Below are 288,358 nucleotides of genomic sequence, written 5' to 3' on the forward strand. Positions count from 1 at the left end.
TGTCGAACCGTTGCGTCATATCGCCGAGCGTATGGGAGACGATTCCGCGCGAAAGGAATTGGTGAAACGTGAAATTGTGAGGAAGAACGAGATTGATAACGACAATGGCGAATATGACGATGACGCATTTGCGCGAGGTATCGGGAAAACGACGATGCGAGAGGAAGAGGAGAACGAAGAAGAAACGGAGAGAGACGCATTACCGTTGCTATCCGCGAAAAATTTGAAGGCTAAACGATTTCAACGTTTGGGCGGTACGTCGGATTCGCCTGCGGCGACTTCCACACCTGCAGGAGCGTCAAATATATCGCCTGCAAAACGGCTTAAGTTCGCAGGAGAAGAATCTTTCGCGGAGCCGCTCGTCGAAGAGACGTTCGAGACGAGCGACGACGTCTTCGATTCACCCCCCGCAGTATTCGAAACGTCAATCAGACAGTCTCTGCGATCTCCTCGAGGACGGGATCTCTTACGCAGTCAATTAGGTCCGTTGGCGCGAAGATACGTAGGTACACTTCTCAGCGGTATATCGAGCGAATTCGATCACGTTTACGGTGTTTACTTTTCCGACACCGGCACTATGCTTGGAAATAAACGATTCGACGTAGGCGCGGACGATGCGATATTTATAGATGGAGTCAAATATGTCGGTACTCCTGGTCTGTTCGAATTGATCTTCAAGAGAATTCCCGACGATCTCAAGTATACAGAGAGAGACAAAGCGGCGTATAAGAGTATACTGTTGCAAACTAATGCTCATAGACGCGAACATAATACTCGTTTACCGGTATTAGGAAATAAGGGATACAAATACAAGCATGTTATAGCGCCGATTTTACAAAAGGACAATCCGAGAAAAAGAATCGGCGGAGGTCGCGTACCATCCGTCATGCGCGTGACCAACGATACCGTGGATTATGTTCATTGGGACAATCCGAATGAATTGGTGGATCGTCTTCGATTGCTAGACGCTTCTCGTCGAGCTGGCAACAACGCTCACGACAACGAAATCTTATCGATAATCGAGGAGCTTCGCGAAGCGGGCGCGATACTGTGAGATATCACGTCGAGACAGCGGCAAGCGCGTACGCGTACAACAACGAAATCTTATCGATAATCGAGGAGCTTCGCGAAGCGGGTGCGATACTGTGAGATATCGCGTCGAGACAGCGGCAAGCGCGCACGCGTTATTCGACCGCGCGATGCTTGTAAACAAATTCGGCGTATCATTACAGAAAAAAAAACGCGAACACGGTTATAGCGGTAAATTACGCGCGAGTGTAGAATCTCTACGAAATTACGTGCGCAATAACGCGTTGTGTCTGAGCATCGACGCCTCTTCCTCCACGTCGCATTACGACGCTCGAAATTTCAAGATACAGCGAGTAGCCTGGCCGATCGATGACAACGACGTGACGAGCAAGAAATACGTCGCGTGTATTATACGCGACGCGCAAACGGAAGAGGGAAAACAGCGCGAGAATATAAGATTTCTAATAACGAAACTAGAGAACAGCGCGAACTCGTCAACGAAGGATCTGTACGCGAAGATCGACACTGTTCAGAATGCCGCGAATGAAAGTACGCGTTCTCTGAAAAACGAAATTTCTCAAATTTTCACGAAAGAGAACGCTCTCGAGAGTCGATTACAAACGCTCGAGAATTTGCAGACGCTCGTCGCGACGAAAATCGAGATCGCTAAGCGAATAAGCGATTTAGAAAAGTTTGTCGAGACGACTAAAAACGCGTTAAATAAAGCATCGTAGGATCTGAAGATTTCGACGACGCAAATGGTGCGGAACGAAGTATTGCATCTAAAGAAAAACATAAACGAATTAGCGCGAAAAATAACTACGACGACGACGATTCCTAAAACGAGCAAATCAAGCGCGATAGTTATTAAAGAGAATGATAACATTGCGAATAAAGGTCAACAGTCTAAAAAAGGATTACAAAAAAAGAAAGAGAGAGAGTTAATGAAATGAGTGCCGCGAAACGAAAACTCGTAAATGAACTGCACGCACCTGCAAGAAAGAACTTCCCCCGCCGACGCGTCATCGTACGCGGATACGATGATTTGTGGCAAGCGGATGTCGTCGAAATGCGCCCTTACGCTAGACACAATAGAGGTTACAATTACATACTCACTATTATCGACGTTCTAAGTAAATATGCGTGGGCGATACCACTTAAGAAAAAAAGCGGCATCGAAGTTACTCGAGCTCTCTCAAGTGTAACACGTGCTTCCAAACGCTATCCGAGAAATCTGCAAACTGACAAAGGAAAGGAGTTCTATAACGCTGAGATGCGCGGATTCGTAGAAAAACATGGAATCAATCACTACTCAACGTATTCGGTGCTAAAAGCCTCGATCGTCGAACGTTTCAATCGCACACTCAAAAATTCCATGTGGAAGTATTTTACGTTGAACGGAACGTACAAGTGGCTCGACGCGCTACCGCATCTAATATCTGAGTACAACGCTCGTAAACATCGAACTATTGGGATGCGTCCAATCGACGTGACACCCGCTCGAGTGTCGAAACTCCTATCGACGGTGTACAGCCGCCCGAAGATCGCCGCTCCGGGAAAATTTCGACCGAACGATCCCGTGCGCGTGAGCAAGTACAAAACACTTTTCGAGAAGGGATACACGCCGAACTGGACCACGGAAATCTTTCGCGTAGCTGAGGTTCGAAAGACGAATCCCGTGACGTACATGCTGACAGATTCGCACGGCGAACCGATAGCCGGAGGATTCTACGAGTACGAATTGCAACGAGTCTCCGATCCCGACGTGTATCTCGTCGAGAGAATATTACGTCAGAAGGATAATATGGCGCTCGTAAAGTGGTTGGGAATGGACAAATCGCATAATTCTTGGATAAATAAAACTAACATATTGTAATACGTTATAATAATAAATATACTTTATGTGCAAATAGTGAAATAAAAGAAAAAAGATACATTGTGTATATATTTACAAACTATCAACTCGCTCGCTCGCAATCATTTTTTTCTTACAGAGGTATCTTATAATGTCCCCACGGTAAAGTGTCGACTGAATCGGGTATAACATAACGTTTATCGTCATACGGGCTGAGCGCAATTTTCGTCTCGCGAACAGTATACATCTCGTGTAATTTCGATCTCAAACACGACTGTTCGCGAATCATTTCGATCTCGCGTTTCAAACATCGCGTATAATCGTCAAATGTCAACATTTTCGCAATGACGCCTCTCTTCACTCCTTTACTCTTTTTAGTATCGCTTTTACCCTCGACTCGCAACGCATACATTTTCGCTCTGAGTCCTACGAATTCTAACATGAGAGCACCGTTATTCTCATCTTTCATCAAACCGAGAACCTTCTTATTCACGCGCGGCATACCGTAAGGATTGTCGTCGACATAATCGCTCGTATCGAATTTATCAATATCGTGTCTCATTTGTTCGTACGCGTCTTCGCATTCGATACTATACACGAAACTATCCGTATCGGTATATAATATTCTACACTTATCGCCGTAGAGCGGCAACATGTATTCGTAGTGAAAAGCATACAAGCGAATCTTAGATATATCGAGAATAGACATGCCGACGTAAATCGGTTTGTTAATTTTCGCTTCCAATTTACGCAATTCCACGGCCATGAGAGTCTCCGAGAATACGCTTCTACTGTGAAAATTCGATTTAGAGATCAACGCTTCGGCTCCATATCGCCCATCCCATTTAGTCACAAGTCTAACATCCACGCGATTACGCACGTTCTCCATAGTTTTACCGAAGACGGCATTGTTCATCAACTTGTATAAATTTTTTTCAAAATCGTTACTCGCATTAGTACGTAAACGCGTATTAAATTCCACGTATCCGCGTAACCACGGCGACTGTAAAAAACGCAACGCTCGATGAATCTTTGTCAAATGCAGACCGTGACGAATGCACATGCAAATTACGATAATGCGTGACGTATCGACGCTTATCGTATAGCGTAGCTAGAAGCTTGCTCCGCCGCTTTCCAGGCGGCGTGTCGCGTATAGGACAAAACGGTAAATCGGCGTGGGTGTCGTGCGCATTAGTCGGATAATCTAGATCGACCTCCAGAATATAACCAACGGGCGAATCCTCTGCTATAGAATTTACATCGAGATTCTCAAAATCTCTAACCCACTCGAATTGCTTATAGGGTAACGATTGACACATCGCCCAACCGTACAAATTATTAATATCTAAATACATCAGATAGATCGACGGTTGCGACGAATCGAACGCGCTCATGTATTTATTGTTCGCGCGAGCGTATCTATTCGAACACTGACTGAGACCGCCGCGTATTCCGCGCTCCACAAACATCATCATGTCAATATCGGTGAGTAGCTCGAAACGGATTCCGCTGTATTTCAGCATCGCATCCCACGTGTATCCCGGCAACGTGAAATAATACGCGGGATCTAAACCGTAACTCTCCAGACAAGCGGCGCGAAAATTTTCGAACACGTCTGCGAGTAAAAGAATATCGGTCTTTAGATAGAGATCGCTGTAATCGCCCAACGTTTCGATTCGAAATCGCTCCCAAACGCGAATCGCGTGGGCATAATCGTTTTCAGATACAATGTCGTCAATCAACGAGCTGTAGAAGGAATCGCGCGGCGGAAGACGCGTCTCTCGCAATCTCTCGATGCTATCGATATACTCGTACGGAAACACGCCCTTGCGCGTGAGAAGTTTAAAGTCGTCGTCGACGAGACGGTGAAATTCGCCTCGCGTGATCGTCAACTTACTCTCGTCGAGATACGACGTTAGTTTTTCGAGACTAGCGTCTAAAAATTTGAACGAATCCACAAATCGTAATTTAACGCATTTAGAACGTATAGAGCTTCCGTCGCTTCGCTTATCGGTCGTCGTCGTCGCGGTATCTTGAACGTTCTTCGTGAAAGCTATATACGATTCCTTCGTTACCGGCAACAACTCGACGCTATCGGGATAAGCATTAGCCACATCTCTAATAATAAAATGCGCGTCGTAACCCGACAGATTATGAAAAAACACGGGTATAACGTGAGAATCCTTGTAATTTAAATTACAATTAGAATGCGCCGGACCTCTGAAACGGCCGGTCAAATGACAATGATCGCGCACGCGAATGTCTCCCACCTCAAACGATCTATCGCACACGTGACAGCGTGTCGCGCTCGCGAATCTCTCGCATTCTTCGGGCGTAAGATCCACCATCGGTACCGCGGTATCGAGAATGATCTTCGCGCGCTGCGCCAATTCGTGCAACTCGCGCACGAACCACGCGACGCATCTCTCGCCGCGATAAGATCTGTACGCCGACGCGGCATCATCGAAGGAGCAGCGCGTGTAATAACCTACGCTGTGAACTTTATGATGTTGAGTGATAATCGTGTTCGCGGTTCTCCTCCTCTCACTTCCATCTTTCTTCTCCAGCACGCATTCCAAATCGGCATACACCACGAACGGAATTCGTTCCTTTCTCGAAAAATTATCGAACGTCAACCACTTATCATCCTCGCTGGGAAGAATGATCGCGCAATCGTTCAGTTTCTCGCAGTCCGCGCTATGCGCAATCAACTTCTCGTTCGTGTAAAAATAATGCATGCACCTACGAAAGAAAAAAATACAATGAAATAGACATTAGATTGATATTTCATTACCGAACTATTTTTTACAATCAAAAAACTCACCTATCGCACACGTACGTCTTGTTTCGTCGTCTGCTCACTTGCGCGCCGACTAAACGAGAGATTCTTAACGCAAGCGAAATGTCCAATCTCGTTGTCTTCGCGCGTCGTATCGCTCAAATACAGCAGATTAACGTGTCTCTCCCTCTTTCGATTCGTCAAACGAAGAGGAACGATACAAATTCTGCTGTCGCCGTTCTTCCCGCGTCTTCTCTCTCCGACGGTATACACGTTCACCGATATCTCGTTCAATCGTTCAAATCGTCCGATTCCATTTAAAGTCATAGGTAACTCGCAATCCTCCAGTTTCAACACCGTGGAATAATGCGGATATCGCGAACTTCTCTCACTATTTCGATTAACGGGATACAAAGCGGCGATCACCGACCACGCGAAACACGCCTCATCGTTAGTTCGGACGTTAACCACCGCTCTTTTCATCTGAATTTCCCGCGGAACTCGCACGTAACAACCCGCGCGCATAGGATTATATCTATTCACATTCACCGTTAAATCGAGTATGCGCGACAAAGCCCATCCGCTATCGCGTTCTTGAAATTCCTCCAAAGACGTCATAATATCGTCGATGACGCGATTATCGTACCACTCGCGCAAATCCGTCGCGGGCAAAAGCGAATGATTTCTCGTGGCGATAGTCTTAACGGCGATCTCATCACCCGATACGAATTCTCCGTTAAAAATCGTATTCACTTTAACGCTATGACATCAACCTATAACGTCTCGCACGCGATGAAGCACGGTATCCCTAGCGTCCTCGAGAAATCGTAAAGGTTCAATATAATCTAGATTAATCACCACGCCGGTCAACACGCGTCTCTTGAAAGCCGTATCGATTTCGGTCCACGTGAATCCCGCGCGCGACTCGACTTCACCGCCATCCCCGTCCTCGCTCTCGCGTCTCTCGACACCCGCGCCCTCGCGCTCGAAGCGTCTCCGCAAATGATCCCTCGCACCGATTACTCGTAGAATTCGAGCGACCAAGGAAAAAATCGCTCCCGTCGAAACTCGTCGTCGCGCATCCCGACATCTCTCGCGCAATGTCGCGAGACACTCGTCACATCGTCTCACCCACGCGCGATAATCGTCCGTCGTAGCGACTTCGCGCGCACTCTCGAGCACTCGACGTTCTTCTTCGCGCATGGCTGCGTCCTTTCCCGCAAAAATCGTCGCATTTATTTTATACGTTCGTTCGTTCGAACGATAAAGATGACACTCGAAACCGCGAAAAAAAACCGGAATAAATCAACACTACGTATCCAAGGGAAAACGATTAATCTATCGACGATACCGCATTCGTCCGGGATTCACTCGTTATCGCGCACGCACGCGTATCTCGAGGAAAAAAAACAAACGGTGAATTTCAGGATGTAAGATGCATACGCGATATGATATTACTAAGAATAAGCTATATATAAGGCTTAGCGATAATAATTTCTAATTAGTAACATACGAATAACGAAAAGTGCCACTACTATTAAAGGCATGTCAATTACTTCTGAGACGGATTCCGAAAAAGACCCGTTCGACCAACATTGTACGCGTATGCATACGACGAAATTTCCATTAACCGATTTAAGCAAAAACGCGATAGGTAAAAAATTAATGGAGACTTGTTCCACGAAAACAGCATGTCGTCCTCTCGAGAGATTAATAGTACCGAAGAGAATTTGCAATGTAACGAAATATTACCTGCATCGCCAATATCAGGATCGTCGCAACATAACGACCGAACGAATACTCGAAACGTGCGTAAGCACGCACGCGAGAGCGGCGAATTACAACTTCACTGCTACTGATAGATCGTCCGTATATAAGCGAGAAAAAATACGAAAATGCCGAAATTCCGTATCTACCGGAGTACGAGGACGGCGCATGGTTGTCGTGCCAGCGCGGGGACAACAGGAAAAGCTATATAAAAATTTAAACGTCGATCGTGAAAATGACACAGGTAAAGTAGCGCATTATTATAAAATTAACTAAAACTGTAAATACTCATATAAAGTGTTTAGATGCGAACATCGACAGCGACGACGAACCGTGGATAGATTGGACGACGAATCAAATCGTGCTGTGCAAAGAAAAAAGTTGCGATGTGACGAAGTATTACCCGCCTCGCCGATACTGGGACCGTCGCAACATAACGATCGAACGAATACTCGAGACGAGCGTAAGTGCGCGCGCGAGAATGGCGAATTACAACTTCGTGCTAATGATAGATCGTCCGTATATATAAGCGAAAAAAAAGTACGGAAAGGTAAAGTAACGCATTATTATAAAAAAGGTAGATTACGCACGCAATGTCGTTTATTAACTAAAACTGTAGATACTCATATGGAGTGTTTAGACGCGGATATCGACAGCGACGACGAACCATGGATAGATTGGACGACGAATCAAATGGTGTGGAAAAGACGTTTTCAACCATTAAACACGCTGTGCGAATTAGCGATCCACGCTTTTTTCAAGAACCGCATTGTTTTGGACGATTCGGATATCAATACTTTACCCACAATCTTACAACAAGATATATGGAACGCTTGGCGGAAGCTGCTAAACGCGGAGGTCGTACTCATGCGTACGCGAGGTTACGCTACAAATTGGGAAAGATGGTACCGCAACATCGCTCAATCGTCATTCGGGACAACGCGAAAAGACGTCTTTATTCGACAAACACGCTATGCGAATTAGCGATCCGCACTTTTTTTCAAGAACCGTACTAAACAGCTAAGAAACCGAAGGATAAAGCGAGCATTGATCTAATAAAATAATAAAAAAATATTTTACTCGAAATTCGTCACTCTTCTCGTATTATTATCGCCCGCTTCCATCTCTCTCCCGCTCTCGACGCGCGTAAAAAAATATAATACGCGCGATTCGTATCCAAGACCTAAAAGATACACTTATCGTCGAATAGATACGCCGTATTGTTATCGGCTTCCGTCTCTCTCTCTCCCTTCCCCTTACAGAGGTCTCTCTCGCACGCGCTAACGAACCGGCGGCGGCTCGCCCCTCGCCCCACCCTTAGCCGTGCGCCCGTCCTCTCGCGCGAACCGTTCGCCCGTACCCGCCGGCTACGTAAAATTTCACTTTTTTTCTTAGGCGGCAACCACGACGTTGTTGGACGGGTTGCGTCCGGGCGGCGCGAGCGAGAGATGTTGGACGGGTTGCGTCCGGGCGGCGCGGCTCGCCCCTCGCCCCACCCTTAGCCGCGCGCCCGTCCTCTCGCGCGAACCGTTCGCCCGTACCCGCCGGCTACGTAAAATTTCACTTTTTTTCTTAGGCGGCAACCACGACGTTGTTGGACGGGTTGCGTCCGGGCGGCGCGAGCGAGAGAGCCGCGCTGTTGGACGGGTTGCGTCCGGACGGCGCGAGCATTACCAACCTAGTGGATAGAGAGAAATCCCCCCCCGCGCGACTGCATTTTTATTACCAACGTTGTGGATAGAGAGATATTCCCACCCGCGCGGCGCATGCGCGGTTCCCCACTGGGGAAATCTATTTTTAGAATTATTGAGTTAGAACCAACATAGCTCCCCTACTCATATCATCATGTTTTCATATTGAGTGTGCTCTTTTCCAAAATTTCTCTTTCCAGGTATTTTATTATAGTACTTAATCCATCTTTTAAGTGCTCTTTAATGATTATGAAAACTTCCTTTCGAGTATATTGTAATTGTGCATCACCAGATCCTATTAAAAAATCCCATACAAATAAAAAACTAATTTGCATACTAAAATTTACACTTTGACTGTTGTGATTTCAAATCAATTGACAGTTAACTCTTATTCTGTACTGTAAAAAAAAGAGTAAAATTTTGTTGAAAATCTGATAAAATTTAACTTTTTTGATGCTTCTAAATAAAAACTATGATAATTAATTCAAAAAATAATTTATATTTATTAAAAATATACTTACACATATGTGTATATATATTATATATATATATATATATATATATATATATATATATACAGGGTGTCCCATTTAAGTTGATAATGCGAAATATCTCAAAAACGAAGCGTTGAAGAAAGAAATGTTTTAAATAAAAGTTAATTGATTTTAAGGGGGCCATAAGATGGTGTCATTGGTTTGACCTTGAAAAGTCATTTGAAGGTCACGTGAAGGTCACCTCCAACTTTTTAAATAGGACACCCTATATACTTTTGCATATTCTTGTAGTTTGCCTCGAGAGCTTTCCAAAACATTATAATAAAGTATTTCTTCATTGAGTACTTTTCGAGTTATGAGGCTTGAAATAATTTCTTAATTTTACATAAACCATAACATATCTAGTAAAATATTCATTTTTTGATTATCTTACCTTAATACTTTTATATACAAAATAATGAGAGGAATCAATTGGTGTAAAAAAAACATAGTTGTTTTAAAAAAACAATGTAATTTGCAATTAACAATTACATATTTTTTCTTAAAAACAACTATGTTTTTTTTTACACCAATTGATTCCTCTCATTATTTTGCATATAAAAGTATTAAGGTAAGATAATCGAAAAATGAATATTTTACTAGATATTTTATGGTTTATGTAAAATTAAGAAATTATTTCAAACCTCATAACTCGAAAAGTACTCAATGAAGAAATACTTTATTATAGTGTTTTGGAAAGCTCTCGAGATAAGCTATAAGAATACATAATAAAAAATAGGGGGTTCCATTTAAAAAATTAAACCATGTAACATTTTTGCTTATTACTTAATAATTATTGCGAATTTTGCAAAATGGTAGAGGACTTTTCTTCTTAGTTTGATCCAATCTATCATTACTTTTCGTTTGGTCCCTCACGAATCGGACACCCTGTATATTTGTATTATTATTAAGTATTAAATAATAAATAATTATCTCAATAATCCGATAATCCGATATCTTAATTATCCGATAATATGTCAAATTAACCTCACAAACTTTAACTGTAACCTATTTTGTACATATCAATGTCAACACAGATACTTACAATGCCTCTATCCAATCAGACGAAAGGAGGGTCACGTGATGGAGTTTGCCACTCTCTTCCTATGAGGCTCTCTAATCCGAAGCTAGCCGAGGCTCCGGCTCTCACGGTACGCAGTTTACGTTTGCGCGCGTCACCCCCCCCGCTACCGGTTGCTCGTTGCTCGCGTGGGCATTCTGGCATCACTGCTCTCATGTTATGTTAATGAATTCCTCTTTGGTGTTTGTGATAGGTTTGCTCTACAAATTACTTTACTGCATAAATTTTTTTATATCTGAAAAACAGGTGCATAAAAATATTAATAATTGGCATAATGTAGAAGTTTAATGTTAGAATTTTCCACATCGAGTACTTTGTAACGATGCAAGAATGCACCGTTCCGAACGTATACATATTCCCATCCCTCTCACACGTACAGCTCGCCGCTATCTCGCTTACACCTGCATGCACTCGCTTGTTATCTCGCTCGCACGCTTGCTTTCTCGCTTACTCGCATCACCTGGCGCATGCTGTCTCGTTCGCTCACTCGCTAAACTGCTTGTGTCTCCCCCACACTCGTTCGTCTTACCAGAACGACCCACCAGGAGGGGGAGCTCCGGCCGAGTATATAAGCTGGCCCGGCCGGCATACCGGCACCAGTGATGCCAGATTCCGGCCTTTCGGTAGCATGCGGTAGCATGGAGGGGATAATAGAAGGAGACAAAATATGATTCTCTCGAGCTCTTTTCTCGCAGAAAAGAGCGAGAAAATCATGTTTTGTCTCCTTTTATTACCCCCTCCATGCTACCGCATGCTACCGAAAGGCCGGAATCTGGCATCACTGACCGACATCAGATCTCGTCCTGCGATCCTACCGAACGCTCCGACCAGATCTCCTGAAACCGAGTGTTTCTCGGACTTTCTTCCTGTTCGGGTCGAGGTGTTTCTCGGCTCAACAGGGTGTCTCCGGCTTCCTGTCCGGGCCGAGGTGTTTCTCGGCTCAACCGGGTGTCTCCGGCTTCCTGTCCGGGTCGAGGTGTTCCTTGACTCAACCGTGTGTCTCTGGCTTCCTGTCCGGGCCGAGGTGTTTCTCGATTCAACCGGGTGCCTCCGGTTTCCAGTACCAGTCCTGGGCCAAGACGTTCCTCGATACACCGGGTGTCTCCTGTTATCAATCCGAGTCGAGGTATCTCTTGGCTCAACGGGGTGTCTCTAGCTTCTGAGCTGACACGCAGCCCCATTGACTGCACAGTACAGTAGATATAAGTTACGCGTCTCGAATCCTTACCTGTAAAATACCACTTTCACGCGCTTGTATCCGCCATCGCGTCGCTGTAGAGATACCGTTGTTAGTCACCACCGCTTACCGCGTAGAAATAAATCAGTCGCACACCGCGCAACATCCTCACACGATTATACTGTACGACATTCACACACACTTACTCACCTACTTTCACATTTGCACTTTATATATATATATATATATATATATATATATATATATACAGGGTGGCCCATTTTAATCCATCCAGTCGAATATCTCGAAAACCAAGCCCGGGAGAGAAAAATGTTTCAGACAAAAGTTGTTTGGTTTCGAGGGGGCCATAAGATGGTACCACTGGTTTGACCTTGAAGAATCATTTGAAGGTCACGTGAAGGTCACTTCAATTTTTTTAAATGGAACACCCTATACAGGGTTTGTCAAAAGTGTGGAAACCCCAAAATAACTTTTGTAAAAATGAAAATATCAAAAAACGATAAAACACGTATTTTGATATTTCAAAAAAGCTACCCTATGACATGGATACCGATCATCCCTCACCCTCTGGTACGCGGGGGTAGGAGGGGGGTTGAAAATTTTAAATTGGACTAGGGGTCGAGTGGGGGCTCATTTGAAAGGTCTTTTCATAATAAACACACCCTTAAAATTTTAAGTCGCTACGACCCCCCCCCCATTAAAAATGGCGGCCGTTCAAATTTCGAAATTTCATACACTTAGTGTTATCCAGGATCAACTGCGTGGAAGTGGCATGAATTTGATCCCTTGTGTGTATGTGTGTGTGTGTGCGCGCGCGCGCGCGTGTGGCTAAACAAGTGTGAATGTGTACATTGTGGTGATAGATTGCAGAACAGCTTGAAAACTGTCATCTCTCTTTAATGATTCAAAACCTTTTACTCCGTGTTTTAAAATAAATTTTACTCAGTGTGTTAAAGTAAATGCTGAAAGTGGTTGCCATTTACTTCCTGACAATATGCCAATCTTTGATAGAATGCAGAAATGGCTCTACGATTCGTTTCAAAAGGTATCAAATCTATTTCATCCCTTATTCGCTGTATCAATTCTTGGATGCTTTCAGGTTTTGTTTTGTACACCTTACTTTTCAGGTATCCCCATAGATAATAATCAAGAGGAGTTAGATCTGGTGACTGAGGTGGCCAATCCTCTTCTCCCTCATTTCTGTTCCTTCTTCCTATCCATCATAATGGAAAAGTCTCATTTAAAATTTGACGTGGCCCTAAACCAAAATGAGCAGGTGCTTCATCATGCTGAAACCATATTTCTTCGAAATTGTTTGGAAAAATATTTCGTATGACTGGAATTATTTGATCTACAAGTAATATCTCATATCTTTGAGCGTTCAAATTTTCTTCAAAGAAAAACGGCCCAATTAAGTAACCATCTATTATTCCACACCATACATTAATTTTTTGTGGGTATTGTGTGTGAGTTTCCCACACCCAATTCGGATTCTCATCTGACCATAAACGAAAATTTTGATTATTAACTTCTCCCGTTAACGTGAAAGTTGCTTCGTCTGTAAAAACAATTTGATAAGGGAAGATGGGCCGGACATCTATTAGTGTCATCATTCTTTCACGAAAACCTATACGACGCTCCAGATCTCCGTCTTGCAATTCTTGAACATATTGTAATTTGTATGGATAGAACTTATTTTTCTTTAAAATTCTCCAAACGGACTTAGGAGCAATATCGTGAATTTGAGCGGATGTGTTAATAGTAGAATGGGGATCTTCAATAAATGTCTGCAGAACATGAAGTTGTTTTTCTTCGTTAGTGGCAGACGATGATCTCCCTGATTTAGGGCGATTTTTTACGCTACCAGTTTCTCTAAAACGTTCTATTGTTTTGAAGACAGTGGACTTATTAATTCGACGATTCGGATATGTCTCATTAAATAATCGAGCGACAGCAGTGTACGATCGCTCGTTTTCACCCCATCCACGCATCATAAGGATAGTGATTCTTTCACGTTCCGACAATTCGGCAGCCATTTTTAAAACGTTTAATTTTTAATCTGCCTAAAATCTGTGAAAACAATTGATTTTGAGTAGTCGTGAGAACAACTGATTTTGAGTAACCGTGAGAACAACTGATTTTGAGTAGCCGTGAGAACAACTGATTTTAAGTAGCCGTGAGAACAACTGATTTTGAATAGCCGTGAGAACAACTGATTTTGAGTAGCCGTGAGAACAACTGATTTTGAGTAGCCGCGAGAACAACTGATTTTAAGTAGCCGTGAGAACAACTGATTTTGAGTAGCCGTGAGAACAACTGATTTTGAGTAACCGTGAGAACAACTGATTTTGAGTAGCCGTGAGAACAACTGATTTTAAGTAGCCGTGAGAACAACTGATTTTGAATAGCCGTGAGAACAACTGATTTTGAGTAGCCGTGAGAACAACTGATTTTGAGTAGCCGCGAGAACAACTGATTTTAAGTAGCCGTGAGAACAACTGATTTTGAGTAGCCGTGAGAACAACTGATTTTGAGTAGCCGTGAGAACAACTGATTTTGAGTAGCCGTGAGAACAACTGATTTTGAGTAGCCGCGAGAACAACTGATTTTGAGTAGCCGTGAGAACAACTGATTTTGAGTAGCCGTGAGAACAACTGATTTTGAATAACCGCGAGAACAACTGATTTTGAGTAGCCGTGAGAACATGTGAAAAACTTACCTCTATCTTGCCTTACATGGTAGGATCCTCCTCATTTATTTGAAATCAGTTTTCGCGGCTACTTAAAATCAGTTGTTCTCGCGGCTACTCAAAATCAGTTGTTCTCACGGCTACTTAAAATCAGTTGTTCTCACGGCTATTTAAAATCAGTTGTTCTCGCGGCTACTCAAAATCAGTTGTTCTCACGGCTACTCAAAATCAGTTGTTCTCACGGCTACTCAAAATCAGTTGTTCTCACGACTACTCAAAATCAATTGTTTTCACAGATTTTAGGCAGATTAAAAATTAAACGTTTTAAAAATGGCTGCCGAATTGTCGGAACGTGAAAGAATCACTATCCTTATGATGCGTGGATGGGGTGACAACGAGCGATCGTACACTGCTGTCGCTCGATTATTTAATGAGACATATCCGAATCGTCGAATTAATAAGTCCACTGTCTTCAAAACAATAGAACGTTTTAGAGAAACTGGTAGCGTAAAAAATCGCCCTAAATCAGGGAGATCATCGTCTGCCACTAACGAAGAAAAACAACTTCATGTTCTGCAGACATTTATTGAAGATCCCCATTCTACTATTAACACATCCGCTCAAATTCACGATATTGCTCCTAAGTCCGTTTGGAGAATTTTAAAGAAAAATAAGTTCTATCCATACAAATTACAATATGTTCAAGAATTGCAAGACGGAGATCTGGAGCGTCGTATAGGTTTTCGTGAAAGAATGATGGCACTAATAGATGTCCGGCCCATCTTCCCTTATCAAATTGTTTTTACAGACGAGGCAACTTTCACGTTAACGGGAGAAGTTAATAATCAAAATTTTCGTTTATGGTCAGATGAGAATCCGAATTGGGTGTGGGAAACTCACACACAATACCCACAAAAAATTAATGTATGGTGTGGAATAATAGATGGTTACTTAATTGGGCCGTTTTTCTTTGAAGAAAATCTGAACGCTCAAAGATATGAGATATTACTTGTAGATCAAATAATTCTAGCCATACGAAATATTTTTTCAAACAATTTCGAAGAAATATGGTTTCAGGATGATGGAGCTCCTGCTCATTTTGGTTTAGGGCCACGTCAAATTTTAAATGAGACTTTTCCATTATGATGAATAGGAAGAAGGAACAGAAATGAGGGAGGAGAGGATTGGCCACCTCAGTCACCAGATCTAACTCCTCTTGATTATTATCTATGGGGATACCTGAAAAGTAAGGTGTACAAAACAAAACCTGAAAGCATCCAAGAATTGATACAGCGAATAAGGGATGAAATAGATTTGATACCTTTTGAAACGAATCGTAGAGCCATTTCTGCATTCTATCAAAGATTGGCATATTGTCAGGAAGTAAAGGGCAACCACTTTCAGCATTTACTTTAACACACTGAGTAAAATTTATTTTAAAACACGGTAAAAGGTTTTGAAGTAAAAGGTTTTGAATCATTAAAGAGAGATGACAGTTTTCAAGTCTGTTCTGCAATCTATCACCACAATGTACACATTCACATTTGTTTAGCCGCGCGCGCGCGCGCGCACACACACACACACACACACACACACACACACACACACACACACACACAAGGGATCAAATTCATGCCACTTCCACGCAGTTGATCCTGGATAACACTAAGTGCATGAAATTTCGAAATTTGAACGGCCGCCATTTTTAATGGGGGGGTCGTAGCGACTTAAAATTTTAAGGGTGTGTTTATTATGAAAAGACCTTTCAAATGAGCCCCAACTCGACCCCTAGTCCAATTTAAAATTTTCAACCCCCCTCTTATCCCCGCGTACCAGAGGGTGGGGGATGATCGGTATCCATGTCATAGGGTAGCTTTTTTGAAATATCAAAATACGTGTTTTACCGTTTTTTGATATTTTCATTTTTACAAAAGTTATTTAGGGGTTTCCACACTTTTGACAAACCCTGTATATTTTTGCACATTCTTGTAGCTTATCTCGAGAGCTTTCCAAAACACTATAATTAAGTACCTTTTCGTTAAGTACTTTTTGAGTTATGAGGCTTGAAATAATTTCTTAATTTTACATAAACCGTAAAATATCTTGTAAAATATTCATTTTTCGATTATCTTACTTTAATACTTTTACGTACAAAATAATGAGAGGAATCAATTGGTGTAAAGAAAACACATAGTTGTTTTGAAGAAACAATATGTAATTTGCAATTAACAATTCCATATTTTTTCTTAAAAACAACTATGTGTTTTCTTTACACAAATTGATCCCTCTCATTATTTTGTACATAAAAGTATTAAGGTAAGATAATCGAAAAATAAATATTTTACAAGATATTTTACGGTTTATGTAAAATTAAGAAATTATTTCAAGCCTCATAACTCAAAAAGTACTTAACGAAAAAGTACTTAATTATAGTGTTTTGGAAAGCTCTCGAGATAAGCTACAAGAATATGCAATGACAAATAGTAAGTTCCATTTAAGAAATTGAAGGTGACCTTCATGTGACCTTCAAATAACTCTTCAAGGTCAAACCATCTTATGTCCCCCTCGAAACCATACAACTTTTGTCTGAAACATTTTTGTTTGCTGGGCTTAGTTTTTGAGATTTTTTTACTGTCCAAGTTAAAATGGGACACCTTGTATATACAGGGTGGGGCATTTATAGTGACACAAGCATTTTTTTCGAAGCGAGATATAAAAAAATATTTCAGACAAAAGTTGTAGGGTTGAAAGGGGGTAATTTAGTCCGCTGAAACAATTTTGAACCCTGTGCCTGCATTGGGCCCAATTAAGGTTAAGTCTATTTTTTGAAATGGCAACCCCTTTTTTTCATTACGGATTCGTATTCTACGCAAAAAAATGAACAAATTTTGTTCTTGACAATTTTTGGATAAGTCCCCTCCAACAGGCCCAAAAAAACCCTTAAGCTTTTCAAACCCGGGCAATTTTTTCGAAAACGACGCAAGATATAAAAAAATATTTCAGACAGAAATTGTGCATATCGTCATTGAATTCCTTCCTGAGTACACACATTAAGATCATTCGAAGATCAACTTTAATTTCTTTTAGTGGGTTGGTATATCGGTTGGTATACCTCCAGAGAAAGATAGGGATGTATGTGGGAGGAGGTCGGACGTGTCTTTACGCCCATTTGATCAACGAGCGACAGAATCCATCCGTGGCAACGGCATTGACGCATATCCTGTGGAGAGAGCATTCACACATTTTTCAGCCTAACGAATAATTGCTAGAAAACAATATTCGCAGACTAGAAAAATATGTGAGGCGCAAGTGGCTGGATCGGGAATCGAACCCGAGTCTTTCGCTTTCCGGGCAACTGCTCTAGACCACTGAGCTATCCAGACCTCACACCTAATGCTGCTTTTTAACACAGTGATATGCGATTCCAGAGCGATGTTGGTATCTCACTCGATGGATGCAATGCCGATTGCCATGGAGGATTCCTGAAAGGTCGCTCGCTGACCAAATAAGTGCCGGTGGAGGTATTCGCGTGCATGCTGGCTTCCGACTGGCCTTCCGTATGAAACGGCACCGACGAGCACAACGCCGTAGAGTGACCACATCCCCCAAGATCCCTCTAGTATATACTAAAATCCCCACTGTACCAAATAGCAGTGGTGGATGGACCCTAAGATAGGATCGGGGCAAGCCTCTAGAAAAAGATAGGGATGTAAGTGGGAGGAGGTCAGACATGTTTCTTCCATAAATCAACAGAGCATTCAATTTTCAATCTAAAAATACTAGTACACTATCGAAACAACGTAAACCACAGTAACAATTTTATTTTAGCAAATGTTCGAAATGAAAAATGAAAATGAAATTGATATGTGACAAGTTATTTCAAAGTTAAGAAGTAAATGTCCTTCTCTACATTACTCGGGGTCAACGATTCGACGCAAACAACAATGTACGACGTAACGACTACTAGTATACTATCACAATCGTAACGTAAACAAAAATTTTATGTTGATATTGGATCACAGATTTTGATACATGTTTGTGGTCTTATCATTTTCAATTTGTCATTCCATTAGAGTATTCTTATCACGTCGCGAAAAATATCTGTAGTTTTAGCTCGTACATCGATATTATTATTTTTTGAAAATGAATCGGTTTACTGTTGTTGAAAAAATCGATATGATTTATGGAGAAGTGCATAAAAACATAAAAAGAGAAGCGCGTGACTTATACACAGAACGATACCACGAAAGAAGGCAGCCATCCCGTAGAACTTTTTATCGAATAGTACAGTTGTTTTCTGAAACGGGAAGTGTCGCAACAAAAAAAATCGAACTAGGACTATTACTGGAGAAAATTCGGAAATCGCTGTATTAACTGCAGTAGCCTATAATCCACACGTAAGTTTTCGTCAAATTGAACGTGATTCGGGAATTTCTCGAAGAAGTGTTCTGCGAATACTGAAGCGCCATAAATTCCATCCGTACCACATTTCTTTGCATCAAGAGTTTCATGACGCTGATTTTTTAAATCGTGTCGAGTTTTATCAATGGGCTCTTCTGCAAATACAGAATAACAATTTTTTAAATATTTTATTTTCTGATGAGTCGACTTTTACTAATAATGATCAAGTTCATCGACATAATATGCACTACTGGTCAGCGGAAAATCCAAGATGGTTAAGACAAGTGGAGCATCAATGGCAATGGAGTGTAAATGTTTGGTGTGATATTCATCGATATCGAATAATTGGACCGTACTTCATTGAAGGTACGCTGAATGGACTAAAGTACAGAAACTTTTTGGATCGAGAACTACCAACTGCTTGCTTGACGACGTACCTTTAGCAGAGCGTTTAAATATGTGGTTTCAACACGATGGTTGTCCCGCTCATTATGCCGCTATGGCTCGAGAAATATTAGATAGAGATTATCCTGGCCGCTGGATAGGACAGAGAGGATCTATTAATTGGCCCGCTCGTTCTCCGGATCTCACGCCACTTGACTTTTTCTTATGGGGTTACATAAAAGATAAAGTTTATCAAGAAGTACCACACCTGAGAATATACGTCAACGAATTATCAATGCCTGTGCGAGTATCGATGACGACACTTTAATGAAAGTTCATAATTCTTTTAGTAAGCGCTTTTAAAAATGTATCGAAGTTAATGGCCATCATTTCGAACATTTGTTAAAATAAAATTGTTACTGTGGTTTACGTTATTGTTTCGATAGTGTACTAGTATTTTTAGACTGAAAATTGAATGCTCTGTTGATTTATGAAAGAAACATGTACCAACCAACTAAAAGAAATTAAAGTTGATCTTCGAATGTCCTTAATGCGTGTACTCAGGAAGGAATTCAATGATGGTATACACAATTTCTGTATGAAATATTTTTTTATATCTCGCGTCGTTTTCGAAAAAATTGCCTGGGTTTGAAAAGCTTCAGGGTCTTTTGGGCCTGTTGGAGGGCTTATCCAAAAATTGTCAAGAACAAAATTTGTTCATTTTTTTGCGTAGAATATGAATCCGTAATGAAAAAGGGGGTTGCCATTTTAAAAAATAGAAGTAGTAAGACTAGGAGAGATCTAACCCAGGGATCTCAGGGGGGTGAGGGGCGAATCGCGGCGGGGGGTGACGTCACGCGGGGAGTGACGTCACGTGGGGGGGGTTGCGTCACGTGCGGGGGGTGACGTCACGTGCGTGGGGTTATGTCACGTGCGGGTGGGTGACGTCACGTGCGGGGGGGGGTGACGTCACGTGCGGGGGGGGTGACGTCACGTGCGGGAAAGGGGGGATCCGCGGCGCGAGCAATGGATGAGGGGGTCCGCGAGGAGAAGGGGAATCCGCGGAAAGAAGACGGTGCGAAGATGTGAGAATGATAGTGCTACATGTGGGAAAAGGATAGCGCTACGTGTGTGAAGAAGACAGTGCGACAAGGATGGCATCAACATGTGACAAGGATGACATCAACGTGTGACTAAGTTGGCGTCAACGTGGGAGAAGGACGACGCAAAGGTAAGTGAGTGAGTGATAGCGACGAGCATATGAAAGAGAGAGAACGATAGCGCGAAGAGAACGCATACGAAAGAGAACTATAATATCGCGAGACTTAGAACGATAATAGCGCGAGAACAACGCGTGCGAGAGAGAACGATATTGCGAGAACAACGCGTGCGAGAGAGAACGAAGATATCGCGAGACTTACAACTAACGCGCGAGAGAGAACGTAACGAAGGCCTCTCTGGAGGCCTGCCCCGGCCCTATCTTAGGGTCCATCCACCACTGCTATTTGGTACAGTGGGGATTTTAGTATATACTAGAGGGATCTTGGGGGATGTGGTCACTCTACGGCGTTGTGCTCGTCGGTGCCGTTTCATACGGAAGGCCAGTCGGAAGCCAGCATGCACGAATACCTCCACCGGCACTTATTTGGTCAGCGAGCGACCTTTCAGGAATCCTCCATGGCAATCGGCATTGCATCCATCGAGTGAGATACCAACATCGCTCTGGAATCGCATATCACTGTGTTAAAAAGCAGCATTAGGTGTGAGGTCTGGATAGCTCAGTGGTCTAGAGCAGTTGCCCGGAAAGCGAAAGACTCGGGTTCGATTCCCGATCCAGCCACTTGCGCCTCACATATTTTTCTAGTCTGCGAATATTGTTTTCTAGCAATTATTCGTTAGGCTGAAAAATGTGTGAATGCTCTCTCCACAGGATATGCGTCAATGCCGTTGCCACGGATGGATTCTGTCGCTCGTTGATCAAATGGGCGTAAAGACACGTCCGACCTCCTCCCACATACATCCCTATCTTTCTCAATATCGCTATACTTACAACTAGCGCAAGAGAGATAGAGACGCAAGGGATGGGAGCGCAAGGAGAGGCGCGTAAATAAATACTTTTTTTTTTAAATTAAAACATAAAATTTATTTTAAAAGGTGTGTGTGTGTGTAAATACATTTGTGTGTGTGTGTGTGTGTGTGTATGTGCTTAAAATAATATTTAATAATATTTAATAATAAAATATATTAAAGATATAAAATTTAAAAAATATAATATTAATATAATATTAATATAATAAAAATATAAGAAAAATTATATATTAAAAAATAAAAATATATATGGGGAGGGGGGATGCGCCGGGCTAAGGGGAGGCCGCTCCTGGAACAGAAAAAGAGACATTTCATTAGTTTTTAATAATTTATTGTAAGATACTTTTGATGTAATATAAATTGAAAGTTACTTACAATTTATGTTTCTTGAAAGAAGAGTTCGTTACGCGTCGCCGAATTCTCGCTCTGAGTAGGCAGCATATAATAAGGTTCCAGCAACTCCTCTCGTTGCTCTTCTATACTAGGAAGTACGGACGGTAAAAAATGTATCTTACATATTTCCATACGGTCAGTATTATATACTATGATGGACATATTATCTATATCATATCCTTGCTTCTTGAGGGTACGGAACGTATGACAGTATTCCTGGTAACAATCCTTGCAGTCTAGGACAGATCTTATCACTGTTACCTCCGTGCCGCAGTGACAGCACCTAAACGGCGTAAACGGTCCCTCGAAGAACCCGTGGAAATAATTATGTTTTAATGCATAATTTCGATAAAATCCGTACCGACAATCCTTGCAGTAGTGTCGGTTTCGACGTAGGTAGGACTCGATCCAGAAACATTTTGCAATGTGTATTCTCGGGAGATCAGAGTGAAAGCGAGGATCGGACCTCGGTTTGTATGGTTTAGGAATACACATAATTTTGTCTCTTCTTTTCCCAAGACCAACGAAACACAGAACAACGAAAGAAATAATATTCTAATGCTGCAGACTCCTCTTCATTATATATCTTTTAATATCTTTTGTCTCATTCCAACTAGAACATCACGTCTCATCTACCTCAGCATTTCGCTACATTTTTAGCGGAGCGTGTTGAGAAAAGTATAACTATTCTTATTTGTATGGAAGGAAAGAATTAAAATCACAAATGGAATAAAAATAATTATTTATTGCACGCATCGTAAAGAATATCATTTACAGCACATGTTAGTAATTCGCAGTCGATTAATGATTCGCTGTTAAAGACATCACTCTCGCGTATCGTTTTTTACAGCATCGCATACAGTAGTAATATTGTTACGTCGTAATACAGTTTCAAATTGTTTAAATTTTCATTCACGGGATACGTATTCTCGCATAACCAATTGTGCATATGATCGATACAATTTTCAAAATTAAATAAATGTAATAATGTTTGTGGTTTCATGTACAAAGAATTTTCGCATAATGTGAGTTTTACAATTTTCGATTGATACATTTCGATAAATCTCCAATCCTTAATGGGAGAGCAGTCGATTGTAGAAATTGTTCAACGTCCGCTTGCTTCTGCATCAACAAATTCCACGTTGAAAAAGGTAACACTATTTGATTGCCTCGATTATCACCGAGAATCAGTTCCACGTACGATACAGCTCCAACGCTTATTCCAATGTCCAAATACTTGTATGACGTTGGGGTTAGAGCGTATCTTCTTCCAAGTATACGAGTCGCACGATGAGGCTGAATGCTATAAAATATATATAAATTAGATCAATATTTAAAAAAATTAATAAATAAAATTTTTAAACGATCGAAACTTACGTGTCGCATTTTTGCTTCTTACACGGTGGAGTTTCACCGTTTCGAATCGGAACGTAAAAATTCATGTTGATTTCTTCAGTGAACCTTTCACACGCGTGATTGATGCAATACTGATCGTATTAGAATTAATATCAATTCAAATAGTATCGCAAATTGCAATGTAGAGGGGATTATTGCTGACACGACATTTTAATTTCCTCTAAAATTTTGTCGCGCCGATGTACGGCGGCGATGACATCATCCCCAGAACAAAGAATTAGCTGAATTCGCTAAAATCGAGCGCCGATGTACGGCTGCTCCTGATGCAATCACGTTAGATTTTTCAAATGTACGTGACAAAACGTGAAATTATCAAGGTTAAATTACGCATCAAAACAAAGATTTAGATGAATGTGCTAAAATCGAGTGCCGATGTACGGCTGCTCCTGATGCAATCACGTTAGATTTTTCAAATGTACGTGACAAAACGCGAAAAAAATAACCATCAAGGTTAAAACGCACATCACCCCTAGACAAAGATTTAGCTGAATGCGTTAAAATCGAGCGCCGATGTACGGCTGCTCCTGATGCAATCACGTTAGATTTTTCAAATGTACGTGACAAAACGCGAAATTATCAAGGTTAAATTGCACACGCTATTCCGGGGAATTTTTTAAGATGAAATCATTCTAGAATGTTCGATGATATGCACGAGACAGTATATAAATCATGATCAAGAGGCACACCCCGCCAATATTTTTGCTAAAGTACATCCGGAACTATCATTAGGAAGCGCATTTCGCAAGTGTGTGTTACAATATGGAGGAACAAAGTTTGCGAGAGCAATCCACATTGATTGATTCGCTGGAAGACTACATTGTGTGGGAGCAACGATGCGACCAATACATCGAGTCGTTGGAAGAGCAAAGTCGCATCAAGCGACCGCGATTATCGATCGGAAATCGACAATCGCTGATTGCTCGGATCGCGCGCCTCGAAGGGTTGAAAAATTCGGTACGTGGACGTTTCGTACACGCGGGTGCCGGATGCAGCGCGCATCAAAATGGACTTGTGTGGCGTAAGATTGATACGGCGTTCGAGAGTCGCGTATCGACTGGTGCGGTGATAAACTATAATCACATCGAATCTCGTCAATTTCTCGATGACGCCAAAGACATTGTGATAGAACATGTGCAGGACGTTATGAAAAAACATAATGTGAAAGTGAACACAATATTTAACGGCGAATTTGTGGCTGGGGATAAACGCGCCAACAAAAGTATCAATACGAGAAACTATGAACTCTTTCGCAAATCCGATTTACGCGAATGGTACGAACGGCGCGTTATCGAACCCACCTTAGCATCGCTGGAAGAGTTTCAGGAACGCGACAGCGGGTGGGCTTTGTCGCGAATACTAAATTTAACTGTAAATATAAATAAGTATAATCCTATGCGTGAGGGATGTTACATCAAATTGCCGCGGGAGATTATGATGAAAAGAGCGGTGATTAATGTACAATCCAGAGACAATGCATGTTTCGCGTGGGCAGTGGTCGCCGCACTATTCCCCGCCGAAAGAAAGGCGGAACGGGAATCATCGTATCCGCATTACACGACAGTGCTGAATCTCCGGGACATTGAGTTTCCAGTGACTGTGAACCAAATAAAAAATTTTGAACTTGTTAATGACATTTCTATAAATGTGTACAGCATCGAAAACAAGAACAGCATTGTTCCGATACGTCTTTCGCAGCAGAAGCGGGACAAGCATGTTAACTTGCTGTACATTGAAGACAACAGCGTCGGACATTTTGCGTGGATCAAGAATTTATCCTGGCTCGTGAGCTTACAATTGAGCAAACACAACGGTCAAAGATATATCTGCGATCGGTAAGTTTAATTTATATTATTTGAATAATTATAGGTTATACACTTTGTTATATAAATCTTTAAAAAATTTTTCTTTTACAGATGCCTGCATTATTTTAATTCGAACGCCAAGTTGCAGTCGCATACGATTGACTGCGGAAAGATGAACGATTGCGCTGTCCGATTGCCGAGCGATGAGGACAAGTGGTTATCGTTCAACAACTTTAATTGGAAGGAGCGGCTTCCATTCGTGGTCTACGCCGACCTGGAATGCGTTCTGGCCAAGACGGAAGAAGAGAAAAACGTATATCAACACCATCGGGTATTTAGTTTAGCCTATTATGTACATTGTTCATACGACGAATCTTTATCGGTGTATCATTCGCGTCGTAGCGCCGATTGTATAGCATGGTTCGCCGCAGACCTCAAAAATTTAGCGTTACGTATAAAAAATATTTTAAAAACAAATGTCCCCATGGTAGATTTGACGTCCGAAGAGTGGGAGAAATTCCATAGCGCCACTCAATGTCATATATGCGAAAAACCGTTCGTGCAAGACGATACACGCGTTCGCGATCATTGCCATCTGACCGAACAGTACAGAGGTCCAGCACACTCAAATTGTAATTTAAATTATAAAGAATCTTTTTGTATTCCCATAGTTTTTCATAATTTATCCGGTTACGATTCGCACTTTATTATCGAGGAAATAGCCACAGCATTCGAAGGGAAAATCGAGTTACTTCCGATAACTAAAGAGAAATATATTTCGTTCACAAAAGATGTTTGTATGGATGAAGAATCAAAAACTCATGTAAAATTACGCTTCATCGATTCATTCAAATTTCTCACATCGAGTCTCGATAAATTGGCATCATTTTTGAATAAAGACAAACTCAAAATTTTAAAATCAGAATTTCAAAATTTATCAACAGAAAATTTCAATTTGTTAACGCGAAAAGGTGTATTTCCGTACGAATACATCGACTCTGTAGATAGGTTGCAAGATACGTGTTTACCACCGCGCGAATCATTTTACAGTTCCTTGACCGGTGACACTGTATCCGAGACCGATTACGCGCACGCCGAGAACATCTGGACGCGATTCTCCATTCGGACGCTAGGCGAATATAGCGATTTATATCTTAAAATTGATGTCTTGTTATTAGCTGACATTTTCGAAAACTTTCGAGATAAATGTATCGAAAGTTACGGACTCGACCCCGCGTATTACTATACTCTCCCCGGATACACGTGGGATGCCATGTTGAAGCATACGAAAATTATGTTCGAGTTGCTTATCGACATCGACATGGTTATGTTCATCGAACGTGGTATACGCGGTGGTCTGAGTCAATGTTCGGGTAGATACGCTCGCGCTAATAACAAGTACATGGAGTCGTACGAAGTCCATCGAAATCATCATCGTACCTGATGTACTTTGATGTAAATAATTTGTACGGATGGGCAATGTGTCAACCGTTGCCTTACGCCGATTTTCGATGGGTCGATGACGTGACCAATTTTAATGTATCATCCATTGCGCTAGATTTGCCTACAGGCTATGTCCTCGAAGTGGACCTCGAGTACCCGCAACATCTTCACGATACGCACACTGACCTACCGTTTTGCCCGACACGCGACAAACCACCTGGCAAGCGGGAATTCAAACTGCTTGCAACGCTATACGATAAGAAGCGTTACGTGATACACTACCGCAACCTGCAGCAGTGTACGCGTCACGGTCTTTGCGTTACAAAAATACATCGAATTTTACAGTTTTCTCAATCTCCCTGGCTTCGAAATTACATAGAACTAAATACAAATTTCAGAACATTGGTTAAAAATGATTTCGAAAACAATTTATATAAATTAATGAATAATGCGGTGTTTGGTAAAACGATGGAAAATGTGCGCAATCGTGTCGATGTTAAGGCTCCGGAGTAGTCACCGCGGCCATCTTGAAATCGTGACGTCATAAGCGAGAAAGGACACCCAGATTTATATTGCGACTGACATCTAAATAAAAACATATTTGAATGAAATAAGACTACCAATCTCTTCAGCACACCTGTAAAAATGGACGGATACTAATCCTTTCCTTTCACAATTTATAAATAGCCGTAAATTGAGTCCGAAATGAAGCCTTGAAAATGCGAAAAAACACGCGATTTGACAGCTGTCGAAAGGAGAGGAAAATGTTATTTTCTAAAGTTTATTCCTTATACAGCTTAGTATCCGTCCATTTTTATAAGTTTCCTTAATACATTGCACACCACAACACTAGCACAAAGCAAATAATTATGAAATGGGACGCAACGTAAATTGGGCTGTCATTTCTCGCTTACGAGGCCATTTTTCACGCCTTATAGTTCACCGATTTATAGCAGTGAAGCGCTGCATGAGAATTTTGACATGTGGGTAACGTGTGGGTAATATGTCGATACCATGTAGGTAACGTAGAAATATTTATACATAATGAGGCCCTTGCACAATGCCAAGCAAGAGAAATAGGAATAGGGAAGAATATAGGAAAGAGAGAGAGGAAAGATATTATTTATTATAATGAAAATAATTAATATTAAAATCTATGACTTCATAAATCTGAGACATAAGATATTTTATTAATATTATTATTGTATATATTATTATAATAAAACTTTTTTTTACATGTATATATATTTTTTAATATTTTTTAATATTTTAATAATTTTAATATGTGTAATTAAAAATAAAGACAGACCCAGATCCAGGACGAGAGTCTGAGTGACCCATCCTCCCAACGCGTCCTCGTCCTCTCCATCCTTCTCTTCCTCCTCTCCATCCTCCTCTTCCTCTTCTCCATCCTCCTCTCCAGTCTCCTGTACTGTTTCCTCTCCAGTTTCCTCTCCATCCTCCTCTCCAGTCTCCTCTCCAGTTTCCTCTCCATTCTCCTCTCCATCCTCCTCTTTTCACTCTTGTTGAGTAATAACTATATGTACACAGAAAACGTAGCAATTAAAAAATTAAATTAAATTTACAAAATAGAAATAATTTTAAAACTTTTTGTATATATTTAAAATTTAACATACTTTTTATTTCTTTCCTTTAATTTTGTTCCTCCTCTTTTCTTATTCTTTTCCTTCTCTTTTCTTTCATTTTCTTTATCTTCGTCTTCATTAGTCGTCTCTTCTTCTACACTCATCTCATTTTCTTCCTCGTCCTTTCTTCTTTCATCTTTTCTTCCATGCTCTTTTTCCAATCTCCTGATTCAATCATGTCGTTTATTAAATGTTTTATTTACAGGACTTTAATTTAAAGAATACTCTAACAAAAAAAAGAAAATAATCTAAAAAGAAAACAATACATGTTATATATATATATATATATATATATATACACACATATATATATATAATAACACACAAACCTTTTTTTTCTTATTTCTTGTTCCTTCTCTTCCTTCTTCTTTCTCTCTCTTCCTCTTTCTTCTCAAGTTCATTCCTTCTTCTATCTTCCTCATCTTTCTTCATCCTTCTCTCATCTTTCATCCTCTCGCTTTCTTTTCTCATCATTTCTCTTTTCTGTCGGCTGAATCTATTTATATAATAAATAAAATTAGTGTATAAATATTACGTCACTGCTTCACGTTATTTTTTATTACAGTATACTCTGAAAGATTTTCTATTATAATATTGAAAGAATTATAATTATTATCCCAGCAAACACAGAATATTACAACAATATTGCGGCAATATTATAACATTGCAACAATGTCGTGGCAATATTACAACATTGCAGCAATGTTGCTGCAATATTCTGTGTTTGCTGGGATATAATTATTTATTATATTTATTATTCTACTATTTACGTATATATTGCATACTCACATGTTGTTTGCACCGCAGTAAAGCATCGACTGATTTATACTAAATTCTATACATTGTATAATATACACACACACATACTCGCCGCTTCTCGCCGCCTTCTTCGCTAGTTGTTTGTTTCGTCGCGCGCGATATCTTATTACATCTTTGTGCGCTAAGTACTTCAACAATCGAGCGATCTAATAGACAGCTCAAGTTTTCGTTACTTTCATAATATTATTGATATTATGGAAACGCGTGAAATTAGTGAGAAAATGTGCGACGAAGATAATGAACGAATTTATGGAAGGAGGCGCAATACAAAAAAGTACCGATTATCATGCAAGCGGCTAAGCAGACGAAAATCGTCAATAAATAAAAGGTAACATTATTTTATTAATAGAAAAGAAAATAGAAAAATTACCGTGCACACTGTTCGTCATATAGCCAAAGTAATGAAAGCCAGTGTACATCAATCACGGTAATTAATCTTGGTATCACGGATTTTGATGAACTTTTTTTATAATGTAGTACTGTCAGTACCGTAACTAGGGCGGTACCATCAGTACCCCCGCACCGGGCGCAAACTTTAGGTAGAAATGAGCAGTCATTATAATAAAATAAAAAAATAAATAATAAATGTATTTATTTACAACAAATAAATGTTCCTTTTTAGTTGAAAAGTTTGTTTTTTATTATAAATATTTGGCAAGAGAGACGTAAACTGTTAAACTCGCACCGGGCGCAATGCAGGCTAGTTACGGCACTGAGTACTTTATTAGAGGCGTACCCGAGTGAAGCGATAGAGCGCAAAGCTCATTGTCAGACATTTTGTAGAAAATTTATTTAATAAATATAGCACTCCTTATCTGCCGTTGACTCTGCACTATTCAGTATGAAGACGGCATTGCACGTGCACTTAAGTCTGAAAATATCACGCTGCGAACTAGGGTTCGATTCCAATCTGTTCAATTTTTTTTCAAATTTTTTAAATGTTTGTTTTTATGTCTTATGTTGCATGTAATTGGGTCACAAATTATGGTTATTTATTAAAAACAAAATTAATGTTTATTTATTAAAAAAAAATAAATTTAAGTAACAAATATGCTGTTTTCAAAAGAGTAAAACAACTTTTCTTATTTATAATGTATTTTATTTATTTTAAACAAAATTACATATATATTTTATTGGTTCAAAACAAAATTATTTCATATTACTTTATTTTTGTTATTTGTTTATATTATTTTTTGTTGATTTTTTGGTATTATTTATTTTTTTTCATTGCTTTATTCTTAAAAGAATTATGTTAGTCAAAATAATTTTATATAATTAAACATTAATTCGTTTTTAAATCAATAAACACAATTTGTGGCCCAATTATATTTTAAAAAAATTGGAAAAAAGATCGGAAATAGGGATCAAACCCTAGTTCGCAGCGTGATACTTTCGGATTCAAGTGCTCGCGCTACGCTGCCTTCATGGTGAATGGTGCAAAGTTACTGATACATAAGGAATGCTGTATTTATTAAATAAATATTCTCAAAAACGGTTGAGCGTTTCATCTTTTTGCTACACTGCAGTACTCCTATACTAAAGTACTATACTATAAAAAAAGCTCATTAAATTTATATATATATGTAACATATATATGTTATATATGTAACATATATATATATATATATATATATATATATATATATAACATAACGAAAAAAAGTTTCTTGCGGTAAACATCTAATAATTATATCGCAACATTATATTATGATATAAATTATTATATTGCAATTTAATTATTATAAAAAACCATATGCAAACGTTTTATTGATTTGAGACATTCGCGCATTATTCTCATCAACTCATCTCATTAATTTATAGGAGAAAAGAAAAATTGAAAAAAATAGATATATTGAATAAAGGAATTAATGTATTAAATAAAGAAATAATGCAAGTAGATCAAAATAAGCATACTTTTCAGGATGATGTAATTATGCATGATAATTTAGCTGCAATGGATATCGAAATAAATATAGATGAGGAAAAATTGACACAAGAGCACAATGACACATTAGATAGTGATGAGCTAACTTTTCACGATGATAGAATTATGCATGGCAAATTAGCTGCAATGGGTCTCGAAATAGATACAGACAAGGAAATAACGACACATACATTAAGTGATAATGAATTGGGAAAAATATTAGAGGACAGTGAGACTGAAGAAAGTGACACTTTAATAACAGATAACAATATAGATGCATACCGCCTAGAAAGTAACAGTATGCCAGGAAAATGTATTGTAGATTTTGTCTATCTTTTTGAACAGTTACATGAAAAATTTGATAACCATAGTCACGGAATAGAATGTAGTTTTTGTGACTTAATATTTATTGATGTCCGAGCGTATGGACTAAAAAATAAATTCTTTTTCAAATGCCGAATGTGCAATTTTGAAAGCTTCGTCTGGAGTGAGCCGCCCCCTGACAAAAGTCTACATGTAAATATAGGGGCAGTGGCTGGCGCAATACTAACTGGTACAGGATATACACAGTTACAAGAAAGTTGCGCTGCTATGAATATTAAGTGCATGACAAAAAAAACTTATGAAAAGGCCTATGAAACTGCTGCTGAAGCATTTGCAAAAATTGCAGAAGAAAGCATGAATGCTGCTGCGAATGAAGAACGTGATTTGGCATTACAACGCAATGAAATAATAAATGGAATACCACATATAGCAGTAAAAGGTGACGGAAGCTGGATGAAAAGATCATACAGAACAGGACGGTATGATTCTTTATCAGGTGTAGGCACAATAATTGGTGCACGAACAGGCAAAGTACTGCACATGTCTGTAAAAAATAAATATTGTGCAGTTTGTGTTACAGCAGAGAAGCTTAAAAAAGAACCTGTAAATCATAAATGTTATAAAAATTGGGGTAGAGATTGTAGTTCAACAAGCATGGAAGCAGAAGCGATTGTAGAAGGATTTAAGAGAAGCATAGAAAAGCGCGGACTAATTTATTCCACATTTATAGCAGACGGAGATAGCAGTGTATATAAAAAAATAATACAAGCAAATCCATATCCTAATGTTTTTATAGAAAAAATAGAATGTCGAAATCATTTATTGCGCAACTTGGCATCAAAAATAAAGGAAATAGCAAAGACAAAAGGACGTTTTGGCAAATTAAGAAATGTAATTGGTAATCGGATACTTCGAATTAGAACAGCTGTAACGAAAACTGTAGAATATCGTTTGGAGGAGGAGAGTACAATGCAAGAAAAAATTAAAGCTCTCAAAATAGACGTGGATAATATAATAAATCACGTTTTTGGCGAACATAATGGATGTGCAAGAATAGGATATTTCTGCGATGGATCGCAAAAAGAAAACGAAGAAAATTATATTCCAGAATTAAAAAGATGTGGACTATATGAAAAGCTTCAAAATGCATTAAAATATATAAGTTGGAATGCCAAAAGTTTATTACAAAATAAAGACAGTAATAGAGTAGAAACTTTTAACTCTGTAATAGCAAAATGTACTGGTGGAAAAAGAGTTAATTATGGTCTAAGAGGATCGTATGAAACGCGTTGTAATGCTGCAGCAGTCACATTTAACACTGGCAAGCCTATAAGTCATTTAAGTAATGTTCTGGGAACAAAACCAGGGGAAATAGCAGTGCATTTAGAAGATAAGAAAAAAACAAGTGCACATGACATGAGAAAACGATCAACACCGCAACGTTACGTAAAACGTGCAATAGGTGACAAAGATTATGGGCCGCAGGCTGATAAACCTGATGCAACATCAGCCGAAATTGAATTAAGAAAAGCGCAACACATGCATATGCTACGAGATTGGCAATTAAAGCGAGTAGCAATAGAAGAAGAAACTAAAGAACAAGCAGCAAGCGGCATTTGGCGATATTATCGCACAAAAATAATAACCGCTTCTCACTTTGGACATATATGTAAAATGAGAAAAAGTACTTCTTGCGTGTCAAGAGTTAAATCAATAATATATCCACAACAATTAAATATGGAATCAGTGGAACACGGGGCAAAATACGAGGATATTGCACGCAAAAGTATCGAAAGTGCACTGAATATTAACATTAAACGTTGCGGATTATTTATAGATAAAGAAATACCATTTTTAGGCGCTTCGCCAGATGGATTAATAGGAGATAATGGAATTGTAGAAATAAAATGTCCTTTTGCAGCACGATTTTTAACACCAGAAGATCCGATTGCAGCAAATATGTCGAATCTGCAATCGTTATATAAGAATGGAACAGATAAAGAAATGAAACGCAGTCACGTTTACTATTATCAAATACAAGGACAATTATATATTACACAACGAGAATACTGCATCTTCGCATTATGGACACCATTTGGATTAAAAATGGAACAAATTAAACGTGATGATATTTTCTGGTCAGAAAATATGGTTAATAAACTGGTGCAATTTTATGAAGACTGTGTTTTACCAGAATTACTTGATCCAAGACTGGAAAGAAATATGGCAATTCGTGACCCAGATTATATAATTGAAGCAAAAAGACAAAAAATGATGGAAAAAGAAAAGATGAAGAAATAGATTTACGTGGAAATATTGAAAAAAAGACAGATACACACATAAGCATTGCATTAGAAAAAGGAATAAATATATGACAATGCATTCTGCGCTGGGCGCAGTGATTACTGTCAAAATAATGCATTCTGCGTTAGGCGCAGTGATTACCGTCAAAATAATGCATTCTGCGCTGGACGCAGTGAGTATTAATATCAAAATGCATTCTGCGCTGGGCGCAGTTAACCATAGACAAATGAAATGTATGTGCAATTCCGCTTATCTACTTGCATTCTGCGTTGAGCGCAGTGAAAATCTAAAATGAAAAAATATAGAATGAATCGTGCTAATTACCCATATATACATATGGGTGCATTTATATCTTGCCGTTAGAGTTGAAATTATCAATTCTCTAATGGGTAGATATGATTGCAATCCGTATGTACAGTAGGATGTCTACTATCCAGTAGGATTCGGTTTCCGTCTCTCCAATTTTTTTCGTTTTTTTCAATTATATTTTTTATGTAATTTTACCACGAAATATTTATTTCTCTAAAAACAAATTAATTTGTTTTTAGATAAATAAACATTTGTGGTAAGATGTTGTAAGATTGTCGAAAATACTACAATTTTCGTATTATATGTCATCTTACTATAAAAAATACAATTTTTTTATTGCGCATTTTTTGAAAGTAATTTTTATGAGATTTTTATGATTAAAATGACACCAAACACAATATGAATCGGATAATTTTAATTACATAAATAATTAATATTTTGATTATTGATTAATTAAAAATCATCCGATTTATGTCGTGTTTGATGTCATTGTAATCAGAAAATTCTCATTAATCCATTAAAATTATTTTCAAACCGATAAAATGCGAAATAAAAGTTTCAATTTTTATTTTCTAAAATGTTTATATTATAGATAAAATAAGATCTTCGCGAGACTGGTGAGTCGTCGAAAGAGAGGGAGAGACCAAGTAAGGAGTAAGCGAGATGAACAACATGAAAGAGTTACGAAGTCTCGTTCGCGAGCCTTCCTTTATCTCCAGTCTTTCGTATCATATTTCATCTTTTCGCAGAAAATACAATTTTTACATTTCGCATTTTATTGATCCGAAAATAATTGTAATGGAGTAATGAGATTTTTACGATTAAAATGACACCAAACACGACATAAATCGGATTATTTTTAATTACATAAATAATAAAAATATTCATGTAATTAAAAATTATCCGATTCATATTGTGTTTGGTATCATTTTAATCACAAAAGTCTCATTAAAATTATTTTCCAACTTGCGATAAAATGCGCAATAAAAAAATTTATTTTTTATAACAAGATGACATATAATACGAAAATTGTAGTATTATATAAGATATATAATTATTATTAATTACATATATATTATTATTATATATATAATATAAGATATATAATATTATATTTATTATAAGCTTCGATGCGCTCGAAAATATAAGAGTTTTTTTTGGTTTAAAATTTTTAATGTTAATTTATTTACTAACTATATATTATCATCATTATCTCTGTCATTAGGTGCTTTCCATTTACATCAAAACTCAGATAAATATCACTTCTGTTTTTCTTCAACATTCATGTTAAAGAAAGACAGAAGTGAGATTTATCTGAGTTTTGATATAAATAGAAAGCACCTATTATTACCCCGATAACCAAATGTTGGCATTGTGCTCGTAGAATGCACGCACACATACAATAGCATGCTATCACTGTGACATCCAGATGCAGCCGCATCTGGTAAGTATATTGACGACATGTGATGCTTAACAGGTAATGCAGGTAGCAAGCACCTTGCACGCCAAAATGTCGGCATCGTGCAGACATAAATTTTTACAAATGGTAAAATTTATGCTTTTAATATATATTTAATTTTTTTTACAGAAATATAATGTAAATAAAACATCTAGACTCTCAAAATATGTTTTTTATTCATATATATAAACTTTTATCATGTTTATTATATTACATATTATATATATATATTTTACTATATAAACGTAATCTATAAATTTTTACATATAATTATTAACGAAATAAAATATATAAGAAATTATAAAGAAATACAGAAAAAAGTACTATTTATATAACACTATCTATATAATAGTATAAATAAATTTATAATATTTATAAAATATAGGTAAGTTTATAAAAATAATAAGTTTATAAGATGGACAAGAATGTGAAATTTATAATAATGAGTTTGTAAGTTATATATGTAAGAAATAAAAAATATGTTTCAAAAATAAAAAAATAATGTAAACTTTAATTTGATAAATCATTTTGATTAATCTGAATCGTCATTATAAGTTGGATTATTATCTATTGACTGATCAATTACATCCGACAGATTTGAATATTCTTGATCATCATCTTGATCATCATCATCTAGTGGTTGCTGAGCATCATCAGAATGAATAAACTGACCTTTTCTTGTATCATCTCTTTTCCTTTCGTTTTGGATTCTTGTTCTATTTAAAAAAAGCTCTCTGTGCTCATTATTTTCTTCATATCTTGGACGTTTTTGTTGTCGACGAAAACGCTCTTTTGTACTTTTTAGCGCTTTTATCATCGCATCTTCAAATTCATCACGTCGTGGTTTAGGAAAATTTAAGTTACTGCTGATGGCATCTAAAAATATCATATGTTTATTGTAGATAAATTTTAATTATCAATAAATTATACAATATATTATTTATTTGCCTTCACAAGCTTGTGCAAAACGAGTGACTTTTAAAGCTTTTAAATGTTTTGTACCATGCCAAGTCACTTCCATTGCAATTTTCTCGACATTTTCGAAAACATATTTAAAATAAATTGCAGCGCAATCAATAGGATTTAATCCACCTAAATAAATAAAATAATCGACCTAAAATAAAAATTAAGAAAAGAAAAAATATATTGTATATATTTATAGCTATTTTTTGTTTAATGGCAAATTTAATTATTGACATGCATAAACAAACATGAATATGTAAAACTTCATAATATCGCAAACAAAAAAAAAACCATATTTAAGCTCTTGACATACACTGAAAAAATTAATAAATTTAATAAATAAATTTTATTGATAAAAAATCATAATCACCATAAATTTATTTATATTCGTTGTAAAAAAATGAATATGATATATAACATTAAAAAGTACATGTTAATATTTCTAATTTGCATATATATTTTGTTTGTTCAAGGACATACTTGCAATAAATAATGATGTAGTTTTCTTAATTGTCATAAAGTAATAATAAAATGAAGTAGAGGTTTCGAAGAACGATGAAATTTAAATAAAAAATTAGAGATTTAAATAAATATTAGAGATTGAAATAGAACATTAATGTTTGATAATGTTAAAATCCATTCTTTGCTTTGGATTATTTTAGAAGCAAAAAACTTTATAATAAAGTAGACATGCAGTAATTAGTTTTGGTTACAAAATTGATTTAGATGATATAGTGCAAAATTGAGACATTGAATGGTAAAAACATTGGTCACATTAATCACATAGTTCTTACGGTAAAAATTGATGACACCAATGTGAAACATAATAAAATTTCTTTATATCGACAACTGCTGCGATTTTTTAATTTTCTGGAACAAAGTTCTGTGCACAAAAATTCTATAAAACAACTACAAAATCATATTGTAATAAAGTAACGAAATTGTTTTCTCAATTAGAAAACAATTTATATTTTTAGCGTAGATAAAATTGAAATTATGAATTGAAATACTTACAACTTCATCATAGATATCATCACTTATATTATCAAACTCTATTAAACTGTCAATAGATTTAAAAGGAAGACATTTTGGCATCAATTGAACTCTTCTACTTTTTGTTTTAGTTAATCGCAACAACATTGCGTGGTTTTCACTATAAATATATATAAATAAATACATGTAGTATAAAAAATAGATTTTGAAACATATTAGAAAGAGTAATTGTTGTATTCACAAAATTATACCTTTCTCTCTTTTCAATAATATCCAAACGTTGATTTAATTTTCTGTAAAAATTTAAGTATATATTAATTAAAAGCCTTTTTCCTTTTGTGTCTAAGTTTGTACAAAACTTTAATTATAAAATATGTAACATGTATAATAAAAATAAAATAAAGTATTATAAAATAAAAATATTTGTTATATGTTTAGATATATTTGTATATACATTACATATATATTTTATATTTTATATATACATATATACAGTAGTATATTATACATATACAGTAGTATAACATATATATATATGTATATATATATATTGTGACGTCCCGCCATCTTAAAATTACTAGCTTTAGTTACAATTCGCTTACCCATCTTATTTCTTTGCTATATCCATGGAATAAGAATGAATATTCAATTCTATTATTCGTAATTCAATTTTACTCACTATTATCAATTATATTACTATTAATTTTAATTCTAATATATGTGCATACGAATTCTAACGCTTAAAATATCAATTATAATATTTGCTTACCGTTTTATTCTATACGGTTATTTAGCCCGCTACTTAAATAAGTACTCCCTCAGTTAATGTATAATGAGGACTTTATATACGCGCTAAAATTCGAATTTAGATTTTAACAAACGCGACCGAAAATATATAATTTAAGCAATAACAAGTAAGGTATTTCAAAGGAACTGTTGAATTGATCTTAAATATGAATAAATACAAATATATTTAAACACTTTGAAATGCTTTATTTAAAATTCATTATGGGATCATAACCAGTGGAAATAACTTCCTCTATATGCTACAACTTAAAATTAATCTATTCTAACTTGAGCCGTAAATTTCTGAATCTTGTCTAAAATATAAAGGAAGTTATACATATAAAATGATTTCGTAATCCTAACACCGCTAATGATAGATATTAAATTAAGAGCGCATAGTTTTGACACGTGAGGTGGTCTAAGAGGAAGTCATAAACATATCGGACATTGATTTCTTGGAGATGTCAACCGACACTTCCGATAATAGTCGCGTACTACTCTTTGATCACCGCCGCGCTTCTATAAAAAGGATATCTATGTCAAAACAATTGATAAGTAATTCAGTAGTGCTTCCGAGAACGACGTGATCCGATGTAGAGATCACCTTACTCGAGGATTCCTACAGCTAAAGATCATGCAAGGAACAACGAAATCGCTAGTATATAAACCCCGGATTCTAGGCGCGAGCGGTTCATTCTATCATTAATAATTAGCCAGTATAGCAGACTCGCTGTTAGTCGTTATTTTCGTAATCATTTTGCCGTTATTCTTTATTATTCTTTAACTCATTATAACTAAAATTTAATACTTTGTATCTGGAAGGATTGCCAAAGGACTGACGAAGATTTTCGCGGATAAATAAAAGCACGCGAATACATATATCTCCAAGATCTATCATCCAATCATGCCTAATACACGATCAACCGTTTCTGAATCAGGCGATACTGTAAGTCGCGCGGAACTAGAAATACTTAATAAAAGAGTAGCCGAGAAGGAGAAAATGCTGAAAGAACAAGCTCAAGCATTACAAGCTAAACAACGGGAATTAACTATTTTGCAACAAAATATTGAAAGTAGAAGCGCGGATGCTGGCAATGGACAGATTGATATAATACTAAATACGTTGCAGGAACAAATCTCTGCTTTGAGCTCTTTACCTTTCCAAATGGAAAATTTAAATCAACGTGTCGCTCAACTTTCTAATTTAAACGCAGACTTACCTCCTAACCAACAGACGACTTACGACCATATCCCTGTAAGAAACCCTCCTCATAGATCCAGTCCGACGGACACTTCTCCAATCCGTCTTAAAGATGTAGTTGATTCAATTCCAAGATATGACGTACATAATATCTCGGTCTTCCATTTCACCAAAGCGTGTGAACGAGCCCTAGAATTAATTCCCTGTTATCAAGAATATCATTTGGTGCAATTAATAGTTAATAAACTACAGGGACATGCCTATACCGCTATAGAGGGCACAGAATACGAAACTATTATCGAACTTACAAAACGGCTGAAAAGTATTTTCGGCCCTAATAAATCTACTGATCAATATCGCGGTGAGTTAGCAAACATCTATATGAAACCGAATGAAAATATTTTCGATTACATTGGGAGAGTAAAAGAATTACGCACTGCTATCATCGACGGAGAGACTAGTCCCAGTGGATATATTGATGAAATTGTAAAACATCAAATTGAAATGAGCGTTAAAGATAATTTCGTAAACGGTCTCCCTTCTGACCTATTAATCCGCGTTAAGTTAGAAAGATATTTCTCGTTAGACGACGCTATTATATCCGCTATACAACTTTCTAAAACCTTAGAAGCAGAAAGTGCACGTAAACGAACCGTATCATCTTATAAACCTAATACTTCTCCCCGTGCGGATTTCACAAAACCTCCTCAACCCACTAACCAGTCATCAGATAATAACCCTCAACAATTGCCTCCTCGGAATAGCGCAACTCCTTTTATAAAACCACTTATTCCCGGAATACCTGGACCTAACTTCCCTGCTGGGAAAATTTGTCGTTATTGCAAAGCCCCTGGGCACTTAATTGATGAATGTCGGAAACTCGCTTATAGACGATCGGTTGAAAATAATCCTTCACGATTCCCTATTAATAATAATCAAAATAATCCGGGAAACGCACAGAGCGTTCCGGTAATGACCGACGTCCACCGGAACGAAGCTCAAATCGGATGTCCTCAACAAACTCCAATAACCATTGCGCTACCTCAGACCTCGACAACTGTCCTATCTCCTGTACCGAACCAATAAACGAAGACGCAAAATATAATAACTTACCTTCTGTCATTCTCTCTTCTACTGACTTAAAGAATAAATGCTCTTTCATGATCGATTCTGGCTCCGGTGTTAACTTAATAAAATAACATCTTATTAATGCAAATGTTATTATAAATAACGAAAAAACATTATCTCTTCAAGGTATATCCTCTAAACCTGTCCCTACCCTAAGCTTTGTTACTATTCTTCTACTTAACCGACCTACTAATTTTTACGTAATTCCAGACACAGTCAGTTTTCCTCAGGACGGCATCTTGGGGAATGTATTTCTAAAGGAACGAATGGCTAAGATAGATTATAAAAACAAATTGCTACATTACGACGACTCGAGCATTCCGTTTATAGAAACAATTCTTATTCATATCAAGAAAAGATCTGTTACACCATTTTTTGTTCATGTTGCTAATTCCGAAAAACAATACGGATATATACCGCGCTGTATACCGTTTGAAAAGGTTTACTTCGGAGATGCTATTGTCAAGAACATTAATGGAAAAGCTTATTTACCTATTTTTAATACCTCTGAATCAGAATATGATATAGAGGTTCCCACGGTTGAATTACAGGACTTTGATTTCATATTCCCATGTAACGCCGTCAAATTCCAAGGAAATGAGACGAGTAAGGGAATTGGTAATTCTCATGATTTAAAAACGAACTCCTGTAGGAAAAACGATTTTAAGGATATCACTGCGACCCTAAGGCTCTCAGTGATCAGTAATCATTCTACGAACAATTCCGTCGCCAATACCCGAGGGTTCTTGACGACTCAAAATAATTCCGAAAATCCTCTGTATTTCATTGAGACTCAAAATAATACTACTTTTGAGGAAGTCCACCGCGACCGCGTGTCCGCTATTATGCAGCTCCTGCGATTAGAACATTTAAATCCCGAGGAAGCTGACAATATCAAATCATTAATTCTTAATCATTCTGATAGATTTCATCTCCTTCACGACAAACTTGAAGCTACTAACGTTACTCAACATTTCATACCTACTACGGACGAAATCCCCATCCATACGAAACAATATTGATTTCCCCCGATTCACAAGAACGAAATTAACAAACAGGTTAATGAACTTCTGTCTCATGATTTAATCGAATATTCTACTTCCCCTTATAATTCTCCTGTATGGATAGTACCTAAAAAACCCGATTCATACGGTAATAAAAGATGGCGAATGGTTATTGATTACCGTTGCCTTAATGAAAAAACAATAGGAGATGCTTATCCTCTTCCTAACATAACTGACATCCTTGATCAATTGGGATCTGCCAAATATTTCTCCGTCCTTGATTTAGCTTCTGGATTCCATCAAATTCCCATGGCTTCCAAGGATGCTCCCAAAACTGCTTTCTCAACTCCTTATGGGCATTATCAATTCAAAAGAATGTCCTTTGGTTTAAAGAATGCCCCTGCAACATTTCAAAGATTAATGGATAATGTTCTCTCCGGATTACAAGGCAATGAATTATTTGTATACATGGATAACATAGTCATATATGCAAGATCATTAAAAGAACATGAAATTAAATTTAATAAATTAATGCAAAGATTGCGAGATGCAAATTTAAAGCTACAACCTGATAAATGCGAATTCTTACGACATGAAGTAGCTTATCTCGGACACATAATCGGATCCGACGGAGTTAAGCCCGATCCAAATAAAGTAAAATCCATAGCCGAATTTCCTGTACCAAAAACCGCGAAAAATATTAAGCAATTTTTGGGTTTAGCCGGATACTACAGACGATTCATTCCAAATTTTTCTAAAACCGCTAAACCACTAACCGACTTATTAAAGAAAAATAGCACTTTTAATTGGCAGTTACATCAAGCAGAAGCGTTTAATACATTAAAACTCTCTTTATGTTCCGAACCCGTACTTCAATACCCTGACTTTACTAAACAATTTATCTTAACTACCGATGCATTCGGATATGCTATCGGAGGAGTACTCAGCCAGGGACAAATTGGGAAAGACTTACCGATTGCTTATACTTCTCGTATTTTAAACAGTGCTGAACAATGTTATTCCACAATCGAAAAGGAATGCTTAGCAATAGTCTATTGCACTAACCATTTTCGACCTTATTTATACGGAAAAAATTTCACTATCGTAACCGATCATAAACCATTAATCTGGCTTCATTCAATTAAAGATCCTTCCTCCAGATTATGGAAGTGGAGAACAAAATTGGCCGAATATGAATATAATATACAGTATAAAAAAGGAAGTTCAAACCATAATGCCGATGCCTTATCTAGAAATCCTCCTGCTAATTGTGTTGTACCCTTCTTCGTTGCTAATAACCCCGACGAATCCTCTAACGACTCTATTTCCTCCGAACGTAGATCTGATATAATTGAAGATGCATTATCTCCACTATCTGAATTCTCTCCGTACGACTCACAATCTGAAAATAATGAACGCGTGTTAGAACGACCGAATATAGTAATACAAGAATATTCAAGCGACGACGAGGAGGATAAGGATGAGCGGATGGTTGACAATTCAGATTATAGCGAAAATCACATATACGAAGAAATTTTCGATATTAACGAAGAATACACAAGATATCGATCAACTTATCATTATTGAAAACCGAGATAGCTTATTAAAACAGGCAGATAACCATGTAATTTTCATTTATTTAAACGGAACTCCTTTTGATAATGGTGCCAAAGAATACCAAACAGCTAATTTATTACCAAATTATCAAGATCTTACTCACGAGAGGGCTAATGTGAAAACTTTCGGTCAAAGAACTCTAATATCACTTCCAATTAAACTCGATAATCGAACACGTGTAGAAGCTCAATCGTTGGAAAATTGCATACAATCACTTTTAGACGTAGTGACTGAATTGTAGATAACCTCATTCAGTATTAGTAAAACCGATCACTTTGATGATTTACCTTGGCATCACATAATAAGTCGAATTCAGGCATATTTAAGGGAATTACCGTTTTGCATTACTATTTGTAAAAATTTAGTACAAATTCCTCCCGCCGAACAACGGGAAGCATTAATAATAGAAAATCATGCATCAGCACACGGTGGTCACAAAGGCATTACTAAAACGTACAATCGATTAAGACCTCATTATTATTGGAGCACCATGAAGAGAGACATACAAAACTTCATTCAAAAATGTCAATGTCAATTAAAGAAATTAACGCGGATTAAAACAAAACAGCCTATGATAATTACAGATATTCCCGGTTCTGCATTCGATAAGGTATCTTTAGATATCGTGGGCCCCCTCCCTATTACAACCTCCGGATACCAATATATCTTAACTATGCAAGATTTACTAACAAAATATTCAATAGCCGTTCCATTAAGAGATGCAACCTCCTTATCTATAGCTGATGCTTTCGCGAAAAATTTCATCTGTATATACGGAGCCCCTAAAACCATTCTTACAGATCAGGGAACTAACTTCTTATCCGCCTTAATACGAAATTTAACTAAAAAATTCAAAATCCAACATTTTAAAACCACTGCTTATTACCCACAATCTAATGGCTCAATCGAACGATCACATCACGTATTAATAGAATATCTAAAAACTCAAATTTTAAAAGAAAAAGAATGGGATAATTATATTAATTTGGCAATGTTTTCATATAATACTAGTGTCCATGAAGGAACCAAATTCTCACCTTTCGAATTAGTCTTCGGTCATATAGCATGACTTCCTTCTGCCCACGCACCAATCGATGCAAATCTTGAACCCACTTACCAGGACTATTTAATAAATCTGTTTAATCAAGTATGTGACCTGCAAAAAGAAGCACGTCAAAATCTTATAAGATCTAAAGAAAGAAGTAAGCATTATTATGATAAAAATCTAAACCCTCAAAACTTTCGTGAAGGCTCATATGTATTTTTATTAAAAGAACCCGCGAGAGAAAGGGAAATTTTCCGATCAATATACTGGTCCTCATAAAGTCATAGAAATTTTATCTCACGGCAATGTTAAAATTATGGTCAAGAATAAATCTCGAATCGTACACATTAATAAACTAAAAATTTCTCATATCGAACCCGGATGAAAATTAATATACTATCTTTGGTTTCAGATATATTGGCACCGCCAACTAAAGCGTTACCTTCTTTAACCACATATCATCATCTTCGTTTCTCCTATTGCATTAAATCTACTGTTATCGCAAAAGGGAACACAACTTCATCAACTCCGTTATAACAGATCCTGTAATGCTCATGCCAGATTATTTTTCCTTCCAATGTATTGTCACCTGCTCTTAGATAAATCACCACACCAATGATTGTTTATGATAACTGCTCACAATCCATTATTACTTTTAGATCCTTACATGAACGCCAGACTTGTTACCTGAAACATTTAATTTCCCTCATTATTGCTTTAAATCAAGAAGGAAACATACATTAAAGAATAATTAATTTTGTCTTTCTGAAAATTTTAATTAGAATTTTGAAATGTGCATAGCAAAAAATTATAAATATACACCGCACCCTCTTTTAATTTCTTTTCCGAACTTATATGAAATAAAATATGTACGCACCCCGACTTCGCAATTCACCGAACCATATAACAGAATTTGTAATAAATGTTACGAAGCTAGGAAACCGCTTGATTATGAATCAGAAATACTTCATGGTTTTCTGGATGGAAATTTGACTCCCTACAAATGCAGTATATGTAAACATGAAATAGTGGAAATGCGTTCAATCCTACAATGCGACGATTGTTTTAGATCTTATGTACAATTTATTACCGATTTCAAAATATGTAACCCTAATAACATCGCACTCTTATTATATGACGTCAAATCACACAAAATCATATATCTTTTTGTTTATAACGATGAAACTCAATCCACTTCTCAAATTTCGGAATTCGAATCCCCACAATTATAAAATTTTAAATAACATAACTACAAAATCTTGTAAGATTGAGATGAAGAAACGAAAAGAAGAATGCGAGAGGGGCGATTGATTGGAGAAAGCATATGAGAATGAATGTAGCGCGTATCAAATTACGAATGTCAGGCCGTAATGCTAACGGCGAAAGGAAAGGGTTTAAGATATAAACAAAAGGATAAACATTTAGAGATGGGTCAGTACGTTACTGGGACGCCCGAGGGAACGTCACAAGGAAATAAGACGTGAAATCATCAAGTAAAGTGAGGAAAATAAAATATATATATATATATAATAAGAGTAATAATAAGTAAATAGTAAAAGATATTACCTTCCTTTTTTTTTAGAATGTGCATCCCAGTAGCGTACAAACCAAAGATTCACAAATTACTGCGAGATTACCCGGGGTTGTACGCAGTAAAATGCGTACAAAGAATTGGACGACAGATGATGTCCCCTGGGACCATATACTGTGCCGATTGTCCCGTCCACCCCTTGCTTAAAGCTCTCTCAGCACCTCTCCATAGCCATGAGTTCATTGAAGGCCCTATCGCAGAGATTCGATGTGCAGCATGTAAAAAATCCCTGGAAACAAGAATCCAGTCAGTTTTTAGGTGCGAGCAGTGCTTCTCTGCGTATATAAGAGAGTACCGCCTATTAAGTGAAGTAGACTACTATGATATGAATAACATAAGTATATTCCGCTATGATGTAAACGCCAACCGCACCGTAGAATTAGGAGTGTTACCCGAGCTTCCTCCTCCTGAGAACTTAGACGAAATTCGGGAGGATATCCTAGAACCTTATTATATGACATAATCATTATTATTAAGTACTATATATATATTCTCATTATCATCAATTGTAATTAAGGTAATCAACTTTTACATATACATACATGAAAAATAAATAAATAAGAAATAATAATAATAATAAAAAAAAACACAAAAACGTCCATTTAAAATTTTAGAATAAGATAAAATGAATAAAAAAAAAACATACATTTTATAACCCTCTACTTACACGCATGTATTCCAATATTAACCGCTTAATGCCTCATTTATTAATAATTAGACAAATTTAATAATTAATAAGTTCGATATAATATTAATAAAAAAGGAAAAATATATATATCAAACCTTTTATATATAAGAATAAGATAAATAGAAACGAATAAATATATACGCATTCTATAAGCTTTTACCTATATACCTGTACATGTACTCAAATACCATGCATATTATAAAAATGTATTATTGCAAACATTATCATACTATAATGCCATGATACACCTCAATTTCTACTTCTCAAGGTAAATATCTATTAATAATTAGTAAAATTTAATATAGTATCGGAAAATATACATAGGAATAATAACTAAACTTAAATACGAATTATAGTTCATAAGTTACATAAGTATATTGTATAATTACAGAAATGTTAGAATACCTTGCGATAGTGATCCTTGTAGGGGCCACCAATTCCCTCATTGGATTTGATTGCGGCGGACAGCATCTAAATATTACTTCAGTATCCTTGCTAGATGTTGGCGAATGTAATCTCGATTATCGAAAACCTAACACAAGCGATACATACGTTCAACTCTTGCAACTCTCTGATTATAATCATGCTGAAGTTATCCAATGTAAGGTCGAAATATCGCGAACGATTTATTACTGCGGAATGCACTCACATGTCTCTGTAGTTCAGAATGGAAGAGCGGATTATATTCACGAAACTGGATACACGCAGTGCTTAAGGATGTTCCAGGATGGAACGCTCTCTCTCGGAGTTGGAAACCTTGTGTATGGACTAAAGGCCAATCAGACTACTTATCGCAGTCTCACCCTAGCAGGACGTCTCAGTAACGACGGAAGCTGTAAGGGTACTCAGTATTCCGACCCCTACGGAACCTGGGACGACGTCGTGGTTCAAGCCTCAGTCAAAATATCCATAAAATCTTCATACGTTCCTGTGCAATTAAATTCCGGGAAAATAATATTAAAATCCGGAACTGTATGTACGTTCAGTGAAAGTTTCTGTATTGATTCAGATGATGGATATACTTACTGGAAACCTGTGCCTACGTCATCTTGTAATTTCCACCAATACGATGTCCTTTATAAAGGCCCAGCAACTGTAATCAAGGATGATATGACCGGCTCTTCGTCCCCAATCATTTATAGTTTAACGACACAAGATATTACCTTTGCCCTCACCAAAACCAGAGAGCAGCCTTTGTGCGGATACACCTTACTGGGCACAGAACATCCAAAGTTATTTATTCTTGAAACCAAGGAGGGAAATACTTTCGTCCATCGAGGCATCATTCCGGTGGACAACTTAGACATCTTCGCCTACATGAATTCTAAATTCATATATGTAGAGAAACATGTTCGCCATCAGATGACTTCCTTGTATCATAATGTTATGCAACAGAAATGTGAATTAGAAAGACAGGTTATAACTAACGCCTTGTCATTTGCCACCCTTCAGCCAGACGAATTTGCATATCGGTTAATGAAAGGACCAGGCTGTATGACAGTGACGACTGGGGAGGCTACACAAGTTATAAAGTGCATACCTGTGGACGTTATAATAAGGAAAACTAAAGAATGTTATACCGAGTTATCTGTAACTGTACGTAACTCATCATTTTTTCTTACTCCCAAATCCCGAATAATTACCAAATTTGGGAATCAAAGGGAATGCAGTTATGAATTACCCACCATGTATCGTATCGAAGACACCTGGTGCAGTTCACACCTGACGCGCAAGTCAGACAATCAGCTCTGCAGCAACTACAACCCATGACAACCTTGTCCTGGAAGTACTTAACACCAGGACCACTCGCTGTCAGCGGAATATACTCTGAAAAGGATATAGAGAAGTTGAGGGATCATATCATGTTTCCTGCAGAGAAACCTGCTCTTCTCAACACCGTTGCCAGAGGACTCACCGACCATTCCATCAACGGAGATGCAATCTCGATGTACAGCCTGTTGGATGAGGCCTCTCTCAATAAAATAGTTGAGAACAACGCTTCTCGAGTATGGAGAGGATTCGTCACATTTGGTTCAGCAACTGCTGGAATATTCGGTATCCTGTTAGTCATCCGCATCGTTAAACTCGTGGTTGATACAGCTATCCACGGCATATGGATGCATTTACAGCAGCATGCATTTACTCGGAGCTATCTGGGGCTCTGTCACACATCTGTTATTGCACCTGGCACGTGGACCCGTTGACAAAAGAGACAACATCCAAACCAATGAAATACCGACTCAGACTCCGACTGCGCCTGAAAAATTAACAACAGAGGAGATCCCGGAAGTAAACAAATCCACCGACGCTGTCATCGAACCAGTAACCTCAACTTCCGAAAATTATTCGTACCAGACTCTAAGTGAGCGATTAAAGACTCTAGAACAAATCCCTACGAGCACATCGGAATTTGTTCTTAAATAAGGGGGGAGGTGTGACGTCCCGCCATCTTAAAATTACTAGATTTAGTTACAATTCGCTTACCCATCTTATTTCTTTGCTATATCCAAGGAATAAGAATGAATATTCAATTCTATTATTCGTAATTCAATTTTACTCACTATTATCAATTATATTACTATTAATTTTAATTCTAATATATGCGCATACGAATTCTAACGCTTAAAATATCAATTATAATATTTGCTTACCGTTTTATTCTACACGGTTATTTAGCCCGCTAATTAAATAAGTACTCCCTCAATTAATGTATAATGAGGACTTTATATACGCGCTAAAATTCGAATTTAGATTTTAACAAACGCGACTGAAAATATATAATTTAAGCAATAACAAGTAAGGTATTTCAAAGGAACTGTTGAATTGATCTTAAATATGAATAAATACAAATATATTTAAACACTTTGAAATGCTTTATTTAAAATTCATTATGGGATCATAACCAGTGGAAATAACTTTCTCTATATGCTACAACTTAAAATTAATCTATTCTAACTTGAGCCGTAAATTTCTGAATCTTTTCTAAAATATAAAGGAAGTTATACATATAAAATGATTCCGTAATCCTAACACCGCTAATGATAGATATTAAATTAAGAGCGCATAGTTTTGACACGTGAGGTGGTCTAAGAGGAAGTCATAAACATATCGGACATTGATTTCTTGGAGATGTCAACCGACACTTTCGATAATAGTCGCGTACTACTCTTTGATCACCGCCGCGCTTCTATAAAAAGGATATCTATGTCAAAACAATTGATAAGTAATTCAGTAGTGCTTCCGAGAACGACGTGATGTAGAGATCACCTTACTCGAGGATTCCTACAGCTAAAGATCATGCAAGAAACAACGAAATCGCTAGTATATAAACCCCGGATTCTAGGCGCGAGCGGTTCATTCTATCATTAATAAAATTAGCCAGTATAGCAGACTCGCTGTTAGTCGTTATTTTCGTAATCATTTTGCCGTTATTCTTTATTATTCTTTAACTCATTATAACTAAAATTTAATACTTTGTATCAATCTGCTATATCGTTCATAAAATTCAAATAAAGAAGTTATACTTGTGCAAATTCACTGTGTCAATCTTTGGAGATTCCCAGACCTTACTTAGACGAAGGCGATCGAGACCAACCGAAACCGACATCTGAGTGGTAAGTACCAGATTTTGTCCCATTTTATGCTTGTCTTCGTGTGATAATATTCACCTTCCTTGCATTCACAACATTTCCTGAAACAAAACATCGAGGATTAAATAAACAAGCATACTGTCAAGCACTAGCACGTCGCTGGCAGTATTCCTCCCTCTTATTCCAGCACAACTTGTTTTAACTTGTTATTCTATTCTGATAAGCGTCAAAGCAAAAATTAATTAGAACTCCAAAATCGCCCTCATCAATTGAGCGTCGTAGCTTCCCTTCTCTGAAGATTCCTTCATCTCCAGGCATTCTCTGCCATGCCGGAGAACTCCTCACTCTCCAATTTTTATTCTTAAAAATTCATTACCACTTTTTACCCCAAAACCAGATTTCCATCGTCTCCGGGCATCCACTGTCATGCCGGAGGCATCCGACATCCTAAACCAATTCGCTTAATCGACTCTTCATTGAAAATACCAACGATATTTGGATTTGCATAAATTTCTAACGTTGCTATTAGGATAAAACGTCTTTCCACACACATAGGTATAACATCTTCGCGGTGCTGTGCACAGATTTTATTATCCATTCACCCATTCTTCCGTCGCTGCCGGGCATCCACTGTCATGCCGGAAGCATCCTAAGTTCCCTACCCTTATACGCAATTTCCGTTATCATAACTTTATTCTGCCCTCAAGTTCCATCGTCCCCGGGGATCCACGGTCATGCCGGAGACATCCACATATCCTTATGAATTACTCCTTCATTGACGTTTTAGCTAAAACAAAATTGCAAGAATAAACGTACTATGTGCTAATGTGCGTTGACGCTGATTCAGTTAATAATAATAAGAGCAAATAAAATACCACTTTCCTCAACCAATACTATATTCTACCTGAAAAAATATATGTTAACATTAATATTATCTCTTTAAATGGTAACCCCATCGTCAGAATTCAAAAGAAAAAGGCATAGAGCAGGAAAAATAACCCGTGAATATCGTGACGCTTCTCGATTCCGTCGGATCAAGAGATTAGAATTAAACTCAAAGCATATCCTTGTCAAATCAGAAACAAGGGTCTTCCTTCCAGAAAGTTTTGTCTCCACTTTAAAGGCTAAGGCTAAATTCCTCTTTTACTTACCGGAAAATTTTACTTCACAGAAATTTCTTCGAATAGTTACCTCAAACGTAGAATTTGACTCTTTCTATAATTACTATTTGGAAATTATAAAAAATAAAGATACGATTGAAAACCCTTCATTAAATTCAATAGATCTGATAACTCAATTAAAATCCCAACTTCCGGAGAATCAGTGTGAAATAGAAAGTTACTTACAGACTCTCCAATGAGGCCTTCTTGCAACGATAAAGATTTTTTCGCCTTAACAGATGAGAAGCAAACTCGAGAGAATTCTCGATATACTCTTGGAATTCATAGATCAATATATCGCAGGTAATATCGATATCGATCAGCTAATGGATTTGATAGAAAATATCGAAATCCCATTTTAATAGATACCCTTTGCATATACAAATATATATATTTCAATAGTCATCCAATTATAGAGTTTCGCGGCTCCCTCACATTTTTCCGTAATCGATAAGTCAGATCCTCGCTCTCGGCATCCCCAAGGTATAGCCGGTGTAAGCAGGTTGCCTTGAAAACAAAGAGAGCGCACTTTTCTTTGGAACTGAGGCATCTAGGGGAAAAGTTGGTCACTGAGACGTGACAATATATATATATATATATATATATATATGTATATATATATATGTATACAGGGTGAGCCATTTTAATTAACGCACGCAATTATTTCGGAAACAAAGGATTTTAGAGAAAAATGTTTCAGACAAAAGTTTTATGGTTTCGAGGGGGCCATAAGATGGTATCATTGGTTTGACACTGAAGAGTCATTTGAAGGTCACGTGAAGGTCACTTCAATTTTTTTAAATGGAACACCCTATATATTTTTGCACACTCTTGTAGCTTATCTCGAGAGCTTTCCAAAACACTATAATTAAGTACCTTTTCGTTAAGTACTTTTTGAGTTATGAGGCTTGAAATAATTTCTTAATTTTACATAAACCGTAAAATATCTTGTAAAATATTCATTTTTCGATTATCTTACCTTAATACTTTTACGTACAAAATAATGAGAGGAATCAATTGGTGTAAAGAAAACACATAGTTGTTTTTAAGAAAAAATATGGAATTGTTAATTGCAAATTGCGTTTATCGCGTGATTTAATAGGCCTCTACCTATTTTCGTTGACATTCGCTGCAATTCTTTATCAATGGCGCCGGACCGTCGATGTGCGTTTCCTGCCACGGCTGATTGTAGTGTTCGTAACAGCGACGATACGTCTGAACCTCCGGATCCGCTTTTATGTGTTCTGGAAGTTTGTCCTACACGTAGTGGACGTAATCACCGCACGTTCTCAATAGAACTGCTTTCGGCACAAATTGTAGCTGTTCGACGCTCAAATTGCGAATATCGGAAGGATTTGTTAGCAGAACGAACATTTTTTCTCTACTGAGCGACTCGTGATTTCGCGCACCTATAAATAGGCAGGCGTTCGATCCAATCGGTAGTGTTGAAAAAAATGAGATTCGTGCGACAACCTTTGACGATACGCGTGACGAATTGCGACGACAGATTACGATCAATGGAGGACAATGCGGAGATGCGCAGGCACGGTACGATGCTACCGACTACTATACGCGCGATCGTTTGCGGTCCCTCGAATTGTGGTAAAACCAACGTTCTGATAAGTCTACTGGAAAGTCCGCACGGTGTACGTTTCGAGAACGTGTACGTGTACTCGAAGTCGCTGCAACAGCCGAAATATCGATATCTGGAGAATTTGTTGACATCGATTGATGAAATCGGCTATTTTACGTTCTCCAATAACAGTGACGTCATTCCACTGAGCGAGGCACGTCCAAACTCGATTTTCGTCTTCGATGACGTGGCGTGCGACAAGCAAAATACGATAAGAGAGTACTTCTCAATGGGTCGTCATTCAAACGTCGACTGCTTCTATCTCTGTCAGACGTACGCGAGAATACCAAAACATCTTATACGCGACAACGCGAACCTGCTGATCTTGTTTAAACAGGACGGTACTAACTTGAAACACGTGTACAACAATCACGTGAATACCGACATGTCGTACGAGGATTTCAGTGAATTATGTCGTACTTGTTGGCAACAAAAGTATGGATTCCTAGTGATAGATAAGGACAGCTCATTTACGAACGGGCGATACAGAAAAGGATTTAACGTGTTCGCGATACCGCAAAACGATTAGTCGCTGCCGACACTCTGTCGATGACATGGCTGAAAGCGATAATGTTCGCGAGCGTGAAAAAATTGCGAGGGAGATTGAGAAAACGAGCGAATCGATCCGCAAGAAACATCGCGCTTTGAAGACCGGCAAGATCGACGACGATATCGCGGTCAAGACCCATTTTAGACCTATTATCGAGCCACTACAAAAAATCGTCGACAACTCTAGCTTAATCGCGGTGAAAAACGAGCGGGAGAGTAACGCTATAATTAAAACGTTACCCATCAAACGGTACAAGGAAGAAGAGGAGGAGGAGCATACGACACCGAAAAAGAGACAACGATTGAAGGCGAATCGTTTATCGACATCGCATACATCGGATGAACTGCTGATAACCTCCACACCGTCCGCGACAACGAGAATCGTACAACCCACGATACCCGAATCACTCGCAATCGAAAATGTTTTCGAAACCACGGGCAACCCGCTCGAATCACCATCTGTTCGAAACATGTTACAAACGTTGGAAGGTCAAAAAATGTTACGAGAGTACTTCGGGCCACTGCCACAAAAGTACATGAGCGCTTTCCTTAGTGGCGACGAAAAAAATCAGATCGATCACGTGTACGGTGTCTATTTCAACGAGAATGAAATGTGGCTCGGTAACAAACGATTCGACATCGACAGATGACTCTATAATCATAGACAAAGTGAGGTACATTGGTACACCTGGATTATACGAGTTGATCTTCAAGAGAATTCCCGATGATGACATATACACTGAGGAGGATATGCAAAAATATAAGAGCATATTAATGGCGACGAGTGCGCATAAACGCCAATATGATGCGCAAGGTCAATTAAAGAGCAACAGGGGATACAAGTATAAACACATAATTGCACCGTTGATGTCGATCGAATCGAAAAAGAAAAAATGCGGTACGGGAGTATCCATGCCTCGCGCGATGACGCTAACCGACAATAAGATCGATTACGTGCACTGGGACGATCCCAACGAGCTAGTGGATCGTCTACGATTGCTCGATGCTTCGCGCCGAGCTGGCCACAACGCTCACGACAACGAGATCCTGTCGATTATAGAGGAACTTCGCGAAGTCGGCCTTATTATAAATTAAACGGTGTCTCAACGAAACTGATCAGTCGATCGACGTCACTCGCATCGAGAAAAAAAAATGCCCATCAACAAATTTGGATTATTCGAACAGAGAAATGAAGCAATTAGAACAAGCGATCATTGGGGTAAATCGGTGACAAGTTACTTGCGTCAAAACGCTCTGTGTCGCGTCGCTACGTACTATGACGCGAGGTCGCGCAAGATTCGCCGTGTAGCGCAACCTGAGGCTGATACCGATGCAGTCAACAAACTGTACGTGGAACAATGCGTTAAAACGTTGAAGAATCAGCAGAAAGAATCAGACGAGAAGCTGACTGCGTTCGAGAAGGACGTGCGAGCTTTGCAGACTGCGATAAACGAGTTTCAGCGTGCGATTAACACTAATTCAGAAACAGCTACGAGCGGTTAAGGAGCGGCTATTGTACAATTATTGAACATCTACAAAGGCTTATCGAACGAAGGGTTATCGAACTACAATGAGTGGCAGTGATCGAAGAGGAAACGGCTGTGAACGAGACTACGAACAATTCAAGAACAGCTGCGAATGAGGTTATGAACACTTCAGGAACGGCTGCGAACAAGGCTATGAACACGTCAGGAACGGCTACATACGAGGCGGCATACAACTCTGGAACGGCTACGAACGGGTCAGAAACCATTGCCAACGAGGCTGCGAACGGGTCAGAAACGATTGTGAACGAGGCTACGGACTACTTAGAAGCGACTACCAACAGGGCCAATTAAGGCAACAAACGGCTGCGAACAGCTATCGAACGGCAACGAACGGGGCAGGAACAGCTAACGAACGGCTATCGAACGGGTCAGAAACGGCTATCGAACGGGGCAGGAACGGCTAACGAACGGTAACGAACGGCTATCGAACGGATCAGAAACGGCTATCGAACGGGGCAGGAACGGTTATCGAACGGCTATCGAACAGTAACGAATGATAAAACGCACGGTGATACTCGGGGCACACATCGTTTGATCGACGAATCGAAACAACGATGGATCGGCGATCGGGAATAACCGAGGAAGCGAAGAAACAACATAGTTTAAAGAAACGGCAGTTGGTGAACGAATTGCACGCGCCGGCGAGAAAAAAATTTTCCCCGAAGACACGTCATAGTGCGGGGATACGATGATCTGTGGCAAGCTGACATTGTCGAGATGCGTCCGTACTCTCGTTTCAACAGAGATTACCACTACATACTCACAGTCATCGATGCGTTGAGCAAGCACGCGTGGGCCGCACCACTCAAGAGTAAAGGCGGAAGCGAGACAGCTGACGCTATCGCTGAGATAATTCGAAATAGCAAAAGATGTCCGAAAAACTTACAGACTGATATGGGGAAGGAATTTTATAACGCTGACGTGCAACGGCTCATGCGGAAACATGACATCAATCACTATTCTACATATTCAGTATTGAAGGCATCGATCGTTGAGCGATTCAATCGCACGCTGAAAAACGACATGTGGAAGATGTTTACGCTAAACGGATCTTACAAGTGGATCAGCGCGTTGCCGCGACTCGTATCGGATTACAACGCGCGCAAGCATCGAACGATCGGTATGCGACCCGTCGACGTTACCCCCGCGGTCGCTGAAAGACTCTTGACTACTGTGTATAACCGTGTAAATATCGCGGGTCCGGCAAAATTCAAAGTAGGTGACTCGGTACGCGTTAGCAAGTACAAGACAATTTTTGAGAAAGGTTACACGCCAAATTGGACAACCGAAGTGTTTAAAATTGTAAAAGTGCAGCATACTAATCCCGTAAGCTATCTACTTGAGGATTATCGTAAAAAACCTATCGCTGGAGCGTTCTACGAGCACGAGTTGCATCGCGCGAATTATCCGGACGTGTATCTCGTGGAGAAAGTACTGCGTAGGAGGGGTGACAATGTTTACGTGAAATGGTTGGGATTTGACAATTCGCACAATTCTTGGATACATAAAGACAATGTGATTTAATTCATACAGTGTTTATTTTTAATTTTCTGGAAAAATATATGTGTATAACATATATAATATTTGAAAAATGAAAATATACATAAAAATCCTTATCAATATTCCTTGCGATAGTACATGTATTTTTTAATATAAGATGTATGAGATATGCATTACATAAAAATATATGAAATATAAGAATACAAAAATCTTTATTAATATTTCTTTCACACACACACACATTTTACAATGGTATCTTATAATGCCCCCACGGTAGCGTATCGGTGGTTTCGGTTACGATATACCGCTTGTCGTCGTACGGACTCAGAGCAATTTTTGTCTCGCGGATTGTGTATACTTGGTGCAATTTTGATCGTATACACGACTGCTGGCGCGTCATTTCAATTTCTTCTTTCAAACACCGTGTGTAATCGTCAAACGTTATCGTTCTCGCGACAACGTTGCTCTTGACGCTTTTAACTTTCTTCGTATCCTTTTTCCCATCGACTCGTAATGCGTACATTTTTGCTCTGAGCCCGGCAAATTCGGTCATTATGGCACCGTTATTTTCATCCTTCATTAGACCAGGTACCTTTTTATTTACGAGCGGCATACCGTACGCATTGTTCGCAGCATAATCGCTAGTGTCGAATCTGCTGACGTCGCGCTTCATATTTTTGTACATGTCTTCGCACTCGATGTGATATATGAGACTATCGGTATCGGTGTACATGACCTTACATTTGTCGCGATACATTGGCGTCATATACTCGTGATGAAACTCGTACAAACATGTCTTGGATATGTCGAGTATACACATACCCACGTAGATTGGTTTGTAGAATTTCACCTCGAGTTTGCGCAATTCCACAGCTATTAAATTTTCCGAAAAGACGCTTCTGCTGTGGAAATTTGGTTTAGCGATCATTGCCTCTGCACCGTACCGCCCGTCCCAGTGCGTTAGTAATTTTACATCAACGCGATTGTGCACATTTTCCATCGTTTTGCCAAACACCGCATTGTTCATTAATTTGTATAAATTTTTTTCAAAATCGTTTTTAGCCAATGTTCTAAAATGTGTATTGAGTTCTATGTAATTTCGAAGCCAGGGAGATTGAGAAATCTGTAAAATTCTATGTATTTTTGTAACGCGAAGACCGTGACGCGTACACTGCTGCAGGTTGCGGTAGTGTATCACGTAACGCTTTTTATCGTATAGCGTTGCAAGCAGTTTGAATTCCCGCTTGCCAGGTGGTTTGTCGCGTGTCGGGCAAAACGGTAGGTCAGTGTGCGCATCGTGAAGATGTTGCGGATACTCGAGATCGACTTCGAGGATATAGCCTGTAGGCGAATCTAGCGCGATGGATGATACGTCAAAACTTGACACGTCGTCGACCCATCAAAAATCGGCGTAAGGCAACGGTTGACACATTGCCCATCCATATAAGTTATTTACATCGAAATACATCAAGTACGACGATGGTTTCGATGGATCGTATGACTCCATGTACTTGTTATTAGCACGCGCGTATCTGTTGGAACATTGACTCAGACCACCGCGTATACCGCGTTCGATAAACATGACCATGTCGATGTCGGTAAGCAATTCAAACGTAATCTTGGTATGCTTCAACATGGCGTCCCACGTGTATCCGGGGAGAGTATAGTAATACGCGGGGTCGAGCCCGTAACTTTCGATACATTTGTCGCGAAAGTTTTCAAAAATATCGGCTAATAACAAGACATCGATTTTAAGATATAAATCGCTATATTCGCCTAGCGTTCGAATGGAGAATCGCGTCCAGATGTTCTCGGCGTGCGCGTAATCGCTCTCGGATATAGTTTCACCGGTTAAGGAACTGTAAAATGATTCGCACGGTGGTAAACATGTATCTTGCAACTTGTCAACGGAATCGATGTATTCGTATGGAAACACACCTTTCCGTGTTAATAATTTGAAGTTTTCACTCGATAAATTTTGAAATTCTGATTTTAAAATATCCAATTTATCTTTATCTAGATAAGATGCTAATTTGTTGAGACTTGCCGTAAGAAATTTGAATGAATCGATGAAGCATAATTTTACTTGATTTTTTGGTTTTTCTTCCTTAAGATCAACATTTTTGGTAAACGATATATATTTCTCTTTCGTTATTGGAAGTAACTCGACTCTCCCTTCGAACGCTGTGGCTATTTCCTCGATAATGAAATGCGAATCATAACCGGATAAATTATGAAACACTATCGGAATACAGAAAGACTCTTTATAATTTAAATTACAATTTGAATGCGCGGGACCTCTGTACCGTCCAGTCAAATGGCAATGATCGCGTACGCGTGTATCGTCTTGCGCGAACGGTTTTTCGCATATATGACATTGAGTAGCGCTATTAAATTTTTCACACTCTTCGAATGTTAAATCTACCATAGGGACATTAGTAGTTAAAATATTTTTTACACGAAATGCTAACATTTTAAGTTGCTCGACGAACCATGCTATACAATCGGTACTGCGACGCGAATAATATGCGGATAATGAGTCGTCGTACGAGCAATGTATATAATATGCTATGCTAAATACTTGATGGTGCTGGCACATATTCTTCTCTTCCTCCATCTTGGCCAGAACGCATTCCAAGTCGGCGTACACGATGAATGGAAGCTGCTCTTTCCTGTTGTAATTGTTGAACGATAACCACTTGTCCTTATCGCTCGGTAACCGGATAGCGCAGTCGTTTATTTTTCCGCAGTCTACCGTATGTGACTGCAACTTGTCGTCCGAACCAAAGTAATGCAAGCATCTATAAAAGAAAATAAAAATTTTTTAAAAATTAAAGATTTATATACAATTTGCTACATAACTTATAATTATTTAAATTATACATACCGATCGCAGATATATCTTTGACCGTTGTGTTTGCTCAGTTGCGAGCTCACGAGCCGGGATAAATTTTTGATCCATGCGAAATGTCCGATATTGTTGCCGTCTTCCACGTATAGCAGATTCACATGCTTGTCCCGCTTCTGCTGCGAAAGACGTATCGGAACAATGCCGTTCTTCTCTTCGATGCTGTAGACGTTGATCGAAATATCGTTGACAAGTTCAAATTTTTTTAGTTGGTTCAACGTCATCGGAAACTCAATATTTTGTACATTTAACACCGTCGTATAGTGGGGATATGAAGATTCCCGATTCGTGTCTCTTTCAGCGGGATATAGAGCGGCCACCACTGCCCACGCGAAACACGCATTGTCTTTTGATTGTACGTTAATCACCGCTCTCTTCATCACAATCTCCCGCGGCAATTTTATATGACATCCCGCGCGCATAGGATTATACTTATTTATATTTACAGTCAAATTCTGTATTCGCGACAATGCCCACCCGCTATCGCGTTCCTGAAATTCTTCCAGCGATGCTAGAGTGGGTTTGATAACGCGACGCTCGTATCACTCGTGTAAATCGGATGTGCGAAAGAGTTCACAGTTTCTCGTATTGGTACTTTTATTTGCGCGCTTATCACCGGACACAAATTCACCATTGAATATAGTGTTCACTTTTACACTGTTGTGTCTTCTTATAACGTCCTGCACATGTTCTATCACAATGTCTTTGGCGTCCTCGAGAAATTGGCGAGGTTCGATGTGATTATAGTTTATCACCGCACCAGTCAGAATACGGTTATCGAACGCGGTATCAATCTCACGCCACACAAGTTCATTTTGATGCGCGCTACATTCGGCACCCGCGTTATTGTCGCCACTGTAATTACCACCACTGGGCATAAACTGTCTCTGCAATCGAGTCTTTGCACCTTCGAGTCGCGCGATCCGAGCAATCAGCGATTGTCGATTCCCGATCGATAATCGTAGTCGTTTGATTCGACTTTGCTCTTCCAGCGACTCGATGTACTCGTTGCATCGTTGTAGCCATGCAAAATATTCACCCAAGGTGGCAATTTGGCGGGACCGCTCCACCAGGTCGCATTCAATCTGCTCGACGTTTTCCATTTCTTCACAGAGTGCAAATTGGGCATATATTGCACGGAAATCTTATATACAACGGCTCGCTACACCTTGAACAGAATCGGCCATCCATCGCATCAAGTGTTTCAATTTTATGCTTTCGAACAGCATACATCATTTGGCTATCCACGCCTTGCAATGCAATCATACACGAAGGACATACAGCTAAAGCACCACCCGTGGAATAATAACTGTATATGATACAAAATTTTGTACTACGTGCGTTTAAAGCATTAATTTCCGCAACAGACACTATTTTCTCTCTGAATTCCGTGGAGTTCTCACTGCAGTCACTAATGCAGTCACTGTCAGATGACAACGCGTGATCTTCGTCTTCCATTTATATATATATATTATCACACAACACTGACAGAACACTACTTTCTGACAGAACACTATACTTTTTGACTATACTTTTACTATACCGACGTGTCGATGCGCGTTCAAATCACGTACTGTGACTTGATGCGCTTCAATCCTCCCTGTATTTCGTCTAAACCTGTTTTTATCTTTGTGTAAAATAAAGAAGTATGGTGTATCATAATAATCATTTATTTACATCTCAGAAAGAATTCGTTCTCTCTCACACGCGCGGCAAGGGCACAAAGCAGCCGAATATCGGCGCTGATACGTTGCAATTCTTCCTAGAAAAAAAAAATATGGAAAATAATTCTGGGTCGGCTCTAATATCCAATCCTCTTCAAATACCGCTGTTTACCAGCCGGACATCGGTTTATGATTGTTTATACTTGCGATAAAACATCCAACACGTCCCCAAGCGTCCCCCACCCCGCGCCTCCGTACTATGATTTGATATTTTTCAATCCTCCTCCTCCTTATATATTTCATCCAATCCTTTCTCATCTTTTGAATGTTAGAAGCGAAGGTACAAAGCATGTACATCAAAAGAAAAAAAAAAGGAAGGGGATTGTAAGATCCAATCCTCTTCAAAGGAATACTGGTGTTTATATTGTTTATGTTAAAAATATATATAATGAAGAGGAGTCTGCTGCACTAGAGTGTCATTTCTTTCGTTGCTCTTCTGTGTTTCGGTGGTCTTGTGCAATGGCTGAAGAAAACGTAATTATCATCGACGATGATACGGATGATGATGATTATTGGATGGATCCAGTTGTGGCGGAGAGGATGGAGATAGAGAGAGAGGAGAGAGATGGAAGATGATGGATCTGATATAGAACCCTTGGCGAAGGACAGTGATTATGATAGTGACAATAGTGTCGATATTCTTGATGAACGGTTACAAAAGAAACAGCGAGATTTAAGCATACCTGAAATAATGACATACAATGAAGCAACAAAGATATGTTGCATTTCCTATTACTATATGGAAAATAAATCAAAATATTGTACCGAATGCTTTCTAGAAGATCCGCATCAGAAATTTTGAAGAAATTAGTTCTGTTCGAGAACATAGAACCATAGCTTATGTTCATTTGGAAAATATGTCATGCAAAGAGTGCAGAAAATGTTTGAATCAAATATTGCCCTGCAACATGTGCCCTATTTGCATAAATTAAAATAGATGAGTCATGGATAACATTGTAAGTATCTTTTAATTTATTATATATCAAAAGTATTTTAAAATAAATTATTAAATAATTTAAACTAATGAAATGCATATGTTTTCTTCTGTTTTCAGAAACGGCTTCCCCAACGTAGCCCGACGGTCTATTTTATATATTATTATTTTTCTTTTATATTGTATACTTTATTTTATTAAACTCACACATACATACATTTAAATAAATTATATATTTTTAATTGTAACAAAAAAAAATTGCAATTATTTACACGCCTTTCTCTTGCGCTCCAATCCTTTGCATGCTCTCGCATTAATTATAAGTCTCGCTATCGTTCTCTCTCGTACGCGTTCTCTCTCTCACACGCGCGGCAAGAGTACATAGCAGTCGAACATTGGTATCATAAACAGAAAACATAAAAAGAAGGTTCCAAGAGCTATTTCTCTTCATAGGAATACTGTTCATATTGTTTATACCGAGCGTAGAAAAAGACCATGAAAGGATCACTAATGGTTAATATATACAGTGGGTGTAAAAAATATTCGTACACTAGTGTAACCCTTCCAGTTTTGAGACCTTTATAATTCCTACAGCGGAGAGTAACATTCGATTTCAATCTCAGTTGTGTATTGTCCGAGAGGAGAGCATCAGCGAGTTTAACCGTGTGTGCGATTATTTCTTACGCTGCAAATAAAATGGATTCTATTTTTAATTTTTCATTTTGGAAGAGGAGTTTTGTAGAGCTCTTATTTTCTGTGATACTAAAAGTGGTATTTGTCTGGAAGGTAGGTAGTGTTTTTGTGAAAAAATTGTGCGTATGTGTATGTGTATTTTTAATATATTATTTTATAGTACCCCGATGATGTCAAAATTCCCGGGTTCATCAACATACAGCATCGACGCAATGTGCGGGCGGAGCGCTGGAACGCGCGACACGATCTCGCGGAGGAATGGGGCGACACCCCGGAGAGTCGCCTGGATAATGATGTAAATGGATCATGGAAATATCTCGACATTTTTAATCTGCGGCTGCTCTTCGGGATGGAGTCCCTATCTGACGAAATCTGCGAACTATCTGTTATAAGATATGAAGAGAACAGAATAATCGAAGAGGAGAGAATACGGCAATGGCAAAGAAGAATGGAAGAGAAAAGAAGAAGATGGTTACAGGAATATTGGCACGGCTCTGCAGTTCCAGGGGGCTAAGGTACATATTTCTTTTTAAAATTTTTGTTATTAATTATTAAGATAAAATTAGTTTTTTATTTTTAATTAAGATAAAATTAATGTAGCGTTTTTCCTGTTTCAGGAGCTGCCTCCCCTTACAGCCCGGCGCACCGTCCGCATTTTATATTCATTTTTTTCTTTTTTCTTTTCTTTTATTTTTTTATTTCTATATTTTATTAATTTCTTAAATTTTACATAATTTTACTATTAAGTACACACACACACACACACACACACACAATTTGTAATACTCATACACATTTTAAAATAAATTTATATTTCAAAAAAATTGCAATTATTTACACGCCTTTCCCTTGCGCTTCAATCCTTTGCGTGCTCTCGCATTAATTATAAGTCTCGCAATCGTTCTCTCTCGTACGCGTTCTTTTCGCACGCGATATTATCGTTCTCTCTCACACGCGCGGCAAGGGTACAAAGCAGCGAACATCGGTGCTGATACGTTGCAATTCTTCCTAGAAAAAATATGGAAAATAATTCAATATCCAATCCTCTTCAAATACCGTTGTTTATAAACCGGACATCGGTTTATGATTGTTTATACTTGTCATAAAACATCCAACACAAGCGTCCCCCGCCCCGCCCCGCAGCCCCCGCGCCTACGAAATCCCCTCCGTCCCGCGTGACGTCATTCCCCCGCGCCGCTGAGATCCCCTCGCGCCTCACCCCCCCTGAGAGGACCTGCGTTAGAACTCTCCTTGTATACCTACTTTTAACGTATTATGATAACATTATGCAAGCATCGTTTGCTTTATTCTATCAAGAGACACGGTAGTGTCTTTGCTAAGTCCCAGCGTAAGCAAAAAATGCACTCCGTGTATTATTACGCGAGTCGGATTGAGAGTATAACTCGATATTTTTATTTCTCATATAACCGCTCAACGGATCGAGTTCTTAATAGAATTAATCGATAGCTTGGGTTTAAATTAAATAATAAAAGTGTTTTTATTTTTGCGCTACGTGCTCTGTAAACGGAGATATCATGATGCAAAGTCTGAAATGTGAAAATTTCGATTAAGAAACGTCGTCATGGTCGTCATCAACTCCTCTTAACGTAACAAAGAAAATACAGAAATACGTTTCCAACGTCTGCCACAAGAATGCGCTAGCAGTGATTCACGCGACGCAGCATTAGTAGCGCTCTGTGGCGTTAACGGTGCTTATAAATATGTTGTAAAAGGTTAAGTGTGTCACTTCAGGTAATTATATAAAATAATTAATAATATACATATAACATTTATATATTTAGATTAGATTGTATCTATATTATTATTTCAGATTATATATATATATATATATATATATATATATATATCAAGAGACACGGTAGTGTCTACTTCACTACAGCTATAACATGGACGTGGACACAGCGAGTGACAATACATCTATCGACGACAAGATAGATGACTTTTGCGAAAATCCGACGCGGGATGCATTAACGGAAGGTCTTATGAGTCTCTTGAAACTTACGGTGGATCAACTGGACGAGAGAATTCGCGCCACAAGGTGACGTCAAGTTTTCTGTTTTCAGCGCGCATGCAATAATAGTAACATTTATTTTTCGCGTTTCTTCTTGCAAATTTACGTATATTTATTATTCTTATATTTCTTTCACAGTATGTACTATTTATTGCAAAATATATGTTTATTCATCGAATTGTAACGATAAAAAATTGCGATTTACTTACACAAGCGACATATATATCTTATTGTTACCTATTTTACAAGAATTCTTGAGCATTTTGAAAATCATTTTCAATTTTCATATATAATTATTGGAATGTTATAAAAAATTGTGCTTCTATCATGTACTACAAGCTGCGTACAAAAGTTGCGAAGAGTATTATTTTTTATGCATAACTATTCTCTTTGTTATAGGATATGTCAAATAGAGCTGAAGCAGCGGATTGTTATTACTTAACATTGATTACTTTGCAAGTTTTATAAAAGAAATTTCTTACAATTTTCACCGTAAATTTTATGGAAACTCCAGTAGTTAATTTATCAGATGAAGAACTTAAGACAGTTTATGATCCTTCTGAGGATTCGTATCTTTTAATAGATGATTTGGAAGAAGATTTAGACATTCTGCATGCGATGAAACCTGTGATTTGTTTAGAAATAGGTAGTGGTTCTGGTATAGTCATCACAGCTCTAGCAATGGCATTGAAAAAATATAATGCTCATTTTATTGCAATTGATATAATCATTATAACATAGAATATTGAAATTCAAAATTTCAAAATTAAAAATAATTTATGCTTTGCGAAAGAAAATTAAAAATGAAAAATAGTTTATGCAAAAGCATAGAAAGAAAAAATCATTATAACATAGAATATTGAAATTCAAAATTTCAAAATTAAAAATAATTTATGCTTTGCGAAAGAAAATTAAAAATGAAAAGTAGTTTATGCAAAAGCATAGAAAGAAAAAATCATCATAACATAGAATATTGAAATTCAAAATTTCAAAATTAAAAATAATTTATGCTTTGCGAAAGAAAATTAAAAATGAAAAGTAGTTTATGCAAAAGCATAGAAAGAAAAAATAAATACTCTATGCTATGATGATATTACATACACACACGCACACGCATGTACACATATACAAACATATTTTTATATCATCATAACGTAGAATATTTAAATTTTCAAAATTAAAAATAGCTTATGCTTTGCAAAAGGAAATGAAAAATAAAAAGTAGTTTATGCAAAGCATAGAAAGAAAAAACAAAGACACATTTATAAAAAATATTCTATGTTATGATGATACACACACACACACGCACAAACGCACACGCACAAACTAATCATGGAAGAAGTAATGGAGTCAGTAATTGAATTATCGTCATCGTTACATGTTGAGGCTGAAGCGATTTTAAAAGAAATCATCATAACATAGAATTTTTAAATTTCAAAATTAAAAGTAGCTTATGCTTTGCAAAAGAAAATTAAAAATAAAAAGTAGTTTATGCAAAGCATAGAAAGAAAAAACGAAAAAACACATTTATAAAAAAAAATATTCTATGTATGATGATGTACACACACACACACACATATACACACGCACACACACACACAAACATATTTTTATATCATCATAACATAGAGTATTGAAATTCAAAATTTCAAAATTAAAAATAACTTATGCTTTGCGAAAGAAAATTAAAAATGAAAAGTAGTTTATGCAAAAGCATAGAAAGAAAAAATAAATACTCTATGCTATGATGATATTACATACACACACGCACACGCATGTACACATATACAAACATATTTTTATATCATCATAACGTAGAATATTTAAATTTTTAAAATTAAAAATAGCTTATGCTTTGCAAAAGGAAATGAAAAATAAAAAGTAGTTTGTGCAAAGCATAGAAAGAAAAAACAAAAAGACACATTTATAAAAAATATTCTATGTTATGATGATACACACACACACACACACGCACACGCATACACATTTAAATATTAATAAAAATTAAAAATATTATTTCTATAACGGGCTGAGGTTCTTGGATTGGAACTTCGGCCTCGGGCTCGTCCTCTCGACCGTCCCGCTCTAGCCCATCGTGCACGCGGTTGTTCTACAATAAAAGAAATATTTTAATGTTATTTTATTTGAATATAATATTTAAAGAAGAACTGCACGGATTAACTATATTGAAAGTTAATAAATCTAATTTTAATATATGTACATTCAGATTCATGAATTTAACATTACGCAAAATACTTTTAGCCTTTTAAAATATAAAAATAATTATTTGTGAATTAAAAATTTCTTTTGTAAAATATAATTTATACGACACAAAAATTCATGAAAATACAAATTTTAATTCTATAGAAGGCTAAAAATACTTTGGGCAATGTTAAATTCATAAATCTGAAAATGTAATAGATTTATTAACTTTTAACATAGCTGATTCATTTAGCTGATTCCTTTATAATTAACGTGCCAATTATATAATTCAAAATTATTTACCTCTTACTTGCCCCGCTGTCGTTATCGGTGACGACGGCGGCGGTGGCAGCGGTGACGACGCTGACGGCGATGGCAGCGGTGACGACGTTGACGGCGGCAGTGGCGGTGGTAGTGATGCCATCGTTGGTGGCGGCGATTCTTTTTGTGTTTCCATTAATTTTTGTGTTTCCATTAATTTTTGTATTTTTTTTTTTAAGTATTATATTTTCTTTTAAAGCCGCTTCAGCCTCAACACGTAAAAAGGACGACAATTCAATTTCTGGCTCCATTTCTTCCATATTGTAGGTTCTGAAAGAATGGAAACATATAAAATATATATTATAAAATATGTTTAGAAATGATAGTAGAAATGATAGATAATAAATGATTAATCTTCATTTTAATCTTTTATTGTAATGCATATATGTATTGTGTGTGCAACACAAATATGAATTACAATAAAAAATAAGTAATTACAATAAGTGAATTACAATAAAAATAGTAAAATAAATTTTTATTCCCTTGTTATCTATCATTTCTTACGCATATGTATTAATAATATAATGTGTTACACTTACTTTTTAGGATTTTCTTCATTTTCCTTTTCGTTAGATCTGAAAATAGAAATGTATAAAATATATTGTACAATATAAAATATTTTTGTATTACAATAAAAGATTAAAATAAAAATTAATTCTTTGTCATCTATTTTTATTATATATTTCTATATTTTTATTATATATATGTATTACAATATGTATTACAATAAAGTGTTAAAATAAAAGTTAACCAAGTATTGTGTGTGCAATACATATGCATTATAATAAAAGATTAAGATAATAAAATATTAAAATAGATTATAAAACATTTTTATAATGAAATAATAGATTGTTATCTATCATTTCTATAAAAAATTTTATAATATTTTATTATTTTATATATTTTATGATTTTAATCCTTATTGTAATGCATATGAGTTGCACACACAATACTTGGTTAACCTTTATTTTAATCTTTTATTGTAATACATATATATGTGTTATACGCAGAAGTACATATAGTTACGTATCGCAACAACTAATGGTTAGTTTTAATTTTAATGGTCTATTTTAATCTTTTATTATAATGTATTTGTATTGCGCATGCAACATATAGTAATATATATGTATTATAACAATCATTAGTTATTGCGATGAGTAATTATATGTATTTGTATGTATAATACATATATGAATTATAAGACATTTAAATAAAAGTTAAACAGTATCATGCGTGAAACATATATAATAGAAGATTATAATAAAAGATTGAAATAAAATATATAAAATAATAAATTATATTATAAAATATCTTTATAGATATTATTAATAATCATTGCTTACCTTTTGTGAGTTTCATTATCATTAATTGCTGGTTCTTTTTCGTTTCTGGAACTGTAAATGTATAATATAAGTTATAAAATATTTGTATAAAAATGATAGAAAACGTATTGGTTTATCTTTATTTTATTCTTTTATTGTAATACATATGTATTGCATGCACAACATATACATATTACAATAACGAATTAAAATAAAGATGAACTATTTCATTTCTATAAAGATCTTTTATAATATTTTATTATTTTATATATTTTTAATCTTTTATTGTGCATATTTGTTGCGTGCACAATATTTAGTTAACTTTTATTGTAATGCATTTGTATTGCTATATGTTGCGTGCACAATACAAATGTATTATAATAAAGGATTAAAATAATCATTAATTATTGCGATGAATAACTATATGTATTTCTGCGTATAACATATATTTTATGTATTATAATAAAGGGTTAAAATAAAGATTAGCCAAGTATTGTGCATGCAATACATATGCATTATAATAAAAGATTAAGATAATAGAATAATAAAATAATAAATTATAAAATATCTTTATAGAAATGATAGATAAGTGATTAATTTTTGTTTTTATCTTTTATTGGAAGTGAAAATATATAATATAAATTATAAAATATTTTTATAAAAATGATAGATAACGTTTTGGTTTATCTTTATTTTAATATTTTCTTATAATATGTATCACGCGTGCAACATATAATGTGTGTATTACGATAAAAGATTAAAATAAAGGTTAACCAATATTATCTATTATTTGTATATTAATAAAATTTATATATATATATATATATATATATATATATATATATAATGTATTTATATTCATGCTTACCTTTTGCGATTAGCCATTGTAAAAAGTGGAAAATAACTCACTTTTTCTCCGTTCCATTTATATATTCAATGATAAATTAGATAAGCAAAGCAACGATTATTCATTAATGGATTTATAAGTATTAATTGTGAATAATAAATGTAGATTTCTAATGACATATTGATTTGTAATTATCCGTTATTTTTGCAATAAGAATAGCAAAGAAGTTTGAAGGATCTGAATATCTATATAGTAAGCAAAGAGGACCGTCGAATTTTAATGAAATATGACGGGGGTGGTGGCGGGTTCTTTGCTCATTTATTTAAAGATGTTTAACATATAGTACAAAAAAGAGTGATATCCCTAAAAAAATTACCCTTTTAAAAAAAAGGTAAAAAAAGGTGCTAAGTCCGCGTAAAAAACAGTATATGTATTTGCAAAATAGTGTATTATTAACTGTAAAAAACTATTGTAAAAAACCTGTCTCCAAAATAGTGTTATTTTAAAACTGTAAAAAACTACTGTAAAAAACCTATCTTCAAAATAGGATTATTTTAATCTACAAAATAGTTATTTTAATCTGCACAAAATAGTGTTATTTTAAACCGTAAAAAATTGTTCTACAAATTATTTTAATTTTGTGTAAAATTGTATATCCTACAAAAATAATGATATCAAAAAAATTGCGCTAAGTGAAAATAAAAACTTATAAAAATATTTTAACCAAAAGAAGTTATATAAAATGTTGTTTTAATTTTCTACATTATATCCTAGAAAAATGATGATATCCAAAAATTACGCTAATTGAAAATAAAAACTTAAAATATTTTAACTAAAAAAAATTGTACAAAATAATTGTTTTAATTTCCTACAAATAATATTAAAAAGTTGCGCCAACTGAATAAAAATTTTCACTATAAAATATACATTTCTTTTTTATTTCCAATATTAAAAGAAAAATGATATTAAATGAATTGTAATATATCTATTATAAAAAATCGTTGAAAATATGAACAATCATATACATTGCAATAATCATATGCATATATCCTGAAAAGTTTAATTGAAAAAAAAAAAAGGAAATGATAATACAAAATACAAAATTAAAAATTATTAAAAAAATTAAAAATTAGAAATTAATAAAAAAAAAATAAAAATTTATATAAAAATTAAAAATTAATACATATAAAAAAATTTTAGTTAAAAAACTTAGCGCTGCTACGTTGAATAATGTGCTAATGAAATTAGCAGCGCTAAGTTTTTTAACTAAAATTTTTTTATATATAAAATAACACAGTGATAGCATAGTGTCCGTATGACGTGCTAAACACAACGTGCACTGTCGTGCTAGCACACTTGGTTATCGAGGTATAAAAGAACTGTATGTAACGACTTACCATATGATCACTGGTAAGTCGTTGCATATAGTTCTTATTCCTACCGCATTCTCTTATGTCGCCACCGTCAACTCAGAGTTTCACGGTGAGTACTCCGGAGCCTTAAATTATTAACAAAGTGGGATGGTCGGTACGGCGCAGAGGCGATGATCGCGAAACCAAATTTCCACAGCAGAAGCATTTTTTCAGAAAACTTAATCGCTGTGGAATTGTACAAATTCGAGGTGAAATTCTACAAACCGATTTACGTGGGTATGTGCATACTCGACATATCCAAGACATGTTTGTACGACTTTCATCACGAGTATATGACGCCAATGTATCGCGACAAATGTCGGGTAATGTACACCGATACGGATAGTCTCATATATCACATTGAGTGCGCGGATGTGTATGAGAATATGAAGTGTGATATCATCAGATTCGACACGAGCGATTATGCGGTGGATAATGCGTACGGTATACCGCTTGTAAATAAAAAGGTACCGGGTCTAATGAAGGACGAAAACAACGGTACCATAATGACCGAATTCGTCGGGCTCAGAGCAAAGATGTACGCGTTACGAGTGAATGGGAAAAAGGACACAAAGAAAGTTAAAGGTGTCAAGAGTAACGTTGTCGCGAGAACGATAATGTTTGACGATTACATGCGGTGTTTAAACGAAGAAATTGAAATGACGCGTCAGCAGTCGTGTATACGATCTAAACTGCACCAAGTATACACGATCTGCGAGACGAAAATTGCTCTGAGTCCGTACGACGATAAGCGGTATATCGTACCCGAAACCACCGATACGTTACCGTGGGGACATTATAGAATACTATTGTAAATAAATGTATATTTTATTTATTATTAATTGTATATTTTGCACATAACCATGTATATATTTTATATATTTTATACATTTTATATATTTTTATATTTTAATAAATTTTATATTTCTTATACACATATTTTATATATTTTAATAAATATTTATAATACATTATTTTTATGTATCCAAGAGTTGTATGATTTATCCATTCCCAACCATTTTACGTATACATCATCACCCTTTTCCCGCAAAATTTTTTCCACGAGATATACGTCGGGATTAGCGACGCGTTGTAGTTCGTATTCGTAGAATCCTCCAGCGACGGGATTTCCACGCGAATCTTCGAGTATGAATGTCGCGGGATTAGTTTTCTGCACCTCGACAATCTTAAAAACTTCGGTCGTCCAATTAGGTGTGAAACCTTTTTCAAAGATGGTCTTGTATTTACTCACGCGTACCGAATCGCCTACTTTAAATTTTGTCGGAGCCGCAATTTTTACGTTGCTATACACCGTATTTAAAAGTTTTTCAGCAATCGCTGGAGTGACGTCGGCAGGTGTCATACCGATGGTGCGATGTTTTCGCGTATTGTACTCTGCAACGAGTCGAGATAGCTCGTCGAGATCCATTTGTAATTTCCATTGAAAGTAAACATTTTCCACATATTGTTTTTCAAAGTACGATTGAATCGTTCCACGACCGAGGCTTTCATAACGGAATACGTCGAGTAATGATTAATATTGTGTTTTTTCATGAGTTTCTGCATACTCGCGTTGTAAAATTCTTTTCCTCTGTCGGTTTGAAAATTTTTCGGACACCTTTTATCATCTCCAATAATCTTTGCGATTGTTTCGGACATTTCGTTTCCGCTCTTACTTTTGAGCGGTACGGCCCACGCGCGTACTTGCTCAACACATCGATAACTGTATGTATTTATGACCCCTGTTGAGTCGAGAGTACGAACGCATGTCGACCACGTCCGCCTGCCAGAGATCGTCGTATCCGCGTACAATGACGCGTCTTCGTGGAAAATTTCTTCTCGCCGGAGCATGTAATTCCTCGACTAGTTGTTGCTTTTCGGAGGTGTTTTTCTTCTTTCACACGTTTGATCTAGGCATAATTAATATTGCGATATTAGTATGTCTCGCTTACTGTGCCGAGTCAGATGTTGCATATCTCAGCACATTCTTTATCTCATCCATCATTATTCGTAGCGCCTGCACGTTTGTTTCGAGCGCGATAATTTTTTGCTCAATTTCTCCCTGTCGATCTCTCAAAAGTTTATCCACGTATCGCTTGTTGACGGCGTCAGTATCAGCTTCCGGTTTCGCTACACGTTGAATCTTGCGCGACCTTGCGTCAAAGCCGGTAGTAGTCTGGCAGAGAGCGTTATCGCGAACGTAATTTCTCAATAATCCATTCCACTGATAGTACACATTATTCGACGTTCCGAGCGATAATCCAAATTTATTAATCGACATTTCGGTACCGAGAACTTTGACCGAATGACACATATCGTCGACGCATAGTTTAATTTATGATAATGCCGCCCTCGCGAAGTTCTTCGATAATTGACAAGATTTCATTGTCGTGAGCATTGTTGCCGGCTCGACGCGAGGCGTCCAGCAATCGCAAACGATCTACCAATTCGTTGGGATCGTTCCAATCCACGTAATCGATCATGTTGTCGCTTAGTGTCATAGTGCGCGACGCGTCTATACCTCTTCCCACCTTTCTATCGGGGAATAATGGCGCAATTATATATTTGTACTTGTATCCTTTATTACTTTTAATAGGATTATTAACTTTGTTGTCACGTTTATGCGCGTTTGTTGCTTTTAATATACTTTGATATTTATACAAATCGTCTTGAGTGTATTTTTTATGATTGGGAATATTTCTAAAAATCAAATCGTAGATACCTTCGGTTCCCGTATATTTTATTCCATCGATAATTATATTATCTTCCATGTCCACATCGAAACGTTTATCACCGAGCATCATTCCTTCGCTGGTAAATTTAACACCGTAGACGTAATCCATACTCTTATTTTTATCAACACTCATGATAGCTCCTATATATTTTTGCGCTAGTGGAAAATGATCTCGGAACGTTTTCTGACCTTCGGACGTTTCTAATTCATGTCGAACCGATGTTACAAACGAATCGGGCGTGGTCTCGTAAATTTCTTCGACGGACGGGGATGGCATTGTTTGACGCGGTTGTACTTTTATCGGAGTAGAAACAGTAGCCATATTAGAAAATTGTTTCCTTCGTTTTAATCGATTCGGTGTTGAATATATCGGCGAATCGTTTATCGGCATATTTATCCGTGCTCGCTTTATTCCTTGCTTTGACTCTTTTATTTTTTCCTCGTGCTTCTCTCCAAACGTCAAACTCAATGGCTCGATTTTCGGCGCATCAAATTTCACAGTATTTTCGACAAGCTGTTTTAAAGGTTCGGTAATTGGCTTAAATTCTCTTTCCAATGCAACGTCTTCCTCCATTTTACCAGTTTTCAAAGCGCGATATTTTTTGTGAATTGATTCGCTCGTTTTTGCAATCTCTCTCGCAATCTTTTCACGATCGCCGTTCATGATGCTCGATCGATGTGTCGATGACGACTGATCGCTTTACGGTATCGCGAAATCATTAAATCCTCTTCTATATCGTCCATTGATCAACATGCTGTCTTTATCAATGACTACGAAGCCATATTTGCGTTGCCAACATTTCTGACACAATGCGCGGAAATCGTCGTAAGACATGTCGGTATTTACATGATCGTTGTACACATGTTTCAAGTTTGTGCCGTCTTGTTTAAATAAAATCAAAAGATTCGCATTGTCGCGTATAAGATGCTTAGGTATCTTGGCGTACGTTTGACAAAGATAGAAACAGTCAACGCTCGAGTGTCGACCCATTGCAAAGTACTCTCTTATCGTATCTTGCTTGTCACATGCCACGTCATCAAAGATAAAGATGGAATTCGGAAGCGACTCGCTCGGTGGAATGACATCGCTGTTATTAGAGAATGTAAAATAACCAATTTCGTCTATAGGTGCTAGTAAATTTTCCAAGTATCTATATTTCGGTTGTTGAAGCGATTTCGAGTATACGTACACGTTCTCGAAACGTACACTGTACGGACTTTCTATCAAACTAATCAACATGTTTGTCTTATCGCAGTTTGAAGGGCCGCAAACGATACCGCGTATAGTAGTCGGTAGCATGTTTTTATGCTTGCGTACTTTTTTCTCCGATATTAGTCTATCATCGAAATTTGATACTTTGATTATCCGCGCTTGTCGCACGAACCGCATGTTTTCTCTTTCGAATCAATTTTGCGAATGATCACGAGGGGAAGACCTATTTATAGAGGTGTCTCGACTCGAAACCGCTCAGTATCAAAAATGTTTCTCCTTCTGTCGGATAACAGAGACATTCTCTGGCTTACCGCTGAACAACTGCAGTATATCCCAAAGATTGTTTTACTACAAAATTTTGGTGATTACGTGGAACGATTGTGGGACAAGCTTCCAGAATATAAAGGCATATATAAAGGCTGATTCGGAGGTTCGACAATATCGTTCGTGCATGCGACATTACAATCAGCCGTGGCAGCGAACGCACATCGACGGTCCGCCACCGTTAATAAAAGATTGCTACGAATGTCAGCGAGAATCGTAAGAGGTAGCGGTCTCTTAAATCGTGCGATAAACGCGCTTCCCATCGAATTACATATTCCCGGTTATCAGTTTTGCGGCCCGGGAACTCGATTAGAGAAACGATTGGCTAGAGGCGATCGAGGCATCAATCTATTGGACGCCGCTTGTCGCGAGCACGACATTGCTTACTCGCGAAGCAACGACCTTGGTCAACGACACGTCGCGGATCGCATACTAGCTGCAAAAGCGCGAGAACGCATTACCGCGAGGGATTCGACTCTTGGCGAAAGAGCAGCCGCTACGACTGTTTGGGCGGCAATGAAGGCAAAGACAAAACTCGGCATGGGGATGAAAAAGCCATCGACGACAAAGAGGAGGAAAAAACGAATACTTCCAGTAGCGAAACGCGGTGGTATTTTACCACTTTTACCGTTGTTGGGAGTTATTGGTTCTTTGGCCGGCGGTGCGGCGGGAATCGCAAAGGCGGTAAACGATAGCAAGGCGGCGCAACGTCAGCTGGAAGAGTTGCAGCGTCACAATTGCGCTATGGAAGGTCGCGGACTTTATCTCGCTCCGTACAAGCGTGGACAGGGATTCTCAACAAAGTCTAAGAGAAAAAAAAAACGTCGAAAAAACATTAAAAATGCCTACGGGTGCGACAACTAACGTGCAATTGGAACAATTGGCGAAACGTATGCACATATCTTTCTTTAGAGGTGTTTTCATGCGCATTAATTTCCGATATTACACCGATAAACGGTGTACGACGAAACGAGAGCGGTATCGTCAATTTGGATGACGTTGATGGCCCCGGTACTCATTGGGTAGCGTACGCAAAGAGGAGAGATCGTGTCGTATATTTCGACAGTTTTGGAAATCTTCGACCACCCAAGGAACTTGTGCGATATTTCAGACGAGTGAAAATTGAATACAATTATACATCTTATCAAAGTTACAATCAGAGCATCTGTGGACAGTTGTGTTTAAAATTTCTTCAAACAGTCGACGATCAATTTAAAGCCTGACAATCCATCGTCACGACTCAGTATTCGTTCGACATGTCACTGACACTTACGTTGACTGGCAGAAGCAGCGTTCTCGCTGTAAGCTATTTTCCCGCTATAGATTTGACCGATGCCGATTACGAGCTCGGATTAATGGATTTTGAAACTTATCATACGATTCCGAACGTAAATTTTTCGAATAATAAATTTTACTTTGGCAACGACGACAAGGAAATTACGATTCCCGAAGGATCGTACGAATTGCACGCTATAAATGACTATCTCAAACGCGCAATTTTGCAAGATGAACACTTTTCCAGAGATGTTGAAAACGATTATGATGAGGAATATCCAATAGCGCTCCGCGTCAATCATAGCACGCTAAAGAGCGAAATCAAATGCGCCTACAGAATAAACTTTACCAAACCCGACAATGTAGGATCCTTGCTTGGATTCTCGTCGAATCGTATATTGCAACCTCGCAAGTGGTACGAATCGGACGAACCGGTTAATATTATAAACGTAAATATTATTCGTATAGAATGTAACGTGACTACTGGTGCGTACAGCAATGGCATGCGCGTACACACGATACATGAATTTTCACCGAGCGTACCGCCAGGATATAAGATATCGGAAACGCCGTCACAGATCATTTATCTGCCGATCATCGTACGGAGCATTACGGATTTAACGATACGTATTGTAGAACCTCAAAGAGGTCGATTGCTCGATTTTCGAGGAGAGGAAATTACCGTAAGATTGCATATACGGCGGCGACAAACATAGTATGCTCGTGCTGAACGAAATAGAGCACGCGAGAGACAATACTTTTACGAGGGACAATACTATTGCGGTATCGGGTGACAATAATAAGATAGCCGTTAAGAAGAAGCTGAGCGCGTTGAATCGTGAATTTTTAAAATCATTGGGATTCATCGTACGAAAAGAATGATTGATATTTTGAATATCGGAGGTGAGCCAGTCTTTGACGATCGCATCGTCAAGATTGAGACTCATACGTACAATCCGTACGCCAATACGACGCTTGGATACAGCGACGAGATACGAATACCTATACAACATCAGGATTTGTACACGTTACCGTGTGAAAGCTTTCTTTACATCGAGGGAAGGTTTAATGTGCGTAAAGCGAATGACGAAATTAAGGTTGTATTGGGAAACAATTGCGCCGCGTTCATGTTTGATGAGCTTCGATACGAACTCGACGGAGTAGAGATTGATCGCAACAGAAATGTTGGAATAACTTCGACGCTCAAAAATTATGTCTCTCTAACGCACCAGAAAAGTATAAACTTGAAGAACGCTACGTGGGATTTGACGTACAATGGTGACAAAAATTATTTCAACTATTGCGTACCGCTCAACATGTTGCTGGGATTTTGCGAAGATTATAAACGCGTTGTGATTAACGCTCGTCACGAATTGATTTTGATACGTTCGCGCAACGATAATAATTGTCTATTCGGACATCCATCGTCGGAAGCTGAGATTGAATTACTCAAGATACAGCGGCGTATGCCTCATGTAATATTGAACGAGATTAATAAATTGTCGATGTTGCGAATGTTGGAAAGCGGACGATACTTGAACATGAGTTTCCGATCTTGGGATATACAGGGTGTCCTAGACCACCCGTACACCCCTTTTCTTTCAAAAACTAAGCATTTTAGAGAAAAACGTTTTCGACAAAAATTGTATGGTTTTGAGGGGAACATAAGATGGTGTCATTGGTTTGACCTTGGATGGCATCGTTAAGGTGAGGTCAAGGACACCTTTAATTTCTTAAATGGAACCAACTATTTTTTATTGCATATTCTTATAGCTTATGTCGAGAGCTTTCCAAAACGCTATAATAAAGTATTTTTTCGATCATACTTTTCGAGTTATAAGGCTTGAAATAATTTCTTAATTTTACATAAACCATAAAATATCTAGGAAAATATTCATTTTTCGATTATCTTACCTTAATACTTTTATGTACAAAATAATGAGAGGAATCGATTGGTCTAAAGAAAACACATAATTGTTTCGAAAAAAAAAATGTAATTGTTAATTGCAAATTACATTTTTTTTTTCGAAACAATTTTGTGTTTTCTTTACACCAATTGATTCCTCTCATTATTTTGTACATAAAAGTATTAAGGTAAGATAATCGAAAAATGAATATTTTACTAGATATTTTATGGTTTATGTAAAATTAAGAAATTATTTCAAGCCTTATAACTCGAAAAGTACTTGATGAAAAAATACTTTATTATAGTGTTTTGGAAAGCTCTCGACATAAGCTATAAGAATATGTAATAAAAAATAGGTAGTTCCATTTAAGAAATTAAAGGTGTCCTTGACCTCACCTTAACGATGCCATCCAAGGTCAAACCAATGACACCATCTTATGTTCCCCTCAAAACCATACAATTTTTGTCGAAAACGTTTTTCTTTAAAATGCTTAGTTTTTGAAAGAAAAGGGGTGTACGGGTGGTCTAGGACACTCTGTATACGAATTTCCTCTGCTGTATAGCACTAAGCATTCGTGGACCGTGAAAGCCGCCTCCCAGAGAAACCACTATACGTGATCTTTGCACTGCAAACTGGTAAAAAGAATTCAGTGTCACAAGATGTTACATTATTCGACGACTGCAAATTGACCAACGTTAAACTCTATTTAAACTCGGAATTTTATCCCTTCGATGATTTAAATTTAGATTTTGAAAAAAATAGATTCGCCGTCCTATTCGACATGTACTCTCGTTTTCGCAAATCTTATTATGGATGCGATAACATCACCACGCTATTAACCATTTCAAAGTTTCTACATTGCGGTCCTCTCGCGGTCATTGATTGCTCGCGACAAAACGTGTCTGTCAAAACTGCTACCGTGGACGTGAGAATAAAGTTTGAATGCAGGGAAAATATACCGGCGAATACTTACCGCCTATTGTCTCATCTTGCACGATCGGGTTGTTGAATATAATCCATTGACCAATGTAGTCCGCAAAATTACATAAGTCAGCAAATATCCCCCCCCCATTGCATATGAAAACAAATATATAAAAGATTGAGATGTTTGACGATTGACATCAGTCTGCGATCGGATCTTGTCATCATGGCTATGCCAACGTTTGTGGATCTACAAGGATTTATCGTTGGGAAAAATTTTGTCGTGAAGGAAGCTGCGGTTCTGAGAAAGGGACCCGTACTTTCTCATTACATTTTTACATGTCCCGAACCATGGCACACGCTCACAAAATCTGAGAGATGTCAGGTTTTATGGCTGATGAAAAATCACCATGGATTATCGTGGAATGATGGACACGTTTCATATTGGAAATCGAAACGTTTAATTACGACGGCGGTGATGGGGGAGGGTGATGATGCGTCACCTCTCGTGTACGTTAAAGGACAATGGTTAGCCGATATACTGGACAATGATGCGAGAAACGATGTGATTATCGAAACTTTGGATGCAGACTATGAGGATGTAGCTTCTTTAAATAAGTTAGATGTTAAGAATACTGTGCGTTGTGAAAATCATGTAAAAAATTGCGCTTTACAAAATGTATTTAAGATTTATAATTGGTGGTTGAAACATCATGATAATGATTCATCGAATCCATATTTATAATAAATTGATGATGCAATATACTTTTATAGTCTTTCTTATTCTCTCCTTTCTTTCCTCATCTCTATCTATGTACGTGCGCAGTATCGTGTTTCTGTACGTGATACAGCTGCCACAGATATTGTATTTTGATACTACATTGTGGTACATGATAAAACATTTAAATATTTGTTTAATAATTGAATATAGTTTTACGTTCGATGACCGTTCGTTTCCGTTCAACAGTCGTTCGATGGACGTTCGTTTCCGTTTGATGACCGTTCATTTCCGTTCGACAGCCGTTCAATTGCCGTTCGACGGGCGTTCATTTCCGTTCGACAACCGTTCGTTTCCGTTCGATGGGCGTTCGACAGTCGTTCGATGACCGTTCAATTCCGTTCGACGAGCGTTCGTTTCCGTTCGACGGTCGTTCATTTCCGTTCGACGGGCGTTCATTTCCGTTCGATGACCGTTCAATTCCGTTCAGTTACCGTTCGATAGCCGTTCGACGTTCGTTCAACAATCGTTCGTTTCCGTTTGACGGGCGTTGGTTTCCGTTCGATGACCGTTCATTTCCGTTCGATGACCGTTCAATTGCCGTTCGACGGGCGTTCATTTCCGTTCGATAGCCATTCGATGACCGTTCAATTACCGTTCGATAGCCGTTCAATTACCGTTCGATGACCGTTCGACGGTCGTTCGTTTCCGTTCGACGGGCGTTCGACAGCCGTTCGATAGCCGTTCGATGACCGTTCAATTACCGTTCGATAGTCGTTCAACGGTCGTTCGTTTCCGTTCGATGGGCGTTTGATGACCGTTCAATAACCGTTCGATCAGGGTTGACGCATTATATTATAATGTTATATTATATCATGCTAATTTGCATGGGAACATGCATACTTTTGTCTTACGACGCGTTTTTGGTAAAGCGATAATGATTCGTCCCTATTCTAAAGTTTCGTGCCGAGACAACTGTCTCCTCAGAAAGTCGCGATATGATAATATTAATATTATATTATATACCACCTGAGTTTCATGGGACCGTACTTTTGTCTTACGACGCGTTTTTGATATGGTGATAATGCCACATCTCTACTATAAAATCTCGTGCCGAGACCTCGTTGCCTCGTCACAAAGTATCTTGCAGTGCATGAGTTAAGAAGTGTTGAATTTAAAAAAAAAAAAAATGGATTGCGTACATAATGTATACAAGGACTGGAGGACGAAATTGTTAGACATCCTGTGCATCGTGGTACTAAACATGACTTTTACGTGGAATGTAAGTATCGTTTTTGTGAATATTTTGTGATTATTTTGTGGAAAAAAAAAATTATGTAATTAATTATATTTTTATGTAGTTCCAGGATGAAGTCCGGATACCTGGATTTATCAATATTGAGCACCGTCAGTGGGTGCGGGCGGTGCGCCGGGCCGAGAGGGAGGACTTCTCCTATATGTGGGGCGACACCCCGGAGAGTCGCCATCACCAGGTCGAAGATATTTTCGACCTGCGGCGGCTCTTCGGGGAAGAGCCCTACGATGAAATAGAAGAGGAAGAGTGGATCCAGGGAGAGGAGCAGGAGCAGGAGCAGGAGCAGGAGGAGGAGGAAAGAGGAGTGGAGGAACAGGAATGCATTGATAGATGTAAGTGTTTCTTTTCTTTTTTATAAATCTTATCGTAATATATTTCTATTAACGCAGCATCTTTTTTCTGTTCCAGGAGCGGCCTCCCCTTAGCCCGGCGCATCCCCCCTCCCCATATATATTTTTATTTTTTATTATATACTTTTTCGTTTTTTTTTATATATTAATATTATATTATTATTATTATATTTTTTAAATTTTATATCTTTAATATCTTTTATTATTAAATATTATTAAATATTATTTTAAGCACATACACACACACACACACACACACAAATGTATTTACACACACACACACACACACACACATTTTAAAGTAAATTTTGTTTTAATTAAAAAAAAAAGTATTTATTTACGCGCCTCTCCTTGCGCTCCCATCCCTTGCGTCTCTATCTCTCTTGCGCTAGTTGTAAGTATAGCGATATCTTCGTTGCGTTCTCTCTCGCGCGTTAGTTGTAAGTCTCGCGATATCTTCGTTCTCTCTCGCACGCGTTGTTCTCGCAATATCGTTCTCTCTCGCACGCGTTGTTCTCGCGCTATTATCGTTCTAAGTCTCGCGATATTATAGTTCTCTTTCGTATGCGTTCTCTTCGCGCTATCGTTCTCTCTCGCACACGTTGCTCTTGCAATATCGTTCTCTTTCGTACACGTTGTCTCGCGATATTATTGTTCTCTCTCTTTCATATGCTCGTCGCTATCACTCACTCACTTACCTTTGCGTCGTCCTTCTCCCACCTATGCAGCATCTTACAATGCGTCGTCCTTGTCCCACGTTGACGTCATCCTTGACACACGTTGATGCCATCCTTGTCGCACTGTCCTCTTCACACACTTAGCGCTATCCTTTTCCCACACGTAGCGCTATCCTTTTCCCACATGTAGCGCTATCCTTCTCACACCTTCGCACCGTCTTCTTTCCGCGGATCCCCCTTCTCCTCGCGGACCTCCTCGTCCATCGCTCGCGCCGCGGATCCCTCCTACCCGCGCGGACCTCCTCGTCCATCGCTCGCGCCGCGGATCCCCTCTCCCCCGCACGTGACGTCACACCCCCCCGCACGTGATGTCACCCCCCCGCACGTGACGTCACTCCCCGCACGTGACGTCACCCCCGCACGTGACGTCACCCCCCCGCGTGACGTCACCCCCCGCCGCGGTTCCCCCCTCGCCCCTCACCCCCCTGAGATCCCTGGGTTAGAACTCTCCTAGTCTTACTACTATAGACAAGCCTAATTAGGCCCAATGCAGGCACCGGGTTCAAAATTGCTTCAGCGGACTAAATTACCCCCTTTCAACCCTACAACTTTTGTCTGAAACATTTTTTTATATCTCGCTTCGTTTTCGAAAAAATTGCTTGTGTCACTATAAATGCCCCACCCTGTATATATATATATATATATATATACACATATATACAGGGTGTTCTAAAAAGGTATGTCAAAAATTTAAGGAGATATTCCTCACACCTGAAGGATGAAAAAATGTTATATGGACATAGGTGCGGAAATGCTTATTTCAGGAGTTATGTTGAAAATACTATTAGCTGTATTACTTACACAAGGAAAAATTTAGGATTAATTATTGTAGACGACAATCGTTTAATTAGGCTTATTTACATTTGGTTTTAATGTGACCTTGAGTATGTTACAGTAAATGTTGAAAATGTTCACCATTTTCCTGAATACAAGCAGTGACACGTCGACACATCGATTCACGGACACGTTCAGAAATGCCTGGCGTATAGCGGATTGTCTCACAACCTGCAGTGATACGGTCACGAAGATCTTAAATATCACGCAGTGGTGGAATTTTTGAACGTGTCCGTGAACGATGCGTCGACGTGTCACTGCTTGTATTCAGGAAAATGGTGAACATTTTCAACATTTATTGTAACATACTCAAGGTCACATTAAAACCAAATGTAAATAAGCCTAATTAAACGATTGTCGTCTACAATAATTAATCCTAAATTTTTTCTTGTGTAAGTAATACAGCTAACAGTATTTTCAACATAACTCCTGAAATAAGCATTTCCGCACCTATGTCCATATAACATTTTTTTATCCTTCAGGTGTGAGGAATATCTCCTTAAATTTTTGATATACCTTTTTAGAACACTCTGTATACATATATATATATATATATATATATATATACAGGGTGTTCAAAAAGTCCCGGACCGGTTGAATATTTCATAAACTATGCATTTTAGAAAGAAATGTTTCAGACAAAAGTTGTATGGCTTGAAGGGGGCCATAAGATGGCGTCATTGGTTTGATCTTGAAAAGTCGTTTGAAGGTCACGTGAAGGTCACCTTCAATTTCTTAAATGGAACCCCTTATTTTTTGTTACTTATTCTTGTAGCTTATCTCGAGAGCTTTCCAAAACACTATAATAAAGTATTTCTTCATTGAGTACTTTTCGAGTTATGAGGCTTGAAATAATTTCTTAATTTTACATAAACCATAAAATATCTAGTAAAATATTCATTTTTCGATTATCTTACCTTAATATTTTTATGTACAAAATAATGAGAGGAATCAATTGGTGTAAAGAAAAAACATAGTTGTTTCGAAGAAAAAATATGTAATTTGCAATTAACAATTACATATTTTTTCTTAAAAATAATTATGTATTTTCTTTACACCAATTGATTCCTCTCATTATTTTGTACATAAAAGTATTAAGGTAAGATAATCGAAAAATGAATATTTTACTAGATATTTTATGGTTTATGTAAAATTAAGAAATTATTTCAAGCCTCATAACTCGAAAAGTACTCAATGAAGAAATACTTTATTATAGTGTTTTGGAAAGCTCTCGAGATAAGCTACAAGAATAAGTAACCAAAAATAGGAGGTTCCATTTAAGAAATTGAAGGTGACCTTCACGTAACCTTCAAACGACTTTTCAAGGTCAAACCAATGACGCCATCTTATGGCCTCCTTCAAGCCATACAACTTTTGTCTGAAACATTTCTTTCTAAAGTGCATAGTTTATGAAATATTCAACCGGTCCGGGACTTTTTGAACACCCTGTATATATATACAGGGTATGTGTGTGTGTATATATATATATATATATATATATATATATATATACAGGGTGAGTCAAAAGTATGTTTTAAAAATTTGTGAGCGTGTTCCTGGATAAAAAGGAAGAACAAATGTTCATATGGTCGCAAATGCTTTGTTGTCAAGATAATGGATATAAATCAGCAGTATCAAATAATGCTTTATTTGAACATTTACAATTTTGTTATTGTTGTTTATAAGAGATGTTCAAATAAAGCATTATTTGATACTGCTGATTTATGTCCATTATCTCGACAACAAAGCATTTGCGATCATATGTTCATATGAATATTTGTTCTTCCTTTTTATCCAGGAACACGCTCACAAATTTTTAAAACATACTTTTGACTCACCCTGTATATATATACAGTAGGTCGCAGACCACCCGTATCAGCCGAATATCTCAAAAACCGAGCGCGGCAGACAAAAATATTTCAGACGAAAGTTGTAAGGTTTCAAGTAACGCATTACATGGCGATATCAGTTTGACCTTGAAGAGTTATTTGAAGGTCACGTGAAGGTTACCGTCAAATTCTTAAATGGAACCCCTATCTTTATTGCATATTCTTATAGCTTATCTCGAGGGCTTTCCAAAACACTATAATAAAATATTTTTCCCTCAAGTACTTATTGAGTTATAAGGCTTGAAATCATTTCTTAATTTTACATAAACCGTAAAATATCTTGTAAAATATTCATTTTTCGATTATCTTACCTTAATACTTTTATGTACAAAATAATGAGAGAAATCAATTGGTGTAAAGAAAACACATAATTATTTTTAAGAAAAAATATGTAATTGTTAATTGCAAATTACATATTTTTTCTTAAAAATAATTGTGTTTTCTTTACAGAGTGGGGGGCGTGTTCTCGTTCCTGACGAGGCAAAGCCGGCCGGTCCGGATCTCGCTGGTCGACGTCATCCATTTTGGCCATTGGATAAGGAAGTGTATATACTTCTGCGACCATCTTTCCCAGAAATGGTCGCGCATTTTCTGAAGGAGCTACCATCTCGAAAGACGATTGACGGGCGTCTCCGTCAAGCTGACCTCAGGCACGGCATTGATCTCCGTGCCGATTAAAAAGTGTCCCGGCGTCAAGGCAGACATGTCGTTGGGATCGTCGGACAGAGCCTGAAGCGGTCTTGAATTCAAGCACGCCTCCACTTGAGCGAGGAGCGTGCTCAATTCCTCCGTAGGTGAGCGAGGTTTCTCCCAGCACTCGGCGGAGGTGGTGTTTCACCGACTTGACTGCGGCTTCCCAAATACCGCCGAAGTGCGGAGTGGAAGGTGGGTTAAGGCCCATCTACATCTATCGTAACATTTCATCGTAAGCGATCGTAATCGTAAAGAAAAAAGTTGTCGTAAGCATTGTCTGTCTACATAAAATCGTAAGAATGTAACAGATAACCGTTTTATATCATGAATAGGAATAAATTAATTATTTTATGTGCTGCAGTATTAATAATACAATTATGTTTATTAATACAAATTCGACAAAAACGAAAACGAAGATGGTGGATTCGGCCCATTAATCGACCTCGCAATATTCGTGGATTCCATCTAACCTTATGACAGACAAGCGACAAGCTTCGCAATCATCGTCGCAATCATCATCGCAATCGTAAGAGTTCAAGTTGAGTCAACTCTTACGATAAGCTTACGTCAACTGTTACGACGAGCGTTACGATCGCCGTAAGAAGCTTACGATAGACGTTACGATAGATGTAGATGGGCCATTAAAGCGCTAGAGGATCCTCTCGTTGGCGAGCTGGTCGGCAACTCGTCGCAGCTCCGGATTTCCGGCGGAGAAGAATTCTCGGAGTTGCTTGTCTGCTCCTATGAAGTTGGTGCCGCAGTCATTTGTGATGCTGCTGCATAGACCTCGGCGAGCAGTCTCAGCGCGGCAAAGAAGGCATCGGCAGTATAGTCCGAGACCACCAAATGAACGGCCCTTGTGCTTAAACAAACGAAGATAGCGAGGTATCCCTTGCGCGGTGGCCTCGACCCTTCGACGTCCTCAACATCAGAGGCTTTGCGTAGTCCCTCGACGCCTGTGTTGAAGAATGGTCTCGCGGGAGTCACTCTTCGGGAAGGCAGGTCACCTATCAGCTGTTGCGGCGTTGCCGCCCGCCATCGCACACAGGAGATGCAGCAATGCAACACGGATTTGACCAAAGACCGGCCTCGAGGTATCCAGTAGAGTTGGCGGATGGAGCCGAGTGTTAGCTGCACCCATTCAATGTCGGTGGAAGTCCTTGACGAGGAGTCTCGTTAGGTGAGAGCTGCGTGGCAAGATCACCGGGTGCTTCGCGTCGTAAGCCAGAAGAGAGTGCTTCAGCCGTCCGCCGACTCTGAGGGTGCCCTGTGGATCTAGGAAAGGGATAAGTTTATTTAAAAAGCTTCCCTTTGTCATAGCCTTGCCCTTAGAGAGAGAGTTTAATTCTGGTTTCGAGTGTGCAGCTTGGACAACCCGGATCAAGGATCGCCGAGCTTCGTCCAATTCCACGGCGGAGAGACTGCCTGGAAACGCCGTGTGATGCGGTGCGCCGGTGTTGGACCGAGACTCCTTAACTCGGCGTTGCCAGCGAAGACACCAAGCTGTCACCCGAGTTAGACGGGTGAAGGAGAATCTGGTGATCTCCTCTGGTTCGATGAGTAGCTGTTGAGCGGCGGCGGCCTGAACTCGAGACCGCGCTTCAGGGAGCTCATCCTCTTCCAAATCGGTTTCCGTCGTCCTAGGTAGAGCTCCAGTTTGCAATCAGAGGGGTCCTTGCCATCAGAGCGGATGGGCGACTAGTTCGCTCGCAGAAATACTCCGCGAGGCACAGTCGACAGGGTTGTCAGTCCCAGAGAGGTGGTGCCACAAGGCCTCCGGCAGGGTCGTCTGAATCTCGGCGACCCGATTGGCCACGTAAGTTTTCCACCGAGAAGGATGTCCTCGGATCCAGTTCAGGACGACGGTGGAATCTGACCATAGGTGTACTGGAGCCTCCTCAGCAAGTATCCGACGGACGTAAGCTACTAGACGGACGAGGAGAGTGGCGGCGCATAGCTCCAGGCGAGGTAAGGTTATCTGTTTGATAGGCGCTACTTTAGCTGTCTTAGCTGTCACGAGTCTCACCTGATTCTCCTGATTTTCAGTTGTTGTCAGCAGGTAGACGACGGCAGCATACGCTCGCTCTGAGGCATCAGCGAAGCCATGCAGTTCTATGGCGGTTTTTCGGGGCTCCATCGGCAAGTAGCGAGGCACGCGAATCTCAGCCAGTCGAGGCAGGTCTCTTCGGTAGTCGCTCCAGAAGCGAGAATTGCGCTCATCCAGCGGAGTGTCCCAATCCACTCCCATCAGCCAGGTAGACTGTGTTATAGTCCGAAAGACTATAACTTTATGTTACTTTACTATTAATAAATTTTATACGATTAAACTGCGATAGAATGTTCGTGAACCGCGTAAAACCGCTACCTCAGCGAACCACGCGCGAGTTCGCCGGAAACGCGAAAATGCCAACGAAGGGATTCGACTTTGAACCTCCTTCGTTTGCACTTGGACTTGATCGCCACGAAAACCTTCCATGACCATGTATGGTCATGTCGCTAGGCGATCCCCTCCAAAATACCCCTAAAAAAGAGGTGTTAAAAACCGTCCACTGCGGGTCCGCGGCGGACAGTCGTTAATAGAAAATTAATAAAAGAAGAGCGAATCCGGAGCTAACCGCTAATTCACGAAATCTAATTGAATAGTTAACGAGGCGACTTAACGATAGTAAGGGAGAAGGCTTAATTGAAATCGAGCAAATTACTATAAGTGACTATATTTGTGAAAATCATAATAAAGAAATAATAAAAAGTGCAAAAATAAGTGACGGTCCGAGGCATTTTTTGGAATCTCCCGGCTACCCCACATCCCGTGCCGCTCCTGGCACAACATTTTGGTGGCAGCGGTGGGATTGCCGAGAATGAGAACCGCCGAAAAATCCTCCTGAACCTCTAACATCTGCAACAAAAAGACAAAATAAAATTAATAAAGCGGACGGAGCAATTACTATATTAAAGCAGACGGTCTCAAGCAGACCACAGCACATATAACGCATAAAGCCAACAAGTGATAAGTGACCACAGTCAAGCAGCTGTCTGAAAAGGAGCACCAGCGCCCAAGGACCAACGTCGATTCACGACCTTCGCCAAGGCAACGCTTCGCCGACGGACAACGCATCGCCGACGGACAGCGCATGACCGACGGACAACGACCCGTATCTACTAGCAGCGTCAGCAGTCGAGCGAACCGATAGCGACCATGCGATTCACCGTACTACTACTGTAAGTCGAAATTCAATTTAAATGTCGGAACCGTTAAACCGAGTTCGATTTAATAGCCCGCGATTTTTGAGCGTGCCAGCACGATTGGCAAATAGATTAGGTCTTGTAACACCGTTCCAAGTTGCGGAAGAAGCTACTCGCGATATACGAGATAGCGTGCGAAGAAATTTAGAGAACCAATATTCGAGTTCCGAATCTTCCGAAGCGCGCGAACAAGACGATAACGATAATTTAGAACAAGACCGACAAAGCGTTAGTCGAGTTACTGTCAGGAGAAATTATTCACCAATATCCGTTGATATTAGTCTCTTTGAGCCAAATCCCGCGAGAAATATGGATAACGAAGCCGTCGATAGAGAAATCGAACGCTTACGAGCGCAACAGACCGGACAAAATGCAGCCGCGAATTATGAAGACGCCGGTCGCCCGGTCGAAAGCACTAGTAACATATTATTAGCCGAACTCGTACATAGTTTTCGCGAAATGCAAGAGGAAATGCGAGATTTACGCGAACAAGTACGAAACGTACCCAGTTTTCGCGAAATGCGAGAGGAAATGCGAGAATTACGCGATCAAATGCGAAACGTACATATTAACCAAGGAAACTTTAACGAGCCACGAACAAATACAAACGATGTCCCACACGACGTGACGTACGGACGTACCGAACACGATATTAGAAACAGACGTAGCGCAGCCCCGCACTATCTACCATTAAAAGAAGCGCGGTCAATGATTCCCGAATTTGACGGATCATCGCGACACAAACTGCAAGAATTTCTAAACGCTTGTACATACGCGGTACAAAATATTAATCCCGCGGACGAAGAATCGCTGATGCAAGCCATTTTGTATACTAAATTAAAAGGAAAAGCCATGCAAGACTTCGAGACGCGAAATATACAAACGTTCGAAGATTTAAAACAACAACTTGAAACGTGCTATCAAGCGAAACAAAGTACGACGCATTTACAAATAGAATTCAATTCGCTAAAACAAAAATCAAGCGAAACCGCACATGCATTCGGGCAACGTGTCGATATACTCGCCATGAAGTTATATGAGTCTATGGTGGAAGGAGAAGAACAACCTCCTTCATACAAACAAGCTATACAAGCAACCATTAAAAAACAAGCTCTATTAAACTTTCAAATTGGATTACGCGACGAATTAAAAATCTTCGTGCGATCACAACGATATACTTTGCTCCAAGAAGCGATAAACGGCGCGAACGCGGAAGAGAAGCTTATCGGACCGTCTGTCACACGAGCACCCGGCTTCTCTAATAAAAATAAATTCGACGCTAAACACACGCGACCAACTCGAGACACAAACATACAATGTTATAAATGCGGAAAATCTGGACATTACGGACGCGATTGCCGTAGCAGTAATAAATATGCATTACCAAAACCGGAAAAATCTACGCGAATAAATACTATAACTAAATTCTGCAAATATTGCAAAAAATTCGGACACAGCCGCGACGAGTGCTGGAATTTAAATGGACGACCAAAACATAATATTAAAAATAATAAACAAACTAATAAAAATAATTATAAAGATAATACGCGTGAACAAAAGACTTCGCATCGACAGCGGAAAAAGAGCACCGACTCTGCAAGCAATAGCGAAGAGGAGCAGGAAGAAACGAAGAAGCAACCGCGACTTGCCCTAGAGTATCGCGTAACGCATGTTAAAAATATGCATGCACCATCGAAGGACGAATTATTACAAGTTACACTACCCATTCGCGAAGTAAAAGGAGAAAAAATAAACATGTTGTACGATTCCGGGTCAACAATTTCCTTAATAAAATTGAAACATTTAAAGGACGAAACATTAATATACGAGAAGAAGATAGCACTGATAGGAATAAGCGGACATAAAATATATACATTAGGCAAAATGTACGCCACGATAAAAATCAACAAACATAAAATTAAACATGCATTTTATGTAATAAAAGACGATACCGCCATAGAGCACGAGGGAGTTCTAGGATTAGACTTTCTTAAAAAACAAACAGCTAAATGCGATTATGAAACTAACGAAATGAAAATACAAGACAGTACATTAAAACTCCATCCTTGCAACAAAATAATTCTAAATCCGCGTAGCGAAACAATAATAAAAGCTGCGACTAATCAAAATCTGATAGGGATAGTCCGAACAGAAGAAACCACACCGGGAGTATATATTGGAAGCTGTCTAGTAAAACCAAAAAATTTTTCATGTCCTGTGAGCATGATAAATACGACCGATGAAACCGTCGAGTTAGCGACTCCCATCGTCACATTAGAAAACATGGAAGACAAAATTAGCACTGCCGAAATAAATACAGTAAAATCAATAATGAAGAATAAAATCAACACTCCACGAGCCCAGCGCATTTGACAATTATTGCGAACTCAACACTTAAATAAGGAAGAGGGGCAAACACTCTTAAAAATCTGCGAAGAATTCAGCGATACATTCCACTTGGAAGGGGAACCACTGACTTGCACCGCGACGGTAGAGCATGAGATAAACACGCGTGCCGACACCGCGCCGGTGAACGTAAAGCCGTATCGTTTACCCGAGGAACATAAGACAGAGGTAAATAAACAAATTCAAGGAATGCTAAAGGACGAAATTATTCGAACTAGCACGAGTCAATGGAACGCACCGTTATTAGTAGTGCCGAAAAAAGCAGACGCATCTGGAAAACCGAAGCTCCGAGTAATAATAGATTTTCGGAAGCTGAATGAATTAACGATAGGCGATTCATTTCCATTGCCTAATATAACCGATATCCTAGATCAGCTGGGAAATGCGAAATATTTCACCACGTTAGATTTAGCATCAGGATATCACCAAATCCCAATGGCTGAGAGGGATAAAAATAAAACAGCTTTTTCAACTCCCTACGGACATTACGAATTCAATCGAATGCCGTTCGGATTAAAAAATGCGCCAGCAACATTTCAACGACTGATGAATTCGGTCTTAACAGGAATACAAGGACTTAGATGCCTGGTCTATCTCGACGACATCGTGATATACGGATCGAGCTTAGAAGATCATAATAAACGTTTAAAGGAAGTACTACAAAGACTGCGAAAAACTAATTTAAAATTGCAGCCGGATAAATGCGAATTTTTACGCAAAGAAGTAATTTATTTAGAAAAATTAATAAATATAAGACTCGAAATATAAAATTAAACAAAACAGTTATAATGGCAATACGAGTCGAGTGTCGATGTTATAACACATTTATTTATAATACAATCAAATAAATATTGATATTAAAGCATACAAAGAGAGGATAGCGAACGTTTCGACCCTATTTTTGGGTCATCTTCAGCGCGAAAGTATATAATAAAAGATAATATAATGAAAAAAATATAATAACAAAGTGTTATTATATTTTTAGTAAGTAAGTCTTATTTCCGTAGTTTTAACTTCTTATCTTTTTAACCTTTTAATTTTTATTTCTTGACTATACGTTCAGTTTATTTAGATCATTTTTAATAAATTGACATTAAAATAATTTCAATCTCGTAATTTTCATGTGTAATTCTTAGTACTTTTTTCTTTCTATGTTCATATTAGTCATATTATTTATTTAACTTATTTATAACTTATTTATTTTATTTCTTTGACTTTATGTTCAGTTTATATTTAGATCATTTTTAATAAATTGACATTTCAATCTCGTAATTTCATGTTTAATTTAGTACTTTTTTCTTTCTTTGTTCATATTAGTTACATTATTTATTTAACTTACTTTACTTTTGTCCTTTGTTTTTACGTAGGCATCGTCAAGATAATGAGATACCGAGACATTTATTATCGCTTTAGACAGCACCCTTTGTAACAGACTCCGATATAAAACACTTTGTTATTATATTTTTTTCATTATATTATCTTTTATTATATATTTTCGCGCTGAAGATGACCCAAAAATAGGGTCGAAACGTTCGCTATCCTCTCTTTGTATGCTTTAATATCAATATTTATTTGATTGTATTATAAATAAATGTGTTATAACATCGACACTCGACTCGTATTGCCATTATAACTGTTTTGTTTAATTTATTTAGGGCATATTATTTCGGAAAACGGAATATCGCCAGACCCATCAAAACTAACGGCAATAAAAGAATTTCCAACGCCGAAAAAGGTAAAGGATATCCAATCCTTCATAGGACTTGCAGGATATTATAGGAAATTTATTGAAAACTTTTCAAGAATAGCTAAACCGTTAACAAAATTAACAAAAAAATCGGAGAAGTTCGAATGGACAACGGAATAGCAAGCAGCATTTGAACTACTTAAGGAAAAATTAATGACTGCACCAGTGTTGAAGTACCCTGACTTCACACAAGAATTCATAGTGACCACCGATGCCTCCGACCATGCGATCGCAGCAGTGTTATCACAAGGAAAGGTAGGCAACGACCGACCGATTGCTCACGCCAGCAGAATATTGACAAAGGCGGAGCAAAATTATAATACCACTGAAAAAGAATTACTAGCAATTGTATGGGCCGTAAAACATTTTAGACCATACGTACAGGGTGACCAATGGGAATGTGTTGAAAGTAAATAGTTATTACTTCGTAACAAATAGGCCGAATAAAATGAATTAAACGCCATTTTGTAGAGAAAACTTGTCAATTTTATTACCATATATATGAAAGAGAAATATAATAATTTAACAATTGAAATACACAAAATAAAAAAAAAGAAAAATTTTGCTTGCGCATATGAATTAATGGTATATGTTTTCAAAGTGTTGTCCATTAGAATTAGCACAGAACTGCAATCGTTTGCAAAAACTTTGAAATACATTATCTAACATAGATGTAGGAATGCTGCGAGTGCATTTTTTAATACTATTTATCAGCTCTGCGGTGTTTTGAGGTTGTACGGCGTAACATTTGTCTTTGAGGTAACCCCAAAGAAAAAAATCACACGGGTTCAAATCAGGTGAATAAGGAGGCCATTCCAGACCTCCATGAGCAAATTTCGGGCATCCTAATCCAATTACTCTGTTGCCATACACTTCATGTATCGATTCAAAGACTTCGCGTGTACGATGTGGAATCGCGCCATCCTGCATAAAATGGAAGTTCTTTACTAATCCGCGTTTCTTTGCATGGGGAAAGAATTTAGTCTCCAATAATTCTTTATAACTTTGACTAGTCACAGTTCCTTCAAAAAATTGCAGGTAGACCCCTTTTACAGAAATTGCAGCCCACGCGGAGACTTTTTGAGGATGAAGAGGAACGGCAATAGACACGTTTGGATTTTCTTGTCCCCAAAACTGATAATTTTGTTTGTTGACATATCCGTTTAACCAAAAGTGAGCTTCATCCGTAAATATTATTTGTTTTTCATCGAGTTCCTCACTTTCAAACATATCGGTTATCACCTTACAAAACTCAACTCGTTTTTCCATCGCTTTCTCCGTCAGCAATTGATGTGTAGTGATTTTGTAGGGATGCAGTTTAATGACGTCTCTCGTAATCTTTCGGAGAGCTTCTCGCTTTAAATCCAAAACCTGAGCAGCTTTCCTAATCGAGGTGTTTGGATTTTCGTCAAAATATTTTCTAACGTCATCAATTGTTTCGTCCGTTGTAACGGTACGAGATGGGCCAGGTAAATCATGTCTACGATCGTTCAAAGTGCCATACATACCAAAATTATCAATAATCCTGCCAAAAAATATCGACAAATAAAAATAAAATCTCACCTAACCAACATTGGAATTATGACGCGATTCCAGGGAGAGGGAGCGTGGGTAAAAAGTATCAAAAACATACCTTCTGAGTATTGTTTCGCTTGAAACTTTTTTAGATCCATATTTACTACGGAATCCACGATACGCCTGACTATAGTTTTTGCCTCTACTATAGAAGCACTCGATGAGAAACACTTTTTCTTCGATGCTTAGCGCGTCCATCCTATAACTCGCAAACCGGTCTATATGACGGTTCAAATGAAATTGACGGGTCTTAGGTAGCGGACCCTAGTCGGTAAAACAGTTACCGAAATCGAGGAGGGGATATATAACCGTTTACTTTCAACACATTCCCATTGGTCACCCTGTATATGGAACAAAATTTAAAATTGTGACCGATCACAAACCGCTAATATGGTTGTTCAACGTAAACGACCACGGTTCAAGACTAATCCGATGGAGATTAAAATTAGAAGAATACGACTATGAGATTATGCATAAGGCCGGACGAGCAAACGCGAACGCCGACGCATTAAGTCGCAATGCGATACCGGGACCCTCAAATGAAAATAAAAATCATGCCGTCTTAATAATAGAAGAAGAAGAAGAAGACGAAGAAGAAGAACAAGAAGACGAAGCAAGCAACGAACAAGCAAAAACATATACAGAAGAGGAGAAAAAGCAAATACTCTCCGAATATCATGATGCACCTATAGGAGGGCATCAAGGAATAGAACGGACAATAAGAAGAATCCGACTTCAGCACAATTGGAAAGGCTTGAGAAAAGACGTCGAACGATATATTGCAAGATGCGAATCTTGCCAAAAAAATAAATTATCGCGAAAAAATAAAGTACCGTTAATTATTACGGATACGCCTAATAAACCATTTGAAAAATGCGCGTTAGACATTGTCGGACCGTTAACGATTACTAATAATGGAAATAAATATTTACTAACGTTCCAAGATAACCTAACTAAATTTAGCAAGGCAATACCGATTCCGAATCAAGAAGCGAATACAATCAGTAAAGAATTTGTTATAAAAATAATACTTGAACACGGAATACCGGAAAAAATTCTAACGGATCAAGGAACTAATTTCATGAGCGAAATATTTAAAAATACTTGTAAACTATTAAAAATAAACAAAATTCAAACAACCGCGTATCATCCGGAAAGCAACGGCGCGTTAGAACGATCACATCGCACATTAGCCGAGTATCTACGACACTACATAAACGAAGATCAAACGGACTGGGACGAGTGGATACCGTTCGCGATGTTTACCTATAATACAACGCCGCATACCGCTACAAGATATGCACCCTTCGAATTGGTGTACGGACACCAAGCCGAAATTCCGACAGCGCTAACAAAACCGCCTAAACCGACGTACAATTATGACGATTACGCGCAGGAATTAAAAGAAAGACTAAGAGCGACAAATCAACTCGCGAAAGAACACTTAAAAGAAGAAAAATATAAGGCTAAAAAACAATACGACAAAAGCACAAAGGAAACACAATTCAAAGTAGGAGACAAAGTATTAGTATATGACGAGACACTACGACGTGGAAGATCAAAGAAACTAGAATCACTATGGACAGGACCATATACAATTCTAGAGAAAAACTCCGATGTTAATTATACAATAAAAAGAGGAAGAAAAGCGATGCGCATGCACGTGAATAAATTAAAATTATTTATAGAATATTAAAAATATAAAAAGTACTTACCCAGGCGAGCGACGATGACCACGACCAATGGGGGGCATCCTTTCCCGCAGCCGGGGAAGAGGCACCACCGGCATACGATGGCCGCCCCCGCCGAGCCTTAAAAGTCGTTCGACACGACGACGTCCCCGCAAGGCGACGAAATCTCGGGCCTCCTGCAGCTGGAAAATTTGGAGGAAGTCCCACACCCAGTGCAGGGGATACCCTCGGGTAGGGCACCACCTTTTTTTTTTTTTTTTTTTTGACGCAGGGGAAATCTCCAAGGAGATACCCAATGCCCGCGGGGACGAAACATTGGGTTATGTGGGTTTTAGGGGCGCTTAAGACACGCCCCCGACCCACTAAAACCCCTGCGGTGACCTGGCCCGGGCCTGTCTGGGGCCCTCCGGGAACGAGCACCTGCAATACTTCCGGAGGGCCCCTGCCTAGCCTTGCCCGAGGGCCGCCATCTTTTTATTGGACGGCGGCCCTTGTCCCTCTCCCTTGTATATTTGGGAGAGGGGGCCTTCCCTTTGTTGCGGCACAGGAGGGTCACACTCCCATGCCGTTCCTCCGGGGGAGCAAATTTCTTCTCCCCGGGGAAGGACGAGGGCTTGGGTCTCCCGCTCAAGCCCCCGTCCTGTTTCGCCTTCCCCCACTCTTTGTTGTAGGAGGGGAGGCGAGAACTACCTATATGTATAGGTGGGGTGATCTGTTTCAGTGATCACCCCACCCCCGTACCGGTGGTGTTATTAGGGGGGGGAAAGACTGTAGTGTTTTCCCCCCAGGTTTATCATCCCCCGTCCTGTCGAACAGGGGAGAGATCACTGCCTCCAATGAGGCGGCGACGGGGGGGGGGTCTCCGGCGTGTTCGCCTTCTTCCTGTTCTTCTACCTCTTCCCCCGTCGCTTTCCGTATCCTCTTCTTCGCTGCTGATTGCGGCAGCAGCCCTTTCTCTCTCGCGCTCCGCGGCTTCCTTCTGTGTCATCGTTCTGACACAGAAGGTTGCCACAGCCCTCCATGCTTCTTCGCTCCCGACCATTTCTTTAACAACGGCCGGGAGCGATAAATCCTCCCCTATAATTTCGGAAAGGACACGGCGCTCCTCTACCCATGCTGGGCAAATCTCGAGTGTATGTTGCGCCGTGTCCCTTTCCGCCTCACAGTGGTGGCATTGTGTCGTGCCTTCCTTCCCAATCTTATGCAGGTACTCGCCGAAACAGCCGTGTCCGGCGAGTACCTGCGTCAGGTGGTATGACATACTGCCGTGGGGCCTCTCTGTCCATTCGTCTAGGACAGGCCCCACGGCCCCGACGACTCTGCTCCCTGAATCTGTTGGGGGAATGGAGGTTAAGTACTCCCCCCACTCCTCCATCATCTGTTGTCGGGTTTGGAGTTTGACGACGTCCCGAATCCTAGCGGTGATCGGTACTTCCAACCCACGGAGCTCCTTCAACCTCTCGTAGGCGCGGGATTGTGCTCGCGCCACAAGCTCCATGGGCGGGAGACCCGCCAGGACCGAGGCCGCCGCGTGCGACACCGTCCGATATCCTCGAACGAGGCGGATGGCCACCCTGCGCTGTATCCTGCGCAGGGTGTCCCTTATATGTTTCCTGCCAACCGTCTCGTCCGCCCACGCTGGTGCCCCATATAGGGCCACCGAATTGACGGTGTGCGCATAAATGCGGCGCACCCGATCGTCTGGCCCCCAAGGTTTGGTAGCAGCCTACTGAGTGCTGCTACCACCTTATTTACCTTCTTAGCCAGACGATCGAAGTGGTCGTCAAAGCTCCATCTTCCGTCCAGCTGTAGGCCTAAATATTTTAAGTTTTTCCCCAGCTGGACAGGGGTGTCATCCACCTGGATATGGGCCCCGGGCGGCCTCCCACGGAGACCATTGTGAAAAAAGATGGCCTCCGTTTTCTGGGGGGCCACCCTCAGACCCATATCTTTAATTGCACGCACGACACATGCCACCGCGAGGTTCGCCGTCCTAATCGCCTCCCCCCAGTCTATACCCCCGGCCAGCAGCAGTGTTTCATCGGCATAACACAACACTCTGCAGCCGGGGGGGAGGGCAGTACGTAACACGCGGTCATATGCGATGTCCCAGAGTAGGGGTCCTAGAACTGACCCCTGTGGAACACCGCAATGCATCGCCCTTTGGCATTGAGTACCGCTTTTGTTGCGGTACTCCAGGCCCCTGCTCCTGAAGTACGACTTGGCCACCTCCACGAGATATTGAGGGATACCGTGATGCAACAAGGCATCCCTCACCTTGCCCCAGGGCAGGGAGTTGAATGCGTTCTTAATGTCTAACGAAACCGCAACAACTACCCTGCCCTCCATTGTGTCAGACTCCACGAGGGAACGGACTCGGATTATTGCATCTGTTGTTGAGCGTCCCTCGCGGAATCCGAACTGATCCTCGTGGAGGTCCGGACCGTCGCTCCTCAGGTGCCGGACGAGTCGGTTTGAAATGATGCGCTCCAGCAACTTACCAACTTCGTCCAGCAAACAAATGGGCCTGTATGCCGAAGGGCAGCCCGCTGCTCTGCCCTCCTTTGGGATGAGGACCAATTTGGCCCTCTCCCAGACTGGGGGGAAGTATCCCTCCCGGAGGCATGAGCTGAAAAGCCTAGCCACTGTGCCGGACAGGTGGGCCAAGGCGTGGACCCAGACCCGGCCGGGTACACCATCAGGACCCGGGGCTTTATTACCTCGGGCCCGTAATCTCTTGATGGCCCCGGCCATCTCGTCGTCGGATACCTCGAAGCCCTCGTCCCACTCCGGTTCCCGCTGGTGGATTTCGGGAATTCTTCCCGCCACCGGGAAGAGGGTAGAGAGGGTGTCTTCGAGGACCTCGGGTTCCATCGACTCCGTTGCAGGGGGCGCCCAATGTCTTAGCTTATTCATAACGAGCCTATATGGACGCCCCCATGGGTCCGAATCTAGCGTGAGCAATTGTTCGTCCCACGCCTTTGCCTTGGCCTTTCTGATGGCCGCACTGAGGGATTTTCTAGCTCCTCTGTATCCCTCAAGTGCTTCTTCCATACTCTCGGAGGGACCGCGCCTCCTTTCTCTGATGAAGCGGCGTCTGGCATTGACCGAGGTTCTGCGTAGATTCGCTATTTCCTCGGTCCACCAGTACGCCGCTCTGCGCGGTCTCGGCCTGGCCCGGGGCATGGCAAAGTCGCATGCTCTCGTTATAATTGCCCCGAGCCATTCCACCTGGTCTTCTGTACCTAGTGGAATTTCCACACCAGGCCAGATCTCCGAGAGTATAATGGCCGTCAACCTGTCCGTATCCAGTTTTTTAAGGGCCCACCTTTTGGGTGTTGGGTCCCCTCTATCTCGGCGGCGATTCAGCACCCCTCGGCGCGTGACGTCGACCCTCATCCGAATATATAGATGATCGGATAGGGTCTCTTGCGGCATCACGCGCCAGTTGTCGATTCTGTCAGCCGCAGAGGGAGACGCCCATGTCAGATCGACTATGGATTCCCCCCGCGGTCTGACTAGGGTGCTGCTCGACCCTTGGTTCATCAGGACCAGGCCGAGTACCGCCGCCCAGTCCTCCATGACTCTGCCTTTGCGGTTTGTTTGCCGAGAACCCCATAGCCTATTCTTGGCATTGAAGTCCCCGGCCACCACAATTGGTTCGGGGAGTCTTCTCTGAATGATGAGTGAGATCTCATCGAGGACGTCCCCGAACTGAGCAGGATCTCTTATGCTGGGGGGGATATAACACCCAACTACCCACAATGGACCCCATTCAACAGCCACATGGCACCTCCCTGCTCCAATTTTGGAGCATGGGGGGGAGCCTAGCTCCTGCCTCCAGGTGATTGCGACCGAGCCGTTGTCGTCTGCCGCCCAACAAGGGTGGTTGGGTGGGACTTTATATGGCTCGGCCGCAATCCCAATCCCACATTTTTCTTCAGCCAAGGCATGGGTGAATAAGTCCTGCGCCCTGGCACAATGATTCAAATTGGTCTGGAGGAGGCCTATCTTAACCATTAGCAGTTTAAGTTTAGACCTCCTCCATGATCACCTCCTCCAGCTGTATCAGATCAGCGACCGGCACCTCATTGGTGCCCTTTTCCTTCTTTCCCCGGGGAGCTTCCTTACTCCTTGGCTTCCTTTGGGGTTTAGGGAGTTCCCCTTCCTTCCTATCTGAGGCGGTATCTGACCTCGATTTCGAGGGTGGGCCGTCTTCCTCCTCTTCTGCCGCTGCCACCTTTTGGGAAGGGTTTGTGGATTTTCCCCCATTTTTGGGTTTCCCTTTCCTTTTCGGGTGGCAGTCGGTTCCCCCTACCCTGTGATTGGCTGGGAGACCAGCTTCAGCACAGAGGGGGCATCTGGTTTTAGCGGTGCACTCATTCGCCTTATGACCTGGTGCACCGCAGTTATAACAGGATCCCTTCCTATCAATAGCGCTTGTGCATTTCTCGCGCACGTGCCCCCTCTCCAGGCATTGGGTAGGGCACCACCTCGTGCACACTTCGCTCACCAGTATAAACGTTCACAATAACACACAATGACAACGGGCCGTTTGAATAGACGCGCAGACACGCTCGTTCAAAGCGGTCGCGCGGCAGAGGCGGACCACACAAAACTTCACTTCGTCGGACTTCGTCGGATACCTCTTCCGACGAGGTAGGATAACTCGTATCAGACATCCTCACTGGTTACTTATAAGCAACGAGTTTCTTAATGAAGAGACAGCGAGAGACTGAAGCTCGCAAAAGAATATAAAGTATAGCAAAGCTAGTCGAGAAAAATTAAAACCAATCCCACACTGATAAAACTAGCAAGAAACGAATAAATATGACACTCGCAAAAATGCATAATATAATACTTAATATATATTATTACAGAACACTAACACTAGGGATCAACCCCGTTCTCACCAAGCAAGACGAAACCCGTCTTCCGTTTGAAATTGAAGAATTTAAGCATAACCCAGGAATCTACTACGAGAAAATCGGAAATCTACATCAAATTAAGAAGACTTGGAAATTAGTAATTAAACTAGATATAACTGAATTAAATGACAAAACCTGGCAATTAAATAAATATGTGCAACAAACGAACGAAATATGTAAAAACATAAAATCCGAAAATTACATTAAAAGAACGTGCGAAAATTTAAAAAACATTATCCACAATGATTCCAATACACTAACTAAAATAATAAAACTAATAAATAATCTATATAAAACATCATCAGACAGACGCAGAGGTCTGATAGATGGAGTAGGCTCAATAACTAAAACGTTATTTGGACTTATGAACGCGAATGATAGAAAACTAATAAATGAACAAATTCAACTATTACAAAATAATCAACAAACACTAAAACACGTCGCGAAAAATCAAATAAAAGTTCTAAACACTACCACAATCCATTTAAATAAATTAGAAAATATGTTAAATTACAATGGTAGGTTAATGAATCACTATATTAGAGAATATACGACGCGAGAAGAAATAGACGAACATTTCACTGTAATTACAGCGATGCTAACAGATCTAATCAGAGACGCGAAAGACATTTTAGAATATCTCACATACATACGTAAAGGCATAATGCATCCGCTACTAACACCGATAAATGAAATAATTTCCCATTTAAAAGAAGCCGTCTTACAGTTACCGCGAGGTTCGTATTTTCCGTTCGAAATAAAATACGACGAATGGTTAACAATAGAAAATTATATGAAAGTAAGCGCGTACTGCGACAAAACAACTATATACACAATACTAAAATTTCCAATAGTCGCGCAACCAATGTATGATATTCTGAATGTAATATCGTTACCAACATATAATTATGTAAATAAATTTGCGTACACAAAAATAGAAAATAAATTAATTGCAATAAATAAAGATATGCGTATATATGTATTTTTAACAAAACAAAATCTAAACGATTGTATAAATAATAATAACCAATATTTATGCGAAAAAAGTCAACCAATATATCACGTAAGCAAAAATACACCGTGCGAAATTAAAATGTATATACGAGCGCAAGATTATCGCGAACAGTGCAACATAGACTATACGATAACGAACCGCACTATATGGATTATAATTATTAAAAATGTCAGACTCGTGAATATAAAATTAAAAGTATAAATTGGTATAAGTGGCAATGCGAGTCTAGTGTCGAAATTATTACACCGCTATTTATTGTACAAAAGACAATCATATAAAAAAATATACATATAGTAAATATACATTTGAGTAAGTTACGAACGTTTCGACCCTATTTTTGGGTCATCTTCAGCGCAAATTTAAACTAAGTAATGAAATGATACAAATTCGGAGTCAAGCATACGAGTGTTGTCTAAAAATACGTTTCAGTTCAATGATATGGATTATGTTACAACAGCCACACTCTTGGCTATATTCGACTGCATCCGAGCAGCAAATTATAATAAATTGCGATAACCATCCTGAGTATAAAAGGATATTCACAAAATCAGGTCGAATTATTTTAAACGACAGCTGTAAACTGACAACTGCAGACATGACGATACAAACAGAAACGATTACATACAGAACTAATATAGAAACATTTTTACCAGAATTCAATATAACAATTTCCCGAAACATTAACGAATCAAATAACGAACGAAAATTCAAAGACGTAATCAATAATCCTCTAGAATTAAAAGAACTAAATAACAAATTAGAAGATATAAATAAAGATTTAAACAATAACAATTTCTTTGAACAAAAGGAAAAATTCATTTACCCAATGGCTTCCAGTGGAATAACCACTATAATTATTATAATACTAATAGTACGGATAATTGTCCAACACAAGAAAAAGAAATCTAAACGACCGACTGTCACAATAATAGACGAAACTGACAAACCATACGGAATGCCTAGAACAATACTAAAAAGAAGCAAGAGCACACGATTCTAGAATAAATAAACTTTAACTTAGAGATAAGAAACGATTATAATAAACATTGTAAACGGGAAATATATTGTGTTTAAAACAGGGATAGATATATGTATAGAAAAACTTCGTTTAGAACCTCCGTTTTTCTTTTCCAACGGGGGAGGGATGTTATAGTCCGAAAGACTATAACTTTATGTTACTTTACTATTAATAAATTTTATACGATTAAACTGCGATAGAATGTTCGCGAACCGCGTAAAACCGCTACCTCAGCGAACCACGCGCGAGTTCACCGGAAACACGAAAATGCCAACGAAGGGATTCGACTTTGAACCTCCTTCGTTTGCACTTGGACTTGACCGCCACGAAAACCTTCCATGACCATATGTGGTCATGTCGCTAGGCGATCCCCTCCAAAATACCCCTAAAAAAGAGATGTTAAAAACCGTCCACCGCGGGTCCGCGGCGGACAGTCGTTAATAGAAAATTAATAAAAGAAGAGTGCGAATCCGGAGCTAACCGCTAATTCACGAAATCTAATTGAATAGTTAACGAGGCGACTTAACGATAGTAAGGGAGAAGGCTTAATTGAAATCGAGCAAATTACTATAAGTGACTATATTTGTAAAAATCATAATAAAGAAATAATAAAAAGTGCAAAAATAAGTGACGGTCCGAGGCATTTTTTGGAATCTCCCGGCTACCCCACATCCCATGCCGCTCCTGGCACAACAACTGGAAGAGGATTTTCGCTCGCACTACCACAGGAGCTAGCCATCCCAAAGGATCGAACAGGCGCGCTGTCAACGAGAGGACTGTTCGTTTGGTCGCTATGGGCATCTCGACAGCCGGGATGGAGAATGAGAAGGCATCGATGCTGGGATGCCATTGAAGCCCCAGCGTAGCATGGCTCTCGTGGGGTTGCCATGAGCGCGAATCGCGCTGCAACCGGTGCTCAGCCGGGATGCCTTGAAATAGACTGTCATGGTTAGTCGACCACTTGCGCAACTCGACCAATTGTCTGGAGCGCCCTCGCTTCCTGGAGGGAAGAGGCACCAGTAAGCACGTCGTCCATGTAGGTATCCTGGCGCAACGCGACAGCTCCCAGAGGATATTTATCTCCTTCGTTGACGGTGAGCTGTTGTAGAGTCCTCATGGCCAGGAACGGCGCACAGGCGAGTCCGTAAGTCACGATATTTAATTCGTAGTCTTTCGCCTCTTCCGTGGTGTCATAACGCCAGACGATCCTTTGCAGGTGGCGATCTTCTGGACTCACCAGGATTTGGCGGTACATTTTCTCTATGTCCGTGGCCAGGACATAGAGATGCCGGCGCCAGTACATCCCCCAATGTCGGCAATAGATTCGGTCCGACCGAAAGATGGCGATTGAGGCTGTCGCCGGTTGCCGTGGTCGCCGAGCCGTTGAAAACGACCCGCAATTTCGTCGTTGAGCTGCCTTCGCGCAACACGCCATGATGCGAAAGGAAGCAGCTTTGGTCATCTCCCTGGCTGGTCGTCGCCGTCATGTGACCAAGGTCCTCGTACTGCTGCATGAAGTCGGCGTACAATTCCTGGAGCCGTGTCGCGACTGAAGCGGCGCTCCATGCTGTTGAGGAGATGCACGGCCGCCCATCTCGTCCTCGAGAAGTCCGGGAGTGGTCCTACCACAGGAAGGCGTACCACGTACCGACCATCGCCGCCTCTCTGGTGCGTGAGAGCGAAGTGGTCTTCGCATTTTTGCTCGTCGGTGGAGAGCGGGACTGGCACGGTCGCGACTTCTTCCTGCTGCCAGAAACGTTGCACCAAGCCGGTAAGTTGATCGTCTACGCGGCACACGTAAGTATGTGATTGCTTGGAGACACTCGTTGTTTCGACGGTCCCCGACAATATCCAATCCCAAGTCGTCTGTTGCGCTACAGGTTCCTGCGGTCCGCCTCGATGTAATCCAGGAAGGAGGATAGCAGCGTAGACGTCGGCGCCGAGCAACAAATCCACTCGATCGGTGGCGAGGAAGTTAGGATCGGCCAACTCTAAGCCAGCGAGGTGGTTCCACGGACGCTTCTCAGCTCGACTGCAGCCGTCGTAAATGGTGAGCTGAGGTAAGATGAGGGCCGACACCATCATTGGTGATCTACCGTTCTTCGAGGAGACCTTCAGGTTAAGCAGGCCATGGGCAACGCCTGTCATTTTTCCACCGACTCCGAATACGGAAATGGAGGTATGTTTCCGCGGCAATTTCAGTCGCTGAGCAAGCGACTCAGAAATTAGAGACGACTCGGAGCCCTGATCGATTAACGCGCGTGCGGTATGCAGAGCTCCATGCCGATCGGCGACGCAAACGCGGGCAGTGACTAGGAGCACTGCTGTCGGAGGCTTCTTGGTCGGCTGATAAGAGACGTGCGAGAACTTCACGGTCGCGGTGGTCAAACACGCATCGTGCAGTGACGTGTGGTGCTGCGCGTTGCACACCGAGCACGTTCTTTTCGAGGCGCAGTCGCGGAGCTGGTGTTTGCCGAGGCAATTGAGGCACAGTCCGTTGGCCTCGACGTGGCTTTTCCTCTCGTCAGCGCTCTTAGCTTTGTACGTGTCGCACAACATAATAAAATGGTCGCGCTGGCACATAGTGCAATGGCCTTGCTTGCCTTCTTGCTTGCGAGCATGCAGCGAACGAGTTGGCTTGGTGGCCGGGCTAGAGCTCGACTTAGGCGGACTTGCCTCCGCCTTAATAGGCTGCAATGACTCGAGCGTACGTAACCGGCGATCTAAGAACTCCCGGAGTTCGTCGTACGTAGGCGGCTCCAGGTTGTCGCCCAGAGAGTTCTCCCAATCGCGCCGCGACCGAGGGTCCAAAAGTTCGACCACGAGGTGAACGAATAGGTCTTCACCTTTTGTTATCGGTCGGCCGATACTCTCAAGCGAGCCGACGGTATTTTTCACGCCGTGGTATAATTTTCTCAGATCAGAGACTGACTCACCCTTTAATTTCTGGAGCGAAGTAAAGTTCGAGATGTAGCTTCTTATGAGGAGACGCTTGTTCTCGTAACAGTCGACGAGGGTTTTCCAGGCGCGCTCGAAATTTTCACTAGTTGTTGGCAAGCTGCGTATAAGTAATTCTGCTTCTCCTTTCAGGCAAGCCTTCAGGTAGTGCAGCTTCTCCACCTGAATCGTCGAGGTATCCTTCCCGATCAGAGACTGGAATAGGTCTCGGAAAGAGAGCCAGTCCTCATACTTTCCCGTAAAGGTCGGCAGCTGTATCCTAGGGAGAGTCGTGCGAGGAGCGGGAGTCGGTGTTCCAAGCATGGCTGCCGACGATCCCGCTTCTTTGGTCTTGGAAGAGTGCATCCAGTCCAGGAGCGTCGTCTTTTGGTTCAAGTAAGCCTCTTCGGTCAAGGCAGATACTTCTTGCTTGAAGTATTCGTGCCCCGCTACCGCCTCCTGATGATCGAACAGCTTGTCGTTTTGGACATAGAATTTAGCCCACAGAGTTTCCAGGTTCTGAAGGCGAGACTCGACGGCTCCAAGCGTGATCTTGGTGGACCCCAGCTTCCGCAGATTCTCAACCGTGCGGGAGATTTTTCCATACAGATCCATTTGAGCGCTCGCCAGCACTTCCATTTCGCGACTCATTTTCTTTCCTCCTATCTTTTAGGTGGTCACACTCCGGAGCACAGAGGAAGCACATCACTTAACTTCGAGGTCACTATCGTCACTCACCCACTGGTTGCACCGATCACCAGGGTTTGCGATCCGGCTCGAAGGACCAATTAATGTTCGAGAACAAGATAAAAACGCGCGGGCGAGCTTCGAAAAAGAAAGGAAGTCGAGAATTCGATAGGCAACAAAAGAGACTGATTTTAATGAAGACGGCACAATTTAATTTAGACGACATGATATGTACACTATTTTACAAAGTACGCTGTTTTAGCGCGAATTTCATCCGTAAGCAACGGAATCACGTTAATTATATCCGCGAGCAACGGAATAACTTTTAAAAATATCCGCGAGCAACGGAGTAGTGAAATATCCGAGAGCAATGAAATAAACGACCGTACTTTCTGTCGCGAAGAACCTTTCGGAAAAGAGCGATCATTGTCATCGTCCGGGGTTTATATACAATCTGTCCTTCGAGAATATTCTGGATTTCGCTCGCAAATCACGCATTTCCGATTCGTTTTTCATAACGGATTTGATATAATTTAGATTTTTCTCGAAGAGCAAAATTGTTTGTTGTTTTATATTGTAACGGGCCTCTTTAGGCAGTAGCGGTGACCGCCTGTAATTGGGCGCCAGTGGCGTAGCGCTGGAACGCGATAGGCGCGAAGTGACGGCACGCAGCAAGCTCGCAATTAGCGCACAGTATGAGTCGGGCGTACGTTGCAACCGACGTTGCAGAGCACCAGGACTCCCCAGAGCTCAGACAGGCCCGAGGATCAACCAGGAACTTCAGGGACCATCCAGAAGGAAGTACCAAGGGAAAAGTCGGTAGAGAGATACCGAGCGACAGATAAAGCGATGACCATGAGCCCAGAGGGAAAGCTCATCCCTTTTAGGACCTTGGACAAGGTGACCAAGGATGACGGGGGCAGGAAGGAGGAAGAAAATATTTCTGATCCCCCAAAGTATAAATATATTTTGTAGAAATAAGAGTAAAATATATATATCGTTATTATATATAAAATTGTCAAACTTAGTATCCTAACCTATAAAATTAAGAAAATAGTGCGAAATGGGGAGCACTTTAACAATAATAGCCCAGGAAAAGCGAAAGTGCAGAAAGTGTAAAGAAAAAGTGCAGTTAAGCATGATAACTTAATAATATAGTTAAAATGTAAAAATGTAAAATTAATATGTTTAGAGTACTAGATTAAGACATATTATACTAATATTACGTATTATTAAGTAAAAGTAACTGTAAAATACTGATTGCGCAGGTATTAGATGACTGTGCATATGAAAAGACGAATTGCGCATGCGTAGTGCGACTGCGCATACGAAAAAGGTGTAAAAGAGTGACTAGGCAGGTGCGAAGCGTCTGCGCATGTGAAAAGACAAAGTGCGCGTGCGCAGTCGCACTGCGCACACCAGAAAGGCGAGTACGCACGAAAAGCGATCCGACCAATAGCGCGTTGCGACTACGAACAGACCGAGCCGCCGAGAAAGCGTTACTGGTAGGGATAGCGAAGAGTGGGGAGGTCTATATAAGGGGCTGCAGAGCTCACTCGAGAGCTTTTTCCCGGGCGTCTTCGTTTGCGGAACTTCGATAACGAACGTAAAGTGAGTTTGTCGGAATTTTCCATAGAAATGGCGAATGATCGAGAATATTGTTCCGCGTACACGGCGATATTGTGTATAATAGGACTTGCATGTCCAAGTACGAAATAACTGTAATAATCCAAAGTTCATTTATATTTTATTTTATTTTAAATATATAATTTGAACGGTAGCAGTTATCATTTATCCAAGCGATAAATTCCAAGATCCTTAAATCCGGTAGTGATTAATCCATCCGGGAGTGATCTGAAAAGAAATATTTGTGAAACGAATATTTCGAAAATAAATGGTGACTTACCTGAGGAGGAATCCATAGCGGTGACGTCATCCTGTCAGCGTTGTTCAGCGGCGAAGTCCATCGTCCAGCGGCGACTTGAAACAGAAAAAAGAAATATTAGAACGAGTGGAGATACGACGGGAATACGTCGGAAATTTCCATCGTTGAGACGCAGTCAGTGGCCATCTTGTAATCCGATACGGTGGCGTGACGCAGCTAGCCGAGGCCAGTGGAATATTCCAAGGATCTCGACTCTGGCGTTGGGCTTATCACAGCCCAAAATCCTTGCTTGTTGGTGGATAAATAAGCTGGCGACCGTAATTACTAAAGGTAAGAGAACTACATCCTCGGATATTTTTACCCAATAATAAGTCGTCCGATCACAACGTCACTAACGCGCCAAATATGATTGTGCTTGTTTTAATTCTATTTGTCGGATGGCGTTTTCAGACATACAGATTCCGCTATCTCATTGTCTGTAACCGAACCATACATTGTACGGACAGCTTCTATAAAAATTATTAAAAATATTAAAAATATAACTAAATGTATACTTATTTTAAATATAAAATTTATATTATAAAATAAACTTACGTATGATGATTTTTGTGAGACTTAAGTCTTTGAAACAACGTTTAGTTTTTTTTCCTGCCCAGCTAAAATCTTGAGCCAAGGTATTTGTTATAATTTTTCTCAATATATTGCGTATCATTATATATCATTATATATTACTTCCTACTAATCTCAAAATGTTAAACTGAAAAATAAAATTTTATAAATAATTTTACAAATAATTTTACAAATAATGACAGAATAAATTTCATTATAATTTATTTATTATAAATTATAAAAATAAGACTGTACCACGTGATTTTTAAATTTTGTTTCTTTCAATTGCCTCTCGAAATATGTTAATTCTGACATAAATGAAAGTGGAAATTGAATATCAAATTCTTCATTAATATAATTAGATATCATCTTGTGTTGAATAATATTTATTTTCTCAAGAATATTTATTTCTCTATTGTCAAGTGTATCAAGTTTATATAAAATTTTATTTAATTTCGTTAATATCTGCTTTTTAAATTCTAAAATAAATATTTCTTTTATAAACTTTTGTTTTTATGACTAGTATTATTTACTTTCAAACATTATATATAAAATACGTATACCTTATATCCCTATTTTATATAATTTAAAGTAAAATTATTAGAATGTATAAAATTAGAATTATTATTAGAATGTACCATCAGAGTAAGTGTTTTCTTGGCTGGTGTTCTCTTGAATAAAGCATCTTTTAGTTTAAGAGTGCTTTGATTATTTGTCAATCTCTCTGTTGACATCTATAAGAAGTATAAATTAATAAGAATATTAATAATGTTGCATTCATAAACATGAGTTATACATTATATGATTTTATGATTACATGATTACAATTATATGATTATTATAGCATGATTGCGTTATTTTTATATTAGTTGCTTACCATGAATTCTATTTATTCTATTAGTAGAATTTCTTTCGGATAATTCATTACCAAAATTCTCTTTACATTTAACTCGCGATTTGTAATTACCCAAGGAACACACTGAAGTCAAAAAAAAGTCAAAATGACTTAATTTTGATTTGAAATAGTCACGCATTTTTCGTGTGACGAAAATTTGATTTATGACATGTGCTGCTCAATGACGAAAAAATGATCGATTTTACGCTGGCCCTGCAAATTTAGTAAATGTGTGAAAATTTTCTAAAAATGATAAAAAATTCTCAAAATTATACAATTATTATTCATAATGCACTAAAATAAATCATTTTTTTTATAATTTAATAGGCTTTCCATTATCATTTTACTTTTTATATGTAAACGTATTTTTGAGCTTGTAGGAGTTCTATTTATGGTGTATTATGTGTATGTAATAATTAATTTCGCAGTGAAACTGTTTTTCGAGTAATGCAGTTGAAAAAATTTTATATAGAAAGTGCAATATTATTGAAAAGGTGCTGTTAACTCATTTGAATTTACCGCGTGTTCATACATTCGCTACAGTAGCCAATCATCTCTTGCTATGTTTTGCTACTTCTGGAAGAGTAGCCGATTGGCCACCGCCGCGCATTTGCAATAGCCCATGTGTGCAACGTGCAAATGCGTGCAACGGCAACAGGCAACAGTATTATTTCCCGTTATTCAACGAATGTTTGTGAAGTGAGCCAAAATAGTCCTGTGAAAGCATTGCTATATTAATTACAGTAATAATAATATTAAAAGAATTTTGTACTGTAATTAAAATAATATTCTTTCGAAGATGGAGGATATCGAAAAACCAGTAAGTATTATATAGCCGTGCATTACAATATTTTGCTTATGTTGTGTTTAACTTTTGTTTATATTCTGTATTTAACACTTTGAAGAAAGTTCAAATTAGCATTAAGCTTCTTTTAAGAACAAAAATTATTCATGCATTTTATGGCATACTGACAGCAAACAGATTAGGGTTAGGTTATAGGTTAGATTAATCTCTTACATTTAAGATTAATCTTGTCAACATGTCTCTGTGCCATGCATGGAAGGAAATAAATATCAAGTCATGTGCAGGGAATGTGCATATAAATTAGATGTAAAGATTTAAGTATGATAAGAATAAAGATAAGAATATTCTATTATATATGTTATAACGTAACATAATTTTAATTAATAAAATTATTATTAGTATGTGGCATATAATAAAAGAATTAAATAATAAAATAGCTTGTCAGTATTAGCAGAAACATTCTGCATGTGTATCACATTTCCAATAAATTTGACAAGTCATTTTATTTGTTATTTAACTCTTCTTATGCTGCGACAATAATAATTCTATCAATTAAAATTATAATGAGTTATAATATATTAATATATACAGGGTGACCCATTTTAACTTAGGCAGCCAAATAACTCGAAAAATAAGCATGATAGAGAAAAATGTTTTAGACAAAAGTTGTATGGTTTCGAGGGGGCCATAAGATGGTATCATTGGTTTGACCTTGAAGAGTCATTTGAAGGTCACGTGAAGGTCACTTCAATTTTTTTAAATGGAATACCCTATATATTTTTGTACATTCTTGTAGCTTATTTCGAGAGCTTTCCAAAACACTATAATTAAGTACATTTTCGTTAAGTACTTTTTGAGTTATGAGGCTTGAAATAATTTCTTAATTTTACATAAACCGTAAAATATCTTGTAAAATATTCATTTTTCGATTACCTTACCTTAATAGTTTTATGTACAAAATAATGAGAGGAATCAATTGGTGTAAAGAAAACACATAGTTGTTTCGAAGAAAAAATATGTAATTTGCAATTAACAATTCCATATTTTTTCTTAAAAACAACTATGTGTTTTCTTTACACCAATTGATTCCTCTCATTATTTTATACATAAAACTATTAAGGTAAGGTAATCGAAAAATGAATATTTTACAAGATATTTTACGGTTTATGTAAAATTAAGAAATTATTTCAAGCCTCATAACTCAAAAAGTACTTAACGAAAATGTACTTAATTATAGTGTTTTGGAAAGCTCTCGAAATAAGCAACAAGAATGTACAAAAATATATAGGGTATTCCATTTAAAAAAATTGAAGTGACCTTCACGTGACCTTCAAATGACTCTTCAAGGTCAAACCAATGATACCATCTTATGGCCCCCTCGAAACCATACAACTTTTGTCTAAAACATTTTTCTCTATCTTGCTTATTTTTCGAGTTATTTGGCTGCCTAAGTTAAAATGGGTCACCCTGTATATATAGAATATCTTTATTTTTATCATACTTAAGTCTTTATATCTAATTTCTATTTCTAATTCCTCATTTTTCTTATTGTGTCTGAATCTTAATCAGTCTGACAATTGCACATGAAATATTTCAGATTTTTGAAAATTGTTTTCATGTTAAAATTTTTATCAGGTGAAAGCATTCTGTATACTTTATATCTTCTTTGTATTTATACAGGATTGTAAAAGAAAAATTAGTCGTAAAGCCAAAACAAAAGCAGCATCGCGATTGCGTGTCATAAAGTTACAGCAGCGTATTAGAAACATCTTCAATCCCTCGCTTTCTTCAAACAGTAGTACTAATAACAGTAATAGTGAATCCGAACACGAAGAATCCGATTCTGATAGGAATAATGTCGAAGAGTTCAACATTGCCGAGACGCAGGAGAGCAGTGACAGTAATATAACTGAAATTTCAAACGGCATTCATGAAGATAGCAGTAATCCAGAGTTGATATAAATCAACTTCTAGAGCAATTTTTACACAGTCTGATTTCTTATATTTAAATTTATTTTTTATTTAGTAAAGTGATACATAGATTTTCATAATTATTAAAATAAAATGCCACTGAATAATATTTTTTCATTTTATTTCAAAAGAGACAAATTTATTAAATAAAATTTATTAAATAATTTTTTTTGCAGCCACTGTTCTGCAGAAATTTGGGAAAACAGTCGATCTAAAAAAACCCGAAGATTATGTGAAACGTTGGTTTAGCACCAGTGCTCAGCGAGTGGTGTAAATGCGCGACATTTTCTATTTTTAAACATTATCAAAAGAATAATTAGTTTTTTTTACTTTTTCATTTTTAGTTTGTTTTCAGAATACTTGGTGCACAGCAAAGGCTAGCTTTAATACTTTTGTTTTAGTACAAAAATTTTAATGTGCAATTGAATTCTTTCGCATTCGTTTTTATTTATTGTTCTTATGTCAGAACTATATTTATATGTATGCTTTTTACTATTAGATATAGACAAGTTTCTTTTTTGCATACGAAATTTTGATTTGAGTTTTCTAGTCCGTGCTAAAAATAATCTTTCAAACAGAATATGATTGAAAATGTCAACATTTAATGTAAAAAATTGCAATGTACAAGAAAAGTAAGTTTTATATATATAATATATATAATGTTTAAAATGTTTATTGTTAATTTTATATTATAATTATATAATTAGTCAAATAAGTTTAATATAAGTTTAATATATGTATATATTATATACAATAAATTTGTTTCATGTTTTACTGGATAAATGTGTTATATTTTCAATCTTCTTATAATATTGTAGTAAAGAAATAAACTTGTATATTATTTATAGGGTTGGAGCACAGACTGATGCTATATTGTATATAACGCATAAGAGAGAATCAACTATCAATCAGAAGCTTTCATTTTCATCCTGAGGATAGAAATGAAGAATTCTGATTCATTGATTCTCTTATGCATTATACGTTATGCAAAAGTCTGTCCTCCGGCTCTTAGACCGCTTTGGTTCCTATATTAGTACAATAGGATTTCTTTTTGATGTTTTCTTGACGTCAACAAACCGTCAAATTTTCAGACCAAAAAGCATCATAGCATTGACTTTTTCTATCATGATGTAATTATGACGTCAAAATGACGTCATTTTGACTATGATGTGTTCCTTGGGTAGGCACAAAGTGTTCTATTTGTGGAAAAGCAGGCAATATTTTATTATTTTGTGTCGTTCGATTTTCTTTATTTTCTTGCAAAAGAAAATCTTCTTCTGATGATGACACTTCTGAGGATGACACTTTTTTTTGCTTGAATTCGTCTTCTTTTTTTCTTGTTTTCTCTTAATTCGTTAGATGAGATGTCAGTATTTTCTATGTTAGATGTATCCTGTGCTAGGACCAATTTTTCCATGCCTTTTTCATAAGTGTCTTATTTATGAAAATAAAATAAAAAAGAAAACAAAATAAAGACAATAATTATACATATATATGTGTACATACTTAAGAAAATACAATTCATTTACCTGCTGTGCCGAAGATTCTCTTGATTGGTAACTCATCCCAATCAAATTCTTCCTGTGGCATTTCTTTGGTTATTATAGCTTTATTTATGCGGAATTTGGTTTTAAAATGGCCAGGCCATATACACGATTGTTTTTCCGCATTGAACCATATTGTTGATATTAACTGCCCATACAGCACCGAAAGATTGCAAAAACGTTGCATAGACCTAACATTGAAACATTGTAATATTGCATAGAAGTTGCGAAATGTTTCTGCAACATTACTGCAAGCTTGCAGCAACGTTGAAATGTCCGCCCTCAGAAATATTACAATGTAAGATTGTAGTAATGTTACGGTGCAACGTATTTGCAATATTAAAACGCGTTTTGCTATTGCAAATGCAGACCGTTTTAAATTTAATAAATAAACTTTGCAAATATAAAAAAATGTTTAAGAAAGATAGGAAAAAAAACATTTACCGCCTTTGAAAAAAAATATCTATTAGTGTTTTTTATCAAATGTGTCTTATTAAATATTTATCTCAATAATATACATACAATTATTTTACATACACTCGGTACCAGAATATTTTAATACGTGCAATAAATGAATTATTTCCCATTTATCGATTCAATGAAGAAAAATCTGTTTAATATTCTGAATCCCAACGAGGGATCTAGATTATTAAACAAATTATTTGTTTAATAATCTAGATCCCTTATTAGGATTTAGAATATTAAATAAATCAAGTCAGTTTATCAGAAATTTAACTGACACAAGACAAAAAATATAATTACTACATTAGTCCTTTGTAGGCCTTATCCACTTTAGATGAAAATTCGAATACGAGTTAGTTAAGTTTGGTGTCGCCACATAGCGGCAAGTAAAAAAACACATGTTATACATTTTCGCTATGTTAAAATGTTGCTGCAACATTGCCAAAGTAATATTACAAAATAATGTCTCTGCAATATTTCTGCAGCATTACACTGCTATGTGCAATGTTGTAACATTGCAGCAATGTTGATGCAAGCTTCTGTGCTGTATGGGTGTAGTCTATCATCAAATTCAGCAATTATGAATCCACTATCATTCATTTTTTTCTGATAGCAGATGTAATAGTTGTACTTGTGTATATTGAATATTAGTATAATATATAATATATAAATATAATATATAATATTATTATAAGAAATATGTGATTAATTCACATATTTAAAAGAGAAGAAATATATGATTAATTCTCATAAAATCATTTAAGCGGAATGATTTAGCGGAAATATTGCGAATGTATTTGATTCCCCTAACAGCACATGTAGATTCTGAGAATGTTCGTAGAATATCACAAAAGTATCTTGCGTATATTCTAAGAACATTCGAGAGACGTACTGTGATATACTAAGGACATACTGAGAATGTTCTAATGTCCCACCTATTATAGTTCATAGTATATACTGTGAATATTCTATAATATATCCATAGAATATTGTCAGTATATTATCAGAATCATGCACACACACACACACACACACACACACACACACACACACACACGAACGCACGCACGCACACGCACACATATATATATACGATGTATTGTATTGATTGAATTAGAGGTTATATTTATTTGTACACTTTTTACGTTTTACAAATATTATATATTTTATAACGTACATTTTATATATATATATATACATATATTAATTTACATTTAACATTATATATTTATATTTTCATATAAAATTACATAAAAATTTATATATGTCATTAAAACAAATTTTCAACTCTTATATAATTATGTAGTCTTACAATTAATATAATCCGAAGATTGAATAATTTTAGATATAATAAGAAAATAATTAATATATATAAGATAATATATATTCTTATAAAAAACTTTAACGAATAAAAATTGCGAAATCTATCGGTGCTTAGCTCTTTCCTTGCGTTCTGTAGCATGGACTAACCAAATCTTAATTGGGGCAGAAATCTGCTCATCTGTCACATCAGCATGTGATTTCCGGATAACACTTGGAAAAGTAACATTTTCTTATTTCTTTATTTCTTAATAAATTATAAAGGCAGCAAAGATTTTTGCATAATAACACATAAAATTAATTAATCAATCAGAGTCCTTTATTTCCCTCACCAGGATAGAAATGAAGAACTCTGTGATTGATTAAATCTTTTACGGGTGATGCAAAAGTCTGTGCTGTGGTCTCAATAATAAATAAGTCTATGATGTAATTTACATTATGAGAATAACAAATATAACTATATATTTTATTATTAATATGTATAAGATAGTTTAAAAATATTAATATTTATAAATATTTTATTAATTATAAATATTACAAATATTTAAAAACATTTTTCAATATATGGAGGAATTATATCAATTATATTGAAAAATGTTTTTTTATAATATTTAATAATTAATAAAATATCAATAAAATTGATAATATTTCTATGGATTAAAAAATGTATGTTAATATATAAAATAATAAAAATTGTTTTAAATATTTTACTTACTCATAATTATTTTGCAGATATTTAATTTAGAAAAAACTTCTTTTTTTTTAGCTCCATACCAACTATAATTTATAGCTAATTCGTTGGATAATATTGTTCTCATCAGTCGTAAACAAGAAGTTTTTATATCTTGACAGGTGACACGTGCCAATTGTTTAATCTGAAATCATTTATAATAATAAATAAGAATAATAAATAGAAATAATTAATAATTAATAGAAAATGATAATGAATAAAATGTTAATTTAAATGAATATATATTTCTTCCATTTTTTTTAACACAACTATTTTTTATATGTTTAGTAAAGATGTTTTTAGTGAAGGTATTTCTACATTTAAAATTGTGTTAAATATTGGACTTACCATTTGATTTCGATAGGCTGGATCGTTTTTTAATTTTTCTTCTATTATTACAAGATCTTGATTATTTTTCAATGGTAAATCTTGAAAAACATCAATTTCTTCCCTTTCTTCTGCTCTCTCAAAAGTATTTGCAATTACAAGTTTTTCTAAGATTAACTTTTGCTTTGTGTATATGTTATTCATTTTTGATTCCAAATTTATTAATTTCGTAATAATAAATCGCTGAAAATTCTCTGTTTCTATAAAGCATTTAGAAAAAATTATTCATATAGGATGTCCTACCAACAATGGCCACTAACTTTTATCTTTTAAAATTTAAAATAAAAAAGATTGACCGTAACAAATTTATATATGAAATTAAATGATTCAAAGTAAACTTTAATGTGGACATAGTATTTGTTTACAAAAATTATGTCTTAAAAATAATATACATAATATTTTTATAATAAAAGAATATTTTGTTATAATAAAGATTTTAGCGTTATTAATACAATGATATGATTTAATGCAAATTTACATATTTATGAGTTTTTGCACTTTAAAAGTGTACAATGATTCAGACAAATATTTTACATATTATGAGTTTTTGCACTTTAAAATCACGGGTGACATCTACCTTTCCATTTTCGGCCGTGCGATATGGTTAATTCCTGACTCGTATATACATTGACAATATTACGATCAAATAATAACATGACATTATGTCGGTCCTCAAATACAAGTCAAAAAGTTGACCATATCGCAGGACTGAACATGAAAAGCTTGATATAGCATGATAAAGCTAGATATTGCTCGCGATATTACAAGGTGAAAAAACTTGTTGTGTATGTAAAATACAATAAATCATACATCGTTATATTCCTTTGAAACAGTGTGCTTAATATAATCTCAGTTATATCAAAATATTCATTTTATTATTAAAAAATTACGTACTTCTCTGTTCTTAAACAGATAATCTTTGTAAGTAATTATAAATGCCCATAATACAGTTTACTTTCAGCCATTTAATTTTATACATATTTATTATATGGAATACCTCTTAATTATCTCAAAAATAAAAAAAAGAGGATAGCCATTCTTTTAGTGGGACATTATATGTATTATTAAAACAAGATGGAATTTTTGAAATATTCTACAAATTAGCAAGATATAAAATATAAAAAAAATACAATTATTATATATATCAATCGTAAATAAAATATAAACAATTTGCATACTTTGTTCATAATTCAGATTTGACTCTGGTTGTTCATCTATTCTCCTTGCCGTGCCACTAGTTACGAGAATGGAATTATCTTCTAATAAGATATCATGCCATTGTTCAGTGTTGGATACATTTCTATTATATTCTGAAATAAAAAAAAACATTGTTACAGTAAGGTTCAAATTTAAAATATGAATAAAAATTTTTTAAATATAAAATTATTTAAAAAATAGTATGGTTCTACAAAATATTAAATAAAAAATAATTATAAAATTATTTATAAATTTGAAGTAAAATTACTTGTATACTAACCTCCATTAGAGAGCAAGATTGGACTTGATGTTGTATTCTTTAACACGTCATTATTATTATTTTCGTTATCTTTTGTGTCTTTATGGAATGAATTTACAGTACATTCTGGATCTAAAATAATAAACCCATGCTAATATATATGTATGTGTACACACACACACACACACACACACACACACACACACACACACACACACACACACACACACACCCACACCCACACCCACACCCACACACCCACACCCACACCCACACCCACACCCACACCCACACCCACACCCACACCCACACCCACACCCACACCCACACCCACACCCACACCCACACCCACACCCACACCCACACCCACACCCACACCCACACCCACACCCACACCCACACCCACACCCACACCCACACCCACACCCACACCCACACCCACACCCACACCCACACCCACACCCACACCCACACCCACACCCACACCCACACACACACACACACACACACACACACACACACACACACACATATTATTTAGATCACTTCTATATATATTTTAAAATATATTATTCTCATTTATGTTAAACACTAGACAATAAAAACCTTGATAAAATAAAATTAAATATTTATAACTTACAAATAACATATATACTATATATGCAAAACAAATAATAACAAATATTTTATTGAATCATTTAGCATTTCAGCCATTCATATACAAACATATAGAGAGGGGAAAAAAGTATCACCATTTACGTTAACGAATTGTGTTTATGCTTCTTTCCAATAAGATTCAAGAAATCCTTAATTACTTTTTGTGATGTTTAATAAAAAAGAAAATATGAATAAAATATCGTCCAATGCAGCATTGTTTTTCGACGTACGGATACCGGCAGGAATGGTATCCGTCGACAACTTCAGCATACAACAGAAATCGGATACGTATACGTATACGTATGTACTATTAGGTGCGCAACTAAGTTCTCGCTGTTTTTTTTATGAAAATGCAACTTTATTGTGAAAAAATGGTTACAAATGAATCATTCAAAGTATTGCCCATCGCTAGCTACAACTTTTTCCCATCTTTCTGGCAGAGCTCGAATATCGTTACGGTAAAAGTGTTCATCTTTTGAGGCTATCCACGAATCAAGCCATTTTTTGATGTCTTCATATGAGCGGAACTGCTGATCAGCCAGACCATGTGCCATCGAACGGAACAAGTAATAATCGGACGGCGCAATATCTGGGGAATATGGCGGGTGGGGTAGGACTTCCCATTTGAGCGTTTCCAGGTAGGTTTTAACGGGTTTGGCAACGTGAGGCCGAGCGTTGTCATGCTGTAGAATCACTTTTTCGTGCCTCTGCTCGTATTGTGGCCGTTTTTCGCGCAGTGCTCGGCTCAATCGCATCAATTGAAGTCGATACCGTTCCCCAGTGATGGTTTCGTTCGGTTTCAACAGCTCATAATAAATAACACCGACCTGGTCCCACCAAATACACAGCATAACCTTCGCAGCGTGAATATTCGGCCAAGCCGACGACGTAGAAGCATGACCGGGTAGTCCCTATGACTTTCTTTTCTTTGGGTTGCTGTAATGAATCCATTTTTCATCACTCGTCACGATGCGATGAAGAAAACCCTTCCTTTTTTGCCGCTGGAGCAGTTGTTCACAGGCGAAAAAACGACGCTCAACGTCCCTTGGCTTCAAATCATAAGGAACCCAAGTTTCTTGCTTTTGAATCATTCCCAACGCATGCAATCGCTTGGAAATGGCTTGGCGGGTAACTCCTAATGCTAATGAAAGCTCTTGTTGCGTTTGGCATGGATCCTCATCGAGCAATGCCTCCAATTCAGCGTCTTCGAAGATTTTTGGCCTTCCTTCACGCGGACGGTCGTCAACATCGAAATCACCGTCTTTGAAGCGACGGAACCAATCACGGCACGTTGTTTCACTTAGAGCAGCATCTCCGTAAACTTTGTGGAGCTCTCGATGCGCTTCAGCCGCCGTTTTCTTCGAATGAAAGAAGAAAATCAACACTTCCCGCAAATGACGATTATTTAGCACAAAATCAGACATTTTCACACAACCAAAAGTATATGACGCCAAAACAAAATCACTACTGTGTCAAAACGGTTTGTTTACTATATGTCTAAGCTTGGTTCATGACGTTTTGGATATGTCGAAATCGACCAACACTTATTGGTGGCGCAATCTATTGACAAACAGCGGGAACTTAGTTGCGCACCTAATAACTTCATGTGTATGCGTGTGATTCTGAAATTGTCGACGGACACCATTCCTGTCGGTGCGTGTACATGATCGAATATTGTATATGGCTTATATATGGCTTCATTTAATGCATAATTCACATTTGTATATCTATCTAATTAACAACGCTAATAAGAAAAAAAAATGACAGTTATCTAATAAAAATATCCTTACACTACTTCACTACATATTATACCTTGTAAATGATCATTGCGTGGTACATCATATATAGTCATAGGATTCAATTCATTATCATAAAGAATAATTTTTTTATGCATTTGTGATTCTGAAACAAAAAAATTCAATGCTTTTACTTCATTTACTTATCATTTATTAATTTTTCATGCTATATTCTAATATTATAAATTAAAGAAAGTTATTTAACATAGGCTTTAATAAAAGTTTTTATTATTAAAAGTTTTTATTATTAAAAGTTTTTATTATTAAAAGTTTTTGTTATTATTTAAATTTAGACTTTAATAAAAGAAACTTAATAAACCTTATTTTTAATTATTAATAATAATACAATTATTTACTCTATATAGAAAGAATCGAATTCAAATTTGCTGAAGAAATTCATTCTATTATTGTTTTATTAATGTAAATATTATAAATCTTCTATGTAGCTGTCCAAAAAATGATTAGATTAGCTAAATAATGAAATTCATCAACTTCTTTATTGACAAAAAAAAACTTCTTTATTGACACTTTTTTATTCGACAAAAAAATATTGAGTTTATACAATAATGTTTTTTTTATCATTTTTTAGACAGTTTTATAGAAAATTATGTATTTATATTAGGTGCGCAACTAAGTTCCCGCTGTTTGTCAATAGATTGCGCCACCAATAAGTGTTGGTCGATTTCGACATATCCAAAACGTCATGAACCAAGCTTAGACATATGGTAAACAAACCGTTTTGACACAGTAGTGATTTTGTTTTGGCGTCATATACTTTTGGTTGTGTGAAAATGTCTGATTTTGTGCTAAATAATCGTCATTTGCGGGAAGTGTTGATTTTCTTCTTTCATTCGAAGAAAACGGCGGCTGAAGCGCATCGAGAGCTCCACAAAGTTTACGGAGATGCTGCTCTAAGTGAAACAACGTGCCGTGATTGGTTCCGTCGCTTCAAAGACGGTGATTTCGATGTTGACGACCGTCCGCGTGAAGGAAGGCCAAAAATCTTCGAAGACGCTGAATTGGAGGCATTGCTCGATGAGGATCCATGCCAAACGCAACAAGAGCTTTCATTAGCATTAGGAGTTACCCGCCAAGCCATTTCCAAGCGATTGCATGCGTTGGGAATGATTCAAAAGCAAGAAACTTGGGTTCCTTATGATTTGAAGCCAAGGGACGTTGAGCGTCGTTTTTTCGCCTGTGAACAACTGCTCCAGCGGCAAAAAAGGAAGGGTTTTCTTCATCGCATCGTGACGAGTGATGAAAAATGGATTCATTACAGCAACCCAAAGAAAAGAAAGTCATAGGGACTACCCGGTCATGCTTCTACGTCGTCGGCTTGGCCGAATATTCACGCTGCGAAGGTTATGCTGTGTATTTGGTGGGACCAGGTCGGTGTTATTTATTATGAGCTGTTGAAACCGAACGAAACCATCACTGGGGAACGGTATCGACTTCAATTGATGCGATTGAGCCGAGCACTGCGCGAAAAACGGCCACAATACGAGCAGAGGCACGAAAAAGTGATTCTACAGCATGACAACGCTCGGCCTCACGTTGCCAAACCCGTTAAAACCTACCTGGAAACGCTCAAATGGGAAGTCCTACCCCACCCGCCATATTCCCCAGATATTGCGCCGTCCGATTATTACTTGTTCCGTTCGATGGCACATGGTCTGGCTGATCAGCAGTTCCGCTCATATGAAGACATCAAAAAATGGCTTGATTCGTGGATAGCCTCAAAAGATGAACACTTTTACCGTAACGATATTCGAGCTCTGCCAGAAAGATGGGAAAAAGTTGTAGCTAGCGATGGGCAATACTTTGAATGATTCATTTGTAACCATTTTTTCACAATAAAGTTGCATTTTCATAAAAAAAACAGCGAGAACTTAGTTGCGCACCTAATATATTATAATATTATATGCAAAAAATAAAAATGTTTAAAAAAATACAACAATACTTACAAAATGTTCCATATATTTTTAATACTTTATGCTCCAACCATGTACACTCAGGCTCTTCCATTAACCTTACTGCTTTATCATATCTTTTATTATTAGTAAAGTTAGGCCAAACAGCTCTCATAAAATCTGTACTCAACCAATTGTTTGGAATTATTTGAAGTCCATCTTCAAACTCAACAATTGCGTAAAACTTTGTTGGGTCGGTCATTCTGATTTAATGAACATATTAAATAAATGATTACATACTGGTATGTATCAATGGGAAGACTACATATTTATCTTCGCCATATGGCAATTGTACATATTTTTTTATAATATTTTTTAATGGCCACGATTTCAAATTTGAGTATGAATGTACAATATAAAGCAATGAAGATGGACAAGGAACATTAAAGAAATCATTTTTTTCTAAAAATTCATGGCCTATTATGACAGGTATATTTTGTTTAGTGCAATATGCTATATTTTTTACAACTACAATAGCATTACAATTTAGGCTACAACAGCTATCTGCAAGAGTCCCAGCTTTTAATGTCATTCCGTTGTATTTTGCAATTTTATATTGTGGGTTGTTGCAATTCGATACAAGTGGACCATGATGATGCAATGATGTTAAATTCCAATGTCCCAGAACAGAATGTGATAAAATAGATGATGACAAATCCGAGTTTATTTCTTTTTCGATATATCTTCTCACTACTTGTTGTAAAGGTCTCTCCGCTTTTCTAATATATTTTTTTAATATCTGCATATAATTTTCATATTTAAAAGCGCTAAATTTATCAAGTGGACCAAATCTTTTGACATCATCAACAAGATGTACAAGATTATGAACGTTGTGTGACATATTCTGAACTCCATAGAGTTTTATAAATGTTTTGATAAAAAAAAGTGTCAAATCTTGCGCGTACGATAAATATTCATATAAATCTTGTGAAGAAAGAATTCTGATAATTACATGTAGTGTTAAAAAATTTATATACACTTTCCTTTTTAATACAGATTGAAAAGCTAATGGACCTGTGTATAACAATATCATTCTATATTCAGTTGCTTTCCATAGTTTTACACTATTAAGTGCTCGTGATTTTCTTGCAAATTCGACAGGTATGGAAGATTTCAACTGTGTCACTAAATATGTCGAAATTTCTTCGACAGCTCTGTGCTGTAAACGATTATGCAGTTCTCCATCAAGCCATAAGTACATTAATTTGCGCATAATTCCTAGACATATTAAGTGCATATAATCCAATGGAACATTTGTAACAGGCTTAAAATGAGGCACTTCCAGTAAAGTACAGGTAATATTTGGTTTGTGATAATTATCATCGATCTTTCGGATAAAATCGTCATCTGTTCGAAGTGGTGCATTTATTTCTGGGAAACATATTCGGTTTCCTATATATTCTCCTTCTGTTTGATATTTAGTGCAACTCGAATATGCAGAATGCCCTTTTATAGATAGAACGAATGATTTCGCTGGTGCATCACAAATTAGAATCTCAAGTCTGCATTGTATATTACGGCCATTGAAGTTAATGCCGTTTTCGCACATATCTTTCATTTCATTGACAAAATCCTTCAAAAAATCATTAGCATTTGCTGGTTTATCATTTCCATGATAAAGTCCTATTACAAAGACATTATTATATGGAATAATAGAACCTAATATAGGCCAGAATTGCTGTGATGAAGATTTTGACAGTGGTAATCCATCAATATTAATACTCATTCTTATACAATCAATATAATCCTTTATAGAAGTCAATATTTGTAATATAGAATGCATTAATCCAAAATGGTAATATGTTCCTGGTGTCACAGTGCGTATCTCTTGTTTTCTTGGTGTTTGTAACAGTGTTCGTGCATCTATCGATAATTTAGAAAAACAAGAATGTTGTTTTAATCTTTGAAGTAAATGTCTGAGAGCAATATGTGAGATTTGATATTTTGTAGCCCATGTAGCAAGATTATCTTTCAAATCTTTGTCTGTTGTTGCATTAGCATTTTCAGAACCCACATTAGATATTAATTCATAAGAAATGCTTTCAGAAGATTCTTCAGAATCTTCTTTATTCAACTGCATAACTGATTCATTTTCATATCTTATATTATTCTCATTTCCAGAAATAGTGTTATTTTCAGTTGCAATGCATATCTCATGATGTTTATCTATTATATGTGAATTATTATCAAAATTATTGTTTAAACATCCTTGATATTCACAATTACGCAATGTTGCAGTATTTAATAAGCTATCACATATAATTTCTGACTCTTGTGCAATTAATCGATTTAAGTGCCTTTTTGATATGCACGAAATGTCTTTCTTAGTCCGTTTTCGAATCATTATTATATTTCTGTTTAGATAAAATACCAATTAATATTGCATTTTTTAAGAAAGAGAATTATCTTAAATTCATTTATTATACTGTATTTTAGATCATTTTTATTATTTGTTATATATTTTTAAAATATATTATAATGTATTTCAATGTAATAAGATTTAATAGTATCGTAAATTACACTGTTTTCATTGTATTATAATAATTTACATTAAAATTATGCATATTATTTTAATAACAATAAAAGTATAGCAATAACAATAATATAAAAATATGCATAATATTTCTTCAATATACTAAATTTTTTATATCAGCAAAATAAAATAAGAGAAGTTTTCCAACAGTGACACAGATAATAAGTACTACCCAATTAGCACACAATATTTTTAAATATGTTTTCGAGAAAATTGTTCAAAGATTTAAAAATCCTTGATAGTCACAAATTTTCTACATTTGTTCAAAAAGTAGACAGCCTACCTTCAAATAATCATTGTAAAAGTTGCAATTAAAGATAATTTGATCAATATGACTACAAAAAATCGCAATTAAAAATATATAAAACATACCTGATTTGTACAGTCTTTTATATAGTCAATGTTTTTTGGTGACAACTTTGGCTTAGATTTTTAGAATAGATTGCTACTTTATAAATTTTTAAATTCTTTTAAATTCTTTTATATCTCTCAACGCTGCAACATAAAAAAATTCCACATAAGAAAAACACAGATATATATATATATATATATATATATATATATATCATCATTATGTACAATATAATCAGAACACACACACATATATGTGTACACACACACACACACACACACACACACACACACGTGTATAAAAAACATAGTTGTTTTTGAGAAAAAATATGTAATTATTAATTGCAAATTACATATTTTTTTTAGAAACTATTATGTGTTTTCTTTACACCAATTGATTCTTCACATTGTTCTGTGCATAAAAGTATTAAGGTAAGATAATGGAAAAATGAATATTTTACTAGATATTTTATGGTTTCTGTAAAATTAAGAAATTATTTCAAGCCTCATAACTCGAAAAGTACTTAATGAAAAAATACTTAATTATAGTGTTTTGGAAAGCTCTCGAGATAAGCTACAAGAATATCCAAAAATATATAGGATGTTCCATTTAAGAAATTCAAGGTGACCTTCATGTGACCCAAATAACTCTTCGAAGTCAAATCAATGACACCATCTTATGTCCCCCTTCGAACCAGACAACTTTTGTTTGAAACATTTTTTCCTTAAATGCTTTCCTAAAGAGATAATCTAGTGGAACTTTTAAAATGGGACACCCTGTATATGCTGCATTTATATTAATTATCTCATAACAATAATCTGTATATAACTTTGCACACAAAAGAGAAAATAGAAAATATTAGAAATAAAAAATATTAATTTTTAGAAAAAAATATTATGTAGTAAAAGAAAAAAAACAATATTCCAAAAGATCTCTTTTTCTTATATTTAATATATTTAATTCCTAATATATTTTTCTTTCTTTGTGCGCATGGTCTAAAATTTCTTAAAAATTATAATTTATTAGTTATATGCGATAATTGTTTATTTTATTTTAATTTTTTTTATTATATTACCTTAATCTTTTCTCCATGAATTTACGAGCACCAACTTTTGCCAAAATGAAGTTGCGATAGTCTCTTTTTTCTGAACATCAGTCTTTTTTTAAAAAGCCACTAAATAAACTTTACAAAATGAAGAAAGTAAAATACGTTAATAATACATGAATATTAATAAATTATTAAAACCTATTTACATGACATTGAATTTGAGCGCTATTGAAAATATTGAAAAACTTTTATTGCTTCTCATTATGTATGAGAGCAGCGACAACATATGTAGATGTTTCTAATTCTTCTTCTTCGTCACTATCGTTATCTTCCATCGAATTCCAAAAAGGTATCCTATAACATTTTGCAAAGACTTCATCCAGACAAACATAAAATATTTCGTTATTTAATGTGGAACATTTATATATTTGGACAGCTGAAGACAACATACCGATATCATAAAAATCCTCTACCTGAGAAAATCTTTTGACTGCTAAACGATAGTTAATATCCATGATAATATTGAAAATGATACAAATAGAGCCATCATGTAAAATGCAACAGTTGTCATGTGTTTCTATACTTAACGTTAGTTCATTACATCGAATCTTACGATATTGATGACAATTATCACTATTACGTAATGAGATTGCGTGAGTAGATGAATCTATATTATGATTATTGCCTGTTCCATGAATATCTGTCTCAATCATTCTATTGAAAATTTGTTGAAGAGGTAGACCTGGCTTTCGACAATATTTCCTAAAAATTGACATGTTGCTTTCATAAGGAAAGGCAGAAAAGGAATCTAAATTACCGAAACGTCTCACATCATCGGTAAGATGGAGAAGACCATGTACATTATAAGAATTAAAAGTTGGACCATATAAATTTGGACTTCGAAGAACAAATTTTTGCAATGCAAGTTCTGCAAAATTTAAATATTTCCTTGAAAACGAGTTGGATACCAAAATTCTTATTGCTACATGCAAGAATAAAAAATGTTTATATAATCGTTCATCTAATATACCGTACATTATAACTGGTCCTGTATAAAGTAAAAACTGCCGAAATTCAGTTGCTTTAAATTTAGAAAGTATATCGAGGGATCTAGGACGTCTTGCAAACTCTAATGGACAATACTTTTTAAGAATATTTAGCCTCGAATTTAAAACAGAAATAGATCTTCCAGATAATTTTGAAAAACGTGAGTATTTACCATATACCCACGCACATAAAAGTTTTTTTGTAACGCCTAAGCATACAAGATGCATATATTCAAAAGGAACTTGTGAAACCATACCTATTGGTAACATTGATAATGGACTATTACCTTTATGATGATCTTCATCTAAACATCTACTATACTCCTCGTCAGTTCTAAGAGAATGGTTTATACCATTGAAAACATAACGACCTTCGTTACGTATACCTGAAACTTTACACTTGGAACAGGGATGACAAGCTACATGACCATGATGATTTAAAATAAAGGCTCGAGCTGGTGCATCAGTTATAAAACATCTTAATCGTATTGGCACCTTATTGCCATAAAAATTAATACCTCCTTTACACATGATTCTTTGGATATCTGCGATAAATTTTTGAAGAAAAATATTTGAATCAAGTGGTTTTTGTGCACCTTTATAAACTCCTACTATTATTGGTCTTGTATGTTGCACATTTGCAATTTTACATTGAATAGGCCAGAGTTGAATGTTACTTGATTTATCTAAGGCGCATCCATCTATATTAAAATCTAATTCTAATTGATTAACAATAATGGTAGTATTACACAGATTTTGAATTATCCCTACTTCGAGATCAAAATGAACATATTCTCCTGGTTCTACATTAAATGTAGTAACACGTGCACGCGATGTATCTAAAAGTGTTCTAATATCTTTCGGTAATTTATTAAAACAAGAATGTGTACGGAGAAGATTCAATATATTATTGCCTTGTACGTGCGTTAAATTATTATCTACGCAATAAGATGCCAAACAATCGCGGAAGGATGGTTCAATCTGAATTGTTTCACAGAATGAAGCATTGGACAAAGAAGATGACGAAGAAAACGAAGATGACGAAGAAGAAGAAGACAAATTATCATCGTCATGTCCATAATCGTCAATGTCATTTACATTATCCACAGAGGAGGAAAATGACGGACCAGGAATATCATGAATATCACGGTTAATGATTGACTTTTTAATAATAGAACATTTTTTATAATATGGAAAACGTAAATTCTTTCTAACCTCTTTCAAAATTTTACCTCGCTGCTTTTTAGACAAACTAAATAATGATTTTCGCGAAATAGAAAGCTTTAAATTATTATATTCCATGTTTACTTTCCTTATTAATATATGCTGTTGAAAACGATGAAACCACGTCTCCTTATTTTTGCTTATAATTCTTCGTTAATCCACTGCTGCTCACCACACCACTGCAATGGTTAACCTAAGAATAAATATTGCTGAAAGCTGCGTGCGGTTCATGCAAACTGCCGGTAAAAGTATGACCAATCATAGAGACTTTGACGTGATTCAGCCTATCCAAGAGCTCTAACTTCGCGCCAAACCTTTCTGTTGCTACACGACAGTTTGAGTTTTCAGTTAACAATAATTTCTGGCGCGAACATAGAAACTTCAGGATAGGCTGATACATCTCGCCTAAGTCTGTGATTGGTTGTACTTTCATTGCCAACTGCCAGTTGCACGAGCTGTTATGTAGTCTTAATCATTCTGAGTTGAACCATCGCCGAAGCAATAGTGATTCTCAGCAGTGGATGAACGAAGAATTCTTTCAAGCGAAACTAAAGAAACATTTGCAATAACATCAATATGGCAAGTATATATAAATATAGACTTAGAACTTTCATTATATTTCGCAAAACTCACTGTACTAATTTATCTAAAAAATTATGAAATATAAGGTTCTGGTTTTATATTATATAAGGTTATGAAACAAAAATTATAGCTTTCATATTTTGATATTTTTTTTTATTAAAAATCAAAGTAAATGTAAATATGTAAACTCCTGGAGAAGAGAAAAAATATATAATAGAATTTGAATTATTCTACGACAAATAAATAAAAAGTATTATTTTTAGGAAATCTAATAAGATCTTGCGTACAAAGAAAGAAAAATATATTATAGGAATAGGAATTATAAATATGTATATATACAGGGTGAGCCATTTTAATTAACGCACGCAATTATTTCGGAAACAAAGCATTTTAGAGAAAAATGTTTCAGACAAAAGTTTTATGGTTTCGAGGGGGCCATAAGATGGTATCATTGGTTTGACCTTGAAGAGTTATTTGAAGGTCACATGAAGGTCACCTTCAATTTCTTAAATGGAACCTACTATTTGTCATTGCATATTCTTGTAGCTTATCTCGAGAGCTTTCCAAAACACTATAATTAAGTACTTTTTTGTTAAGTACTTTTTGAGTTATGAGGCTTGAAATAATTTCTTAATTTTACATAAACCGTAAAATATCTTGTAAAATATTCATTTTTCGATTATCTTACCTTAATACTTTTATGTACAAAATAATGAGAGGAATCAATTGGTGTAAAGAAAACACATAGTTGTTTTTAAGAAAAAATATGGAATTGTTAATTGCAAATTACATATTTTTTCTTCAACTCCCATTCTCTACAGAGGGACCCCTCCTGGAAAGAGGAGGGGTCGTAGCACGATGAGGGAGGGTCGCAGACGAGTGCGCAAGCGATCCCGCGGCCCTCCCGGATGCGTGCGATGTGGTCACTATGGGGTTTTAGCGGGTAGTCGGGAGAGTTATCTCCCGGAGTCCCGCATAACCCCCGCTTTACTTTCTCCTTGGCGGGGGTATGCGTAAATGCATTTCCCCATCCCAGGTAGCAAAATGATATCAAAATGACATTAAAAGGACAACCAAAAAAAGATCTGGATGACTTTTTAGTTGGCAAAAAGATGCCTTTTTGTAGCACAAATAGTATCACTAATGTCCGCTTAAATGACAACTTATTTGTATCCGAACGCCAACTATAAGAAAACTTGTAACTGTAACCAAATTGCCAGCATATGGTCAACTTTTATCAGCTGTCGATAAGTCAACGTAAAGTTATCGAATCGTTAGAATCGAAAGATATCTTTTTAAAGACATAAAACAGACAAATATGTATGCCGTTATCCAATAGATGTCTTATAGACATTTAAAAAAGGTTAACAAAAGGCATCTAAATGGCATCAATCAGTTACCTAAAATAATTTTATTTACAGGATATATGGGACAGATGCAAGCAGATAATAAAAGTTTGTTATCTGAAATACGGATGTATATTATGTATATATAGTTGATTGTTAACTATATATTAATAATTTTAATTAACAATTAACTTCGTATTATATACATCCGTATTTCAAATAACAGACTTTTATTACTTGCTCACTATCTTATATTTCGGATATCAAAAGCTATTTAAAATAATCAAAATATTTTATTCATGAAAAACAGTCTTCATTGCACATTCAAAAACTGACACATTCAAAAGTAAATAAAACTCAAATAAAAAAAAGAATATTTATATTACTTAACATATGAAATAAATATCACAAATTAGAAATAAGTAATTCAATAATATGCAATAAAGCGAAATAGTCGTTTATAAGATACTATATTGCTTTTACATATGAACGAAGAAATTCTATTATTTAAAAAAATAAACTTTATGAATTATTATTATTACTATTATTTAAGCAAACTTATATATAAAAAATAATTATTAATCATTATTATTAACTATTATTTAAAAAAATAACTGAGTGTATGCACTTAAAACAAGCATACTGTGTACATATATATATATATATATATATATATATATATATAATAATAATAATAATAATTATCGTATTTAATATTTAATATTTCTCTCGAAAAAAAAAATATGCCTGAAAATTCTACTTCTCCCCTTCGCCATCCCGAAACAACATATCCATACATTCGCAGCGAATTTTGCGATATTATATTATATATTACAACGAGGATATGTGCCCGATGTGCGAATCTCTATGTCGATCTTTTCTGCGTTGCGTTTCTTTATATCGGTTTAAACATTAACGCGAACATTGGTATACGTGCAATCGTTAACTACATGTGTATATAATCTAACGCGATATTACGTTTAGAATCATGACGAACCACCGGGAGTACTCTTTATCGATTTACTTATCGATAACTCTTGCCAATTCACGCAGCATCAATCACGCACAATCTCCCCCAAATGTAAAAATTAATCTTTACCTAAATATCGCTATGTAATTACGGAAATTCTTCATCGAACTTAGAAAATGCATCTTCGATAATAGGCTTGCTCGACATATCAACGAAGAAAAACTGTTTTGCGTTATTAATACGGAATAAATGTTTTCACTAGTGGTGGCGTTCTCGTCGTTTATCCGCAGCTTTTTTTCTATCGCCCCCACGGCGAAGCCAATCGGCAATTCGATCCTCGACGGTTTTTATCGTTGTCCCGGGAAATGCATTACGTATTACATCTGAAAAAATTAATGGATAAATATTATCAGAATGATATGACGAAACGTAGTAACTTCTTCACGACGAAGAACTCAATAAGGCTGTGAATGAGATTTCATTTAACGTTTGTCGACGTTGTTGGACGTTTTAGTTGATTATTGGATAGGAAATATATGAGATTCTATCAGAATTCTAAAAATTATATATCCAATAGCCAATCGATAAGTCCAACAACGCCGACAAATGTAAAATGAAATCTCATTCTAAAATATTGAAACAATATGTATCATGTATATGTATATATATATATATATATATATATATATATATATGTATGTATGTATATATATATTATGTATGTGTGTGTGTATACGTACCAATAATAAGATACGGAAACGTAAATTTTGATATTTTTTGAGTATTCTCAACTCCAAGAGTCCAAACGACTTTTTGAGTTAAGTCATCTGTCATAATCACTTCCATCGAAAATTTTACCGCTTTTTGAACCGTTTTTCCACCGATATCTTGAATTTTCTGTGTCTAAAAGATACCGATTAAACAATTAATTATTATTAAATAAACGATATATCGCAGTTTCAGAATACTCGTATACTTACAAACTGATTTCGCATTTGCTCATTGTTTTTTAGCTCAAGATCAAATTGTTGTAACGCATTGATATCATTGAATGGCATCGGGGGCAGAAGTAAATAATTGCGTTTTGGTAATTCGAATGGATTAGAATTACGTGCTATTTCTAATAATTCATTTAATTTTCTGAGTATTCGTTCTTCAAAACGTTTTCGCTCTTCTCGACAATCATCTGAAAAATAAAATATATAATAATAATCTATAGATTTACAGATATAAGTGTTATAAAAAGTTTTTTATACTTACTGCAACATCTTGCAGTGTGTAAAGTGTTTTCTCGAATAATTTGATTGCTTTGAGTAGTATCTTCTTCATCCTCTTCATTATTTTCTATGTACATTTGATCCAAAAGATATTCCTCCTCTACTATATTTTCATCTGTAAAGTAAAAGATTTTGGTGTCAGATTTATTTTATTTCGAATATAATGTTGGGACAGTTTATTAATATTAATTTTACTTTGCCCTTCCTCTTCCGTTTCTATACTCTCTATTGGGACGCTCTTGCCCGAGAAATATTTTTGAATATCTTTCGGACTTTGTAACTGTTTCATGTTTTGAGCATAATTGCTGTCGATTATTTTAATATTTGAGATGTTAGCCACGCTTTCATTTTCTACAATATAAAGTACACCATAATTTTTTTATACAAGTAGTAATACTATGAGGTTTCTAACCCAGGGGCTCCGAGGGGGTGAGGGGCGAGGGGGAACCGGCGGGGGGGGTGACGTCACGCGGGGATGATGACGTCACGTGCGGGGATGATGACATCACGTGCGGGGGATGATGACGTCACGTACGGGGGATGATGACATCACGTGCGGGGAGTGACGTCACGCGAGGGTAGGGGGATCCGCGGCGCGACCGGTGGACGAGGGGGTCCGCGCGGGTGGGGGGATCGCGGCGCGAGCGATGGACGAGGGGGTCCGCGCGGGTAGGGGGGATCCGCGGCGCGAGCGATGGACGAGGGGGTCCGCGCGGGTAGGGGGGGATCCGCGGCGCGAGCGATGGACGAGGGGGTCCGCGCGGGTAGGGGGGGATCCGCGGTGCGACCGATGGACGAGGGGGTCCGCGAGGAGAAGGGGGGATCCGCGGCGGGCCCGCGATGTGTCCACGTGTGAGAAGGACGGTGCACTGGTTTGAAAAGGATAGCGTAAAGTGTGTGAAGAGGACAGTGCGACAAGGATGACACGTGACATCATCAACGTGTGACAAGGATGGCGTCAACGTGGGACAAGGACGATGCATTGTAAGATGCTGCATAGGTGGGAGAAGGACGACGCAAAGGTAAGTGAGTGATAGCGATGAGCATATGAATGAGAGAGAACGATAATATCGCGAAGAGAACGCATACGAAAGAGAACTATAATATCGCGAGAACAACGTATGCGAGAGAGAACGATAATAGCTAAGATAACGCGTGCGAGCGAGAACGAAGATATCGCGAGACTTACAACTAACGCGAGACTTATTGTTAGAACGATAGCGCGTACGAAAGAGAGAGAGAACGATATCGCTATACTTACAACTAGCGCAAGAGAGACGCAAGGGATGGGAACGCAAGGAGAGGCGCGTAAATAATCACATTCTTTTTAAATTAAAACATAAAATTTATTTAAATGTGTGCGTGTACTATACAATTTTGTGTGTGTGTGTGTGTGTGTGTGTGTGTGTGTGCTTAATATATAATAATATATGATATAAAATTAAAAAAAAAAAAAATAATAATAATATAAGAAATAAAATTTAAAAAATATATATATGGGGAGGGGGCGATGCACCGGACTAAAGGGAGGCCGCTTCTGGAACAGAAAAAGAGGAAAGATGTATTAATAAAAAACCTAGTCACAATAAAACTTATAGAAGGAAAAATATGTACTTACATCTGTATCCATTATATGTAATGCCATTGGGCGCCCGAATCTCCCCGGGCACCCAAATCTCCTCTTCCGCGTAGGGCTCCTCCCCAAAGAGCCGCCGCAAGTCAAAGATGTCTTCCTCGTCCTGGGGACTCTCCGGGGTGTCACCCCACATATAGGAGAGTTCATATCTCCTTGCCCGACGCTCCGCCCGCACCCACTGCCGGCGCCGGATATTCATAAACCCGGGGATTTCTATATCAACCTGGGACTACATTAAAAAATATAATTAGTATAAATACACGCACATTGTTTTTTTTTTTAAATATTCGCAAATGTAATACTTACCTCCCAATGGAAGGCCAGCTTAACAAGTAAGACACAAAGCAGGTCGAAGAAGTACTGCTTCCACCCTGAGCAATTTTCCAAAATGCTATCCATTTTTTAACTCTTCTCGACTCAACTTCTCGACTCAACCGCTCTCGGAAACTTTATGATGAGGCAACGAGGTCCCGGCACGAGGTTTTATAGTAGAGATGTGACATTATCACCATATCAAAGCACGTCGTAAGACAAAAGTACACGTGGTCCCATACAACTCAGCATGGTATAACGCTATAATGCATCAACCCTGCTCGAACGGTCATCGAACGGAAACGAACGATTGTCGAACGCAAACGAACACCCGTCGAACGCAAACGAACGCTCATCGAACGGCTATCGAACGGTAATTGAACGGTCATCGAACGGAAACGAACGCCCGTCGAACGGTAATTGAACGGTCATCGAACGCCCGTTGAACGGAAATGAACGGTCATCGAACGGAAACGAACGCTCGTCGAACGGAAACGAACGCCCGTCGAACGGTAATTGAACGGTCATCGAACGCCCGTTGAACGGAAATGAACGGTCATCGAACGGAAACGAACGCTCGTCGAACGGAAATGAACGGCTGTCGAACGGAAATGAACGCTCATCGAACGGAAACGAACGCCCGTCGAACGACAATTGAACGGCTATCGAACGGTCATCGAACGGAAATGAACGCTCATCGAACGGAAATGAACGGCTATCAAACGCCCGTCGAACGGCTATCGAACGGTCATCGAACGGAAATGAACGCTCATCGAACGGAAACGAACGGCTATCAAACGCCCGTCGAACGGAAACGAACGATCATCGAACGGAAACGAACGCTCGTCGAACGGGAATGAACGCTCGTCGAACGGTCATCGAACGTAAAACTATATTCAATTATCAAATATTTAAATGTTTTATCATATACCACAATGTAGTATCGAAATACAATATCTGCGGCAGCTGTGTCACGTACGGAAACACGATACTGCACACGTACATAGAAAGAGATGAGGAAAGAAAGGAGAGAAAGACGATAAAAATATATTGCATCATCAATTTATTATAAATATGGATTCGATGAATCACTATCATGATGTTTCAACCACCAATTATAAATCTTAAATACATTTTCTAAAGCGCAATTTTTTACATGATTTTCACAACGTACAGTATTCTTAATATCTAACTTATTTAAAGAAGCTACATCCTCATAGTCTGCATCCAAAGTTTCGATAATCACATCGTTTCTTGCATCATTGTCCAGTACATCAGCTAACCATTGTCGTTTTTCGTGCCCTTTAACGTACACGAGAGGTGACGCATCATCATCCTCCCCCATTGCACCCATCACCGCTGTCGTAATTAAACGTTTCGATTTCCAATATGAAACGTGTCCATCATTCCACGATAATCCATGGTGATTTTTCATCAACCATAAAACCTGACATCTCTCAGATTTTGTGAGCATGTGCCATGGTTCGGGACATGTAAAAATATAATGAGAAAGTACGGATCCCTTTCTCAGAACAGCAGCTTCCTTCACGACAAAATTTTTGTCAACGATAAATCCTTGTAGATCCACAAACGTTGGCACAACCATGATGACAAGATCTGATCGCAGACTGATGTCGATCGTCAAACATCTCAATCTTTTATATTTTTCATATGCAATGGAGGGGGTATTTGCTGACTTATGTAATTTTGCGGACTACATTGGTCAATGGATTATATTCGACAACCCGATCGTGCAAGATCAGACAGTAGGCGGTAGTATTCGCCGGTATATTTTCCCTGCATTCAAACTCTATTCTCACGTCCACGGTAGCAGTTTTGACAGACTCGTTTTGTCGTGAGCAATCAATGACCGCGAGAGGACCGCAATGTAGAAACTTTGAAATGGTTAATAGCGTGGTGCTGTTATCGCATCCGTAATAAGATTTGCGAAAACGAGAGTACATGTTGAATAGGACGGCGAATCTATTTTTTTCAAAATCTAAATTTAAATCATCATAGGGATAAAATTCCGAGTTTAAATAGAGTTTAACGTTGGTCAATTTGCAGTCATCGAACAATGTAACATCTTGTGGCACTGAATTCTTTTTACCAGTTTGCAATGCAAAGATCACATACCGTGGTTTCTCTAGCTGGGAGGCGGCTTTCACGGTCCATGAATGCTTAGTCGTGCTATGCAGCAGAGGAAATTCGTATAGATCCCAAGATCTGAAACTCATGTTCAAGTATCGTCCGCTTTCCAACATTCGCAACATCGACAATTTATTAATCTCGTTCAATATTACATGAGGCATACGCCACTGTATCTTGAGTAATTCAATCTCTGCTTCCGACGATGGGTGTCCGAATAGACAATTATTATCGTTGCGCGAACGTATCAAAATCAATTCGTGACGAGCGTTAATCACAACGCGTTTATAATCTTCGCAAAATCCCAGCAGCATGTTGAGCGGTACGCAATAGTTGAAATAATTTTTGTCACCATTGTACGTCAAATCCCATGCAGCGTTCTTCAAGTTTATACTTTTCTGGTGCGTTAGAGAGACATAATTTTTGAGCGTCGAAGTTATTCCAACATTTCTGTTGCGATCAATCTCTACTCCGTCGAGTTCGTATCGAAGCTCATCAAACATGAATGCGACGCAATTGTTTCCCAATACAACCTTCATTTCGTCATTCGCTTTACGCACATTAAACCTTCCCTCGATGTAAAGAAAGCTTTCGCACGGTAACGTGTACAAATCCTGATGTTGTATAGGTATTCGTATCTCGTCGCTGTATCCAAGCGTCGTATTGGCGTACGGATTGTATGTATGAGTCTCAATCTTGACGATGCGATCGTCAAAGACTGGCTCACCTCCGATATTCAAAATATCAATCATTCTTTTCGTACGATGAATCCCAATGATTTTAAAAATTCACGATTCAACGCGCTCAGCTTCTTCTTAATGGCTATCTTATTATTGTCACCCGATACCGCAATAGTATTGTCCCTCGTAAAAGTATTGTCTCTCGCGTGCTCCGTTTCGTTCAGCACGAGCATACTATGTTTGTCGCCGCCGTATATGCAATCTTACGGTAATTTCCTCTCCTCGAAAATCGAGCAATCAACCTCTTTGATCCACAATACGTATCGTTAAATCCGTAATGCTCCGTACGATGATTGGCAGGTAAATGATCTGTGCCGTCGTTTCCGATATCTTATATCCTGGTGGTACGCTCGGTGAAAATTCATGTATTGTGTGTACGCGCATGCCATTGCTGTACGCACCAGTAGTCACGTTACATTCTATACGAATAATATTTACGTTTATAATATTAACTGGTTCGTCCGATTCGTACCACTCGCGAGGTTGCAATATACGATTCGATGAGAATCCAAGCAAGGATCCTACATTGTCGGGTTTGGTAAAGTTTATTCTGTAGGCACATTTGATTTCGCTCTTTAGCGTGCTATGATTGGCGCGAAGCGCTATTGGATATTCCTTATCATAATCGTTTTCAACATCTTTGGAAAGGTGTTCATCTTGCAAAATTGCACGTTTGAGATAGTCATTTATAGCGTGCAATTCGTACGATCCTTCGGGAATCGTAATTTCTTTGTCGTCGTTGCCAAAGTAAAATTTATTATTCAAAAAATTTACGTTTGGAATCGTATGATAAGTTTCAAAATCCGTTAATCCAAGCTCGTAATCGGCATCAGTCAAATCTATAGCGGGAAAATAGCTTACAGCGAGAACGCTGCTTCTGCCAGTCAACGTAAGTGTCAGTGACATGTCGAACGAATACTGAGTCGTGACGATGGATTGTCAGGCTTTAAATTGATCGTCGACTGTTTGAAGAAATTTTAAACACAACTGTCCACAGATGCTCTGATTGTAACTTTGATAAGATGCATAATTGTATTCAATTTTCACTCGTCCGAAATATCGCACAAGTTCCTTGGGTGGTCGAAGGTTTCCAAAACTGTCGAAATATACGACACGATCTCCCCTCTTTGCGTATGCTACCCAATGAGTACCGGGACCATCAACGTCATCCAAATTGACGATACCGCTCTCGTTTCGTCGTACACCGCTTATTGGTAAATTATTGCGCATGAAAACACCTCTAAAGAACGGTATGTGCATACGTTTCGCCAATTGTTCCAATTGCACGTTAGTTGTCGCACCCGTAGGCATTTTTAATGTTTTTTCGACGTTTTTTTTTTCTCTTAGACTTTGTTGAGAATCCCTGTCCACGCTTGTACGGAGCGAGATAAAGTCCGCGACCTTCCATAGCGTGATTGTGACGCTGCAACTCTTCCAGCTGACGTTGCGCCGCCTTGCTATCGTTTACCGCCTTTGCGATTCCCGCCGCACCGCCGGCCAAAGAACCGACAACTCCCAACAACGGTAAAAGTGGTAAAATACCACCGCGTTTCGCTACTGGAAGTATTCGTTTTTTCCTCCTCTTTGTCGTCGACGGCTTTTTCATCCCCATGCCGAGTTTTGTCTTTGCCTTCATTGCCGCCCAAACAGTCGTAGCGGCTGCTCTTTCACCAAGAGTCGAATCCCTCGCGGTAATGCGTTCTCGCGCTCTTGCAGCTAGTATGCGATCCGCGACGTGTCGTTGACCGAGGTCGTTGCTTCGCGAGTAAGCAATGTCGTGCTCGCGACAAGCGGTGTCCAATGGATTGATGCCTCGATCGCCTCTAGCCAATCGTTTCTCTAATCGAGTTCCCGGGCCGCAAAACTGATAACCGGGAATATGTAATTCGATGGGAAGAGCGTTTATCGCACGATTTAAGAGACCGCTACCTCTTACGATTCTCGCTGACATTCGTAGCAATTTTTTATTAACGGTGGTGGACCGTCGATGTGTGTTCGCATCCACGGCTGATTGTAATGTCGCATGCACGAACGATATTGTCGAACCTCCGAATCAGCCTTTATATATTCTGGAAGCTTGTCCCACAATCGTTCCACGTAATCACCAAAATTTTGCAGTAAAACAATCTTTGGGATATACTGCAGTTGTTCGGCGGTAAGCCGGAAAATGTCTCTTTCATCCGACAGAAGGAGAAACATTTTGATACTGAACGGTTTCGAGTTGAGACACCTCTATAAATAGGTCTCCCCCCTCGTGATCATTCGCAAAATTGATTCGAAAGAGAAAACATGCGGTTCGTGCGACAAGCGCGGATAATCAAAGTATCAAATTTCGACGATAGACTAATATCGGAGAAAAAAGTACGCAAGCATGGAAACATGCTACCGACTACTATACGCGGTATCGTTTGCGGCCCTTCAAACTGCGGTAAGACAAACGTGTTGATTAGTTTGATAGAAAGTCCGTACGGTGTACGTTTCGAGAACGCGTACGTATACTCGAAATCGCTTCAACAACCGAAATATAGATACTTGGAAAATTTATTAGCACCTATAGACGAAATTGGTTATTTCACATTCTCTAATAACAGCGATGTCATTCCACCGAGCGAGGCGCTTCCGAATTCCATCTTTATCTTTGATGACGTGGCATGTGACAAGCAAGATACGATAAGAGAATACTTTGCAATGGGTCGACACTCGAGCGTCGACTGTTTCTATCTTTGTCAAACGTATGCCAAGATACCTAAGCATCTTATACGCGACAATGCGAATCTTTTGATTTTATTTAAACAAGACGGCACAAACTTGAAACATGTATACAACGATCATGTAAATACCGACATGTCTTACGACGATTTCCGCGCATTGTGTCAGAAATGTTGGCAACGCAAATATGGCTTCGTAGTCATTGATAAAGACAGCACGTTGATCAATGGACGATATAGAAGAGGATTTAATGATTTCGCGATACCGTAAAGCGATCAGTCGTCATCGACACATCGATCAAGCATCATGAACGACGATCGTGAAAAGATTGCGATAGAGATTGCAAAAATGAGCGAATCAATTCGCAAAAAATATCCCGCTTTGAAAACTGGTAAAATGGAGGAAGACGTTGCATTGGAAAGACAATTTAAGCCAATTACCGAACCTTTAAAACAGCTTATCGAAAATACTGTGGAATCTGATGCGCCGAAAATTGAACCATTGAGTTTAACGTTTGGAGAGAAGCACGAGGAAAAAATAAAAGAGTCGAAGCAAGGAATAAAGCGAGCACGGATAAATATGCCGATAAACGATTCGCCGATATATTCGACACCGAATCGATCGAAACGAAGGAAACAATTTTCTAATATGGCTACTGTTTCTACTCCGATAAAAGTACAACCGCGTCAAACAATACCATCCCCGTCCATCGAAGAAATTTATGAGACCACGCCCGATTCGTTTGTAACATCGGTCCGACATGAATTAGAAACGTCCGAAGGTCAGAAAACGTTCCGAGATCATTTTGGTCCACTAGCGCAAAAATATATAGGAGCTATCATGAGTGTTGATAAAAATAAGAGTATGGATTACGTCTACGGTGTTAAATTTACCAGCGAAGGAATGATGCTCGGTGATAAACGTTTCGATGTGGACATGGAAGATAATATAATTATCGATGGAATAAAATATACGGGATCCGAAGGTATCTACGATTTGATTTTTAGAAAATTTCCCAATCATAAAAAATACACTCAAGACGATTTGTATAAATATCAAAGTATATTAAAAGCAACAAATGCGCATAAACGTGACAACAAAGTTAATAATCCTATTAAAAGTAACAAAGGATACAAGTACAAATATATAATTGCACCATTATTCCCCGATAGAAAGGTGGGAAGAGGTATAGACGCGCCGCACACCATGACGCTAAGCGACAACATGATCGATTACGTGCATTGGAACGATCCCAACGAATTGGTAGATCGTTTGCGATTGCTGGACGCCTCGCGTCGAGCCGGCAACAATGCTCACGACAATGAAATCTTGTCAATTATCGAAGAACTTCGCGAGGCTGGCATTATTATAAATTAAACTATGCGTCAACGATACATGTCATTCCGTCAAAGTTCTCGGTACCGAAATGTCGATTAATAAATTTGGATTATCGCTCGGAACGTCGAATAATTTGTACTATCAATGGAATGGATTATTGAGAAATTACGTTCGCGATAACGCTCTCTGCCAGACTACTACCGGCTTTGACGCAAGGTCGCGCAAGATTCAACGTGTAGCGCAACCGGAAACTGATACTGACGCCGTCAACAAACGATACGTGGATAAACTTTTGAGAGATCGACAGGGAGAAATTGAGCAAAAAATTATCACGCTTGAAACACACGTGCAGGCGCTACGAATAATGATGGACGAGATAAAGAATGTGCTGAGATATGCAACATCTGACTCGACACAGTAAACGAGACATACTAATATCGCAATATTAATTATGCCTCGATCAAACGTGCGAAAGAAGATAAACACCTCCGAAAAGCGACAACTTGTCGAGGAACTACATGCTCCGGCGAGAAGAAATTTTCCACGAAGACGCGTCATTGTACGCGGATACGACGATCTGTGGCAGGCGGACGTGGTCGACATGCGTTCGTATTCTCGACTCAACAAGGGTCATAAATACATACTCACAGTTATCGATGTGTTGAGCAAGTATGCGTGGGCCGTACCGCTCAAGAGCAAGAGCGGAAACGAAATGTCCGAAACGATCGCAAAGATTATTGGAGACGATAAAAGGTGTCCGAAAAATTTTCAAACCGACAGAGGAAAAGAATTTTACAACGCGAGTGTGCAGAAACTCATGAAGAAACACAACATTAATCATTACTCGACGTATTCCATTATGAAAGCCTCGGTCGTGGAACGATTCAACCGTACTTTGAAAAACAATATGTGGAAAATGTTTACGCTCAACGGAAATTACAAATGGATCGACGAGCTATCTCGACTCGTTGCAGAGTACAATACGCGAAAACATCGCACCATCGGTATGAGACCTGCCGACGTCACTCCAGCGATCGCCGAAAAACTTTTAAATACGGTGTATAGCAACGTAAAAATTGCGGCTCCGACAAAATTTAAAGTAGGCGATTCGGTACGCGTAAGCAAATACAAGACCATCTTTGAAAAAGGTTTCACACCTAATTGGACGACCGAAGTTTTTAAGATTGTCGAGGTGCAGAAAAAACTAATCCCGCGACATTCATACTCCAAGATTCGCGTGGAGATCCCGTCGCTGGAGGATTCTACGAATACGAATTACAACGCGTCGCTAATCCCGACGTATATCTCGTGGAAAAAATTTTGCGGGAAAAGGGTGATGACGTATACGTGAAATGGTTGGGAATGGATAAATCATACAACTCTTGGATACATAAAAATAGTGTATTATAAATATTTATTAAAATAATATACATATAAACTATATAAATAATTTAATATATAAATATTTAATAATATAAAAATATATAAAGTGTATTAAATATAAAAATATATACATGGTTATGTACAAAATATACAATTAATAATAAATAAAATATACATTTATTTACAATGGTATTCTATAATGTCCCCACGGTAACGTATCGGTGGTTTCGGGTACGATATACCGCTTATCGTCGTACGGACTCAGAGCAATTTTCGTCTCGCAGATCGTGTATACTTGGTGCAGTTTAGATCGTATACACGACTGCTGACGCGTCATTTCAATTTCTTCTTTCAAACACCGCGTGTAGTCGTCAAACGTTATCGTTCTCGCAACAACGTTACTCTTGACACCTTTAACTTTCTTCGTGTCCTTTTTTCCATTCACTCGTAACGCGTACATCTTTGCTCTGAGCCCGACGAATTCGGTCATTATGGTACCGTTGTTTTCGTCCTTCATCAGGCCCGGTACCTTTTTATTTACAAGCGGTATACCGTACGCATTATCCATCGCATAATCGCTCGTGTCGAATCTGATGATATCGCGCTTCATATTCTCATACACATCCGCGCACTCAATGTGATATATGAGACTATCCGTATCGGTGTACATTACCTGGCATTTGTCGCGATACATTGGCGTCATATACTCGTGATGAAACTCGTACAAACATGTCTTGGATATGTCGAGTATGCACATACCCACGTAAATCGGTTTGTAGAATTTCACCTCGAGTTTGCGCAATTCCACAGCGATTAAGTTTTCTGAAAAAACGCTTCTGCTGTGGAAATTTGGTTTCGCGATCATTGCCTCTGCGCCATACCGACCATCCCACTTTGTTAATAATTTAACATCGACACGATTGCGTACATTTTCCATCGTTTTACCAAACACCGCATTGTTCATTAATTTATATAAATTTTTTTCGAAATCATTTTTAGCCAATGTTCTAAAATGTGTATTTAATTCTATGTAATTTCGAAGCCAGGGAGATTGTGAAAACTGTAAAATTCGATGTATTTTTGTAACGCGAAGATCGTGACGCGTACACTGCTGCAGGTTGCGGTAGTGTATCACGTAACGCTTCTTATCATATAACGTTGCAAGCAGTTTGAATTCCCGCTTGCCAGGTGGTTTGTCGCGTGTCGGGCAAAACGGTAGGTCAGTGTGCGCATCGTGAAGATGTTGCGGATACTCGAGGTCCACTTCGAGGACATAGCCTGTAGGCGAATCTTGCGTGATGGATGATACGTCAAAATTGATCACGTCGTCGACCCATTGAAAATCGGCGTAAGGTAACGGTTGACACATTGCCCATCCGTACAAATTATTTACATCAAAGTACATCAAGTACGATGCTGGTTTCGATGTATCGTACGACTCCATGTACTTTTTATTAGCGCGAGCATATCTACCCGAACATTGACTCAGACCGCCGCGTATACCACGTTCGATGAACATAACCATGTCGATGTTAGTAAGCAACTCGAACGTAATTTTCGTATGCTTCAACATGGCGTCTCACGTGTATCCGGGGAGAGTATAGTAATACGCGGGGTCGAGTCCGTAACTTTCGATACATTTATCTCGAAAGTTTTCGAAAATGTCGGTTAATAACAAGACATCAATTTTAAGGTACAAGTCGCTATATTCGCCTAGCGTCCGAATGGAGAATCGCGTCCAGATGTTCTCGGCGTGCGCGTAATCGCTCTCGGATACAGTGTCACCGGTCAAAGAACTGTAAAACGATTCGCGCGGTGGTAAACACGTATCTTGCAACCTATCTACCGAGTCGATGTATTCATACGGAAATACACCTTTCCGCGTTAACAAATTGAAATGTTCGATAGATAAATTTTGATATTCTGATTTTAAAATTTTGAGTTTGTCTTTATCCAAAAACGATGCCAATTTGTCGAGACTCGATGCGAGAAATTTGTATAAATCGATGAAACGTAATTTTACATGATTTTTTGATTCTTCATCCATACAAACATTTTTTGTGAATGAAATATATTTCTCTTTTGTTATCGGAAGTAACTCGATTCTCCCTTCGAACGATGTGGCTATTTCCTCGATAATAAAGTGTGAATCATAACCTGATAAATTATGAAAAACTATTGGAATACAAAAAGATTCTTTATAATTTAAATTGCAATTTGAGTGTGCTGGATCTCTGTACCGCCCGGTCAGATGGCAATGATCGCGAACGTGTGTATCGTCTTGCACGAACGGTTTTTCGCATATATGACATTGAGTGGCGCTATGGAATTTCTCCCACTCTTCGGGTGTTAAATTTACCATGGGGACATTTGTCTTTAAAATATTTTTTACACGTAACGCTAAATTTTTGAGGTCTTCGGCGAACCAAGCTATACAATCGGCGCTACGACGCGAATGATATGCCGATAAAGATTCATCGTATGAACAATGTACATAATAAGCTAAACTAAATACTTGGTGATGTTGATATGCGTTTTTCTCTTCTTCCATCTTGGCCAAAACGCATTCCAGGTCGGCGTAGACCACAAATGGAAGCCGCTCCTTCCGATTAAAGTTGTTGAACGATAACCACTTGTCCTTATCGCTCGGCAATCGGACAGCGCAATCATTCATCTTTCCACAGTCGACCGTATGCGACTGCAACTTGGTGTCCGAATTAAAATAATGCAGGCATCTGTAAAAGAAAAATTTTTTAGATTTATATACAATTTGCTACATAACTTATAATTATTCAAATTAAACTTACCGATCGCAGATATATTTTGGATTCTTGTGTTTGCTCAATTGTGAGCTCACGAGCCGGGATAAATTCTTAATCCAAGTGAAATGTCCGACGCTGTTGTCGTCTTCAATGTACAGCAAGTTGATATGCTTATCCCGCTTCTGCTCCGTAAGACGCATCGGGACAATGCTGTTCTTGTCTTCGATGCTGTACACATTTATAGAAATGTCATTGGCAAGTTCAAAATTTTTTATTTGGTTCACAGTCACTGGAAACTCAATGTTCTGGAGATTCAGCACTGTCGTGTAATGCGGGTACGATGATTCCCGTTCCGCCTTTCTTTCGGCGGGGTATAGTGCGGCGACCACTGCCCACGCGAAACGTGCATTGTCCTTTGATTGTACATTAATCACCGCTCTTTTCATCATAATGTTCCGCAGTAATTTGATGTGACATCCCGCACGCAAAGGATTATACTTATTTATATTTACAGTTAAATTTAATATTCGCGACAAAGCCCACCCGCTGTCGCGTTCCTGAAACTCTTCCAGAGACGCTAGGGTGGGTTCGATAACGCGCCGTTCGTACCACTCGCGTAAATCGGATGTGCGAAAGAGTTCATAGTTTTTCGTGTTTATACTTTTATTGGCGCGTTTATCCCCAGCCACAAATTCACCGTTAAATATTGTGTTCACTTTCACATTATAATGTTTTTTCATAACGTCCTGCACATGTTCCAACACAATGTCTTTGGCATCATCGAGAAATTGGCGCGGTTCGATGTGATTATAATTTATCACTGCACCAGTCAATATACGACTCTCGAACGCCGCATCAATCTCGCGCCACGCAAGTCTATTTTGACGCGCACTACATCCGGCACCCGCGTGTACGAAACGTCCACGTACCGAATTTTTCAACCCTTCGAGGCGCGCGATCCGAGCAATCAGCGATTGTCGATATCCGATCGATAATCGCTTGATGCGACTTTGCTCTTCCAACGACTCGATATACGTATCACATCGTTGCTCCCACACAATGTAGTCTTCCAATGAATTCACCAAAGTGGATTGCTCTCGCAAATTTTGTTCCTCCATATTGTATCAGACTTGCGAAATGCGCTTCCCAATGATAGTTCTGGATGTACTTTAGCAAAAATACTGGTGGGGTGTGCCTCTTGATCATGATTTATATACTGTCTCGTGCATATCATCGAACATTCTAGAATGATTTCATCTTAAAAAATTCCCCGGAGCAGCGTCTGCAATTTAACCTTGATAATTTCGCGTTTTGTCACGTACATTTGAAAAATCTGATGTGGTTGCATCGGGAGCAGCCGTAAAACGGCGCTTGATTTTAGCACATTTAGCTAAATCTTTGTCTAGGGGTGATGTGCGTTTTAACCTTGGCGGTTAATCTTTGTTCCGATGCACATCTTAACCTTGAAAATTTCGCGTTTTGTCACGTACATTTGAAAAATCTGACGTGATTGCATCAGGAGCAGCCGTACATCGACGCTCGATTTTAGCGCATTCAGCTAAATCTTTGTTCTGATGCGCAATTTAACCTTGATAATTTCGCGTTTTGTCACGTACATTTGAAAAAATCTGACGTGGTTGCGTCGGGAGCAGCCGTACATCGGCGCACGATTTTAGCACATTCAGCTAAATCTTTGTCTAGGGGTGATGTGTGTTTTAACCTTGACGGCATGATTTATATACTGTCTCATGCATATCATCGAACATTCTAGAATGATTTCATCTTAAAAAATTCCCGGAGTAGCGTTTGCAATTTAACTTTGATAATTTCGCGTTTTGTCACATACATTTGAAAAATCTGACGTGGTTGCATCAGGAGCAGCCGTACATCGGCGCTCGATTTTAGTGAATTCAGCTAAATCTTTGTTCTGGGGATGATGATGTCATCGCAGCCGTATATCGGCGCGACAAAATTTTAGAGGAAATTAAAATGTCGTGTCAGCAATAATCCCCTCTACATCGCAATTTGCGATACTATTTGAATTGATATTAATTCTAATACGATCAGTATTGCATCAATCGCGCGTGTGAAAGGTTCGCTGAAGAAATCGATATGAATTTTTACGTTCCGATTCGAAACGGTGAAACTCCACCGTGTAAGAAGCAAAAATGTGACACGTAAGTTTCGATTGTTTAAAAATTTTATTTATTATTTAATTATTTAATTTTTTAAATATTGATCTAATTTATATATTTTTATAGCATTCAGCCTCGTCGTGCGACTCGCATACTTGGAAGAAGATATGCTCTAACCCCAACGTCGTACAAGTATTTGGACATTGGAATAAGCGTTGGAGCTGTGTCGTACGTGGAACTGATTCTCGGTGATAATCGAGGTAATCAAATAGTGTTGCCTTTTTCAACATGAAATTTGTTGATGCAGAAGCAAGCAGACATTGAACAATTTCTACAATCGACTGCTCTCCCATTAAGGATTGGAGATTTATCGATTGAAATGTATCAATCGAAAATTGTAAAACTCACATTATGTGACAATTCTTTGTACATGAAACCACTGACATTATTACATTTATTTAATTTTGAAAATTGTATCGATCATATGCACAATTGGTTATGTGAGAATACGTATCTCGTAAATGAAAAATTTAAACAATTTGAAACTGTTTTACGACGTAACAATATTACTACTGTATGCGATGCTGTAAAAACGATACGTGATAGTGACGTCTTTAACAGCGAATCAATAATCGATTGCGAATTATTAACATGTGCTGTAAATGATATTCTTTACGATGCGTGCAATAAATAATTATTTTTATTCCATCTATGATTTTAATTCTTTCCTTCCATACGAATAAGAATAGTTATACTTTTCTCAACACGCTCCGCTAAAGATGTAGAGAAATGCTGAGGTAGATGAGACGTGATGCTCTAGTTGGAATGAGACAAAAGATATTAAAAGATATATAATGAAGAGGAGCCTGCGACATTAGAATATTATTTCTTTCGTTGTTCTGTGCTTGTCACAAAGTTGTGGAGAGTGTGTGAGGAAGAAAAGTGAACAAAATTATGTGTATTCCTAAACCATACAAACCGAGGTCCGATCCTCGCTTTTACTCTGATCTCCCGAGAATACACATTGCAAAATGTTTCTGGACCGAATCCTACCAACGTCGAAACCGACACTACTGCAAGGATTGTCGGTACGGATTTTATCGAAATTATGCATTAAAACATAATTATTTCCACGGGTTCTTCGAGGGACCGTTTACACCGTTTAGGTGCTGTCACTGCGGCACGGAGGTAACGGTGATAAGATCTGTCCTAGACTGCAAGGATTGTTACCAGGAATATTGTCATACGTTCCGTACCCTCAAGAGACAAGGATATGATGTAGATAATATGTCCATCATAGTATATAATACTGACCGAATGGAAATATGGAAGATACATTTTTTACCATCTGAACCTTCTAGTATAGAAGAGCAACGAGAGGAGTTGCTGGAACCTTATTACATGCTGCCTACTCAGAGCGAAAATTCGGCGACGCGTAACGAACTCTTCTTTCAAGAAACATAATTTGTAAGTAACTTTCAATTTATAATATATCAAAAGTTCTAAAATAAATTATTAAAAACTATTCAAATGTCTTTTTCTGTTCCAGGAGCGGCTCCACTCAGCCCGGCACATCGACCCCTTAGCATTCTAGGAGCGGCCTCCCTTTAGTCCGGTGCATCGCCCCCTCCCCATATATATATTTTTTAAATTTTATTTCTTATATTATTATTATTATTATTTTTTTTTTTTAATTTTATATCATATATTATTATATATTAAGCGCGCACACACACACACACACACACACACACACACACACACACAAAATTGTATAGTACACGCACACATTTAAATAAATTTTATGTTTTAATTTAAAAAGAATGTGATTATTTACGCGCCTCTCCTTGCGTTCCCATCCCTTGCGTCTCTCTTGCGCTAGTTGTAAGTATAGCGATATCGTTCTCTCTCTCTTTCGTACGCGCTATCGTTCTAACAATAAGTCTCGCGTTAGTTGTAAGTCTCGCGATATCTTCGTTTTCGCTCGCACGCGTTATCTTAGCTATTATCGTTCTCTCTCGCATACGTTGTTCTCGCGATATTATAGTTCTCTTTCGTATGCGTTCTCTTCGCGATATTATCGTTCTCTCTCATTCATATGCTCATCGCTATCACTCACTTACCTTTGCGTCGTCCTTCTCCCACCTATGCAGCATCTTACAATGCATCGTCCTTGTCCCACGTTGACGCCATCCTTGTCACACGTTGATGATGTCACGTGTCATCCTTGTCGCACTGTCCTCTTCACACACTTTACGCTATCCTTTTCAAACCAGTGCACCGTCCTTCTCACACGTGGACACATCGCGGGCCCGCCGCGGATCCCCCCTTCTCCTCGCGGACCCCCTCGTCCATCGGTCGCACCGCGGATCCCCCCCTACCCGCGCGGACCCCCTCGTCCATCGCTCGCGCCGCGGATCCTCCTACCCGCGCGGACCCCCTCGTCCATCGCTCGCGCCGCGGATCCCCCCTACCCGCGCGGACCCCCTCGTCCATCGCTCGCGCCGCGGATCCCCCCTACCCGCGCGGACCCCCTCGTCCATCGCTCGCGCCGCGATCCCCCCTACCCGCGCGGACCCCCTCGTCCACCGGTCGCGCCGCGGATCCCCCTACCCTCGCGTGACGTCATCATCCCCCGTACGTGACGTCATCATCCCCCGCACGTGATGTCATCATCCCCGCACGTGACGTCATCATCCCCGCGTGACGTCACCCCCCCCCCCCGCGTGACGTCATCCCCGCGTGACGTCACCCCCCCGCGTGACGTCACCCCCCCGCCGGTTCCCCCTCGCCCCTCACCCCCCCTCGGAGCCCCTGGGTTAGAAACCTCATAGTATTACTACTTATACATAATTTAGATCTTATAAAATTTTTCATAAGATATTTAATATATAATGTATATACCTATAAAATTTCTAGGCGGAAGGTACATAATCTTTGAATTAGCTGCAAAAAATGAAGAAAATTTAATGTAGAATATTACTATGTATATTGATAATCAGTTCAATTGTGATGAATACTGACATATGATCAAATACTTACACAATTCTTCACATATTTGTTTTGGATTTAGTCTCTTTTTTTTCGTGATCTTCTGAGTAGATGTCATATCCTACACAATATATATAAGAACGAATTTAATAATGATACTTCTTATTTTTAGTTTAATTCAATATAATATTTATACGCATGATAATTAAGAAATAGCACCACCCATATCTACTGGAATCCGTAAGAGACATCTATAAGAGACACGACAGAGGGGAGCAAGACAATCACATCAAAACTTAGTAAAATAAAAATGGAACAATGTTATAAAACGATAAGGACCATTGAAGCCAGACAATATCAAATACATAACAACATAAATCTAAACAAAATCAAAATGAAATCAATCTGTTGTATGCAAATTAAAATAAAATTATAATAAAATTAAATCTACACAATCTCATTCATATATTTATGTCAAATTTGTGAAATGATCAATATGAAATATAGAGTAAATATTATAAATATTATAAAAAACACCATGAAGTGGATAATAAATAACATAACATTCAAATAAAATAAAAATAATATTAAATAACATAAATCAAAATAATATTAAATAATATTTAAATAAAATCAAAGTTAAATCAAGGCATACAAATCGAAATAAAAAAACACCATGAAGTGGATAATAAATAACAACATTCAAATAAAATCAAAATAATATTAAATAACATTTAAATAAAATCAAAGTTAAATCAAGGCATATAAATCGAAATAAAATTAAAATCAAATCAAAATTAAAATAATTAAATTAAAATTAAATCTATCATCTCAGTGAAATGTGCAAAATGATCAGTATATAAAAATAGAGCAATATTATAAACCGATACCGAGAAAACCATGAAACCAAATAATATCAAATATATAACAACAATTAAAATCAAATCAAAATCAAGTAATCTGCCATGCAAATCAAAATAAAATCAAAATTAAATCTGCACTCTCATCCAAGTATTTGTGTCAAACCTGTAAAATGACCAGTAAAATATTGTAGAATATCATATATTGTTGTCGGGAAAATGTAACATATCGTGAGCGGTTACAGCGATTCCTTCGTACAAGATTGGATTGAAAGATTGGCAACCATTTCCTCCGACGTCTCATGATGTTAAATCTGTAAATGGAAATATATAATTACATGTTCTAAATATCATATGATAAAATGTAGTCTCATGCAAACATACGGCTATGCGACAATCAGTCAATGTGATTCTTACCATGCAGTCAGATGCAGATAAATAATATTAATAAGGAAGAAATAAAAAGCCAGAAGATATATTTTTATGTGTCACTGTGAATCATAGGGAAAATATATACACAATCAGTGTTATACGGAACAACGAAGCCTTTTCTGTCAATGTAATCTATGTTCCATGTCTGAGATTCGGAAAGCTCGCGACCTTCAAAAATACCTAAACTGCAAGAATCGCACGGATAATTAGGAATAGAATGAGTATTAATAAATTTGCGACCAATAATAACAGGAATCCCTTCGTGGTAACATATATGTTGGATGAGAACAACGCTCTTATCCGATAGATAGCAACAATTATTAGGACTCTTGTCAGTTAATAAAAAATCTCGAAATTGAATCTCCCGATGGGGATCAGTATATCCTTCTGGAAATTGATTATCTAACCGATTCTTCCTTTTGTTTAAATTGTAATTAGTTTTAATGCAGTTAGTTGAAGGTATAAAATGAATCGATCGTTCTGTTATTCTTTTCATTATTTGCGCTACAGGCTGAGCACCACCTTTGATCATTAATTTAATTTTCTGCAAAAAATTTTCAAATAAAAAACAACTAAAAGAATCCAGAGGTCCATGATTTAAAACATCCATCGGAATGTGAATTAAATTATGAATGTTATAAATTAATGTTTCTTTGCCATACAAAAGTTCCATATTATTCACGAAATAAATCATAAGATCTTGAGCATATCTATTATTGCGTACACATTCCCTTGGATCACAAAGAATTCTAACGGCACAGTTAAGAGCATTAAAATGTATGATATAAGGTTTTTCCAAAAAATATTGTAAAACCGCAGGACCCAAATACAATAAAAACAATCGAAACTCTGTCGCCTTCCACTGAGCAACTTCTTCCAAAGAACGCGGACTTCGTGAAAATTCTGCTGGAATAAATTTAGCAAAACTACAATAAAAATTATTAAATGCGGCAAATTTAGTTAATGCGTTGACGGATTTTCCCATAACACGAATCCAGATTAAAATAAGTTTTTTCATCGTTCCTAAACACAACAAATGCATGTAATCAAGAGGAAATTGCTTAATCATATCAACACCTATGGTTTCAAAAGGAGAGATAACATTTTGATATGCAGCAGGTAATCCTTCTCTAAAAGAAGCATTAGTTCTCAAAGGCGAATTTGTTTCTTCAAATATTCGTCGTCCATTAATAGTTTCACCGGATTGAACACACTTAGCACAACGACTGTTATGAGCAGGGAAGCAAGCGATGAAATTTCGTGCAGGAGTATCAGCAAGAACTGCGTTCAATTGTACAAAATAATTTCGATTTTCGTACATGAAACCCTCACTGTTTAATTTTGTGTATTCTGCGATAAATGTTTCCAGAAATTGAGCAACAGAGGAAGGCTTGCTATTTCCATGAAACGCACCAATAAGAAATGGTTCGATAAATTGATTCTGAGTTCCGACAACTTTACCCAATATAGGCCACAATTGACTCTTTGAACTCTTTGACAGAGGTAATCCATCGATATTAATATTAATTTGAAGAATCACAGGAATTCTTGTGTCAGAAATACGCTGTAGGAATATATATCGCAATTGTTCTTTCAATGCCTTCTCTAAGCCATAATGAGCATAAGTACCTCCAGCGAGAGCTTGTATATTGATTCTGTTTGGCGTGTTACATAATGTCCTGCTATCAGATGGAAGCTCAGGATGACCAAATTTCTGCAACCCTATCAAAAGATTATTTACAACAGATTGAGGTACTTTATTTTGAATTGCCCAATGAGCAAGAAAGCTCGAAGATTAGGGGGACGAGTATCAGTCAAATGAGTCTGAATCACTTCTACATAAGAAGAAGAAGAAGATTGAGCTGAAACATTTATTTGAGCATCTTTGTTAGTCAACGCTGTGGATCTTTCATTGACCAACGCATTAAGATCTGCAGCATTAAAATGCTCAGGATTATTAAAAAACTGACCGATTTCATGACGAACGTTAAGAATAGGTGCACCAACTGTTGATGAACAAGGAGGACATATAGGATTAGACACAATATTATTTGCAAGATATAACGAATTATTATCAATTTGCAAAAGAGCGCGTATTCGTCGTCTTTGCTGTCTTCGCGAAACCTTAAGAAATGGTTTCAACGGGGGACCCATAATCATGTATTAGCTATTCAACCGTTAAATAAAACAGAGAATATATTTACAAAAATATTTGTACTCACTTAAGCTTCCCGAGCAAATTTGTAGTAGTAGTAATGTAGTAGCAAATGTAGTAGTATAATTGTTCCAATATAACCTAAAAAGTACACGTGTTCTTTATGAATTTCTAAAGTATATAGCATATATTCGTATATATTAAAAATGCGAATGATAATAAACTGATAATAAATTAATAATATATACTTACGTGTATATCATAAATGTTTTTAAAATATTTTTATACTCTATAACTTTTTCCTTCTGCAAAATACGCAATTCGAGAGGCAAAGAAGCAGCACAATGGACTCAACCGTTAAGTATATACAGCAATCGAATGATTGGTTTCTACTTTCAGATCCGGCCAGTCAGCGTCGAATTACATTGGAAAACCTATAGTGATTTGCCCAATTGTCGAGTCCGCTGAATGCGATCATTATGATATCTGATTGGTGACATCTTTCGGACTGTAATAAAATCGAAAGATATCTTTTGGACAACTTTCATAGAGATATTTTGGATAACAATAAATTGATAACTTTTTGATGTATTAAAATAGACATCTATCAGATTTAACGATATGCTAACTTTTAGACAACAGTCTTTCTCTTTGTTAAGATATCATAAAAAAGACACCATTAAGGCAACAGTTAAATAGATATCGATTTAAAGACATACATAGGTTATCTTATAGTAAAATCGTAAAGGCAACCTTAAAACGATAACTTATAGACATCGAATGGACATTAATGCTACCTGGGATGTTAAAAAAAAAAAAAAAGGTGGAACAATCAGACTATAGGACAATGCAATGTAATCAGTCAGATAATAATGAAATATTACGGAGCAACGAAAAAATTAATCGGTAAATTTATATTGTATTTATATTATATTCTATTTATTATATATATATATATATATATATATATACAGGGTGAGCCATTTTAATTAACGCACGCAATTATTTCGGAAACAAAGCATTTTAGAGAAAAATGTTTCAGACAAAAGTTTTATGGTTTCGAGGGGGCCATAAGATGGTATCATTGGTTTGACCTTGAAGAGTTATTTGAAGGTCACATGAAGGTCACCTTCAATTTCTTAAATGGAACCTACTATTTGTCATTGCATATTCTTGTAGCTTATCTCGAGAGCTTTCCAAAACACTATAATTAAGTACCTTTTCGTTAAGTACTTTTTGAGTTATGAGGCTTCAAATAATTTCTTAATTTTACATAAACCGTAAAATATCTTGTAAAATATTCATTTTTTGATTATCTTATCTTAATACTTTTATATACAAAATAATGAGAGGAATCAATTGGTGTAAAGAAAACACATAGTTGTTTTTAAGAAAAAATATGGAATTGTTAATTGCAAATTATATATTTTTTCTTCAAAACAACTATGTGTTTTCTTGACACCAGTTGATTCCTCTCATTATTTTGTACGTAAAAGTATTAAGGTAAGATAATCGAAAAATGAATATTTTACAAGATATTTTACGGTTTATGTAAAATTAAGAAATTATTTCAAGCCTCATAACTCAAAAAGTACTTAACGAAAAGGTACTTAATTATAGTGTTTTGGAAAGCTCTCGAGATGAGCTACAAGAATATGCAATGACAAATAGTAGGTTCCATTTAAGAAATTGAAGGTGATCTTCATGTGACCTTCAAATAATTCTTCAAGGACAAACCAATGATACCATCTTATGGCCCCCTCGAAACTATAAAACTTTTGTCTGAAACATTTTTCTCTAAAATGCTTTGTTTCCGAAATAATTGCGTGCGTTAATTAAAATGGCTCACCCTGTATATATATATTTATTTATTTATTTGCGTCATTAAAAAAATAAAAATATATTTGTAATATAAGTATATGTACTGTACAAATAGTATTAAACATCAGTTGATATGTTCGCAGATCTATAAATTTGTTGCAAAAAAACGTAAATAACATCGAGGCAGAATTGAAGTAAGTATAATATACATATAACGCTATATGTATTACGAATCAATTAAATGTATGACATACCTTCGCAATACTAATTTTGCATTTTATTTACAGGAGGATGAATACCGTACTCGAAAAAGTCTTAAAATCCATCCAAGATCATCGAGGTGTGCCACGTAAGCCTGCAGTCCTCCCGATATCATCTCTAGCAGAGACCCCGTAAGCAAAATGTTAGCAGTATGTCGGCAGACTGGTAACAGATTTAATCAAAGTATATCAGCAGACTGACATCAACTGCGTCCTCATTCAGCTTATATTCTGCTGACAGAGCCTGCTCACAGAATCTGACAGCAGATTGGTAGCAGAAATCCAGCAGGATCTGTTAACATGACTTAACGCTCGATTGGCGGCAAAAACCGATCAGAATCTGTAAACATAATCTGACAACAGATTGTCGGCAGAAATCGAGCAGGATCTGCGCACGCAATCTGATGGCAAATTGACAGCAGAAACCGAACAAGATTTGGGCTTACTTATATTAATGTTGTATAAATGCAATAAAATTGATTATTACAGGTGCTAAATAAGAGTATTATCGGTGAGTTATCGATTAATTACAATTTTTTCTGATATGACATAATGTATAATAATATATGTTATATCGTAATTATTCTCACATAACGAAGGACTAGTTCAATTTAATTAAATTAATAATAAAGTAAATGATAAAAGTAAATGTAACTTGTAAAACTGGAGATGTAATTTATTTAGAATTAAATTCTTGTTTTATGCTTCAAATAGGCAGTAAATGAATAATTTACCATTTATCCTATTGATTCCAATCAGTTTAATATTCTGAATTTCATCTGTTTGTATCAGATGTCAGAAATTAAAGTGATAGAAATAGTTACTATATTTTTGATCTTTTATTAATAATCGCGACTTTATATATATTTTTGACAGAGATTTGATTGCGAGAAAGTATATCACATAGCGGTAAACGAAGGAACTATCGAATCATGCAAACCCTGTTCTGCTTCTGCCGTCAATCTGCTATCAGATATTGTGTGTGCAAATCCTGCTCGCTTTCTACAGGCAATCTGACATCAAATTTCGCCGCACAGATCCTGTTCCATTTCTGCCATCAATCTGTCGTCAGTTACATTAGCAGGCTCTACTCGGGTTCTGCTGACAATTTGATATCAAATTTCATTGCGCAGATCCTGCTCGATTTTTGTTACCAATCTGCTGTCAAAATTGCGCCGCACAGATCCTGTTCAGTTTCTGCCATCAATGTGCCGTCAATTATATCAACAAGTTCTGCTCGGTTTCTGTTGATAATCTGTTGTCCAGTTATGTGAACAGATTTTGTTATATTTCTGTTGACATTCTGCCGACATCACATGATATATCAGAACCTGCATCAATTCTGTAATCTTTCTGTCGACAAAAATTTGTAACAGATTACCTGACAAGATCTGCTTTAGCAAACTTGGCTATTGGGGGATGGATAATTTTGAAAATATAGAAGAAAATAGTTACACCGATGTTGTAAGTAAAAAAAAAGATAATATATTTCTTGCGCTCTTCTTTCCTCTCTCTATTTGACTGTCTGTTCGTCTGTCTGTCTCTCTCACATACACATAAATAGAATATATCCACACATTTTCATTCTTATTCATTCAATTTTAGATGTTACATTATTTAATCAGTACTTACCTTCTTTGTGTAGGTGAACTATTTACACTTTATAGGCGGCTTTAATTTGAAAGAAGCAATAAATCTTTGCTTCAAGGAATCTTTAAAAGATTCTTTAACGACATCATTTACATGGTGGGGCCGCGAAGGAGGACCGAAACCATTATATAACACACGTATAATGTTTGCTATTTACGGTATGATATTTTTCAGATCTTCACTTTTTTATGACTATTATTATCATATATCAATTATATATAAAACATGTATTTTGCAGAGGCCGTGTGTAATAATAAACATTTTCCGAAACCGACTCGTTCGGAATATCAAGTTCAGGCTAAGGAGGCTCTCCGGACGGCAAAGGAAAGAGCGAGGAGCAAACTGCGTGGTCCACGCGCGCGACTACCTAATCCGAGAAATCGTAATGTTTGGAATGATGAACAACAAGATGAACAAGATGAACAAGAATTGGAAGAAAATGATACATAATTAATGGTAATTAATGTATAATAAAAAAATAGTGATTATTATGCCTGCAGACATACACATATATAAAATGTTTTAATGATAATGATATTTTTATGTAATTACAGATGCATTTACAGGACAACGATTACGTATAACTATGAAGGAGAACAACACATGCAAAAAGGAGGACAGAGGACGATGGAGGAAAACGAAGGAGAATGAGGACAATGGAGGAGAACATAAGACATCAAAGAACGGAGAAAAAATCAATCTGCATTTTTTAATGCAAATCTGGTCTAGTGGATACTAAAACTGTATGAGAAAGTATTTAGTCTTGAGATCTCGATACATAAATCGATTTTTAGTAATAGTTTGTTATAAATTACAGAATGATTATGAACCCAGTAAGCAAAATGTTAACAGTCTGCTAGCAGCATGCGAGCAGATTCAAACAGAATGTTGCGGCAGATTGGCATCAACTGCGTCCGCATTAAGCTTGGATTCTGCTAGCAGAATCTGTCAGCATAAACCGACAGCAGATTGACAGCAGAAATCGAGCAGGATTTGTGCGATGTTATTTGACGTCAGATTGGCGGCAGAAATCGAGCAAGACCTGCGCAATGCAACTTGACGTCAGATTGGCGGCAGAAATCGAGCAGAATCTGTGCAGTGCCATTTGACGTCAGATTGTCGGCAGAAATCGAGCAGGACCTGCGCAATGCAATTTGACGTCAGATTGGCGGCAGAAATCGAGCAAGATCTGTGCAATACAATTTGATGTCAGATTGGCAACAGTAATTGAGCAAGATCTGTACAACACAATTTGATGTCAGATTGTCAGCAGAAACTGAGCAGGACTTGCCGTCATAATTTAAATGGAATAGAGCGACATTGAAATGCTTCACTAAATAATTTACATTGCTTGTTTTGCTAACTAATTATTCGTTACTAATTACTAAAATTAGTAACTAATAATTAGTTAACGAAACGAGTAATGTAAATTAGTGAAGCATTTCAATATCGCTCTATTCCATTTAAATTATGACGGCAGATCCTGCTCAGTTCCTTACTTTTTAATAAGAGAAACGAGCAATATAAAGGTAATATGTTATATATATAGTGCAATATATGTTTATTGAGACAAAAAATGTCATTTTTTTACAAATTTTAAAAGATTACATATAAATTATAAAAGAATAAATTAGAAAAGATTACATTTTATGCCACTAATTATAAAGAAAAGTTTATTTTACAAATTCAATAGTTCTACGTACATATATGTTTTATGCGAGAAAATTGCTGTATTTGTAAAAGAAAAATAATATAAAATTTTCGTATTTGTAAAAGAAAAGTAACTAAAAATTGTGGATAAATATACATTTAACTATAATTTTTTAAATCATAAACAAAGTATAACATATAAAACAAAAAGCAAAACATATAGAAAAATAATGTTGATGAATCTACATCATGGGAAATGAAAATTTATTTTATTAATTGAAAATGATTAATATTAATCAAATTAATATATGGCGTATTGACCTGATTAATAATGTTATTGAATAAAATAAAATTGAATTTTCATGATATTAATTCAACATTTTTTTCGATATACAGTCTATAACGCGTCTGAAACTATTTTATATATATATATATATATATATATATATATATATATACATATATATATTTTAGACATATATTTAAGTTTAAAAATAAAAAATCATAATTTTTTAATAAATAATACTTATAAGTATTACATATAATACTAATATACAATATATAAAAATAATACTAATCTTAATAATAATTAGGCAAAATTTAATTTTAGATTTAATTTGAATTTAATGTCTTATAAAAGGTTATCTATAATTAATAACACACACACACACACGTCTGAGTACTTATTGATGACCTTTTATAAGACATTAAATTTCAATTTAATCTAAAATTAAATATACAGGGTGATTCAAAATAACCCCTGTGTCCCTGAAATGACATATTCTTGAATCAATTCTAAGACGATTTTTCCTTCGGCAAAATTTCGTCCGAAGCTTAGTTTTTGAATTATTAAAGGAAGTAGTTAACGTATGACGGGTCGAATACAAGAGGCAGGCAAGGGTGGCGCGATTCACCGTCAGACGCGGGGCGCCTGCTGCGATCAGCTGATCGCTATACACAGACACACATGCGAACACATACATTCTCTCTCTGTCTGTCTGTCTGTCTGTCTGTCTGTCTGTCTGTCTCTCTCTCTCTCTCTCTCTCTCTCTCTCTCTCTCTCTCTCTCTCTCTCTCTCTCTCTCTCTCTCTCTCTCTCATTCGCTCACTCACCTGTAATTTTTTTTTTTTTTTTTTTTTTTTTTACGAGAGAGGGGAAAATGCATTTTATGCATACCCACCGGTCGATCCAGTGAGTTATGTGGGACTCGAGTACCAAGTCGAATTACCAACTCGGTACTCCCTACCCACTAAAAACCCCTCTCTTTTCACGAATTTCCTTTAACACACTGTCCCTCTGACTTCCCGAGATCTGTTTTCACATAACGTCAAAAAATAGTTATTATTACCTTGTTCGATGACTTTTGATGTATTGCTGTAATTGCTTGAAGGAGAAATGAATTTTCCGATAGATCGTACGTTCTCAAATTTAACGTAGATATCACGTTGCAAAAGACAAGAAATCCACACTAAATTATTAACTGAAAGTTTTTCTTCTTTCATGAACTGTATTCTTTTATTAAACTTTAACGTAATCACATTTATTTACTCACTCGATGAGACGAGAAATTTACTAATGACTCTATCACTAATCACTATTAATCACTGTCGAATAATAATTGTTGGCGATTAAAAATCATTCGATGAAAGAAACACGCGCGGACACGTTATTACACGACGCGACGACGCGACTACGCGACAATGCGACGATAATTACGACTCGGCGACTGCAAGCAGTTTTTTGTCATGGTAGGTTGCGGTAGGTTAAGGTACTACTGGCGCTATCGAACGCGATCATGTGTTCGATTGAAGAATGCGGTAAACATAATAAACATTTAACATATTAATATTATTATTATCATGAATGTGTGTGATATCCATACATCGTATGATATCTATTTAAAAATTAATTAGATTAAATAAGTGTTTTTAAAATATTTATTACTTTTACTATTATCATATAAAATATTAATATTAAATATTTATTTAACTATTTTATCTATTTATTTATCTATTGCACCTATTTATTTTTAACTATTTATTATCAATGATCGAAAATCGGTCATTGATAATAAATAGTTAAAAATAAATAGATGAAATAGATAAATGAAAACATATTAATTAATCGCGTTTTATTCTCTCTCTCTTTTTCTTGTGTTTTTAATTGCAAAATAAGATACTCCATACGTTAAAAAATTGGTCGCTCTGAAAAGAGCGGATTGTTTTTGATCGCCTTAAAAAGGGCGGATTAATTTTGAACATTTATAATAAATGTTCGAAGTGGCCCCCATCCATTCTAACGCAAGCTCTCATGCGTTTCAATAAATTTTGTTGAATATTTTCCATTACGTCTTCTTCTATGGACCATATGGAATATCGCAATCTTGTTTCTAAATCTTCTACATCTTCAGGGAGCGTTTTGTAGATCGTTTCTTTGCAGTATCCCCAAAGAAAAAAATCCAATGGATTTAAATCCGGGGATCTTGCAGGCCAACGTATCGGACCATATCGGCCCATCCAACGTCCAGGAAACTTGTTGTTTAGAAAATTTGTCACAATCCTGGCATTGTGTGGACCAGCACCGTCTTGTTGAAATATAATTTCTTCTCTTTCCAATAGCGGCACTTCTTCTAGGAAATCTGGTAAATTATTCTCCAATAATTCCAGATATGCTCCGCTGGTTAAAATATCCGGGAGGATAACAGGGCCCAGTATTTCTGTTCCCATAATTCCAGTCCAGACATTGAGCTTCCAACGAGTCTGAAAATTTCTGACTCGTGTAGCTCTGGGATTTTCTTCGCTCCACAAATGCATGTTATGTGGATTAAATATTCCTTCTCGTGTAAATAGCGATTCATCGCTAAATATTATACGAGAAGGGAATCTAGGATCTCTATCCACGCTCCTGAGAAAATTTTCGCAGAATGTTCTTCTCAGAGGATAATCTTCTGGTCTTAAATGTTGCACGCGGGTATAATGATAAGCGTGCAACTTTTCTTCTCGTAATATCCTCTGTACCGTTGAATATGAGAGATTGTGCTCTCGAGCAATAGTCCGAATACTTGTCTCAGGCTCTTGCTCGACAGCACGAATCACTTCTTCGGTATTCCGCAAATTTCTTGCGGTTCGGTTTCTTCCAACGTTGTGTTTATTCGGGAGAACATTGCCCGTTTCGAATAATCTTTGGGCTGCTCCGAGTATAACATCAGGCATTGGATGTCTCGCCCGATTTGGGTATAATTCGGCGTATCGTCTTGCAGCAACGTAATGCTGCCCGTCGGATGCACCGAGTGACATTATCATGTCGTAATATTCTTCAATCGTATAGCTTGCCATGTTCTCTTAACTCTTCTTCTAATAATCGAGCGATTATTGATTTCAATATCGATCGTCTCTCCGTATTTATACGATCCTCGCGGGGGTCCATGCCCCCTCCGCGCCTCCCGCGACGAATCCGCGACCCGCGTGTCGCGGGTCGCGTGTCGCGTGTCGCGGGTCGCGGATTCGTCGCGGGAGGCGCGGAGGGGGCATGGACCCCCGCGAGGATCGTATAAATACGGAGAGACGATCGATATTGAAATCAATAATCGCTCGATTATTAGAAGAAGAGTTAAGAGAACATGGCAAGCTATACGATTGAAGAATATTACGACATGATAATGTCACTCGGTGCATCCGACGGGCAGCATTACGTTGCTGCAAGACGATACGCCGAATTATACCCAAATCGGGCGAGACATCCAATGCCTGATGTTATACTCGGAGCAGCCCAAAGATTATTCGAAACGGGCAATGTTCTCCCGAATAAACACAACGTTGGAAGAAACCGAACCGCAAGAAATTTGCGGAATACCGAAGAAGTGATTCGTGCTGTCGAGCAAGAGCCTGAGACAAGTATTCGGACTATTGCTCGAGAGCACAATCTCTCATATTCAACGGTACAGAGGATATTACGAGAAGAAAAGTTGCACGCTTATCATTATACCCGCGTGCAACATTTAAGACCAGAAGATTATCCTCTGAGAAGAACATTCTGCGAAAATTTTCTCAGGAGCGTGGATAGAGATCCTAGATTCCCTTCTCGTATAATATTTAGCGATGAATCGCTATTTACACGAGAAGGAATATTTAATCCACATAACATGCATTTGTGGAGCGAAGAAAATCCCAGAGCTACACGAGTCAGAAATTTTCAGACTCGTTGGAAGCTCAATGTCTGGACTGGAATTATGGGAACAGAAATACTGGGCCCTGTTATCCTCCCGGATATTTTAACCAGCGGAGCATATCTGGAATTATTGGAGAATAATTTACCAGATTTCCTAGAAGAAGTGCCGCTATTGGAAAGAGAAGAAATTATATTTCAACAAGACGGTGCTGGTCCACACAATGCCAGGATTGTGACAAATTTTCTAAACAACAAGTTTCCTGGACGTTGGATGGGCCGATATGGTCCGATACGTTGGCCTGCAAGATCCCCGGATTTAAATCCATTGGATTTTTTTCTTTGGGGATACTGCAAAGAAACGATCTACAAAACGCTCCCTGAAGATGTAGAAGATTTAGAAACAAGATTGCGATATTCCATATGGTCCATAGAAGAAGACGTAATGGAAAATATTCAACAAAATTTATTGAAACGCATGAGAGCTTGCGTTAGAATGGATGGGGGCCACTTCGAACATTTATTATAAATGTTCAAAATTAATCCGCCCTTTTTAAGGCGATCAAAAACAATCCGCTCTTTTCAGAGCGACCAATTTTTTAACGTATGGAGTATCTTATTTTGCAATTAAAAACACAAGAAAAAGAGAGAGAGAATAAAACGCGATTAATTAATATGTTTTCATTTATCTATTTCATCTATTTATTTTTAACTATTTATTATCAATGACCGATTTTCGATCATTGATAATAAATAGTTAAAAATAAATAGGTGCAATAGATAAATAAATAGATAAAATAGTTAAATAAATATTTAATATTAATATTTTATATGATAATAGTAAAAGTAATAAATATTTTAAAAACACTTATTTAATCTAATTAATTTTTAAATAGATATCATACGATGTATGGATATCACACACATTCATGATAATAATAATATTAATATGTTAAATGTTTATTATGTTTACCGCATTCTTCAATCGAACACATGATCGCGTTCGATAGCGCCAGTAGTACCTTAACCTACCGCAACCTACCATGACAAAAAACTGCTTGCAGTCGCCGAGTCGTAATTATCGTCGCATTGTCGCGTAGTCGCGTCGTCGCGTCGTGTAATAACGTGTCCGCGCGTGTTTCTTTCATCGAATGATTTTTAATCGCCAACAATTATTATTCGACAGTGATTAATAGTGATTAGTGATAGAGTCATTAGTAAATTTCTCGTCTCATCGAGTGAGTAAATAAATGTGATTACGTTAAAGTTTAATAAAAGAATACAGTTCATGAAAGAAGAAAAACTTTCAGTTAATAATTTAGTGTGGATTTCTTGTCTTTTGCAACGTGATATCTACGTTAAATTTGAGAACGTACGATCTATCGGAAAATTCATTTCTCCTTCAAGCAATTACAGCAATACATCAAAAGTCATCGAACAAGGTAATAATAACTATTTTTTGACGTTATGTGAAAACAGATCTCGGGAAGTCAGAGGGACAGTGTGTTAAAGGAAATTCGTGAAAAGAGAGGGGTTTTTAGTGGGTAGGGAGTACCGAGTTGGTAATTCGACTTGGTACTCGAGTCCCACATAACTCACTGGATCGACCGGTGGGTATGCATAAAATGCATTTTCCCCTCTCTCGTAAAAAAAAAAAAAAAAAAAATTACAGGTGAGTGAGCGAATGAGAGAGAGAGAGAGAGAGAGAGAGAGAGAGAGAGAGAGAGAGAGAGAGAGAGAGAGACAGACAGACAGACAGACAGACAGACAGACAGACAGACAGAGAGAGAATGTATGTGTTCGCATGTGTGTCTGTGTATAGCGATCAGCTGATCGCAGCAGGCGCCCCGCGTAAGCTCCCGCGTCTGACGGTGAATCGCGCCACCCTTGCCTGCCTCTTGTATTCGACCCGTCATACGTTAACTACTTCCTTTAATAATTCAAAAACTAAGCTTCGGACGAAATTTTGCCGAAGGAAAAATCGTCTTAGAATTGATTCAAGAATATGTCATTTCAGGGACACAGGGGTTATTTTGAATCACCCTGTATATACACAATGTAAAGGAAATAAATGTCACAAAATGAAAATACTATAAAGTATAAAAGAAATATAGATAGAAATATAGAAAAGTATTACATGTAAATATCCGTTGCAAAGCAAGTTTTATGTTAGGAAGATACAATCCAGATTCCGAAGATCTCCTTTATTACTGAAGTAACCTGGCAACACACAAAATAAAAATTAAAAGACGCATGTGTATGGGGAAAAATATATAAATATTTTAACACTGAAACACTGAAAAGTGTTTATAAAAATAGAGGTATTATTGGCACTAAAAAGTGCTGATTAATATTATATAATGAGAATTATTGACACTGAAAAGTGCCGATTATTATAGTTGTTGCGAACAATAATTATTGGCACTGAAAAGTGCCGATTAATATGATTATTGCGAACAATAATTATTGGCACTGAAAAGTGCCGATTAATATAATTATCGCGAACAATATAATTATTGGCACTGAAAAGTGCCGATTTATATGTAAACGAGATATTTTCCAACATATTATACAATTAAAATGGCACTGAAAAGTGCCTTTCTTCGCAACCACAGCGAAGTCTGCTGAAAAAAAAGCTTAAACACATAAAATATATAAAAACAAATCAATACATATTATAAAAATGTATGAAAAATATGTAAAAGAAAATTTAAACCTATCTTTTTTATAAAGATTGTCCGCGCGTCTTATTTACTCATCTTTACTCGTCTATTCTTTCTTCCCGAACGTCATCGCTCCACAAATCACGTCTATGATTGCCTGTGCATCCTTTACGTTGTATGAGCATTTTACTCCTGCATCTCTCTTTAGCTGTTCGAAGAGCTTCTCGCATCTGGCGTTGGAATTCTGACCGAGTTGGTTTCTCGAAATAACGATTGCTGCTCACTGCCTCTGAAAAAAGAACATACTAATAGTAAGTAGCATTATTATAATTAGCATGCATAACATTAATGTATAGATTTTATAAATTCACATAACTTATTATCTTAATGTTTTAATTTATAAGATACATTAATGTTATACATAATACATATTAATGTTAAATATATCTTGAGAAATAGATTGTACCATAAATTGCAATAACAAAGCGAGTATTATAAAACGGTCGTTGATCTTTTTCGCGACCCCACCAAGTGAATGACGGTGTTATCGAGTCTTGTAGTCCATCCTTCAGGCACAGATTTATTGCTTCTTTCAGATTGAATCCGCCAATGTATTTGAAGTAATTTATCTATATAGAAAAAGTATTAAATAATATTAATAATATTAATACATATAATAATATTAATACATATTTTACGCAAATGATAAAAAATTTTTATATCTATTTACTTACTACTTCACGGTAATCGTCATCGTTTATAGCTTCAAAAGCATCCATCTCGTCCACGGATGAAATAGGTAAACAGGTTGGCTTACGCGGTATGCGGTCGCGGTCATTGTTACTTTGCACGCATCTTAAGACATTTTGCAGCAAATCATTCATTCTTCTAAATAAAAAGTATAATAAAAGTTATATATGCAGATCATGTGTTAATACGATACATTTTACATACTTGAGCTCAGCATCAATGCTACTAAATTTTTCTTGCGTTATCCTGCAAACATTGTAAGTAATGTTTATATTCTTGCAAATATAAAGAATCTCTCTTTGCTTAAAAAAATCATTATTTTTATAAATATGTATAAATTTACCGAATGTAGTCCATTTCTCTTGTAATCTGTGTTTCAGCGCGATCCATCCGATACTCGTTTATTTGATTTTGCTGTGTCGGCCACGTTTTTAAATTGTTCTGAAACTGATGTGTATTATTTGTATGATAATTGGTCATAGAAGATTGTGCGGGTAATATATTATGTATTGAGTGTGTATTGGCAGTATTAAATGTTTGTGCAGGTAATGTTAAATGTGTTACAGTAGAAGTATGAGATGGAATGTTTGTGAATGTGTGTGGATATGATGTTAAATGTGTTTCATTGGATGTATGAGATGGAATGTTTGTGAATGTGTGTGGATATGATGTTAAACGTGTTTCATTGGATGTATGAGATGGAATGTTTGTGAATGTGTGTGGATATGATGTTAAATGTGTTTCACTGGATGTATGAGATGGAATGTTTGTGAATGTGTGTGGATGTGATGTTAAATGTGTTACAGTGGATGTGTGAGATGGAATGTTTGTGGATGAGTGTGGATGTGATGTTAAATGTGTTTCATTGGATGTATGAGATGGAATGTTTGTGGATGTGTGTGGATGTGATGTTAAATGTGTTACAGTGGATGTGTGAGATGGAATGTTTGTGGATGAGTGTGGATGTGATGTTAAATGTGTTTCATTGGATGTATGAGATGAAATGTTTGTGGATGTGTGTGGATGTGATGTTAAATGTGTTACAGTGGATGTGTGAGATGGAATGTTTGTGGATGTGTGTGGATGTGATGTTAAATGTGTTATTGTAGACGTATAAGGTGGAATGTTTGTTTGTGATTGTGTGTGGGTAAGAATGTGTGATTGTGTGTCTGTGTATTCTTCTGTATAAATATTATTAGAATTATTTTCGTCCATATCGGCAGAATTATCTGAATCTGAAGTCTCAAAAACTTCTTTCAGATGCTCGATATCCTCATCGATGTCTCCAGCTGTAATCTTCTTTGGGACTTTTCTTGGGCGTTTTGATGATTCATCAGAGGAAGTGGTTAAAAAGCGGGCAGGTCTTCCAACGGTGCGCTTTGGTCGTTTTTCCATTAGCTTGTAAGTAAAAATATATACATATGATTATAGTACAATATACATAATATTTAATCTATTTAATATTATTAAATCTATTTAAAAATTATTGCAAATATGTATACTATGTATGTATAATTATAATGGAAATATATAGTATACATTATGAATTGAAAGCATGCAGCGAAAGAAAAAAAATGACCAAAGGCAAAATTAATGCGATAATGATTATAATAATATACTACTTTTCAAACTAGGAAACATTTTGAAAAAAGAGACAGACTAATAAAGCAAACAAAAGAATAAAATATTTTAAACCACAAAATGTTAATGCAGAAAATAAAATAATTATCATTTAATTTTTTACAAAGAATTGCCAAGATTTTTACAAGAATATATCTTACATCTTCTCGCTATGTATAATAGTTACGACAATATATTGAAGCGAATGATCTTCTTCGTTATTGTCACTTTCATCCAACGATGTAGAATTCGAGAAAGGCATTCTATAACATTTAGCATGGACTTCATCTAGATTAATATAAAAGATTTCACTCAACGTGGAACACTTATATATCTGAAGAGCCGAAGATAATACACCAATGTCATAAAAATCTTCAATCTGCAAAAATTTTTTGACTGCCAAACGATACAAATTATTATCTAAAACAATATTGCAGACAATGCAAATAGATCCATTATATAAGATACAGCAATTATCACGTACGTCTATACTCAACAATATTCCGTTAAATTTAATTTTACGAAACTGTTGATAGTTACTATCATTATTATACAATGCGGATACACGAATGGGTAAATCAATGAGAGGAGCATCGACTGTTCCATGAATTTCAATCTCTTTCATTCTTTTGAAAAATTGTTGAAGAGGTAACCCTGGTTTTCTACAATATTTTCTAAAAATAGACATGTTATTTTCATAAGGAAATGCAGAAAACGAATCCAAACCGCCAAACTGTCTTACATCATCCGTAAGATGAAGAAGACCATGGATATTATAAGTATTGAAAGTTGGACCATAAAGAGAATCACTTCGAAGAACAAATTTTTGTAGTGCAAGTTCTGCAAAATTCAGAAATCGTTTTGATGATGAATTAGAAACTAAGATTCTTATTGCCACATGTAAAAATAAAAAATGCTTGTATAATCTCTCATCCAATAGACCATATGTTACAACTGGTCCTGTATAAAGCAGAAATTGACGAAATTCTGTCGCTTTATATTTGGAACACATATCGAGAGATCTAGGACGTTTTGCAAAATCTGACGGACAATATTTTTTAAGATTATTCAATCTCGCACACATGATAGATATAGATCTTCCTGATAATTTAGACAGACGTGAGTATTTTCCATGTACCCATGCAGATAACAATTTTTTCATGACACCCAAACACACCAGATGCATATACTCAAAAGGTGTTTGCGAAATTATTCCTATAGGAAGCATTGATAATGGGCTCTTACCCTCTTTATGATGATCTTCATCTACACATTTCACATATTCCTCATCAGTTCGAAGAGAATGATTTATACCATTGAAGACATAGCGACCTTCACAGCGTATACCAGACACTTTACACTTGGAACAAGGATGTAAAGAGACATGACTACGATGATTAAGAATGAAAGCTCGAGCTGGTGCATCAGCTATAAAACATCTCAGTCGTATTGGAATTTTATTGCCATGAAAATTAATTCCTCCGTTAGACATGACCCTTGAAATATCTGCAATAAATTGTTTCAAGTAAGTATTAGGATCGCATGGTTTATGTGCACCTTTATAAATTCCTACTATTGGCCTTGCCTGTTGTATGTTTACAATTCTGCACTGAATGGGCCAAATTTGATTACTACCTGATTTATCTAAGCTACATCCATCTACGTTGAAATCAAGTTCTAAATAATTAATAATAGATGGTATTGAAATATTTGAAAGATGTCGAACAATTCCTGCTTCAAGATCAAAATGGACATATTCTCCCGCTTCTACATCAGAAACGACAACACGTGTATTTGGTGTATCAAGAAATGTTCTTATATCTTTAGGCAAAGTAGAAAAGCACGGATGTGTTCGAAGAAGAGATAATATGCTATTACCTTGAATATGCGTTAAATTATTATCCACGAAACAAGACGCTAAACGTTCGCGAAAAGATAACTCAATCGAAGTATCGTTAACTTTTACTGAATGCCGAGGAAACAAAGAAGAAGTAGTATCGTTAAAGGATGATATAATTACATCATTTTTCAAAGTTGCATCGTTATTATAATTATCATTATTATTACAATTATCATTATTTGTAAAAGAGCGATATTTATTAACTAATGAAATAGAAATATTTTGAACATCACGATTATTTTCATCGGTAATATTGTTTTTTGAATAATGTCGTAAACGGTTCTTTATTTCGTACATAACCCTGCTTCGTTGTCTCACAGATAAATTGTGCAACGATTTTCGCGAGATAGATGATTTTATTTCTATTCTTTCCATATTTATAAGTAGATATGGGCCACTATGGTGCGTCAAAACAAACCCCCACCACTCGGCCCCTGGCGCCGTGGGCGTGGCCAGGTGAAGTGGAGGGAGGCGTTCTGATTGGTGGAAACAATGCCCCACCTCCCGAAGTCTCGATTTTGATTGGCTTGCACCATAGTGGCCCAGAGTTTGATTGGCTTGCACCATAGTGGTCCAGAGTTTGATTGGCTCGCACCATAGTGGCCCAGAGCTGCGATTGGTCGACGCCGGCTGTGTCGCCGATTTATCAAATTTTTATTTCCCTACCTCCGCGGTACTAGACTCGAAGAAGCAATCCTCCTCCCACTCCAGCCCTGGCCCACCTGTATAGGGTTCCGAGTCAAATTCCCGTTACCTAGCCCTTAGTCGCTCTCGCTACGTCTTGGCAGAACGAACCCCCCCCCCACCTACCGACTTTCGGAGGGTAGCCGGCGGTATACCATATGTCTCGAGGAAACAATCCTTACCTCCCCACTCCGTCTCGGGGCCCGCTATGGAATATCGAAACAAGCCCCTTCGCTCGAACGGTTCATGACGCACTTTATCGGAAAAAGAGACAAAGCATCTCAGTAGGAGACAATAATTATTATAATTATTATAATTATTATAATTAGACTACATTGCACTACAGAGGTAAAAAGATGAACATGCGGATGATTGAACGCAAGGCGGGGGTGTTATAAAGGAAGAAGGGAAAAGTTAAAAGTATTAAACACGAATTAAGATAAAAAATTTTCACATTTATTAATATACCCGCATACAATTCGTAGTACTTCGCAAAAATTTTTTTTATATCTTCTTACAATTAAACACGCTATTAATTAACATTATATTTTTCATGTTTTTTTTCGCGAAGAAAAATTTTATGAAATAATTCTACGATTAAATGATCGTTATATTTGCAATTTTCGGAAAAAAGACTAAGAAATCCATCGAGATCGTAACCGCTGCACATATAATATAAAAATACACAACTGTAGAGTCCGCAGGTTTGAGAGAAAAGCCCTTGTAGTTGTTCGGTATTCCATCGATAAATGTTGGAATTTCGCCGGAGACGTAGGAAAAAACCCGGATACAAGGGCGGTATTCCGTAGCTATCGAAGTATGTCCCTGTACCGTCTTCGTCGAGGAAGAAAGCGATCCAGTGTTCTCCAGGGCGATTATGATTGTCCGTATTAGCGACGATGGCCGTCGACCTCGTCCACGCCATCGGCAATCTGTCGGCAGGATAGACTCCCACATGTTTGACATCTAGCTGGCGCAATGCTTGCAGAATTTCGCGAGAGTCCATTTGTTTGCAGCGAAGACGAGCGAACAAGCGGTATTATTTGAATAATTTCTTTTGGTGGCTTGTTTTCGGGTTGTACAGCTAACGGATTTTCTGTTTGCGCGGGGCGGTTAATAGCCGCACGTTCGATTTTTTGCAGATTTTTCTTCTCTATTTTATTATTTGATTGTGCTTTAATATTTTCATTTTCATCGTCGTCGTCGTCGTCGCTTACTATCAAAATTTCGGGAGAACTGCAAGTCGTTTGAGTAATGCTGTCTCCGTCGCTGCTGAAATTATTTTGCGCAACAATCCAGCTTTTTAATTTGTAAGCGTTGCGTAATGCACAATGAAAGATTCCGAATTTTCGAAATCCGTGATGTCCGCACTCTTCTTCTACCGTCAGATTTTTGAATGCCGGTGAGATGCCTTCCAAATTATATATATTTCTAGAAAGTAGATTCCTCAAATAACTCGCTTTCTCGTTTCCTCTAACATAAATGTGACGCACGCATCTTGTAATTTGCCGCAGTTGCGATGTAAAATATTTCGGATTAGTTTCGCCATCGAACCATTCAATGCCGTGATGATTTCTCGTGAGCCAGTTGTTTTCTTGTCTTATTTTTTCAGGTAATTCGGCAAACGAATGCGTCGGTATCATAATCCAATGATCGACGATTGGAGCGTCAATCGCTACAACAGCAACCTCCTTAGGGATAAACTTTTTCTTCGCATCGCGGAAACCCTGAATATCGACGACTATATCCATCTTACGAAAAAACTTATGTGATTCGACGCGAGGCTCTATGTAAAACAACGACGCCGAGCGTGTCTCCAACGAAACTGAATATTTTTCGAAACGTTGCGCACTGATGTCGGAGTTTTGAGCGAAGTAGAGGGGGAACAATTTTAAGCGTCTATAAAAAATTTACCCCGAAAAATCGACGATGACCTGACGAGACGAGTCGATTTCTATGACATTATCGAATTCGGCATAGATAATACAATTAATCGTCTCGGAAAGTGCTCTTACGAATCGCACTTCTAATCGTAAACTACCATGTTTGACGAGATTCCAATGTCCAGCGCAATTAGCGGATAGATCGGGAGTAAGATCAAAAGCGAATAAAGTATATCCTTTGAAATAGTCGTCTCTGCTTATAGAATTTCCCTCGTTCAAAAAATGAATACCTGTTCCCGAGAAAAGCGTTTGATAAGCTTCGATGTAAAGCGGTTCCTCCTCGGAGAAAGCTGGTTGCAAAGGCCTACTGGGGATTTGCGTGCCATCGACGTACAGCGAGAAGAAATTTATTCCGTAGTTCTTGAAATTAAACGGATTTAATTTTCTGTCACCGTTAAACGCTTTATTACTAACGAAACCGACTATTACTCGCTTCGGTAATTGACCGAGTATTACATTATCTAACGATTCACCCATAACGCCGCTATGAATCGTGAATGTTTTAACCTCGACTCTCGTGAGCGGATACTTGGCTGTAACTTTACTCATCATTCTAGCATGCGCGAGTAACAAACCCGAGCTTATTTTCGCCCTTCTAACGAGCAAGGTAGCGTCGAGAATGTGAATTTTCGGTGTTCCGTTACTTTCCATGAGACAGAACGAATCTTTCGAACGAACGAATCTCAACCGTACTTCTACACCGTTAATTAAAAATTTGTCTTGATTGAAAACGTCGCAATGGAGATGTCCTACGAGATCTAACGCCTTTCTTCCGGAAATGTAACGAGCGCGTCTCGCGAGAGCGGGATTGCCGGGATTTGTTTCCAACAGATCGTCCATGTGTCCGGGTGCATCTATGTCCCATAGACAGGAAGTTAGATGGGAAGTTTTTGCGGGTGAAGAATAATTTAACAACGCCTCTATGTACGCTCGGTACGCGTAAGCGTTGTTTGGAGGCGACACGAGCTTTTGATTGAAATACACGTCGATTTGATTGAAGATAGAATGAAGCAAATGATTTACAGGGCCTACGGCTATTCTTTCGGCGCTTGTTCCTGAAGCCTGTCTCGCGGAATCGGCGTTTGTTTCTACACGTAGACGAAGACTCAGCATGGTGTGCGTGAGATCTAAATATTCTTCTCCGTGTCCGGGGATGACGAATTCTATTGGCGAGTCGTCCGAGAGAGAGGTCACGGGTTTGTAATGAATCCATTGCGAATTTTCGATGCTAGTTTGCGTAGGTGGTAGAGAGAAGAGATCTAGTTCGCTCTTTAAACACTCGCTCGAATGCGTGTGAAGAAAAGACATATTTCTTTATCGCAAATTGCTCGCTGTCGTCCGTCGCTCGCCACCGTCGTTAAATTAGAATGCTCCGAATATAACCGCTTAAGAAAATATATCGGATACGGTACGTTTTTTACCGATTTTACGTCGTTTCGCAGACGTCTTAAGTCTTTTTTTCACAACCGTACGACTTTTCTTCTTCTTTTTATTTCTCTGCGCTTTTGTACTCGTTCTTTTTTTCCCAACCGCTTTGATTTTCTTACTCGTCCGTCGTCGCTTGCGAGCCGATGTTATTGCGGATCGTGCGATGTGATTATCAAGCCCGACAAAAGGGAACTGAGCTACATGCATTTTCGCATCAGACTTATATCCCGAACCCTTCATTAGACTACTTATTTTTTCTTTGGCTTTTCTCTTGAGTTTGTCTCGCGATTCTTCAAAACGGTGTTTGGCCGCTACCTTAAATGGCGTATTGTTTTCGACGTCTTCGATTACATTAACGCCAGCCCGTAAAGCTTCTTTTCCCACAGCTCGCGCGGCTTTACCTAAATATGGTAGTACGCGTCTGAATAATCCCCCGAGAAAACTGCCGATTCCGTGACCGCGCTGATAGGGCGATCCGACGAAAACTCGCGGGATTCCGCCGCCGCGTCCGCCTCCGTTCTGTAATTCGTCGCGATATACCGAGTAATAGTCCATTAATAATAATAATAATAATGAACGGTCAAATGCGTTTTTCTCTTTCGCGGATTCCGTGTATTTTATAATATCTAATCGATACACCTAAAATGCAAAGTTACCGTCAGCGTTCCGAATTCGAATAGTATGCTCTTCCCCAGCTGATCTCTTATATCTATTTCGATCGTACGGAAACTCGTTCGCCGCAGCGCGATGTATTGCGCGGGCGAAAAATGCTTTATCTGAGTGGATGCAAACGGATAATCATTTCGTGCATCGTGCGCGACTATTCGAAGAAGAGGCGATTGTACATCGCCCGTAATATAAGGTTCGCAAATGTCGCAGTAGACGAAAAGTTTGTCTGGAATACCTCGCAACAAACTAGCTGGTATGTCGGCTATTATATAGTCGTCACCCGTGAGTACAAAAGGAAATTTTGGAAAAGCAATGCTCGAAGAAGGAGGAATGTCAGGATTGTAATAGATCGGTAGTAGATCGTTCGAACTTCCACAGCGTGAATCAAAACCGAGCATACGACAAAGCTTGTCGGAAAAATGCACATGATGTTCCATATCGCATTTCCTCTCTTTGCAGGAAAGTCTCATAACAACTTTACCACCAGCTTTTAATTCCCAAACGACATGGGCTTTTACGGGTTTGCACGCGTCATTCATTGTCTCTATAATATCGCGTACGCTCGAATAAACGCCTGGTGATACTTCGACATCCGCATGAGAAAACGCATCGATGCTCTTATTAATATCGATAAATTTTATTGTTCCTTCTCCAGGGCGTATATGTAAAAAGCTACACGGAAACTGGATCTCCGTGAGCGCTACTTCCCAACGACCGCTTAAGTCTATACGCTGAGGTAATTCGGTGGTGAAACACGTTGTTTTATTTTCCGGAAAGTAGCGCATGCTACTATTACTCGGGAGGATTATGTGAAATTCTTCCCCTCTCATTTTGATATTAAACTCGAGGCTGATATCCAAGAATCGAATTTAGAAGGATATCCCCGCCAACTAACTAGTAATTGTTTATTGTCGCCCCGTCCCTTGGTTTTTATCACGTGGTCTACGATAAATTCTCCCTCTCGTAAGTCTTTAATAACTTGCGTTAATTCCTGCTCGTAAAAAATCCCGTCTATAACCTCGCCCTGTAAATCGCTTAGTTCGTATACAGGAGGTCTTCTCCATTCGAGAACGCGATGAATTCGAAATATTTCTTCACTCCATCCCGCCTCGTATCCTTTCTCAAACGCTGCTTTTGCTCTACTAATGCGTACGAGCTCGCCCGCTCTGTATTTACACTTTTGTTTGCGCCCGCGATTTTTTCTTCCTTCAGCATCTTCGGCATTGATATTCCAACGTCGATTCATATTTTCTCGCGCGATACGCGCATTTTCCAACGTAACGATCGCTGGTTGCATTTTAATGCTAGAATGACGAGTATGATTGTAAGCGTGAACAATATCCTGCAAAATATCGATATAACGGCGAGTATTTTTATGTGTAAAATAGCGCCACATCCTCTCCTTAAGTGTTCTATTGAAACGTTCGACTATAGCTGCTTTGATATCGGGATTTCGCGCTACACGAAATCGGATGTTTTTTTCTTTTAAGAATTTTTGTACAGCGCTCGCGATAAATTCTTTACCTTTGTCGGTTTGTAGGTAAACGGGTAAACGTTTTTTGTTTCTCGAGAATATGTTTTGAAAGGCCTTTATCACGCACGCCGAAGTTTTATCGCGCAAAGGTTCTACCCAAGCAAATTTGCTAAGTACATCGATAACCACCAGTAGATAGGAATATCCGTCGTTATAACTCTTAAGATTACGAAGATCGATTAAATCAGCCTCCCATAAATCATCGATATTTGTCACGTTATAATGTAAACGCGGAAATTTTCGTCGTACTGGACGATGCAGCGTGTACGCGTCTTGCGATTTAAGCCAGTCGACAACCTCCTTACGCGAGAAATTCGGCTTAGCCGCTCGTGATAAATTGACCGTCGCTGAATAACCCGCGTAGTGCGAAGGATCGTAATATAATTTTTCGAGTTCCATCTTATTAGAATTTGCTCCAACCGAATAAACCTCTTGCTTTCTTCGTCGGGGAATTCTCGTCCTTACTTGCTAATGTTTTATCGGCCTCATCCTCATCCTCATCGGCAGATATAAATACCGTATCTCCTTCGGATACAACTGTCTCGTTTAACCTGCTGCGTGAACGACGAGTTTTCGGAGTGGAAGTAACAGCTGCTAATTCGCTGCTTTTAATACGACGAGCTATTTTGCCTACGTGTAAAAAACTACGATTTCCTATGAGACTGGAAGGTGTGTTTATGTCCTGCAGTAATCGCGCAAACTGAACTCTTCCGATTGCTTTTACTGTTTTTCTCTCGCGTATCGCGTCATTTATGAGATCGCTAATATTCGAACCCGTTACAACCGCACCGTTTATAGTCACGAGTCCTTGTCTATCCCAACCGATCTTTGACGACGGAGCATCGAGTAAATATTTCAATAGCGTGTGAGCTTTGTAGCGATAAGTTTTCGGCACACTTTCGATTATATTTTTAATCATTTCCGCCGATTGATCGCGTTTTTTTCCGAAACTATTAGCGTCACCTCCTCCTCCATCTTCAACGCTACTAATTAAAGTACGCGTAAATTCTTCGGTATCGTCATCTTCCAAGTACATGTCCTCGTCTTGCTCAGTTTTATCATCGGCGTCGCCGTTTAAAGCCCCACGCGAATCTTTGCGAAAACACTTTTTTGCATCCCGAACAAAGTAAAGATAACGTTGAAGTACTTCTTTATACATTTTCCATCTTTCACCCTCGTCGGCGGGAGTCGAGAGATTGAGAATACGACACATCTCCGCATCGAGTCGCGATAAAGGGGTTCCCGGTGTCCGTACAGATTTATTATTATCATTTTCCGTATTATTAACATTTTCCGACTGTTGATTTTGCTGCTGCTGCTGCTGCATTCGTTGCATTTTTTCGAGATTTTCCGTAGAAATTAAAACCATTTTTTTAGCCTTTTCCATTTTTAATACTTTTCCAAATATTATTATTTTTCCTCACAAAGAATATAAAGAATTGTATTTCTTTTCACTCGCCGATAATCCGTGATAATAAAGCTCCGAGTATAGGACCGATAATATAGGGTAAAAATCCTCCGCGTTGTACCAATAGTTTTCTTTTAGTCTTCAAATTATCCCGCTTTGCCGCGATGCGCCGTAAAGTCGTTTTATGCTTGGACAAGCGCTTTTTTTCGCTAGATTCGAGCGGTACGTTACCTTCGAGCGTATTGAAAATACACTCCTGAATACACTTTACAAATTTATTGTCGGCATCGCGTAAGAACGCCGCTCTTTGATTTTTTTTCAAATAGCATAGAGTTTTTAAGAGACACAGGTTCCTCTCTCCGATGCAACGTTTTGCAGTCTTTATTGCGCTATTCGATAAATTTATCCTCGATGTCGCTGTCGATGATGTTTTGTTAGAGTCTGCTTTTTTCACCATTGCGTCGTAATCGCACAACTACAACTCGCGGCTGCGAATACCTTTCTTTTATACGCTTCCGGCTCTAATGACAGATTTACGTGGTATGTAGACGTAATGTAGAGTATCCTCCGGAAAGATACACGTGCGAAATCGGTATTCGTCTGGAGTCGATTGTTTCAAATCGAGCAATAAATATCCATGCGGCTTCGAGGTAGCGTCATAGTACGCTTCTTCCATAAATTTTGGATCGTCGGGATATACCTGACGCGCTAAATGACGAATTTGCGCACGATCGCGCGGATTTTTGAAAACTACTATATAATTCGCGTTGAGAGATATGTCGCGCTGTCCACGTCCCTGATGGAAAAGATTTTGCGAAATGAGTATAACGCTGAGATTCTTATGATGACTTCCTTTCGTAAATAGATCCACGATAGCGTCGCACGAAGACGATTCCCTCATAAGATCGTCGATTATCACCAATTTCGGAGAAAGCGCATCGTTAGAATAATCCTCCGGACGCGGTAACCCTTCGCGAAATTCGATTATATTTTTCCTCGATTTTATTAAAGCATTATCGCTATATTTGCTCTCGCTTTTCTCTTCTTCTCTCTCTCCCGTGTCGCAATGTAAGCACTGATACGCATCTTGCCACTCGGCGTAATAAAATAAAATTCTCTCGAATCGGACATCGGACATGCGGGATAAATGTCGAAGAAATGTTTTCACGAAAATTGTTTTCCCGCATCCCGTAGGGCCGCAGACGATCGACGTCCAAGGATGTTTCCAGCGCACGTCCATTACACAAAATAATCGATTTCGCGTTTAGGAACAATCTCATAAATAAAAAAGTAAACGACGATATTTAACAACAATAATCTAAGAAAGAAAAAAATGCGCATGCTCCTCGAATATTATTTGCAGGAATGTAAGAAGAAAATAAGCTTATTCGCGTGGGGCCCCATCCGCGCCGGCCACGTGCTCGCGCTAGCGTTCTCTGTTACGCGTGCGAGCGGAAAGCACCGCTGATTAGATGATACACGACGCGCGACCGCGAGTAAGCGTATTCGCGCGAGGGTAGGCTCGCATCGGCGACTTTCGCGAGCACCAACGCTAATGAGCTTATAATTGATTCTCCATATACGCTTATAGTAAAAATAAAATGCTTAAATTCTGGAAAATATATTTTAAATCGATGTATCGCCTAAATTACAAAATACCTGTACATACTCGTATTTTATGAATCACCCGATAGCTGACTCAGACAAACACTATCCCCCCGTGATATAATAATAATATCTAGAGATTCTTAAAACCCTAAACACACGTTAAAAAACTAGAGACATTCAATAAAATAATCTCATCTTAAGATAACCGTCAATGGTTTTCATTTTAAAATAACCCCGCTATATTTGCAATAGTGATTAAGAAAACAATTCTGTTTCCAAATAATTTAGGAAGATATGGAAAATCTTTCTCACCTTGAATCTACCCTAGCGAAACCCTCATCCTAAATCCTCAACCTATTTTTTTCTCATGCTGAAACAGCATATATACCGTATCGATTAAGAAATCTGATAAGATTTCACATTTTTTTTTAAATTAAACATTCAGATATACCCCCGCCCGTAATATCTATAAATTTATCATTCGAATCTTCCTTAATAAAACATCCCCTAAATATTTTTCCCGTGGTGAATCACTCGAGATATAGCTTAGAGAAAATTTTTAGAAGTTTCTAGAAACGTTTATAGAAGTTTCTCGGTATTTTTCTTTGATTATTGTAAAATATTTTGTTTGAATACGCATTTATGCTCACTTCTGCCCATATTATTTCCCCCCACTCTTTTTGCTTAGATTTTTTTTTTAGGTGGGAGAAGCAGTAATATAAGCGCGAGGACAAACCGTGTATTCATTCGAATTTCGTCGTTAACAGAAGTTAAGTCTCGAGCGAAGAAGAAAAATTCTACGCAAATACGCTAACGTTGTTGTGATTATTTTTTGCACAGTACATTTTTCGAGTTTGTTTCGAGTGGTTAATAGTAATGGCTGGAACGACCGAAATAGCCAGTTTTGTGAAATCCTCGCATGTTTGCGATATTAAGGAACCGGGAAATGGAGACAATAAAATCGGCAACGGTGGAAGAAACCGACATTTGTTGCTATCAACAACATACGGACTTAATTTATCCTTCACTAAGAAGATACAAGTGGGATTGCAATCGACGAAGGAAGACTGTTTTGTTCCAATTGTTAAATTAACGAGCAATAATGCCGATGGGATTTGTCTCGACTCCGACACGTGGCAGCAATTTCAATCCTGCATGGAACATATGAGACAGTATTTGAACGACGATCAAAAAAGAACGGGAGGAATAAATCCGATTATCATTAACAATATCACCATCAACTTTACCAGCGCTTATGGCTCGAGGGCTATTCTAGTGGTATACAAGGAAACCAACGAATATTCCGCGAGTAATGTCGAGAAGGAAGAACAACCTCCGTCGAAGAAACGAAAAACTTATAACACCGCTATCGTGATGCAGAAAGTTACTTTCCTCGGCTTGGAAAATATTATAAAATGCATAGATACGCATTTGTCGCAATTAATTAATATCGTTGATACTGTCAATACATGTGCTAACTATATAATAAACGAAATAGAATTAAAACTTCCCTCATCGTACATAGATTGCGAAATTATAAAACTCACAATTAAAGGAAATTATGAACAAATCGAACAAAGTGTTCGAACTCAAATTAATAATTTAACATTTTTAGATGTATATTTCAGCATTATATTTGTAGAGATACTTTCGCTTAAATTTAATGAAATTTCTCGTGCGATTTTACAAAAACGAAAATTTTATGAAAACCAATAAATAAATGTACATCGATAAAATATAATAAATAACATAACAAGTTTTTCTTAAAAAAAAAATTCACAGAGTACTTTTTACTACGTTTTCAACATATTTCCCGATATCTCCTTCTGTCCTTTACTGCGAACACGCAGCAACACGTCGTGTATTATTATTATTATTAGCATTAAACGTGTATTTTTTCTTATAAAGAAACAAATCATTTTAAAAATTTATTATATTCGAGCAATAGCTATGGTCGACGCAAAATAAAAATCTTTGACAAATAAAATAATTACAAATTTTTTTTATTACGCCTAGTTTTTAAGAAATCATATGCGTAAACCATTACTTAATTAAGGTAATTAGCAAAATGTTTAGCGTCAGTTGCTTTCTCGAAAAACAAAATAAGAAATGAAATAGATTATTCGCGCTACGGTAAAAAATATAATTACAATACGGTATATACGACTACAAGAAATTTCAAACTTCTACATTTTTTATGGACTTCTCCGTGCGCTGATAAAGGTTTGTTTGATTTTCCTTTTTGAGTGGGGAGGAAAATATATAAAATGGACAACGCTTAACCGAATATAAGCATTTTCGAGATTTTCTTTGCCCGAGGAAACTTGTACGATTTTCACTCGCGTGTTATTCCTTTAAGAAAAAAAATGGCGTGTAATAAAAATTTGATATCGAGTTGTGCAAAGTTGGCTGCGAGTTTATCTCCAAAGATAAATTCCGCGAGCTACATTTCCAAATTAACGGAAACAAGTGAACATAATTACAGCGTATTTTCGAATTTCGCGTGTGCCTGCTCCGATACATTGCTTGCAATTTTATATAAATTGGGGCATTTCGGCGGCGACGCGAAATTACTAAATATTGCCGGCGAAATAATTAGTGCACGAAGAGCCTTGAGCGAAGATGAAAAATATGAAGAAGAGGAAGATGTAGGTGGACATATAACCTACCTACTTCAAAACTACAGTAGGATCCAGTCGACGGGTAATTATTTTACTTATTTTATTTATTTTTGCTTTCAAAGAAAAAATACGAAAAATCGCGATTATAAAGTTAAATATTTAATTACTAATTAATCACAGGAAACAATAATCTCGCGAGAACAGCGATAGTGCGACCTTCACGTAGACGCCGCGCAGAGGAAGAACCCGAGGCAGGTCCTTCGCGTAAGTTTTGCACGTAATGAAAACGAGTGCTAATTTTTCTCGGATAGAATGTTCGGTAGTAATAAAAATAATCAATACTAATAAAAAATATTCTACATTTCAGGAAGACCGCGATTACTCGAGGAAAATCCGGCGATTCCCGTTGTCGTTCTTGACGACGACGACGACGACGAGGAAAACATGAACGCTGACGACATCACATATGCAATCAGTAGCCCTGATAGCGAAGTGTTCTCGCCGGGTAAAGATGATGATTATGTAAAAAATAGGCTAAAACGAAAATTCAAATATAAAAATAATTTTAGAACTGTTTTAAATTTTGTTTCTATAATATTAAATATTCGAATCTTGAAATATTATTAGAATTTCCGCGAGAGATGGAGGAGCGCGGGAGAGTGGAGATTAACGAAGAAGAGCCAGAAGAGAGTGGGGAAGAAGAAGAAGAAGTGCAGGAAGAGGAAGAAGTGATAGTGCTGGAAGAAGAAGAAGAAGAAGAAGAAGAGACTGTGAGAGAGGAAGAAGAGGAAAATATATACGCTCCCTCCAGAGAAGGTAACTTTAATAATTTATTTCTCGATATATTTTTATGCTCGAATTTAATCCAAATTCTTAATTTTTCTTTAGAAACTCGTCGCTGGGGGATTAGCTATTCCCCAGAATATTAGTAGCGGAATAAAAAACAACAAATATTGCTAAAAAGGTGAGATTATTTCGTTGTATTATAATATTTATAGTACGGATTACATTCGAGTATAAAAATATTAAAATAATAAAAATAACAAAAATAGTATTTATAATTTATACGGTTTTTTAACAGTACAATACGGAGGTGGTGTTGACGGCCAACAAAATTCTGCGCTCTCCCACACCAATGAGGAAGAAGAAGCGGAAGAGGATGAGACTGAGGGGGAGGTAGCCGAGTTACCCCGCTCGGAAAATATTTCATCCGAGACCGAGGAGGGTGAAGAGGACGAGGAGGAGGAGCATGAGTACCAGCAGCAACAGCAACAATAACAACAGCAACAACAACAACAGCAACATCAGCAGCAGCAGCAACAACTTCACCAACAGGTCGGAAATAATAATTTTAATTTTGTAAATTTAATATCGGAAAATGCGCGACAATTTAGAAGATTCCGGGTAATCGGTAGAGAAGCGAGTTTCGCGATACGTCCGTTGACTGAAGGCAACGATATATATCACTCGTTAGAAAACGCGTTTCGCGAAATTCACGCGTATGCGTTAAATTCATGTGAACCGGGCGATTACGTAGGATTATCGTTTGATTCGCCGAATTTATCGCATGGTCCTGCGGGTATATCTTTTCGTCCGGCGCGTGATTTGAGTTACGAGGACATTTGGAGACTTGTGAGTTCGTTAGCACAGAGCGCCGGCGGTCTCGATATCGCCGACCAATTTAACATACGGGTTTATAATGTCTCGATGCCTTCGGGTCGCGGTCGCGTCACGTTAACACGGGAGGATGTCGCGAAACGTTCGATAGTCGAAATTAATAATTCCGATAACCTGTGCTTCCCTCGAGCTCTCGTAGTAGCTCAAACTTATAGCGAGCGCGGTAATATCCGTACGGGTGAGCTGCATGAGAAATGGAACGCAATAAGATATCAGCATTCTTCGTTACAACGCGAATGTGCATTGCAATTAACGAGAAATGCCGGTGTCGCAATACCGGAAGAGGGTTGTGGAATTCGTGAAATCGAACGTTTCCAGCGTTATTTCGCCGCCGACAATATCGCGATTATTGTGTATAATTTTAATACTTTCGGTCGCGGCGAAAAACCGATGTATGACGGTGCCGAAATACTCGCTTCTCTCGGACGCGAGTCCTCGCGGCGATTAAATATCATGTATTACGAGGATTCGCGACATTATAATCCTATTTTAAATTTAAAAGCCGCCGCTGGTACTCGCGATTATTGCGTAGCGTGTAATGTAGGCTTCCGAAACGATAGACCCAATAGTCACCGGTGCTTAAATAAATGCCCGCGATGCTTATCCGCACCACCGTGCGATTCCACTTACGCCGAAATAAAATGCGACGCGTGCAATCGGCTATTTTACGGTGCAAGGTGTTTCGAGCGTCATCGTAGCGAGAAATCGTACGACGGTAGAACACGCGCTAATGTTTGTAGCATCGTGCGATTTTGCGATAGTTGCGGGCGTATCGTTAAATCGAATTTAAAACATGAATGCGGCGTTTCTTATTGCAAATTATGCCGTTCACAACAACCGCGCAATCATATGTGTTATATGCAACCTCTTCGACAACGTGTCGATATTTCCTCTGCCGGGCCATCTTCATCAGCGATGGTACCGGATGAGGTAGATATATCTAGCACGAGAGAAGAAGAAGCACGGAACATATGTGATAACGCGGAAAAGAACGAACGTGCATATGAACGCGGAAAGGGACGTGTGGCTTTCGTATTTTACGATTTCGAAACGCGGCAGGACGAGACGGTCGAAGGAACGGGAAATATAAAAAAACATATTCCGACGCTATGCATCGCGCAACAGATTTGTGAAGCATGCGTGGGGGAAAATAACATGCCCGTGTGGTGCCGTTGGTGCGGAGTGCGAGAGTTCGTATTTCAACGCGATCCGGTTAAACAGTTTGTAGATTTCGTTACGCGTCCGGTAAAATATTTTAAACACATAATTTGTATAGCGCATAATGCGAAAGCGTTCGACGCGCAATTTATTTTGAAATATATCGTGGAAAATTGTAGGGATATTGAACTGAAAGTAATTTTAAACGGCACAAAAATTATTCTTTTAACCGCGGGACATACAAAATTCATCGATAGCGTTAATTATATGCCGATGCGCTTATCCGAATTACCTAAGGCTTTCGGGCTAAAGGATACTGAGGATAAGGGCATTTTTCCGCATTTATTTAATACTATCGAAAATCAAACGTACGTCGGACCGTTACCCGATGTACAATATTATTCTCCGGATAACATGAAATCGCAAGAGCGCGAACGCTTTCTCACATGGCATACCGAAATGAGGGAAAAAAATACCGTGTTCGACTTCCAACGCGAGATAGTGCGCTATTGTCGTAACGATGTTGATATTCTTCGACGAGCGTGCGTAGCGTTTAGAAAAATTTAGCGGAAATGTATGCCCGTTCGAGGAATGTACAACTATTGCTTCGACCTGCATGACGGTTTTCCGGAAAAACTTTTTGCAAGCCGATACGATAGGCATTATTCCTACGGGGGGATACAGATGCGCGAGCAATCATTCGCGTAAAGCCTTACAATGGCTGATATGGATGGAGCGCGAACTCGACCGCCGTATAAATCACGCGGGGCGTGCGCGGGAATATCGCACGATCGAGGGTACGCTCGTCGATGGTTATTTCGAAACGTCTGTTGCGGGAAAGACGCAGCGTCACGTGTTGCAATTTCACGGTTGCTTTTGGCACGGATGTCCAACTTGTTTCCCTGTAAATCGCGATAAAGCGCTTTCGTCGGGGGAGGATCGCGGAGATACATTAAATTCGCGATATGAACGAACTCTCGCAGTTTCATGGCGCCTTCGTCAGCGGGGATACATAGTGTCGGAAAAGTGGGAGTGCGCCTTCGACCAAGAAATGCGCGACAATCGCGTAATGTATGATTTTCTCGCGAACCATCCGATGGTAGAAACACCACCGCTCGATCCTCGCGACGCGTTTTTCGGTGGGCGTACGGGAAATATCGCAACTCAATACGAAGTCACAGGTACGGAGAAAATACGCTACGTCGACGTATGCTCATTATACCCGTTTGTATTGAAGACGGGCGCTTTTCCGATCGGTCATCCGGAAATTTACGTCGGCGATGAATGTAGCGCGTTAATCGGAAGGTCACCGAATTATAATTTCGACTCGCTCGAAGGCCTCATACGCTGTAGAGTACTCCCTCCTCGTGATTTATTTCACCCCGTACTTCCGCATCGCGTACGAGGAAAATTACTCTTCGCGTTATGTCGTAGTTGCTGCGAAACATTTTCTCAGACACCGTGCACTCATAATGATAGCGAGCGTGAATTCGAGGGTACCTGGGTAACCTGCGAATTACGCAAGGCCGTCGAGAAAGGTTATCTCGTAACGTCGGTAAGCGAAATTTGGCAATATAGAGTTAGCCAATACGATCGCGCGTCGCGGCAAGGTGGATTGTTCGCCGAATATATTAATACGTTTTTACAGCTTAAACAGGAAGCCAGTGGTTGGCCGAGCGAATGCGGGGAAAACGACGATGAGGCAAAAGAGCGATACTTGAGGGAATATGAAAAACTGAGGGTATCGTTCTTGATAAGCGAAACATCGCGCGGAATCCTGGTTTACGCTCGGTTGCGAAACTATGCTTAAATTCATTCTGGGGAAAATTCGGCCAACGATCCAATTTGCCGACTACCGAAATCGTAAAAACACAACAACGTTTCGCGACATTACTAACGAGCGCCGAATACGAGATAACCGACATATTACCCGTGAATGACGAGGTAATGTATGTTTCGTGGCGACTGCGACAAGAGGCTCTCGTTCCCTCGCCGATAACAAACGTCGTGATAGCAGCGTATACGACTGCACTAGCGCGTTTAAAATTGTACGAGTACCTAGAACGTTTAGATCGTCGTGTATTATATTACGATACGGATTCGTGTATTTTTATAAGCACCGGTGATTCGAACGAATACATGCCGCCTACGGGAAATTTTCTAGGCGACATGACGGATGAACTCGAAAGCTACGGCCGCGGTAGCTATATCGAGGCGTTCGTGTCCGGGGGCCCGAAATTTTACGCCTACATCGTGCGAACACCGGAGGGTAATATTCACGAAACTTGTAAAGTTAAGGGTATTACTCTCAATTACGAGAACTCGCGACGAATTAATTTTAATGCTATAAAAAAGCTACTATTAGCGAGAGAAAAAGACACACAGGAAAACGAAGAAGAAGAAAATAACGAAACTTCGATAAATCTACGCTTTAATGCGATTCGACGTACGGCGTTTCATGAAATTGTTACGCGAAGTGAAACAAAAATATGTGCGCCGGTATTAGTAAAGCGTAGATTTATCAATAGCAGATATTCGCTACCATACGGATATGTGTCGGTATAACAATATTCTTATTTCTTGGGTGACTTTTTCTTTTTTAAATAAAAGTCGCGCATTTTCCGATTTTATTTTAAAAAATAGAATTATAAATATTGTAAGTAGCATAAGAAAAATGTAAAATTTATAACAATATAAATATAATTCTTCTTTGTATATATTTCTGTATATTAATAATAAGCAAAAATTTTATTAAAAAATGGCTGGTTTTGAAAAATATTAATAAATGTAAAAATTTTTTATCTTAATTCGAGTTTAATACTTTTAACTTTTCCCTTCTTCCTTTATAACACCCCCGCCTCGCGTTCAATCATCCGCATGTTCATCTTTTTACCTCTGTAGTGCAATGTAGTCTAATTATAATAATTATAATAATTATAATAATTATTGTCTCCTACTGAGATGCTTTGTCTCTTTTTCCGATAAAGTGCGTCATGAACCGTTCGAGCGGAGGGGGCTTGTTTCGATATTCCATAGCGGGCCCCGAGACGGAGTGGGGAGGTAAGGATTGTTTCCTCGAGACATATACCGCCGGCTACCCTCCGAAAGTCGGTAGGTGGGGGGGGGGGTTCGTTCTGCCAAGACGTAGCGAGAGCGACTAAGGGCTAGGTAACGGGAATTTGACTCGGAACCATATACAGGTGGGCCAGGGCTGGAGTGGGAGGAGGATTGCTTCTTCGAGTCTAGTACCGCGGAGGTAGGGAAATAAAAATTTGATAAATCGGCGACACAGCCGGCGTCGACCAATCGCAGCTCTGGGCCACTATGGTGCGAGCCAATCAAACTCTGGACCACTATGGTGCAAGCCAATCAAACTCTGGGCCACTATGGTGCAAGCCAATCAAAATCGAGACTTCGGGAGGTGGGGCATTGTTTCCACCAATCAGAACGCCTCCCTCCACTTCACCTGGCCACGCCCACGGCGCCAGGGGCCGAGTGGTGGGGGTTTGTTTTGACGCACCATAGTGGCCCATATCTACTTTTATACTTATCTTTTCGATGACGTCTGTTGCAAACGATGTTTGTAGCTATAAATCCTGCCGAATCACAATTGTTATATAATATTCTTTGTTCGCACTAGTCACTGCTGCAACGGTTGAACTCAGAATGATCGAGAGGTTCATCGTTAGCCACATGGCGCATGGCGCCGGTACAAAGTGTACTGCGCATGCGCAGCACATATACGCGTTCGCGTTTGTATGTATCTGCTATTAGGCGCTAAACGTAGCGTCTATGCCATTGGGCTCGTGAAAAATAGCGGTAAAGATGCGATCGCTGTAACCAATCACTATAAATTGGTTTTGGTCAAGCCAATTCAATCATAACTAATGATCGCATTCACAGACAAACCGCTTACAAGGGAACATTTTTCAGGTGTAAATAATCGATTTTGTTGAAACTTTGCACATATGTAAAGGGGACAAATAGATAAACTTAGAAATTTTCAGTTGCTACTCAAAAGCGATTTTAAAGGGTGAAATCACCCCTCATGTATTGAACGGTTTTTTTCTCTTTTCTTGATAATATGTCTCAAAAATTTTTCAAGATATCAGAAAGTTTTATACAAAAGTTTTATAATAAAAGTGCCTTATACTTATGTTATATGCATATCTGTGCATTTGTACATACATAGATGACTTCTCATATTATAAGACATCTATAATTAATCTTTTCATTTAATAAATTATAATTAATCTACATTCGGCAAATTATTATTAATAATTTATATATAAAAGTATTACAAGTATTATATTATTTAGGAATACTTTATGCCTATTTATTTTTAAATTAAAAATATGCATATAATGTATGTGTGCGTGCGTGCGTGCGTGCGCGTGTGTGTGTGCGTGTGTGTGTGTGTGTACGCGTGTGCGTGTAAAATAGAGTTTCAGATGCGTTTTAAATTGCATATAAAAAAAATGTTCAATCAATATCATAACAGTTGAAATTTATTTTATTCAATATTATTATTTAGGTCAATACGCCATATATTGATTTGATTAATATTAATAATATTATTTTCAATTAATAAAATAAATTTTAACTTTTCATAATGTTGTTTAATCAACATTATTTTTTTCTGTGTGTGTGTGTTTTAGTTTTTTTTTGTAAATTATTTATGATTAAAAATCGTAACGAAATAAAATCAATATTGCTCCTTCCTTTTAAATAAATGAAATAAACAAATGTTTATTAATAAATTAGAAGCATTTCAATATCGTCATTATTACATTTAATAATGATGCCAGTTCCTGCTCGGTTTTTGCTAAAAATTTGATATCAAACTGCATAGCACAGATTCTGTTCGGTTTCTGCAATCAATCTGACATCAAACTGTTTTGCGCAGATCCTGCTCTGTTTCTGTCGCCAATCTGTTATAATAATTTTATACAACTTCTGCTCGATTTCTGCCAACAATCTAACATCAAACTGCATTGCACAGATTCTGCTCGATTTCTGCAATCAATCTGACAACAAACTGTTTTGTACAAGTCCTGCTCTGTTTCTGTCGCCAATCTTCTATAATAATTTTATACAACTTCTGTTCGGTTTCTGCCAACAATCTGACATCAAATTGCATTACTCAGATTTTGCTCGATTTCTGCAACCAATCTGATATCAAACTGTGTTGCGCAGATCTTGCTCGATTTCTGCCACCAATCTGCTATGATAAGTTTAAACAAATCCTGTTCAGTTTCTGCTATCAAATTATGTCAGCAGGTTTTGTAACATTTCTGCTGACATTCTGTTATCATTATTTGATATAACAAATTTTGTATGCAATCTGCAATCTTACTGTCGACAAAAATTTGTAGCAGAAATTGGCAAAATCTGTTTGAACAGACTTTGCTGACTGGGAATGTATGTATTATAGTATTTAGTTCGAAATTGAGACTTTCTCGTACAGTTTTAGTGAGACCAATCGGCACTTTTTAGTGCCATTTTTTTTATCTTACGGGAATTATACTCAGTTTTCCCAATGTGCATTTCATATCGGCATTTTTCAATGCCATTCTGTCTCCGAGGAGACCAATCGGCACTTTTCAGTGCCTTTTTTATTGATCCTACGGGAATTACACTCGGTTTTCGCAATGTGCAGATAATAAATTTATATTTTGTATATTTTTATATATATTTTATAATTATTTTATATCATATATATTTATATGTGTATATATATATTTTGTATAAAAAAAGATTTTATTTATTTTGTAATAAAAAATTATCGTCAGTAAAATCTTTCCATTGAAACAAAATTTTAATAAAAAAGAGTAAATATACAGGATGTCCTAGACCACCAGTACACCCCTTTTCTTTCAAAAACTAAGCATTTTAGAGAAAAACGTTTTCGACAAAAATTGTATGGTTTTGAGGGGAACATAAGATGGTGTCATTGGTTTGACCTTGGATGGCATCGTTAAGGTGAGGTCAAGGACACCTTTAATTTCTTAAATGGAATCACCTATTTTTTATTGCATATTCTTATAGCTTATGTCGAGAGCTTTCCAAAACACTATAATAAAGTACCTTTTCGTTAAGTACTTTTTGAGTTATGAGGCTTGAAATAATTTCTTAATTTTACATAAACCGTAAAATATCTTGTAAAATATTCATTTTTCAATTATCTTATCTTAATACTTTTATGTACAAAATAATGAGAGGAATCAATTGGTGTAAAGAAAACACATAGTTGTTTTTAAGAAAAAATATGGAATTGTTAATTGCAAATTATATATTTTTTCTTCAAAACAACTATGTGTTTTCTTTACACCAGTTGATTCCTCTCATTATTTTGTACGTAAAAGTATTAAGGTAAGATAATCGAAAAATGAATATTTTACAAGATATTTTACGGTTTATGTAAAATTAAGAAATTATTTCAAGCCTCATAACTCAAAAAGTACTTAACGAAAAGGTACTTAATTATAGTGTTTTGGAAAGCTCTCGACATAAGCTACAAGAATATGTAATAAAAAGTAGGCGGTTCCACTTAAAAAATTGAGGGTGACCTTCATGTGACCTTCAAGTAACTATTTAAGGTCAAATTAATGACACCGTCTCATGTCTCCTTTATAACCATATAACTTTTGTTTGAAAAATTTTTTCGTATCGCATATTTTTCAAAATATTGCCTGTTAAGATTAAAATGAATCACCCTCTATATATACATACACACATGTATAATATGCTAAAAAATAAATAAATATTTAAATATATTGCTTAAATTATAAAATATGTAAGAATTAAAATTTCTACATTTCAGATTTTAAGATCTATTTTAGGAGAACCTATGTGAATTTGACATCCTACTTTTAATAAGCAAAGTTTTTAGTATATAAAATGATAATATTTCATTTATAATTGTTTATAGTAACAATATTTTCATTGTTATTTGTATATTATAAATATCGTATTTTTTATGGTATGATCCCAGGTAGCGCAGGGAGTTTAAAAAGAATTTATTTTTATATCACAAAATCTGAGTTCACTTTCAGGTGCAAAAAGAATTCTTTTACGTAAAAGAATTCTTTTTGCAGCTGAAAATGAACTCAGATCTTGTGACATAAAAATAAATTCTTTTTAAACTCTTTGTGCTATCTGGGAACTACATACACACATACACATGGAAATGTTGTTACAAAGAAACAAAATATTACTTTGTGTATTGCGCATATAATTTTGTGTACTAAAACTTTATTAAAAATAGAGTACTAAGTTCATGTAGGTTAACCAAGATGCAAACACATATATATTTCATAGATTCATTATTTATAATTAGTCATCTAAAATCTAAAGAGAAATCAAATAAAAAAAATATAGAAAAATAAATTTTTCTCTTTTTTTCTACTTACCTTTTGTCGTTGAAAAATATTGTCAATAATTTGTGTTTATAATTTTAAAATATCAGAAAAATCACTGCCAGGTATGTATTTAAGCCTCTTCTTCGACGTAGATATAATGTCTGTACTTGAGCCTCTTTATTTAATGATACATAGAACATCCAATATCCAAAACTAATCTGAAAATATCGTTTCAACTTTCAGACATCGCACATAGCATATACTCACAAACAAATTAGCACAATAGAGCGAATAATAATATATAGATATAAAGTAAAACACAGTGAAAAGAAATATAAAATTAACAATAATTACACAATCGAAACGTGGCACGCAGGACGATCGCCATATTGTTGCACTTATTTATTGCCACTTGTTACACCGTGTATACATGTATATCGTGTCGATAGCAGGCGCCTTTATTAAGGAGCCTTTTCATACTAGCACTTTGAAAGACAATTTACGGTTATGAAAAACACAGTAAAATTTATTTAATAAGACTGAACCAGACTAAATCGATCGATTACTGTTGAGAATTCTCTAATTAATAATGACTGGTCTATTTGCCTATTAAATCTTACTACTTATGTTTTTTAAGTATTCTTAAATGTATAATATAAACTTTTTAGTAAACAAGAATTTTATTATTTATGTTGTATGTGTATGTAATGCATATATATATACATATGTATAAGAAACTTTTTAAATTAAAAGAAACAACAATTATAAAATATGCCTGCTTCTGTAATGTTTCTGAAATGTTGCTGTAACATCTCTCATGAAATGTTACACTTGTATATTCCTGCAATGTCTCTACAATATTACATTGCAATCTGCAATATTGCAACATTGCTGCAATGTATTTGAAAGGTTCTGTGCTGTATGGGAGATATAGTGTACGTTCATTAGTGTTAGAAATACGTAGAGACGTAGAGTTTACAGCATTAGCGTTATAATTATATAGAAATTGATTTTGAATTCTTTCGCGAGTCACCTATCCGACTAGTTTTTGTTTTGATATATTTGTTGCGCGGCAGGACGCGCTAACGTCGAGGAAGATTGTCGACGCATAGGATAGCATTGTTTTAGTTTAAGCTTGGTTTTTATTTTTTGTGTATTCTTTATTTTTTAGTTTTTCATTTTTTATTTTATGTAATAGTCTGTGGACAGTTTTTGTTTTGTTTATTGATTGAAATACACGTAATATCCATGTACGAGCATTGTAAGATATTAATCGCGATAGAAAGAAACATTCAGCACATGGCGATAAGCACAAGTCGAAGTCTGGGTGCGCAATGATGCGATTGGCCGCCGAGGCGAAGAAACGAGCGAGCGACGACTGGTCGGATCGAGAACGGTGTGACCAGCGCATTGGCCGAGAGCTTGAGAGGGGATATCCAGGGAAGCGAGAGGATAAAAGTGGCGAGCGAAGACCGAGCGAGAGGGATTCTCTATCGTAGCACGAGTGGTGAACGTCGGATGTAATCGCGAAGACCGAGCGAGGAGATAGATCCTAAGCGTACGAGCAAGGCGCGTGTACGCAAGAGTACGCAAGAGAAAATCGCGGAGCGTAAAAAGTTTATACAGCCGGATGAGTATTGTCCAATAAAAAGACTTGTGTGCTAAGAGTGCAATGTCTTTTAACTTACCTAGCTATTCGAGTATCCCGGCGAATCCCGAGGGCCAAACATTCTCCCAGAGAAACCATCCCGAGAGATCGTCCATCGGTGAAGGGGATCAAGGTACGCGAAGGGCCGTAGAACGTACGGGAGAATCACGATTGATAAACACCTTGGTGCTAGTAGAAGACAAAACACCTAGCGACCGAACACCAAGGACGAAAGCGTTGCGGTCTGCGACCGGTAAGTCTCGCGATTTATCAGTGGGATAAACCCTTGTCCGGTCACAACTTAACCTATCAGACCAGACTCAGCAGGAGCCTTGCTGCGAAACACAGCGAACCGGAGTCCTAAGGCCAAGGAGGGAATCATGGCTCCGAGTCAACCATTTCACAACACTAAGGAGCAACCCGAGGCGGTCCCATCCCTACACATTTGTAAGAGTAACAGGAATCGCCTCCAGCTGCTCGCACTTATTCATACATACACATAATAACGGACGAGCGGTGAAAAGGAGAGTGAGAATGAATGAGTGATGTGAAATTGAAGACTGAAATGAAGTGAGATGATATGAGTGGGACCCGTTTGACCACGTAATATATTGACCACGGTGATATTGACCACGGTGATATTGACCACGTTGCGATTGATCACGTTGCGATTGATCACGTTGCGATTGACCACTGTCCCGATTGACCACAGTCCCGATTGACCACAGTCCCGATTGACCACAGTCCCGATTGACCACAGTCCCGATTGACCACATATGTACACACATACACACACACACACACGCGCGCGCGGGGGGTGTAAGGGGGGCCTTCGGCCGCCCTCCCGCAACCACCCCGCCGGTAGGTAAGGTGGACAATCGCAACGTGGTCAATATCACCGTGGTCAATACCACCGTGGTCAATATCACCGTGGTCAATCGGGACTGTGGTCAATATCAACCGTGGTCAATATCAACTGTGGTCAATCGGAACTGTGGTCAATCGCAACGTGGTCAATATCAATGTGGTCAATATCACCGTGGTCAATCAGGACTGTGGTCAATCGGGACAGTGGTCAATATCACCGTGGTCAATATCATCGTGGTCAATATTAACGTGGTCAAATGGGGCGCTCCCAGATGATATGAATGAATAGATGAATGGATGAAACGAAGTGATGGGCAAAACAATGATAAATAGCAAAAGAGAGAAAGAAGAAAAGAAAGAAAAAATGAGTAAGTGAATGAATGTGAGATGGGTAAATGAATGAATGAGTGGACTTAAATGATTAACATGGAAATGAAATGAAATGGCATGATAGGTAATACTATGAGTAAAACACTAACTATGAAGACGAACAGACAAACATATACAGCCAACTCACAAGATTACATGTAGCATGCGTCAGGGAAACACACCTGACCCGCCCATCCTTCGCAGAAGATGGAGGAGAAGGAGAGGGAGGGAGGCCCACGGTCATCTCTCGACGTCTTTCATCCTCTTCTTTTTTTTCCTCATAACCTCTTCCGCGAATGTAGAAAAGGCCAACCATGCTTCTTTAGTCTCAACTATGGATTCAATTATATCATCGAGCGTAAAATCCACTTCTAGGTTCAGCGCATCCCTAAGTCGAGTCTTGAGTAGATGTGTTATGTCGTCTGGGTTTACGCCATAGAAGTCACACCTTGTATCAAGCGACACGGTAGCGTCGCGACGCCAAGTACATAAAAAACAGGATCCAAGCATTGAGAGTCACTGTTCTCGACGCGGCGTTACTAACTAGCTTATCCGGAATTTCACGTCAAGTAAACTTTCGGTTAAGATATTTAAAGCCGTAATCAAAAATCTAACGACACTTTTATTATATAATGTGAATATAAGCTTTCGATTGCGACCAGTTTGAATAAAATCGGCGCAGTCAATCCTGAGAAATGATGATCGAATATCAGAATTGTGACATTTTTCGTTCTTCTTTTTTGTCCTTTTCCAGATTCAGACTCACGTACATAAGTTCGCACGCACACACGCAAAGCGAGTTTGTTCCTCAAGCGGCGTTCACACCGCTGCGTATACGATTATTGCTTCGATATGTACAATGCTTTAAGAGACAAAATCATATGCGTGCGTACGTGTAAGAGGTTAATTTATCGTACAGTAATAATTTTCAAAACTATCCCTTTGGGGTGGAATGTAATATTTTAGAAACAGAGCCGTAAAAATACGGAACTTCTGCTGTTAAATAAAATAAAAAAAAAAATAATTTATCGTATAGCAACAATTTTCAAAAACCATCCCTTATAAAAGCAAATTTCAAAAACCACTCCTTGAGGATGAAAAATAATATCTCGAAAATGATGCGTTGCAGAAATATGGGACTCACGCCGTTAATTAAGGTTTCTTACAAAGATTAATTTACCATATAATAATAATTTTTAAAAACCATCCCTTGGGGGTGAAATCTAATATCTCAGAAACGGTGTGTCACAAAAATATAAAACCTGTACTATTAGTTATGACTTGTGGAAAGACTAATGAAGCATGTAATAACAAGGTAAATCTTTACTTTAACTTACCCACTTCCAATGACTTTGACCTTGACATATGTTGTCAAGGTCACTACCCTGAGTGACCTCCAAAAAGTTTTAGCCGTCGGTCATTGTTTATTAAAAAGTTATAAACAAATAAAATTTCATGAATTTCACGTAATTTTCGAACATATTACGTACTTAATAAAATGTATTTATAAGAAATATACGTTTATTTAATTATTTTTTATTTTTAATAACAAATATTTTTAATAAATTATTTAAGCAAAATAAAAAAAATATCAAAACAACAGTATCTCTATCACAAGTGAAATAAGTAAGCTAAATCAGAAATATATAAACATGTTATTACACAGTGCTTCGCAGTATATCAAACATTCAGTATATTCAAAGTTGTCAAATAGTGAACATGTTGCTTCACGAATTTCTACATTTAACATATAATAAGAATCAGTTATTAGAATTTTTATTCAGTCATAATGTAATTCGTCAAAAAATAATGTGCCCTCGGTGCAAAACATACCTGTTTGTGCAATATGAAACAACTTCGTTTATGTTTCATTGTACAAATAATTACAACAAAATTATTCGTAACCGAAAGAAAAGAAGAGTAAAATGCAATTTTGCTTTAAGTGCACTTCATGGATCTTGGTTCTCACACTCACGTCTAGATATTGCAAAAACTTGTAGATTTATTGCCTACTTTCTCTTTTTGCATCCTCCTCGCCATTTATTTTTAGAAAAAGAATTACAAATGTCATCAAAAACTGTAGTGGATTGGACAAATTTTTGCCGAGAAGTATGTATAAATTGTTATTATTTAAAGTTATTATTGTATTATTATAATATTAATGTAGTTTACTTTCAGTTATTATCTCAATGGTTACACAAGGATGAAAAACAATTTGGTGGTTCAAATGTAATTGTTGAAATAGATGAAGCAAAGATTGGAAAACGTAAATATAATAAAGGCAGAATTGTTAATGGTCAATGGATATTTGGGGGTTACGAACGCGGTAGCGGTCGTATTTTTGTTCTTCCTGTCCCTGATCGAACAAGTTCAACTTTAATAAATATCATTAAAAAAAAATAGCGTTTGGTACAACTATTTATAGTGATAAGTGGAAAGGATATGATTCATTGAATCAGATGAACTACAAACATTATACAGTTAATCATAGCACTAATTTTGTTGATCCAAAAACTGGTGTACACACACAGAATATAGAACGTACATGGCGTGATCTGCGATCAGCAATTCCAAAATATGAGTTATCTGAACAACATTATGAACATTATTTAGCGGAATTTTTATTTAAAAAAATGTATGATTATCCTGATCGTTTGGATGCATTTTTCAATATTATGTCTCAAATATATCCTTTAAATGAAAATGTATCTGATAATACAGCATAATAAAAATACATATTAAATACATATTTTAATATATATGTTATAAATAAATTCGGTAATTATATACTTATACGTACGTTTCTGATAGACCTCTGAAAAAATTACAAACCCATGAGAGGTCCATCAGAAACGTATGTGTACACACACAAGACGCACGCGCGCGCACACACACACATACACACACACACACACACACACACACGGGGGGGGGTGCAAGGGGTCCTTCGGCCCCCCTCCTGCACCACCCCGTCGGTAGGCTAGGTTGCTGCCGAAGGCCCCCTTGCACCCCCCGCGGGCGCGTGTGTGTGTGTGTGTGCGTGTGTGTATGTGTACACATACATTTCTGATGGACTTCTCATGGGTTTGTAATTTTCTATGCTAAGCGATGTATCCATTGTATCCATATAATTCGTCAAACTTTATTTGTTTATAACTTTGTAATAAACAATGACCGATGGCTAAAACTTTTTGGAGGTCACTCAGGGTAGTGACCTTGACAACATATGTCAAGGTCAAAGTCATTGGAGGTGGGTAAGTTAAAGTAAAGATTTACCGATAATTTTTAAAAACCACTCCTTGGGAGTGAAATCTAATATTTTAGAAACGGTATACCACAAAAATATAAAACCTGTGTCGTTAGTTAAGGTTTTTACAATGACTAATTTAGCATACACTCGTCAACAAAACACACACACACACACACACACACAGCAACAGAGAAGGTTTGGAGTCAAAAAGTGCTACGGGAGTGACGAACCGTAGGGTCCTTATCTCTGCTGTCACACACACACACACACGATGCGCCAATTCCGATCAGCAACCTCCTCGTGGTGCGCATCGGGTAATGCTAATGCTGGCGGTAAATGAACAAAAATGTATAGGTAACTTTGATATGTCGTAACTCCGCGAAAAAAAATCGTACAAAAAAAATTTTTTTCTTAATTCACACATAAAAGTCCATATTTTACGATGATTATCATAGAAATTTGCGAAAAAAATTTATTCCACCCTGTGGAATGCGTCAAAGTATGCAATTTTTTGGAGACGTAACACGTCTTTACTTTTGAGGAGATGACGAGAGGGGGGAGGATAAATTCTAAATCTGACAAATGATTTTCAAAATAGAAGCTTTGAAATGAAAAAAAATTTTTCAAATACGACCATTTTTGACGGAGTTATACTTATTTGAAGTTATGCGAAAATTTGACATGAAATTACCTATGCGATAATTTTGTTGACGAGTGTATAATAATAATTTTAGAAACCACCTCTCGGGAGTGAAATCTAATATTTCAGAAACGGTGCGCCACAAAAATATAAAACCTGTGTTAAGAATGTTAGTTAAGATTTCTGCAAAGACTAATTTACCGTCTAATAATAAATTTTAAAAACCAGCCCTTGGAGATAAAATCTAATATTTCAGGAACGGTATTCCACAAAAATATAAAACCTGTGCCGCTAGATAAGACTTGTAAAATATAATAATAACTCTAGAAAAAACTTTACAAATGTAAAAAAAATACGCCAAGTACATAAAGAATATTTTACCTTGTATGCAACAAAATGTTTAATAAAAAAAGTCCTTAAAAATAATTTACAATAATTTTCCCTCACAAAATCATTTTTCTAAAATATATTCAATACATTCTCTCAATACTTTTTAGGAAGTTTATGTTTATTATGATTTAAAGGGATGGAAAGAGCCTCATTCCTCCCTTTCTTTGATTTTCCACACAATATTAATAACTAACTCCTATTAAGATCAATACATAAAATTAGTAGTATTAAAACAGATTGATGAGGAAAATTTTATAATATTTATTATCTTTTAATGATCTAAGTATACTTCAAAATGCATAGTAACTTCACTACATGTTGTTATTAAATGTCAAATGTGTTTTTATACAATAATCTAATTGTTTAATATGTCATTAATCCATCCAACCACTCCATCAAAGAAATAATTAATAGGTAAAGCATAAACATTTGTATCAATAGGAAATTTTGATATTTTTAAATATATTTTAGACTAATTACAGATGCTTTAATTATATGAATAGTGCTTTAATTATATGAATGTGCTATAAGCCTTATTAATGACGAGATAATTTTATCAAAAAGAATTAAATTTTTGTTCTTTAAATGAAGCAGGAAAAATATCTTTGTTAGAGAGACTGCAAAATTTGTTCATATTGTTGCGTCCGCGGCGACGACCAATATATCGAACGCGCGCGCGACACAACTCTCAGCACACGCTTCCACTCGTGCACTCGAAATAATGACACGGTTCTTAAGAACACAAGAACTTTAATAAACAATACAGAAACACAGGCAATAATTCAGAACAATAATACAACGGCTCGTATATAGAGACGCGACCGCTCAGCTTGACAGCTGACTCCAGATTCAAATGGTGACTGCTGTCATCAACAATTCCTTGACAACGAGATCTTCCTTTTTCAAAAAAGACTCTACCGCGACTTAAACCAGGGACGTAACAATATTATTGTTATACATACATATTTTCTATCTGGACATCAGCAGGACAGTTTAGAATTTTTCTGGCTAGTATACTACCTTCCTGCTTATTAATACAACATGCAGTTAAAGAAAAATTTTATTTGCTATCTCTATAGAGGCAACAGCAAATAAAAATTCAGAAATTATCATTAAATATAATTTTTAAACATAATAAAATTATTTCTTTTTGCTTGGATGTTTTACATGAATAAGAAGAATCCTAATAAACTATGAAAGAAGTGATAACACAGCAACTCTTAAATCGATTCAGAAGCAAGAAGATAATGTAACGTTGCCAATAGAATCAACAAAAGGTATTTAAGCATTGAAAAATTGGAGAAAATCTAATGGAAAGTTTAGCATTGCAACGGAAAATGTAATCATTGGTGGAACTTTACGCGAAGTTAGATAATATTTTATTTCCATATATAATCCATTTTAAATTACGTTTTGTGCACTTAAATTGTTATGCATTATATTTTATTTAATTTAAATTTGTAAGAGGTTTGTAAGGATAGCGGCTCAGCGATTCTCACGATTTGGATTCAATGGATAGTGGTATAACAATTTGTGCGTGAAAAGTGGACATATACACAGAATATTTTATTTAATATATTATTTAATATACATATAAAAATAATACAAAAATAATTAATCATTGTGTCAGTAGAAAAAAACAATATATATTTCTATATAATGTAAATTAATAAAAAATAAAAATTGTTCTGTATATATTTTATATATTTTTATATAATGTAAATTAATAAAAAATAAAAATTGCTGTCTTTGAATAGTATTTATTTAAATGATGATTGTCTAGCTATGTTTTGATATTGTCCAACTAGTTTTAAGCTTTAGGAAACAATGAGATACAAACTATTTCTTAATCTAATTATTTTAACTTTTAAACTTTCATTAGTATCTTAAACTTTAATAATTTAATCAACAATAAACTTTTCATTAATCTATCTATATCTTAATTCTTAAACTTTAAAAATTTAATCAATTGAATATATGTAATACTTATATATAATTTAATATATATAATATTTGTATTATCACATAACCCCAATATGTAGTATTTTCTTTGAAATATACAAACTTAAATCTTATCGTCTTATAATCCAGTATTATTTGATTGAGCGAAATATGAGATACTATTCCACAATAGCGATTAATCTTCCCAGGCATGGAAATACCAGCATTAGATGATACGTCACATCATCTTACCTTAATACTTTTATGTACTAAATAATGAGAGGAATCAAGTAGTGTAAAGAAAAAACATAGTTTTTAAGAAAAAATATGTAATTTGCAATTAACAATTACATATTTTTTTTTAGAAACAACTGTTTTTTCTTTACACCAATTGATTCCTCTCATTATTTAGTACATAAAAGTATTAAGGTAAGATAATCGAAAAATGAATATTTTACTAGATATTTTATGGTTTATGTAAAATTAAGAAATTATTTCAAGCCTCATAAACCGAAAAGTACTCAATGAAGAAATACTTTATTATAGTGTTTTGGAAAGCTCTCGAGACGAGCTGTAAGAATATGCAATAAAAAGTAGGCGGTTCTATTTAAAAAATTGAAGGTGACCTTCACGTGACCTTCAAGTAACTATTCAAGGTCAAATTAATGACACCATCTTATGGCCCCCTTCAAGCCATACAACTTTTGTCTGAAACATTTTTTCTAACTCTAAGTAATATCGAGATATTTGACTGACAAAAATAAAATGGGACACCCTGTATATACAGGGTGTTCTAAAAAGGTATGTCAAAAATTTAAGGAGATATTCCTCACACCTGAAGGATGAAAAAATGTTATATGGACATAGGTGCGGAAATGCTTATTTCAGGAGTTATGTTGAAAATACTGTTAGCTGTATCAAGAGACACGGTAGTGTCTTGAAGTCGAGTCATCACTCAGGCGCAAGACACACCGTGTATCTTTACGCGAATGACCAAGTTGCGAGTAATTCATATTATCGGTTCTCAATAACAGCTGAACCGATCAAGTCCTTATTAGGTTTAATCAATTGCTTGGGTTCGAATTATATAAGGAAAGTGTTTTTATTTTTGCTCTATGTGCTCTACAAGCAGAAATATAACGATGCAAAGTCTCAATGTAAAATTTTCTATCTAAGATACGTCACCGTCGCGGCTACTATATATAACATACTTTTCTTGTACTACGGTTCGCACGTTTAACGAAAGAGGCGCTGTAGTCTTATGACGGCGGTCTAATGCTAATATTTAGAACCACAAAAATATAAAACCTGCGCCGTTAGGTAAAACTTATAAAAAGATTAATTTACCATATAATAATTTTTAAAAACCACCCCTTGGAGGTGAAATCTAATATTTTAAAAACAGTGTACCATAAAAATATTAAACCTACGCCATTAGGTAAAATTATAAAAAGAATAATTTACCATATAATAATAATTTTTAAAAAACACCCCTTGGGGGTGAAATATATTTTAAAAACGGTGTACCATAAAAATATTAAACCTACGCCATTAGGTAAAATTATAAAAAGAATAATTTACCATATAATAATAATTTTTAAAAACCACCCCTTGGGGGTGAAATCTAATATTTTAAAAACGGTGTACCATAAAGATATTAAACCTACGCCATTAGGTAAAATTATAAAAAGAATAATTTACCATATTAAAAACCACCCCTTGGGGGTGAAATATAATATTTTAAAAACGGTGTACCATAAAAATATTAAACCTACGCCATTAGGTAAAATTATAAAAAGAATAATTTACCATATAATAATAATTTTTAAAAACGACCCCTTGGGGGTGAAATCTAATATTTTAAAAACGGTGTATCATAAAGATATTAAACCTACGCCATTAGGTAAAATTATAAAAAGAATAATTTACCATATTAAAAACCACCCCTTGGGGGTGAAATATAATATTTTAAAAACGGTGTGCCATAAAAATGTTAAACCTGTGTCGTTAAATAAGACTTGTAGAAAGATTAATTTACCCTATAATAATAATTTTTAAAAACCACCCCTTGGGGGTGAAATCTAATATTTTAGAAACGGTGTGTTATAAAAATATTAAACCTGCTCCGTTAAATAAGACTTGTAGAAAGATTAATTTACCGTGTAATAAAAACTTTTAAAAATCACCTCTTGGGGGTGAAATATAATATTTTAGAAACGATGTACCATAAAAATATAAAATCTGTGCCGTTAAATAAGACTTATAGAAAGACTAATTTACCGTATAATAAAAATTTTTAAAAGTTACCCCTTGAGGATGAAATCTAATATTTTAAAATCGGTATACCACAAAAATATAAAATCTGTGCCGTTAGGTGAAATTATAAAAAGAATAATTTACTATATAATAATTTTTAAAAACCACCCCTTGGAGGTGAAATATTATTATACAAAACATAGTATTATTTAACATAGTATTATTATACAAAACATAGTATTATTTAAACTACAAAAATTTTACATTAAACAAAGTTGATGTGCAAAATAGTTTCTTAATTGTCTACAAAAATGAGTGACATCCTAAAAAAATTACCTTTTCAAAAAAAAAAGGTAAAAAAAAAAGTCGTCATCCCAGTAATAAAAAATTATTGTTAAAACCTATTTTACAAAAAATTATTTTACTAAAAAATTGTGCAAAATAGTTGTCTACAAAAATTAGTTATATATTTAAATAGAAAATTGCGTCGAGAATAAAAGGATGCGATTTTATTTTACTTTTATCAACATGTGTGTGTCGGATGTGATGATTGACTGCCGGCAAATAGCTAGATGAAGGAAAGTTATTATCTTTATATTTCTGTCGAAAGTTATTAGATATTTGTCGTAAAAGAGTCAGAACCGATTTCTTACAACGATCGTGAACAGTTGACTCATGTAGCTCGTATATACTAATGTGCATTCGTATTGATTCGTTACGACAAAATTTATCACATTGAATTTGAAAAATTGTTATATAAGAGAAAAACTTATGCAATTTTTAATAGAAATAATTTCATTGAAAAAAATTATTGTACAAAACAATTGATTTAATTTCTTATAAGAAAATATTAAAATTTAAAAATTTATTTAAAAATATCAAAAATTAAAAATTAATAAAAAATTAAAATTAAAAAAAAATTTAATTATTAAAAAAACTCGACGCTGCTAAACAATATATTATTAAGAGACACGGTAGTATCTTGGTGAATTTAACAGCGTCGTTTTCGATTTTTTTCTTTGGGGATATTGCAAAGAAAAAATTTATAAAACGCTCCCTGAAGACATTGAAGATTTAGAAACAAGATTACGATATGCCATATGGTCTATCGAAGAAGACAAAATGGAGAATGTCCAAGAAAATTTATTAAAACGCATGAGAGCTTGCGTTAGGATGGATGGGGGCCATTTCGAGCACATACTATGATTTCTAAATTAATCCGCTCTTTTTAGGGTGATCAGAAACAATCCGCTCTTTTCAGAGCGACCAATATTTTTGAACATTTGGAACATTTTCTTTCGTTTTTAAAACCATAAGAAAAAACCAAGAGAGATTGAAACGCCAGAATTTAATGATATTTTTTCATATTACTTTCTTATTATTATTGATTATCGATTTTCAATCAGATAATAGTTTAATAAATATTTAATAATAATAAATAAATATTTAATATTAATAATACTATTTAATAATAATAAATAAATATTTAATATTAATAATAATATTTAAGAATATTTAATAATAATATTTAGTATTAATAATAAATAATATTTAACATTAATAGTGAAAGTATTGAACATTTATTTATTCTAATTAATTTTAAAACAAATATACGATGTATAAATATCATATGATAATAATGTTATATGCTAAATTGTCGCGTCTTCAATCAAACACATGTTCACGTTCGACAGCGCTGTTAGCACCTTAACCTACTATAACCAAAAACTGTTTGCTGTCGCCGGGTAAATATCGTCGCGTTGTCGCGTCGTCGCGTCGTGTGATAACGTATGTGCGCATGTCTTTCTTTAATCGAGTGGTTTTTAATTGCCAACAGTGATTATTCGACAGTGATTGATAGTGATTAGTGATAGAGTCATTGGTAAATTTCTCGTCTTATCGAGTGAGTGAATGAATGTGATTATGTTGAAGTTTATAAAAGAATACAGTTTATAAAAGAAAAAAGAACTTTCGATTAATTATTTAGTGTGGATCTCTGTCCTTTAGAACGTGATATCTACGTTCAATTTGAGTAAAAGTAAGATCTATCGGAAAATTCATTTCTCAAGGAATTACAGCAATACATCGAACAAGGTAATAATAACTATTCTTTAATGTTGTGTGAAAACAGATTTCGGAATGTCAAATAAACAGTGTTAGAGAAAATTCGCGAAAGAGAGGGGTTTTTAGTGGGTAGGGAGTACCGAGTTGGTAATTCGACTTGGTACTCGAGTCCCACATAACTCACCGGACCGCCCGGTGAGTATGCATAAAATGCATTTTCCCTTCTCTCGTAAAAAAAAAAAAAACAGTACAATTTAAAATAATAATAATAATTAAAGCGTATAATTATTTATACGCAATTTAAAATAATAATAATAATTAAAATGTATAATAATTAAAAGTAAATAATAATTTAAGTAAGAATAATAATGACTTAAAGTGAGTAAGCAAATGAGAGAGAGAGAGAGGCAGAGAGAGAGAGAGAGAGAGAATGAGAATGTATGTATTCGCATGTGTGTGTCTGTAGCGATCAGGTGATGGCAGCAGACGCCCCGCGTAAGCACCCGCGTCTGACGGTGAATCGCGCCACCCTTGCCTGCCTCTTGTATCCGACCCGTCATAAGTTAATTACTTCTTTTAATAATTCAAAAACTAAGCGTCGGACGAAATTTTGCCAAAGGAAAAATCATCTTAGAATTGACTCAAGAATGTGTCATTTTAAGGACAATTAGGTTATTTTGAATCACCTGTATATATATATATATATATATATATATATATATATATATACAGGGTGAGTCAAAAGTATGTTTTAAAAATTTGTGAGCGTGTTCCTGGATAAAAAGGAAGAACAAATGTTCATATGAACATATGGTCGCAAATGCTTTATTGTCGAGATAATGGACATAAATCAGCAGTATCAAATAATGCTTTATTTGAATGTTTACAATTTTGTTATTGTTGTTTATAAGAGATGTTCTACATGTCCTCCATCATTTTCAACACATGCTTGAGCACGACGTCCGCATGACTGGCGCAGTCGTTCGAAAACACGAATCACTTTATTTACAAACAAACGCTACTATGAAAGAAAGAGGAACGATGTTGTTAGATAGGCCTCTGTACTTCTGTACAGTAAGAGATAACGTATTTACAATCAAGTCATTGTACTTGAGACAATTTAAACGAGCAGTAGTAGAATTGATTCGTTGATTTACTGTGATAGTGTACAGAATGTTTACATTTGAAGAATTGAGTGATATTCATCTCACGTATGGTGAAATGCATTGCAATGCACTTGCTGCACGTCGGAGATATGCGCAGAAGTTCCCAAACAGACGTTTGCCATCCGCACCTACGTTCGTCGCTGTGGACGAACGTGCCCGTGAAACAGGTTCACTGTGCAGACGTCCGCATGTGGCTGGTCGACCAAGGATAGCACATTTGGATGAACGAGTACTGGCAGTTGTGAATGCAAATCCACGTACGAGTACTAGAAGGATTGCTGCTGAATTGCACGCGTGTCAGAGAACTGTAAATCGAGTTTTGAACCGTGAAAGGCTTCATGCTTACCACTACCAGCCAGTGCAAGCACTCCTCCCGCTTGACCGTCCTGCTCGCTTACAGTACTGTCAATGGTTGTTAGGACAACTGGCAGTAGACCCTGCGTTCCTCTCGAATGTGTTGTTTACAGATGAAGCATTATTCACACAAGAAGGTGTATTTAATTATCACAATGAGCATCTTTGGGCGCACAACAATCCTCATGCTGTCCGCGAAAGCAGTTTTCAGCATAGATATTCCATCAATGTTTGGGCCGGAATTGTTGGAGACAGGCTCATTGGCCCTCACCGTCTTCCAAATCGCCTTCAAGGAAATTCATATTATCAGTTTTTAAGAAGACACTTGCCAGCACTCCTCGAGTATGTACCACTACATGTAAGGGAACACATGTGGTTCCTGCACGATGGAGCTCCACCACATTTCTCACTAAGAGTCAGAAATCATCTCAATCGACATTATCCTGAGCGATGGATTGGACGTGGTGGTCCAGTGTCATGGCCACCGAGATCATCGGACCTGACCCCACTGGACTTTTATCTGTGGGGTTATTTGAAGAACGTCGTCTATCAAACACCAGTTAACAATGAAGAGGATCTATGGGCACGTGTGCAGGATGCTTGCAGGATGGTCCGTAGAAATCCTGGTGTTTTCGAACGACTGCGCCAGTCATGCGGACGTCGTGCTCAAGCATGTGTTGAAAATGATGGAGGACATGTAGAACATCTCTTATAAACAACAATAACAAAATTGTAAACGTTCAAATAAAGCATTATTTGATACTTTATGTCCATTATCTCGACAACAAAGCATTTGCGACCATATATATGTTCATATGAACATTTGTTCTTCCTTTTTATCCAGGAACACGCTCACAAATTTTTAAAACATACTTTTGACTCACCATGTATATATACAGGGTGTCCCAGACCACCCGTACATCCCTTTTAAAATGAAAATAAATGGCTTTTATCAAAAATTGCGAACAATTTTTAAGTAAATGGGGTACGCTCTATCAAATGGTAATATTTTCAACTTTTGATTCCGACCGGAAATACGCCATTCGGATCCGGATAGAAGGATTATTTAATTCACATAACATGCATTTGTGGAGCGATGAAAATCCCAGAGTTACGGGAGTCAGGAATTTTCAGACTCGTTGGAAGCTCAATATCTGAGCTGGAATTATGGGAACTGAAATACTAGGCCCAGTTGTCCGGATATTTTGACCAGCGCAACATACGTAGACTTATTAAAAAATAATCTACCAGATTTCCTAGAAGAAGTACCATTATTGGAAAGAAACAAAATTATATTTCAGTAAGACGGTGCTGGACCTCACAATGCCAGAATTGTGATGAATTTTTTAAACAACGAGTTTCTTAGACGCTGGATGCGTACGCACGCGCACACACACACACACACTGATTGTTACAGTCATCGCGTATAGCGATCAGCTGATCGCGGCGAGTGCCCCACGTAATCGCCTATATCGCGCCGTCCCTGCCTACCTCTTGTACTCGTTCCGAAAGTAGTTAACTATTTTCCTTTATGGTATAAAAACTAAGCTCCGGGCAAAATTTTGCAAGAGGAAAAATCGTCTTAGAATCATTCAAGAATTTGATATTTTAAAGACAAACGTTTGTTCAGAATCACCCTGTATATGAAACGGAGTTATGCAATAATTGGCAACCATGAAACAATAAGATTAACATTAATGCCTAATCATAAAATAATTATACAAAAAGGTTTCGGTGCCTTGGAGAGAGCACTGCAATTTTATCCAATAATTCACAATAAAAAATGTGGTCAATGTAATGGAAACTGTACTCAAATAAACAAAGCTAATTACCACATTTTCATAGAATTAAATATCAGAGCTAGTCTTCAATCTGCTGTAAAGTATTGTAAACTTAGAGATCTATCAACAACGCTAAAGCTTACAAAACAATATAGGTACCTATATTTGTTTTTTATAACATTTAATTACATAAATTTAAATATACTCTAATAGCGTGATTTTTATAAACTAATTAAAAACGTAAAACGTATGTAAAAATCTATCGAGCACGAACTCGATGTAGATGAAGAATGTTTATTATACATTGAACCAATAATTGAGATGACATTTCGGTCCTTATTGGAGACAGACAGCAACAGTTCGCAATGCAGTGACATGTTAATTGATATGTTTAGTTCAAAGTTAATATTATAAACTATAACTCTTTATATTTGGCCCTACAATAAGAGTCACAACGTCCCAATTGTTACATGAATAATTGTATAATAAATATATTGTTCATCTATATCAAATTCGATAGGCTTCATATTTCTCATTGAATTACATATTTTTTTGAAAATAACATGTAAGTATTTTTCAATGTTTCAGATTGGCAGGCGTTATTGCAGGATATCCTGGACATTTTGTGGCGTATTGTAGACGATTTTCTGGATTATGGAAACAATACAATAATTTAAATACTAAAGTGAAATCTTGTACTTTAAATGAAACTATCACTCCTATTGCTGCAATTTATACAATTTATGAAGATGATTAATTTTTTCAACAATGTTATATGAACTCTAACTGTTGGGTGTATTCTTTAACAATAAAAAGAATTTCGTCAAGTTCTAACGTCAGACTTAGGCTGCGGTCAAGACTGCAAATGCTTTGAAACATCATTCTATTTTGGTTCTATTATGCCTTGTAATTTATTTTTTGCCTGAAAGAAATTAAACGTTAAATGATAAACAAAATGCTACATATGTATATGTAAAAAATTCAAATAAAAGAAACATCAACATAATAACCTACAATTCGTACTTTCTATTAGATTTATAATATTGCAAAATTTTCTGAAATACTTATTGAGTATCTGTTTATATTTGATAAATTAGTTTAAAGTTTCAATTTTTTTTAACATCGTCGAGATCGACGCACGCGATCTCGATAACGTTAAACGGTAGCTGCTTCTTAGGCCCAATTCCACAACTCACTTTAACCGAAGTTTAACTCGTTAAAGGAGGATTTACATTGCGTCCAATGTCCGATGTATGACGTCCGATTGGATACAGTGAACTTTGGGCGCAATGTAAATCCTTCTTTAACGAGCTAAACTTCGGTTAGAATAAGTTGTGGATCTAGGCCTTAAAAGCCTGTGCACATGGGAATATTTTAGTCGTTTCCGTAAGCAAATCGATTATAATCGAACATTGAGTCGCATCCATTTTATAGCTTCCGACTAACTTCTTATCTAAAAAATATTTAATTAAAATTAAATATTTAATTAATCGAATGACTCACAAACTTTTTTAACTGCACTTCAAAATTCTTCATACGAAATACAAACGATTTTATATAAAAATTTTTTTATATTTATTTATGTCGGCTAACTACGTAGTATAAAAATTAATAATTATTTATAATTATTGGGGTGACTCACAAACCTTTTCAATTACACTTCAAACATCTTCATACGAAATACAAAAAGGTTATTAAACGATTGTAGTGGAGATCTGAATTGTTCAGGATTAAAGGAATAATTTGTAGCCTGAGGTTCTAAAGTATTTGAATGCAAATTTTGTATTAGTAATTGAGTTTGTTGTTGCAACATTTTTTCTTGTTGTAAAATATTATTAATCATCTTATTTTGAGTTTCTATTGCATTTTTAGTAATATCTTCATTTGATTTTATTAATTTTTGAATACAATTATCAAATACTTGAGCAAATGTTTGACGATTTGTTGATCTTACAGACTTTTTTTTAAAACCTTTATTTTTGTTAGTTTCTAACATTGCATTATCAATTATTTCATTATTTGTTAAATCATTATCATCATTATCAATTATTTCGTTATTTATTGACGTCTCCAATTGTTTAACTTCTTTATCACTAGTTAAGTCTGAACTTTCCTCAATACTATCAAAATTGTCATTTCCACTAATACTGTTGCTACTTGTATCAATATTTTGAAAGTAATATTTATTTTTATTAGTGTGTAAATTTTCATCAGAGAATTTTGAACATCCTGGATTCGCACCATCCGGATCAGGAATATTATCGAACATATTTACATCAATGAAGTTTGATGAAGTAGCATTTAGGGAATCCATTCCTTCTTGAATATTTATAGGTCGACATCTAAATAATTCTTGAACCTCATCATAGAATGTACATTTTTTCATTCCTGCACCACTTTTTGAAAGAGCAGTCCTACAATTATTGTAGCTTCCTACAACAAGATATTGACACCTAGCTGCGGATTTTATGGCCTATTTTTATATATTTTATCAAATTTATAATTGTTACGTTTTAATGCTTTAAATTTTATCTGTATTTGTGCCACACTTCGGCAATAACCTTTCTTTTTAAAATTTTCTTCTAAAGATTTAAAGATTTCCGCGATACGAAATCTTTTGCTGTCCATAATATTCAAAATTTTTTTTCTTTTAAAATATTAATTAAAGTCAGTGTTTCATTATATGTCCAAATATCACGTTTCTTTTCCATTGTAATATTAAACTGAACTTTTTGTAACAACTGAATTGTAAAAGGTTGGCACTATTTATTCTCAAGCGTTTCCACGGACTAAATTTGGTATCAGTTCGCTACCACTCCGATAAAACTTGTAGAGCGAAGCGGGAGTGAAATGAATACGGTTAGTCGCGTTTCCATCGACTTAAATTTGATTCTACGTCGCACTAGATGCGAATTAACGCTTCGGTGAAAACTAGACCATTGATGATATTTTGATTCCTTCTGAATCAGTGGAAGAAAATTTAACAGTATTAAAAGAAGTGTTAATTATTTAAAAAAAATACGGGTTTGAACTGAACATTGATAAATGTCAATTTTTAAAGAATCACATTGAATTTCTTGGTTATATGATTTCGGGTAGTGGCATTACTTTGAGCACACGACACACAGAAGCAATATTTAAATTCAACGAATCACAAAATGTAGTGGAATTACAAAGATTTCTTGGGTTAGCCAGTTATTTCAGAAAATTTATAAAAGATTTTGCACTTAAAGCAAGACCGCTACAAAACCTGTTGAAGAAAGATGTAAAATATGATTTTACCGACGATTGTAGAAAAGCGTTTCAAACACTCAAAAAGAAATTAACCGAATATCCGATTTTACGATTATACGATCCGTGCGCAGAAACAGAATTGCACACCGATGCTTGTTGAAATGGGTTAGGAGCTATTCTTTTACAGAAACAAAAAGAGGGTGTATGGTCCCCAATAGCTTACTTTAGTTAAACGACCAATCAGTCAGAAAATAATTATCATAGCTTTGAGCTTGAAATGTTAGCAATGGTTCGTTCGGTTGAAAGATTTCATCTATATTTGTACGGTATTCCATTCACTATTGTAAATGATTGTAACGCGTTTTTTCGCTATTAAAGTAAAATTTCTTCGTTCTTAATTTCTAGATTGGTCCGTATTTCTTACCGCCGCGTTTAACTGGCGATATTTATAAAAATTTTATTGAGAACGAGTTGCCAGTTCTTCTCGAATATGTGCCCCTTCGTGTACGGGCGCGACTGTATTTTCAGCATGACGGAGCTCCGGCTCATTTTTGTCGTAAAGTACGTGAAATATTAAACGCGCATTATCCAAATAGATGGATAAGTCGTGGTGGCCCGATCATTTGGCCGGCACGGTCGCCAGACCTGAACGTATTTTTCTTTTTTGTATGGGGATACATAAAAAATCTAATCGAGCAGCGGCGTAATGATACAGAAAATGAAGTACGTGAAGCTATTGTTGGCCTTCAATACCATTACACCAAACATGGCGCACCGTGCGACGCGTGATATTATACGAAGGATTAGACTTTGTATACGAGAGGGAGGACGACATTTCGAATAATTTTTGCATTAAATAATGAGAGTGGATTAGGCCTACTGGGGAAACCACTATAAAAAAAACGCACCAAGCTATCTACCGCAAGGTGGTGCGGAAATGATAGCGCATCATTTTCCTATCGAAGAAACGAAAAGACAATACTTTTTAATACTGTTCGGCGCGGTATCATATGTCGCGTGTCGCTCGTCGCTCGATGCGTGCGGTCTACCGCTTCTCATGCGCCGAGACATTTTTGCTTATTACTTAATAATTATTGCGAATTTTGCAAAATGGTAGAGGACTTTTCTTCTTAGTTTGACCCAATCTATCATCACTTTTCGTTTGGTCCCTCACGAATCGGACACCCTGTATAAATAAAATCACTACTACGAGTTACCTCGACATATGATATAATAATGAAATTTACAAGTTTTATTGTAGGAAAATTTTGTTTTCTTGACAAATATAGACTAGTTCTTATAAATTATAAATACATACTTATCAGCTATAAGAATCATGTTACTATTATTATTGTATTGTATGAAATAAATAATTGAAATAAACTTGTATGTACTTGTTTTATTAAACATTATTAAGGTTTCGAGCGCCACTTTCTCGAAATTTCTCGCGTGATAGACACGTGGCTCCCGGAGAGCCTGTACGACAAAGAAAAGGATATATTTGTTGCCATATCGAGAACTTCCTCGCACAATGTGGAATGCGACCATTATTGGTTCGCGACCTCGCGTGATATTTCGCGGGCCAATTAGCAATCGACGAGTCGATCTCACGTAGCAAGCACGACCGGCCAGCTCTCCCGGACTCAGCAGTCAGCAGTGAGCCATGAGCACTTACATTAATCGAGCGAGATCGTTCGCTACCTAGCTCGCCATCGTTGTTTCGAGATATTGTTAATCGAGCGAGAGTTTGTAAAACGCAGTGATATAACAAGAAAATACATCGCGGTTCTTTAAAACGAAAACCGGAGTGATATTTCATTTCTCCTTTACCCGCGGCGGAGAGCGGAGCAAATGCGACGCGTTGCCTTTCGAAGACCGAAATTTGTTAACGAACTATTGATCGTGTGATCGGCATTACTAAAAACATTGGTCCTTCGAGCCGGATCTATCGAGACGCAACAATCCTTCGCGCTCAGGCTCTCTCGTTCGCTCTCTCTCACTCTCGTTCGCTCTCTCTCACTCTCGCGAGCCACGCGCAGCTGATATCGGCGATCTCTCTCTCGCGCGCTCGATTCTCACCCCGCCTCCTGCAATGCTGTGATAAGTGGGTGGATCGAATCAATTGACAATTTCAAAAAGGTGACTGCTTCGAAAGTGAAAAGTTACCGGCTCACAGAACTACGAGCACTCTGCACTCGCTCTCTAAAGATCAGTGCCCTAAGGAGTGAACAAAGACGTTCGCCAAATTTTTGAGAGTGTCACGAGTGTTCGCGTACTCTCCGCGACCTCGGACAACAAGACTATATCGCTGCCCCGTACACGCCCTTAGCACATCCGTTGTGCTTTTCACGTGCATTTACACGTTATTCGCTAGCGCTGTGTGCGTCTCCGACTCCTGAGTACTCGAAGAGCTCGAGGATTGACAGAGTCGCGAGTTTAGCTCCTGCCGCGAGTTAATTGACAACTCCGCGGTTTGAATTATTGTGCATTGACATCTGCTGCGTTGTTGGCAAGTTTGAACTACGAGCGTTCTGCACTCGCTCTCTAAAGATCAGTGCCCTTATGGTGTGAACAAGGACGTTCGCCGAATTTTTTTGTGTTTGTCGCGAGTGCTCGCTTTTCTCCGCGACCTCGGACAATCTGGCTATATCGCAGTCGTATACCGGCTCGCAGCGCAATCGTCGCGCTTCTTCAGTGTATTCACACACCGTTCGCGCAATCTCTCTCTGGATCGTGAGCGGATTCAAGAACGATCATGTCCCAGGATCTTCGTAATCTTCTGATCGAGCAGGAGCTCACAATTAAATCGATCAAGCGAGTATTGGTCAATTATAAGAAGCTGTCAAAACAAAACATCACTCTTTCGAAAACGAAGGGACGACTTTCAAACTTGGAGGAGCTGTGGAAAAAATGTCAAGCTCTACATGTCCGATTGATGCAGACTGCCACTACGGAGGAACAAAGGTCAACCCAGTACTTCGCTAAGGACGAGATACTCGATGTCGAAGATGCCTTCTTGGAGGCTGCGGACTATCTCAACGATGCGATCGGTAAATTTACAAAAGTCGAAACGGCTCCCTCCGATAAAGGTAACGAATCATCTTTTCGTGACTCGCTGTCTGCAACTGCGTTGCAATTACCTCGTATCACGCTTCCGAAATTTTCGGGTAATTTTTCGGAATGGGAAAATTTCCGCGGTATCTTTGAGTCTCTTGTCGCGACTAACGATTCTTTATCAAACACACAAAAGCTTCATTATTTGAAAGCGAGTTTCTCCGGTGATGCCGCCTTACTTGTCAGTAATATTCGAGTTTCCGACGCGAATTATGATGCAGCATGGCAACTCCTCGCCAAGGAATACGATAATCAGAACGCGATTATTCACGCGCACATTCACGCCTTCGCTGACTTACCGAAAATGAAAACCGAAACAGTTAGTGAATTGAAAAGACTTCGAGATAACGTCTCCGTTTCTCTTGCTGCACTGACGAATCTGGATCGTCCGGTCAGTCAGTGGGACGATTTGTTGGTCTACATTATTTCGCAAAAATTCATTACGCGCACCCGCAATGAATGAAGCCTGATGCGAGGTAATTTGGATGTGTATCCTACATATAAGGAGATACACGACTTTATGACGTGTCGAATTCGCGGTTTGGCGGACTACAACACGCAGTCTAGCTCTGCGACGAATAATTCGAACAATAAATCTCGTTCGTCAATTAATCATGTTGCGACAGTTAAATGCGTCAAATGTTCTGGTAATCATAGCTTGGCAAAGTGCGACAGTTTTTTAGCTCAATCGGTTGATCAGCGTAGACTTCTCGCGCGTCAGCATAAATGTTGTTTTAATTGCCTGAGACCGGATCATCAATTAAGGAATTGTTAAAGCAAAGGTCGTTGTATTACTTGCCGTCGCGCGCATCATTCTCTTCTTCACAGCGATAATGACGCTCGCGACAGGAGACTCGACTCTTGCGCCGCCGCGTCTCCCTCGGACTCATCGTCAAATAATAAAGCGTCGCTTCCGAGTATTCCCGCGCCGCAATCTGCTGCAGTAGCGTCAAAGCATTCACATGACTCGAAAAAATATGAACTCTCCCCCTCATGTACTACTCGCTACCGCTTGGGTCAGTCTCACGACCGCGGAGGGTCGTACCTTTAAATTGTGTGCTTTATTGGATCAGGGCTCTACGTACAGCTTTATATCGGAATCGCTTTGCCAAGCCATGCGCACGAAGCGTTATCGTACCGGTCTGAAAATACATTGCTTCGGTGAAAAATTCAGCGGCGTCGCCAAGTCTTGTGTGAATCTATCTCTTGCACCGTGCTCGGGACAAGGCCCTTTATTTCTATTTACCGGTTACGTATATCAAAAAATCACCGCTTATACAGCTTCTCAGACCAAACCTGCCGAATCGTGGCCGCATCTAAGCAACCTATCCCTTGCGGATCCTCATCCGTCTAGCAATCACCCGATTCATGTGCTTATTGGTGCCGATCTATATGGATCACTGTTATTAAGACCTCCGACAAGGACCTCTCGGTACCCCCACCGCGCAACTTACAGTACTCGGGTGGATAATTTCGGGTCCGACCGGGAGCAGCTCCTCGCTTCCGGAATCCACTTCAGTCTTGCATTGCGTATCTGATGACGATACAAATTCTCTTCTACAAAAATTTTGGGAAGATGAAAACGTTCCTTCTCGCGCCCCCCTCTCTGAAGAGGACGAGCAGTGTGAACAGCATTTCGTTACCACACATTCTCGTAATTCGCACGGACGATACGTCCTGCGTTTGCCGTTTAAAAACGGCCCCCCTAGTCGCATGGGCGACACGCTTCAGAAAGCTTCATTTATGTATCAGAAAATGGAGCGTCGGTTACAACAAAAACCAGAAGTGGCCGCGCTGTACCACGATTTCTTGAAAGAATATGCATCCATGGGTCACATGGAGGAGGTAAGCTCTCATGAACCATTCCTTTTCCCCCCGGTGTACATACCTCACCATTTTGTATTACGAGAGTCTAGCTCGACCACAAAACTCCGAGTAGTTTTAACGCTTCTTCAAGAACACGCGATGGGACCTCTTTGAACGACCACCTCATGGTCGGTCCCAAACTTCAGCAAGACATCTCAGCGATTATTTCTCGCTGGCGGCAATTTTGTTACGTCTATACAGCGGACATTGCGAAAATGTTCCGCCAAATATTAGTGCATCCTGATGACGCCGACTTCCAAAGAATTCTCTGGCGTCCTTCAAATTCTAATTCAATGCAACATTATCGGTTGCTCACAGTTACCTACGGCATGGCGTCAGCTCCTTATCTCGCCATGCGCGTGCTCCACCAACTAGCGCTGGATGAAGGCAGTGCTTTTCCGGCTGCTCAAGCTGTATGCAAAGGTTCCATTTACGTCGATGATATTCTTTTTGGAGCAGATGACATACCAACTCTGCGTGAAACCCGCAAGCAGCTCGTTGATCTCATGAATCGAGGAGGTTTCCCTCTCCGCAAATGGACCGCAAATTACTTAGAGCTTCTGACGGACATCCCGGAAGACCAGCGCGGAGCGTCTGATCACATCATTAACAGGGACGACACTCTAAATGTATTAGGTCTAGCGTGGTCGCCCCACGGTGATTCATTTCGCTTCCGGATTGCGCCACACATGCAAGCCGTGCATACGAAACGTTCTGTTTTGTCTTTCATTGCTAAGCTCTACGATCCCCTCGGTTGGGCATCCCCGATTGTCATCTTGGCTAAAATATTTATGCAGGAGCTTTGGTTGCGACAAATCGATTGGGATAATCCGATCCCTGCTGACCTGCTGCGTCAGTGGACAGAGTACTGTTCTGAATTGCCTAATCTAGGTACGGTGCGAATTTCAAGATGGACGGGAACGAGTCGCGAGCAAATGGGGCTCGAACTTCATGGTTTCGCTGACGCATCTACCAGGGCTTATGCCGCTGTTCTTTATCTTCGAGTTCTTCACTCTATGACAAATATTCAGATTAGTCTCATCGCAGCCAAGACTAAGGTTGCCCCCCCTCAAAACGGTCAGCGTTCCTCGTCTTAAACTCAATGCCGTTGTTTTGTTGAGTCGACTGATGGATTGGACTAGAAACGCCTTGAATTTAGAACGGATCCCTTTGTATGGCTGGACCGATTCGACAATCGTTTTGGCATGGATACGCCAGCACCCGGCTAAATGGAACTGCTACGTAGCCAATCGCGTATCAGAGGTACAGACGCGTCTTCCTGCGATGCGTTGGAATCATGTTCGCTCCCGTAACAATCCGTCAGATTGCGCCTCTAGGGGCATGTCAGCCTCTGAATTGACTGCCCACGACTTGTGGTGGTCTGGCCCTTCGTGGCTTCGTAAGTCTTCCGCTTCTTGGCCGATTCAAGAGGACGCACCTCCGCTGCAGTACAACATTCGAGAAACGATGCTCTCCGAAGCCCGCAAAACCATTGTTCATCATGTAGATACGGCTTCGGAATGGGACTTGCCGACGAAGTATTCAAGCTGGACAAAGCTTCTTCGTATCACTGCTTATCTTAGACGCTTTATTCAGAACGTGAAAAACAAAGTCGCTTCATTACAAGTCGATACATCCAATTTAAAGCCGGAAGAACTAAGCGAGGCCTCCGCTTTTTGGTTTCGCTCAGTACAAAGCTCACACTTACACTCGGAGTGGAAGGCGCTTAACGCGTAAGCTGCTCTTCCAAGATCTAGTCAACTCCGCTCTCTCAATCCCTTTATCGGTAAGGATCAATTGATACGCCTAGGCGGGCGGCTTGAAAACTGCATTATGTTACAATGAGCGTCACCCGATAATACTTCCGAAACATCGAATTTCGGAACTTCTAATCGAGCAGGCTCACCGCCTCTCTCTTCATGGAGGTACACAGCTGACGTTGAGAACTTTATGTCAGAATTATTGGATTCTTTCGGCTAGAAATATCGTTAGATCTCACATACGCAGGTGCGTCACTTGCGTTAGACATGCTGCGAACACCCCGACGCAAGTCATGGGTAACCTGCCCGAGCCTCGAGTCAATCCTTCTCCTCCCTTTTCTCATACCGGCGTGGACTACGCTGGTCCTATGAATATTATTCCATTTGTCGGTCGTGGTCAAAGGGGAACCAAGCATTACGTCGCCGTATTTATATGTCTCGCAACTAAGGCGATTCATCTCGAGTGTGTCGATGATTATTCGACTGAAGAGTTTCTCGCTGCCTTTTCACGTTTTGCTGGCCGTCGTGGTCTACCGTCACACGTTTATAGTGACAATGGCACAAATTTCCAAGGTGCAGATCACGAACTTCAACGAAACTTTCGCGCTCTCTTAAACGATCCTCGACTTAAGGACACGCTCGCTACTGACAGTGTCAAATGGCATTTTATTCCCCCCGCGGCACCACATTTCGGCGGGCTCTGGGAAGCAGGTGTCAAAAGTCTTAAACATCACCTTAAGAGAGTGATGGGATCTCACACCTTGTGACGAGCCGAGTTCGTAACGCTCCTGTGCAAAATAAAAGCGTGTTTAAATTCTCGTCCGATCTCCGCTCTAAGCGACGACCCTACGGACCTTTCTGTATTAACCCCAGGTCATTTCTTAATTGGTCGACCGCTGATTAGCTTACCCCAGGAATCGGTCCTCGATCTTAACACGAATCGACTGTCGCGCTGGCAGCACGTCCAGGCGATGCATGAGCAGATCTGGCGCTCTTTCCAGGTCTGTGGTAAATATTTAAGTCCTGGAAACTGTCAAGGTTTTATTTGTCCCAAAAGCTGCCAAAACAGAATAAAAATTTTCCAGGCCCGTCCTGATAAAAATTGAAATACTGGAAGCTGCCAAGCTTGACTGTCCTAGAAGTTGCCAAAATAGGATAAAAATTTTCCAGACCTGTTCTGGTAAAAATTCAAGTCCTAAAAGCTACCAAGATAGAAAAAAAATTTCCTAGGCCTGTCCTGGTAAAAATTCAAGTCCTGGAAACTGCCAAAAATTGATAGCCTCGAAACCGACCAAATAAAGATTACCCAAGTAAATAAATATGATATCCTTGGAAATGAAGTATACATGAGTTTAGAAAGGTGTTCCTATACCCCTAATGGGGAGATAAAAGGATGTCCTGGAAAATGCCGCCTGACATGTATACAGGGTGTCGCAGACCATCCGTATCAGCCGAATATCTCAAAAACTGAGCGCGGCAGATAAAAATATTTCAGACAAAAGTTGTAAGGTTTCAAGTAACGCATTACATGGCGATATCAGTATGACCTTGAAGAGTGTTGTCAAGGTCACGTAAAGGTCACCTTGAATTCTGTAAATGGAAACTTCAATTTTTTATTGCATATTCTTGTAGCTTATTTCGAGAGCTTTCCAAAACACTATAATTAAGTTAGTTTTCATTAAGTACTTTCCGAGTTATGAGGCTTGAAATCATATTTTAATTTTACATAAACCGTAAAATATCTTGTAAAATATTCATTTTTCGATTATCTTACCTTAATACTTTTATGTACAAAATAATGAAAGGAATCAATTGGTGTAAAGAAAACACATAATTGTTTCGAATAAAAAGTGTAATTGTTAATTGCAAATTACATTTTTTCTTTCGAAACAATTATGTGTTTTCTTTAGACCAATTGATTCCTCTTATTATTTTGTACATAAAAGTATTAAGGTAAGATATTCGAAAAATGAATACTTTACAAGATATTTTACGGTTTATGTAAAATTAAAAAATGACTTCAAGCCTCATAACTCGGAAAGTACTTGAGGGAAAAATATTTTATTATAGTGTTTTGGAAAGCCCTCGAGATAAGCTACAAGAATATGCAATAAAGAATGGAGGTTCCATTTAAGAAATTGACGGTGATCTTCACGTGACTTTCAAATAACTCTTCAAGATCAAACTGATCGCCATGTAATGCGTTACTTGAAACCTTACAACTTTTGTCTGAAATATTTTTGTCTGCTGCGCTCAGTTTTTGAGATATTCGGCTGATACAGGTGGTCTGCGACACTGTATATATAGGGTGTGTCATTTTAAGTGATGCAGCTGAATATCTCTTAAAGTAAAAAATATTGGGAAAAATGTTTCAGACAATAGTTTTATGGTTGCGAGGAGAGCAGAAGTTGGTCATATCAATTTAATTGTAGGTGGCGCCACTTTCGAGATTTCTGCATGGCGGCCATTTTTTTAAATGGCAATCGATTTTTTTATTCCAGTGAATGTTGAAGCTGCAGGCATTAAGACGAATACAACGGTTTTTCATTTTTTTGAAATTGGATCATTTTTCACTGAGTTACAGTGTTCCAAAGTTAATAATTAAAGTAAAGAGCTTCCACCCCCATACAATGTGCGTATTTCGTGACTTCAAACCGCCTTTCACCTCTCTCTCTCTCTCTCTTTCTGTGTGTGTGTGTGTGCGTGTGTGTTGTTTCTATCCGTTATTTGGACTGATTCTGTTTGATGGTCAACCAGCTCCAGACTACTTGACACGCATTTTCCCGTGCTTAGCATTACCCAGGATGAACGACGTGGACGTGGCGGGGTTTTTATTCTTTTGGGGTGCTTGATTTACGTGAGTCCCCTTGCGTCTCACGATTCGGGGTGCTTGATTTACGTGAGTCCCCTTGCCTCTCACGATTCGGGGTGCTTGATTTATGCGCGCGCGCGCGCGCGTGTGTGTGTGTGTGTGTGTGTGCGCGCGCGTGCGTGTGTCAATCAAGCCACGTCCACGTCGTTCATACTGGGTAATGCTAAGCACGGGAAAATGCGTGTCAAGTAGTCTGGAGCTGGTTGACCATCAAACAGAATCAGTCCAAATAACGGATAGAAACAACACACACGCACACACAGAGAGAGAGAGAGAGAGAGAGAGGTGAAGGGCGGTTTGGAGTCACGAAATACGCACACTGTATGGGGGTGGAAGCTTTTTACATTAATTATTAACTTTTGAACACTAACTCAGTGAAAAATGATCCAATTTCAAAAAAATAAAAGACCGTTGTATTCGTCTCAATGCTACAACATTCACTAGAACAAAAAAATCGATTGCCATTTAAAAAAATGGCCGCCATGCAGAAATCTCGAAAGTGGCGCCACCTACAATTAAGTTGATATGACCAACTTCTGCTCCCCTCGGAACCATAAAACTATTGTCTGAAATTGGTGTAAAGAAAATACATAGTTATTTTTAAGAAAAATATGTAATTGTTAATTACAAATTACATTTTTTCTTCGAAACAACTATGTTCTTTCTTTATACCAATTGATTTATCTTATTATTTTGTACATAAAAGTATTAAGGTAAGATAATCGAAAAATGAATATTTTACTAGATATTTTATGGTTTATGTAAAATTAAGAAATTATTTCAAGCCTCATAACTCGAAAAGTACTCAATGAGGAAATACTTTATTATAGTGTTTTGGAAAGCTCTCGAGATAAGCTACAAGAATAAGTAATAAAAAATAGGGGGTTCCATTTAAGAAATTGAAGGTGACCTTCATGTGATCTTCAAACGACTTTTCAAGGTAAAATCAATGACACCATCTTATGGCCCCCTTAAAACCATATAACTTTTGTTTCAAATATTTTTACCGAAACCGTCATGGTTTCGAGATATTCAGCTGCATCACTTAAAATGACACATCCTATATATTGTGATCGTGGTATTTCCCGAACCGTACAGGGTCGCGCGGTCGGCTCCTCGACACACCTTCGGCGTGATTCGCAATCTCGTGTTTCCACTTCAAAATATTTGCGAAAAATCTCTAAATGATTGGGCGCCAGGTATGGGAGACCGTACCACACAAAAGTAGCGAAAAATGTCGACACGAAGCAAAAAAGTGGAGACGGAGCAACGAATGCGACGGAATATAAGATGATATTTAACACAGTAGCTCAGCAGTGTAACGAAGAGAGGGTTGGGTCGGTCAGAACGGAGGATAGAAGATTAGAACCCACTGAAAATAGCAAGACAATATATGCAATGGAATAATAATGTATTATAATAAAGGAAATAAAGATAATGTAAATAATATAAATTTGTGATCGACGTAATTAACGGAATTGAAAGGCTCGCAGTCGGATAATTAAGAGCTAAGACCTATAGCCCACGCGGTATCGACGGTTATCAAGCGCGAGCGAGATGGATCAACTTACAACGGACGACGTATCGACCGCCCGAACGAGAAAAACCAAACTACGATAAGACACCGTCGAATTAATAAAGTCGCGGAGTGGTTTTTGGCTTAATTTTCCGCAAAATCTCTCGCCCTCGATCCGCACGACAACACGAAATACGTCGCAAGCCTGCGCAGCGTGTGCAGCAGGCTATAAATTGCCGCAATGATACACGAGATCAATATCGACACAACGGCGATCGCGCGAGAATACGCGGAACACGAGAAAAAACGGATTACACGACGTAATTACATACACACGTGGACGCGAGATTTACAGATTAACTATCGGCAGTGGTTCCCGAAGGAGATCTGTTGAGCCCGGATGGATCGATTTACTCATTAATCGTCCGAAAAGAAACGCGAAACACTAAAAACTATATTCGACGTAGCACGCGAACGTAACACGTCATACAAGAGCGATAATTATAACGAGCGATTTCAACGATCCATCTGAGTGCGATACGAAATCGGTGGCTTCACTAAACTTGTCGTCTCACCAAAAGAAGTTCACACAAAATTTCGCACGGTAGCGAAGCGTAGATGTTGAGGTGCAGGGCCTACGTCCTCTTCGATCACAAGCTCACCGGACAGTGAGGAGCGGAAGGCTCCCACGGGAGACCAGTGTTGCCAACTCGTTTCAAGTCTTTCCTACCAGAGCACGTCTGAAATCCTACACGCAGGCATCAAATCCTACTAAAATTTTAATTTATACATAAAAACTTTTTAATAATTAAATTAATTAAAAATTAGTTATAAGATATGAACAAATGTATTGTTATAAAAAATAATGTAATATAATAATATTTATTATATAATATTATGTATTATAATTTTATTAATAAAAATATATTGATTGATTGATTGATAGTTTATTGTCGCCCCTTGGGGATTACAAGGTGCTTTTACAAGAAGCGTTCCCGAACCTTTAACAAAACTATACCACTTCTCCCCCCCGACCTGGCCATTTTGCGACCATTACAGACTACAATACCCTCACCCACCCTACGCATCCTCCCCCTCCTTGACCTCCCTCCCTCGTCCCCCCTATCATCCGCCTGGCTCCAGCCTCTCCTTCTCCCGCCTCTGTTTCCTTCTCGTGGTTGACTGCTTCCTCTGCACCTCTCCCTCTTCTCTCTTTTCTCCTGTCCCTTGTTTCCTCCGTCCAGCCTCTCTTCCTCCCTCGTACTTTTCCTTTCGCTCTTATCCTCTCCTTCCTTTTCCTTCCGGCATCAGATGTGGCTGTACAGACTAGACCGAACCAAAATTAATCCAACATACAAAAAACGGAGGCTATCAACTCCTCCCCTCTACACCCTCCCTTTCCACCCTTTCCCTTCAGCCTTCCCTCCTATCCCTCCCTACCCTTCTTCTTCCGCCCCTATACTCTTCTCCCTATCCCTACTCATCCCCCCTTCCTCCTCCTACCCTTCCCTTTCTCCATTTCCTACCTTCCTCACCCTCTTTCCCTTCCCCCCTTCTTTCTACTCATCGCTTTCATCCTCTGTTTCCTCCATCTCCTCATGCCACCTATCTTTCTCCACATCCCATCCCCAAGCCTTCCCATCTATCCATATCCTTCTATTTGTGACTACCACCACCCTCCCCCTCGCCCTCTCTGTCCTTGCCCTCTCCACCAGCTTCCACCTTCCTCTCCTCCAACGTCAAGTCCTCGTCTACCCCCACCCCCCAATTCCTCCTTATCTCCCATCCCCCTTCTAGCAATTCCTTCTTCTCTTCCGTCCTCCTCATCCTCACAATTAATACTATACCTACGTTCCCCCTTCTCTCACTAACCTCCCCAATTTCCACCCTTCTCCCCAATTCCTCCATCATGATCCCTTCTATCACCCTCTTTCTTTCCTCCGCGCTGCCTCCCTCTACCCCTCTCCACACCACATTCCTCCTTCTTTCTCTCCTCTTCTCCTTCTCTCATTCTCTCCCTCCTCTCCAACTCCCTTCTCTCTCTCTCCTTTCTCACTCTCTCCCTCCTCTCCTCAAACTTTCTCCACACTTCCCCTCCTGTTGTCCCCCTGCCCTCCTCTCCTAAATCCTCTCCTTTCCTCTGTCCTTCTCCCCCCCTCATCCTTCCTCTTCTTCCTTCTTTCCTCCCGTTCCTCTTCCACCATCCTCCACCACTCCTCTTCCCTTTCCTCCTCTTCTATATTCTCTTCTCCTCCACTCTCCCTTTCCCTCTCTACCTCCCGTCCCTTCTTTTCCCTACCTACCTCTTCCCCCCGCTTCCCTTCTTTCCCCTCTTCCTCCTTCACCTTCTTCTTTTCCTCCATCACCTCTACTCCACTGTCGTCCACTCTACCACTCCACCTGCCCCTCCTCTCCCCATCTATCCTCCCCCCGTCCTTCCACTTTCTCCCCTATCTCCTCCATCCGCTTCTTCACTCCCTGCTTCCTTTCTCTCCCTTCTCCATCCCCTGCCTTCTCCTTTTCTTCCTCCTCATCTACTCCTCTTCTGCCTTCCTCCCCCTTACTCCACTTGCTCTTCCTCTCTCCACCCTCCACCCTTTCCCCTTCCTCCTTCTCTCTCGTCTCCTTCCTCCCCACTATTGCATTCCCCTTCCTTAACTTTAACTCCTTCACCTTCCAACCTTCTTCTCTTCTACCCCCATCTTCCTTTTCTCTCCTTTCATCCTCTTCTTTGCCCTCCTCTCCTGCGCCTTCCTTCTCCTTCCTAACCTCCGCTCCTTCACTTTCCCTATCGACCTCCCCTCTCTTCTCTAATCCCCTTACCAATCTCCTCATCACCAGTACCAACTCCACCATCACCTTCTTCAGCTCCTTGACCTCTTCCACCAGCTCTCCGCACTCCATTCTGCTGTCCGTTCTTTACTTTTCCTTCCCTGCCGGCATTCCCAAAATTCTTCGTCACCACAATCGATCTGCGCATCGATTCCCCGTCTCTCTATCCCTCGCTTCCTTCAACGCACCCCTGGCGCCATCCATCTGTCACTTGCCTCCTTACTCCAGCCTCTGGCGCCCTCTCCGCTCTCCACCTTACTGTATCTCTCTCTCCTTCCTTCTGCCTCCCGCACCATCTTCACTTCCTTCTCCATCACTCTTCACGCCTCTCCCTCCATCTTCTGTTTCCCAACTCAGCACTTTTCCATATATTTTCTCACTCGAAAAACTCTTTAACCCTTCTTTCTCCAACTCCGCCTCCACCTCCATCCGCTCCCCCGGTCTACCTCCTCCTCTTCCCCCGCTCCCAGCTCTTCCTCCAACCATCCTTTTTTCCTTCTCCTATCGGCCCACACCTCCACACCTGTCACCTGAATACACGTTCGCGGCCGATCTCTAATAAAAATATATATAACGCTAAATATTTATTTATATTTATAACGTTAACGTAAATTACACACATCAAAAGTACACACATCAAAATTACACACATTTTCGCATTAATTGCACTAGTACTATCGACTATCGATAGAGGACGTGAATTGTGCTATACGTATCTAAGCTTCTAAGCTGTGTTCCGAAATTCACCAAAAATCTATAATATATGCGACGTGTATTAAGCCGGTATTACACTATAGGTTGCGGGCTCGGTTCGCGCAGTTGAAATTGACCAATCAAAATAACCGGCCAACAAATTGCTTTGCTCTGATTGGTCAATCCCAACCGTAACTGAGTTTGCAACCTATAATGTAATTGGGCTTTATAGATTTTCATTACTGGCAGTGAATTGACCGAGATAGGACACAGTAGGATATTTTTTGCATTCCTCTAATCATAGAAATTAAAAACTACCAGATTTCCTACGTACTATAGTCTGCATAATTCTCCTACAATCGCCTATCCTAAACTACCAGACTTAGTAGGAGTCCTACTGAATTGCAATACTGCGGGAGACACGCCGGCAGCACGATATCCTGCGTAATTAATCCTGATTGGCGCAGGACCGTATCGCGCCTCTCGCGCGCCGTTATCAGTTGGCACGGCCGTAATTAGGCCCTTCGGACTGCAGAGTTTTCCGCCGCGGAAGAGCGAAATTTTTGTGGGCAGCCTGCGCCCTTGCTTCGCCGGGCTCTCTCCTGGGACCAAGACATTCGTCTACCGACATCCTTTCGGTTGATTACGTAATCCTGGCCCATTGTAGAATCCGGGCCGGAGTTGATGCAGCGGCGCTCCACGTCGGGGTCTTTCACATATCCTTTAGTACGGGGTGGCCATCCCCTCTTCGACTCTACCACTCGGTACTTTGTCTTCCTATCTGGGAGCCCTTTTTGCTGTCGGAATTAATGACTAAAATTAACGGCCGACAGTTAACGGACAGTTTTTCGGTGATAGTGAAATAAGTGAAAGCTCATTTTATCAGAATAATAGCCTAACCTGACGTGTTTCCGCGGCTTCCAGCTGGGCTTCCACTCACTTGCATCCAATTTCCCACGCCGATCCGCAGTTTCCTCCTAACGATGAGGTGAGATTCACCGACACTCGAGACACCGATTTTCGCCGCTAAATTAAGAAAAATCGCGCAAGAATTCGCAAGTGCGCGAGGTGCAAACGCAAGACCGCCACTCCTCCGCTATAGGGAGGACATAGGCCCCGAAAAAGACGACCGCGGTCGAACTTTTCGCTCCTGTGACGGACGGTCCAAAAAGAACGTCACGTCACAATATACAGGGTGGACCATTTTAACCTTTAATGGAGAATAACTCGAAAACCAAGCCCGGGAGAGAAAAATGTTTCACACAAAAGTTGTTTGGTTTCGAGGGGGCCATAAGATGGTATCATTGGTTTGACCTTGAAGAGTTATTTGAAGGTCACATGAAGGTCACCTTCAATTTCTTAAATGGAACCTACCATTTGTCATTGCATATTCTTGTAGCTTATCTCGAGAGCTTTCCAAAACACTATAATTAAGTACCTTTTCGTTAAGTACTTTTTGAGTTATGAGGCTTGAAATAATTTCTTAATTTCACATAAACCGTAAAATATCTTGTAAAATATTCATTTTTCGATTATCTTACCTTAATACTTTTATGTACAAAATAATGAGAGGAATCAATTGGTGTAAAGAAAACACATAGTTGTTTTTAAGAAAAAATATGGAATTGTTAATTGCAAATTACATATTTTTTCTTCAAAACAACTATGTGTTTTCTTTACACTAATTGATTATTTTCATTATTTTGTATATAAAAGTATTAAGGTAAGATAATCGAAAAATGAATATTTTACAAGATATTTTACGGTTTATGTAAAATTAAGAAATTATTTCAAGCCTCATAATTCGAAAAGTACTTAAGGAAAACTAACTTAATTATAGTGTTTTGGAAAGCTCTCGAGATGAGCTACAAGAGTGTGCAAAAATATATAGGGTGTTCCTTTAAAAAAAATTGAAGTGACCTTCACGTGACCTTCAAATGACTCTTCAAGGTCAAACCAATGGTACCATGTTATGGCTCCCTCGAAACAAAACAACTTTTGTCTGAAACATTTTTCTCTCCCGGGCTTGGTTTTCGAGATATTCGACTGGATGGATTAAAATGGGCCACCCTGTATATACAGGGTGTCCGATTCCTGAGTGACCAAACGAAAAGTAGTGGTAGACTGGATCAAATTGAGAAGAAAAGTTCTCTACTATTTTGCAAAATTCGCAATAATTATTAAGAAATAAGCAAAAATGTTTCGGCGCATGAGAAGCGGTAGATCGCTCGCAGTGTCCGATTAATGAGTGATCAAACGAAAAGTGGTGGTAGATTGGGTCAAACTGGAAAGACAAGTCCTCTACCATTTTGCAAAATTCGCAATAATTATTAAGTTATAGGCAAAAATGTCTCAGCGCATGAGAAGCGATTTGTCTACCGCTTCTTATACTCTGAGACATTTTTGCCTATAACGATAATTATTGCGAATTTTGCAATATGGTAGAGGAATTTTCTTTTCAGTTTGACCCAATCTATCACCACTTTTCGTTTGATCACTTAATAATCACACACTACAAGCGGTTTACCGCTTCACATGTACCGAGACATTTTTGCTTATTTTTTAATAATTATTGCGAATTTTGCAAAATGGTAGAGGACTTTTCTTCTCAGTTTGACCCATTCTACTACTACTTTTCGTTTGGTCACTCAGGAATCGGACACCCTGTATATGTATATACAGAGTGTCCCGAAACTAACGCTTGATATTTTAAAGGCAGATTCTCTGGCCAATTTAAAAACAATTTTTCCTCAACGAAAATGTCGAGGGAGATCATTATTTTTTGCATATTCCCAATCTTTGTCATCATGTATCTTTCTAACTAAGCCTTAAATTAAAATTCTATTAAAGTAAACTCTACCTAAAATTAACTAAAGAATGTGACTTTATTAATATTTTATTCCCATAAGTTAGTTATTCCCTTAGTTTGCGAAAAACACTTTATTTTCAATCGTTTATAACTCGAAAACTATTAGTGCCGCGACATTTTCGCTGAGGAAAAATCGTTTTTAAATTGGCCAGAGAATCTGCCTTTAAAATATCAAGCGTTAATTTCGGGACACCCTGTATATATATGTATATAATAAAATTCTAAGCGAATGAAATAAATTTAAGCAGCTTTATAAATCTATCCGAGCGAGCGAAGCGCAGACGATTACGTCAGCCTATCGATATTGCGTATTGAAACGAACGAAGCTATTCCTTTATAACATATAACCTATATATATGTGTTAAATTTTTACACTATATAAAAGAAAGAATAAAACTAAAATTATTACGATAAAATTTATGGCAGACACAAATTTCAAAATATTGAGCCCATTATATTTTTCACATAAAGAACATTAAATTCTAAATACACCAATACACATATATACAGGGTATCTGAAAAAAACTGTAACATAATGGCGGCGCGCGGTGATTGGGGAAGGGAAGAGCGATGAGTGTGTAGGCGCGCGGCGAAGGCTCCTCCCCTCCCCAATCACCGCTTCACCACGCGCCGCCATTATGTTACAGTGAGACCGCCTTCGCCGCCGCGCGCTTCTAGCCACGCGCATTGGCCGATCTTCTTTAATTAATTTTTCGTTAATTATTGCAAATATCGCCAAACAGTAGAGGACCTTCTTTCTTAATTTGAGCCAATCTACCTTCACACTTCGGGACCGCGAAAAGTTTTCAAACATCCTGTATATTTTATAAAACTCAAATAATGCATTAATAATATTAATAAATTATGTGAGCGTTATAAATGAATTTAACTAAGCAGTCTTATAAGTCTGCATGAGCGAACCGAGCGAAGCGATAAGATAACTATGGAATGTGCAACATCCGTTGTGTTAGCAATTGCGGCTACCCGTCAAATATTCTCTATATTATTATTTATTAATAATTCTTTAATAATTTTTTCATTGACATTCTTTATACTTAATAGCAATATTCATATTCTTTAATAATTATTAATAATTAGCGAATAATTAGCGATAGTAAGCGACATAATATTCATATTCTTTAATAATTATTAATAATTAGCGAATAATTAGCGATAGTAAGCGACATAAAATTTTATTGTATTGTAATTATAATAGCACTGTAATGCCAGAATTATTTAACTTCAATCTATACACAACTAACTATACGAATATGATTTTAATTAAAGTGACATATTTGTTATTAACATTTAAATTGCAACTTTTAAACGGAATAAGTTAGAAAAACCGTTCAAATTCTTATAGATAGAACTCATTATTCTACATAAGCACACACATGAATAATTATAAAATTCTGGTTATAAAAAGCTATTATAAAAATTCGCCTTTTGCATTGTAAAATCTATTACGTAAGCGCCACTACTCCAAGCACGCATCATGAGGAGGAGCAACAGCTCACGTATCCTCTCTATCATCTCTACCAGCAGCGCGCGCACATTAACCAAGCCTAGCCGCTTATGTATTTTCCCTTTACTGAATGCGCACGCACGAGTCACGGAGTAGGGATCGAGAGTATCTCAGGCAGCGCAGCTCAATCCGCACTGTCAGTCGGCCCGAAGATTTCAGCCTGTTAACAAGTTTTGAGTCAGCTGTCTCGGAGATCTCCAACAATCGCCGTCACATTTTATACTTAGACTTCTAACGAGCTTAAATAAAACTTAGTAAAAGTTATTTGGGTCTTCCTCATTTGTCTACCTGTTGGTTCACCATCGAAGACGAGCCGAGGCTTAGAGTCCGCTGGACAACAGTCACATATCTCCATCTGCAAGAGAAGATAAGTAATTAAATAACAAGTAAATAATTAAATAAATTTTACTTTTCACTTTCTTCTTCCTCTGCAACTCTAATTTTAAACAACTTATTTTATTTTATATATCGTAAATGCGTTTACATCATACGATACTGTCGTGTATCTTTATACCTATCCAATTTTCATTCCTTAAGAGCGATTTAATAAAATAAAAGTTCTTTCTTACGCTCATCCTTCATTACCCTTTTAATCCACTCCCAATTTAAGCACGATACTTAATTACAATACTTTGCAACGATTACATAGCTTGAATCAGAAGACCGCCATTTCGTTTTGTCAATTTTCGTGGATAATCACCATTTCGTGAACCATTCATGACACTAAATTAAATATTTTATTGAATTATTACATTAAAGAATTAATTTGTTAATTATCTTTGTACTTTATTCTCGATATTTATCAATTTAAACATTTTTAACTGAATTATTGAATTATTCTAATTTAATATTTTATTGGATTATTTAATTGAATCTCTTTTATTGAATTATTTTAGTTAAATCTTTTAATTAAATCTTTATATTACTTATTATTTTATTTAATACTTATTATAATATTAATTTTATTTATTAATTTATATTAAATATTATTCCATTTATTTACCAATTTAATTCATTTTACTTAATTACTTGAATTAAATATTTTTATCAAATTATTTTAATTTAATCTTTATTGAAAATCAAATTATTTTAATTTAATTCTTATTGAAATTATTTTTAATTAAATATTTTAATTAAATCCTTTTACTGAATCATAGTTGTTGTGCCAGGAGTGGCACGGGATGTGGGGTAGCCGGGAGATTCCAAAAAATGCCTCGGACCGTCACTTATTTTTGCACTTTTTATTATTTCTTTATTATGATTTTCACAAATATAATTACTTATAGTAATTTGCTCGATTTCAATTAAGCCTTCTCCCTTACTATCGTTAAGTCGCCTCGTTAACTATTCAATTAGATTTCGTAAATTAGCAGTTAGCTCCGGATTCGCACTCTTCTTTTATTAATTTTCTATTAACGACTGTCCGCCGCGGACCCGTGGTGGACGGTTTTTAACACCTCTTTTTTAGGGGTATTTTGGAGGGGATCGCCTAGCGACATGACCATATATGGTCATGGAAGGTTTTCGTGGCGGTCAAGTCCAAGTGCAAACGAAGGAGGTTCAAAGTCGAATCCCTTCGTTGACATTTTCGCGTTTCCGGCAAACTCGCGCGTGGTTCGCTGAGGTAGCGGTTTTACGCGGTTCGCGAACATTCTATCGCAGTTTAATCGTATAAAATTTATTAATAGTAAAGTAACATAAAGTTATAGTCTTTCGGACTATAACATCCCTCCTCCGTTGGAAAAGAAAAACGGAGGTTCTAAACGGAGTTTTTCTATATATATATCTATCCCTGTTTTAAACACAATATATTTCCCGTTTACAATGTTTTTTATAATCGTTTCTTATCTCTAAGTTAAAGTTTATTTATTCTAGAATCGTGTGCTCTTGTTTCTTTTTAGTATTGGTCTAGGCATTCCGTATGGTTTGTCAGTTTCGTCTATTATTGTGACAGTCGGTCGTTTAGATTTCTTTTTCTTGTGTTGGACAATTATCCATACTATTAGTATTATAATAATTATAGTGGTTATTCCACTGGAAGCCATTGGGTAAATGAATTCCTTTTGTTCAAAGAAATTGTTATTGTTTAAATCTTTATTTATTTCTTCTAATTTGTTATTTAGTTCTTTTAATTCTAGAAGATTATTGATTACGTCTTTGAATTTTCGTTCGTTATTTGATTCGTTAATGTTTCGGGAAATTGTTATATTGAATTCTGGTAAAAATGTTTCTATATTAGTTCTGTTCTATGTAATCGTTTCTGTTTGTATCGTCATGTCTGGAGTTGTCAGTTTACAGTTGTCGTTTAAAATAATTCAACCTGATTTTGTGAGTATCCTTTTATACTCAGGATGGTTATCGCAATTTATTATAATTTGCTGCTCGGATGCAGTCGAATATAGCCAAGAGTGTGGCTGTTGTAACATAATCCATATAGTGCGGTTCGTTATCGTATAGTCTATGTTGCACTGTTCGCGATAATCTTGCGCTCGTATATACATTTTAATTTCGCACGGTGTATTTTTGCTTACGTGATATATTGGTTGACTTTTTTCGCATAAATATTGGTTATTATTATTTATACAATCGTTTAGATTTTGTTTTGTTAAAAATACATATATACGCATATCTTTATTTATTGCAATTAATTTATTTTCTATTTTTGTGTACGCAAATTTATTTACATAATTATATGTTGGTAACGATATTACATTCAGAATATCATACATTGGTTGCGCGACTATTGGAAATTTTAGTATTGTGTATATAGTTGTTTTGTCGCAGTACGCGCTTACTTTCATATAATTTTCTATTGTTAACCATTCGTCGTATTTTATTTCGAACGGAAAATACGAACCTCGCGGTAACTGTAAGACGGCTTCTTTTAAATGGGAAATTATTTCATTTATCGGTGTTAGTAGCGGATGCATTATGCCTTTACGTATGTATGTGAGGTATTCTAAAATGTATTTCGCGTCTCTGATTAGATCTGTTAGCATCGCTGTAATTACAGTGAAATGTTCATCTATTTCTTCTCGCGTCGTATATTCTCTAATATAGTGATTCATTAACCTACCATTGTAATTTAACATATTTTCTAATTTATTTAAATGGATTATGGTAGTGTTTAGAACTTTTATTTGATTTTTCGCGACGTGTTTTAGTGTTTGTTGATTATTTTGTAATAGTTGAATTTGTTCATTTATTAGTTTTCTATCATTCGCGTCCATAAGTCCAAATAACGTTTTAGTTATTGAGCCTACTCCATCTATCAGACTTCTGCGTCTGTCTGATGATGTTTTATATAGATTATTTATTAGTTTTATTATTTTAGTGTATTGGAATCATTGTTGATAATGTTTTTTAAATTTTCGCACGTTCTTTTAATGTAATTTTCGGATTTTATGTTTTTACATATTTCGTTCGTTTGTTGCACATATTTATTTAATTGCCAGGTTTTGTCATTTAATTCAGTTACATCTAGTTTAATTACTAATTTCCAAGTCTTCTTAATTTGATGTAGATTTCTGATTTTCTCGTAGTAGATTCCTGGGTTGTGCTTAAATTCTTCAATTTCAAACGGAAGACGGGTTTCGTCTTGCTTGGTGAGAACGGGGTTGATCCCTAGTGTTCTGTAATAATATATATTAAGTATTATATTATGCACTTTTGCGAGTGTCATATTTATTCGTTTCTTGCTAGTCAGTGTGGGATTGGTTTTAATTTTTCTCGATTAGCTTTGCTATACTTTATATTCTTTTACGAGCTTCAGTCTCTCGCTGTCTCTTCATTAAGAAACTGCTTATAAGTAACCAGTGAGGATGTCTGATACGAGTTATCCTACCTCGTGAAGTTTTGTGTGGTCCGCCTCTGCCGCGCGACCGCTTTGAACGAGCGTGTCTGCGCGTCTATTCAAACGGCCCGTTGTCATTGCGTGTTATTGTGAACGTTTATACTGGTGAGCGAAGTGTGCACGAGGTGGTGCCCTACCCGAGGGATACCCTGCACTGGGTGTGGGACTTCCTCCAAATTTTCCAGCTGCAGGAGGCCCGAGATTTCGTCGCCTTGCGGGGACGTCGTCGTGTCGAACGACTTTTAAGGCTCGGCGGGGGCGGCCATTGTATGCCGGTGGTGCCTCTTCTCCGGCTGCGGGAAAGGATGCCCCCCATTGGTCGTGGTCATCGTCGCTCGCCTGGGTAAGTACTTTTTATATTTTTAATATTCTATAAATAATTTTAATTTATTCACGTGCATGCGTATCGCTTTTCTTCCTCTTTTTATTGTATAATTAATATCGGAGTTTTTCTCTAGAATTGTATATGGTCCTGTCCATAGTGATTCTAGTTTCTTTGATCTTTTATGTCGTAGTGTCTCGTCATATACTAATACTTTGTCTCCTACTTTGAATTGTGTTTCCTTTGTGCTTTTGTCGTATTGTTTTTTAGCCTTATATTTTTCTTCTTTTAAGTGTTCTTTCGCGAGTTGATTTGTCGCTCTTAGTCTTTCTTTTAATTCCTGCGCGTAATCGTCATAATTGTACGTCGGTTTAGGCGGTTTTGTTAGCGCTGTCGGAATTTCAGCTTGGTGTCCGTACACCAATTCGAAGGGTGTATATCCTGTAGCGGTATGCGGCGTTGTATTATAGGTAAACATCGCGAACGGTATCCACTCGTCCCAGTCCGTTTGATCTTCGTTTATGTAGTGTCGTAGATACTCGGCTAATGTGCGATCTCGTTCTAACGCGCCGTTGCTTTCCGGATAATACGCGGTTGTTTGAATTTTGTTTATTTTTAATAGTTTACAAGTATTTTTAAATATTTCGCTCATGAAATTAGTTCCTTGATCCGTTAGAATTTTTTCCGGTATTCCGTGTTCAAGTATTATTTTTATAACAAATTCTTTACTAATTGTATTCGCTTCTTGATTCGGAATCGGTATTGCCTTGCTAAATTTAGTTAGATTATCTTGGAAAGTTAATAAATATTTATTTCCATTAGTAGTAACAGTTAGCGGTCCGACAATGTCTAACGCGCATTTTTTAAACGGTTTATTAAACGTATCCGTAATTATTAACGGTACTTTATTTTTTCGCGATAATTTATTTTTTTTACAAGATTCGCATCTTGCAATATATCGTTCGACGTCTTTTGTTAAGTCTTTCCAATTATGCTGAAGTCGGATTCTTCTTATTGTTCGTTCTACTCCTTGAAACTCTCCTATAGGTGCATCATGATATTCGGAGAGTATTTGCTTTTTCTCCTCTTCTATATATGTTTTTGCTTGTTCGTTGCTTGCTTCGTCTTCTTGTTCTTCTTCTTCTTCTTCTTCTTTTATTATTAAGACTTCATGGTTATTATTTTCATCTGAGGGTCCCGGTATCGCGTTACGACTTAATGCGTCGGCGTTCGCGTTTGCTCGTCCGGCCTTATGTATAATTTCATAGTCGTATTCTTCTAGTTTTAATCTCCATCGGATTAGTCTTGATCCGGGGTCGTTTACGTTAAACAACCGTATTAGAGGTTTGTGATCGGTCATAATTTTAAATTTTCTTCCATATACGTATGGTCTAAAATGTTTTATGGTCCATACGATTGCTAACAATTCCTTTTCAGTGGTATTATAATTTTACTCCGCCTTTGTTAATATTCTGCTGACGTAAGCAATCGGTCAGTCGTTGCCTACCTTTCCTTGTGATAACACTGCTCCGATCGCATAGTCGGAGGCATCGGTGGTCACTATAAATTCTTGCGTGAAGTCAGGGTACTTCAACACTTCTGCAGTCATTAATTTTTCCTTTAGTAGTTTAAATGCTGCTTGCTGTTCCGTTGTCCATTCGAATTTCTCCGATTTTTTCGTTAATTTTGTTAACGGTTTAGCTTATTTTTGAAAAGTTTTCAATAAATTTCTTGTAGTATCCTGCGAATCCTATGAAGGATTGGATATCCTTTACCTTTTTCGGCGTTAGAAATTCTTTTATCGCAGTTTGACAGGTCTGGCGATATTCTGTTTTCTGAAATAATATGCCCTAAATAAATTACTTGTTTGCGTAGAAATTCCCATTTATCCGGCTGCAATTTTAAATTAGTTTTTCGCAGTCTTTGTAGTACTTCCTTTAGACGTTTATTATGATCTTCTAAGCTCGATCCGTATATTACGATGTCGTCGAGATAGACCAGGCATCTAAGTCCTTGTATTCCTGTTAAAACCGAATTCATCAGTCGTTGAAATGTTGCTGGCGCATTTTTTAATCCGAACGGCATTCGATTGAATTCGTAATGTCCGTAGGGAGTTGAAAAAGCTGTTTTATTTTTATCCCTCTCAGCCATTGGGATTTGGTGATGCTAAATCTAGCGTGGTGAAATATTTCACATTTCCCAGCTGATCTAGGATATCGGTTATATTGGGCAATGGAAATGAATCGCCTATCGTTAATTCATTTAGCTTCCGAAAATCTATTACTACTCGGAGCTTCGGTTTTCCAGATGCGTCTGCTTTTTTCGGCACTACTAATAACGGTGCGTTCCATTGACTCGTGATAGTTCGAATAATTTCGTCCTTTAGCATTTCTTGAATTTGTTTATTTACCTCTGTCTTATGTTTCTCGGGTAAACGATACGGCTTTACGTTCACCGGCGCGGTGTCGGCACGCGTGTTTATCTCATGCTCTACCGTCGCGGTGCAAGTCAGTGGTTCTCCTTCCAAGTGGAATGTATCGCTGAATTCTTCGCAGATTTTTAAGAGTGTCTGCCCCTCTTCCTTATTTAAGTGTTGAGTTCGCAATAATTGTCAAATGCGCTGGACTCGCGGAGTGTTGATTTTATTATTCGTTATTGATTTTACTGTATTTATTTCGGCAGTGCTAATTTTGTCTTCCATGTTTTCTAATGTGACGATGGGAGTCGCTAACTCGACGGTTTCATCGGTCGTATTTATCACAGGACATGAAAAATTTTTTGGTTTTACTAGACAGCTTCCAATATATACTCCCGGTGTCGTTTCTTCTGTTCGGACTATCCCTATCCAATTTTGATTAGTCGTAGCTTTTATTATTGTTTCGCTACGCGGATTTAGAATTATTTTGTTGCAAGGATGGAGTTTTAATGTACTGTCTTGTATTTTTATTTCGTTAGTTTCATAATCGCATTTAGCGGTTTGTTTTTGAAGAAAGTCTAATCCTAGAACTCCCTCGTGTTCTATGGCGGTATCGTCTTTTATTACATAAAATGCATGTTTAATTTTATGTTTGTTGATTTTTATCGTGGCGTACATTTCGCCTAATGTATATATTTTATGTCCGCTTATTCCTATCAGTGCTATCTTCTTCTCCTATATTAATGTTTCGTCCTTTAAATGTTTTAATTTTATTAAGAAAATTGTTGACCCGGAATCGTACATGTTTACTTTTTCTCCTTTTACTTCGCGAATGGGTAGTGCAACTTGTAATAATTCGATGGTGCATGCATATTTTTAACATGCGTTACGCGATACTCTAGGGCAGGTCGCGGTTGCTTCTTCGTTTCTTCCTGCTCCTCTTCGCTATTGCTTGCAGAGTCGGTGCTCTTTTTCCGCTGTCGATGCGAAGTCTTTTGTTCGCGCGTATTATCTTTCTAATTATTTTTATTAGTTTGTTTATTATTTTTAATATTATTTTTTGGTCGTCTATTTAAATTCCAGCACTCGTCGCGGCTCTGTTCGGATTTTTTGCAATATTTGCAGAATTTAGTTATAGTATTTATTCGCGTAGATTTTTCCGGTTTTGGTAATGCATATTTATTACTGCTACGGCAATCGCGTCTGTAGTGTCCAGATTTTCCGCATTTATAACATTGTATGTTTGTGTCTCGAGTTGGTCGCGTGTGTTTAGTGTCGAATTTATTTTTATTAGAGAAGCCGGGTGCTCGTGTGACAGACGGTCCGATAAGCTTCTCTTCCGCGCTCGCGCCGTTCATCGCTTCTTGGAGCGAAGTATATCGTTGTGATCGCACGAGGATTTTTAATTCGTCGCGTAATCCGATTTGAAAGTTTATTAGAGCTTATTTTTTAATGGTTGCTTGTATAGCTTGTTTGAAGGAGGTTGTATAGCTTGTTTGAAGGAGGTTGTTCTTCTCCTTCCACCATAGACTCATATAACTTCATGGCGAGTATATCGACACGTTGCCCGAATGCATGTGCGGTTTCGCTTGATTTTTGTTTTAGCGAATTGAATTCTATTTGTAAATGCGTCGTGCTTTGTTTCGCTTGATAGCACGTTTCAAGTTGTTGTTTTAAATCTTCGAACGTTTGTATATTTCGCGTCTCGAAGTCTTGCATGGCTTTTCCTTTTAATTTAGTATACAAAATGGCTTGCATCAGCGATTCTTCGTCCGCGGGATTAATATTTTGTACCGCGTATGTACAAGCGTTTAGAAATTCTTGCAGTTTGTGTCGCGATGATCCGTCAAATTCGGGAATCATTGTCCGCACTTCTTTTAATGGTAGATAGTGCGGGGCTGCGCCACGTCTGTTTCTAATTTCGCGTTCGGTACGTCCGTACGTCACGTCGTGTGGGACATCGTTTGTATTTGCTCGTGGCTCGTTAAAGTTTCCTTGGTATGTCCTTTGGTCCTTAATATGTACGTTTCGCACTTGTTCGCGTAAATCTCGCATTTCCTCTTGCATTTCGCGAAAACTATGTACGAGTTCGGCTAATAATATGTTACTAGTGCTTTCGACCGGGCGACCGGCGTCTTCATAATTCGCGGCTGCATTTTGTCCGGCCTGTTGCGCTCGTAAGCGTTCGATTTCTCTATCGACGGCTTCGTTATCCATATTTCTCGCGGGATTTGGCTCAAAGAGACTAATATCAACGGATATTGGTGAATAATTTCTCCTGACAGTAACTCGACTAACGCTTTGTCGGTCCTGTTCTAAATTATCGTTATCGTCTTGTTCGCGCGCTTCGGAAGATTTGGAACTCGAATATTGGTTCTCTAAATTTCTTCGCACGCTATCTCGTATATCGCGAATAGCTTCTTCCGCAACTTGGAACGGTGTTACAAGACCTAATCTATTTGCCAATCGTGGTGGCACGCTCAAAAATCGCGGGCTATTAAATCGAACTCGGTTTAACGGTTCCGACATTTAAATTGAATTTCGACTTACAGTAGTAGTACGGTGAATCGCATGGTCGCTATCGGTTCGCTCGACTGCTGACGCTGCTAGTACGGATCGTTGTCCGTCGGTGATGCGGTCCGTCGGCGAAGCGTTGCCTTGGCGAAGGTCGTGGATCGACGTTGGTCCTTGGGCGCTGGTACTCCTTTTCAGATACAGCTGCTTGACCGTGATCTCTTATCGCTTTATGCGTTATATGTTGAGTGGTCTGCTTGAGTCCGTCTGTTTTAATATAGCAGTTGATCCGTCCACTTTATTAATTTTGCATTTTCTTTTTGTTGCAGATGTTAAAGATTCAGGAGGATTTTTCGGTGGTTCTCAATCTCGGCTATCCCACCGCTGCCACCAAAATGTTGTGCCAGGAGCGGCACGGGATGTGAGGTAGCCGGGAGATTCCAAAAAATGCCTCGGACCGTCACTTATTTTTGCACTTTTTATTATTTCTTTATTATGATTTTCACAAATATAATCACTTATAGTAATTTGCTCGATTTCAATTAAGCCTTCTCCCTTACTATCGTTAAGTCGCCTCGTTAACTATTCAATTAGATTTCGTAAATTAGCGGTTAGCTCCGGATTCGCACTCTTCTTTTATTAATTTCCTATTAAAGACTGTCCGCCGCGGACCCGCGGTGGACGGTTTTTAACATCTCTTTTTTAGGGGTATTTTGGAGGGGATCGCCTAGCGACATAACCATATATGGTCACGGAAGGTTTTCGTGGCGGTCAAGTCCAAGTGCAAACGAAGGAGGTTCAAAGTCGAATCCCTTCGTTGGCATTTTCGCGTTTCCGGCGAACTCGCGCGTGGTTCGCTGAGGTAGCGGTTTCACGCGGTTCGCGAACATTCTATCGCAGTTTAATCGTATTATAGTCTTTCGGACTATAACATAGTATTGAATTATTAAATCTTTTATTGAATTATTGTAACTAAACCCCTTTATCAACTTAATTCAATTAAATCTTTTGTTATTTAAATACTTTATTTAAACTATTTTAATGAAATCTTTCATTGGAAATAAGTTAATTAAATTCTTTCATTGAATTATTTAATGAAATCTACTACCAATCTATTTCAATTAAATATTCCATCGAATTATTCTGATAGAATCCTTTTATTGATTCAATCAAGTTAAATTAAATATTTGATTAAAACTATTTCAGCTTGTAAGCAATCTGTATGGGCTTCTCTTTCCTTTCTATCTTTGCTCTTTAATAATTAATTTTCCCATACACATATTGAGTTAAATTAATTTTTGACAGGTTCAACCATCAATCGTAAGTTGGTCAAACGTAGAATTTTCTTATAATTTCCCCTACCGACAATAATTAAATTTCGATAACAACCATAGTTGGTCAGCGCACCCAAGCGAAAGAACAACATTTCAAGGCGAGAAATCCCCATCAGATTCGCAGGCGTTAATCGTCGAAATCAATTGCGGTCCAGGACAAGCCGAACTGTTCTGTATTTAGATAGATTTAATACCCCCAGAGATTATACAAGATCTTTTAAATAGAGACGTCCCTGAAGTAGATGTCACGTTTGCTCGTTTAGAGAAAAAAGAAGAAGGAATCAGGAAGGAGAAAGTTCAGACTCAAACAACTTAAATAATTTAGATTTAGACGATTCAGACAGTTTGAGTGACTGTTCTACAATAATAATAGATTTAGATGCTTAGTCAGGAATATTCACCATCTCCAAGTCTCTCCATCTCTTGTCCTTTCCCAATGAACCAAATGAAATAGAGGACATGCTTTTAAATATTCCTTCTGAATTGATTAACTCTATGAGTGAGAGAGAGAGAGAGAGAGAGAGAATCTGACTTCTTGGCAGCCCTTGAAATATTGAATGAAGAACCTCTCTCCTTCTTGGACGATGTCAATTAAATTTAATTCGTCATTTAATTATCTATATATGTATATTGTGCAAGCAGAATGCCAAATAATAAGATATAATAACATTCGATTTTACTTTGACAATTAAAATATTATAATTAGAATTTCAACTTGATGAACCACACTTTATACCAAATATTAATATTAATGAACAAGGTATTAATATTATTAATACTACTGATTAACGAAATAATATACCAATCGACATTAATATTAATAGAATTAATGAAACGGTATTATCTATTTGCCAAAGATTTATATTAAGGATAACTAAATAAATATACACATTTTTATTGTATTTCATTTATTGCTTATTGAATAAAAAGAGAAATAAATACAGAATTAAATTATAATTGTACGCGGGTGAGCGCGTACTTTGTCGCGACAGCGCAAGTTTTTAAAGAGCGCGACAAAGACGATCACAGAAAGTTTCTTAAACTAAAAAGACTCCACACGACACGTAATTTTTTTGTATTTTTGATTTTTATTTTAGACACCACAATATTAAGTTAAGAAAATATATATATGCACAAAAAACTGAAGACGAATTTATCTGCCTTCTTACAGATACTCAAGCGGTTTTAGCGAAGCGGTTTAACAAAGAAGCGGTGCGAGCAAAAATTGCGGGGACTGCGGGGCGATCAAGTGCGGCGCTCATTATACAGGGTTTAGCAAAAGTGTGGAAACCCCTTAATATTTCGAAAAATACGCATTTAAAAAAAAATGTTTCATACAAAAGTTATAGGGTTTTATGTGGCGCATTACACAGCAACATTATTATGATCGCGGATAGCGTTGTCAAGGTTATGTGAAGGTCACCTCCAATTTTTTAAATGGGACACCCTATATGCTTTTGCATATTCTTGTAGCTTATCTCGAGAGCTTTCCAAAACACTATAATTAAGTTAGTTTTCATTAAGTACTTTCCGAGTTATGAGGCTTGAAATAATTTCTTAATTTTACATAAACCATAAAATATCTAGTAAAATATTCATTTTTCGATTATCTTACCTTAATACTTTTATGTACAAAATAATGAGAGGAATCAATTGGTGTAAAGAAAAAACATAGTTGTTTTTAAGAAAAAATATGTAATTTGCAATTAACAATTACATTTTTTTTTTAAAACAACTATGTTTTTTCTTTACACCAATTGATTCTTCTAATTATTTTGTACATAAAAGTATTAAGGTAAAATAATCGAAAAATGAATATTTTACTAGATATTTTACGGTTTATGTAAAATTAAGAAATGATTTCAAGCCTCATAACTCGGAAAGTACTTAATGAAAACTAACTTAATTATAGTGTTTTGGAAAGCTCTCGAGATAAGCTACAAGAATATACAAAAGCCTATAAAGTGTCCTATTTAAAAAGTTGGAGGTGACCTTCACATAATCTTGACAATACTATTCGAGGTCATAATAATGTTGCTGTGTAATGCGCTACATAAAACCCTATAACTTTTGTATGAAACATTTTTTTTTAAAATGCGTATTTTTCGAAATATTAAGGGGTTTCCACACTTTTGCTAAACCCTGTATAGCGAGCTGATTTTGAGGCCCTTTGCGACGTGAGCCAATGAGTTTAATATTTTGGCGGTGACCTCAGGGCGCCGTGTGTAATTGGCCGCCGATGAGGTCTGACGTATACATTTTTATGGTTGCCATGCGCGCGATCTTTTTCGATCAGCTGATTGCCAATTAGCTGATCATGACGTATGGGCGCGCATGCCCGTGCGCTGCGCTGATTTTGCCGACGGTTGACGATGTTGTGATAAATGTTGATGTCAAGCGTTTCTTAGGCGGTGAAAAAATGAGAGATAACGCGAACGGTTGAGTTTTTCTGACGGATCGAAAACTCGAGAAGATTCTCGATGTCCGTTAAATTCGAATTCTCGGAACTTAGAGAATATTATTACATACTGATTTTGTCTATGCGAATTTTTTAACCGAGATGATTTTTAGGTTTTTCGAACATTAATAATCATTTATTCGTTTCCCCGTGATTTTCCTCCTTTCTTGCTCATGAAATATCAGATCTTGACTCTCGGCATTCAAGGTATAGTCGGTCCAGCAGGTTGCCCTAAAAAATAGAGTCATTAACTTCGCTCGCCCGCAAAAGTAACCTTGCGGAGTCGCTTGAGACGCGACGGAGTGAGATGTAACAATCGAATCAGCTGTCAAGTTGGCAGGATGTACTTTCTAATCAATCTGCGATTTCCCGATTATTTGTATATTCCTGTGTTCTGTGTTCTCGGAGTTCAATTAAAATTATTGTGCTTTACTAAACGGTATTAATTTATTTAGTGCAGTCCACGAGTGCCAGTTGCGCGCTCATTCGATATCTCGGGATCGATCCGCGGATGTAACAATATCATACGCTAAAATGTTCACAAAGGAGGGGTTGCACATTTTTTTAGAGAACGCGCTAAAATATTATGCAATCTCAAGCAATTAAAGCCGAATATTAACCAATTCACTGGTACACCCGAAATCAACGTTTTGTGCCAAAACTGGTGAGAGCAAATAAATTCGTATTTTACATGAAAGTTTATAATACCCCCTATAAGGGGTTTTTTGCGTCGCTGGTGACGAATCAAGGGTCGAAATTTCAAAATTCAAAATGGCTAATCCAATATGGCGGACTAATTTTATTTCATTATGGAGAAGATCAAATTCGATATATTTCGCGTTTTTCGAGCCTCTTATGATGAATCTATAGTCAAAATTGCAAAATTTAAACTGGCAGATCCAATATGGCGGTTTCTAGTGATTAACTGATATTCCATTATGGAAATATATCACACTCGGTACGCTTTTTGGTCGCAGATAACGGATTAGTTCAAGACATTCAAACTTGAACATATCGAATTTGAATCTTCTCTAATGGAATAACAAATACAATAATAGAATAACAAAATTAATCCACCATACTAAATCCGCCATTTTGAATTTTAAAATTTCAATCCCAAATTTGTCATCAGCGACCCGAAAAATGTAGGTGTATCAAGTTTCATGCAAATCCGTTGAAAATTGGCAGTTATTTATAGTGGACATATATGGGCCATTACCAGTTGTGGCACTTTTTTTGCCATATATGGGCCATTACCAGTGAACTGGTTAAAGAAAATTCTATAAAAGTAAGCGCTATTTCTAATATAGCTAATCTTATAACTTTGTTACTCGAGAATGTTCCAAGTTGCACTGAGATAAAAACGTATAAAAACGTATGACACATGTAATCGTGTAAAACTACGTAAAAATGTTCTGTACATTAATATTAACTACACGATAATACGTGAAAAAGGGATGCGATTTTTACAGGAAGTATTAAATGATGATTTTGACATTCATCGAACATGTTGTAGAAAGTCTCAGCAATCAAACATCGTGTACAGCCCACATTTGATGGAGACTGAATGTGATGATCACAGCTCGACAATGCTATCTGAATATCCCGTAGAACTACGTACTACTTGTGATAACAGATACATCTTATCTGGTGTAATCGCATATGAAGGTAATAATGTGCATCTGTAGGTCTTTATATCGCTTATATTAAAACAGGCAAAAAATGATTTTACTGCGACAATTTACGTAAAGGTAAATCAGGAGTTGCTGACGAACAAACATTGATCAAAGGCCACATTCGCATATATACGCTATAACAAAATTATGTATAATTAAAAGAACATGTCAATTTCTTTAAATTATATAAATGTACTTAAGTCCTAAAGTTGACTTTTTTACAAAAACACCGTAATTTTCGGAAGTGTGCCATTTTTTATTGCCTGTATAGAATTAAAAATCCTTCTCCAGAATTGAAGTATACACGCAAACGGACACGTGAAAACTCTATATAGTATGAGATTTTATATTGAGAAAGAAAATAAGTATAAAATTACATTTTTATTTATCGACTTCTTAAATCAACATGGCGTCAGAGCTGTCAACTTGTACAAATATTAGCTTCTTATAAAAGTTTTATAGCTTTTATGCATAAAACTGTAGTTTTCACGATTGTGTACTGCACCGTAGAACATTGTCGAACTATAAAAACTGAATTTAATTGCCTAATTAATAAATGGCATTCTTCCGAAAATTTCAGTCCGTATGTACCTGAAATATCGGTAAAGTAGAGTGGAAAAAGCAGTGCATCTTCTTTATAAATAATGTGATAGAGAGAGATACGGGATGAGGATTGGATGAGGGCGTTGTAATCGTGTAAGAGTTCGCCGTTCAGTTTAGGATCCCCTTAATATATAACAATCTAAAAAGAAGATTTTATGTTTCAAATACACAAAAAATTTAGGCTTTTTTTCATGCATATAAATATCGTACATTGACTTGTTGTCGAACAAAAAAAATACAAAAAATTAATAATATAGTGTTACGTACGGTGGACTCCACGATTCTTTTCTTCTTTCGAAACGATATCGTGGAAGAAAGAAATCAAGGATCGGCTTGCAATCGAAACGCAAAGCGATCCTTCTTAAAAATAATGATAGCGCATAAAAGAACGCAACCTAACCCGCGCATATAACCGACATTTAAACCCAACAAATCTAATACCGAGAATGGCCAGTCGAGATAGCGTTAACGAAACTCTAAATAAATTCGTGAATTATGAGACAAAAAGTTGTTATAAGAGATTTCAACCGTCCCGTATCTATTGGTACGGCTTTATGTTTGAAGCTGCTCTATCTAAAGAATTTTTAAAACAAAGATCTACTAATCCTCGGGAAGATTGTAAAAATCTAAACATACGAGAATATTCTTGAAATTGATAGTGCACGTGCGCTCGTTCGACAAGTCACCCTCAAGCGTTCTCCGAATCGTTAAATCATCAAGAACGATAAGTTAATCAACTTACTCCCACTCTCTACTGGATGGAGCTAAGTCTCGAGCCAAAGGGCTTAACCAATTAAAATCTTAAGAAACGCCTCTCTTTCCAAAAATCAGACTTCTTGTCCTTAAGAAGGGAGTAATTGAAATTATTTCATTCGCCCAAAAAAGATTCCCACCATCCAGGAAGGAGGAGCAATAACTTTAAAAACCGCGAGCGCAAGGCGCGACACACAGTTCAGTACGCAAATTTTCTGACAGTTCATAGTCTTTCTAATCAATTCGTCCGTATTAAACGAAAAGTCTGGTAGTTCAACATCAACGAAATTTTCGCGAATTATTTGACTAAACACGTGAAGTGTGAGTGAAGTACCAGTACTCAACATCGACTGAGCCATCTGTTCTTCACTTGCGGGACCGTCATATTATCACATTTTTGAGAATTCAATCTTAATTTAATTCAAATTATATAGGGATCCTCGGGGATCCTTTCTTGCGTTATGCAATTGAGTTATTAATCCGTCTTATTATCCTATATCACAGTGAAAATGATTTTGTTAACATTTAATTGTGCATCGTGTGTAAGTGGATACTTATTGAAAATCTTCTGGTGGATATCTACATTAGCCAGCTCTTCATGTTATAAAGCTCCGACCTCAGCCATTGCAATTTTATCAACGCATTCATTTTTGTGATGCCAACGAGTAGTAAGTAAAATTGAGTAATTTTTATTTTCTCCCTTTCCCATATCTTACTATCTCACAATTTAAAATCTATGTCTGACAAATGATTCTAAACGGTTTAATAACTATTAAATTTTTACTAATTACTATCAATCAATCAATCCTTGTTTCATCCTCCTCCAGTCTCATTCCTTGTTCTTCCTAATTCGCCTTGAATCTCCGAAAGATGGTTCGCGACTAATCCTTCGTTCACCTAGAATCTTCGAAAGGTGGTTCGCGAATAATTCCTAATTTGCCTTGAATCTCCGAAAGGTGATTCGAATAATTCCTTGTTCACCTTCGAATCTCCGAAAAGTGGTTCGCGATTATTCCTTAATTCTTATTTCCCTTTAGTTCTTAGTTCCCTTAGTTGCTCTTTCTGATTTATTCAACGAGAATTTGTATAGTTTTCCATCTTTATATCTCGTTCCGGCCTTTCCTTATATATATTTAATTCTCCATTTCTATTTTTTTTTCTTCACTCCCTTTCATTTTCTTTTAATTTCCCATTTTATATTATTATTATTATTTGTTTTCCTTTATATTATTTTCCTTTGTATTATCACTACCTTTTGGAGAAACCGTTGGAATAGATGAATAATTTCGAACTTAGACTTGGCGAATCTCTTACCTTAATTTTGTCATTGTATTTTAATTTAGACCTATGTTTCAGCGAATTTAGGAAATTTTAATTCTAATTATAACACATGCGCAAGCGACAAATTCTATACTTCCTTCAATAAGTAAGCGTTATTCATACTTTCATTACACATTCATTTTTTTTATTTTTGTCTTATTTCTTATATTTTATTAATTGTATATGCAGGGTGTAACTGAAAAAGCGCCCACGGAGCAAATAGCGTTATTCCTGATTAAAAATCGAGTCGAAAAGCCCTGAACCATTTTTTTCTATAATGCTTAATAAAACGGTAATTATTGAGTAAAGTTGCGCCAATAAGCACCGACCTTTAGACGGGCGCACGTCAGTGAGCCGCGCGCCTGGTAGTGTGCGTGAGCGCTCCGCCGCTACGGCGCTATGTCATGCCGCTATCGTGCAATATTCTTATGCGTTGTAATAATGTGAAAAACTTTATTGTGCATTAAAAATTATATTTCTTCCGTCAAAAGCGTTTCCTTAAAAGAAATTTCGACAAGGAGGTTAAAGGTCGGTGCTTATTGGCGCAACTTTACTCAATAATTACCGCTTTATTAAGCATTATAGAAAAAAATGGTTCAGGATTTTTCGACTCGATTTTTAATCAGGAATAACGCTATTTGCTCCGTGGGCGCTTTCTCAGTTACACCCTGTATATTGTAACAACCAATCAGAACCTAATTCTTAACGTAAATTCCTCCCTGTATATTCTGACTGATGATCTCCGAACCACTGTAACATCCGCGGAAATATAATACATACACACAGTCTCCCTCTCACACATAGTTATAAGCGCTATTATATATTTTTTCATTCTTTCTTTTTCTTTTTTAAATAATATATTATATTTTTAATTTAATGTAGAATATTTAATTATTTAACCCGCTCTCTTCCCTGAATCCCGAGATCGCACTAGGTCCCGTCCCGCGTAAAAAGAATTAAATTCCTTTACCGAAAAGGGACCACCAAGCGAATAAGTCTAGAAACAGCGTTAAAGGAACCTTCGGTCGCTGATCTGTGTTTGACCCTTCACATTCGCTCGACCCGATCCATACACACACCCGAATAAAGTATGTCACGTTCTTCCATACGGCCCATCCAATTCAGGATCTGGACGTAACAACACCATTTGGACTTTTTCAGTTTAACGTGATGCCTTTCGGTCTGGCAAACGCAGCGCAATCGTTCCAACGATTCATGGACAACGTGTTGCGCGGCTTGGATTTCTGTTTCTGTTACCTGGATGACATACTCATCGCTTCAAGGACACCGGAGCAACATAGAGAGCATCTCGAGCAAGTTCTATCTCGCATGAAGTCACACGGACTCACCATTAAGGGTGCCTTCCGTTTCACGCATAAAACGCATAAGCTGCAGAGAAAACTATTCCGTTTCACTTAATGCGCGCATTGGTAGCGCATAGAATTTCCTAGAATTCCCCCACTTCCAGCGCATTAACAACGCATCAGCTACTACAGGTTGGACCCGAAGAAGTTAATGCGAGCATGCGCAGAGAGTCAACAACTTCGTGCTTTGAACACCGTGTATATACACGTGTGATACAAGATACAATTTTTCTAATATTAACGGCAAACGAAACGCAAAAACAATAACAAAAAATAATTATAAACCAATTAAAAATTCAAAATGAATATTGAATTTCCTGTATTAGTTAATAATGAAGTTATCACGTTAATGCTTGATGAAGAAACCGCTGCAAGAGCATCGAAAAGTAAAATTAAAACTTTTAAGATTTAAATGAATTGGTGTTTTAAATTAATGTTGTGTATTTTTTATATAGATCAAAGTTTATTAGCAAAACTTTTACAAGATGTACTATATCAATCAAGTACACCGCCTACGCCAGAAAATTCAAATGTAATAAATTTGGAAGAATCAGGTTAGTTTTTTTAAGAACTTTCATGTATCCGTTACAATTTGTATTATATCAAAGGATAAAAGTAAAGTTTTTTTATAGTAGTAGTAGTAGTAGTAGTAAGAAAGACGGGTGGGACTAGATCAGTCCCTGATGTCACCTAGATCTAAAAGATCTTCTGTAACCCCGTGGTTGTCTGACGTTATATGTGTCCATCCCATTTGGCCCTTACAAGAAGGTTATATAGATCGCCCACCCTCACGTTTTGTAATGCACTGGGTTCAGCGAATATATGGCCCCAAAGTGTGTATCTCCTTTTTTTTGGTAATGATGGAGAAATCCTTTATGGATACCCGCACTCCCCGGGGAGGGAGGGCGGGTTATGTGGGACTCCCCTATTTAACGGGTATACTCACTAAAACTCCACCGGATGCCTACTCGGGTGTTTAGGGGGAGAACCGGGGACACTAGAAGCACTACTTCCGCGTCCTCCCTCCACCATCCGACCTAACCCTGTAAGCGGACCCCTCCCTGTCAATTGTATTGTTAGGGTGAGAGGCCCGCCCACGCCGCCGCTGTTGTACGGCGGCACCTTTTCTAGTTGTGGCGCAGAGGGGCATCACCTCCACGCCACGCCCCCTCGGGGTTTCCGGGAGGCGGGGTCGGGGCTCGAATCTCCCGCTCGAACCCCGGCCCCCCGAGCCCGGAGTGGGCCTCCCTCCCACCTCAATTGGGGCGGGGATTCGGGCTTACACTCCGGGCTCTTCCATTGTTGTCCCTCCGGGGCGTGCTCCCTCCCTTCCCCTTGGGGAATGGGATTCGGCAGTGCCCCCGGAGGGCTCTATCTCTCCTTTGTGGGTGCCGTTACGGGGAGCCCAGTGACTCCCCGAAGCGGCACCCCCTCTCTCCTCGGCCGGGGGCGGGAAGATCGCCTTAACGACCCCCCACCCCCGGTCGGGAGGGTCCTGTTAGCGCACGGTGCGATAGCGCACCAATCTGATAGCACACGAAAAATTGAACACAATTCCCGATAGCCCACGTCCCTTTAGCACACATCCCGATAGCACACAAGGTTCCACATGGGTTTGCAACGGGGTGGGGGGCGGGGGGCGGGGGTGCAGTCTGTGCGTGTACTTTCTCATTGGTGTGCTATCGGGATTGTGCGCGATTTACTTTGTGTGCTATCGGGATGTGTGCTAAAGGGACGTGGGCTATCGGGAATTGTGTTCAATTTTTCGTGTGCTATCGGGTTGGTGCGCTATCGCACCGTACGCTAACGGATCCCGCTTCCCCCGGTCAAGGTCATCCTCCCTCGTCGGTGTTCGGGGGAGGACAGTGGGGGCTGTGATGCCTTCGCCTTCTTGGAGGCGGATCTCCATTCGGCGGAGGCATCCCCCCGTCTCTCGGCGGGTTGGGAGAGGCGCCTCGGCGACGTCCTTCGCCGCGCCTCTCCCTCTCCGCGTCTTCCTTCTGCAGCATGACTTTGCCGCAGAAGGAGGATATCGCTTTCCAAGCCTCCCCACTCCCGACCATTGCTCTTATTACAGTCGGGAGGGAGAGGTCCGCCCCCACTGCAGCCACGAGGTCCGCACGCTCAGCCGCTCACGTCGGACAGGACTCCAGCGTGTGCTGCGCCGAGTCGTGCGGGTGACCGCAGTGGTGGCACTCCGTGGTGCGCTCCTTACCTATCCTGCACAGGTACTCACCGAAACATCCGTGTTCGGTGAGCACCTGTGTCATCCGGTAGGTGATATCTTCACGTTTGATCGTTTGACCACGTCTATCCATTCGGGTAGACAGGGTCTTATGGCCTCGATGGTCCTTTTCCCCGCAATGTGCGGGTCCTCGAGTGACCTCTGCCACTCGAGGATCATGGACCGTCGAGCCTGGTCCTTAATCATTCGACGTGCCCTGCTGGTGACCTCCGCTCCGCCTTCATGGATCCCGCGAACCCTCTTGTACATGTTATTGTACATTCGGGCCGCAAGGTCCAGCGGAGTCAGGACCGTCGCCACCGCGTGGCTAATCGTACGATAGCCCCTGGCCGCCCTGATTGCCACCCGCCGCTGTAGTCTGCGCAATAAATCGCGCAGTCGGCGGGTGGCCGCCACATCATCGGCCCATACTGGGGCCCCGTACAGGGCTACCGATGCTACCACGGCGGCATAGACTCGGCGAACTCTTCCGCCCGGTCCCCCGAGGTTCGGGAGCAGCCGGACTAAGGCCATCGCCACTCCCTCGACTCTCGGGGCCAGACGGCGGAAGTGCTCGCCGAAGGACCAGGTCGAAGTGTGTATCTCCTAAGAGCAAGTGCGGGACAGTAACACAGAATGCCGCATAGTCGGCAGTCTTTCCGCTCGGCCAAGCCGAGATTGAATAAGTGGGCCCTGAGGGCCACATGGCCCGTGAGCAGGCCAATGGAGATATCAAGCTTCTTTCTGCTCATGGTTAGGAGTTCATCCGTCCTTTTAGAAAGGGGTCGGTTCAGCAAAAACTTGGCTCGACGACAGCCCTGAACCTGGCCCCACGAAACCAAATGTTCCTGTTTTACAGATTCTTTGATGAGTCTTTTACCTATTGTAAAGGGGATTCCGACGACCTGTCTAGCCGGGACCTCGAAGGTGCCTAGCTTTGCCAGGCCGTCCGCCACTTCATTGCCATGAATTCCCTGATGACCGGGAACGCAGGCTAAGGTGATCCTATTGGATTCGCCTAGATTGTTGAGCGCTAGCATGCAGTCCCAAACCACCGAGGACTCAGTGGTGGTCTTGGCTAGAGCGTTAATAGCTGTCCTACTATCGGAGCAGATGAGTATATTTCTGTTGATGGCTTTAACTAAGGTTAAGGTGTTTGCACACTCAAGGATTGCTAGAACCTCAGCTTGAAAAACCGTAGTCAGTTCCCCTAGGGAGTAAGATTCCCTGTGGTTAGTCCTTGAGCCATAGACTCCAGCTCCAAATTGTCCTTCCGCCCCCGAGACATCCGTGTACCAGATGTTCCAGTTTGGCCGGCAGATTCGTTCTGGTTTACTCCAATCTTCCCTAGAAGGTATCTGGGTTTTGAAGAACTTAAAGACCTGGGATTTCCTAGGTATTCTATCCTGCAGCAGAGAGAATGGGTGTTCATGGAGGAACGATAGCCTGGTATGACCAAGATACTGTCCTCTCCACTCACCCTGACACTTTAATCTGTAGGCAGAAAGTTTGGCTGTGCTGATAATAAAGCGGTCCAGGGGTGGAAGATAGAATGCAGTCTCAAGCGCCTCTGTAGGGGTGGTTCTTATGGCCCCCATCGCCGCCCTGAGGTAACAACCCTGAAGGCTTCTGAGTAGGTTCCTGGCCCCCACTTTCTCCACTCTGGGCCACCAGACCACCGCAGCATGCCGGTCCTTGTATCAAGGATGGTCGGCAGCGAGAGGTCCTGGGAGGCGATCGCCTCCTTCTGCGAGCAGGTGATGCAGAAGGAGGCGGCGGCCGCGGAGGCAGCAGCGGCAGCTGCGGCTGCGGCGGCAGTCGCCGTTAGTGACGACGACGACGAGGAGGAGGAAGAAGAGGAGAAGGATGTAAATGAGGACGATACTGGATCGTCATCCTCCTTTTCTCCTCCTGAGGCTTCGGCCTCGAAGGCCGCCTATAGGGAGGACACCGCCGTCACCCTCCTCTCAGAGGAGGAGATGACGGTAAGGGGGGAGCGGGGGCAGAGGCTAGCCTCCTCTTGCGGGTGCTCCCCTCCAGTTATAAGTTCCCCTTCCTCCTATACCCGAACGGGAAGGCGAGGAGGCGGGAGGGCACGTCCCACCCCTCCTCACTGTCGCCTAGCGCGACCGAGATCGCATGAGAGGGGTCCATACCCCTCACACCCTCTGCGTCCGACGTAGTCGTTTCGATTAGTTGGGGGAGCTTACTCCCCTGACATTTTCCGTTTTGGTTGTCTGGGGTGGGCTCGCTCCCCCAGCTGGAAACAAAACGCCCGCCGCCAAGGCGGCGGCCGCTGGATTTCCCTCGGGACCTGGTCACTGCGGGCAGGGTCCCGCAGTGGCCAAAGTAAGGTCTTCGAGGAAGGCGGGCGAACGTGGTGGCCGCGTTCGCCCACAATAGGGATGAAGGAGAGGGCACCAACCGCCCTCTCCGGGAAGGAGACCCGGCGGCACGCTATAAGTCGCCGGGTCGCAAGCGCGGAGGAAAGCCACAGCCTGGGATATCGATGCAATGCAACCGCGAGTTCCGGGTCCCAGCCTGCCCCTCTATAGCGCGGAAGGCCACCGCAGGTGTTTTAGCGGGTAGACCGGTCGCCTGCTAGTGTCGGCAGGACCGGGAGTCCCGCATAACCCCCGTCTCTCCCCCGAGAGCGGGGGTATGCATAAAGCATTTCACCTGCGTTACCAAGAAAAAAAGACCACCGCAGCATATGTGAGACGGGGCAGTAGAATGGCTTTGTAGATCCAGAGGGCAATATTGGGTTTAATGCCCCACGTTTTACCTACAGCCCTTCTACATGCCCATATGGAGGTGTAAAATTTCTTACGTTTGACTTCAATGTGAAATCTCCAGCTTACAAGTTTGGGATCTAGATGGATCCCCAGATATTTCACCGAAGAAGTGTATGGTAGCTCTTTGCCCTAGAACCTCAAAGGCCCTATGGGTTCGGGCTTGTATTTTCCGGTAAAAATCATAGCCTCGGTCTTAGACGGATTGACCGTGAGACCTTTGGCTTGACACCAGCTTTGAATAATCTTAAGTGCTTTATCCGTAAGCTCCTTAAGAGTTGAGAGAATGCTGCCTCTCACGATTGCAGCCACGTCATCCGCATAGCCACAAACGAGGAGGCTCGCTTCTTGTAATTTGACCAGGTGTTCGTCTATCACCAGGCACCACAAGAGCGGAGATAGAACGCCATTCTGCGGGCAACCTCTAGCCGGGAGACCACTCAAAGTTTTATCTCCATAATCAACAGTCAGAACTCTGTTTGATAGCATGCTTTGTGTCCAATCGATCAGAGTTTCTGGGATGTGATGCCTGTGCATGGCCTCTATGATCGCTGTATATGAGGTGGTATCAAATGCCCCCTCAATATCCAGAAATAATCCTAGGGCATACCCTCCAGTCGCCAGCTGTGTCTCAATCTTGCTCACAAGGTGATGAAGGGCAGTATCCGTGGATCTGCCTGCCCTATAGGCGTATTGAGAAAAGGCCAGCGGTCGGGTAGTAAGGGGATATGTCCTCATATGGCTGTCTAACAGTCTCTCCAGTGTCTTCAAAACAAAGGAGGTAAGGCTAATGGGTCTGAAATCTTTGGCCAAGATATGGCCGTTTCTGTCTGGTTTAGGTCTAAAAGTGACTCTGGTGCAACTCCAGACAAGGGGCACGTGTCTAAGGGCTATACTAGCCCTAAGCACTTTAACTAGGGGGCCTATCAAAAGGCTCAAACCTTCTTGTAAGCAGGCGGGATAGATCCCGTCTGGTCCGGGTGATTTATAGGGTTTGAAGGTTTTGACGGCCCATTCAACGCCTTTGGGATGGACTATCTTCGCCGCAAAGTTTTTTTATAAATGAGTAAGTTTTTTTATTATACAGGGTGATTCTGAACAAACGTTTGTCTTTAAAATATCAAATTCTTGAATGAATTCTAAGACGATTTTTCCTTTTGCAAAATTTTGCCCGGAGCTTAGTTTTTAAACTATAAAGGAAAATAGTTAACTACTTACGGAACGAGAACAAGAGGTAGGCAGGGACGGCGCGATATAGGCGATTACGTGGGGCACTCGCCGCGATCAGCTGATTGCTATACGCGATGACTGTAACAATCAGTGTGTGTGTGTGAGGATGTGTACGCACACACACACACACACTGATTGTTACAGTCATCGCGTATAGCAATCAGCTGATCACGGCGAGCGCCCCACGTAATCGCCTATATCGCGCCGTTCCTGCCTACCTCTTGTACTCGTTCCGTAATAGTTAACTATTTTCCTTTATAGTTTGAAAACTAAGCTCCGGGCAAAATTTTGCAAGAGGAAAAATCGTCTTAGAATTCATTCAGGAATTTGATATTTTAAAGACAAACGTTTGTTCAGAATCACCCTGTATATATTAATTAATATGTATGAATATATTATATAGTACCAAAGTTCCTTGACACGCATACAAGAAATTCTTTTAGAAAGATCAAGTACCCTACAGCTTGCGAAGGAAGGAAATGAAAATTGTGACACAACAAATTTGCAAGACTCAGGTTAATTTTTTATACATTTTTCAATGATTTCGATACAATTTATAATATACTGTATTACAATTTATTTTAATCATATTTTTTTAGATGAAATTGGAAAAGGTTTTTCGTGGCCGGATAATGGAGTACACTTACTTTTGGAATTATATTGAGAGAGAGAAGAATTTTTGTCAGGATTTACAATATTTTATGGACAGAAATTGCAGCAACTATGAAAAAAACAAATCCGAAGTATACTTTAAATGGATTGTAATGTTCTAATAAATTAGCAGAACTAAAGCGCACCTACAAAAACATTTGCGACCAAAATAAACGAAGTGGCAATTGTAGGAACTCATGGGCATTTTTTCGATACTTAATACATTTTATAACTTATAATGCATACATTCTAAATACTTAACCTTTCTAAACAGTTGATTCTTGTCTTATTTACAATACAAGAAACAGCTGCTTAAAAAGATTAAGTATTCATAATGTAGCCTTTGCTTATTTTCTGTATATATAACAATATGAACATGTGTAGAATAATCTTTCATTATTTAATTAGGTGATGGACTCAATCTTTGGTAATAAGGCTTGTATAAAGCCTCGTTCTGAGGCTTCCAGCGATGGTCCAGAACCACCTGTGCCGACTGCATCAACTTTGAAAGCAATGTCAAGTAACTCATTGTCACTAGCAAATGAATTCCAAAATAAGTTTGACTATTATTATTTTCGACTTCGTATTTATAACCTAATTTAAAATCCGTTTTTTTTAAATATTTCTTCTACAATTATACATTAGATCCACCTAAAAAAGAAGAGTAGAAACCATTCTGGAAAATTATATCAATGATATTCAACAAGAACGCGAAAAAACAAAGGTCGAACGTAACGAAGAAATCCAACGTCGCGAACAATACAGAGAAGAAAGAAGAATTGAACGTGCAAGAATGCACGAAGAAAAAAGGAAAATACAGCGGTCATTGATAGATGTTTTAAATGGGAGCGCCCCATTTGACCACGTTAATACTGACTACAATGATATTGACCACGTTGATATTGACCACGGTGATATTGACCACGGTAATATTGACCACAGTCCAGATTGACCACAGTCCTGATTAACCACAGTCCCGATTGATCACGGTGATATTGACCACGTTGCGATTGTCCACCTTACCTACCGGCGGAGTGTTTGCGGGAGGGGGCCGAAGGCCCCCCTTGCACCCCCCGCGTGTGTGTGTGTGTATACATATGTGGTCAATATCACCGTGGTCAATCGGGACTGTGGTCAATCGGGACTGTGGTCAATCGGAACTGTGGTGAATCGGGACTGTGGTCAATCGGGACTGTGGTCAATCGGGACTATGGTCAATCGGGACTGTGGTCAATCGCAACGTGGTCAATATCACCGTGGTCAATATCACCGTGATCAATATTAACGTGGTCAAACGGGTCCCACTCGTTTTAAATACGTTAGTTAGAAAGTAAAAAGTAAGATAACGATATCTGTAATTATTAAAGTTCGGAACATTTCATAAGTATTTTCAGTTTATAAAAATTTTAAAGTTAAATGTTACAAAGAGTTATAAAGTTAAATGTAAAGTTACCAAAGTAAAGTTAATAGGTATTTTCAGTTTATAAAGTTATAAGTACTTTTAATTTATAAGTATTTTCAATTTATGAAGATTGTATAAAGTTAAATGTTATAAAGAATTAATGTAAAGTTAATAAAGTTTATAAAGGTAAATATATAATTATAAATGTTTATAAAGATTTAATTAGTTTAAAAGCTTAATTTAATTTTTGCGTATAAGGTGTTTAATACATATATGTGTATATATATATATATATATAAAATAATGCTGTTATGTATTGCGTAAAAATGATTGTTTATTAATCAAATATACAGTTTTCTGTTACTTTCATTGGCAAAGCATTTATAATTGTATTTCTTTTTTCATTTCCAATATTTACCGCATTCTCATATATAACGGGATTTATTTGCTCATTATGTTGATATATACCAATAAGCATTTCGTCATTTTGAAGTAGACATACATTATGTAATACGCATCATGCGATAATAAATTCAGGAATTTTCTTAATATCTAACAAAGGCAAACAATCTAACAATATTCGAAAACGAATTTTTAATTGTCCTATTGCTCTTTCGATTGCCATTCTTGTCGATGATAAGCAATAATTAAAATTTCTTTGCCGGATTGTAAGATGTCCATTATTTCGAAATGGTACCATCATATGAGGATGAATACCATAAGCAGCATCTCCGATAAGATGGGAATTATTTGGAAAGTACTTCTCAGGTAATTCTAGAAATGGAGCCACAGGTGAGTTGCGGAATACTCTAGCGTCATGAACAGATCCCGGCTGCCCAGCATAGCAATGCGTAAATAAACCTCGAGAATCGCATACAACTTGAACATCAATGGAGTGAAACCCTTTTCTATTAATATAAGAGTTTGCATCTTCAACAGGAGCTCGGATTTTAATGTGTGTGTCATCGATAGCCCCAATGACACTTGAAAAGCCACTTGACCATTGAAATCGTTCCATTATATTTACAGCATCCTGATCTTTTGGCCATTTAAGAGGATACTAAAGCGACGGGCGAACTCCGACGCATTAGCGCCCCCATCTAATCGTAACTAAAAATGTTGATAATATTGATAATATCGACATTTTTAGTTCCGCCATTACCGACATTATTATTGAAACATGCATAATATAATAGAAAATGCAATCTTTTGCATTGCGTTCAATATATTGAAATGAGATAATATCATATTTTTATTGATTTATATATACATGCATATATATAATATATTTTATATATGTATAAAATATATACAGGGTGTCCCATTTTAAGTGTCCACCCCAAATATCTCTCTCATTTTTGATTTTAGAGAAAAATGGTTCAGACATGGTTTGTATGGTTTCGAGGGGGCCATAAGATGGTACCATTGATTTGACCTTGAAGAGTCATTTGAAGGTCACGTGAAGGTCACTTCAATTTTTTTAAGTGGAACACCCTATATATTTTTACACATTCTTGTAACTCATCTCGAGGGCTTTCCAAAACACTATAATTATGTTAGTTTTCATTAAGTACTTTTCGAGTAATGAAGCTTGAAATCATTTCTTAATTTTACATAAACCGTAAAATATCTTGTAAAACATTCATTTTTCGATTATCTTACCTTAATACTTTTATGCACAAAATAATGAGAGGAATCAATTGGTGTAAAGAAAACACATAGTTGTTTCGAAGAAAAAATATGTAATTGTTAATTGCAAATTACATATTTTTTCTTCGAAACAACTATGTGTTTTCTTTACACCAATTGATTCCTCTCATTATTTTGTACATAAAAGTATTAAGGTAAGATAATCGAAAAATGAATGTTTTACAAGATATTTTACGGTTTATGTAAAATTAAGAAATGATTTCAAGCTTCATAACTCGAAAAGTACTTAATGAAAACTAACATAATTATAGTGTTTTGGAAAGCCCTCGAGATGAGTTACAAGAATGTGTAAAAATATATAGGGTGTTCCATTTAAAAAAATTGAAGTGACCTTCACGTGACCTTCAAATGACTCTTCAAGGTCAAATCAATGGTACCATCTTATAGCCCCCTCGAAACCATACAAACCATGTCTGAACCATTTTTCTCTAAAATAAAAAATGAGAGAGATATTTGGGGTGGACACTTAAAATGGGACACCCTGTATATATATGAAATATATTATATATTATATATATGTAAATATATTATATATATAATTGTTGTATATGTAAATGTTTATATACTTGTAATATCAATTTACAAACATTTACATTACATTATATATTTATCTCATCGCGAATATGAATAGAATAATGAATTTATTCATTTTTTCAATTTACAATTTCTGAATATAGAGTAGGCCCATCTATCGCCCATTTTTGTGAGATGCAATATACCTTTTTCGTCTCTCTAATTTTAATTAACGAAGATAATTTTTACATTGAGATTTTTTTAGATCGCCTCTGGGATAAATATTTTTTAATTATCACAGCGCTCATATAAACCGCATCGGGTATAAAATATTTTTAAAAACCAGCACACGAATAGATCGCCTCTGGGACAAATACTTTTTAATTACCACAGCGCTCATGCAAACTGCATCTGATATAAAACATTTTTAAAAACCAGTACACGAATAGATCGCCTCTGAGATAAATATTTTTTAATTACCACAGCGCTCATGCAAACTGCATCTGGTACAAAATATTTTTAAAAATCAGCACACGAATAGATCGCCTCTGGGATAAATATTTTTTAATTATCACAGCGCTCATGCAAACCGCATCTGGTATAAAATATTTTTGAAAACCAGCACACGAATACATCGCCTCTGAGATAAATACTTTTAAAAGCAGCTAGCTCACGAATAAATCGTCTTTGGCACTAACTACTATAAATATATATATATATATATATATATATATATATATACATGGGCGCCGGCAGAATTACTTTTAGGGGGGTGCACTCAAAAGAGGATGCACTGGAAAAACGGTTTTTTCCCAGTTCATAATTATATTTTTGTTAACGTCGTTTATGTTATTTATTGAATTTTAATAAAGATTCATTACTGTGTCAGCGTTCATAGAAAAAGAGTGCAAGAGGAGACTGAATTTATTGATAATGTGACAAATGAATTTGGAAAGCAACCAAGACGGCTCAAGTTTTTGTTCAAACATTGATTTTTCTAAAATTGATTTCCCAAAGGCTTATTACAAATGTTAATTAATATTTAACCATTGCATTTTTGTTCAATTGAAAAAATTATCGATATTATTCTATATTACATGATTTTTTTATTGAATTTTTTCTCTGTCTCTTCCCCACTTATTTCATAGGCCAGGGCCAGGGGGGTGCAAGTGCACCGCTTTGCACCCCCCTCCCGGCGCCCATGTATATATATATATATACATATAAAGTATGTAATCTTTGACCATAGAGAGGCAAGCGTTTGGCATTATACTTACACACCATTATATGAGCACTATATATAAAATAAATAAATATGCACTATATATATTTTACTTTCATTACTATAATCGACACGTTATAACGCGTTGTAACTTGTAACGGTCGTCACGGTCGACTGTTCTTACGCTGTTTTCTTGTTACGTGTACATACGTAAGCATCGGCAGCGCGACAGCAAGTATCTGTTCGCGCAACAAATATATAATAAAATAATTTTAAATATTACCCGATTTATGTCGTATTTGGTGTCATTTTAATCACAACAATCTCATTAATTTATTACAAATATTTGTAAACGGATAAAATGCAAAATAAAAGTTTTAGTTTTAATTATATAAGATGTTTATATGTATAGATAAAGAAAAATCCCCCATGTTGAAGAGTCGCTAAAAGCGAGAGCGAGAACGAATAAGGAGCAAGCGAGATGAATAACATCAAAGAGTTCCGAAGTCTCTCACGAGGTTCCCTTTATCTATAATCTTTCACATATTATATATCATCTTACAATCGAAAATAAAACTTTCATAATTCGCATTTTATTACTTTGAAAATAATTTTAATTAATTAATGAGATTTTTATGATTAAAATGATACCAAATATGACATAAATTGGATAATTTTTAATAAAATATGTTATCAAAAATTTGATTATTTATTTAATTAAAATTGACCGATTTATGTCGTGTTTGGTGTCATTTTAATCGCAAAAATCTCATTAATTCATTGCAATTATTTTCAAATCGAAAAAGTGCGAAATGAAAATTCTAATTTTTACGATATTTAAATCCCTAACAGTTGTTATAGATAAGGAAAGGTCTCCGATCGAAGCGAGAGCGAGAAGGAGTAAGGAGCAAGCGAGATGACGAGACATGAAAGAGTTCCGAAGTCTCGCTCGCCAGGCTCACTTTTTCTTATCTTCATATGTATACATGTTAACTTATTGTGAAAAATAAAATTTTTATATTTCGCATTTTTTCGATTTGAAAATAATTGCAATAGATTAATGAGATTTTTGCGATTAAAATGATACCAAACATAATATAAATCGGATCATTTTTAATCAAATTAATTATTCAATTTTAATTATATATTTAATTAAAAATGATCCGATTTATGTCATGTTTGGTGTCATTTTAATCGCAAAAATCTCATTAATCCATTGCAATTATTTTCAAATCTATAACTCATTCTCTCTCGACGGTGCGCCACCTTGTCGTGGTGGGAGAACTCCCACTCCCTTGGGAGTGGGTCTAAGAGCGCACCATTGCATGTGTGGATGATGGATGGATGAGCGTGGAACAGGGGTGTGTGGATATTTCCCGGAGACTAACCAAGGGGGGAGTAGTAGCCCCCCGACCGGGGGGAGCGCGTGAAGTCAGTACCTGGGCCTCTGACCTAGTAATAAGGGAGAAGGTAAGTCCACAATAGTGGCAAAGCTCCCGTGAACGGTCATGCACACTAGTGGGAAGACCGCTCCGCGCTCCTCGGCTGGAGCCTAGCCGGGAGTTGAAGCGCGCCCCTTGTGACGCAGGGTGGGGGGAGGAGTGGCTTCCTCTCTCCGTACCCTGCCAGTGGGGGATATACCTTGGCACCCTCTAGCCCGGGATCGGGGGGAGCGACGTTCGGATCGGCACGCCTCCCTTCCCTGGGGTGAGGTTAAACCTTTATCATCAGTGCAGACCCGGCCCTCTCCGGGAACCTTTTTATTGTAGAGTCACTGGAAGGGATAGGCCTGGCCAGCCGAAAGCAGCTTCTCTGTTTCCCTTCCCTTAACTAGGGTTAAATTTCACCGGGGAAGGAGCCCCACCGCGGTGGGACTGCCATGATGGCCGAACCGGGTTTTTTGTTTCAGATACAACATGGACGAATTACATACAGTTTTGCAGAAGGAGACGGTGTCATCACCAGTGAAGAAGGCCAAAGGCGCTATCTTTGACCCTAGGTTGATGAGGGCGTATCCCGATTGGACACGTAACGATTCGACACCGCTCGATTGGACACGCATTATTGGACACGTTTTATTGGACACCGCTCGATTGGACATCGCACGATTCGACACCGCACGATTCGACACTGCACGATTGGACACGCACATTGCACGATTGGACACGGCAGCATTGGACACTGCACGATTGGACACGTACATTGCACGATTGGACACGGCAGCATTGGACACTGCACGATTGGACACGTACATTGCACGATTGGACACGGCAGCATTGGACACTGCACGATTGGACACTGCACGATTCGACACCGCACGATTCGACACCGCACGGTTGGATACCGCATGATTGGACACCGAACAATTGGACACCGCACGGTTGGACACCGCACGATTGGACATCGCATGATTCGACACGCAAGATTCAACACCGCACGATTCGAAACCGCACGAATGGACACCGCACGATTGGACACCGCACGGTTGGATACCGCATGATTGGACACCGAACAATTGGACACCGCATGGTTGGACACCGCACGATTGGACATCGCATGATTCGACACGCAAGATTCAACACCGCACGATTCGAAACCGCACGATTGGACACCGCACGATTGGACACCGCACAATTGGACACCGCACGGTTGGACACCGCACGGTTGGACACCGCACGATTGGACACGGCAGCATTAGACACTGCACGATTGGACACGTACATTGCACGATTGGACACGGCAGCATTGGACACTGCACGATTGGACACAGCACGATTGGACACCGCACAATTGGACACCGCACGGTTGGATACCGCATGATTGGACACCGAACAATTGGACACCGCACGGTTGGACACCGCACGATTGGACATCGCATGATTCGACACGCAAGATTCAACACCGCACGATTCGAAACCGCACGATTGGACACCGCACGATTGGACACCGCACGATTGGACACCGCACGATTGGACACCGCACGATTGGACACCGCACGGTTGGATACCGCATGATTGGACACCGAACAATTGGACACCGCACGGTTGGACACCGCACGATTGGACATCGCATGATTCGACATGCAAGATTCAACACCGCACGATTGGACACCGCACGGTTGGACACCGCACGGTTGGACACCGCACGATTCGACACGCAAGATTCAACACCGCACGATTCGAAACCGCACGATTGGACACCGCACGATTGGACACCGCACAATTGGACACCGCACGGTTGGACACCGCACGGTTGGACACCGCACGATTGGACACGGCAGCATTAGACACTGCACGATTGGACACGTACATTGCACGATTGGACACGGCAGCATTGGACACTGCACGATTGGACACAGCACGATTGGACACCGCACAATTGGACACCGCACGGTTGGATACCGCATGATTGGACACCGAACAATTGGACACCGCACGGTTGGACACCGCACGATTGGACATCGCATGATTCGACACGCAAGATTCAACACCGCACGATTCGAAACCGCACGATTGGACACCGCACGATTGGACACCGCACGATTGGACACCGCACGATTGGACACCGCACGATTGGACACCGCACGGTTGGATACCGCATGATTGGACACCGAACAATTGGACACCGCACGGTTGGACACCGCACGATTGGACATCGCATGATTCGACATGCAAGATTCAACACCGCACGATTCGAAACCGCACGATTGGACACCGCACGATTGGACACCGCACGGTTGGACACCGCACGGTTGGACACCGCACGATTGGACACCGCACGATTGGACACAGCACGATTCGACACCGCACGATTCGACACCGCACATTTGGACATGTACGCACCCCGCCGGTAGGGGTGCCTACGATAGGGTGCAACTTTCCACGCGAAGCGAGGTTCCACTTTGCAACTTTTCACGCGAAGCGAGGGGTGACGGGGTGGGTGCGGGAGGGGGGCCGAAGGCCCTCCTTGCATCCCCCCGTGTGTGTGTGTGTGTGTCTGCTCCATGCTCTTTGTGCGGTGTCGAATCGTGCGGTGTCCAATCGTGCGTGTCGAATCGTGCGGTGTCCAATCGTGCGGTGTCCAACCGTGCAGTGTCCAACCGTGCGGTGTCCAATTGTGCGGTGTCCAATCGTGCGGTGTCCAATCGTGCGGTTTCGAATCGTGCGGTGTTGAATCTTGCGTGTCAAATCGTGCGGTGTCCAATCGTGCAGTGTCCAACCGTGCGGTGTCCAATTGTTCGGTGTCCAATCATGCGGTGTCCAACCGTGCGGTGTCGAATCGTGCGGTGTCGAATCGTGCTGTGTCCAATCGTGCGGTGTCCAATCGAGCGGTGTCTAATAAAACATGTCCAATAATGCGTGTCCAATCGAGCGGTGTCGAATAGTTACGTGTCCAAAAGGAGGTCACCCGGTTGACGACATACCTGGACGTACCAGGTATTAAGAAAACGAAGGCCACTACGGATATACCACGAAGTGATCAAGGAGGTAGTCGAAGTGGTTCGAGGCAACGAAGAAGAGGATATTTTCCGAAGAAGTAGCCTCACATTGCGCTCCCCCACCAATGTGGGAGCCAAGCCGAAGAGGCCGGAAACGTCGGCTGTGCTTCCTGACGTCCCGAAGGCGGGTAGCCTTCCGAACATCGGAAGCTTGCAGCCGATGGTCCGGCTAGACAAGCTGAAGGTCCCGCTAGGAGAGCGGGCTAGAGGAAGACGGGCGTCTACGCCCTTGGAGGCCTCCGGAACAACTATGGACTCTATTATTTCTGTGAAGGAGCCTACGTTGATACAGGAGGAGGGCGAGGCGAGCGAGGCTTCCTTGATCGTCTTCGCCCCCACCAAGCCGTCTAAGAGAGGCAGGGTCAACTCCTCCAGCTCGGCCAACTCGGCCCACTCGGCTACAGGGGACGAGGGCTCCGCCACAACCTCGGAGAAACCCAGGAAAAAGAAGGGCCCAGGAAGACCAAGGACCATTAATATAATCGATGAGATCCAAGAAAGGGAGAGAGAGAAAGAAGAACGTAGGAGGAAAGAGCAGGAAGAATGGGAGGAGAGGAGGATGCATGACCCCAACCTCGTTGTCCCCCCTTCAGCGAACCTGCCGAGCCTCGAGGATGTGATGAAGGGGCTGGAATACCAGCCTACCCCAGACATCACGTCCGAGGTGATGCAGGTGGTCTGCACCATCGAAAAAGTGGCTACGACCTCCCGAAACCTGAAGGGCACGTATGTGAGGGCTCTGAGGATGGCGGCTCTTAAGCAGCACGCGGGCGTTAATATTCTGGCCCATAGGACGCAGGAAGGTGGCCGTGGAGAGTCAGACGAGGCTGTAACGGGCCTCAGAAGAAAAGTAAGAGGCCTGCAGTTCGACAAGGAAAGGATGGAGAGGGAACTGGAGCAGGCGTCCCACTCCAGGAGGGAGGCCGAAAGGACATCGAGGGAAAACGAGGAATTGAGGAGGAAAATAAAGAACCTCGAGAAAGAGCTCCGAGAAGTTAAGGAGCAGTGTATTGAAGAAATGGACCGCGGGGTCGAGCGGACCGTGGGGGGGAACAGAACTACCCACCTCGCCCGCACCCCTCCACTCCCCTTACACCTGTCCCCGCCTGCGACGGTGGGGGGGACGCGGACGTCCCCCGTTAGCGAGAGTCAGCCTGCGCCCCCCCTCCCCACGGGGGGGACGAGGAGCGGGCTCGATCCAAGTTACTCCCTCCTCCAACAAATCGAGGGGGCGATAAACCGGAACGTCGGCGAGGTACTGGGGAGGCTCAGTGTTAGGGGGTCGTACGGATCGTTGGCGCCTCCGTTGACCCCTGCCGCTGACCCTCCAGTTACTATGGACCTCGACTCCCTCCCTGCGCCCGAAGCTCCCCCCCCTATACCGGGGGCCTCGGGCGCCGAGAGGGCGCCGAGAAAAAAGAAGAAGAAGAAAAACAAGCAGGTAATTGCGTCCTCTGTCCCATCTGTCGATGTTACGCGAGAGAGCGGACAGGACCAAATTCGTGAGAAGGAAGAGGAGGAAAAGGAACAGGAGAGGAGAGTCGTGGAGCCAACGTGGGCCACGGTGGTTGAAAAGGGGGGGAAGAGGGGGCCAGGTAGGACCCTCCCCCCTACCCGACAGCCATCAGCGCCTGTTGCAAAGAAGATGGAGAGGGACGGAGATGGTGGCGGTGGGGGGAATCCTCCTCCTCCTCCAGCGTCTAGAGGAAGGAGGGCCCCCTCCACCGCAGCGATAACTATCACTGCTCCCGAAGGGTCCTACGCGGACGTAATGCGTAGGGCCAGGCGGGATATAGGTGCGGAGAAATTGAAGAGCCTGGGGATCGAGGACATGCGCACCCGACGTGGGATGACGGGGGCGTATGTCCTCGAAATCCCGGGCGATAAGAAAGAAGATCGGGAGTCCAAGGCGGAGGCCCTTGCCGCGGAGACGCGGCGGGTCTTCGCCGAGGACCCCACAGTCAAGATTGCCAGACCAGCGGCGGTAGTCCGGGGGTGTTAGGGATTTAGACGAGGCGGTGACGGAAGAGGAAGTTGTTGAGGCGATTGTGATGAGAAGCGTGTCCAACCGGGAGGAGGTGAGGGCCACTATCACCAGACCTGTTAACGGAATGGGAGTAGCCTGGGTGCGTTGCCCGATTACGGCGGCGGATGAGTTGGTCAAAGCCGGCCGTATCAAGGTTGGCTGGTCGACTGCGAGGGTGGATTTGACAGCGGCGCGTCCCTCCTATTGCTATAAATGCTGGAGAGAGGGACATGTCGCCGTCAAATGTAAGAAAGAGGAGGACAGATCGCGCGTGTGTTATAGGTGCGGCGTGACCGGTCATATAGCATCGGCGTGTCAGGCGGCCCCTCGCTGCCTACTGTGTGCTGAAGCGGGCAGGAAGACTGACCATAGGATGGGTGGAGCTGGTTGCAATACAGCAGCAGGTCGTGCACTCCCTACCCCTATTGCGACGCGGCGAGCTGTGGTGGTGAAGCCGGGCCCACCTAAAGAAGTGAGCCCAGAGGAGAGGATGGAGGTTAGGTTAGGTCTCGCAACAGCAGTCGCAGCGGGACCCTCCTCCTAAGGAGCAGAGACCCCCGAGGGAGAGGCCCCTGAGGAGGAGTGCGACGGAGGAGGAGAAGAGAATGCGGAATGGCGAGGGGTAAGTCTCTTATCGTCTTACAGGCCAACCTCAACCACGCCCGCCGTGCGCAGGACTTGTTTCTGTACACAATGGCGGAGCGTGGCTGTGGGTTGGGATTAGCGGCGGAGCCGTATGCGGTCCCTCCTGACCACCCGTCCTGGTTCGCGGGCGAGAGGCTGAGACGGGCCGCGCCGCTGGTGGCCATCGTGCGGGGGGGCGACGAAAGGCCCTGCAGGGTGGGGACCGGCGGGAGACATTTTGTGGTGGCTAGGTGGGGGACCACCTGTGTTGTGGGGGTTTATGCCCCTCCCTCGCTGAACTTGGCTCAGTTTGAGGCCGTGCTCGGCGAAGTGGAGGAGGTAGTAAGGGGTAGCCTCCCTGGGTCGGTCCTCGTGGCGGGCGACTTCAACGCCAAATCGGCGAATTGGGGCTGCCCGGCGCGGGGAGGTGTTGTTGGATTGGGCAGGGTCACTGGGGTTGACCCTGCTCAACGAAGGAACGGTGGCCACCTGCGTGAGGCCATGAGGATAGAAATCTACCCCCACTCCGTCTAATAGAGCATCGAGACTTGGGACTCGCTCGTTCTCGAGCCTCTATTCTCGATAACAGCGCTCCCGATAATCTGAGTCTCGAGAATCCAATCGCTGTCGGGAACGAGCGGGAGTGAGAGCAGATTTGCACGCCTCTATCCACAATAACCGCCGTGGAGGACACCCGTAGGGGTTTTAGCCGGTAGGAGTCCGGCATAACCCTCTCTCCCTCCCCGGGGAGAGAGGGTATCCATGAGGATTTCCCCTGCGTACAAAAAAAAAAGGGTAAATGAAGATATAAATTTGGAAGAATGGAAGGAGTACTTCATGGAGTTAATGGGTGGGGTGGAAAACAGAGTCATAAGAGGAAAAGGGGAGAAAGAAAGACGGGGAGAAGAGGAGATAGAACTGGAAGAGGTAAGAAATGTGATAAGGAAATTGAAGACAGGGAAAGCAATAGGGAGAGAGGGAATACCGAACGAAGCGTGGAAATTTGGAGAAGAAATGGAAAAGTGGATATGGAAAATATGTAATGTATGGACGGGGGAAGGCCGGAACAATGGAAAGAAGGAGAGATAGTACCGATAATAAAAAAAGGAGAAGGGCAAGAAGTGAAGACTACAGAGGAATAACAATTATGCCGTCGATGTACAAGATCTACACGGCGATATTAGCTGAAAGAGTGAGAAAGGAGGTGGAAGCGAAGAACATAATACCTGACAACCAAACAGGATTTAGAAAAGGAATGGGAACAATCGATCAGATTTATGCGTTGAACTATCTGATAAATAGACAACTGGGAAAGGAGAAAGGAAAGATGACAGTGTTATTTATAGACCTGAAAGCGGCGTTTGACTTGGTAGATAAAGAGAGGCTAATCAAGACAATGAGAGCGAGAGTAGTGAGGGAAGGATTAGTAGACAGAGTGGAGGAGGTACTGAGGGAAACTAAAAGTAGAATGAAGGTAGGACGGAGGAGTGGGGGAATATTTTGAATGGCAAAGGGGGTAAGACAGGGCTTAAGCCCGTTAAGCCCGATACTCTTCAATCTATTAATTGCAGATATGGAAGACCATATGAAGAAAGGGGGATGGGGAGGGGTGAGACTGAGGGGTGAAAAGATATACACATTAATGTATGCAGATGATGTGGCGCTGATGGCGGGAGAGGAACAGGACATGAGATCGATGATAAGCAGATTAGAGGGGTGCCTGGACACGAAAGGGCTAACACTGAGTACAGAGAAGACAAAAATCAAGAGATTCAGAAAAGGGGGAGGGAGGAAGAAAAAGTACGAGTGAAGATAGAAGGGAAAGATGATCGAGGAGGCTAAGGAATTCAAATACCTGGGTTATACTGTGAAGGAGAACGGAGGACAAGAGGTACACATCAGAGAAAGAAGAAGGAAGGCGGCAATTGCAATGAGGGAGGTGTGGAGGATAGGAAAGAGAATGTGGAGAAAGGACTGGGAGAGAAGGATCTGGTTATTAGACACATTAGTATGGACGGTGATGGGATATGGAACAGAGATATGGGGATGGAAAGAAAGAAAAGAGGTAGAAAGGGTACATGAGAGATATTTAAGATGGATATTTGGTTTAAACTGGAGGACGCCAGGATATATGGTGATCCCCCCCGTGGGTACCACCTTGTCGTGGTGGGGGGGCTTAAGCCGTTCCCGGTCTCCTGGGGCGATTCAGTCAGCCATTGGCTGCTGTCTCGGCCTGGGGTGGCGGGGCGGCGAACTAAGAGTGCCCAATGGTGTGTGCGACGGGCGTCGAGCCCGTCTGAGGATGCACGCACATGGAGGGAGCGTCACGCTCGAATGGAAGCGGCGCGCTCCCCGCTCCTCCCTGTGGGGGCGGTACCCGTACTCGAGGAGGTACGGAGTGCGGGATCAAAGCCGCAGCCTTTACTCTCTGTGATGGGTGCGGGAGGGCGCACCCTGAGAATCGCGGTGAGTGTCGGGGGGAGGAGGGTGTTTGTGCTCCCTTCTGCCGCTGCACCGCGCGGGGAGAGAGCGGCCGTCCCCTGCCTCCTGCGGGGGGGGGGGGGCGTTTCCCGGTCCCGGTGCGGCCCGTGGGTGTGGGCGGCCGCGGTCGTTGCCTCGGTAGTAGCCCACGTAAGTCTTGGGCGTCGCGGGGGCGATGACCCACGGCATTGCCCATGGTGGACCGCGTCGTCCTTGCAGTGGTGCGAACCCAGGGGGGTGCTCCTTCGGCCGCGGTTACGTTTCTCCCCTCGGTGAGCGGCTGGGCCGGGGGTATCGTGCCTATCCTCCTTCTACGTAGGGAACGTTTGTCTCCTGAGGGGTGCGGGGGGCGGGCGCGCTCTCTGAGTGCGAGGGGTGTGTTTGGGAAAGGGGGGCTTTGTCCCCCTTCCATTCACTCCCATTCGCGGGGGGTTGCGGGGTCCCGTGTAGGAAGCGGGGCCCCCCTTTATGCAACCCCGAGGGTTGGAGGTGGCAGAGTTAAGTGACTCGCTCTGCCACCTGTTGGGGCGAACATCGGCCCCAACTCGGAGGGGACCTCTCTCTTCTCGAAGAGAGGGGTCTCGTGTGCCTTGGGGGGGTCGCGGACGAATGCGCAAGCGATCCCGTGGCCCCCTCCACTGTGCGTAAGGAGACAACCATGGGGTTTTATCGGGTAGTCGGGAGGTAAAACTCCCGGAGTCCCGCATACCCCCCCGTCAATTCCCAGATTGGCGGGGGGATGCGTAAATGCATTTCCCCATGTAAAAGAAAAAGGATATATGGTGAGAGATGAAGTAGAGAGAAAGAAGATGAGAGGAAGAGCGAGTTAGAGAGCATGGAAATTTGAAAGGAAACTAGAGGAAGGTAAAGGTGGGGAAATAGCGAGGAAATGCCTAGAAGAGATGAAAGAGAGGTGGAAGAAAGGGAGGGTAGTGGGAAAATGGGAGCAAAAAAGAAAGAAATATTGTATATGGAAGAAATGGGAGTGGAAATAGGAGAGGAGGAAAAATTGGAATACGAGGTACTAGAAGAAAGGGAGAACAGGAAACAAACAGGAAAGAATAGAAAGGATTGCGGGGTCGAAATATAACAGATGGTATAAGGTAATAAGGAAGGAGGGGATTCCGGAATACCTAAAGAAGGGTAGAGAGGAAAGATCGTGGAGTAGGATAGCAAGGTTTAGGCTAGACAATGAAGTTAGAGAGGGATTATATTGGGAAGAAGAGGAGAAAGAAAGTGTAGAATATGTGAGAGGGAAGAGGAGACATGGAAACACATATGGGAAGGGTGTACGAGGTGGAGGGAGTGGGAGGGGGAGGGATGGCAGGAGGTAGTGGGGAGGATTTTGGGAGAGGAGGGGGAGGGAGAGAAATGGATGAAAACTATAGAAGAAATGAGGCACAGAAGAGGGTCGGAGAGTGGAGAAGAGGGTGTTGATGATAGAAAGAAAGGAATGGATGAAAGAGAAAAGAGGGCAAAGGAAGCGGAAGTCCAAGAAGGGGAGAATTAGAAAATAAGTTAGATGTAAGTTAGACTTAAGTTAGATTTAAGTTAATCATAAGAATATGTCAGGTTGTGACCGGACGTAGCTTTGTACCATGCTAATATCACATGAAACTTATCGGTACGCAGGCAGCAACGATTTCCCGGGTATACGGTCGCCAGTTGTTTTAACCTGAATAAACAACAAGGTGTCTGGATTCGGGGGCAGTCGACCTCGTCCTTAGCCAGGTGTGGTCTCGATCCGCCGCGTCGCCGCTCCTCGCGCGGATACCCGTCGTCTCTCGAACGTGGTTCTCCGCCTCGTCGTTTCCTCGTCCTCTCTGTCGTCGGCTCGCTCGACTCGTCTCGTTCGCATGAGAGGGGACAAATCGCAGAATGCCAGGAACGTTGAGGAAGGATATGCACGGGATGTGACAAGCACAGACACGAACGACAATTATCTCACAGAATAACAATATCACTTTATTCGCTCGCGTAACTCCCCGATACATCTACAATGCTCTCTCTACATAAATCTCTCGTGTACTTTATCCTCGTCGCGATTATAATGTCGGCTTACATAACTCTCTATAGCTATCTCGGTCTCGCTTCGCGCGCACTTCTCGATAGTTCGCATCCGACTGAGCTCCCGCGCCAGCGCGCGCCCCGCTTTTATGCTCTCGGGCGTCGCGCGCCCCGCTGCTCGGGCGCCGGCCAATCGCGCGCGCTCGCTTGCCGCTCGAGCCATCCCGGGCTAACGTCATGGCTTCCCTCGCGCGCCCGGTCGGGCGCGCGTACTCTCAGGTCGTCTGCGTCGTCCAGGTGATGGTTCGAACGTCTCGCTTCCTTCCTTCGAGGCACCGCTCGTTCGCGGTGGCTGGCTCGTCTCTCTCTCTCTCTCTCTTTCTTCGTGTCTCGGGGGATTAGCGCGTTTGATATTTTACAAGATACGACGATGCCGCGCATCGTCACCAGGATACATATAATATTAGTAATAATAATACTAACGCACGCCGTACAACCAATAACGTCGAAATAAAACTTCATCCGCGTATAGCGTATACAATGATGTATAACGAAACTAAACAGTACGAGTAAATATAACGTCGCTCGTTCGGGACGCTCGCTTCCGTAGCTAACTATAATAACAATAATAATTCGGAAATAAAAATACATTCGCGCGTAACTCGCAAAACGAAAAACTGTTAACTAAAAATCTACGCGCGTGTGTCGCGTCTAACGAACGGCGATTAATGTGTAATGGTGTACGTGCGCGTAGCGCGTCTATCGAATAATAATAGTGATTATAATAATAATGGAAAACTGTGTACGCGCGACACTCAACGTGACACTCTCTCTCACGCTTAATTGACCCTATTTCCGAGTCGCGTGATAACTCTAGATTAACTTCGCTCATAGCCGGCCTCGCCGCTACGCGCGACGTCTCGTCTCTGCATGGTGTACGTATGCTCGCGCGTCGCGCATGCTTGTCAACCTTGCGTCCGCTGTCGGTTGCCCGATGACGTGTGTTCGTCCTGATCTCGTAGCTATCTACGTCAAGTTCCTTCGTCGTATTTACGGCAAAGTGTAAGAGGTTGTCGCGTGACGCGGTGGACTTTGATTTTACGGTACCGCGTATTTCCGCGTAGTCCCGACGCATCGTCGTCAGGAACCTCGCGCCCGTCCCGACCCGTCCGGTCGGTCCTCCGCTCGACTCGCTCTTGGGCGCGATCTCGGTGTACCGTCGCGTAGCGCTCCTTCGACTACGCGTAGTCCTACATCTAGATATTCTTTATTTACATATTTACATGTTGTAATTCGTTCTTATTTACCCGCGCCGCTCCGCGCTGGTCGACGGTCTCTGCTCCGTCGCCTCCTCGGTCTGGTTCGCGCGGACAGGTTGTGCGTCCTCGGCAGCGTCTGGGACCGTCGGTCGCAAGGTCAGGGTCAAGGCGAGAGAAACGTGTGTGTGTATGTGCAAGCGAGCGAGTCTAGGTTAAGAGAAGGAGAAGATAATGAATTATAAGAAACTGTAAAGGGTTGGATACGTCCCTATAAAACACCCTTTAATGCACCGGAGGGAAATAAAGTAACCTTTCTATTCTTCTACTATTTCTTTATTTTTTATCTTAAATACATACCTTTGGAATATAAAAATATTTATACTTCTTTAAACCATATTCTACTGCAAGTATATTATTAGTTGATCCTGATAGGCACCCTGGATATGAACAGGTTTTATCCATTTCTTTTTATATAAATAATCCTAAAAATAAAAGAAACCTCGATTAAAAATAAAAATTCAAAATTTATTATTAGCTTAAAACGCCATATTTCAAAATGATTTGTAAGCATTATTTTAAGCATTATATGATTTGTAGCATTATTTTAGAAAAATAATAGTTACCTCAGATATTTCTCAAACAGTATGCATGTTTCTACATTTTTTTAGATATACGTACTGCCTCAGTTATAATAACTATTATTTTTTTAAAATAATACTACTTACAAATCACGTTCTAAAGACTCTGGCTGCGTTTCATGCGTAGAAAATTTATTATATACGTAACGTAAATTATAAACTTTCTGCGCATAATGCACGGAACGGAACGCAACCTCTATATTTTGAAATTACCATAAACCAAAAACTTCGAGACTCACATATCCTTTCCTTAAAATAGCCAGTGCTGTAAGTGGACAAGTTTGGAAATAATAACGTACTTTTTCGACACAGTTTTGTGACTCTAATCAGGTCTAGTTCGATCTCTTTTCTAGTCTTCATAGTTCTCAGAGAGGCCGGAATTTTTGCGCATGGACGATAAATGTGATTTCACAATCAGTGAAGTATTTAGTCTGATAGGAAACAGGTATCATACGGACTCTTGTTAAGTTTTTTCTAAATTTGTTCGCGGATGAACGCGGATTTTCGCGACAGCGCAAAGTTCCAAAGAGCGCGACAGAAAGGGACACGACAACTTCTTAAAATTAGAGAGACTGCACGCACACGTAATTTTTTTGGTTTTTTGATAATTTTATTTGAGACACCACACAATTAAATAAACTATTAACAATTATATGTACAAACAAATAACCGGAGAAACTAATTTATCTGCCTTCTTGCAGATGTTCTACTGAGACAGCGGTTTTGCGAAGCGGTTTTACGAAAGCGGTGCGAGCAAAAATTGCGAGACTGCGGGGCAATCACGTGCGGAGCCCATTATATAGCATACTGATCATGAGGCTCTTTTTCGACGTGGGCCAATAATTTCAAGATTTTGACGATGACCTCAGGGCGCCGCGTGTAATTGGCCGTCGATGAGATCTGACGTATATATTTTTGCGGTTGTCATGCGCGCAATCTTTTTCGATCAGTTGATTGGAATTGTGACGCGCATGACCATGCGCTGTGCTAATTATGCCGACGGTTGACGTTGTTTTGATGGATGTTTATAATAAGCATTTCTTATAATAAGCGGCGAAAAAACGAGAGATAACGCAAGCGGTTGAGTTTTTCTAACAGATCGACAACTGGAGAAGATTCTAGATGCCCGTTAAATTTGAATTCTCGAATTTCACAGCATATTAGAATTAAATTTTTAATGTTAATTTTGATTGCAATGTAATGCGGAATGACTTTTAGGTTTCTTGAACAAAATTATAAATCTAAACATATTTTAAAAATTAATAACAATTTTAATAAAATAAATATTAATTTATATATCCAAAAAAGATAGGAATGTATGTGGGAGGAGGTCGGACGTATCTATACGCCCATTTGGTCAACGAGCGACAGAATCCATCCGTGGCAACGGCATCGACGCATATCCTGTGGAGAGAGCATTCGCACATTTTCCAGCCCAACGAATAATTATTAGAAAACAATATTCGTGGACTAGAAAAATATGCGAAGTGCAAGTGGCTGGATCGGGAATCGAACCCGAGTCTTTCGTTTTCCGGGCAACTGCTCTAGATCACTGAGCTATCCAGATCTCACACCTAATGCTGCTTTTTAACACAGTGATATGCGACTCCAGAGTGATGTTGGTATCTCACTTGATGGATGCCGATTGCCATGGAGGATCCTTGAAAGATTGCTCGCTGACCAAATAAGTGCCGGTGGAGGTATTCGCGTGCACTGCAAGCTGGCTTCCGACTGGCCTTCCGTAAGAAACGGCACCGACGAGCACAACGCCGTAGAGTGACCACATCGCCCAAGATCCCACTAGTAAATACTAATATCCCCACTGTGCCAATAACAGTGGCGGATGGACCCTAAATAGGGCCGTGACAAGCCTCCAGAAAAGATAGGGATGTATGTGGGAGGAGCTCGGACGTGTCTATACGCCCATTTGGTCAACGACAGAATCCATTTATATATACATTTATAAATACTGATATAGTAAGTGATAATGACTGATAAATACTACTAAATTTGCAACAAACAGCTACATGTTTTTTATTAAAGACAAAACTGTATTTTCTTTACATCAATTGATTCCTCTCATTATTTTGTACATAAATGAGGTAATGAGATAAGATAATTAAAAAAGAATATTTTACGAATGTTTCATAGTTTATGTAAAATTATGTCAAATTAAAGAACAAGATATTTCATAAATCATTCAATTTTTAGTCATTCTACCCTTCTAACTTTTTTATGTCAAATATTGCCAGGAATCGATCTACAGGGTGTATCAGACCACCCGTGCCAGCCAAATATCTCGAAAACCAAGAACGACAGACAAAAATATTTCAGACAAAAGTTGTAGGGTTTCAAGTAACGTATTATATAGTAATATTGGTACGACCTTAAATAGTGTTGTCAAGGTCACGTGAAGGTCATCTTAAATTTCTTAAATGGAACCCCCTATTTTTCATTACATATTCTTGTAGCTTATCTCGAGGGCTTCAAAACACTATAATTAAGTACCTTTTCGTTAAGTACTTTTTGAGTTATGAGGCTTGAAATAATTTCTTAATTTTACATAAACCGTAAAATATCTTGTAAAATATTCATTTTTCGATTATTTTACCTTAATACTTTTATGTACAAAATAATGAGAGGAATCAATTGGTGTAAAGAAAACACAAAATTGTTTCGAAAAAAGAAATGTAATTGTTAATTGCAAATTACATTTCTTTTTTCGAAACAATTTTGTGTTTTCTTTACACCAATTGATTCCTCTCATTATTTTGTACATAAAAGTATTAAGGTAAGGTAATCGAAAAATGAATATTTTACAAGATATTTTATGGTTTATGTAAAATTAAGAAATTATTTCAAGCCTCATAACTCGAAAAGTACTCAATGAAAAAATACTTTATTATAGTGTTTTGAAAAGTCCTCGAGATAAGCTACAAGAATATGTAATGAAAAGTAAGGGGTTCCATTTAAGAAATTTAAGATGACCTTCACGTGACCTTGACAACACTATTCAAGGTCGTACCAATATTACTATATAATACGTTACTTGAAACCCTACAACTTTTGTCTGAAATATTTTTGTCTGTCGTTCTTGGTTTTCGAGATATTTGGTTGGCACGTGTGGTCTGATACACCCTGTATATAAAAAAATTAGGATAATTTCATTTTAAAAAGTAAAAATGACCTGTAAATGTTCGAAGTATCTCCACCTAAAATTTCATTTGACCCAGATCTTATGTCTTTCTTGAAACTATGCCACTTTTCTTTAATTCGTTTTTCTCTATAGATATTAATATTAATGTAAATTTTTTTTAACTCCAAATTATTATTAAAAACTGTCTCTAGCGGAAACATTCAGTAATACATATAACAATGATAATAATAAATTGAATTTTGTAAGGAAAGTGCCCATTGGCACGTCCTTATAACTAGTAAGGGATTACTTAATTAAATCCTGGAGTATCTTTCTTTTTAGTCTACGTGTCAACTGTGTAGTTTTCATAAGATCTGCTGCAAGAGCGTTGGGATGTGCTTCGATACGTTCGAAGTAGTTCAAACTGAATCTCTTTATTTCATCTTTAACAGTTGGGATATTCAAGTCTTGGTGTAGGATATCATTTGTGACGTATCACGGAACATTAACTACAATCCTTAGCAGTAGGAGTAATATAAGAAGGTTTTTAATTCAGGTTCTCTCGAGGGGGGGGGTGAGGCGTGAGGACGTCCGGCGCGCGGGGAAGGTGACGTCACGCGCGGGGATGCGGGAACCGCGATCCATCCGGTGGACGAGGGGGTCCGCGAGAAGAGGGATCCGCAGAAAGAGAACGATGTGAAGGTGTGAGAAGGATAGCGCTAGTTGTGGGAAGAAGATAGCGCTAAGTGTGAGAAAAGGACAGTGCAAAGGTGTGTGAAAAGGACAGTGCGACAAGAATGGCGTCAACGTGGGAAAAGGACGACGCATTGTAAGATGACGCATAGGTGGGAGAAGGACGACGCAAAGGTAAGTGAGTGATGGCGACCGTGTGCAATAGAGAGAGAGAGAGAGAGAGAACCATAGCGGAAGATAACGCGTGCGAGAACAACGCGTACGAAAGAGAACGATAGCGCGAAGAGACCGCGTACGAAAGAGAGAGAACGATAGCGCGAAGAGACCGCGCACGAAAGAAACAGAACGATAGTGCAAGACAACGCCTGCGAGAGAGAACGATAATAGCGCGAGACTTACAATTAGCGCGCGAGGGAGAGAACAATATCGCGAGATGACTATGTTTGCGAAAGAAAGAGATAGTGCGAGACGACGCATGTGAAAAAGAGAGATAACGATAATATCCCGAGATCAACGACGCGTGTGAGAGAGAGACAAACGATAGCGAGACTTATATTAGCGCGAGAGAGATAGCGCAAAGGATGGCAGCGCAAGAGAAAGGCGCGTGAATAATTGCAATTTTTTCTTTTTTTTACAATTAAAAATATAAAATTTATTATAAAGTTTATATAATAATACAATTGTGTGTGTGTATGTGTGTACTTAATATAAAATAAAATTAAATAAAAATATAATAATAATAATAATAATATATACAAAATAGGTCGCAGGGCTGTGAGGAGGCGACCGTTTGTGAAACAGAAAAATACATTTCATTATTTTTTTAAATTATTTAATAATTTATTTTAAGATACTTTTGAAATATTACAAATTGAAAGATACTTACAATGTTATCCATGGCTCATCTTTATATTGGGCAATACGCTCAATTTATAGTTTGACACAGGTTTGGACTCACATATCTGTTTATCCTCTTGTCAATCATTCGTATACTCTCGTAAACTCTAAAATCAAACATAATAATTTTGATTGTTTTAAATTTATTGTACATAGGCAAAAATATTTTACCTTCAATGTTTCCAAGTCCAGCCATAGCATATTCTCGTGCTCATCTTCTCTCAGTTTTTCAATATTTTTTATTAAATCGAGTTCTTCGCGTAGTCTGCTTCCAGACATTTTATTTTAGAATGAATAGGCTCTATATTGAAACATATACAAGGTGCGATCCAAAAGTTTCCGGAATTCCATTGATTTCAAAACATACATACAAAATAAAAATTAATTGACACTGAATCCTTCAAAATAGTCCCCTCCTGAGTTGATACACCGATCCCAGCGAGATTTCAACCCTTCGAAGCATCTCTGAAAGTCATTTTCTGTCAATGTGTTTAAGACGTCGGTTGTTATGGATCTCCTCCACCGTGTCAAATTTTCGTCCCTTGAGCCGCATCTTCATTTTAGGAAACAAAAAAAAGTCACACGGCGCTAAATCAGGAGAGTACGGAGATTGGGGAATGGCAGTAAAGGCCAAAAATTCGCGCACAATCAGAGATGTGTGAGCTGGTGCATTGTCGTGATGCAAGACAAATGACTTGTCAGCCCACATCTGAGGACGTGCTCGGCGAATTCGATTTCGCAGACGCCTTAGAACTTCCCTGTAGAATTCTCCATTCACTGTGTGTCCTTGTGGAACAAATTCCTTGTGGATAATACCCCTCACATCAAAAAAGCAAATCAGCATTGACTTCGTGTTGCTGCGAACTTGTCGAGCTTTTTTGGATCTTGAGGAAGCTGGTGATTTCCATTGGGATGATTGCTGTTTTGTTTCAGGATCGTGGATTCACCCGTAAATCCACGATTCATCACCCGTTACAATGTTTGAAATGAAATTCAGGTCAGCTTCACAACGGGCTTTCAGTTCTGTGCACACTTCAACACGATTTCGTTTTTGGTCTTCTGTCAACAACCGAGGAACAAACTTGGCAGCAATTCGATGCATGCCCAGCTCCTCCGTCAAAATTCGCTGACAAGTTCCAAATGATAAACCTAAAACTTCACAAAGATTACTGATGGTCTGTCGACGATCTTCAAAAATCTTTTCGCAGACGCGAGCAATGTTTTCATCATTTCTTCCTGAGGACGGCCGTCCTGAACGTTCGTCATCTTCAACTGACGTTCTGCCCTCTTTGAACTGTCTGAACCATACGTAGGTTTGTGATTTACCCATTGCATCATCGCCAAAAGCTTCCGTCAACATTTCGTGAGTTTCTTTTGCCGTTTTTCCGAGTTAAAACAAAATTTAACACAAATTCTTTGCTCTTTCAAATCACTCATTTTCACGAACAACCGACTGCAAAAACAAACAAAATATAAACAATCACTGCAGCTACAAAAACACCTGAGCAGACTTGATAACGAGTGATAACAGTTCCCAAGGACAACTAGAGGAGATATCTAGCGGCGATTCGTGTAACTAAACCCTTCCCGCCTGCGGCGAAACCCATTCCAGAAACTTTTGGATCGCACCTCGTACATCAATTATATTTTGCAAAATCTCGTGCACATATTTCTCGAGATAGAAGAAATCTCCTCAACGAATTTGTGCGGGGATTTTCCAAGCCGAGCTCTTAGGCCCGTATTTATAGTCGTGATTCTGCTGAGAAACTCAGCTAAAACTAATCTTGAGATGTGATACGGTTTAATAAATGAATCTTAAGAATCGATATGATATTCATTTATAATCTCGATTCAATAGAGATACTCAGAGGAAGTTTGTCTTGAGATGCAGCTTGAGCTATGTTCATTGCATTTTAATAATCGATACTTGAGAAAAGATCATACGTGTACATATTAATAGTCTTTAGATTTCGTATCAGCTAAGATTTGAGTCGGGAAAAATTGCGTATCACTCAAGTGTGGTTCGAAAGTGACTTGAGGAAAAGTTGACAGGATTTATAAAATAATTTACACAGATTAATCATCAACTGATTCATAGAAGTACGTTTATATTGCAGTTTAATAATATATAAGTGTACCTAATAATAAAAAAGTAATATAATAAATAAATAAATATATAAATAAAATAAATAATATAATATAAATAATTAATATATGATTAATATAAGTAATATAAATAATATTTTTACTTCATAGTAAAGAAGCACTTAATAGTGAAAATATTTTTATTACAAAATTTTTAACAACGTACAGGTTAATTAAAATGAATTGGATTGAAAATTATGAACAATATGATATTTATGAAAATTATGATCAATATGATATACATGAGGAATTACGCGAACGTTTACCAAAACGTTATATTAGAGATGCACGAAATCCCTTCGAATGGTGGTCTGAAGAGGAATTTATTAAGAGATACAGATTTCGAAAAGAATCTGTAATGTATTATATTCTCCCTCGAATTGAAGAGCCTCTTCGCAAACCATCAAGAAGAGGTCTTCCAATATCACCGATTAAACAGCTTCTTTTATGCCTTCGATTTTATGCTACAGCATCCTTCCAAGTTAGCTAAACTGATTTTTGAAAAAAAAAAGATATTTCTGTATTGAAAAATTTAAATGCTGTTTATATATTCTTACATATATAGTATATGAATTTATATTTCTATAGATAGTATGCGGTGATTTAGAAGAAATTTCTCAAGCTAGCGCTTCGAATATTGTTCGTAAAATATCAAATCTTCTTGCCGGCATGCATCGGACTTTCATTAAATTTCTAAGTACACGTGAAAAAATTGAAAGAAATTGGCAAATGTATCAAGAATTGGGCAGACAAGAAGGCTGGAATGGAATACCAAGAATTGATGGATCCGTTGATTGTACACATATCAAAATTGTTAATACACCAGGCCAACAATTTCATGAAGCTTTTCGAAATAGAAAATCGTTTTTTTCGATAAATGTACAAGCAGTAGCTGGACCTCAAGGAGAATTTTTAGATATCGTATCCCGATGGGCTGGTAGTACACATGATAGCCGAATATTTAATATGTCCCGTGTAAATATGAAATACATGCAAAGAGAATTAGAAGGTGCACTACTTGGTGATAATGGATATCCCAGCCTTCCATATCTTTATACCCCCATATTGAATCCTCGGACAGCTCCAGAAATACGATATAATCGTGCTCATGTTAAAGCTCGCAATGTTGTAGAGCGCATGTTTGGAATTTGGAAAAGAAGATTTCCATGTTTAAATCGAGGAATGGGAAACAAATTGGAAACAGTATGCAACATAATAGTTGCTTGCGCGGTTTTACATAATATTGCTCTCATAATTAAAGACGCTTTAATAATTGATAATAATATTCCTCTTGAATTGCCCATACCAATAGATCCAATACCATCACGTCCTGGAGAAGGTATGGCTGTCCGTCAAGCATTAATTGAGACACATTTTACTTAATTTAATATATTATATATATATATATATATATATATATATAATCCACATGTTTATTTTATACTATTCTCGCTTTTTAAAAAACTTTTAAATATAAATATGTAATATTTTTAAAATATAATTGCCTATATAGTTCATAAAATTAAAATTGTCTGTTTATTATATGTAACATGTAACAATATTAATTATAATTTATAATATATAACATTGTAATAATATAATAATAATAATAATATAATTGATATAATAACATAAGAAAAGATTTTTAACTTAATTTTTCTTTTAAAACTTCTAATTCTAATTCCGCTATATCTGCTCGTGCTTTGGCTTCTCTCTGCTTTTCTCTTTCTGTTCGAATTTGTTCTTCTCGTAACTGCTTGTCTAATTTTATTAATTTCAATCTTTCTTCTGCTTCCTTTTCTATAATTGTACTTTTCTTGTCTTCGTACAGCATCTTACGTTCGTGTATTGAAAATGGACAACGTCGTGCAACAGTTTTTGCAGGTGATATGTCTATTTTATTTTCTTTTATTGGTGTTACGTCTATTTTATTTTTCTTTGTTGGTTCTATATCTAACAATTATTAAAAAAAAACAAATAGATATTAATAATAAAGAAAATTTATATATTGTAATAATAACATATTATGTACATTATATATATATATATATATATATATATATATATATATATAATCAATAATACATTATTATTATAAGAATATTTAAAATTTATTAATATAAAATCTCTAATATTTATTAATATTAAATAATCTAATTGTAATACCTTCATTTTCAGACTCTTCAATCAAAATTGGCAGAGTATCGTTTATATTATCGGATAAAGTAATTGATTCATTAACTGTAATATAATAATTATTAATAAACATAATAAATTATTAATAAATAATAATAAATATAACAATAAAAATAATAATAATATATAATGATAATAATAATAATACTAATAATAATGATAATAATCATAAAGATAAATAATAATAATATACAATAATCTCTTACGTTCATCAGTTTGGTGGAGATTGTCGGAATCATTAATTGATGGAATTTCCATAATTAAATGCGGGTTTATAATTTCTATTAAGGGATCTATTTCTACATCCCCAATAGCTTCTCCACCACCCGTGGCAATTCTATGTTGCCTTTCTTTAGCTAGTTCGCTTCGTTGGCGTTGTTTTAAATTTGCCCATAATCTTTGCAACTGTCTGTAGCCTATATGTAAAAAATTAATTACTCAAATAATAATATAATACATAAATTATATATAAGAATGTAAATTATTTATAATAATTATTATATATAATTACATAAATTATATTAATATTATATTATTATATTATTATATTATTATTATTATTACATACAATTATATAAATTATTATATATAATAATTACCTTTTCATTAATATAAGTGCTAGCATTGAAAGCAGATGCAATCTTGAGCCATGTTTCTTGCTTGGCTTTAATGGAACTGCCATCCGTTTTTTTATTTTCAATAATATGTTTGTACTTGACCATGCATTCAAGTAAAAACTTTTTTTCAAAAGATGTAAAATTTTTCTTTTTTTGTATCGATGACATTCTGTCACTTTTGTATTCACTTATGACACTTATTTAAAAAAAGGTTACTCAAACAAGCGCGTATCGCTGCTTTAATCAATATTTTAAATCTCAAGACGAATTTCATGTGAGTAATTATTCCATTTTTCAATTGAATACAGTCTCAAGTGATCTTTAATCAAAATGTAACTATTGAACCGTTCGTATCTCAAGACACAAAACTCCAATCTGAGTATCTCATTTGATACGTTCTTGAGGCGAGACTCGAGAAACGACTATAAATACGGGCCTTAATGTTTTACAAACTGAACAACTGAAGTTTCCAGATTCTTTTTTGAAAGTTGTTCCCGCTCTTTTTGAAGTAATTTTTCATCATCACTAATCCGAAAACGGAAATCAGGTTCCTCATCGGATGATTCTTCCTCCATTCCTCTCTCCTCTCTCTCTCTCTCTCTCTCTCTCTCTCTCTCTCCATCTGTGCCATAAATAAATCCATCATATAATCATCATCATCATCCATACTAATATATACAGTTATCATTGTGTACTTGTTCGTATATGACAATAACACACTGTCGAACATAATTAACAAATTTGTTTATACGAAACACGTATCAATTTGATTAGGCACGATTTCCACACTCTCTATAGAATTACACAACAAGTTGTGGTTCACAAGAATGATACTCATTCACAATACCGCAGACTCCTCTTTATTATATATCTGTTGTCTCATTGTAACTAGAGTATCACGTCTTATCCACCTCGGCATTTCTCTACATTTTTAGCGGAGCGAGTTGAGAAAATTATCGATTATTCTTATTCATATGGAAGGAAAGAATTAAAATTACAGATGGAATAAAAAATAATTTATTTATTGCACGCAACGTAAAGAATATCATTTACAGCGCATGTTAATAATTCGCAATTAACTAATAACTCGCTGTTAAAGACATCACTCTCGCGTATCGTTTTTCTGCATCACATACAGTAGTAATATTGTTACGTTGTAAAACAGTTTCAAATCGTTTAAATTTTTCATTTACGAGATAGGTATTCTCGCATAACCAATTGTGCATATGATCAATACAATCTTCAAAATTAAATAAACGTAATAATGTCTGTGCTTTCATGTATAAAGAATTGTCGAATAATGTGAATTTTACAATTTTCGATTGGTGCATAATATGCATTTGAATTGTTAGATCGCCGATCGATAACGGAAGAGCAGTCGATTGTAGAAATCGTTCAATGTTTGCCCGTTTCTGCATCAACAAATTCCACGTTGAAAAAGGCAATACTATTTGATTGCTTCGATTATCGCCAAGAATCAGCTCCACGTACGATACAGCTTCAACGCTTATTCCAATGTCCAAATACTCATACGACGTTAGGGTTAGAGCGTATATTCCTCCAAGTATACGAGTCGCACGACGGAGCTGAATGCTATAAAAATATAAATAATTAGACTAATATTTAAAAAATTTTAATAAATAAAATTTTTAAAACAATCTTACATGTCGCATTTTTGCTTCTTACACGGTGGAGTTTCGCCGTTTCGAATCGAAACGTAAACATTCATGTTGATTTCTTCAGCAGTAAACCTTTCACACGCGCGATTGATGCAATACTGATCGTATTAGAATTAATATCAATTCAAATAGTATCGCAAATTGCGATATAGAGGCGATTATTGCTAATATTTTTTATGTA

General features: G+C 38.4%; 21 protein-coding genes, 1 long non-coding RNA gene and 2 pseudogenes across 27 annotated transcripts; 10 read left to right on the plus strand and 14 right to left on the minus strand.

The window, feature by feature from the left end:
• Positions 1 to 3,017: 3,017 nt before the first annotated feature.
• Positions 3,018 to 6,281, minus strand: LOC145971934 (uncharacterized). The gene is made up of 3 exons (XM_083100035.1): positions 5,935 to 6,281; positions 3,946 to 5,626; positions 3,018 to 3,887 (listed from the first exon to the last, which is right to left on the minus strand). Exons 1-3 carry the CDS (start codon positions 6,279 to 6,281, stop codon positions 3,018 to 3,020), a joined length of 2,898 nt encoding a protein of 965 aa, XP_082956161.1.
• A 12,682-nt stretch (positions 6,282 to 18,963) lies between these two features.
• On the minus strand, positions 18,964 to 37,896 carry LOC145971937 (uncharacterized). The gene is made up of 7 exons (XM_083100042.1): positions 37,893 to 37,896; positions 37,542 to 37,632; positions 37,312 to 37,450; positions 36,283 to 36,448; positions 35,921 to 36,210; positions 27,859 to 28,057; positions 18,964 to 19,178 (listed from the first exon to the last, which is right to left on the minus strand). Exons 1-7 carry the CDS (start codon positions 37,894 to 37,896, stop codon positions 18,964 to 18,966), a joined length of 1,104 nt encoding a protein of 367 aa, XP_082956168.1.
• LOC145971657 (uncharacterized) lies at positions 31,586 to 33,626 on the plus strand. Its single transcript, XM_083099561.1, has 2 exons — positions 31,586 to 33,048; positions 33,100 to 33,626. Exons 1-2 carry the CDS (start codon positions 31,617 to 31,619, stop codon positions 33,561 to 33,563), a joined length of 1,896 nt encoding a protein of 631 aa, XP_082955687.1. The 5' UTR covers positions 31,586 to 31,616; the 3' UTR covers positions 33,564 to 33,626.
• Positions 37,897 to 42,521: 4,625 nt separating the features above from the next.
• LOC145972040 (uncharacterized) lies at positions 42,522 to 45,779 on the minus strand. Of its 2 annotated transcripts, none has more exons than XR_014439030.1 (3): positions 45,638 to 45,779; positions 44,514 to 44,758; positions 42,522 to 42,811 (listed from the first exon to the last, which is right to left on the minus strand). It is a non-coding gene; the product is annotated as an uncharacterized LOC145972040 (long non-coding RNA). The 2 variants fall into 2 exon arrangements; XR_014439031.1 differs by having other exon boundaries at positions 45,709 to 45,767.
• A 1,288-nt stretch (positions 45,780 to 47,067) lies between these two features.
• Positions 47,068 to 49,018, plus strand: LOC145971938 (uncharacterized; annotated as a pseudogene).
• Positions 49,019 to 56,573: 7,555 nt separating this feature from the next.
• LOC145972413 (uncharacterized) lies at positions 56,574 to 57,095 on the minus strand. The gene has a single exon (XM_083100993.1). It carries the CDS (start codon positions 57,093 to 57,095, stop codon positions 56,574 to 56,576), a length of 522 nt encoding a protein of 173 aa, XP_082957119.1.
• Positions 57,096 to 63,912: 6,817 nt separating this feature from the next.
• On the plus strand, positions 63,913 to 155,336 carry LOC145971616 (SNAPIN protein homolog). 2 transcript variants are annotated; one of them, XM_083099494.1, is made up of 4 exons: positions 63,913 to 64,340; positions 64,420 to 64,647; positions 133,427 to 133,444; positions 155,297 to 155,336. In XM_083099494.1, the coding sequence occupies exons 2-4, from the start codon at positions 64,496 to 64,498 to the stop codon at positions 155,319 to 155,321; spliced, it is 195 nt and encodes a 64-aa protein (XP_082955620.1). In that variant the 5' UTR covers positions 63,913 to 64,340; positions 64,420 to 64,495; the 3' UTR covers positions 155,322 to 155,336. The 2 variants fall into 2 exon arrangements, with proteins under 2 accessions (XP_082955620.1, XP_082955618.1); XM_083099492.1 differs by lacking the exons at positions 133,427 to 133,444; positions 155,297 to 155,336 and adding an exon at positions 65,020 to 67,798 and having other exon boundaries at positions 64,070 to 64,340.
• On the minus strand, positions 67,055 to 69,804 carry LOC145971615 (uncharacterized). Its single transcript, XM_083099491.1, has 4 exons — positions 69,334 to 69,804; positions 68,487 to 68,537; positions 67,683 to 67,718; positions 67,055 to 67,413 (listed from the first exon to the last, which is right to left on the minus strand). The coding sequence occupies exons 1-4, from the start codon at positions 69,348 to 69,350 to the stop codon at positions 67,122 to 67,124; spliced, it is 396 nt and encodes a 131-aa protein (XP_082955617.1). The 5' UTR covers positions 69,351 to 69,804; the 3' UTR covers positions 67,055 to 67,121.
• Positions 110,236 to 115,652, minus strand: LOC145972161 (uncharacterized; annotated as a pseudogene).
• On the minus strand, positions 123,601 to 125,448 carry LOC145971794 (uncharacterized). The gene has a single exon (XM_083099852.1). It carries the CDS (start codon positions 125,446 to 125,448, stop codon positions 123,601 to 123,603), a length of 1,848 nt encoding a protein of 615 aa, XP_082955978.1.
• On the minus strand, positions 127,550 to 129,649 carry LOC145971796 (uncharacterized). Its single transcript, XM_083099854.1, has one exon. The coding sequence runs from the start codon at positions 129,647 to 129,649 to the stop codon at positions 127,550 to 127,552; it is 2,100 nt and encodes a 699-aa protein (XP_082955980.1).
• On the minus strand, positions 131,773 to 155,783 carry LOC145971614 (uncharacterized). Of its 2 annotated transcripts, XM_083099489.1 has the most exons (10): positions 155,600 to 155,783; positions 155,415 to 155,488; positions 152,927 to 153,074; positions 151,952 to 152,021; positions 151,814 to 151,855; positions 133,942 to 134,097; positions 133,730 to 133,861; positions 133,450 to 133,655; positions 133,210 to 133,372; positions 131,773 to 132,852 (listed from the first exon to the last, which is right to left on the minus strand). In XM_083099489.1, exons 3-10 carry the CDS (start codon positions 153,062 to 153,064, stop codon positions 132,728 to 132,730), a joined length of 1,032 nt encoding a protein of 343 aa, XP_082955615.1. In that variant the 5' UTR covers positions 153,065 to 153,074; positions 155,415 to 155,488; positions 155,600 to 155,783; the 3' UTR covers positions 131,773 to 132,727. The 2 variants fall into 2 exon arrangements, with proteins under 2 accessions (XP_082955615.1, XP_082955616.1); XM_083099490.1 differs by lacking the exons at positions 152,927 to 153,074; positions 155,600 to 155,783 and having other exon boundaries at positions 155,415 to 155,436.
• Positions 146,178 to 147,223, minus strand: LOC145971797 (uncharacterized). The gene is made up of 3 exons (XM_083099855.1): positions 146,820 to 147,223; positions 146,253 to 146,747; positions 146,178 to 146,187 (listed from the first exon to the last, which is right to left on the minus strand). The coding sequence occupies exons 1-3, from the start codon at positions 147,221 to 147,223 to the stop codon at positions 146,178 to 146,180; spliced, it is 909 nt and encodes a 302-aa protein (XP_082955981.1).
• A 411-nt stretch (positions 155,784 to 156,194) lies between the features above and the next one.
• Positions 156,195 to 159,817, plus strand: LOC145971939 (uncharacterized). Its single transcript, XM_083100043.1, has 7 exons — positions 156,195 to 156,208; positions 157,312 to 157,362; positions 157,456 to 157,560; positions 158,805 to 158,892; positions 159,074 to 159,236; positions 159,317 to 159,460; positions 159,633 to 159,817. Exons 1-7 carry the CDS (start codon positions 156,195 to 156,197, stop codon positions 159,815 to 159,817), a joined length of 750 nt encoding a protein of 249 aa, XP_082956169.1.
• An 8,162-nt stretch (positions 159,818 to 167,979) lies between these two features.
• LOC145971925 (uncharacterized) lies at positions 167,980 to 172,201 on the minus strand. 2 transcript variants are annotated; one of them, XM_083100026.1, is made up of 5 exons: positions 171,172 to 171,340; positions 168,650 to 169,704; positions 168,511 to 168,552; positions 168,291 to 168,444; positions 167,980 to 168,185 (listed from the first exon to the last, which is right to left on the minus strand). In XM_083100026.1, exons 1-5 carry the CDS (start codon positions 171,190 to 171,192, stop codon positions 167,994 to 167,996), a joined length of 1,464 nt encoding a protein of 487 aa, XP_082956152.1. In that variant the 5' UTR covers positions 171,193 to 171,340; the 3' UTR covers positions 167,980 to 167,993. The 2 variants fall into 2 exon arrangements, with proteins under 2 accessions (XP_082956152.1, XP_082956151.1); XM_083100025.1 differs by lacking the exons at positions 167,980 to 168,185; positions 168,291 to 168,444; positions 168,511 to 168,552 and having other exon boundaries at positions 169,569 to 169,704; positions 170,088 to 172,201.
• A 743-nt stretch (positions 172,202 to 172,944) lies between these two features.
• On the minus strand, positions 172,945 to 174,262 carry LOC145971654 (uncharacterized). Its single transcript, XM_083099559.1, has one exon. The coding sequence runs from the start codon at positions 174,259 to 174,261 to the stop codon at positions 173,401 to 173,403; it is 861 nt and encodes a 286-aa protein (XP_082955685.1). The 5' UTR covers position 174,262; the 3' UTR covers positions 172,945 to 173,400.
• A 158-nt stretch (positions 174,263 to 174,420) lies between these two features.
• LOC145972340 (uncharacterized protein F54H12.2-like) lies at positions 174,421 to 175,761 on the minus strand. Its single transcript, XM_083100898.1, has 2 exons — positions 174,864 to 175,761; positions 174,421 to 174,683 (listed from the first exon to the last, which is right to left on the minus strand). The coding sequence occupies exons 1-2, from the start codon at positions 175,759 to 175,761 to the stop codon at positions 174,421 to 174,423; spliced, it is 1,161 nt and encodes a 386-aa protein (XP_082957024.1).
• Positions 175,762 to 183,196: 7,435 nt separating this feature from the next.
• LOC145972130 (uncharacterized) lies at positions 183,197 to 185,372 on the plus strand. Of its 2 annotated transcripts, none has more exons than XM_083100418.1 (2): positions 183,197 to 184,537; positions 184,803 to 185,372. In XM_083100418.1, exons 1-2 carry the CDS (start codon positions 184,363 to 184,365, stop codon positions 184,997 to 184,999), a joined length of 372 nt encoding a protein of 123 aa, XP_082956544.1. In that variant the 5' UTR covers positions 183,197 to 184,362; the 3' UTR covers positions 185,000 to 185,372. The 2 variants fall into 2 exon arrangements, 1 of the variants encoding a protein (XP_082956544.1); XR_014439065.1 differs by having other exon boundaries at positions 184,400 to 184,685; positions 184,803 to 184,911.
• A 31,260-nt stretch (positions 185,373 to 216,632) lies between these two features.
• On the plus strand, positions 216,633 to 217,454 carry LOC145972341 (uncharacterized). Its single transcript, XM_083100899.1, has one exon. The coding sequence runs from the start codon at positions 216,633 to 216,635 to the stop codon at positions 217,452 to 217,454; it is 822 nt and encodes a 273-aa protein (XP_082957025.1).
• Positions 217,455 to 218,982: 1,528 nt separating this feature from the next.
• On the plus strand, positions 218,983 to 219,954 carry LOC145972342 (uncharacterized). Its single transcript, XM_083100900.1, has one exon. It carries the CDS (start codon positions 218,983 to 218,985, stop codon positions 219,952 to 219,954), a length of 972 nt encoding a protein of 323 aa, XP_082957026.1.
• A 244-nt stretch (positions 219,955 to 220,198) lies between these two features.
• On the plus strand, positions 220,199 to 221,384 carry LOC145972344 (uncharacterized). The gene is made up of 2 exons (XM_083100901.1): positions 220,199 to 220,590; positions 220,865 to 221,384. The coding sequence occupies exons 1-2, from the start codon at positions 220,199 to 220,201 to the stop codon at positions 221,382 to 221,384; spliced, it is 912 nt and encodes a 303-aa protein (XP_082957027.1).
• A 48,446-nt stretch (positions 221,385 to 269,830) lies between these two features.
• LOC145972345 (uncharacterized) lies at positions 269,831 to 270,349 on the plus strand. The gene has a single exon (XM_083100902.1). The coding sequence runs from the start codon at positions 269,831 to 269,833 to the stop codon at positions 270,347 to 270,349; it is 519 nt and encodes a 172-aa protein (XP_082957028.1).
• A 149-nt stretch (positions 270,350 to 270,498) lies between these two features.
• Positions 270,499 to 270,963, plus strand: LOC145972346 (uncharacterized). The gene has a single exon (XM_083100903.1). The coding sequence runs from the start codon at positions 270,499 to 270,501 to the stop codon at positions 270,961 to 270,963; it is 465 nt and encodes a 154-aa protein (XP_082957029.1).
• Positions 270,964 to 282,483: 11,520 nt separating this feature from the next.
• LOC145972347 (protein GVQW3-like) lies at positions 282,484 to 282,900 on the minus strand. The gene has a single exon (XM_083100904.1). The coding sequence runs from the start codon at positions 282,898 to 282,900 to the stop codon at positions 282,484 to 282,486; it is 417 nt and encodes a 138-aa protein (XP_082957030.1).
• Positions 282,901 to 288,358: the final 5,458 nt, after the last annotated feature.

Source organism: Camponotus vicinus, unplaced genomic scaffold, assembly GCF_025532165.1.
Source record: "Camponotus vicinus isolate PSW18456_S1 unplaced genomic scaffold, iyCamVici1.0 SCAF_5, whole genome shotgun sequence".
NCBI lineage: Eukaryota > Metazoa > Arthropoda > Insecta > Hymenoptera > Formicidae > Camponotus > Camponotus vicinus.

What these genes read in the sequence shown, in the direction of transcription:
- LOC145972345 (XM_083100902.1), top strand. Translation starts at nt 269,831, where the DNA reads ATGAGAAGCGTGTCCAACCGGGAGGAGGTGAGGGCCACTATCACCAGA.
- LOC145972347 (XM_083100904.1), bottom strand. Translation starts at nt 282,900, where the DNA reads ATGTTGACGGAAGCTTTTGGCGATGATGCAATGGGTAAATCACAAACC.
- LOC145972346 (XM_083100903.1), top strand. Translation starts at nt 270,499, where the DNA reads ATGGCGGAGCGTGGCTGTGGGTTGGGATTAGCGGCGGAGCCGTATGCG.
- LOC145972130 (XM_083100418.1), top strand. Translation starts at nt 184,363, where the DNA reads ATGGAGGAGCGCGGGAGAGTGGAGATTAACGAAGAAGAGCCAGAAGAG. An exon ending in ATACGCTCCCTCCAGAGAAG is followed by an intron (nt 184,538 to 184,802) that starts GTAACTTTAATA and finishes GTTTTTTAACAG; the next exon opens with TACAATACGGAGGTGGTGTT.
- LOC145971654 (XM_083099559.1), bottom strand. Translation starts at nt 174,261, where the DNA reads ATGGATATAGTCGTCGATATTCAGGGTTTCCGCGATGCGAAGAAAAAG.
- LOC145972413 (XM_083100993.1), bottom strand. Translation starts at nt 57,095, where the DNA reads ATGACGCCAATGTATCGCGACAAATGTAAGGTCATGTACACCGATACC.
- LOC145972340 (XM_083100898.1), bottom strand. Translation starts at nt 175,761, where the DNA reads ATGTCTTTTCTTCACACGCATTCGAGCGAGTGTTTAAAGAGCGAACTA. An exon ending in AGTAATAGTCGGTTTCGTTA is followed by an intron (nt 174,684 to 174,863) that starts GTAATAAAGCGT and finishes TCTCGGGAACAG; the next exon opens with GTATTCATTTTTTGAACGAG.
- LOC145971615 (XM_083099491.1), bottom strand. An exon ending in GATAATGAAACTCACAAAAG is followed by an intron (nt 67,719 to 68,486) that starts GTAAGCAATGAT and finishes TTCTATTTTCAG; the next exon opens with ATCTAACGAAAAGGAAAATG. An exon ending in AATGAAGAAAATCCTAAAAA is followed by an intron (nt 67,414 to 67,682) that starts GTAAGTGTAACA and finishes CCATTCTTTCAG; the next exon opens with AACCTACAATATGGAAGAAA.
- LOC145971794 (XM_083099852.1), bottom strand. Translation starts at nt 125,448, where the DNA reads ATGCAGTTGAATAAAGAAGATTCTGAAGAATCTTCTGAAAGCATTTCT.
- LOC145972344 (XM_083100901.1), top strand. Translation starts at nt 220,199, where the DNA reads ATGTCAGCCTCTGAATTGACTGCCCACGACTTGTGGTGGTCTGGCCCT. An exon ending in GAGTGGAAGGCGCTTAACGC is followed by an intron (nt 220,591 to 220,864) that starts GTAAGCTGCTCT and finishes TCACATACGCAG; the next exon opens with GTGCGTCACTTGCGTTAGAC.
- LOC145971925 (XM_083100025.1), bottom strand. Translation starts at nt 172,201, where the DNA reads ATGGAAAGAATAGAAATAAAATCATCTATCTCGCGAAAATCGTTGCAC.
- LOC145971616 (XM_083099494.1), top strand. Translation starts at nt 64,496, where the DNA reads ATGGACGTGGACACAGCGAGTGACAATACATCTATCGACGACAAGATA.
- LOC145971796 (XM_083099854.1), bottom strand. Translation starts at nt 129,649, where the DNA reads ATGGAATATAATAATTTAAAGCTTTCTATTTCGCGAAAATCATTATTT.
- LOC145971614 (XM_083099489.1), bottom strand. Translation starts at nt 153,064, where the DNA reads ATGAGACGTCGGAGGAAATGGTTGCCAATCTTTCAATCCAATCTTGTA. An exon ending in TTTTACTGGTCATTTTACAG is followed by an intron (nt 152,022 to 152,926) that starts GTTTGACACAAA and finishes TATATTGTGTAG; the next exon opens with GATATGACATCTACTCAGAA. An exon ending in AACGGAAGAGGAAGGGCAAA is followed by an intron (nt 133,862 to 133,941) that starts GTAAAATTAATA and finishes TTTACTTTACAG; the next exon opens with ATGAAAATATAGTAGAGGAG.
- LOC145971657 (XM_083099561.1), top strand. Translation starts at nt 31,617, where the DNA reads ATGAATGCTGCTGCGAATGAAGAACGTGATTTGGCATTACAACGCAAT. An exon ending in CGAGGATATTGCACGCAAAA is followed by an intron (nt 33,049 to 33,099) that starts GTATCGAAAGTG and finishes GATTATTTATAG; the next exon opens with ATAAAGAAATACCATTTTTA.
- LOC145971934 (XM_083100035.1), bottom strand. Translation starts at nt 6,281, where the DNA reads ATGACGTCTTTGGAGGAATTTCAAGAACGCGATAGCGGATGGGCTTTG. An exon ending in AACGAGATATCGGTGAACGT is followed by an intron (nt 5,627 to 5,934) that starts GTATACCGTCGG and finishes TTTCTTTCGTAG; the next exon opens with GTGCATGCATTATTTTTACA. An exon ending in CGCATTATCGTAATTTGCAT is followed by an intron (nt 3,888 to 3,945) that starts GTGCATTCGTCA and finishes CGTTTTTTACAG; the next exon opens with TCGCCGTGGTTACGCGGATA.
- LOC145971797 (XM_083099855.1), bottom strand. Translation starts at nt 147,223, where the DNA reads ATGATGAAAAGAGCGGTGATTAATGTACAATCAAAGGACAATGCACGT. An exon ending in CCAAAATATATCTGCGATCG is followed by an intron (nt 146,748 to 146,819) that starts GTAAGTTTAATT and finishes TTTCTTTTACAG; the next exon opens with ATGCCTGCATTATTTTAATT.
- LOC145971937 (XM_083100042.1), bottom strand. An exon ending in ATTATTGAAAAGAGAGAAAG is followed by an intron (nt 37,451 to 37,541) that starts GTATAATTTTGT and finishes ATATATTTATAG; the next exon opens with TGAAAACCACGCAATGTTGT. An exon ending in GACTCTCGTCCTGGATCTGG is followed by an intron (nt 19,179 to 27,858) that starts GTCTGTCTTTAT and finishes CTGTATTTGCAG; the next exon opens with AAGAGCCCATTGATAAAACT.
- LOC145972342 (XM_083100900.1), top strand. Translation starts at nt 218,983, where the DNA reads ATGGTCGGTCCCAAACTTCAGCAAGACATCTCAGCGATTATTTCTCGC.
- LOC145972341 (XM_083100899.1), top strand. Translation starts at nt 216,633, where the DNA reads ATGTCCCAGGATCTTCGTAATCTTCTGATCGAGCAGGAGCTCACAATT.
- LOC145971939 (XM_083100043.1), top strand. An exon ending in AACATCGAGGCAGAATTGAA is followed by an intron (nt 157,363 to 157,455) that starts GTAAGTATAATA and finishes TTTTATTTACAG; the next exon opens with GAGGATGAATACCGTACTCG. An exon ending in AAAATAGTTACACCGATGTT is followed by an intron (nt 158,893 to 159,073) that starts GTAAGTAAAAAA and finishes TTCTTTGTGTAG; the next exon opens with GTGAACTATTTACACTTTAT.